This window comes from Camelus ferus, chromosome 9, assembly GCF_009834535.1.
Source record: "Camelus ferus isolate YT-003-E chromosome 9, BCGSAC_Cfer_1.0, whole genome shotgun sequence".
Lineage (NCBI taxonomy): Eukaryota > Metazoa > Chordata > Mammalia > Artiodactyla > Camelidae > Camelus > Camelus ferus.
This window is the reverse complement of record NC_045704.1, coordinates 9,973,721-10,219,601: the sequence shown is the minus strand read 5'-3', so window position 1 is coordinate 10,219,601 and position 245,881 is coordinate 9,973,721. Positions and strand designations below refer to the sequence as shown.

The following is a 245,881-nucleotide window of genomic DNA, read 5'->3' as shown; positions in this document are numbered from 1 at the left end:
CCTTAAAACTCACACTCTGTGAAGGGAAGCAGATAATTACACAAATACTGAAGTGTAGGCATAGTGTCTGGTGTGCAGGAGAAGCACTGGGACTTTGAAATTCATGTTTCACTCATTCATTAATTCAGCCATTCCCTCCTTGACATTTTTGAGCATCTCCTAACATGCCACGCAGTGTGTTAGAATCAGGATCCCCAGTGATGCTTCCAAGGAGGAGTCAAAAACTGAAATCAGGCGGAGCAATCGATGCTGGGCACCCTGGACAGAGAACAAGAGAACAGAGTGACCCAATGCAGGACTTGGCAGTACTCAGGGAAACTTCCTGGAGACCATCAGGGCCAGCCTAGGTTTCAAAAGAATGATTAGGAGCCTACCAGGCAATGAAGGGGGTGAGGAAGGCCTTCGTAGCAAAAGACCAAGCTGGGCCCAGGCGGGGGTGAAAGAGTGCGATGCACCGGGGCCGGGGCGCAGCCTTCCTGGGTGCAGAAGGTCAGAGTCGGCGTGGGAGGTAAGACCAGAGAGGCAGCGAGGGGCCAGAGTCTAAAGGTGCTGGGCTTTCAGCCTGAGGGGTTTGGACTTTGTTCTAAGGGTGGCGGGAGACACAGAAGAGTTTTCAGTAGATGAAGAGCAGGATCAGACATGGGTGTTAGAGGGAGCCACCTGGGATGTGGGAAAGGGGTGGACGGGAGGCTGATGCTGTGGGATAGATGAGAGAGGATGGCAGCTGAGCTGGGAAGGGGCTGTAGGGGTAGATGGATGGGGGTGGATTTGAAGGTCACAGAAGGGACAGCGCTTAGTGGGTTTCCCTTCATTTGCTCAGCAAATATTTCCCAAGTTCCCTTGTGTGCTAGGCCCTGTGCTCGGTGACGCTGGGGGTGCAGAGAGGGTTCAGAGCCTGTCATGCCCTCCAGGGGCTCCCAGTCTGGTGCAAAGTCAGACATCGACACAAGATGGGGGACCGGAGGAGCAGTTAGCCATGATGCCCTGCTTCCAGGGGCTCCACCAGCCTCTACCTTGATAACATTGGGCAGCAGAAAGGGGTGGAAGAGAGGAGGGACATGGGCCCAGACCTGGGTATTGGGAACTTCCCGCTGGGGCCCCGTGGGTGGACCTGAAGGCCTGGAGGGCAGGGGTCCAGGGAGGAATTCCACAGGGGCAGTGTTGGAAAGAGATGCTGGGAAGTGTAGGGATTGGAATACGACTAGTGGAACAGAGGGGAACTTTGTGTAGGAATGACAGATGGAGAGAAGAGGGACCGGGGAAGTGGAGTTAAAAGAGACAAATGGAGGGGGGGGGTGCATAACTGGTTCTAGAGATGAAAGGCCAAACATAAATCAAGAAAGAGGTGGAGGGTGAGCAGAAGGGAGAGAGATGGGGAGATGGGGAGGAGGGAATTTGGGGGAGGATGAGGGCAACAGAGACCAAAACGAGGTGAGTCACAGGGATATAGGAAAAAGTCAAAGACACAGTAAGGTGATCCGGAGAGGGAGAAAAAAGGACATGAGAGATTGACCCAAAGATGCACAAATCAGAACAGAGAAGTCTTGGAGATGCAAAAACAGGGGGAAAAAAACACACAGAGGTGGAGTGGTGGAACTGCAGAGGAAGATGTAGGGATATGCCAAGAAAGAAATATAGAGACTTAGAAGCAAGCACAGTGTATAGGAAAGGTCCATTTCTTTTCTTTTGTTTCAGTCTTTGAGAAATATTCATTGAGCACAAATCTGTTCCAGGACAGTCTAGGTGCAAGGAATGGCGAACACATAGCTGAGGTCTTGCCCTCCTGGAACTCACAGGAGAGAAAAGCAATTAACAGTAAGAATTTCCGCTACGGAGAAGTGCTTTAAAAAAGGAGCAAGATATGGTGACTGTAGATGAGGTGCCTCGGGAAGGATTCTGCAGAGGTAACAAGGGTTTTGAGAAGGGAAGGGCTTGACAAGCACTCTGGCCACCAGAGGCAACACGAAAGCCCTGAGGAGCCACAGATTTTCCAGGAAGCCCCCTGCTGGGCAGATGAACAAGGGTGAGGTCAGAAGCATGGGCTGGGGGCTAGTCACATAGGAACTTGTTACCCTGGGAAGAAATCTGAATTTTATTCTAGACTTGATGGGATGAGCAGAAGCATGACGTGCTTCTATTTTTATTTAAAAACAAAGTAACAGAATCACTCTGCTGTGTTGAGAACAGAATTAGGAATAAACCTGGAGGCAAGGAGTTAAGCAGCTGTCGTCCTTGTCCAGCTGAGGCTGATAGTGGCCTGGACCAGTGTGAAATCGGTGAGGATGGAGAGAAATGGGAGAACAGGGCATGGGATTTTGGAGGGAGAGCTTATGGTGGTGGTGAACTGGACGTAGCAAAGGAGGGAAAGAAAAGCTACAGAGAAAGAGGAAATCTTTTAACTGGGCACGTGAAGCTAGGTGCTGCTGCTGTGTGTGGCCTGGAAGGGGGTCACCAAGGGAAGGGGTGAAGATTTTTGTAGGAGGAATCAAGCAAACTCCTTGGGACATGACAGGTTGGAGATGCCTGTCAGAAATCCAAGCTGGGGTATCAGGTAGCCAGCTGGATATCTGAGACCAGAGTTTGGGAGAGAGGTCATGATTGTGAATATAAATTTTGGAAGTGTCAGCATTTAGGAGATAGCATATTTAGAGCCTCAGGACTGGATGAGGTGATGTGGGAGGTAAATGCAGAGAAGTGACTCTGGCCAGAACCTTGGGGGTGTCTGCATGGGGCAGAGGGAGAGGAGGATGTAGTTAAAGGAGCCAGAAGGAGTGACCATGAAGGAGGCGGAGACCAGGAGGAAATGACCAGCGGTGCTGATGAGGCTGAGAATCTGAGGGATCCATGGAGCAAAGTGGACGTCAGTTAGATAACATGACCCTGATAAGAGGTCACTGCCGTGCAGTGGTGGGGACTGGAGTCCTGCCTGAGTGACTGGAAGCAAGAGACTGTGGGAGGGGAAGGGAGGTCAGGCCATCTTTGGTTATGAAAGTGACAAGAACTTTCCCACCAAAGAAAGTTCATACCCTTTCTGTGAAAGGAGAGAAAAGAAGACAGGCAGACAGGGAAGACAGAGGAAAGAAACATACCCCTTGAAAGGAGAGAGCTGTTATAGCAGGCAAGGAGAAAGATGGGGGAGACCCCAGGGCCGGAAGGGGAAGGTGGATTCAGGAGGCAGGGTAGGGAGCTGCAGGAAGGTGTCTGATTTCTCAGAATGAAGGTGCCCGTGGGTGGACCTCACCCAGCACTGCTCAGCCTACCTCCCAGCTCAGGTTGCTGTCAGCCCCAGGCACATTCTCGGATTCCCCTCTGGGTCCTGCCAAGGCCTGGGAAGACCCTGGGAGGTCAAGGAAAGAACAGGTTTCACTCATTCATTATAGAAGCAGTCCCTGGGGCCTTCCAGGTGCCAGGCCCTGCAATCTCAGAGCTGGGAGCTCAGATCTGAGAGCTCAGATCTGAAGACAATCAGCCAATCAAAACATGAAGGGAGGTGTGGGGCCCTTGGGCACTGAGGAAATGCGGCAGACACCTTCCCTAGCTTGGGAGGGGATGTCTGTGCATCACCACCTCACTTTTCATTCAAATCAGGTATGCACATTTCCAAAGGCCTCCTGGGTATATGGGGTGTGGGCTGGGCAGTGCTGAGGACAATGAGATGAGTTTCTCTTGCACCTGGGCCCTGCCCCAGGCTGGTGAGAGAGCAGAACTCAGGGCAATGCGTGCTCCAGTGTAAGCAGCACTGGGCCCTTGGGCGTCCAGAGCAGGTGGACAGAGAAGGCCAGGGTCCACCAGGTCTGGCCGGAGCAGCCAACCATGGGCCAAGGAGTTGATGAAAGGTGGGTCCTATTTGGGCCGTCGCAGAGGGGCTGAGGGAGGGGGTGAGGGGTGAAGATCAGGCCCTGCTGCCATTCCACACGGCTGTCCCCGTCCCTGCCCCTGGGGGAGCTGAAACTGCATGGAAGGTCCCCCAGGGGTGCCCTGTCTAATAAACTCGATAAAGAGGACTACGGCTCTGGTTCCCACACCCCGACACCAGCTTCTCTCTCCCCGAGGCCAGCGTGAATCTGCCCTTCCATCCTTCAAGATGCAAGGGATCTGGGCCCTAGTCTCCTTCCTCAGGCCTGGGGTCCAGGCCCCCAGCCATCTTCCCTCAGACCCAAGGGTCCAGGCCCCCAGCCCCTCCTCCCTCAGACCTAGGGGTCCTGCATGTCTCCGCCTCTTCCCTCGGACCCCGCAGTCCAGGCGCCCAGCCCATCCGGGCCTGCTCCGGACCAAAACTGATTTCCCTGCCCTGTCCCCTCTCCTGCCACCTAGGAGATAGGACCCTCGGCTCCCGCCTTTGCCCCTTAAGGAAGTAGAAGTCAGGACCCGGCCCCCAGCCCCTCCTCCCCGGGCAGCCTTCCTCCTCCCTGCCCCTCGTCCCCTTAAAATACCCGGGATCCCTATGGCGACAGGCGCCGGCGACAGGTGCGGGTGTTATTTACGGGTCAAGCCCGAAATAGCCGGCGAGGGCGAAGGGGGTGGGCGGATGGGGCCGAGGCGGGGCGCGGGCCGAGCGGCGGGCCGAGCGGGCGGCGGCGTGCAGACCCGACGGTCCGGAGGCATCGCGGAGCTGGGGTCGCCGCGGCGCCGAGGCAGGAGAGGGAGAGGGGTCCCGGCCCAGGAGGCGGGAGTGGGAGGCCTGAGGGAGGCGCCTGGCCTGGAGCTGAGCCTGGAGCCATCCCGGCCCAGCAGGCCCTGGGAGCCGGGGGGAGGGGGAGCCGAGCGGTCCCAAAGGGACACAGAGTCCTTCCGGGTCCCACTTGTCCTTTGAACTGCGGGGGGACTTTGTCCCCATTTCCTGAGCCGCAGTCTGGACCGCAGCCCCTTCACCTGAGCCCCAGTGGGGACCCCAGGTCCCCCTCCTGAGCCCTGGCGGTGTCCCGCAGCCGCCTTCTCTGGACGCCACTGTGTCTCTCAGCCACTGGTCCCCTCTCTCAGCCGCAGGGCAGCGCTTCTCTGAGCTCTCCTCTTTGAATGGCCGGGGAGAAATCCCATCCCCTCTTCCTGAATTCCACAGGCCCCCAGCCCCCTTCTCTGAACCCCAGCTAGAGCTCTGCTGATCTCCCCCTGTGAGAGCTGGGGGGAGACCAACTGCCTCTCTGAGACCCAGAAGTAATTCTGATCTCCCCTTCAGAACCACCCCACCCCAGTCTTTTCTCTTCTGAACCCCAGAGGGGACCCAGCTCCTCCTTCCCTAGACTCTGAGCGCAGAGAAGCCAGGAAGCACCTTCTCTCAAGCACACAGAGACCTCAGATCCCTTTCCTGGTACCCCAAACTCTGAGCCCTAGAGGGGAGCTCAGATCCTTCCCCAGGAAACGGTTTCCCTTGGGTGATTCCTCCCAGTGGGCACCCCAGAGCAGCCCCCAGAGCTTCAGCTGACACTCAGTTCTCCTTCCTCTGGAGCTCTCGGGAACCCCTCCTGGGCACCCAGTTTCCAGCTCTGAGTCTGGGAGGACTTTGCTTTTTCTCTGGTTCCATCTTTGCTGAGCTGCTTGTGGTACCCCCAGGCCCTCCTCTGAACCTCTGAGAGTTTCCAGCTTGAGGGTCTAGTTTTCCCTCTGCTAAGCCCTAGAGGTGACTTCCTCTTCCCCATCTGAGGTTCCAGAGAGGGCTCAGATCTTTCCTTTCACAAAGCAGCGAAAACTGAGCCCCTCACACCCTTCAAGACCCCAGGAGCTTCCCTCTCCCTCCCCAACCCCTAAAGCCGGCCTCAGCTCTGCCTCCTTTGCACCCGAGCCCCGCTGCCCGCAACCAGGATGATGATGTGGTCCAACTTCTTCATGCAAGAGGAGGACCGGCGGCGGGCGGCGGCGGCGGGCCGGCGGCGGGCTCGCGGCCTGCAGAGGTCCCAGATGACCCCGGAGCGCGAGGGCAAGATCAAGCTGGTGCTGCTGCTGACCTCCGTGGGCGCCACGCTGGCCGTGCTGGCCGTGGGCACCGAGTTCTGGGTGGAGCTCAACACCTACAGGGACAACGGCAGCGCCGTCTGTGACGCCGCCCACCTGGGGCTGTGGAAGCTGTGCACCAAGCGACTGTGGCAGGCGGACGTGCCCCCTGGCAGAGACACCTGCGGCCCCGCAGGGCTGCCCGGAGGTGAGAGGCTGCACCCCCGCCGAGGGCTGGTACCCCGCAGACAGCAGGGGGGCCCGTGTCTGGCAACACCGTGCCCCGGAGAGAGCCTGAACCCCAAGGAGAGAGAGACTGCACCCTCAGAGTGAGCCGTACCCACATCACCCTGTGCTCCCGGGACGACCTTTGCCCCGGACACAAATGGGGCAGAGAGAGAGTCTGTATCCCCAGACTAGCCTGTGCCCCGAGACCAGGCTGCACACTTAGACCAGCAGGTACCCCCAGACCAGCGTGTGCCCCCAGACCATCCTATGATGTCCAAAGCTCCTATACTTCCAGCACAGGCTGTGATCCCAGACATTTCTATGTCCCCAGACCAGCCTGTGTGTCCCTGGAGAAACCTTGTGCCCAGAGACCCAGCCTGCGACATCAGACGCAGCTGGTGCCCTCAGACAGCCCACACCCCCTGCGCCCTTAGAGGAAGAGTCTGGGTTCCTGGTGTCAGCTTGCTCCTCTCACACTGGAGACAGCCTGCACGTCCAGCCCGGGGGCCCTGGGGAGACAGCCCGCCTTGACCCCCACCCCAAAGTAGAATCTCTGCCACTCCCCTCCTCCTGATCCCACCAAGCAGAGCTCTCACCGAACACCTCCCAACATCCCCGGGCAGACCTTGTGCTTACAGGAAATGGCCATTTCCTATTCGCTTCACCTCAAATTCCCAGACTAGACATGCCAGCCCTTCTCATCTTCTCATACAGGCACCCCCACACCCCTCACTTTCCCACAGGGTGGCTCTCACCCCTACGCATGCCGGAGGGCTATCCCGTGTCTCTCGCTCTCCCTGGCAGGGCGTGCCATGCCCCAGACTGACACCAGTGGGACATCCTATACCCCTTGGGAGTGGGAACAGGATCTCACTCCACCTCTACTGACCCAAGGAAACTCTCTAACACCCCCGCAGGGCTCGTTCAGGATGCCATGTGCTCAGACTCCCCTACAGCATCTCCAAACTTCACTCTCCAAGTGATGTCCTATAATCTCAGTATCCCTCAGGGAAGGTCTCTCACCCCTCTGGTGTCCAGATGGGATTTCCCGCCTCCTTCCCTTGTCCAGATGTGGTCCCAAAAGAGGATGGTCTGGGCCCTCGATAGCAAGGCAGGGTGCCAGGCACCCTTGTTATGTGAGGCAGCCACCCACTCAGTCTGCAGATGGGTTAGTTCACACACCTCAGAGCCTCAAGCAGGAAGCTCCCGAGGTTTAGAGAAATGGGGTGCTCTGGTAATAAAGAATATTAGATGTTTACATAGTGGGCGACTCTGTTCTAAGTACTTCACCTGCATCAACGCATCAATCCTCATAGCAACCCTGTGAGTAGTTACTATCGTCCCCAAAACGAGGAGCAAGAGATGTTGAGCGGCTCAGTCTCTGCGCCCCGGCTAGTCATACGGGGTTTGAACCCTGGTCTTCTCTCTTCTTAACAACTATGCTATATTGCATCTCACTCCATAAATATGTTCCAGGGGTCCTCGCTGCACTGGAATGGCCCCACCCCTCCTAACTGCACAATGTGGGGTCCCTCATATCCCTTGTTGTCTCTCTATTGGTCAGAAAAGGATGCAGTCTCCTTATAGGACCATCACCATCATCCCACAAGGCCGACCCTTCACAGGACATCTCACAAATTTCAGTATCTCAGAAATAACCTGCACATCCCACTGCACATCAAAAAACATCCCAAAGGACTACAAGAGGGGTGACCCATATCCTACTCTTTTCAACCTCTGCAATCAGAGACAAGGTGTCCTAAATCATTAGTAGCCAAAATGGGATGCCAGACACCCCCAACTCCCTCAGAAAGATGTACCACACCTTCTTACTCTCTCTCTGGGACTTCCCATTTCCCTCGAGGATGAAGACCGTGTCTCCCCCAGCTGGCTGCTACAGAGAGCATCCTCGCCCTTTGCTCTGCTGCATGAAGCATCCTTTACTTCTTGCTGCTGCAGGATCAGGACTCAGACTTCCCACTGCTCGTGCCGGGGCATCTCACCCCCTTCTCCTTCCCTCAGAGTACCAGGTGGAGTGTCCCACACCACCGCACCTGACTCGAGTTTATCTCTTGTCCCTCTGCATCCCCTTACAATTTGGAAAGTTCCTTTGCACTTCCCCAGACCACCTGACCTTTCTCCTATTTCTTTTACCCCTCTTAATCTCAACCTGTTTCCTCTCTTTTCATGCCTCAGTTTTCCCACCTGAAAAGTGTGAAAGTTGGACTAGATGAATTCTGTGGGAACTGCTGGCTTCAAAATGCAATTTAGAAAGCGCGTTTTTTTTTTTTCTTTTAGCTTAGGGTTTCTTGAGCCTCAAGTACACAAAGTTGGATGAATCATACTCTTCAGTGTGTGTCACAAAATCATTACCAGCCTTTGCAAGATCCTTCTTGTGCTTTATTTTACAATCTTATTCTTTTTTTTCATTCCTCCCTAACTCATCTCTATAATGTGTTTGATATGCATCCATGGATATATTTTTTAACTTGGAAATATGTAGTGTTATTTTATATATATGTATTTTAATTTACATAAATGACATCATGCTATAGTTTTTTTTTTTATTTTTAAATTTTTGCTCCACGCTGTATGTTTCTCAGCTTTCTCCATGCTTCTTTCCAGTATCCTAGTTTGTGGCTGCTCTATGCTGCAGGGACTTGCATGGGATGCGCCTAACTCATTCACTTGCCGGTTCCCAGAGAAACGGACAGCCAGGTTGATTCCAACTCCTTGTTAATTATAGTCAGTACTGCAATGAACAAGCACATATGTATCCCCGCATATGGATGGGGAGACGTATACCCAGAAGTGAAATGATTGGGTTATCACCTATATACATACTTCATTTCATAAAGTATGTCAGAGTGCTTTCCAGAAAGACTAGTACCAGTTCGCACTCCCAGCTGTTTCCTCTTATCCTTCCCATGTTTGGTCGTATCCTTTTAGTATTTGCCAATCTAATTGCCTTGAAGTGGCATCTCCCTGCTGATTTAAGTTGCATTTCTGTGATCCCTGGTGAGACTGAGCATCTCTTCATGTACTTGTGAGTAATCCAGGCTTCCTCTTCTATGAATTGACTATTCATATCCTTTGCCCATTTTTTTTTTCCAATTGGGTTATCTCTCTTTTCTTGCTGATCTGCAGGAGTTTTTTGTGTATCCTGGACAGAAATCCTTTCTGAGATAAGTAAGACTCTCTCCTCAGTCTGCTAGCCTTCTGCTGCCTGGATCTTGGCATACTTTGGTGAAGAAAGCGATTATCCATTTCTAACTCCACCTGACCCTCAACATACCCTTATGACAGAGCCAGAAACGAGACTATTATCTTATTTTATAGAGGAAGAATCAGAAGCTCAGAGAGGTCAGTAGCCCACTCAAGGCCACAGATCTGGACCTCCCAGCTCTGGACTGGAATCCCAGCTCCTGGACAGCTGTGTGATACAGGTGGTTTTACTTCTCTGAGCATCATTTCTCTTCTCTGTATATCAGGGCTGCTAATGTCATATTTCTAGGTTATCGTGAGCTATGTTAGATGTCCAGCCCTGGGCTTACACTAGGGACCTCCACGTCATTACCTCTCTTTTTCTCTCTCCTGCTCCTACAGAAGCAAACTGCACTTATTTTAAATTCTTCACCACGGGAGAGAATGCACACGTCTTCCAGAGAACCACAAAGAAAGGTAAGAACTTTTCTCTCGGTGGAGGGGATATGCTGACTACACCAGAGAGGTTCTTTTTCCTTCCTTCCTTCCTTCCTTCCTTCCTTCCTTCCTTCCTTCCTTCCTTCCTTCCTTCCTTCCTTCCTTCTTCCTTCCTTCCTTCCTTCCTTCCTTCCCTCCCTCCTTCCTTCCTTTCTTTCTTTCTTTCTTTCTTTTTTCTTTCTTTCTTTTTCTTTCTTTCTTTCTCTCTTTCTTTCTTTCTTTCCTTCTTTCTTCCTTTCTTTCTTTCTTTCCAATTGAAGGATAGTCGATTTACAATATTGTGTTAGTTTTGGGTGTACAGCAAAGTTCTCCAGTTATTTTTTTCAGATTATTTCCATTATAGGTTATTATAAGGTATTGAATATAATTCCCTGTGCTGTACAGTAGGTCCTCGTCGCTTATCTATTTTATGTACAGCAGTTTGTATCTGTTGGTCCCAGAGGAGTTCTTAATAGCCTTGTCTCCTTTTTCGCTTTGCCCCAGGATGGGCTTAGCTCCTAAATCCTGAGAGATCTCATCTTTGGGGAGAGGTAGTTCTCCAGAGCCCTGTGTCCAATGTTCCTGCCTCAGCTCTGCCTTTGCCATGTTGTGTGTTAGTCTGGGCAAGTCACAGCCCCTCTCTGTGGAGAGTATGTTAACATCTCACAAATGTACATGACCACGGGCTGCGCACAGTGCTGGGTGTTTCATTTATGAAAGCTCCAGTCCTTGCCATGACCCTGCAGGGCAGGGACTTTATCTTAAGCTTTCAGATGAAAAAACAGAAGTCCATAAGTGGTTTAATTTATTTTCCCAGGAAGTGGCAGAGGCAGGGGCAGGATTCAAACCTGAATAATTCTGACTCTTAAAGAAGTGAAATCCTATAGAATCTTCCATAAAGGTGGAAATGTTCTATATTTGCACTGACCAGGATGGTAGCCATTGGCTGGATGTGGCAGTTTCTCACTGAGAACCTGAGTTTTTAATTTTGTGCAATTTAAGTCCATTTAAAATTAAAAGACCATCTGTGGCTAGTGGCTACCATACCGGACAATGAAACTTTTAAGACTGCACCCTTTCTACTCTAACCACAGTCTCACCGTCACCCCAGTACCTCAGTGTCCCCACCAGTAAAGAAATGATGGTCAGTATGTCAATATCCCCAGGAATTGTGGTCTTTGTAAGGATTTAATGAGATGATGCAGCTAAAGCATTTAATGAGTTGTGGAGCCTGGCACATAGCAGGTCCTCAATAAACAATGGTTCCTTGCCCTCTCCACCCCCTTCATCTCTTGTCTTGGTGCCGAGTGAGCATGGGCAAGTCCCTGTGCTCCTCTGGGACAGTGAAGTAATCACAGGGCACACCTGTGGGGCAATTGCCTGTTGCCACATGCTGTGCTGGGCACCTGACGTGTGACTTCTAATCCTCACAATGGCCCAATCAAATAGGGATTTCTATCCTGACTTTCTAGAGGAAGAAACTGAGGCTCACAGAGGTTCAGTGCCTTTACCAGAACATTTCATTTAGGAAGTATCTGAGGAAAATTCCAACTTGCATCATTCCACTGTAACATATCACCTTCTTTGCTGTCTCCCCCACACCCACTGCCTCAGTTTCCTCATGTGTAAACAAGTGGTGACCAGATCATAAGTAACAACTGGTAGTTCCCATCTCTTTCTAAGTCTGCTTCTGTCCATTTGCCCTGTGACCTTAGGACAGTAACTGACCCTCTCTGAGTCTTAGTTTTTTTCCAACAGTGTAAGTAAAATATTGGACTAGATGATCTTCCACTTGAAAATTCTTCTCCAGTCCTGAATCTTCCATCTCCCTGGCTCTGGTTCCCCATACAGGAGTCCTCCCCACTCCCTACGTCGTGTGCTCACTACTTCCCCTCCTCCCCCTCCTCTTCACAGAGGTGAACGTGGCAGCTGCGGTGATAGCAGTGCTAGGCCTGGCAGTCATGGCCCTGGGGTGCCTCTGTGTCATCATGGTGCTCAGCAAAGGTGCAGAGTTCCTGCTCCGGGTCGGAGCTGTCTGCTTTGGCCTCTCAGGTGAGGGTTGAGATCCTGGAGACTGAGGGCAGTGCATGCTGGGAGGTCGGGGCTCCAAGCACTGTTGCATGCTGGGAGGTTGAGGGAGGTCTCCAAGCACCGTTGCATGCTGGGAGGTTGAGTCTCCAAGCACCGCTTGTGTTCTGGGAACTGGAGGACATTTGAGGGTTATTGAAGTCTCAAAGATGAGAGTGTTCTAATTCATGTTGTTGACTGGGAACTAGGGGAGGGAAATCTCCAAACACTTTTTTAGATTTGAGCCTGAGGTTCCCCAAGCACTGTTGCATGCTGGGAGGTTGAGGGAGATCTCCAAGCACTGTTGCATGCTGGAAAGACAAGGACTATAGAAGGCGGAAATATGACACAGTTCCAAGCCCCGTTGTTGGCTGGGAATTAAAGAGTCTCCAAACACTCATTTAGATTTGGACCTGGGGTCTGCAAGAACTGTTGCATTTTTGGAGTTGAGGGTCCAAAAAAATTCTGCATCTTGTGACATGTAGCCCTCATTGGATCAAATGTTTTCTAAGATGGATAGAAAGGTCATTATTTATATAATCCTCATTTATTTATTCTTTGTGTACCTACTGGGCACCTACTATGTTCCAGGCACTGAGCTAAGGATTGGAGATATAAGGTTAATAAGATAGACAATGTGTCTGCCTTCATAAAGCCTAGGTTCTAGCAGAGATAGACAGTAACCAACAATTATACATATAATAATTCAGCTATAATTGTGAGGAGAGTTATGATAAAGCATATAAAGGTGGTGGGCATGTTAGAGAAACTTCCTGAGAAAGTGGTATTTAAGCTGATAATTGAAGGAGGAACAGGAATTACCCAAATTATGATGTTAAGAGTAGCAGTGGCAATGTTTGTGACATTTGTTGTGGCAGCAGTGATGGGGGTGGTGATGGTGGTGGTTGTGATGGCGGTTGTGATGCTGGTGATATGGAAATAGTGGTGGTAGAATAAAGTGTATGAAGCCTATAAAAGACTTGGCAAGTTCAAGGAACAAAATGAAGATCAGAGAGTAAAGCAGGGCAAAGCTTGCACAAATGTACACGGTAGCCTTAATTAACAAATGAAGCAGAGGTTTGGTGCAAGATGAGGCCAAGAAGACATGATGAGTGTTTAAGAGCACACACGGCTAGAAATCAGAAATAATCACCTTCTTATTATTGTTCTGTTGCCTTAGAGATGTCCCCACATAAAAGGGGAAGTGCAGTCATTCTTTTTCCTTTCCTTCATTTATTCATTAGTTCATTTAACTCATTGGTACACAGACATATTACACTATACATATGTGTGTGTATAATATTGTAAGCACGTACAAGACAGAAAGACTGCTGCCCTTAAGGAGACTATCAGCTAGTTAAGGACAAAGAAATGACACAAATCATCACACAATTACAAACTGCAGCAAGTGCTGTGAAGGAAATGTAGAGTTCTGCTGGAGTGCCTAAAGAAGGCGCTTGATTTCAAGCAGTTAAGAGGGTCTCTCTGTGGAGGTGACACTTAAAATGTCAAGTATGGGCAATCAAACTAGAGTTTGGTGAATATGAGGTCCTGAAAGAAAGCGAGTGTGACTGGAGCATGGAGAGTGAGGAGGATAGACAGACCAGGACATCAACAGGGAACCCAAGGATCTGGGGTGGAGTCCCAAATTCTTAAGAGATGTGTAATTGTGGGGAAATCATTTTCCATCTCTGAGCTTAAATCTCCTCATACCTATGAACTCACTCATCCAAGTATTTATCAAGTATCCATCCTGTCCATCCATCTATCTTTCCACTGATCTGTCAGTTCCCTCCCTCCCCACTGCCTTCTCTTCCTTCCTTCTGCTTCCATTCTCCTCTTCCTCCCTTCCCCCCTCCATCCATCTATTTATCCATCTGCTCATCCATCCATCCATTCAACAAGTATTTGTTTAATACCTAGTACGTGCTGGATGCTGTGCTAGGTACCACTGAGGATAGAATGATGAGCAAGATTAAGATGGTCCCTGTTCTCATGGGATTTATAGCTTAATAGGAATTCGGTGCTGGTATATTATTGACCTCAAGCCTGCAATATTCCTGGGGGTGCCATGAAGGTGTGGATATAAAAGTGTTTTATGAAAGTCTCAGGCACAACAGTGTTCCTCAAACTGTACCAATAAAGTGAAGGATAGATTTGATGCTGTAATTACTGTCCTAATTATTGGCTATCAGGGACTGGGGCAGATTTGGTTTTTGAAATCTCCATGCATAAAGGGACATGTTGAGGTTATATTGTTTCTCTCCATAAAATGTCTATGTTTTTATCCATCCCCACTTTCGAGATGGAGCCCCAGGAGGACAGGGCCTTCATAAGTCTCACTTTTTGTGTATTATATATGTATTTTATAATGAGAGCTCTGTTAAGATCCAGTGAATGAATGAGATGATGCATGGATTAGCAATGGAATGAAGGGGGACTGGGTGATGCCGCTTCCTTGTCTAGATGCTCTTCCAACCCCAGTGCCCTAATGCTGAGCTGCGTGGGGTCAAAGAGGGCTCACCGAGAGACCACTGAGATGCAGTACAGAGACTCCAGGCTATATTCTCCAGGCCTCTGATTTTTTTCTTTTTTATTTATTAATTTTTTCGGGGGAGGGAGGCAATTAGGTTTATTTACTTATTTATTTTAATGGAGGTACTGGGGATTGAACCCAGGACGTTGTGCATGCTAAGCATGTGCTCTACCACTGACATATACCCTCCCTCCTCCAAGCCTGTGATTTAAAATCATGGGGGTGTCTTTTTGAATTAAGACTCCCTCTGGATAAAATAAAATAAAATAAAATAAAACCATGGGGGAACTGAGAGTGCAGGGAGGAAGTAAGGTCAGAGACTGAGCCTGGGGCCAGACCCTAGGGTCTGAGAGGGGAGGCAGGCAGGACCCACAACACCTGCGTGACCACCAGATTGTCCTGCATGATCTGACCCCTGCCCTCTGCGCTTTCCCTGCCCACTACTCTCCCCTCCCCCACCTTCTTTGCTGATCTCTTTCCCCTCAGACACACTGTCCTCCATCCTACCACAAAGCCTTCGCACCGGCTGTCCCTTCTGCCCGAAACAGCCCTCGCTGAGTTTTGTGCACAGCTGTCTTCTTCTCATCCTTTGGGTCTCAGCTCAGATGGCTTTTTCTGATGACACCATCGAAAGTCCCAGCTCTGCCCCTGGATGCCACACCCCTTCCCATCACCCTGTGTTTATCTCCTTCCTAGCACGCATCACGGTCCGAAGTTATCCTGTCTGCTCATGTGTTTACTTTGGAAGTTACACCCTGGCCACCCCCAGGCCCTAGATGACCTGTAAATGTACTTGGTTTGGCAGACAGTGTGTAAAGACGTGTCTGAGCCAACATTTATAGGCTGGAGCAAATTCCCATAAAAATCATCATCGTTTTTAAACATTCTAGCTATTCTTGACGAATCAGAAGATCTGGTCAATTAAGTTTCTGACGGGCTGCAGCTGGCTGAAGCTGAATTTGGGCAACTCTTTGGCACTGTCCCCGCCACACCTGCTGCTCATTTTATTTGTACTTTCTCCTTGTCTCCTGGAAGCATTTGAGTATTGCAAGCCTTGGTTTATTTGTTTACCATCTGTCTCCTCCAAGTAGGACATAGGCTCCAGGAGGTTAGGGTCTTGGTCTGTCTTGTTCCTTCCTTTTTTTTTTTTTTTCTCTTTAATCAAATTGCATTACAACTACTTGAGTGCTTTTCTTTTCGTTGTGTGATCCACCGTCTCTCTTTTCTTCTTTTCAACTTTATCGGGGCATGAATGACAAGTAGAAATTGTGTGTGTGTGTGTGGGTATGTATGCACACACACACAATTTATATAAAGTATACAACTTGATGCTTCGCTATACGTCGTGAAATGATCACCACAATCAAAATTAGCATATTCATCACCTCACAGATTTATCTTTCTCTTTTGTAGTGAGAACATTTAAGATCTACTCTTAAAGCTAAAACACACACACACACACACACACACACACATACACACAAACAAACAGTATTATTAACTATAGTCACCATGTTCTATGTTCTAGCTCCAGAATTTATTATCTTATAACTGGAAGTTTGTGCCCTTTGACCAGTATCCCCCCTTTTTCCCCTCCCCTCAGTCCCTGACAACCACCATTCTATTCTCTGTTTCTATGGTTTCAACTATTATAGATTCCATCATTGCTCTGTACAAAAGTCTTGATGGAGTCTTAATTTGACTTTGTGGTTCTTGATTCCTAGGTTTGCTTTTTTCTTTTTTCTTTTCTTTTCTAAATTGAAGTACAGTCAGTTTGCAATGTTATGTCAATTTCTGGTGGAGAGCATCATGTTTCAGTCACACATGCACATGCATATTTTCCTTTTCATATTCTTTTCCATTGTAGTTTACTGCAAGATGTTGAATAGAGTTGCCTGTACTATACAGTAGAAACTTGTTGTTTATCTATTTTATATATAGTCATTAGTAGTTACAAATCTCGAACTCCTGTTTTATCCCCTTCCTGCCTGGTTTTTCCTTTTTTAAAGCAGCAAAATACATATAACATGAAACTTACCATTTGAACCAGTCCAAAGTGTCCAGTTCTGTGGCATTAAGGACATTCACACTTGTGCAGCCATCCCCACCTTCTGTCTCCAGAACATCTACATCTTCCCCAATTGAAATTCCGTCCCCATTAAACACCAATGCTCCCATTTCCCCTCCCCCTCCCCTACCCCCCTCCCCCAGGCCCCCACCCTTCTACTTGCTGTCTCTGTGAATTTGTGTCTTGTTTCTTCTTTCTCTCCAGCTTCCAAAACTGTGCCTGTTCTATGGTAGGTGCTTGGTAAGGAATCATTCAGAGAGTTCTGGGGCCCCCCTAGGTTTCTTGTTTGAGTAAGAATGTGATGGGGTCTATTAGGGGAGAGGCTCAGATGTAAGTGGGGGACCCCAGGGGCCTGAGTGTCACATCTGTCCTCCTCTTCCCACAGGTCTGCTGCTTCTGGTCAGCCTGGAGGTGTTTCGGCATTCCGTACAAGCCTTGTTGCAGAGAGTGAGCCCTGAGCCTCCCCCGGCCCCGGCCCTGAGCTATGAATACTCCTGGTCTCTGGGCTGTGGGGTGGGGGCCGGCCTGGTCCTGATCCTGGGGGGTGGCTGCTTTCTCCTGCTCACCTTGCCTCCCTGGCCCTGGGGCTCCCTCTGTCCCAAGTCAGGACACAGGGCCACCTAGCGCCATGGTCACGCTTTCTCTAGGCTCCTTCCAAAACCTTCCCCTTTCTCCATTGTACCCCTCGAAATCTTTTGCCCCACATCCTAGAGAAACTGTTCTCCTAGCTCCGGGACCCATGCTGTTTGCACACACCTGCCCCTCATGCCCGCATCTTTTCCCTTTGTAAATATGTTTTCCTTGGTGCCTGAATCTGGGTTGCTTGGGGATGGGTTGGGGAGAGGACTTTTGCAAACGAGGGTCCCCAGGGAAGGCTGGCAGGGACCTGATGGGATAACTAGGGAGGGGGAGGGTGAAGTCAGGGGGTCTTGGGAGGGAGTTGGACCTATTCATTTCCCAGATTTGGATATATTCCCTTGTGGGAGAGACTTCTTCTGGGGAAATAGGGGAGGAGGGGGTTGGAGAATCTCTGGGTCTGACCTTGCTCTGGTCTGATTTGGGATTAAAGATTTGGAATTTAACAACTTTGATTTGGGGTCTGTTGTGATGTGATTTGTGCATTCTGGGGTAGAGAAAAGTGACTCCTGGTGCTCTCCAGAAACCTGCTACATGCTGCTTGTCAGTCCCAGGGTCACATGTCCATGAACCAATAGAGAGTGACTGAAAACTCAACAGTGGGGAGCACAAACACTGTTCTGGGTTGAACGGGGTCCCTCCTGAAAGTGTATGATGGAGTCCTAACTCCCAGTTCCTCAGAATGTGACCTTGTTTGGAGATGGGGTCTTTGCAGAGCTAATCAAGTGAAAATGAGGTCATTTCATTGCATTAGTGTGTGCCCTAATCCAAAATGACTAAGGAGAGGAGATTAGGACACTGACGTGGACAGAGGGAGACGAGGTGAAGAGGCCCAGGAAGAAGGCGACCATCTATGAGCCAAGGAGAGAGGCCTGGAGCAGACGCTTCCTCACAGCCCTCAAAAGGAACCAGCCCTGCAGACACCTTGATCTCAGACTTCCAGCCTCCAGAGCCGTGAGACTGTCCCTGGCCATTGCTTAAGCCCGGGGTCTACAGTACTTTATTACGCAGACCTAGCAGACTGATACACATGTCCATACCTGGAAGTGGGATGCTGCTGTGACAAACACCTAAAAATGTGGAGTGGCTTTGGATTTGGGGACTAGGAAGAGGCTGGAGGTGTTCTGAGGATGGTCTTGATGAGACTGTTGGTAGAAATACAGGTGTGAAAGGAAATTCCAAGAAGGAAGGACTCCAGAAATAACAAGGAGCATTGGAGAGAGAGCTTCCATCATCTTAGAGAATACATGTATCACTATGAACAGAAGCTGGTCAGCAACAACTAACAGTGACCAGGGCATGAAATCCTGATGTCAAGTGTCCAAGTCCTTTAGCCAAGGTCCAGCCTCCTCTCTTATGAAGACCCAGGTACGTACTTCAAGTCCAAAATCACAGCTCAAGTGAATTCTCCACTTACATAGGAATTGCTGAAGCTGATGCCTTCCCTCTCAAAAAGCCAAAGTCTCTTATTAGGCATTTAAAAGCATTTAAAATATGAAATGTGTACTGGCTTATGAATACAAATGCATTAATATTGTGAGCATGGTTCTCTTAAATGCTTCTGTATTTAATTATGAATTATACATGCAATTATTTAGAATATTATATATAATGTAAAACATATAAACATGTGTTGTTTTACATTATATATAATATTTTAATATTTGCTATAAATTTAATTCATGTATTATAATATAAAATAATATATATTTAATATAAAAACATTATATTATAAAAATTCTAACATAATACTTAATATAAAAATTCTGTATAATTTTAAATCAGTATTATATACAATATATGATTATAAATGTTCTATATAATATCAGTATTATATATAATATATGATTATATTATATATTATATGATTATATTAATATATGATTATATTATAATATAATCATATATTACATTATTATATTATATGATTATATTATATTATAGTATTATATAATATATGATTATATTATATTATATTAATATTATGGATACTGTATTACAATATAGTTGCATAAATATTTCTACATTTAATTATAAATTATAAATACAACTATATGTAGTTATATATATTCTAGTAACCTATATATAAAAGGTATTAATATTCTGTTATATAAATATTATAGCATTCATAGGATTACAAACATGTAACATAATATATATACAGTATAACATTATATAAATAGAATACTTATAGATGTAACATGATATTTATACAACATATTACGCTACAAATCAATCTTGTAACACTTGTAATTATGACTGCCCCAGGGTTGGAAGCGCCTTCCTCGCGGAGGAGGTCATTTGTCACCTGGGAGGTGTGGGGTAACCCTTTCTGGAGCAGCTGAGGCCGCACGTGGTCTCAGATTCAGTGGGGCCCTCGGGCAGGATATTCTCTTTACTCCTTTAGACGCTGAACTCAGCATCTTGCTGAGGGTACTGAGCAGAGACCCGGAGATGTGCATTCACTTCTTACTCAAGGCGCAGAGGACGAGTCGCACTGTGGTTGAGGGTGTGGGCTCTGGACCCGGACTGTCCGGTGTGAGACCCTGGCTCCCCTTCGCGTAGCTTGGACGCTCTGCTTACCCTCCCTCTGTGTCTGTTTCCTCGTGCTCATCAGTGCTTACCTCTGAGAGTCCTTGTGAGGAGCGAATGCCACAGTAATCCCTGCAAAGCCCGGGAAGACTGCCTGGCACACAGACGTGATTCCATCAATCTTGCTGTTACTCTTATTCATGGAGCGGCTCTTTGGGCCCGGCATTCAGTAGAGAGTGAAAAGGGACCCCCGCTGACCCGACGCTCTTGTGATGGAAACAGATATTAATCACATAATCACACTAATGAATGTATAATTATAAACTGAGGTTAAGTGCTAGGAAGAAGGATCGTGAGCAATTTTTTTCCTCCTTGACTTTGTGCCCAGCCGGCTCTAGGGAGCCCTGGAATTTGCCTTGGAGAAGCATCCTCCGGTCTTGAGAAAATGACTCTTCATCTGGTGGGGTCTTCAGGCTGCACCCTCTTTCCTGCCTGGGATTTTTGTGACCTTTCCAAAAGTGGGAGAAGGAAATAGAGACCCCTCTGATACAAAGCACTGGAATCATATTATACAATGAGGTAATTTTTCAAAGCATTAACTTGCATCTCTTCATCTCATATATATATATTTTATTGAAGTACAGTCATTTGCACTGTGTCAGTTTCTGGCCTACAGCACAATGTCCCAGTCATGCGTATATATACATATGTTCATTTTTGTATTCCTTTGCATTTAAAGGTTATTACGAGATATTGAATATAGTATCCTGGGACATCACCTCATATTTTTTGAAGTGAAGGAAATTAGAAGCTTCTTGAAATCTACACCCTTTCTGGCCTTTTTGGTTTACATTTTAAACCTTTTTTTGAACATAATTTCAAACTTCCAGGGAAGTTGCAAGAACCAAAATAGTGCAGAGAAGACCCACATACTCTTCATTCAGATTCACCTACTGCTAATGTTTTACCCTACATCCCAGGTGTGTGTTTTCTTAGATTCAGCAAACATTTATTTTTAAATGTGAAGTGCACCGTATAGGTGCTGACCTAGGAATACAGATGTATGAATAGGCTGAGTTTGATTCTCTTAAAATGTGGACTCAACATCCGTGGAAAGAATTAAAATTAAGAACACTCCCTAATCTCAGAACTCAGCTAAGAAAAAAAATCTTGGAAGCTGCTGTCTCCTCAGGGATATCTCCACCTCAATGTGCAGCTTGTACAGATAAATAACTACAGCCTGAATTCTGAGTAAATCATTCTCTAGCTTTTCTTTATAGTTTTACAAACTATAATTCTATTCTTTTGGAAAAAAAAAGTGTTGTTTCAATTTGCTCATGTTTGAGCTTCATGTAAATGGTATCGTATTGTATGTATTTTTCTGTGTAATTGTCTTTTTTCCCCCTAAGGCCAAAGAAGAGGGTTCAAACTCATGGCCAGAGGGCTGCATAAGACGCACCACACATTTTGTTTAGCCTTCAGAATGTTTACTAAGTTATTTATTTACAACCAACTGTGAATCAAAAATATTCAGGGGAAAAAAATCTCAGAAAGTTTCAAAAAGCAAAACTTGGATTTGTCAAGGCAGGCAGCTACTTACATAACATTTATATTGTATTTACAGCTATTTACATAACATTTACATTGTATTAGGTATTATAAGTAATCTAGGTACTGCTTAGAGTATAGGAAAGGATGTGTGCAGGTTATGTGCAAATACTACGCCATTTAAATAAGGGACTTGTGCATCTGTGGATTTTGGTATCCGTGGTGGGTCCTGGAATCAATCTCCCTGAGATACTGACGGACAACTGTATTCAACTGAGGTAAAATTCACATAACGTAAAATTAACCACGAACCACTTTTAAGTGAACAATCCAGTGACATCTGGTACATTCCCAAATTTGTGCAACTATCACCTCTATCTAGTTCCAAGATATTTTCATTACCCCCCAAAGAAATCCCACACCCATCCAATAGTTATGCCCCATTGCCCCCTCCTTCTAGCCCCTGACAACCACTCATCTACCTTCTCTTTTTTTATTGGAGGTACTGGGGATTGAACCCAGGACCTTGTGCATGCTAAGCATGAGCTCTACCGCTGATCTATACCCTCCCCCCATCTGCTTTCTGTCTCTATGGATTTATCTATTCTGGGTGTTTCATGTAATTGAAAATGGGTGTTCAGACAAACACTTGTACGTGAGTATTCCTAGCCGCTCCTATTCATAATTGCCCGAAGATGAACCAACCTTCATGTCCATCAACAGATGAACAGATAAACCAAATGTGTATGTCCCTACAATGGAATATTATTCGCCCATAGAAAGGAATGAGGTACATGCTATAATGAGGATGAACCTCAAAAACAAATGTTTTAGTTTCCCATTTTCCACTTGAGCTATACCCTCCCCACAAGACTCTCAGTATGTCTTTGTGTACTTGTTTCTCTCTGTGTTTCTGTTTGTGCCTACGCAATTGTGTTCACCGGTGCTTTGGTGTATCTCTGAGTATTTGCCTGTCTACAGGTTTGTGTCTAAATGATTTCTGTGATGTCTTTCTGCTTCTTTTCTTTATTGTCAATTTATGCATGGGTTTGTGTTTCTCCACAGAGGGGGGTTAGGAGAGAGGAGTTACCCTCTTTCTTACGGAGACTTGGTGAGGTTTGTGGTGAGGAAAGAAGAGGAACTGGTCCCAGCCTTATAAAGGAGTCCTGGCTGCTTCCACATGTTCCTGGGCAAGTTCCTTCACCTCACTGTGCCTCAGTTTTCTCACCTGTGAAGTGGGTATAAATAATGATCTCTACCTTATCGGGTTGTTGGGAGGATTATAGAGTCAATCCACATAAAGTTTTTAGCAGAAGACCTCTCCTATGGCAGTGTTCAAAAATGTTAACTATTGGTGAAGGCAACGCACAGTGCTGTATATAATAAGTGTTTGAGCAGTCGCTATTTTATTTTTATATTTTTTTTTAAATATTTTATTTATTTATTATTGTTTTACTTATTTTTTTTATTTTGGGGGGACGTAACTAGGTTTATTGATTTTTTAGAGGAGGTACTAGGGATTGAACTCAGGACCTCATGCACGCTAAGCACGCATTCTACCTACCACTTGAGCTACACCCTCCCCCCTGAGCAGTAGCTATTTTAATATTATAGCCTCTCATGTCATCTCTCTTTCCTCGCCTTGTCCTCTGAGGGTTCTGGCAGGCACCAAACGCTGACTTTAGCCACAATTGGACAGAGGCTCAATGCACCGTGAGCATTGAGAGCTGGAGATGTCATGGAAGGTTGCCTAGCAACAGAGGTGGTAGGGTGCCAGGACCAATTTCCTGAGTGGTTCCCTAAGATGGGGAATGAAGGCAAGATTGAACCTATTTGAGCCAAAATAGGAGGAAATGGACAAGGGCCACCCTGAGACTCAAATTCTGAGAACTTTCTATCCTGCTCCCCAAAGCCTCTGGACATAGTCCATCTTCCTCTTTTGTTTTTTTGTTTTTTGGTTTTTTTTTTGTTGTTGTTGTTAAAAAATTTTTTTTCTATTTTGTGGGGGAGGTAATTAGGTTTATTTGCTTTTTTCCTTTTAATCGAGGCACTGGAGATTGAACTCAGGACCTCGTGCGTGCTAAGCATGTGTTCTACCACTGAGCTATATCCTCTCCCCTAGTCCACCTTCCTCTTTCCTTTTCTGCGTCTCATCTCCTCTTCCTTCTCCTTTTACTCCTTTCCCTTCTCCTCCTTCCCTCTTCCTCCTCCTCCTCCCTCTTCTGCTACTATTACTACTGGTAATAATAGCAGCTACCATTTGGTAAGCGCCTCGCCTGTGCCAGGCACTGCCTGAGTGTCCTGCAGGAAGGCACACATTTAAGTCTCAAAACCCCAGGAGAGGCTCCTACTATTCCACTTAACAGATGAGGAAAACCGAGGTACAGAAAGTTCAAGTGAGTTGGTTGAGGCCATCCAGCTTAGAATGGCCAGAACTGATACAGGAGAATGAATGTGGGGCGAGAGGAGAGCCATGTCCCAGGTCTCGGTTGAGTCCCTGGGACGCGCCCTGCCAAGTGAGGGTCCTTGGCTTTGCACAGGAAAGAATTCAAGAGTGAGCCGCAGTCGAGTGAAAGTAGATTTATTCAGAGAGATCACACTCCACAGACAGAGCGCAGGCTGCTACGGAAGGCAAGGGAAAGGCCATGAGGTGTGAGGTTGCTAGTTTCTGTGGGCTCGGTAACTTCACGTGCTAACAAGCCGGAGAATTATTCCAACTACTTTGGGGAAGGGGCGGGAAGTCCCAGGAATTGGGCCACCGCCCACCTTTTGACCTTTTAGGGCCAACCTCAGAACAGTCATGGCGCCTGTGGGGATGCCATTTACCGTGCTTATATTTTACAATGAGTGTATAATGAAGTTCAAGGTCTACTGGAAGTCAGATCTCCTGCCATCTTGGACCTCAAGGCCTGTTGGGAATTGAATTGTCTGCCACCTTGGTGTTAATTGCCGTGTAATTTCTTGAATGGTTGTGCCCCGCCCACTTCCTGTCTCAGGACCATACATCTAGCTTACCCAGAGCGTCCAGAGTCATCTCAAGCATGCACATTACTCTGTGCTCCTGGCAAGAATGCTAACCCCAGCTGGAGATCCTGAGCTTCTGAAACCTCTAGGCCTTCCTCCAGCACCGCACCCTGCCTTGCCCGCTGCTCTTGGTGTCACATGTCCCTGAGTTGCCACTACATCTGCACAATGTAATGCTTGGTCTGAGAGGGGACGAGAACCTCAGGGGAACTTGCAAGAGTGAGGTTGTTCAAGAACCAGGTCAACACCCTGTTCCTGCAAACCAATGATTCTACACAATTATGAGAGCCAATACCTCCAACCCTTAGTATCCACTACTCAGTAGACAGTCTCTCTTCTTGCTGATAAGCCCTGATAGGTCTTATAAGCAGAAAAGAGTCCAGCCTCAGTGAATGAATGATTCATCTAAGCTAGTCTTCACAACTCCATTTCCCTTTCAAAGTCTAGGGGTGGTCCAAACAAACACATGGGCAGGCATGTTGATATCACAATTACTCACAAGAACCAAAAGGTGGAAGCAACCCAAACACCCATCAGCTAATGAATGGATAAACAAAGTGTGGTGTATCCACACAAAGGAATACTATTCAGCCATAAAGAAGAACGTATGCATACATGCTACAACATGATCTTCAAAAACATCATACTCGTTGAGAGAAGCAGTGACAAAGGGACAGATGGCTCTGTTTATATGAAATACCCGGAATAGGTAAATCCAGGGACAAAAAACAGAGGAGTGGTTACCGGAGGCCGGGGGAAGAGGGGCATGGGGAGAGGTTGCTTAGTGGGTTGCGGGGTTTCCCTTTGGGGGCGATGAAAAATGTCTGGGACTAGATGGTGGTGAAGGTTGCACAACATTCTGAATGTCCTTAGTGCCACTTGAGGGTTTTTAAATGGCTAAAATGGTGAGTTTTATGTTAGGAGTGTTTTATCACGACAAAAATAAAGTGTAGGGCCAGGCAAAGGACAGTACAGCCAGTATGAAATAAAAAGCAGTCAGCTGGGATTCTGGAGTGGATATTGCTCCCTGAAAAGAAGACGGAAGGCAAGGAGGCATGCTCTCTTACATCTGGGGGTGTTTGTGCCAAGGCATGAAGCTCAGAGCTGCCCCAGCCACAAAGCGATCTGGAGGCAACAAGCCAAACATTGAAGATGCCAGGGCAGTAAATTCGAAAGGGCTAGGTCTCTAACGGTATGCTTGAGCGTTTGCACAAAGCCTTCCTGTCAGGCAAGAGGATTAAATATCTTTACTGTTTAAGCCAGCATGAGGTAATCAGTTCCTTGCAACTGAGCTCATCATCTGAGCTGATAGAATTACCCTGCCAAGGGAGGGAGCGTGGTCAGGAGCCAAAGCCCACGGCTGCAGGTAAAGAGGAGACATCTGTGAATACTCTTTATTCTGCCACACTCACCTTTTTGTAGTTTAGAGAGTTATTAGAGGAGTAGAGAAATCAGGGGAAAGAAAACAGCGTAAGCAATGTCTCATTTCAGCCAAGGGCACTGGAAAGGGCAGGAGGGGACGGGGACTGCGGTCTCCTCCGGGATTCTGGAGCTGCAGACGTCCTGCAGCTCACCAATTATCTCTTGCAGGTGGAAGAAGGTAGGTACTTTGATATCCACTTTATCCCCCCAGGTGCCAAATCCCCTCCAGCATTCGTCACCAGACTCGCTTTATCTCCCTGGATGAGCCCCAAGACAGCCCAGAAGTGAAGGCGAGTATCCTCTCTCTCTATTTCCCGTTTGGCTGTATTTCCTCAAGGCGCCACTCTCTTAACTCAGCACCTACAGGAAAGAGAGGTGGTCCCAAGGATCCCGCCACCCCCCACTCACAACTCTTGTCTCCTTTCTGTTTCACTGTTAAAGAAGCCGGAAGATTAGGGAGATTGGAAGATGCAAGGTAAGAAAAGACACCAGGAAGGGAGGGTCAGAATTGCTGGAGGATGTTGCAGATTTCAGTCAGATGGTGTCTGTTTCCTATTGCTGCTAACAAACAGCCACACACTCAGGGACTTAAAGCAGCACAGAATTACTGTCTTACAGTTCTGGAGGGCAGAGGTCCGAAGTGGGCCTCACTGGGCCACAGCCACAGTGTTGCAGGGCTGTGTTCCTTTCCAGAGGCTCTGAAGGGGAATCTATTCCTTGCCCTTTTCGGTTTTTCTAGAGGCTGCTGGCATTCCTTGGCTGGTGGCCACGTCACTCTAGTTTTGTTGTCACATCTCCTTCTGTGACTCTGACACTCCTGCCTCTCCCTCGTAAGGACCGTTCTGGTTGCTTTGGTCGCATCTGGATTGTCCGGGGTCACGGTCTCATTGCAAGATTCTTAATCACACACTGCAAAGTCCCGTTTACCGTGGTGAGCTTATGTACTGCCAGGTTCGGGTGACTGGGACGGGGACATCTTTGAGGGACGATTCTTCTGCCTACCACGGGTAGGAACAGTGAGTCTCCCTGAGGAGGAATATCTGAGCAAAGACTTTAAGGAAGTGAGAAAGTTAGTTATGCCTTTGTCTGGGGGCGGGCCATTTGAGAAAGAGGAAACAGCCAGTAAGTACTAAGGCTTAAGGCAGAAATGCATCTTGTGCGTTTGAGAAGAAACCTAGGCGGCCTGTTAATTTTGAATTTCAGATAAACAATGAATAATAATAATAATAATAATAATAATAATAATAATAATAATAATAATAATAATAATAATAATAATAATAATAATAATAATAATAATAATTTAGTATAAGTATCTCCCTAAAACTGCAAGGGATATACTTATACTAAAATGTTGTTGTTGCTGATCTGAAATTTAAATTTAACTGGGCCTGCTGTATGTTAATTTGCTAAATCTGGTCATCTTATTTGTAAAGGCTCCCTCTGCCTCCTGTGTTGAGACCGCATGGCTGAGGTAGGAGCCCCTTAGGAGGCTGTTGTGATCGTCTGGGTGAGAAATGGTGGCTCAGGCGGGGGGATACCTGTGGAGGTGAGGACCCACCTTGTCCTCAGCCCTGCCCCTCCCATTGCTTTGTCGACGTTGTGCAATCTTTGTGAAGGGGAGGAGAACACGGCCAAATCTGACATCTGCTGCCAAAAAAATGCTCACTTTTCATGTGCAGGGAAAACACTAAAGGGTGAGATGTGAAAACCCACAAGACCAGAAGGGCTCAGGAATCTGCCTGGCTCTTAGCAGTGTTACAAAAGTTGCTTTTCCACGCTGCTCTCCTTTTCCCACTTAGATAAAAATTCAAATTTCTTCTCACAGCTTGCAAAGTTCTTCATGACTTGGCCTCTCTTCTACTGCTGAGCTCTTTTTTTATCCAGTTATATTTTTTATTTTATTATAATTCATAACAGAATTTTATAAAATTTTACACATTTATCTAGCTTTTATTTATTTTTGTTTGAAACAACTGTATTGTGGCATAATTTCGGTACAACAAACTACACATATTTCAGATGTACAACTTGGTGAATTTTGATAGATGTCTACACCCATGAAACCACCACCACCACAATCAAAATACCCAACATTTCCGTCACCCCCCAGGAGGTGCAAATTTCGAACTCCCAATTTATCCCTTCCCACCCCCTTTACCCCTGGGAACCATAAGTTTCTTTTCCATGTCTGTGAGTCTGTTCATGTTTTGTAAATAAGTTCATTTGTGTCTTTTTAAAAAATTCCGCATATAAGCAATATCATATGGTATTTTTTTCTCTCTGTCTGACTTACTTCACTTAGAATGATGATCTTCAGGTTCATCCATGTTGCTGCAAATGGCATTACTTTATTCTTTTTTATGGCTGAGTGGTATTCCATTGTAAACATATTTGTATACACCACATCTCCTTTATCCAGTCATCTGTTGATGGACATTTAGGTGTTTTTTTTTTTTAATTAAAGTATAGTCAATTTCCAATGTGTCAGTTTCTGCTGTACAGCACACTGTTTCAGTCATACATTTACATGCATATATTCCTTTTCATATTCTTTTTCATTATCGGTTACTACAAGATATTGAATACAGTTGCCTGTGCTTACAGTAGAACCTTGTTGTTATCTATTTTATATTTAGTAGTATCTGTAGTGCTAAGTTCTGATCAGCCTTGTTTTGCTCTAGCCACGGTGGCTTGACGTCAGTTTTTAGAATTAGAACGTGCAGAGCTCACTCCTGCCTTGGGGACGTTGCACTGGCTGTAACTTCTGCACGAAATTACATTTCTCATGTCTCGATAGTTCACAGCCTTTAATTCTCAGTTTAAACCTATTCCCCCCAAAGCCCTCCTTGACTCCCTAAAGTAAAGACCTACCCTCCGCACAATGATGTTACCTTACACCACCCTGTTCATACCTAGCATAAGGGCTCATCACAATGTACAGGTATTTATTTACATGTTTTTGCCCATCTTTCCAAGTAGAATACAATCTCCACAAGGTAGGCGAGCTTGGCTACTTTTTTTTAAACAGTAGCCAGGCATTGTTCCCCCCAAATGCCCGGCACACCATAGATACTCAATAAATGTGTTTGGATAAATGAAATAGTTCCAGAGATGGGCAGGACTTGCTCAAGGCACAGAGTCTGCACCTGGATTCCACCACCTGATTCCCAGACTGGGGTCTAATCCCTACAGATTGAATTCTCATAAAGTACAAGGAAAGCCCCAATGCTGAGGGTCACCCCAGGACGGTCGTTCAAGTTGCCTTGACTGGCCATCTCACTTGGTTCAAAGCTTTGCTCTCCTGCAGATTCGCTTTGCAATTTTCAATATTCATATCACCGGGGTACCCATAGCATCTCCATCTCATTCCGTCCAGTGCACTGCCTTGGAGCTTTCTGGTTAATCCATGAGTTAGAAAGTTGTTTTTTTTTTTTAACCATTTAAATCATTTCAGGGTATATTTTCAGCACCTTCAAGTCCATTCACTTTGTTTGTCCATCTCCAGAAGTTTTTCACCTTCCCAAACAGAAACTCTTGGAGGGGGAGGGTATAGCTCAGTGGAGGAGCGCATGCCTCCCACGCACGAGTGCCCCAGGACCCCTGTTAAATAAACAGACAAGAAAATAATCCTTATTACCCCCTTTATTTAAAAAATAATAATAAATTAAAAAAAAAAGAAACCAAACAGAAGCTCTGGGTCTACTAAATAATAACCTCGCATTCTCTCCCTCCAGCCCCTGGCAACTCTTTCTGTGTACATTTGACGGCTCTAGCTACCTCATTCACATAAGCGGAATCATACGGCACTTGTCTTTCTGTGACTGGCTTCTCTCACTGAGCATAATGTCCTCAAGGCTCATCCATGCTGTAGCCTGTGTCAGGATTTCCTTCCTTTTTAAGGCCGAATAATACAGCTCAATGTATGGTGCTGTGAACTGAACGGTGTCTCCCTAAAATTCATGTGTTGAAGCCAAAACTTACAATAGATAGAGCCTTTAAGGAGATAATTAGGATTTGTTAAAAACCTCTTTTTGGGGGGAGATAATTGTTTTTTTATTTATTTATTTTTAATGGAGGCACTGGGGATTGAACCCAGGGCCTTGTGCGTGCTAGGCGTGCACTATGCCACTGAGCCATACCCTCTGCCCCTTAGGAGGTAATTAAGATTTAACGAGGTCGTAAGGACAGACCCTAATCCTATAGGACTGGTGTCCTTATAAGAAAATTAATCAGATCTCTCTTTCTCTTTCTCTCTCTCTCTCTCCCTCTCCCTCCTCACACACAGAAAAAGCCACATGGGGGGCACAGTGAAAAAGCAGTTATCTGCAGCCTGGAAGAGAGCTCTCACCAAAAATCAAGCCTAATAGCACCTTGATCTTGAGTTTTTAGCCCCCAGAACTATGAGAAAATAAAATTCTGTTCTTTAAGCCACCCAGTCCACGATATTCTATGATGGCGGTCTGAGCTAACACATGTGTATGTACCACATTTTGTTTATCTGCTTATCTGTTAATGGAGACTTGGGTTGCCTCTGCCTTTTGGTTATTGTGGATAATGGTGTTACCAACACAGGGAGAAAGATACCGGATGCAAATATACACATCCAAGTCCCTGATTCCAATTCCTTTGGGTATATACCCAGCAGTGGAGTTGCTGAATCATATGGTAATTCTATTTTATGAGTTAGAACTTGATGATCTGAATTTTTGTTGTGTCAGTGGAGGACTCATAGTGACAGAAGCTCAGTAGGGGACAGCTTTTAAGAGTATGATGTGGAAATAAGGACACCTCATTCCCTGTAGGGTTAGTGAAAGACAAACAGTGGGGCAGAAGACAAGCGGGGGAGAGGGTGTGACCTCCCCAGTTCTGCTCCGTTTTTTAACTGCCACAGCGTGCAGTGGGGGTTCAGCTGAAGCTTTTTAATCCTCACCTGTTCTCAGTTAGAGGCGAGCCCTCCGGCATTTCCTCGTGGTGGGGAGGAAATAGTTATGCAGCATGCCAACAGCTCCCTCCCAAATTCCACAGCCCTAACCTCCAACTTTCTATTCCCTTTCCAAAAAGAACCTTTTCTAACTGGTTCCGGCAATAAAATTGATACAGAAAAGACTCAGCTGTTTCCATGCCTTGCCCCAAGGCAGTGAATCAACAGCCACAAAAGAACCAAAATAAAGTGACCTTTTGTGGAATGAATAGTATGCAGGCCACTGACCCACATCACCTATCAACTCCGACTGCCACGTGTTTTATAATACGGTTCCTATTTTCACATAAGAGGCATAGCACATCCAGATGATTCAAAGAAATCACCCACGTTTCTGACCCTTGTTGACGTTTTGGTGAATGTCATTTTACATTTTTACGTGCATCTTTTCATGAACCCTTGTTGGGGTTTCTTGTGTTTGTGTTTGTTTTTTGGTGAAAACGCACTCCTAGCAACCATTTGTCTTCAAGCCTGGCTCTTGTGCGTCATTTGCAAGGTGTTTGCACACATAAACAACAGAACATTCAGGTAGAATCATTGCAATCTCAGTTTCTGCTCAGACCCAAGGGCTGTAGGTGCCAACGGGGCGAGAACCCAAAGTGGGACCAGCCATGCGTGACTTAAAGAAACCGGAAATCCAGTTTCCCCACCCCTGGTCCTTTGTTGTAGACCTGTGGTTAAAATTAGAAGAGTTGTTTTGCTTTCATGAGTTTGTTTGCAAGAGCTCTGGGCGTGCTTGGGTCCCACCCTCTCTCATCGACATAGGACTGTGGTGAAAATGATGGTGTCTTACTTCAAGCTTCAAGGGGGGGGGGCACTTTAATTGCACCACACAGAGCAGTTAACATGTGGAGAGGAGATCTCGCTCCTGTTTGAAATAGCTCAAGGGCTAAATATTGTGCGAACAGGTTTGAGGATGTTCTGGGACAGGCTGGACAGGAGGGAGAGGGGAAGGAGGAGAAACTGTGAATCAGGTGTTTTATATCCTCTCCACGAGCGCCACCTGGAGGTGGGAGGTGAGCCCTGCGGAGAGAAGCTGGAAATGGAACGATGCTCACTACCCTCCACCCGCCCCGTAAAGACTGAGGGTTTCCTTACATGACCTCCTGGAGGAGATGCATTTACAGACATCAGAGGGGAAAACCGCATCCCTGAGAGAGAGGGGTAGGAGGAGCAGAAGCTCCCGCAGGGACGTCAATAAAAAGCTGGCCATTCCCACAGCAGCCATAGGCAACTTGCCAAAAGCATTGCAATTACTGAACTATTTTTTTCCTTGCATGTGACTTAAAAAAAAAATTGGGACGTGAAGCCTTTGTTCTCTAAGATGACTATAAAAGTCATGAGATTTGCCTTAGATGTCCCTCAAGGATACAGGGTAAAAAATTAGACGCATGAGGTGGGTATGACTGGGGACTGAGGGAAGAGAAGAACGTTTGTTCTACGAATCAATGTAATTATCACACCTACATCTTTACAATACGTATGCTTACCACGCAGGTGACCAGCTCGTTCTGATTCACCAGGGGCTTTCTCAGTTTTAGCCCTGAACTGTTCGTGTCCTGAGAAACCCCCATTCCAGGAAAACTGGAATAATTGATCACGCTGCTTACAGCAGCCCTGATAGATATCTCTCTATGATGAGGACACGGAGCCCTGGATTTTTCTTTTTTAGTTCTTAGCTTTTTTTTTTAATTGAAGTATCATTGATTTACAATATGGAGTTAGTTTCAGGCGTACGGCAAAGTGATTCAGTTTTTTTCAGATTATATTCCATTATAGTTTATTATAAGATATTGAATATAATTCCCTGGGCTGTACAGTAAATCCCTGTTGCTTATCTATTTTATGTACAGTAGTTTGTATTTATTAATCCCATATTCCCAATTTTTCCCTTCCTCCCACCCTCTCCCCTTTGGAAACCATAAGTTTGTTTTCTATGTCTGTGAGTTTGTTTCTGTTTTACATATAGATTCATTTGTATTATTTTTTATTTTTTAACACTAAAATTTAAGGACCTTTAATCAAAAGCAATATTTAAATTATCACCAGAGTTCCCATTAATCGGGATCATAACTTTGTTTTTAAATTCTATATTTAATAAAAACATTGTTTAATCAAGTATTCAACCCCGTCCCTTCTTCCCTGCCCTAATAACCTTACCTTGTATTTTTTAATTGAAATATAGTTGATTTACAATATTGTGTTAGTTTTAGGTGTACAGCAAAGTGATTCAGTTACATATATATATATATAATTATATAATATAATAATAGAATTATATATAATTTTTCAGATTATTTTCCATTATAGGTTATTATAAGATATTGAATATGGTTTCCCGTGCTACACAGAAGGAACTTGTTTATTTTATATATGGTAATGTGTATCTGCTAATCCCAAATTCCTAGTTTATCCCTCCCCTCCTCCACTTTGATAACCGTAAGTTTGTTTTCTATGTCTGTGAGTCTGTTTCTGTTTTGTAAATAGGTTCATTTGTATCACTTTTTTTAGATTCCATATATAAATGATACCATATGATATTTGTCTTTCTCTGTCTGACCTACTTCACTTTGTATGATAATCTCTAGGTCCATCCATGTTGCTGCAAATGGCATTAATTTTATTCTTTTTTATGGCTGAGTGATATTCCATGTGTATATATATCACATCTTCGTTATCCAGTCACCTGCTGATGGGCACTTGGGTTGTTTCCATGTCTTGGTTACTGTAAACAGTGCCGCTATGAACACTTGGGTGCATGTATCTTTTCAAATTAGAGTTTTGATCTTTTCCGGATATATGCCCAGGAATGGGATTGCTGGATCATTTGGTAACTCTATTTTTAGTTTAAGAAAACGCCATACCGCTTCCCATAGTAGCTGCACCAATTTACATTCCTACCAGCAGCGTAAGAGGGTTCTCTTTTCTGCACACCATCTTCAGCTTTCATTATTTGTAGAATTTTTAAAAATTGAAATATAGTTGACTTACAATATTGTATAAGTTTCTGGTGTACAGCAAAGTGATTCAGTTGTACATATATACACACACACATATTCTTTTTCATATTGTTTTCCATTATGGTATATTACAGGATATTGAGTATAGTTCTCTGTGCAAATGGTAGAAACTTGTTGCTTATCTATTTTATATATTGTAATTTATATCTGCTAATCCCGAACTCCTAATTTATCCTTCCCCCATCCCCTTTCCCCTTTGGTAACCATAAGTTTGTTTTTTATGCTGTGAGTTTGTTTCTGTTTTGAATTACCACTTTTTTGAATTCAAGATCTAGTAGACTGATGAGCTCTGTTTCATTATTTGTTCTTTCAGGAGATTTCTCTTGTTCTTTTAATTGGCAGTGATTCCTCTGCCTTTTCATCTTACTTAACTTCCTTTTTCTCTATGAGTTTAGGAGAAACCGTTATCTTCTGTGGTCTTGAAAGGATGTTTCTATGTGGGAGTGTCCCTGTGTAGACGGCGTATCCAGTGCTTGTGGTACAAGCGCTGGTTTTGGTTTGGACGCCAGCCACATCTTTCCCTGGGGTGTGCTGGCCGTTATCCCTTTGACAGGGTGTGTGGTTGGTGTGGTGTCTGGATCCTGTGCTGGGTGCGATGCTGGGCTTCCTCTGCTCCATGGCTGTCACGGCCCTGTCAGGGGCCGTGAGGGTCGGTCTCAGTCAGGCTCTTTGAGTATGTGCCCTGACCCAAAGGGGGTGATTGCTGAGGCATGTGGGGCCTGTGTGGACTCAGAGGACTATGTGTAGACGGCCAGGGCTCAGCCCAAGGTCACATCCCCCCCCTCTGTTGTGCTCATCCCAGATCGGGTGCAAGGCTGCCGTGTAGACTAGGCTGGGGCGTTGGGAATTGAGGTGGCTGCTGTTGCCTGGGATCTGGGCTGCCTCTGTGGCAGACTTCTCCCAGGACCTGTGTGCCCCAGGTCCAGCGCTAAGCTGTGGTGTGGGGTGGGCGAGGTCGGATCACTCTTGCTGGCAGGCAAACTGCTGAGCACTCCTGAGCGCACTGACAACGGCCGCTTGCGGCCCCACCCGGATCACATCATAGGCCCTCCGGGCTGTCTCTGTGGAGCTACATGCGTCCTCGCCCAGGGCCGTTCTGCACAAGATTCAGGGCTTGGCTGCTGGGCCCTCCTGTGGTACCACCTGCCCCCCGACACACACACACGCAACGTCTGCCCCGCTACACACACTGCCCTGTGCACGCGCCGGCCGTGGCCTCCAAGGCTCTGTCCAGCTCACACCCCAGGCGCCCCGGCCTGTCTGCCCAGTTAGGCCAAGTCTCTGCCCAGATCCCGTGCGAGGCTGTGATGTGGAGTGAGCAGGGCTGGAATGTGGGCTCCTTAGGACTGGGAGGCTCAGCGAGGCAGCGGCCACCAGTGCAAGGCTCTCTCCGCCTGGACTGCCTACAAGCCAGGACGTGCACACTCCTAGTAAGCAGAGTCTAGCTTTCTCCAGCCCCTCTATCTGTCTCTGCAGATTTCCCAGTAGGCAGGCAGGCTTGTCTCCTCCACACAGGGCCCCAGGACTGGGCTGCCCAGGCTGTGGCTCTACCTGCCCACTCCCCAGCGTGAAGGCCCAGCCGTGCAGACCTTCTCCTCCTCACAGACCACTCCCAGCCTTGCAGGTCCCGACCCAATGCCTTTTTCCCCATCCTACCCCCGTCTTTCTTGCAGTGTTGGTTGTATAGAAGAACTGTCAGTTTCCAGTTGGTTTTCCATGAGAATTGTTCCACACATAGATGTGTTTTTGATATGTTTGTTGGGGGTGGGGGTGAGCGCCACATCCTCCTACTCTTGGTCCCCCTCCCGAGACCTGTAGATTTTGAAGAAATCTTCCCAAGTTCACATAACCCCAAACTTGTATCCAACCCTGTCTGAAAACAAAGGACTGTCCTCTTTCCACCGTCCTTGGCCCCTCTTCCCCACCCAGTCCCACGTGGAAGGCACAAGTTAAGAAAACAAAACTGCATTACACTTGCTACCGACCGCACTTGTGATTTCAGAAAATAAAAGGATCACTCCATTAAAATTAAAGACTTACTGCAGTAACTTAAGGAGGATAAATGCCGGAGTGGATGCCCACAAAAGATACCTAGGAGGGTCATTGATCTTAATAATACTTGTCAAGATTCTTTGATCAAAATAAAAATCCCTTCTCAGACTAGCTTAGGTACACAAAGGACTTTTTCTGGCTTTAGTGTTTTTGCTTTTTTTTTTTTCTTTTTGACTCAGAAATTTTCCAGAATGATTGAATAAGAAAGCCGCAAGGAGGGAAGAGGGGCTGAGTTTTGGAAGCAACTAGCAAGCCAAAAACAAAAGCTGGTGGTACAATCACTCCGTCTCCTTTTCCTGATGCTCTCTGAGTCATCTTTGTGTTTCTCGTTAAAGATGGGTTTCCTCCACATGGTGAGACAGATGGTCCCCGAGAGTACCCAGGCTTTAAAGAGAGTGACTTCTGTGGCAAGAGGAACAGAGAGGCTGTGCCCCCTTGCCATCCTGCTACTCCCTGCTGTGACCTCAGCATCTTGTCCCCCAGGAGCTGGGCGGCACAGGGAGGGGGCAGACTGAGCTCTCCTTCAGAGGCACCACCCCTGGGGGCTTCCGGTTGAAGCTGGGGTGCAAGCAGGGTTTGCAACCAGGGCACAGGGGGCCTCACATTCACAAGGGGGCCTGTGGTCGCATCTTGAAGTTCTTAGTCCTGTGTCTTTGTGTTCCGTTGGTAGATTCCATTGGGGCCACGGACACAGGCCAAGAGCTTGGAGGCAAGGCTCATGCGTCTCCTGGGCTCCTCCTCCCTCCCTCCTTCCCTGTGTTCATCTGTTCGGGCTGCTTGAACGAAACACCACAGACAGGGTGGCTGAAACAACAGAAATCTGTTCTCTCACAGTTCCGGAGGACAGAAGTCCGAAGTCGAGATGTGGGCAGGGCTGGTTCTCTGTTCCACCCTCTCTGGCTGCTGCTGGTTCACTGGAAAGCTTTGGTGGTCCTTGGCTCGTGCACACATCGCCCCGACCTCTGCCTCCATCTTCACAGGGTGCTCTCCCCGTGTGAGTGTGTCTGTATCCAAATGTCCCCCATTTACAAGGATATGGTCACACTGGATGCAGGCTTACCCTATTCCAGAATGAGCTCACCCTTTTAATTAATCTGCAAGGACCCCCTTCTGCAGATAAGGCTACTTTCTGAGGTACTAGGGCTTTAGGACTTAAAGAGATGAACTGGGGGGAGAGGGGTGGACAAAATTCAACCCATAATAGTGTGTGCTGGTGTGGGACTGTGTATGTATAGAGGCTCTGGATGTCTGTATGGAACACTGTGAGTGTGTGTCTTATGGACCAAATGTTTATGTCCCCCCCAAATTCGTTGTGTTGGAGCTCCAAACTCCAGTATGGTTGTATTCGGAGAAGGAGCCTCTGAGGAAGTAATTAAGGTTAAATAAGGGCATAAGAGTGGGGCCTTGATCAACAGGATTAGTGTCATGTGGAGGAAAGGTCACGGGAGGACGCAGGGAGAAGGTGACCATCCACAGCCAGGAGGAGAGCTCTCACCGGAAACTGAATTGGCCAACACCTTGATCTTGGAATTCCAGCCTCCAGAACCAAGGAAACAAATGTCTCTTGTTTAAATAGCCCAATTAGGGTATTTTACTGTGGCAGCTGGAGGAGGCTAGTACAATCTTGGGTGTGCATGAGTGTGTGTGTGAGAGAGAGAGAATGAGAGAGAGAGACTGCATAGCAGAGGCTCCACCCCATATTTATTATGTTTGCCTTCCATGTAAAGTGTCTTCTCTTTCCCTTTCTCCAAGCATCCTGACCCCTTACTCTCCTCTATTTTCTGTCTTCTCCTGCAGTACCCACTGAATACACACCCATGCACACACATGCATGCACACACAAACACACATACATATATGTACACATAAATACACACAGAGCAGAGAGACAGACACACTGGAGGAGAAACAAAGGCAGTGAGAGAGTCAGGGACAGGCCAGGGTCCCGAGAGTCAGGAGGCTTCTCTGCTCTTGGCCCCATGACCCCCCTGCTCAATCCACTTTCCTTCACTCTATTTTACAGCGATCTGCAAATCTGCAAAAGCAAAACCACAGGCTGCAAAGCTTCCTAGGAAACAGGCCCCATGCAGGTTGCAGAACCTGCTGGAACTCTTTCCAAAGAGATGCTGGTTGGGTCCCCTTCCTTGGGCAAAACCAAACCCCCCCAGAGGATGGATGGCCCTGGGTCTCAGCACATCAAAGATGGAAAGGGCCCCAGAAACCATCCTATCCTGCCTGTTTCTCACGTTTATAGATCTGAAAACTGACAAAGTGGTTAAAAAAAAAAAGAAGTCTTTCCTTGCATTCTAGAACGTAGTTCCTGGCTTAATTCAACTCTTATGCTGGTGGTTCATTCAGATCTCAAAAAAGCTTTGGTCTGGGACAGGGGTTGGCAAACTATGGCCCACGACTTGCATTTGTAAATAAAGTTTTATTGGAACACAGCTGCCCCGTTCATTCGTGTATCAGCAATGGCTGACTTACCGGTGCAAGAGCAGAGACACACCGTCTCAACAGAGACCCTCCGATCCACAAAGGCTGAAAGTAATTGTCCTCTGGTCGTTTTCAGAAAAAGTTTGCTGCCCTCTGGTCCAGGATTTTGGATCCGATCTGCCTCTGTCATCAGCACAACTTTTAAAAACATATATCCCTTTGATTTGATCATTTGATGTCCCCTCTGCTGTGTCTCTGGATGTCCCTTATACCAGGTAGGCACAGTTTCTGGATAGAAAGACACTTACACCACATGCTCTTTTATTACTCCTGAAGACGTGGGCGTGCATTAGCCACAGCTAAGACTTAGAGATTTTCTTCTTTATGTATGCGTTGTAGCATTTGCATGAGTAGAAATTTTACTTCTTCAACTGTTTGGTTGTCCTGAGGTACCGGCTATGAAATGAAAGGCAGGAGAAATGCTTGATTTCTTTCCTCTGTGCTTCACAGTTTTGCGAGTTGTGTTTCTAGCATCTTCCAAAGATAGCCAATAATATCTTTTTAAATTGATCCAGTAAGTAGAAACCGCCCCCCTCACCTCTTTGGCTGAAAGTCTGCGAGGCTGTGAGCCCAGACTTGTTGCTATCAGCCCCAGACCCACAGGGACAGCTGGTCTGAATGATGATGATAACGCAGAAATAGAAATAGAGACGAGAGACGTAAAGTGAAAGAAAGTGGCACCGAGTGTGTGGATGTAGTTGTCTGAAGGTTTCTCTAACGTCTTTTCCTTAGTTTGGTTACATGATGCAATTTCTTCCTCCCTTCCTCCTTCCCTCCCTCCTCCCTTCTTTCTTTGCTGTTAAGACTTTTCACATTAGGTTTTCCCTTTTGTCATTCCCATGCGCATGTCTGAACCACACTAGCAGGGGAAGCTGGTGTAGAAATGAAGTAGAAATGATCATATGTCATCAAATTGAAGGCACAACTTGAAAAGAAAAAAAGAACAAGCCTTTCAATTAAGGGTACTGGGACGATGGGCTATCCAAATGGAAAACTTCGGTCTTTACCTCACATCTTAGACAAAACTTAATTTCAGATAGCATTAAAAATGAAAAACAAAATTTAAATTTTTTTAATTTAGAAGAACAGATGGGAGAGTATTCCTCACATAAAGCTTCAAGACACAAGTCTCTCAAAATATCAATAAAAAAGATGAATTAGAGTAGCTAATATTAAAAGATACAAAAAAGAACGAAAGTATGTCACCTACGTACAGAAAACATTTGTAATGTATAGCTTACAGAGGAAAGGTGTGGCTACCAGATAATTATGCCCTTTAAATCAGTAAGAATACCAGCAATTCAACAGGAAAGTGATCGATCAATGGCTAGAAGCCATCAGTCCACAGGAAAGAAACCCCAAATGGTCAACAGTCTTCACTCACAATCAAGAAAATGCAAATTAAAGCAACAATGAGATATTTCCATACAGGCAGCTTAGAATGGGTTATGAGTTCAACTATTTTAATCAGCCAAAATGACAAAGTTTAATATATTTGTGAATGGGCAAGGATGCAGGGAATAGGAAACTTATGCATCCCTGGTGGAAGTATAAGCAGGTAAAACCACCTTAGTTACCAGTTTGCTTCTCCTAGTGGGATTAAAGTTGTAGACATCACAGGAGACAGATTCTACTTCTAAATATAAACCCTAGCGAGATCACACATGTAAGCCAGGAGACAGGTCCAAGGATGTTTATTGCAGCATTTTGCTGACAGAGCAGCACTGGAAACAACCCAGACATCCAGCAGTCCAGGAAAGAATGAAGAGAAACCATGTGCACAGAACCAAGTTCTTTTCCAAGATTTGTTTTATCGAGACATAATTCACATACCATAAAATCTACACCTCTAAAGTGTACAGTTCATGGTCTTCAGTCTGTTCACAAGGCTGCACCACCACCGCCACTATGTAATCCCACCACAACATTGTCATCACCCCAAGAAGATGCCTCCCACCCATTTGCAGTCACCCCCTTCCCTCCCCTCCCCCAGCCCCCGGCAACCACTACCTGCTTTCTGTCTCTAAGGATTGTCCATTCTGGATATGTCACGTAAATGGAACCCTACATGTGGTCTTTTCTCCCTGGCTTCTTTCACTGAGTGTGACGTTTCCAAGGTTCATCCAGGTTGTGACATGTAATAGTGCTTCATTCCTTTTGGGGGCTGAATAATATTCCATGGTAGGGTTAACAACTGAACTCTACACAGTAAACAAGGAGCTAGACTCACAAAATTCACCTGGATGAATTTCAAAAGCCTGATGTTGAGGGCAATAAAAATGACAGAATTGTAATCTAGAATATGACTCCATATATATGTAATAACACATAAAATATTACCACACATTGACTATTGACAGATGCCTGTGGAGGAGAAGCATGAATAATACACAGCACTTTGGGTAACGCCGACCTCTTAGGAAGAGAGGAAGGAAAATAGGAGCGATAGAAGTAAAACCAGAGGGGGAAGGTCTAGCTCAGTGGTAGAGTGTGTGCTTAGCATGCGTGAGGTCCTGGGTTCAATCCCCAGTACCTCCGTTGAAAAAAATTAAACAGATAAGCCTAATTACCTCCCCTCATCAAAAAAAAAAAAAGTTAAAAACAGAGCAAAATGTTGTTTTGAAAAACTGTGCCTATTTCCACTTATATTATTTGGTGTTTTTCTTTATGACCACATTATTTCACAATTTAAAACTTAAAAAGAGAAAAGCTATCCAGCATATGCTTCAGAGTTAAGAATATTTACATATACATTGCAAATCTTTACACACTCATTCACTCAATCAAGTATTTTAAAATGACATTCAAACCTGATTGCGTGACGTAACTTTGGAAGAAAAGCTCACATATGTGTGCTTATACGTAAATGGTCATTCATTCTGTCACACACACACAAAAGTCCACACTCAGAAAAATCTTTGCAATGCTGTATTAACAGGTATTAAGTTATGGGCACCAAGTGACAAAAATCCACAGAGATTCTGTGAGTCTAAATTCATTGCATCCTCAGCGTCTAATAAGAAGAAAGAAAGAATATAAACAGAAACATGGTGGCAGTAAGAAAACTCATTCACATCAGAGAGGAAACTGCTCTTGACTTGAGACCAGGAGGCTGCCCAGCACGGCTTGAAAAAATCGTGAAGCACATGCATGTAGCCGCTTACCTTGGTGCATGCTACTTAGGGGTGCTTTTCGTTAGTTCACAACTGAGTGTTTATCTTCATGGTGCACGGTTTGTGCTCCCTTGTGAAATCCCTGTGTCTGTGAGATTACTCACCAGACAGCAACCACATAAGCTTCTCTGAGGAACCATTTTCTGTTTACATGATGCTGTCCTGAACTCCCTAAGTGAGTATTTCGAGTACCACCAGCCCATATATACAGTATGTATTCTTAGCCTATGATTAAGTCAAACCACTCTAAAGTCACACTCCAAATTTGGGGGAGCATCCCCCCAAGTAATTTTTGAGAGGAGGGGAAGCAAAAAGAGAAGAACTTAATTTTATTATTTTGAATTATGACCCCAGGACACAGAGTCACCTAGATTTCCATGTGTCCAGTCATCTCAGCCATCTTAATCCATAATCTCCTTCGCGGGGAAGCAGCCCTTCCTTCAGTTCCTAATGTCCTTCTACTCCTTCAGTGTTGCGTAGTCACAAGATTCTGGGGACATCTCGGCAGGGCTGGACGCTGTCTCAGACAGCGCGTTGGTGTTCAGCTGGGCATAGGTCACCTCTGGGCGGTCTCCAGCCTTTGGGGAAAAGAGATAGGCATGTAGACCTGAGCTGCCCAATATGGCAGCCGTGGGCCACATATATGGCTAGTTAGCTTCAAAGGAAATTAAATTAAAAGTTGAGGTCCTCAGAGTCGCGGCAGAGGTGCAGCAGCCGCACGTGGCTGGTGGCTGCTGTACTGGCAGCGCCGCCACAGAACGTTTCCCTCACTGCAGGAAGCTCTGCTGGACAGCGCCCTTCTCGACCGGCTGCGCCTCAGGGCAAGCTCACAGTAATGGCGGGGTGCCATCTATCAGCGATAACTGGTGCTTAGACAAATCAGGGCAAACATATGGTTTTGAGAATATGAATACCTGCTGGTTATATAATACTATATATATTGTTTTATTTTATTAATTTGTTTTCCATTAAAACTAGTAGTCACATATCATTCATTTTTATTTAAAAAATGTTATTCTTTATTGTGGTACGAGTCCTATGCAGTAAACTACACATATTTCAGATGTACAATTTGATGAATTTTGATGGATGTCTACATCCCTGAAACCACCACCACAATCAAGATAGCTAACACTTCCATCACTCCCCCAAGAGGTGCAAATTTTGAACGCCTGATTTATCCCTTCCCACTCTCAACACTGTATTATTTTTAAATAATTTTATCGAGATATAACCTGTAGACCATAAAATTCCCCTGAATATAAAGTGTACATTTCTATGACTTCTAGTGAATTTGCGGAATGATGCAACCATCACCACAGTATAGTTCTTGAACACCTGTCACCCCCCCAAAGTTGCCTGGGGCTTGTCTGAAGTTAAGTCTTTTAACTTAACTGCCCCACCCACCTCCCACCCCCACTCCAGCCACAGGCAACTACTAATTCACCTTTTTTGGAGATTTTTATATAAATATATAAACGGAACCATACTATATACGGTCTTGTATCTGACTTTTTTCATTTAGCATACTGTTTTTGAAGTGCGTTCATTGATCACATGTATCAGTAGCTTCTTCCTTCTTATTGCTGAATAGTACTCCATTGCATGGAGGTACTGCATCATAATATCACATTATTATAACATTATTATTATCAACAGCTTGCTCATCAAGGCCACTATTCCAACATTTAAAATAGACCAGATTTGTTCATTGGTGCTTAAGTTGTGAACTTGTGAACGACGCTCTTCCATAACTTAAATATGCACATATATCTAAATGAACATAATGTGCATAAAATTTTTTTAAACACAATCGTGAACTACTTAAATCTTTTGCTAATGCTTCTATTTACTTGCTTTGGTGTAAAGAATGCGTCCTGTGGGACAATGTACGAGTCTTATCTGATACTGCTCTCAGACGTAGTGCTCATTCATGTTACATCACAAACAGGCAGTATTTTAAACAGAAAAAAACTGATGGATGTAAATTGATTAACGTTTGTTAATTGATGCTTTTATGCCATCCATCTGACATTTACATTTTGCTGGAAACTGAAAGAAATTCTCTATGTTTATGACATCGCTGGACTCGCCCAAGCCTTTTAAATGAAGATTTCAATCCCCATTAGATATGGGAGGAAAGAAAGTGTCCCAATCATGGGGGTTTCATGATTTATCTCAGACCACACTGGTGACAAACTCAAGACATTGGGAGCTGAAATCCAGCTACTCTGGAATTTAAAGCACATTGGTTTTGTTTGAGATATAATCGACATATAACATTGTACAAGTTTAAGGTATACACCTGTTGATTTGATACATTGATATATTGCAATACGGCTACCACCTGGCTAACACCTCCATCCTATCACCTAATTATCATTTTTGTGTGTGTGGTGAGAACAATTATCATCTGGTCTCCTAGCAACTTTGAGTGTCTGATAAAGTATTGCTGACTATAATGCCCGCACTGTGCATTAGATCTCCAGGATTTATTCATCTACAAGTTGCAAGTTTGTTCCTTCCATATTCCCCAATTCCCCCAACCCCCAGACCCTGGTAACCACCATTCTACTGTCTGTTTTCACAAGATCTGTCAAAGCACGTTTTTAAATGTGATGTTATTTGGCTTCATTCATATAACCAGCTGGGCTAAGCCAGGAGGCAGACAGACCAGCCCGCAGGGTAAGTGAGCTCTTGGGGAATTCCAAAGGGGGGAACTCACCGATTCAGATATTCTTTCTAGGTTGAATAAATCTGCATGTGAGTGAAACAAACAAAAAATCAGTTCTCAGATTGCAAAAGTCAGAGAGTCTTTCTCTCCCCAAATTCCTTATCACTTACCTGTTTTCTCCTGCTTGGGAAATTCGGAATGGCTGGTTCTGAGGGAGAGAAACATAATGAAGTCTAGGGTCTGAAGATTTGAGGAGAGAGTAGGGCTGGGCATAGCAGTCACTGATGTGCCCACGGGCGGAAGAATGGAGCAGGAGTTAAGCAGGGCAAGGAATTGGCCAAGTATATCTACCTCTTGGTGGATTCTCCATGTGATGAACCTATTAAAAAAATACAGGGAGGAATTTGTCTACTGTGATAATCCTTCACTTTACTCCCCCATTTTTGGAGTTTTAAACCCACGCTTCTCTGAACTCACCGTGCTGACTGCATCTGTAGATGAAGAAGACAGCAAGGAAGAGGAGTAAGAGGGAGAGGCAGCTGAAGGTGGCGACGAAGATGACTGTGGTGTCTGGTGGGAGAGGAACAGGGCAGAGAGTCAGTTAACACACTGGTAGTGGACTTTAGAACAGTTCCAAGGAGCTTCAACTGGCTTCAAAGCGTGGAGCTGCCGCTTCAGAGCTGGAACGTCCAGTGGCTTTAGTTAATCTGCCTCACCTCCCGGAGCTTTTGTTTTCCCATTCGAAGTGAGGCTGGCATTAGTAGCTGCCTGACAGGGTGGCGGGGAGCGTGACTGGGTCAGTCCACACAGAGAGGGCTAGCACATCGCCTCGCAGACGGGAAACTCCCAGTAAATGTCTCCTCCCCAGCAGTCAAACTGGTCACTTAATGTGAGCCGCTCTGTGCTCACATGGGTTCTCCCCCATCTTGACAATAAGTATACAAGATACGTTTACTGTACCATTTCATTCATACGTAAACCAAGCCCCAGGAAGTAAATTGAGTTCCCCAGAGTCACACAGACAGGATGGGCTTCAAACCCTGGTATGTCTAGCCTGTTAAGCTAGTCTACCACAAACCCGAGGTAGCTCTGTGCTGACCACTGGGTGTGGACATTCAAGAGAAGTGATATTCTGAACCTGTTCTTGAAAACCCATCATCTGTTGAGATACACATTTACCCAACTAATTGTGATGCTACAGAGGTGATGGCAAGTCCAACAATAGATGAATCGAAGTCCAAGAATCGTTTTCTCAAGGTATGGAATTTAAGTGTCCATCAACAGACGAATGGATAAAGAAGGTGCAGTGAATATATGCAAGGGAATACAACTCAGCCATAAAAAAAGAATGAAATAATGGCATTTGCAACAATGTGGATGGACCCAGAGGGTATTATACTTAGTGAGATGAGTCAGATAGAGAAAGACAAATACAGTGTGATTTCACTTATATGTGGAATCTGAGAAAAAAAAAAAAGACAAATGAACAAACAAAACAAAACAAAACGAAAACACACTCATAGATACAGAGAGCAAACTAGTGGTTGCCAGAGGCACAGGATTGGGGGGGATGGTTGAAATAGTTAAAGGGATTAAGAGGTACAAACTTCCAGCCATAAAACAGGTAAGTCATGGGGGGGGGGGTAGAGCTCAAGTTGTGGAGCACATGCTTGGCACGCACAGTCTTGGGTTCAATCTCCAGTATTTCCATTAAGAAATTTTTTTAATTAAAAATAAATAAATAAGTCATGGGGGATGTAATTTCTGCATAGGGAATAAAATCAACAATATTGTGGTAAATGTGTATGATGACAGATGCCACCAGGCTTCTGATGGTGATCATTTTCTAATATATCCGGATACTGAATCACTATGTTGTATACCTGAAGCTAGTGTAATACTGTGTGTCAATTATACTTCAATTAAAAAATGCAAAAAAATGATGGCTAAATCTTAGGGCATTCTAGAGAAAGAAAAAGAAGAATTTTTCCATGTGTGTATATATCTACAACAGAATGTTATTCAGCCGAGAGAAAGAAGGATAAGATACTGAATGTAGTTCCCTGTGCTATACATTAGGACCTTGTTTATTTTATATATTAAAAATTCTATTTTATTATATTGTATATAAATATCAAACTGAATCATATATATGTATATTATATATACACGAATAATACATTTCATTTTATATATATATAAAACCGAATCACTGTGCTGTATACCAGAAACCAGCACATTATAAATCAATTATACTTCAATAAAAAAAATTTTTTTTAATTGTTTAAAGAAAGAAGGACATCCTGCCATTTACAACAGCATGGATGAAGCTTGAGGGCATTATGCTAAGTGAGATAAGCCAGACAGAGAAAGACAGATACTGCATGGAATCACTTCCGTGTGGAATCTAAAAAGTAAAATAAACTTGCAGGAACAGAGAGTAGAATGGTGGTTGCTAAGGGCTGGGGGGTGAGGGACATGGAGAGAGGCTGGTCGGAGTACAGACTTTCAGTTCCAGACGGCCTGAGGAACTAGCGCACAGTGTGGATTGTAGTTGGTGACACTACTGTGTAACTGAAATTTGCAAAGAGAGTAGATCTTAAGCATTCTCACCAAAAAAATTTTAAAAAGATAAATAAGTGAGATGGGGTGACAGACATGCTAATTAACTCCGTGGGGAGAATCGTTTACAATGTATACGTGTATCGCACTGTCACGTGGCACACTTTAAACATTTTACCACTTTGTCAATCATACCTCCATGAGGCTGAGGGGGATAAAGAGGAGGTGGGGGGGAAGGGAAGTAAGAATACTTAACTTCAAGAGAGGGGTGATGATGAGAGCTACCAGGCTCTAAAGCACTCTGTCTACAATCTTACTCACCGTGCGGGATGAGGTTGTGGTGACAATGATTGTTTTCTCACCCAATATTCCACCCACACCCATCTCCCTCTGTAACAGATGCTGTCAACGTTCCTCCACCCATGTTCCCATTTTTATGCCGTTCTTATACGTGCTAGATCATGGTTTCCTCCCTCTCCAATGTGAGCACTTGGATGTCTTTGTGGGATGCACTGCATCCCCATGGACGTGTGAAAACAGGGCAGGAAGAGCTTTTCCTGGATAGGATCAGAGGAACATCAGCCTTACCTCCTGTCTTCAGTCCTCACCTGGGCTACCCTACGGTTTCCCTCACAGAGCAACTCGCTAGAAATGAGAAGTAAATTATTGCAAAACTGTCCACCACCCACTGAAGTTGGTTTGCCCTGAGATGTCCACATATCTTGGTCAAATTTCACATCACTGTTTACAAACTGCCAAAATAAATTTACCAAAGGTTGATGTTGTTGGTCTAAAGGTCCGACTGAGCAGGGCATAAATGAAGCTACAGGCACCAGAAAGAAAGCCTGTCCTTATAGAAAAGTTCGGTGATAAAATTAATTCATCATCGACCTGTGCACAGAACTGAGGCAGACGGTCCCTTCCTAGTAGCTTGGAGGCATCCATATACAGACTGGGGAACAGTGTATCTCTGTGCTTAGAGATATTTTATTCCATTTAGAATTGTGGTGGTATAGGGCGGTGGGTATAGCTCAGTGGTAGAGTGTGTGCTTAGCATGCACAAGGTCCTGGGTTCAATCCCCAGTACCTCTGCCAAAAAATAAAAATAAATGATAAATAAATAAAAATCTAATTACCTGCCCCCCCAAACCAAAATAAAACAACAAAGAATTGTGGTGGTGTAAATGGAAACTTGGAAAGTACATTTTAAGAAATTATATTACAAAACAAACAGACTCACAGACATAGAGAACAAATTTATGGGGGGAAATGGGGTGGAAAGGGATAAATTGGGAGTTCAAGATTTGCAGATACTAACTATTATATGTAAAACAGGTAAACAACAAGTTTCTACTGTATAGCACAGGGAACTGTATTCAAGATCTTGTAGTAACCTATAATGAAAAAGAATATGAAAATGAATATATGTGTGTATATATATGACTGAAACATTATGCTGTATGCCAGAAATTGACATAACACAGTAAACTGACTATATGTCAATAAAAGAGAATGTCAAAAAAAAAAAAAGAGAGAAATTATACATACACCCACTAGTTTGGCTATTAAGAAAACAAAAAGGTGAATAACAAATTTTGGCAAGGATGTGGAGCTATTGGACCCCACATAAATGACTAGTGGGCATGTAAAATGATACAGTCACATTGGAAAACAATGTGGCAGTTACTCAAAAAGATAGACATAGAGTTACCATGTGTCCCAGCCGTTCTCCTCCTAGGTAGATACCTCTCTGAAAGCTGGGACTCAGATACCTGTACACTCACATTCACAGCAGCATCAAGTAAGTACAATAGCCGAGAGGCACCAGCAACCCAATGTCCATCCTCTGATGGGTGGCTCAACAAAATGTGGTTTATCCAGGCAATGGAATATTACTCTGCTGTGAAAAGAAATGAAGTACTGATACACACAAAAACACAGATGAACCTTGAAAGCCTCATGCTAAATGAGAGAAGCTAGCCTTAAAAGACCACATATTGTGTGAATCTATTTATATGAATTGTCCAGAATAGGCAAAAGCATGGAGCCAGAAAGCAGATAAATGATTGATAGAGCCTGTCGGGAGAGAGGGGAATGGAAAGTGACTGCTTAACAGCTATGGGGCTTCATTTGGGGAATTATATAGTGGTGATAACTGTTCAACATTGTGAATAGACTAAATGCCACTATCTTAGACACTTTATGGAATGTAAATTATACATCAATAAAAAAAAAGAAATTATACCAGAGCTAAAAATACAAAAGCTTCTCTTCCCTCTCTCCCATCATGAGACTTCCCACCTCATTTCTGATACTTTCAAGCTCCTTGACTCTGTCAGATTTCAGATCTCTCCAAAAGAACGTTCCTGATGTGAACTGTGTTCATAGAGCTGGAGGAGCAGTCATTTTCCCAAGCCTGCTAATGCTGAATAAAAACATTTTCAAACAGTCAGACGTATTTTGCAAGGAGAGGATGGAGGATATCCTTTTTTTTTTTCAAGTTCAATTATATTGGCAATAGACCCTCATGACAACCTTGAACAATTTTGGCTCCTTGGAGTGGATTACAGAGAGGTTATGAGTTGCTGAAAGGAAAAAATATTGAAGCAACAAGATGCCTATTTACATTGTACATTTATCCATTAAATCCTGAATGAGCCCCTGTTTCAGTCTAAATTTGCCAAAAGCCCTAATTTTTTTTTTTTTACAAGAATCTCTGAGGGCAGAATCTTAGTCAATTCTTCATGGAAAAGCAACACCAGAGAAAAATAATTTAGTATTTATCTATTTTGGGGAACTGTAAAGTTTTAGCAAGTCCTTGATCGTACGTATCCCCAAAGTCCCTGGGCTCCACCAGTCCAGGTCCCATTCCCCAAACCAGTCACACAAACTCACCCCCGTTCTTCACAAAACTCCACCATAGGTTTTCATTGGGTGAAACAGCAAATGACGAACCTTGTGCTGTTTTATTCACTGACGTTTTCAGAACCCGGGAGTGCCTTGGAGGCCATGTCCCCAAATAAAGCCATCATTCCCCCAATAACCGGAGGAGAAAGCAGGCATTAAAATTCTCCTTGTGCCTCACGAGGTGGATGTAACTGGGGAAAACATGTCCTCTCTGATTATATTACCTGTTTTTACTGGGGGAGGTCCGCTTGCATCAGGGTTTTCTAGAAAAGAGGATGCAAAAAAAGGAATCACCATGTTTATATGGAACCCTGGGGACATAAACGCTCATGTTCTACTTAGGGAATGCCTTGTATGCCATCTTTGGAAAGCAGAGGAGAGAATGTCTTTTCCATTCTCCAGGTGCTCAGTGGATCCCCAAGCCCCGCAGCACTAGACTACTTTTCTTAATACTGCTGGAGTTTGATATTGTGTTAAAAACAAAAATATTTATGAAGGGTACCACTAGTCCCCTCCACCTCCCGCTTCCAACCCTGATTTTTGGCAATCTTTCCTACCTCAGGAAAGAGCACTACCATTTTGCAAATATTTTCTCCCACGTAGGTTGCCTTTTCATTTTGTTGATTGATTTCTTTTCCTGTGCAGAAGCTTTTTAGCTTGATGTAGTCCCGGTTGTTTCTTTTTGCTTTGGTTTCTTGTACTTTTTGTGTCATATCCAAAAAAAATTGTTGCCAAGACCAATGTCAAGGAGATTTTTCCCTGTGTTTTCTTCTAGGAGTTTTATTGTTTTGAGTTCTTATGTTTCAGTCTTTTATCCATTTCAAGTTAAATTTTTGTAAGAGTTTCAGGATAGGGGTCCCATTTCATTCTTCTGCATGTGGTTATCTAGTTTCACTGAAGAGACTATCCTTTCCCTGCTGAGTATTCTTGGCTTCCCTGTCAAATGTGGTTGATTGTATATGCAAGGATTTATTTCTGGGCTCCCATTTCTATTCCATTGGTCTGTATGTCTAGTTTTATGCTGATGTCATACTGTTTTGATTACTATAACTTTGTAGTATGGTTTGAAATCAAGAAGTGTGCTGCCTTTAACTTTGTTTTTGGCTATTTGGGTTCTTTTGTGGTTCCACATAAATTTTAGGATGGTTTGTTCTATTTCTGTGAACAATGCCATTGGGCTTTTGATAGAGATTACATCAAATCTGTGGAAGTCTTTGGGTAATATGGACATTTTAACAATATTAATTCTTCTGATGCATGAACATGGGGTAGCTTTCCACTTTCATTGTCTTCTTCACTTTCTTTTATCAGAATCCTGTAGTTTTCAGCATATAAATCTTTCACCTCCTTGATTAAATATGTTCCTAACTATTTTACTGTTTTTTTTTGTTATTGTGAATAAGATTGTTTCCTTTCATTCTTTTTCAGATATTTTGTTGTTAGTATATAGAAACAGAACTGATTCATGTGTGTTGATTTTATATCTTGCCACTTTATGGAATTTTTTGACTAGGCCTAATGGATTTGGGGTTGAGTCTTAAGGATTTTCTGTATATTTGATCACATCATTTGCAAATGAAGACAATTTTCCTTTTTCTTTCCAATTTGGATGCCTTTTACTTATTTATCTTTTGTCTTGCCTGATTGCTCTAGCTAGGACTTCCAATATTATGTTGAATTGAAGTAGTGAGAGTGGGCATCCTTGTTTTGTTCCTGATATGAAAGGAAAAGCTTTCAATTTTTCACCATTGAGTATGACCTTAGCTGTGGGCTTGTTTTGTTGGCCTTTATTGTGTTGACATGTGTTCCTTCTACACCCAATTTATTGAGAGTTTTTATCTAGAAAGAATGTTGTATTTTGTAAAATGTTTTCCTGCATCTGTTGAGAAGATCATATGAGATTATACTAATGTGTGTATCACATTTATTGATTTGTATATGTTGAGCCATCCTTGCATCCGAGGGATAAATCCCACTTGATCATGGCATATGATCCTTTTAATGTACTGTTAAAATTGGCTTGCTAACTTTTTGTTGAGAATTTTTGCATCTATATTCATCAGGGATACTGGTCTGCAGTTTTCTTTTCTTTTAGTGTCCTTACCTGGTTTTGAGTTCAGGGTAATGCTAGCCTCGTAAAATGACTGTGGGAATGTTCATTCCTCTTCAAATTTTTGGAGGAGTTTAAGAAAAATTGGTGTTATTTTTTCTCTAAATGTTTGGCAGAATTCACCAGTGAAACCATCTAGTCCTGGGCTTTTCTCTGTTGGGAGTTTTTTGATTACCAATTCAATCTATTATTTCATTATTGATCTGTTCTAGTTTTCTATTGGAAAGAAAACTACAGGCCCTAAATGGAATCATTTATGCTAGTCCATGCTGGGGCTTAATATCTAATCTAACTGAAGCTTCATCCCCTCCCAGAAATGTTCATGTCATTTTTTCAATTTTGGGGGGGAGTAATTAGGCTTATTTATTTATTTACTTATTTATAATGGAGGTACTGGGGATTGAACCTAGGACCTCATCCATGCTAAGCACATGCTCTCCCACTGAGATATACCCTCCCTCCCTCCCAGAAGTGTTGTCTTAAGTGGTCTATCAGGAATTTTCTCATTGGCACCAATGAGGTCATCTGTCACAGAGGCCTCCTCCATCCCCCAAAGGACCACGAGGTCATCTGCCACATAGACTCCTTCTGTCTGCCATAGGTAGGCGACCTAAGACTGAAATGATCTTTTTTGTTTTTGACTTCCTTGTCTTGCCGGTAAAAAGCTCTCCCCTTCTATGGCCTTTTGGGCTCCCCTCTACTTGCTAGAAGGGATGCTTCTTGATTCATGAATCAGTTGATAAAGCCAATTAGATCTTTTAAATTTACTTGGTTGAATTTTGTTTTTAACAACGTCTATTCTAAAACACTCACCCACATCCACATCTTTGAGACCCAACTCAGAATCTCTGATAAGAGCCTTGTTCCCACACTCAGTTCCCATTTCTCCAGTTCCCCATACTTGAGGTATCACACCTATCTTATCATTTCTTGGAGTTCTGCTTCTGCAGCTGGGTATCGTCGTAGGAAAAAGAATATGTGCATCAAAGAGCAAGCCTGAGGCTGCCCTTCTCACCTATGACCATCAGGTGCAGGTGATCACTCCTTTCTGACCACTCATGGGAAGCCCTTGTCTTATAGGTAAAAAGTACTGTCCAGCATCCTTAGGCTTAAGGTCAACAAGGAGGTCAACAACATCCTGTCCTTCTGAACTCTTCTCTTGCTTATACCCAGAGTCCTGCAACCTCCCCAGCATGAATGTCACATCCTGGATGTCAGAGTGGCACTTGAGGGTTATGTTGCTGCTGCGTTCAACCTCCAAGGTGGGCAAGGCGTGGAGCTGGGGTTTGGGAAGTTTCTCTGGAAAGAATTCAAAGTTAGTTTGACCCTTCATCTTGATAACCACCAAAACCCTCCTAGAATTCAGAGGATTTCAGGAAAAAAGATCATGAAACTTGGGACGCTGGAACAGAGTCCACATAGGAGACAACTCACCATTCTTTTCCTCATCTTCATAGCCCAGACAAAGCCCTGGAAGAGAAACCCTTGTGAGAGATGAATTACATGCTTGTCTTTTGGTAAAAATCAGGCAGAGAGCATGTGACTCATTTGTTAAAGACCTGTCCTATTCCTTGCAAGTACTTCCCTGGGCTTATTTTTTTATCTTTTACTTTCATCCCATTTTTTGTCATTTGGAAGTTATGTTTATGGAGGTGGTCATTTTGTAATGCATAAAAATATCGAGTCACTATATTGTACATGTGAAACTAATGTAACATTGTAAGTCAGTTATGGTGATAGAACACATGGAAGGAAGACAATGTGAGGGACTGGAGTCATGCAACTAAAAGCCAAGGGATGCTGGGAATTGCCTGCCATCTCCCAGCTCGAATCGAGGCGCAGAACAGACTCTCCCTCAGAGTCTTCAGAAGGAACCAACCCTACCCATATCTTGGTTTCAGACTTCTGGCCTCCAGAACACATTGAGAGAATAGATCTCTGTTTTTTTAAGCCCTCTAGTTTGCAGTAGTTTCTAGAGAGGATGAGGTCAGTCTCTTGATTGCACAGTTTGTTCTGCCCTGCTGCTGGAGGTTTGCAGTATGGTGACAGGCAGCTGCCTCTAAAGCACAAATGTGTGGGTGGGATATGCATGACCCCAAAGGGAAGGGCTGCACCCAGGAGAAGGAGGAAGGAACTGGGGCAGATAAGGTGGCCTGATGTCCTCCTGCCCATCCACCCCCCTGTCCCAGCAACCCACCCACAAAGGAGGAACTGGGTGCTCAGTTGGTGGAAGTTGCTCTTTCAAAATCTGGAGGTCCCAGGAGACCAAGCCAAGATTATAATCCAGGCTGAGGTCTGTTGGATTACCTGATGTTCAAGTTGAGGGTGGTTAACATCTGTTTCTTTTACTTTAACCTTTGTGTTCTATTGCTTTTGCTACAAGCTAATCACTAAAGGGATGTTGCCTATAAGCTTTAAGTATACACAATGGCCCATCTCCGGAAGCTCTGCCACCCATGCCTGAGCATTAAGCTAAAATGCTATTGTTTAGTTCACAGGAAACCTCCTGACCAGGCCCACCTATGCGTGGCTGCAGGAAAGAAGAAATTAACACTTCCCCTCTGGAGTCTGGCCAGAACCACGAAATATTTGCAACAATTTCTCACCTTTCTTACTTTACCTCCTCATCTCCCCCACTTCGTTCCATAAAAGAAACTAGCATCCAAACCTGGGCAAGATGGTCCTTTGGGACACTAGTCCACCATCTTCTCTGTCTGCTGGCTTTGTGAATAAAGTCATTGTTCCTTGCTCCAACAGCCCATCTCTTCATTTATTGGCCTGCCATGCATCGAGCAGTACTAGCAAGCTTGGACTTGGTAAGAATAGGTCTTTCTTGTATTCCTTGTTTGTAACCAGAATCACAGTTTTTCATACCCTGTAGACCCCACTCTTCTATATGCCAATGGAACATTCATGGCAAGACTTGGAGGTCCCACCCAAGCTGTGCGTTTCTCAGCCGAGTAAACCCAGGGTGTTACCACATGTTTCTGCACCTCTGCTTCTCCATCTCTTCTGTGCAAGCACCAGAAACAAGGCACGTGGGTAGCACAGTCCACTGTGCAGAACTCTGACAGTTAGCACGTACCCAATACACGGGAGCCATCATTTCTGTGCTTGCCACGTTTCCCACGTGAACCTCCACTCCACCATAAATTTTCTCACCGATCTAAACCCACAGATGTCCCAGTCCTGGAGACTCACCAAGGCAAAGCAGGAACAGGAACTCTGTGATCATGGCGTCCCTCCTGCCCACTTGTCCTCAGGGTGTGTGGAGGGAGGTTTTGCCCCGACACTTTGCTTCTCCAGCACCTGGTGTGCAGTTTCCTCCTCACAACAGACTCAGGAAACCAGAAGCCGTCAATGAAGACATCTTCCTCACAAATATGGTGTGTGTGGCTCCGCCCACCCTGAGATCTCTCCTGTCTCATCTGAAATCCTGCCCAAGACATTTTCTTTTTTTTTTTTTAACACCTTTATTGTGGTATGGCTCCTGTACAGTAAACTACACATATTTCAGATGTGCAAGTTGATGAATTTTGATAGATGTCTACACCCATGAAACCACCACCACAATCAAGATAGCTAACATTTCCATCACTCCCCAGGAGGTGTAATTTTTGAATTCCCAATTTATCTCTTCCCATCCCCTTTACCTGCTGGTAACCATAAGTTTGTTCTCTACATATGTGTGTCTGTTTCTATTTTGTAAATAAGTTTATTTATGTCCTTTTTTCTTAGATTCCACATATCAGCAATATCATATGGCATTTTTCTTTCTCTTTCTCTGCCCAAGACATTTTCTTCAAAAATAGTTTGTCTTTTACATAGTTTTATTTTTATTTTTCAATTGTCTAGTTGATTTATAATATTAGTTTCAGGTGTACAGCATAGTGATTCAGTATTCTTATGGATTATACTCCTTCAAAAGTTACTATAAGATAATGGCTATAATCTCCTGTGCTGTACAAAAAAACCTTGCTCTTATCTATTTTACACATAGTAGTTTGTATCTCTTAATCTCACACCCCTACCTTGCCCCTCCTTCCTTCCCTCTCCCCACCAGTAACCATTAGTGTGTTTTCTGAATCTGGGAGTCTGTTTCTGTTTTGCAATATAAATTCGTTTGTATTATTTTTAAGATTCCACATATAAGTGATATTATACAGTATGTATCTCTCTCCGTCTTTGTTTTACAGTCACAAAAAATGGTACTGAGTTCCCAGTACTCCATCAGCCAGCTTCCCTGATGGTAATATAACTTCAGAACATTATCAAAACCAGAAAATGGGCATTGGCACAATACACTGTCTGGGCAAGTACATGCTAATACCTAAAATGCAGGGATTTCTGGTAAAAGCTGGATACTCACTGCCTCTGAGAGCAGGTAGGTCAACAGGAAAACAGAAATGGATGTTTCTGCCAGAGTAAGTTTGTCCCCTAGTAAACCTTGACAAATGGATCACACGACAGCAGGTCTTCAATGTGCTTTCTTTTACAGAAGAGAAGGGAAATTGGAAAGCTTTCCTTCCCAGCCCTTCATTGCTTCTGTTGGATGAAATAAAATGCACAACCTAAAAACTGAATTATGTTTTATTCGGCAGGAGGACTCAGCCTGGGATGACAGCCTCTCAGATTGCTCTGAGGGACTGCTCCAAAGAGACAGGGGTGGAGCCAGGACACACAGGAGTTTTACGACAAAGACCAGATAGTCGGAACACTAAAAGATTACTGTTAATGAAAGAAAACCAGATATCTCAAGTTAAAGACTTTAGCACTTTTCTGGGTATGGGAAGGAGCAAATGTCTGGGCTCAGTGGAGCCATTCCTTTGATGTGCACCTAGCTGTCTAGAGCCAGTGCCCTGTGCTTCCATGTCCCCAGGGGGCACCACAGGGTGTGGCTGCGGAGGCCAGGCTCCCTGCTTTTCTTCATCCTGAGTTGGCTGATGACTCGATGGCCACAGCATTCTTTGTTTACTGAAATGGGTTGCAGTATTTTTCATTCACAATACAAATCACTTAAAGGCACAGAAACTCACACAATCTGTTATCAAAAGTAGCATTCTAAGAGACTTTGTTCTCTTAACACAGAGAATCAAAACCTAGTCTTGTACTAGCTTACGTTTAATGACAAAATCCATTTACTCATTTAAATCAGTTTTAAGTTTAGTGAATCCTGATCATACACAAAACTTTTTTTTTTCAGGATTTCTTCTTCACAAACCTCTATCACTTTTTGCATCTGTATTATTTTATGCCTTAATTCTCCCATTTAGAAATAATCAACTCTAGGTAGCAGAATTCAGTTTCTTTTTTTATGCCTTAAAAAAAATACACTCTATTTTCCTACTGTATACCAAAATGCTTCCTTCACATTTGTAGTAGCTTTAGCTACGTATTTAAATTAGAACCCTTAACTCTTTTGGAGGAGTAGGTAATTAGGTTTATTCATTTATTTTTAGAGGAGGTACTGGGGATTGAACCCAGGACCTTGTGCATGCTAAGCATGTGTTCTACCACTTGAGATATACCCTCCCCACCTGGAATGCTTAACTCTTAAAACCCTTAATTTCCAGTGAAAATTAAGAAATAAGCAATTATGAGCTATCTTCTCCATTAATGTTCTGTAGATTGGCAAACAAACATCAATAATAATTTCTAAAAGCATGTGTTCTTTTATAGAAAAATCTCTTAGGGTAGCACCAAACATACTTATCAATAGTCCCAAATACATTTAGCTTTTCTGCAAAAGAAGCCAATGTTTAGTATTTAATGTTTTAATATTGTTACCAAAAAATTGGCCTCTGCACCCCAAAAAGCAAATTCAAGTTCAGAGGGAGAGACTTGGGAGCAAAGAAAAGAGCTGCTTTGTTGCTCTGCACGACAGAGGGGGTCACAGCAGGCTAGTGCCTTAAAGACTGTGAGCCTATCTTGAGGTTGGGGTCCAGGGGGTTTATAGAAAAACTGGATCAAGCAGAAGAGTGGTAACAACCAGGACACTTTGCAGGGTGATCCATTCCTCTTCATGTCAGTGAATCTTCAAGAGGAACTCCAGAGAGTCTGCCCTTCTGAGATGACAGCCTGTTCTCTCCCTCCTGGAGTTTAGCCTCTGGGTTAAAGTTTTTCTCAGTAAAGAATGAATCTGCAAACAGTTTCACATCAGGGAAGTCAGTTTTTTAGTTTGCTTTATGCTTCTTCCCTCTCTCTCTCTCTCCCCCTCTGGTGTGTGTGTGTGTGTATATATATCCCTGTACTGTTGTCTTATTTTGTCACAAACCTATAAACTTTAAAGAGTGTTTCATGCCAATGAGTACTTTTCCACACCATAGTTATAAATTACTTCTGTGACATAATTTATTTTTTATTTTGGCTCTTTTATTAGCTTATACATTATCATATCTTCTTGGAACACTGGAATTTTACTTTTATGTCCCACACCATGATTTAAATTGCTGCACAGCCCCACACTCTATGGAAGTAAGGACTTGTTCACTAGCCAGCCTCCTACTCATACATTTGTATCACGTCCAACTCCTTTGCTACTATCAACATAATTGCAACGAACAACTTGTAAATCTTTTGGACAGCCTTAATTATTCCTTAGGGTAAACTACTGGGACTAAAATTCTCAAGTGGAAGGCTATAAATTTTGAGGGAGGGGAGTGAACTTCATAACCCAGTTGCCATTAGCAACTAGTATTGACTTATTCTGAAAACTGACGATGCATGTGTCAGTTTGCCAATTTCTATCCAACGTTAGATTTTATTTATTTGCTTATTTGTTTGTTTATTATTGAGGTACCATCAGTTACAATGTGTCGATTTCTGGTGTACAGTGCAATGTCCCAGTCATGCATATACGTACATATATTTGTTTTCATATTTTTTTATTAAAGGTTATTACAAGATATTGAACATAGTTCCCTGTGTTATACAGCAGAAACATTTTTTAAAGTCTATTTTTATATATAATGGCTAATATTTGTAAATCTCTAATCTCCCAGATTTATCCCTTCCCACTCCCTTTCCCCAATTACCATAAGATTGTTTACTACAAGATCAGATTTTAGCATTAAAAACTTGTCGTCAAATTGATAGTGTAAAATGATATGTTGTTTACTTTTTCTGGGTTTGGTTTCTTGGAATAGTAAATATCCTCCTCTCTGTTTTTTTGTTTGTTTGTTTGTTTTTGGACTTATTTTTTTCATGTGGAACTGAGAGAGGCATGTTAAAATATAAAATATGATTAGAGGTTCAGCTCCTTAAATATTGTCAATGATTATTTCCTAAGTTTTGTATCTATATTATTGGATTCTGTATTATTAGGCGCCTACAAAGTCAGGGTTATTAATATTTCTCTTGAACGGACTATTTTGTCATTAGGAAATATTCTTCCTCATATCTAATACTAGTTCTTGCCTTAAAAATCTACTTTATGTGATGTTCATAAAACCACCTTTCTTTTGCTGGTGTTTGCATGGCATATCTTTTTGTATTTTTTTGCTTTCAATTCATTTGTGCATATACTTAAAGAATTCCTATTGGGGGAAAAACAGCATTTATTTAGGTCTTTTTAAAACAGTCATTAAAATATAAAATTAAATTTAAAGTTAAATAAATAAATAAAAATAAAACATTCATTAGATCTTTTAATTGAATTTTGGGTCCCATTGGCATTCCATGTAATTCCTTCTATATCAGATGTAAGTTTCTCATCTTGCTAAACTTTCTATTTGCCCATTTAGTCTATGTGTCCTCATTTCCAATTTCTTTGTTTTAAAAATATTATTTTTAATATGCCATTTAAATGCCTCAATTTTCTTTACATCTACATTACTTTCTGTACATTTTTTTTGGAGGAGGGAGGTAATTATTTATCTCATGGAGGTACTGGGGATTGAACCCAGGACATTGTGCATACTAAACGCACACTCTACCACTGAGCTATAAACTCCCCCTTCTTTTTGTACAATTCTTTTGGAGATTATTAATAAAAATCACTTATGTTTGCCTTACTAATGGCTATGTCATATTTTCCCACCTAAAACAAAAACTTGACCCGAGTGGAGTGCCAGACTGAATTTGTTTTTTAAATGTTTTTTAGATGCCATGGTTTTGCTCCTTCTCTGCACATGGACCTTAGAGAAGCACCTCACATCACAGTCATTCAAAAGTGTTCACTAACTTCACTCAGTTCTAAGGTCCAGCATCTTTCCCATAGGCCAGGATATTCTCAGTTCTGTATCAGTTTTGTCCATCTCCCCAGCAGGATCCTTCAGATCCCGGCTCTTGGCATTTCCGGCTCATCTACCTGTGTTAGAATTCAAAGCCTGGATTTGCCTGTGTTCAGATAAAGATGTTACATGAATAATGAAATGCTCACACACATTGAGCTCGCCTCCCTCCTGTGGTTGAAAATTGCAAAAAGATGATCCCTGAATTCCTTTCCCTCCATGGTTTGGGTAAGTTTCTTGGGTCTGCATATTGGGATGAGAGACAAAGGTGCGTTGAGAGGGCTGTGACTTATATAATTGGAAAGAGAAAATAATAATATTGGCTTGTATTTCTTGTTTCATGCGTTTTGGGGACTTTGAGGGGAGCTTTAGATCATCTTACCAATCAAGTATTTTTCAGCATGCAGATATTTACATTCCACATCCATGATTTGTCCTACACACCTAGACCCTCTTTATCTATTTAAATTTTTATTCTCTCAATATCTCTGTTTGAAGTGAGTATATTCATTCGAAGATGGAAACTTGACATCAATAGCTTAAATTTAAAAATGAATTTTAAAAGAAAACCCAGTGTTACCAAAAATAGAAGGTTAATGTAAATATATATGCAATGAAAAGGGTGGAAACATTAGGATAGTCTCATCATGGGCTGTTGCTGGTCAAGTTCCTGAGCCCAAGGCCAGCTACTTTTTTTTTTTAATAACAATTCTCTTTTGTAATTTTATGTATTTATTTATTTCTTGAAGGATAGTTGATTCAATGTTGTGGTAGTTTCAGGTGTACAGCAAAGTGATTCAGTTTTACATATATATTTTTCCAGATTCTTTTCCACCATAGGTTATTACAACATATTAAATATAGTTCCTTGTGCTTTCCAGTAGGACCTTACTGTTTATTTTATATATAGCAGTGTGTATCTGCTAATCCCAAACTCCTAATTTATCCCTCCCACCTGACTTATCCCCTTTGGTAATAGTAACTTTTGTTTTCCATGTCTTTGGGTCTGTTTCTTTTTGTAAATAAGTTCACTTGTATCTTTTTTTAGATTCCACATGTAAGTGATATCATATGATATTTGTCTTTCTCTCTCTGACTTACTTCACTTAGTATGATAATCTCTACATCCATCCATTTTGCTGCAAATGGCATTATTTCATTCCTTCTTATGGCTGAGTAGCATTCCATACACCACAGCTTCTTTATCTGGTCATCTGTGCATGGACACTTAGGTTGCTTCCATGTCTTGGCTGTTGCATATAGTGCTGCTATGAACATGGGGGTGCGTGTATCTTTTCCAGTTAGAGTTTTATCATCCATTTGCCCAGGAGTGGGATTGCTGGATCACATGGTAACTCTATTTCTAGTTTTTTGAAGAAACCTCCCTCCTGTTTTCCACAGTGGCTGCACCAAATGACACTCCCACCAACAGGGTAGGAGTTCCTTTACAAAGAAGCCGGAGACACATGTGTACTAAGGTTGATCTCTAGCTTGAAAAAGTCTCCTTGTTGTGATCAAAGGGATTAAAGTGATTTGAAAGAGTAATAAATTTCTGAAGCTGAGATCAGTGCTGTAGAGTACAGTGTCATCACATCACCTAAAATCAGCCCATATAGAACACTGGTTCATATTTCACCCTGTGGGAAATACTACTAGCCTCATTTTCCCCGCTTCCTTCTTTAAATGGGCTTCCTGAGAGCAGGTGAGTCGACCACATCCAGTCCCGAGATCTGCTTCCTTCCAGAGTCACCTCCCAAGCCCTCCCTGAGCGCCTGGCCCAGCTCGGTGGCACCTGCCCGCAGTAACGTGACCCTGCGATGCTCGACTCCTACCAAGGATGTAAACTTTGCTCTCAGAAAGGGAGGAAAGGTCTTGGAGCTCTTGCAATCACCTGATTCCACAGAGGGCCAGGCGGAATTTCACCTGACGGGTCTAGAAAGCACTAATGCTGGAGAGTACACCTGTGAATACTACAGAAAAGGCCATCCCCACATAAGTTCACAGCCCAGTGATGTCCTGCAACTACTGGTGACAGGTGAGGAGGGGGTGCCTCAGAATGACGTGGGATCTCCCTAGGGACAGGGATGAGGGAGGAGCCAGAGGAAGGGGGGGCGGGGAGTTCCCATCTCCAGCGTAGTTGGGGAGGGGGAGACGGAGAAAGTCAGGCAGAGAACTGATGCCTTGGTTTTTCCCAGGGCTTGTAGGAGGGAGCAGCTCCTTCCTGGAGTTGCTGTAGAAAGAGGCTGAGCTCAGGTACCTGTCATTCCCACCCTCCCCGAGAACCTCCTTCCAGGAGAACAGGGGAGTGGGGGACCCAAGGCTTCTCCCCGTGATCTCAGGGCCCTCCTTCTCTTATGGGAGATTTACCTAAATATGAGCCAAGAGGTCCAGAAACTGGACACGAGTAAGTCCTGCAATGCTGCCACTTGTTCACATCTGAAGATGAATCTCCATGCTGTACATCTAAGTCTCCACTGGAAAGAAATTCAAAACGGAGGCCCTTTCTGAAAGTGAGGCCAAAACACCCAGTGTCCACTTCCCCACCTAATCGCTGCTCACCACTCTCCCTTATAAACCTCCGACATAGCCAGACCAGACTCTTGTTTCTCTGATACCTCCATCCTTTGATTTTTGCAGTTTCCGTCTAATCTAGATCATTGCACGTTTCAAAGCCTGTGTGAAACCCCACATCTTCCAGGAAGTTCTTTCTGACTCTAGCCCGTCTGTGACCCACCCACCCCCCACTCCTCACCCCCCAATAGCAGGGTAATTCGTAATTTTTGTTCATTACATTCTAACTCGCAAATTCATCTTTCTGCTTAACCTGAAGTGAGGATGAGGGCTGCGGCAGGAACTTACCTAGCCTCCACCAATCCCAACAAGGTGTTCAGCACACAGTAGGCCCTCAGTAAGTAATACGGCTCCGTATTTGACGCAAATCAAGCACTGCTCTAGAACGCTGTAAACTGGAGCGGGTCTCAAGCCTATTAATTCCCGCAGGGGATGCGTAACAGGTCGGCCGGGCCCTGGGGACTACAAGTCCCAGCGGCCCGTGCGGCCTGGGCCCGGTTACCGGGCGTCGTGGGGGCGGGACGGAGCCGTGTTTTCTCCCATCGGACAAAATAAGTACTGGAGGATTTGACACAGGGTGGGGGGTCTTTAACAGGCAGTAAGACGTTCATCTGGACGGACAGTGCGCTTTTGCTACGTCTGGACAGCGAAGGCAGGACGCACCCTCCACCACCGACTGGGAAAGGCCCCCGCGGCGCCCCCGACGCGCGGCCCAGGCCCGCAGCCTCGCGCTCGCCCCCCGGGACCCGCGGGCGGAGGGCCCAGGCGCGTGCGCAGTGCGTCCCCGCGCCGCCGGCCGAGCGTGCGCAGTGCGTCCCCGCGCCGCCGGCCGAGCGTGCGTGCCGGCGTGCGCCTCGGTAACCGTGCGCTCCGTCGGCTCGCCTGCCGCCGGGCTGTGCGCGCCGGGGGCCGCGGCCGGTTGGCGGTTTGTGCTAGGAGAGGCCTGGGAGTGTGATTCCTAGGTGGTAGGAGCCCCACACCCGTCGCGTCATGATGAGGAGGAGCAGCGTCCCCAACGGGTGAGTATCAGCCGCGGGCGCCCTGGCGACCACCGGAGTCGCCAGAGGAGTGGCGTTCCCGGGGGAGGGTGCTCCCGAGCCCCGCGGTGGGAGGCGGCCGCCTGCGCCGCCGAGGGGCCCCGGTCGGCTCCGGCGGGCCTGGGCGCGGAGGGGTGCGCGGGCCGGGGGAGGGAGGGAGGGCGCCCCCCGGGCTGGCTGCGCGGGTCCGGGCGCTGGGGGTGGGGACCCGGGAGGCCGGGCCTCCTGGCTCAGCTCCTTCGCTGCCCCTGCCTTGCTGGGAGGAGGGGGTTCTTTGATTTCAGGTGCTTTGGGTGTGGCATCTCAAAGAGCGCCCTAAACGGGCGTGAGGTTCTTTTTCTCTCCAGAGCTTGCTGTTCGTGTAACCAATTTAATACTTTGAAAAGTCTTAAAACAGGACATGCTCACTCTGTGATGTCATTTTTTTAATTGAGTAAATTTGACGTATAACCTTGTGTAAATTCAATGTGTACAGCTGTGGCTTTGACACCTTTCTATGCTGTAGTACGCGGTTGCAGCGGTGTTTAGCACAGGACGTAACTAGACTACGGTGTTACTATGTTCGGTATACTGTGCGTTAGCGCTCTGTGGCTTATTTACTATTCCTTAAAGATGTCCCTTCATAACCATCAGTCTTCTCCCCCGCCTCCCGGCCCCTGTTAACCACACTCTTACTATGTTTTCTGCAGATTTGACCTTTTTAGTTATATCGTATAGTCCTTGCTTTCTCTGTCTGGCTTGTCTCACTTAGCATAATGTGCTGAGTCCAAACACGTCGCAAATGGCAGAATGTCCTGTTCATGGCTGAATAGTATTTCACTGTGTACGTATAGGGCGTCTTTTTATCCATTCATCTGTTGTTGATCAATTTGAGTTGTTTCCATATCTCGGCTTTCGTGAATAATGCTGTGAGGAATATGGGCATGCAGGCATCTCCTCGAAATCCTGACTTTGGGTATACACCCAGGGGTGGAATTGCTGTATTAAACGATAGACCTGTTTTTAATTTGGGGGGAGACCTCCGTATTATTTTCCATAGCTGTTGGACCAATTTAGATTCCCATCGACCGTGTATAGGGTTTCCTTTCCACCACATCCGTGCCAGCACCTGTGGTCTCTTGTGTTCTTGATGATAGTTCTTCTAACAAGTGTGAGGTGGTAGCTCATTGTGGCTTGAGCTTGCATTTCCCTCATAGTGATGCTGAGCATCTTTTCATGTGCCGTTGGCCATTTGGAAGTCCTCTTTGGAAAAATGTCTACTCAGTTCTGCCCATTTTGTGTGTGTGTGTTGCGGGGAGGAGGTAATTAGGTTTATTTGTTTATATTTAGTGGAGGTACTGGGGATTGAACCGAGGACCTTGTGCATGCGAGGCATGCACTCTGCTACTTGAGCTATACCCTCCCCCTAGTTCTGCCCGTTTTTTAATCACAGTGTTTACTTGTCATTAAGTTCTTGACAAAAAATGTCTATGGATATTAACCCCTTATCCAATGATATATGGTTTTTAAAAATGTTCTCCCATTCTGTAGGCTGTCTTTTCATTTTGTTGTTTCTTTAGCTGTGCAGCTTTTTAGTTTGATGTAGTCCCATTTGTTGATTTTCATTTTTATTGTTTATACTATTGGTGTCATGTCCAAAAAAATCATCACCAAACCCAATATCAATGACTTCTTAACTATCTTTAATTTTCTAGGAGTTTTATGGTATCAGGTCTTACATTTAAGTCTTTGATTAATTTCCCATTAATTTTTGAGTGGCGTGACTTGGGGTCCAATTTCATTGTTCTGTGTGTGCTTCTCCAGTTTTCCCAGCACCGTTTCTTGAAGACATTGTCCTTTCCTCCCGGAGTGTTCTCGGCTCCCTGTTGTTTATAGTTGACCATACATGCTGGGATTTAATTCTAGGCTGTCTATGCTGTTCCGTTGGTCTATGTCTATTTTTGTGCCAGAACTGTACTCTTTTTATTACTGTGGCTTTGTAGTACAGTTTGAAATAAGGAAGTGTGGTAGCTCTGGCTTTGTTCTGTTTTCTCAGGATTGCTTTGGCTATTTGGATTCTTTCATGGTTTCACACAAATTTTAGGATTGTTTCTTCTATTTCTGTGATGAACGCCTTCGGTAGTTTTATGGGGATTGCGCTAAGTCTGTAGATGGCTTTCGGTAGTTTGGCCATTTTAACAATATTAATTCTTGGAATGTCATCTGCTTTCCCTTACTTTGAGCCTGTGTTTGACTTTAGAAACCCAGAGATGAGTCTTCTGGAGACAGCACGTCATTGGGTCTTGTATTTTAATCCATCCAGCCCCTCTGTGTCTTTTGATTGGTGAATTCGGTTCATCTACATGGAGGGTAGTTACTGACAGATGAGGACTTGCCCCTGCCATTGTGTCTTTAGTCTTCTGGTTGCTATGTATCTCCATTGTTTCCTTGTGTGTGTTTCTGTCTGCCATTTTAGTTTGGTGCTTTTCTATGAAATTTTTCTTAGTTTCCTCTTTTATTATGGTTCATGTCTCTGCTCTAGGTTTATGTGTTGTGGTGACTGTGAGGTTTATATAAAACATCTCATAGATGAAATAGTCCTTTTTCTACTAACAGCATCTTACTTATTTGCCTGTATCGGTCCCATCTTCTTCCTCCTCCCTATCTGTTTTTGTTGTCCTATTATCCCTTTTTGCGTTGTGAACTTGTGGCCAAATTGAAGTCGCTGTGGGTATCTTTACTGCTGCTTCCTTTTTAACCTCTACACTGTGATTAAGTGTTTAACAACCTACTGTGACACAGAGGTTGCAGTTTCCTGATGTGTCTGTTTAACAGCTTACTCGGGGCTTTGTTTGCTTCTGCCTTTTTGTTTCAGGTACAAGAGGTCTTCCCAACGCTTCTTGTCAGGCAGGTGGGGTGCTAGACTCTGTCAGCTTTTGCCCGCCTGAGAAAGCCTTCATTTCCGATTCAGATCTGAATGGTGGCTCTGCTGGATGGAGTGTTCTCAGGTGAAAGCTGCTACCTTTCAGTATGTCGTCCTCCTCCACGCTGGCCTGTCGTTTCCGCTGAGGAATCTGCCGACAGCCTAGTCTCTTTGTCGGTTACCATCCTTTATTCCCCGGCTGTCTTTAAAATTCATTCTTTGTCTTTGACTTTTGATAGTTTTAATATAATGTGTCTTGGAGAAAGTCTTTTTGCCTCGAGATAACGAAGTGCGGTCTTAGCTTCATGGACTTGTATACGCAGTTCCTTCCCCAGGCCTAGAAAGTTCTCAGCTATTTTTTTAAATAAAATTCTCAGCTATTATTTCTTTAAATAACTCTACCCCTTTTCCTGGGATACCCATTATCCTAATGTTGCCCTTCACAGTGGAGCCAGGTAGCTCTTATAGGATTTCCTCTTTTTTTTTTTAAGGCCTTAGTTCTTTCTCCTCTTTTACCTTTATCATTTTTTAATTTCTATCTTCAGACTCATTAATTCTCTCTTCCGTATGATCTGCTCCATTTCCAGTGCTTTCTAATGCATTCTGCATCTCATTTGTTGAGTTTTTCAGCTCCAGAATTTTTGTCTGCTGCTTTTTTTGAGTTTCAGTCTCTTTGATCAAGTATTCTTTCTGTTCATTAGTTGTATTCCCTGAGCTCACTGAACTGCCTTTCTGAGTTTTCTTTTTTAATTTAATTTAATTTTTTGTGGGGGGCGGGGTAATTAGGTTATTTATGTATTTATATATTTTAATGGAGGTACTGGGCATTGAACCCAGGACCTCATGCATGCTAAGCATGCGCTCTGCCACTGAGCTACACCCCGCACACGCTGAGTTTTCTTGTAGCTTGTTGAGTTTCTTCATGACCGCTATTTTAAATTCCCTAGCAGTTAGACCACAACATTCTGTAACTTTTAAGTTTCTGGAGAGCTGTCATTTTACTTTTGTGATACAGTGTTACTGTGGTTTTTTCGCGGTGCCTGATGAGTTGGTCCTCTGCTGGTGCGTTTGAAGTAGTGAACACCTTTCTTCTTTAGGTAAAGCTTTTTTTTTTTTTAACTTGATTCTAACAGTTCAGCAGATTAGTGAGCAGAGGCCTTTTTTTGTTTTTCGGTAGGTGGCGCTATAGCACCGGTTTTTGGTTTGTCTTCCCTGAGCTGCCTCTGCCCACCCTCCCCCCACAGCCTCTGCCAGAGGTGTCACCCAGTGCCCTTGTAGTCACTGCTTGTGCCTGTGGGGTCTGTGGTGTCCTGCTGCTGCTAATGCTGCTGAAGACGTGGCACCTGTGCCGTTGGGCTGGCAGGTGCTTCCACTGCGTCCAGGGTCACCTGGATCTTGGGTACCTCCTCCACTGTTCGGGTTTTGCCTCCTCTACGTGATTCAGCCCACCCACCTTTCGATGTACAGACGTGCAGAACTCTTGTTGAGTTACGGATGTTTTACTGATGTAGATTGAAGGGGACAGACGGGAGCATCTCACTTCCACGATGCTGACATCACTTCCAAGGATTTGTTTACTTTGATTCTAACAGATCGAGAGATGCGTGTTTGGGAGCCTTCCTTTTGTTTTGCGGAAGGTGGTGCTGTAGCACAAGTTTTGAGTTTCTCTTAGCTGAGCTGACTTGCTGCTAAGGTTGGGAGTAGGTGCATTTAAACAGTTGGCAGAGGGAAAAAAGGGATGGCGGCAGAGTCCCAGGAGTTGGGGAGGTGTGTGCTTCGCTGGAGCTTTGGGTGTGCCCACAGCCCAGTAAGGGGAGATCCTCCCCTTGGGGGCTGCCAGAGGTCCGTGGGCAGATCTCTTGCCAGGTGCTGGGACAGACAGCATGAAATGCTTTCCTTCGGTTTTTCATGTCTGCCTTCGTCCCTTTCCGTCCCCTCGTTCCGTTCTGAGAAGAGAGCTCTTCTCAGAAATCCGGGTGTGTCTGAAGAGCCGTGGGACTCTCCAGCTGCAGCCACGTGGCAGGAGGACTTCCACTTTCCACCCCCTCGACTAGAGAGGACACCGGTGCCACCCCTGCTGCCACAGCTCCCTTGGCTGCATAGCCTCCTCCACGGTCCTGTCCACCCACCTTCAGACACACAGACGGACGGTCCATCTAGGACCATACGTAGGTCGCGTGCTGTGTGGAGGTGCTCTCCATCAGTTATGGACGTCCAGGTAGTTGTGAATCAAAGGGGAGAAAAAAGGGAATGACTTCACACCACTGTGATACTGACGTCGCTCTGATTGTAAAAATCTTGAGAGAGTTTACAGAAGTGTGTGTACTTCCGACCTGTTGAATTTACATGTGTGGCATTGCCTATAGGATTCCCTCGTTATCCATTGAATGGCTGCAGGATCTGCAGTGATATCCTCTGTTTTATGACAGATATTGGTGATTCGTGTCTTCTCTGTGTTTACCTTTGTCTTTTCAGAGATTCAGGTTTTGCGGGGGGTTGTTTTGTTTTAAGTCTTGAATCAACTTTAATCAGATATACATTACGTATAACAAAGTACCCATTTTAGGAATATGACTCAGGGAGTTTTGACAAATGTGTACAACCAGGTAAAAACTCAGAGAATCATGTTCTGTTTTGTTGATTTCCTCTGTCATTTTTTTTGTTCCAGGTTTATTGATTTATTCTCTTCTGTTTATTATTTTCATCCTTCTGTTTGTTTTTATTTTAGGTTTTTTTCTTAAGGTATGGGCTTAGAATTTCCCTCCTTTCCAGTGTAAACCATAAACATTCAGCGCTGATTTATCTGTATCCTACAAATTTTTATGCTGTATTTTCAGTTTCACTCTCCTCAGTGCATTTTAAAGATTTTTAATGAGACTTCCTCTTTTGACCCCTGGATTATATAGATGTATATTGTTTAATTTGCAAGGGTTCGGCCATTTCATCCTTTTATCTTTCTGTTACTGAGTTCTAGTTTGATTCTGTTATGGTCAGGGAACATACTCAGTGTTGGTCCAGTTCTTTTAAATTTGTTGAGGTTTGCTTTATGACTTAGGATGTGGTCTACCTTGAAGATTTCATGGACACTTGAGAAGAATGTGCGTTCTCCTGTTGTTGACTGAAGTGTTTGGCAAATGTCAGTTAGAGCCTGTTGGTTGACAGTGTTGTTCAGTTCTTTTACATGTTTGCTGATTGTCTGCCTAGTAGTTTTAGCAGTTACTGAGAGAAGTGTGTTGAAGTTCCCAAATACAATTGTGAATTTGTCTTTTTCACCCTTTCAGTTCCTTTTTTTCCTTCATATATTTTGAAACTTTGTTGTTTGGTGTGTTTACATCAAGGAGTGCTATGCCTTCTTAGTGAATTGACCTTTTTATTCTTATATAATGTCCCTGATTATTTTATTTTATTTTATTTTGCTCTGAAATCTACTTTGCATGTTACCAATATAGATAACTCCTACTTTTTCTATTAATGTTTTTGTGATATACCTTTCAAAAATGAAGGCAAAAATTTTTTTTCCAGAAAAAAAAAGCTGAGAATTTGTTGGTAGAAAACCTGCACTAGAAAAACTGTTAAAGGAAATTCTACAGCTGGAAAGAATACAGTACTATGTGAAAACATGGATTGTGAAGGAATGAGGAGTGACTTCTAAAGTTGAAATACTAACAGTGTATTGTGGAATGTATGACATATGCAGAAGTATAGTGTTTGACCACAATGCTGCAAAATATAGGAGGGGGGAAATGAAAATACACTGTTGTCAGTTTCTTCCACTATTCCTGAGGGGACATCATGCTGTAGAAAGTAGACTATGGTAAGTTAAACACATATATTGTCAGCTCAGAGGAATCTACTAAGGTTGAAACAAAGATGTGTAGCTACTAAGCCAATGGTAGAAATAAGGTAGAATAAAAATATGAATGTAATCCAACAAAGGAGAGAGAAAGGAATGAAAGGAACAGATAGGACCAAAAAAAATTTCAGGACAGTAGATGTAAACAAACCATATCAATAATTAAACTGTAAATAGTTAATTAAATGAATGATTAAATGTAAATGGTCTAAACATCCCAATGAAAAGGCAGAGATTGTGATATTGGATAGCAAAGCAAGTCCTAACCATGCGGCTGTCTACGAGAAATCCACTTTTTTTTTTTTGCGTTCCTTTCCTCTCCTCCCCCGTAGTGATAACATTCCCCCCCACAGTAGTCTTCCCAACGCCTGAATTACTACGATGAAGAGAGTAGCACTGATCTAGGAAGTGATGCTCGGTAGTCATAACGATGACAATAATAATAACTCACATTTATTGGCCGCTTACAATATGCCCAGCATTTTAATAAGCACTTTAACATGGGCTCTCAGAAACTCACTTTAGATACACATAGAAAGCTAGTTTAAAAGGTAAAGGCTGAACTATTTACAGTAACCAACACATAGAAGCAACCTAAATGTCCATCGACAGATGATTGGATAAAGAATTTGTGGTACATTTATATGATGGAATACTACTCAGCCATAAAAAAGAAAAATGTCATTTGCAGCAACATGGATAGACCTGGAGATTGTCATACTAAGTGAAGTAAGTCAATGACAAATATCGTATGATATCACTTATATGTAGAATCTAAAAAAAGATACAAGTGAACTTATTTACAAAACAAATTTTTTAAAGAACAAAGCTGATAAAACATCACCTTCAGTTTTCAAAACATTTAAAAACTATAGTAATCAAGACAGTGTACTGTAGACAAAAAGATCAGTGAACAGCATAGAGTCTAGAAATTAATCCATTGATCTGTGGTAAATTGATAAATTTTTAAGAAAAATTCTAAGGTATTCTGATAGGAGAAACAATATATTTTCAAGATATGGTACTGGAACAATTGGATATCTGTATATTTTATTTTAAATGAACCTCGACCTTAATTAACTTGAAATAGAGTATGGATATAAACGTAAGAGCTAAAACTATGAAAATCATAAAAGAAAACATAGGAAAATAATCTTTGTGACCTTAAGTTGGACAAAGATTTCTTAGATGGGGCACAAAAGCTCAAACCATAAAATTAAAAAAATTCATAATTATCTTAATCAAAATTTAAAATTTTTCCTCCTTAAAATAAATGTTTTTAGTTAAAATACAAATCTGAGACTGGGAGAAAATATTTGTAAAACATATGTTTCTTATTAGACTTGTGTCAGAATACTGTACATTCTTACAACTCAATACCGTCAATATTGCTACTATGAACATTGGGATGCTCTTATCTGTTCGACATAGTGTTTTCATATTTTCCAGATATACACCCAGGAATGGAATTGCTGGATCATATGGTAGTTCTGTTTTTATTTTTTGAAGAACCTCCATGCTGTTCTCCATAGTGGCTGCACCAATTTATCTTCCCACCGACAGTGCACAAGGGTTCCCATTTCTCCACATCCTTGCCAGCCTCTGTTATTTGCAGACTTTTTGATGCTAGCCTTTCTGACAAGTGTGAGGTGACATCTCACTGTTGTTTTGATTTGATTTCTCTATTGATTGTTGATGTTGAGCGTCTTTTCATGTGCCTGTTGGCCATCTGTTTGTCTTCTGTGGAAAAATGTCTATTCAGGTCTTCTGCCTGTTTTTTTAATCGGGTTGTTTCTTTTTTTTTTTTTATGTTGAGTTGTATGAGCTGTTTATATATTTTGGACATTAACCCCTTGTCAGTCTCATCATTTGCAAATATTTTCTCCAATTCTGTAGGTTGTGTTTTTATTTTGTCGATGGTTTCCTTTGCTGTGCAAAAGCTTTTCACTTTAATTCAGTCCATTTGTTTATATTTGCCTTTATTTCTTCTGTCTTAGGAGACAGATCCAAAGAAATGTTGCTGCAATTTAAGTCCAGGAATGTTCTCCCTACCTTCTCTTCTAGGAGTTCTGTGGTTTCAGGTCTTACATTTAGGTTTTTAATCCATTTTGAGTTTATTTCTGTATTTAGTGTGAGGAAATGTTCTAATCTCATTATTTTTCTTGTAGATGTCCAGTTTTCCCAGCACCACTTATAGAAGAGGCTGTCTTTTCTCCGCTGTATATTCTTGCCTCCTTTGTCATACATTAATTGACCATAGATTAAATGCGTGGATTTATTTCTGGGCCCTCTATTCTGTTCCATTGATCTGTGTCTGTTTTTTGTGCAAGTACCATGCTGTTTTGATTGCTGTAGCTTCGTGGTATATATAGTCTGAAGTCTGGGAGGGTGATACCTCTAGCTTTGTTCTTTTTTCTCAAGATTGCTTTTCAAATTTGGGGTCTTTTGTGGTTCCACATGAACTTTAGGATTATTTGTTCTAGATCTTGAGACGTGTCATGCATGGGTATTTTCACAGAGATTGCGTGAGATCTGTAGACTGCGCTGGGTAGTGTGGCCACTTTAACCATGTTAGCACTTCTGATCCGAGAGCATGTGGCATCTTTCCGTTCCTTTAAATCATCCTCAGGTTTCCTCATCGGTGCTCCATAGTTTTCAGAGTGTAGGGTTTCACCTCGTTGGCGAAGTTTGTTCCTAGGTATTTTATTCTTTTTGATGTGATTTTAAATGGGATTTTTTTTTTACTTTATTTTTCTGATATTTAATCATTAATGTATAGAAAAGCAGTAGATTTCTGCATATTAGTCTTATATCCTGCAACTTTGGTGAATTCATTTATTAGTTCTAACAGTTTTTGTGTGGCGTCTTTAGGTTTTCTGTATAGAGTATCATGTCACCTGCCTAACGTCGTCAGCTTCTTGGATTTGATATTGTTACGGATGAATAATGGACCACTGGGGAGAAACCAGGTGAAGGGCTGTACTGTACTATTGTTGCAGTCTCCTGTGAATCTATAATGATTTCAAATAAATGTTAAAGTGAGGATGTGATAGAAGAGTAAAAACATAGTCTAAAATACACATGAGCAGGGAGGGTGTAGCTCAGTGGTAAAGTGTGTGGCTTGGCATGCACGAGGTCCTGGGTTCAATCCGCAGTACCTCCATTAAAATAAATAAATAAACCTAATTGCTTCTCCTTCTCCCCCAAAAAACATAAAAAAAATTTAAAATAAATTTTAAGAAATCATTAAAAATGAAGTGTACAATTTTATATGTTCTGAAATATGTGTACTCCATGAAGATGATGAATATAGTGTCAACAGAAGAATTAATCAGTGGTCAATCTAAGAAAGAAATGGAAATTTTAAAAATAGAATAAAATAGACGTGGACAGTCATGCATTAGAGAGTGGGAGCATGGCCCAAAGCTGTTTCACATGGAAAATGCAACAGGAAGGCTGTGGGGTGAGCAACTGCTGTCTATTTGACACACTGACTGACTATAAACCCAGTGTCCTGTCCATTTTGACTGCGTTTGACCAGGACAGCGGCCAGAGGGGTCCATTCTCAGGAGGGTCCATAGCTTTTCCTAATTGGACAGAAAGAAAGAAAAATTCTCCTGATGCCTGAGGCTACTAGGAGCCTTCACACTGAGCAAGCACTAGCCACGTGATGTACAGCCCAGGGAAACCCACAGTTCCCCCACCGCCACTGGCGCACTGAAGGATGTGGTGGACAAAGCCCGGCTCTCTAACTTCATCGGACACACAGCGACATCAGCCGTGAGAGGAGGACCTCAGCGGTAATGATGAGAGGAGCAGGACTCGTCCGGGACCTGATGAGAGCCAGCAGAACAGAAGCGAGCAGATGAAATGAGGAATGAAGCCCAGAGGATTGTTTCCCCTACAATTGGAACTCAATTTTCCTACCAAAATCTGCAGAGTCCTAAGAGAGGAGATGAAAGTTCTGAAATACGAGTGAGTTATGAAAAAGAACCAGATTATTTAGCAGGAAACAACAACAGATCTTGAGAACAAAATATAATGGATCACATTTTACACCTGCACCGGAAATACTGGGCACAACTCGAGAGCAAAGTGATGCTGTTTAAAAGAGTGCGATGCTCTCAAAATTAGGTAAAGCGCTGGGAACGTGTGGAATAACGTTTAAACGATGTGTGATAAGCACAAAAATTTTAATATTTGAAAAGTGCTGGCCCAGAAATACAAAATACAGGGGGAAACAATAATGTATGTTATCCCAGAAGCATGGTTTCCCCACTTGTCAATGGAAGAGCAGTTCCTGCTGGTGGAAACCCGCATGCTACCTAGTGTGACGCCAACGTTCTAAGCAATTTTTAGTCATTCTGAGTTTATCAGGTGAGTGTTTATGCTCATTCCTGTCCTCTGCCCCGGGGAAGATTACAGAAGGAAGAAAGCCATCATCTTGTCCTTCAGGAGCTCTCAATAGAGCTGAGAAAGCTGGTTCCCCAGAGCAGTCAAGATACAGCAGGTCTAGCTTGCTCAAGCACCCATCGTCCTTCTGGGGACCTGTGGACAAGAAAGAAAGAGGGAGGAAGAGAAAATGTTATTGTCCACAGATCTAAACAGAGGTTCTCAACCAGGAAAAATACCCCCATGTTCCCATTCTTAAAAGGTATGATTTTGTTTTCATTCCACAATAATTGAGGCTTCAACTGCCGTTTAACGGGAAAAGAAAAGAGATATGTTCTTACAATGAACAGAACAGTCACACATGCTGAGGAAATGTGTCACCCAAAATGCCATTCATGCCCGTGTTGCAAAACACACATCTAATAGTAGAGTTTGGTGTTTAAAGAACCCTGTATCAGTGGCCAGTAGGCACGTGAAAAGATGCTCAACATCGCTAATTATCAGAGAAATGCAAACTGAAACCAATGAGGTGTCACCTCACACCGGTCAGACTGGCCATCAGTAAACAGGCTATGAGTAGTAAATGCTGGAGAGGCTGTGGAGAAAAGGGAACCCTCCTACACTGCTGGTGGGATGTAAATTAGTGCAGCCACTGTGGAAAATGGTATGGAGTTTCCTTAAAAAAACTAAAAATAGAGTTACTGTATGAGCCAGCAGTCCCACTTGGGGGCACATATCCAGAGAAAACTCTAATTTGGAAAGATGCACGCACCCCAGTGTTCATAGCAGCACTATTTGCAATAGCCAAGACATGGAAGCAACCTAAATGTCCACTGACAGATGAATAGGTAAAGAAGTTGTGGCGTATGCATGCAATGGAATACCACTCAGCCGTAAAAAGAATAAAATAATGCCATTTGCAGCCATGTGGATGGACCTAGAGATTAGCACACTAAGTGAAGTGAGTCAGAGGACAGATACCATATGATATCACTTATATGTGGGATCTAAAAAAAAATGACGCAAGTGAACTTATTTACAGAACAGAAACAGAATCACAGGCATAGAAAACAGACTTATGGTTACCAAAGCGGGGAGGGATAAATTAGGAGTTTGGGATTTGCAGATACTACTATATATATAATAATTAAATAACAAGGACCTACTGTATAGCACAGGGAGCTATATTCAATATTTTGTAATAAACCATAAGGGAAAATTAAAAAAAAAAAAAGAAGGACGCTGTATCACTACACCAGCCCATGAAAATGAGAAGTGCTCAGTTTGGGGTGTTTTTTTTTTTTTTTTTACCTGACACCCCGTGGAGACTCCTGGCTACAGCAGGCTTCGAGCAGGAAGGCACCTGCAATGACCAGGGCTGCGGCAGCCAGGCCCAGTCGGATGAGGTTCCCCGTGGTGTAGTCCGAGGCTGTGGTACGTGGGGAACCTAGAAGCGAGATGAGCAGCACTGACCATGCAAGGGCCTCCCTGCTTCCCAAATGGATCTGCCAGGCGTGACTCTCAGATGCCCACTTGGTTTTCCCGGCTAGTGGCCCCCTGTACCTACCTTAAAGCTCTAATCACTGGGGGAAAAAATGGGATTTTATGGGAGTTGTAGTAATTCTCCCTGCATCCTCTGCCCTTCCTGTTCTCCTGCCTTGTCCCTCGGATTTCATTTACTTGCTGTTTGTCTCATTTCCACCTTCCCATGTTTCCTTTTGCCCTTCTCCCTCCATATATGAGGAATTCATTGTAGGAGCAACACTAAAAATCAAAATTGCTCCACAGAGTGCTGAAATAATTCAGTAGCTTCATGTACATCACCCCCACCTCCAGCACAAAACTTTATGCAGGCAATGAGCTTAAGAAAAATTGAGTTTAGGGGGTGGGAAGGGATAAATTGGGAGTTCGCGATTGGGAAGTACTAACTGCTATATATAATACAGATAAACAGCAAGGTTCTTCTCTGCAGCACAGGGAACTGTATTCAATACCTGGTAGTAACCTGTAATGAAAAGGAATTCAAAAAGGAATGTACGTGTGCCTGAAACAGTACGCTGTACACCAGAAATTGATACATTGTAAACTGACTATACTTCCATCTAAAAACTTAAAAATAAATAATTTTTTTAAAAGAAAGATTGAGTTTAGTGGCTAAGCATCTGGACCATGGTGGATCTCAGCTTCAGCCAAGAAGGGCTTAAGCTTGGCACTGGTCTTGGTCCTGAAAGAGAAGCCTGCATTTGCATCTTCCTCCCTGACACATGCCAGTTACGGTGACGTTCATCTCTAAACCCATCAGTGACAATGTTCCCCGAAGACAAATCCACAAGGAGAAATTTGTAATGATGCTACCTTGCTCGGTAAACCTGCTCTTCCTCTCAGCGCGGACCCCACCCAGACCCTAATTCCTCGTTACAAAACGTTTACTGACTACCTGGGAAGACTCGAGAGCATTGAAGAGAATTTACAAAGCTGAGAAAGGAGAGTCCAGCAAAATTCCGCCAGGAAACAGCGTCATCTCAGAAGCACCCTTACAGCAAGGTCTGTGAGACAGGAAAGGATGTCACAGCCACTTCCCCCCATGCGGAGACTGTGGGAACAGCACTCTGAGAGCAGCAACAAAAAATTATTGGGGATAAAATCACGATTGCCAGAATAAACCAAGCTTAAGAGAGACAGAGAATTTCTGGTAGAAGGGATTCTGATAATGGGTTGGATCATTTTGAAGAAAAGCATGAGAAATTGACCAAGAATGCACAATAGGGGAAAAAAAAAAGGCAAAGGACTGGAAATAAGGAAAGGAAAGATGTTAAAAGGAAATGACAGAACAAGTGATGGAGAAAATGTGAATCAGAGGATGATGGTCGAACACTCACTTATTTAAATTGAAAACAAACAAAAACTTCCTCAAACATCATGCAAAATCTTACCTGTCACCCGGATCGCAAGGTGATCACTGGGGCGGGAGGCCAAGAAAGGGGCCCTTGTCTGGTAGTACACACAGCTGTAGTTCCCTGTGTCACCGATGCTCACATTCTGAAGGGAGAAGTCTGTCTCCTTCCCTGCTGGACTCCGGCGCTGCACGGGCATTGGCGTTCCTGCCTTCAGTAGGGCAAACATTACAGCCACAATTTCAGTGTCTGGCCTCTGGCACTGCAGGGTCACCTCTGCTCCTTCAGTCACAACACCCCTTTGGTGGGCTTGGAGGGAAGGTTTAGAAAAATACCCTGTAAGAGAAGGAGGGCTCTGAGATCACGGGGAGAAGCCTTGGGTCCCCCACTCACCGCTGTTCTCCTGGAAGGAGGCTCTCAGGGAGTGTGGGAATGACAGGTACCTGAGCTCAGCCTCTTTCTACTCTGACTCCAGGAAGGAGCTGCTCCCTCCTACAAGCCCTGGGTAAAACCAAGGCATCAGTTCTCTGCCTGACTTTCTCCATCTCCCCCTCCCCAACTACGCTGGAGATGGGGACACCCCGCCCCCCCTTCCTCTGGCTCCTCCCTCGTCCCTGTCCCTAGGGAGATCCCACGTCATTCTGAGGCACCCCCTCCTCACCTGTCACCAGTAGTTGCAGGACATCACTGGGCTGTGAACTTATGTGGGGATGGCCTTTTCTGTAGTATTCACAGGTGTACTCTCCAGCATTAATGCTTTTTAGATCCGTCAGGTGAAATTCAGCCTGGCCCTCTGTGGAATCAGGTGATTGCAAGAGCTCCAAGACCTTTCCTCCCTTTCTGAGAACAAAGTTTACATCCTTGGTAGGAGTCGAGCAGCGCAGGGTCACGTTACTGCGGGCAGGTGCCACCGAGCTGGGCCAGGCGCTCAGGGAGGGCTTGGGAGGTGACTCTGGAAGGAAGCAGATCTCGGGACTGGATGTGGTCGACTCACCTGCTCTCAGGAAGCCCGTTTAAAGAAGGAAGAAGGGAAAGTGGAGCCTCTGGGGTGAGGGATCAGGGAAGGTTCAAGGAAGAAACACTCACCATCTCTTCTTAGGTCTCCTTGGCCAACACAGAGCCCTGCAAAGGATCGTCCCTGAGATGCCAGCACCTGCACGGAGCCCACGTCATCTCCCTCCTGGTCCCTGAGGGGCCGTCCCAGCGCTCATGAGTTTAGGAGTTCTCACTGTCCTTTCGCTGGACTCTGGTTTCTGCTCTCACCTCCTCCACCATTTCTCACAGAGTTTCTCCTGTGCTGCTGTCGCCTCCCAAGGCCCCAGGCCCTTTCTCGGTTCCAGACAGTCCCACAGACCCTCCCAGAGTCGCCTTCCACCTGGACCGCTCTTAGTGTAGCGTTTCCATTGAAACCTGGGTCAGAGTCTCCAGACTCCTCCACCCACTGCTTGGGGTTGGAGGCAGGAGCCGTGAGAGACTGGGGCAGGGTGGGATATGAGGGTGGCCCCAGCCTACCTGTGATGTATCTCAGACCCTAAGTAGACCTGACTGTCTATGCACAGTCTCATATATGATCAGAAATCCACCATATAAAGGGTATTGGGTGCCTTGAGTGACAAAAATTAAGGACAGAACCACTTGGTTGTAATTTCTTAAGAGCGTTCATAGAAGGCTACCTGTCTTACACCATGGGAGACACAAGGTATCACCACCTGTGAGCACCTGGGCGGCGGGGGCTCTGTGCTGCTGACCCCAGCATCTTCCCTGTCTGCACAGGTCCCGGCACATAGTAGGACCGCATCAGGTGCACACTGACCGACTCACAGGCGCCCCAGCGTAAGCACGACTCAGAGAGCTTTGATGGGGATGAGGAAGCGTGCAGCCTTGCTGTAACTGCGCCTTCCTCCCACCAGGTCAAGCCCGCGTCCAAACCTCGCCATGAACCACCAGCTTCCATTTGGTCAGCACAGGCTGGCTCAAAGATGGAGCGGGCCCCATCATTAGAAAGCACTAGTAAAGTCAGCCTCAGCCTTTCCTCTGAAAAGTTTCTGATCCAATCTTTGCCATGATCTCTTTTCATCAGTTTAGTACTCCAAGCAGGACAGAGGGCACTGCCTGGTGCCCTGTGACAGGCCCCACAAAATCCAAGTGGATATTCCAGGGGAGAGAAAAGGCAGAGTCCTCCCCTGTTCCCATGCGCAGCTGCAGCTACACAGGACCCCAGCTCAGCCATTCTTACCTGTGCCTACACGTCCCGCTGCCCTGGGGGCTGGGGCGAAGTCCAGTGCGTAGCCCAAACCACAAAAGCATTGATTCAGAATCTCCTGGACTAGGGCTCAGGCTGCCAAACTTTCAAAATCCCCCAGGTGATACAAGCATGCAGCCAGGGTGAAGAACCACTGCTTTCACCGAACCTGGGAAAGCAGTGCTCGGGACTGCAGCATAGACGCTCAGAGGTGATTCATTTACAAAGACATGGAAGTAACCTGAATGTCCATCGACAGATGATTAGATTCAAAGTTGTGGTATATATACAACAGAATACTACTCAGCCATAAAAAAGAATTAAAATGCCATTTGCAGCAACATGGTTGGACCTAGAGATTGTCATTCTAAGGGAAATAAGTCAGGCAGAGAAAGACAAATATTGCATGATATCACTTATATGTGGAATCTAAAAAAATGATAGAAATAAACTTATTTACAAAACAGAAACAGACTGATAGACATGGACAATAAATGCATGGTTACCAAAGGGGAAGAGGGGAGGGATAAATTAGGAGTGTAGGATTAGCACATACAAACTATATAAAACAGATAAACAAGGACCTACTATATAGCACAGGGAACTGTATTCAATACCTTGTAATAACCTGTAATGGAAAAGAATCTGAAAAGTGTGTGTATATACACACACCACACACACACACACACACACTACACACACACACACATATATGTATACACTACATACATACATATATATATATATTTATATACACACGTATGTATAACTGATTCCCTTTGCTGTATGCCTGAAACTAACATGACATTGTAAATTAACTGTAATTCAGTTTAAAAATCTCAGTTGTCTTAGAAGCCTCCAAGCGAGAGTGATTACACATATCTGGACTGTTCACGGCCATCCTGCCATTAATGCCTGAATGTAATAGGTACAGGTTTGCCTGAGTGCTGACATCTCTTTAAAATCAATATCAAGCATATTTGCTAACATTATTGTAAGGAAAAGATTGCTGTAACTCAACGGACGTTGGTTAGGCCTGTGTTTCCTCTTTTCCCCTGGTGTGGACTAAGTGGTTTTGTGTCTTAGTAATGAAAGAGAGAAGTTGCCAGGTCTTTGTTGAAATGGCATGGGCCCATCAAAAATATCACGTCCATCAAAAGCATAAATGGATGAACAAAATGTGGTGTACGCACGTAATGCAATACTATTCGGCCATTAAAAAGGGATGAAATTCTCACACATGCTACAACATGAAGACATTAGGCTAAATGAAATTAGACACACACACACACACACACAAATATTGTAAGATTCCACTTATATCAAGCACCTGGAACAAATTCTTGAAGACAGAGAATACAATAGAGGTCGCCGGGGGCTGGGGAGAAAGAGGAAACAGGCTATTGGGTAACAAGTACAGAGTTCCTGTGGGGGATGATGGAAACGGTTCAGGTGGTGGTTGCACAATGTTGTGAATGCACCGCACACTGCTGAAATATATACTTACAAGTGGTTAAAAGAAGATGTTTTGAAAAGTTAAAAGGTTTACAGTTCTTTGGAAGGAATTGTTAGTAGAGTCAGTGCCTAACCAAGTCAAAGGGGAATGAATGATAAAAGTAATAAGAAGAACAAGGGCAGGAGGGTAGAGCTCAGTGGTAGAATGTGTGCTTAGCATGCACAGGGTCCTGGGTTCAGTCCCCACTACCTCCATCAATTAATTAATTAGTTAACAAAGCTAATTACCTCCCCACCAAAACAAAGCAAAATTGTAATGAATTAAAAAAATAAATAAATGAAAGTCAAAAAGTTTAAAGGATTCTTTTAAAAAAAATTGTTTTTTGGAGCTGAACTGTTCTGGACTGAATTTGGCTTCCCTGCATACCACCTGTGCAACGTGAGGCAAGCAACTTCATTTTGCAAAGTCAGATTCGACTCCTAACCTGTAAAAGTGGACCTCGCCCTCCCTTGCAGCGTTGTTGGTTGGTTTGTTTCTGGAGGGATCAGAGTGGTATTTCCCCAACGTGGACTATATCGCACTGTTGCCTGTGATGATTTTAGGTGCAAGGAAGGGTGGTTAAAGCACAGAACGACAGCATGCAGTAAGCGCGCTCAAGGTGCTTTGATATATCAACAAGAAAGCCTGTTTGAAGCTAGCCTCTAGTGTATCTTGATCACGGCTAATTGCCTTTATAGCAAAGAAATAGTGGTTTTCAGGTTCAGAAGCTTGACCAGGAACAGTATCTAGTTAGAATCTCTTAACATTGTTTCCCTCTCGCCGCATTTCCTTTGTGGTTACCTTCTGTTTGACACTGGACTTTTATTTAGGGTATTGATGTAGAGCATCTGACCTAAATATTTTTATTTTGGCAAAAGAACTTTGAGTCAGTATTAAGAAAAACATGACGCCAAGAAAGTACAGGTGGTTCAGCAAAAGTCATGAAGCTGGAACAAGAGTAACTGAAATTTGTTGAGCGCCTGGTTTAGAGGTAATGTGCACGTCGCACTCGGCAAGATTTCTGATACATAATATGCACTTAGTCGCCGAAGCTGATATCATTATTTCTCTTTCCAATCCCAATCCAAACCCCTCACCAGTTATCTTATTTTTTACCATCTCAGTGTACCACCCTGGGAGACTTACTGAAGCAGAGGAGGGAAAGTAGTTCAGGAATCATTGTGGCATGTCCGTCTGTCCAGGGATCCGTCTTCAGCTTTGCAGCCACAGAAGGGGGAACAGCTAGAATGGTCACAGCCTCACCCGTTGCCCCAGAACGTGGGCAGTGACATTTTCCTCTGGCATTTCAGTTCCCTCTGCCCATAGTCATCTTCCGGAAACATGTTGATGCTGCTGATTGCAACGCATTTCTAGCACAGGACGAGCTCAGCTCACAGAAAATCCTCATCCTTCTCATTCAGATGTCAGGTGTCTAAGTCCGTAACCCCCCAAATGCCTAAGGCTTGAGCCTGAAGGGTTCCTGCTGAGGAGGTGAAGGCACTTCACTGTTGAGAATATTGGAAATAAATACCCAGTTTGCTAGACACTGCCCACAGGCTAAGAACTGAGGGCTGTGGCCAAGTAGCCCTTTTCCTCCCTGTGGCAGTGAGAGTGCAGGTGGTTAGGGAGACTCAGAGAACCCAAATGGCAATGCTGATGAGCCTGCTGTGTGTAGCAGTTAGAAGATACAGTATAGCAGTGATGGAGTCCTCCCTTGGTATCCGAGGGGCAGTGGTTCCCTTGCTCAAAGACACGAAAGTCGGAGAGGCAGGTGCGGGTGTTGGAACTCAGCTCTGTCTCAAAAGCCCGTTCCCCTTCCAGAAAATCATCTGAAGCCCCCCATGTCACCCCATGTGAAGATGTCTCCTTGCTCAGGCACTCCGTGGAAGAGTGCTCAGAGGGGTCTGTGTGCCCCTTTTGCTATGTAACAGTATCTCTTGCTGTGTAACAATATTGTCCCAAACTTGATGGCTTGAGCAGCACACATTTATTATCTCAGTTTCTTTGGGCCAGGAGTACAGGCACAACCCAGCAGGATTCTCTAGGGGCTGCAGTCAAGCGGTCAGCAGAGCTGGGGTCTAATCTGAAAGCTCAACCAAGGAGGGATCCGGTTCTGAGTGGCAGTGTAACTCTGACCCCCAGGACCCAGGGCTAGCACAGGTTAAGGGCATAGTGCCCACAAGAGACCACCTTCGCTTTAGACTCCAGCTGCAAGTTCAGGTGTTCCTGGGGCCATCTGCCCTTCTGACCAGCTGCCTGCAAACTTGGAGGTTCCCACTACCCTCCTCAGATTCAAGAATTTACTAGAACCACTCAAAGAACTCAAAAAAGCCCAATACTTAGGATTACCGTTTTATTATAAAGGATACAAATCAGGACCAACTAAATGAAGAGATGCCAAGGGGGAGGTCTGGGAGGGCCCCCAGTGTGAAGTTTCCTCTATTCTCAGGATGTGTCCCCCCCTCAACACATCAGTGTGTATCGTCAACCAGGAAACTCCCCTGAGCTTTGGTATGCAGAGTGCTCGCTGGGACTTCATCACATAGGCGTGATTGACAGAATCCATCTCCAGCCCCCGTTTTCCCCAGAAGACTCACATCCTCTGGCTCAAAGCTCCAACCTTCCAATCACATGGTTGGTATTTCTGGACCCACCAGCCCCCTCCCCCATCCTGAGTCATCTTATTACCATAAACTCAGGAGTGGGCCAAGGGGCCCACTGGGAATAACAAAGGGACTCCTATTAGGAGAAACACCGAGCATTGACAGTTACCTCCCAGGTACCAGAGGCAGAGACCAGCCAGATTCCTTGTCATACAGCTCAAACTCACGTGCTTGTTCACGGATTCTGCTGCCTCAGCCTGCTGGGTCAGGGGCCTCTGTTCCTTGCTGACTGGAGATCACCTGCAGTTCCTTGCCATGTGGGCTTTCCCGGCGTGGCAGCCCACGTCATCAAAGTGCACAATCCAAGAAGGCAGTGTTACCAAACCAAACGTGGGTCTGCTCGCCTGTCTTGCAGCAAAGCCAGTCTACGGACACCAGGTTGTGGTGAAGGGAAGTGCAGCATTTATTTCCAGGGCATTAAGCAAGGAGAATGGGCAGCTCCTGCTCAAAAGACCTGAAGTCCCTGATGGCTTTCAGGGAAGGGTTTTAAAGGCGGCATTTGGGGTGAGGGTTGCAGGTGGCATGAGCAGCTCATGGACTTTCTTCTGATTGGTTGGTGGTGAGGTAACAGGGAAATGTTTGGGGAACCTTAATCATCAACCTTCTGGTTCCAGCCAGTCTGGGGTCTGTGTGCTTATGGTCAGTGTGTAGTTACCAGCCTCTACCTGGTGGGGGGGGGGGGCAGGGTCTTAGTTTCTGCAGAACAACTCAAAGATACAGGTTAAACTGTTACGCACACCCCTTGAGGAGGAGCTCAGACTCTGCTTTATTGCTGAACTATTGTTTCTTGGCTGCTTTTCGTTTGTTTCTGCATTCCCTCTCTTCCCTAACTAGTAACTGCTTGAATTTGCTCTTTGGAACTCAGGGAAGGCCTAGGAGACTAAAGCTTTTTTTTCTGTACAAACCAGAAACGGGGGACACAGAGGAGCTCTTGTACCCGGGAGGGCCCTGCAGGGTCCTGCTAGGTTTCAGTCCCCTGTTTTCTTTGATAATCCTCAGTCCTGAGGGGAAGGCAGGAGGGACAAGAAAGGGAATAAAGTTTTGGATAGAGCGGCTACTCTTAAACTCATCAGGGGAGCTCAGTTTCAGGGGGACACCATTTCAGTGGTCAAGAGTCTGCCATCCAGATAGAAGTTACAAGCCTCAGATAATGTACCCGCCAAAGTGACAGCCCACCTTCTTCACCATATTGTAGGTTAGAAGCAAGTCACCAGTCCCCCTGGAGGGGACTACACAGGAGCGGAGAGGACTGGAGGTCATTTTAGAGTCTGACTGACACCGTGAATGCTCACTCATTCAGGACCTCCCTCCCCTAGCCCACAAATTCATGTGAGGTCATGGGGCAGTTTTATGGTGGGAAGGGAATGGGAGCAGGAGCTTGGCAGCCGAGAAAGGCACTGAGCACACAGCAAGAAGGAAGCAGGAGGCGGGATGGTAGAGCTCAGTGGTAGAGCACGTGCTTACCATGCACGAGGTCCTGGGTTCAATCCCCATTACCTCCATTAAATAAATAAATAAACCAACTTAATTGCTTCCACCACCACCACCGCCACCACCCCCACCCCCGCAAAGAAAGAAGCAGGAAATGACGCAGCCTTTTGGAAAACCCTTTGAAAGTCTCTGATAAAATTAAGCATATACCTGTCCTTTGACCCAGCCCTTCCACCTCCAGGTAAAGGGCTGCATGTATGCCTATCCACACAAAGACATAGCTAAGCGTGTTCACGGAAACTTTACTCGTAAACGCCCCAAACCAGAAACAAACCCAGATGTCCATGAACAGGAGAATGGATAAACACGCTGTGGTACAAACATACGATGGAGTAATACTCAGCAGAGAAAAAGGAAGAAGACACTAATACAGGTGACATCAAGCATAATCTCAGAAACAGTATATTTAAGTGACAGAAGACAGACACAGAAGAGTACGAATGGCGTGATTGCATTTATATGAGTGCGTATGAAAGAACAAAGGCAAAACTCACCCAAGGTGACAGGTCAGAAGAAAGAATGATCTCAGGGGAAATGGCAGTCGACTGGGAAGCGTCACAAGGAAACCTTCTGGAGGGATGGATGTGGATGTTGGTTACACCAAGGGATGGATGGATGGAGATGGATAGATGTATAAATGGGTGAGTGGATGGATGGATGGAGTCACTGAGCTGTGCACTTAAGATTTGTGCATTTTACTCTGTGTGAATACCTCTCACTTTAAAAACTTCCTTAGAAGAAAGAAACACATCTTCATTGGAGATTTGAGGAATGGGACCCCCGCTTGCCTATTCTTCTAAGGAGCCTCTGCCTCGTTGTCTGTTCCCTTGTCAGAAGTTCTTTCCAGGCTCCAGGTCTTCTCCAGGCTGTGTCTTAACGGCTGAGTACACACAGGTTTCCAGAGGCTGCTTCATCTGGCTGGAGGGGCCCTGACTTAGGGCTCTGGTGTCCAGGTCAGCATAAGTTGTTCCATGGGGTTCTTCAGTGCATGAGACCTGGGAACCTTCATCCTGGAGGTAGGCAAGGCAAAGCGGGTCATGTATTCCAGGAGGAGCAGCTGGCTAGGAGGAGGGAGCAGCCGTAGTGACAGTGTGGAAGGCAGCTTTCCAAGAGCACCCCCAGGAGCCTTCTACCCCCAAGCCCTCGTGAGGCCCCCTCCCCTCTTGAGTGTTGGCTGGACCCTTTGACTCTCGGCTCTCAAACAGGATACGGTGAGAAAGATGGAATGCCACGTCCACGACCAGGTTACAAAAGACAGCGAGCCCCTCTCTGTTTGCCTCCCTCTCGCTCACGCCAGTGAAGCCAGCTGCCATGTTATGAGTCACTGTGTGGCCGTGTGGCCAGGATGGTCTCCGGCTAACAGCCTGCCAGGCACCGAATCCTGCCAACAACCACCTGCGTGACTGTGGAAGCAAGTTCTCTCCTGTCAAGCCCTAATCAGCCCCTGCCCAACACCTCAGCCACAGCGCTGTGGGATCCGAGTGAGAGGACCTGGCCACGCTGCACCCAGACTCCTGACCTGCGGACCCTGCAGGATAACAGTATTGCTTTAAGCCACTGTGCTTTGGAGATGGTTTGTTAGGTGGTGATAGTGAATTCCTACAAACAGCCAACAACAGAGGTGTTTCTGTGAAATGTCTGGAAGAGGCAAAGCCATCAGGTCAGAAGTCAGATTAGTAGTTTCCGGGGGCTGGGGGGTGGGGAGGAGGACATGGGGAGAGACTGCTAAAAAGGTGTGGGATTGCCTTTGGGGTGATGAAAACGTTCCTGGAACTAGATATGGTGGTGATCGCACAACGTTGTGAATGCACCAGCAAGTTACCAAACTGTACGGGCTAAGATGGTGAGTTTTGGTGGAGGGGAGGGTATAGCTCAGCATTAGAGTGCATGCTTAGCATACACGAGGTCCTCGGTTCAGTTCCCTGTAGCTCCGTTAAAATAAATAACTAAATAAATAGATAGGTAAATAGATAGATTCCCCCCCAAAATGGTAAATTTTATGTTATGTGCGTTTTGCCACAATAAAAAAAAAATTGCGTTGTAAAGGGAAAAAACAAGGGTTGCTACTCATAACTGCAGGGTATACTATGCGAGGCACTGTGGTCCGCGCCTCCCAGAGGGATCTTGCCCGATTTCCATAATGGCACCCGAGGTGGGGTGTATTAGACCCGTTGTCCAGATGAAACTGAGGCTCAGAGTGGGAAAGCCACTTGCCTGAGGTTACACAGATCGCTGTGAGAATCGGAGCTTCAAGGCACCGAATGCTTACACCGTGCCTGGAATCCGACTGATCATTGTGTGACTGTGAGCTCATTAAGCCCTCCCGTTAAGCCTACCGAGAAGGTGGTGTTCATCCCAGTTGACAGACGGGGGAATGCCCTCAGAAAGAACAAGTTGTGGGACTCAGGTCCCATGGCCGGGGAAGACATAGAAGAGTTCAGACCAGGTTCTCCTGACATGGACGGGAAGGGCGGGAGCGGGTGAAAGCAGGGGCCCTGACGTTGACAGAACTGGGGAGGGTGGTGATGGAGAGCCCGGGGTGACAGGGAGTCACCAGCATGGAAACTCACCAAGGCGAGGGAACAACTCTTCACAGCTGCCGATGCACCTGGGAGGGAAAAGATTCTGCTGTTGCTTCGTCCCCAGGCTCCAGGGGTCAGATTTATACACACACACACCCGCTCACATGCACATGTGTGCACACACTAACACGCATGCACGCAACACAAGCACACATGCATATACATGCTCATGTGCATGAACACAAACATGCCAGCTACTTGTGTGTGCACACACAACACATACATGCCTAGCACACACACCCCTGCACACATTTGTGCAGTGCTGCATGCATACGTCCACAGACGTGTTCACATACATACATATGTACCTGCACCCCACACATGCAGACTCAGATATGCACACTCAGACACGCATGCACAAAAATAGCACACATCATACACATACATGTGTGCATATACATATACACACACAAATACATGAACACACACACGTGTACCCACCACCACTTTCTTTCCCAGGCTGATTACTTGTCACCCTGTCTTCAGGATCCTTAGAAGAGCAGGAGCTGAGAGAGAGAAACAGTGAAGTATTGGAGATAAAGGAAACTGGAGAGAGAAATCACCATCCTTTTGAGGAGGTTGAGGGTTTATGCAAAGCAGGGTCACAGCACGGTCTCTGTAAACCAGACTCTCTTCTGCCCTCCCCCCCAACTCCTACACCCCACCTTAGGGTCTCCAAGTCATTTGGATGCTCAGGAAAGTCTTGTGAGGTGAGGGGGAGGAAAGGGTTGGGGGCAGTATGGTCCATGAGGAAAGGAACCCAGGAAGAACATGGAGTGAGAAGTGGAGGATGTTTGCAAGAAGAGAGAAGGTGAAGAGAAACTTGGCATGGTCACTGGAGCTGGTCTGGGGCACATAAAAGGTTGAGATAAGAAAGAAAGAAGGTCTTAACTAGTCAGGGATGCAATACAGGAAGAGTTAAGTATTGGTTGGTGGGATTCTCTGAGTAGCTCTACCTTTTGGTCCTCTTGTCAGGATGTACTCCTGGGATGAAAAGAGAGAGAGAAAGGATTAATCCTGTGCTGTTAACGTCCTCGTCCCATTTCTTCCATTTCCCCCCAAATATGTAGCCCTTGTTTTCCTGAACTCACCACCCCGGGTGTATTTGTAAATGAGGAAGCAGGCGAGGAGGCAGAGGAAGATGAAGATGACGATGAGAATGATTCCAGTGGTCCCTGGTGGAAAGAGGGAGGTAAGTTGGTTTCCTGAGACATCTTCTGATGCCTAAATATGTCTACCATTGATTGAGTTTCTCTCACGAGCTGGAGATCTCACTTCATTTGTCTCCTACTTGCAAATACCCTGGGAGACAGAGAATGGTACCCATCTTACAGATGCGGCAGCTGAGGGTCGGAGAGTTGAAGTAGGATTTCCAGGCACCTCCTCAGTGATGAGTAGGCAGAGCTTCGACGCTAACCCGACTCACCTCGAAAGGCTTTTGCCTTGAACCGCAATCGTCAGGCATCATTCAAATATAGACAGACATCCTCGAGAACTTTCCCAGTGGTGGATACCCCGGTGCCTCACAGGGAAGCCTCACCCCGTGACTGGATGACTCGGCCTCTTTCTCTTACCTAGCCTGCTTTCTGCTCTCTCGGAAGACTTTCCTTCATCTTTACCTAGAAGACAGAATCCTTGAGTTTAAAAAAAATGGAGTTGCAGAACAATAATGACAATACTAGACCACTGATGGATCACTCTTGAAACTGTATCTTGTTTACCAAGGCATACTTACGTAGTAACAGTGTAAAAGCACGCACAGAAGCGATGACACCGACTTCAGGGCAGAAGTTTGTAGCAAAGAGAGCAAAATGATGGGAATTGCGTTGAGAGGAAAAGGAAGAAAACATATTGGATCAAGTATGGCTAGATGTGAACAGTTAGAATTCTGGGTGGTGGGCGCATGACTGTCTCTTATTTCTGTTGAGTAGTTTTTTCAAATTTCTCAAAAGAAAATTCTTATATATAGGGTATGGCCTTATATTTTGTGTGTGTGTATATATATAGAGAGAGTAATACAGGGAGGATATTATAGACGAGATAGGTACACACATATGCTATAGCACGTATAGGTGTGTATATACACTTAGACATAGGATAATATGTGTTCTCTGTCTATATAGGATGAATATATGTATCATGTATGTATTTGTCATATACAGTTGACCCTTGAATAACATGGGTTCTTTCAATAGTAAATAATACAGTACTACACAGTTCAAGTTGTGGATTAATCCGTGGTTGAATCCAGGGTTACAGAACCTTCGCTGTGGAGTAACCGTGGATACAGAGGGCCAGCTACCCCATAACACCCTGCATTGTGCAAGGGTCCACTGTGTGTGTGTGTACATATGTGTGTATGTGTATGTGTGTGTGTGTGTGTGTATGTGTGTGTGTGTTTGTGTGTGTAATTGATTATGCTTCCCTAGGGAACCCTGGCCAGTGCAGCTGGACAGGCAGATTCTCTTACAGCAGATATGGCTGTGGTTCCCGTCTGTTTGGGAACCACAGACAGAACACCTTAGCCAGTTTCTGCAGTGCTTCTGGGGACAAAATAGTAGTAACTCAAACTGACATGTGTTGAGTGCCTACTCACATATCTAACGTTTAACCTTTCCCAAAGCCCCCTGGCTGTTCTGTAATCCTCATTGCACAGAGAGGTCAGGATAGAGTGGGGTTTTTTTTTGTTTTGTTTTTTGGTCCTTTTTTTTTTTTTTAAACCAGATAAGTAAACTAAAACTCAAAAGAAATGGCCCAGGGCCCCACAGCTGGTGAGCAGCAGGGCGGGGGCTGGGACCGCAGTCCGCTCTGCGGCTGTGGTACCTGCCACACCTCTCTTCACTGGCTTTCCCATCCACGCTCGTTTGTCCGGCCTCGTGGCGTTGATGAAAAAGAAGGGTCCGACCCTTGAGCCTGTCTGAAGGCCCCCCTCTGAGCCCTGCACATCAGGAAGGCAGCAGGCCCCAGGAGCTCACGGTTGACCCCTGAGCACTTCCTTCCTCTGCTCCCAGGGGACCACCTTCAGCTCTTCGCTCCTCTGCTCTACCCAACTTAGCTTTCAGCTCACAGCCGCCGTCAGGGAGTGGGAGGCTGTTGGTCACCTCCTCCTCCTCTCAGCTCAGCCCTCCCACCAGCGGCCTTCTGCTTTCTGCTCAGCCAGAGACCACATCAGTCTTGTTCAAAGTTCAGAAATGATGACTAAACGCCACGAGCCACTCGATTCCTAGGGCCTGGCTTGAAAGAAATTGGACTGGGAAACTGGACACAAATCGAACTTTGGAATAAAGGCAGGGGGACCCAGTGACCTTAAGGGAAGATGGAGGATGCCAAGTTAGGCAGCCAGTTTTATTATTAAATATTTCTTGACTAGCTACTGGCCTGGGACATGTAATGTTAAGTAGTGAGAGGCACCAGGGATCGGAGGAGAGTGTGATCTCCACCTTTAAAATCACCGCTGAGAACTTTGGTGTCTCACTGGAAACTAGACAGTGGATCTGCCCCCAGGGTTTCTCCACTTTGGCGCTGTTGACATCTGGGGCTGGATAACGCTTTGTGGAAGGCGGAGTCCTGTGCATCGCAGTGTGGCTGGTCTCCAGTCCCACATGCCAGGAGCATCCTCCCCACCCCAGTTGTGACCACCAAAAATGTCTCCTGACATTGCCATGTGTCACCCAGTGTCAAAGAGCCGATGGTCTAAGAAAAATAAAGGGTGAGGCTGGGGTCGCTTACTTCTCCTTCCCTCTCGTCTGCCAGGATTACTGCCACCCACCTTGTCCCTGCCTCCTACCTTGGCTGATCAGAGGACTCTCACATCTCCATGAGTGAAACCCCGGGGGGCAGCAACCAGGTTCAGGGTTCTGGTCCTACAACTGCTGCATAAAAGTAAGGGGTTTATAAAAGGCTCTGGCGAACCCTAAGGAGGGAACTCTTGGTCTCAATTTTCAATAATCTATCAGTGCAGGGGGAGGGTGTATAACTCAGTGGTAGAGTGCGTGCTTAGCATGCACGAGGTCCTGGTACTGCCATTAAAGTAAATAAATAAACCTGACTACCTACCCCCACCAAAAAAAACCAAAACAGCCTAACTATTTACAATAGCCAAGACATAGAAACAGCCTAAATGTCCATTGACAGTTGACTGGGTAAAGAAGATGTGGTATATTTATACAATGGAATACTACTCAGCCATAAAAAGAATAAAATAATGCCATTTGCAGCAACATGGATGGACCTGGAGATTATCATATTGAATGAAGTCAGACAAAGACAAGTATCATATGATGTCACTTATATGTGGAAATGAAAATAAAAAATTTGATACAAATTCTATTTACAAACCAAAAACAGACTCACTGACAGAAAACAAACTATGGTTACCAAAGGGGAAAGGGCAGGGAGGGATAAACTAGGAGTTGGGGATTAACAGACACACATTATAAAATAGATAAATAACAAGGACCTACTGTATAGCACAGGGAATTATACTCAGTTTCTTGTAATAACCTATAATGGATAAGACTCTGAAAGAAAATATATATACATATGTATATGTGTAACTGAATCACTTTGCTGTACACTTGAAGCTAGCACTGTAAATCAATTACACTTCAATAAAAATTTTAAAAAATTATCTATCAGTGCGCCTACACCCAATCATCCACCCTCCGAAAGGCATCCTCTTCTCTTCTTCTACCTGTTGCCCTTGGCGACAGTTGCCAGGATTTGAGGAGCAGCTGAAGGAAGACAGACAAGGTCTAGACTGAGTCTGAGGACAGTTTCTTGGTGCATTCCAGGTCAGCTGTTATGTCAGCATAGTCATGTCAGAGGCAGCGATACATGTAACCATCAAGCAAGAAACTCAGAAGGTTCCTCGTATGCCAAGAAACAGAGGAACTTTTTAATGTATTCACCAGTTGTTGAATAACCCACAATTTAATAGCTCCTCCTTCTGTAGAGAGCAAATCCAGCTTACCCATTTTGCTCTGTTTTATCAGCATTTTGAGACAGACAGATACACGCCCCGTGGCCTTTTTAGAAGCTGGAAGACCTTAAGAGGTCATGTAATTTCCACCAATATTCATAAGTAATAATAAGGATAATATTTACTATTATTATTAGAGGGATACACATGTTTTTAGTCTACTATTTCCTGGAATATTCCATTAGGACTTTGGTGGGGTTTTTTTTTCCTGTCTGAAACTTTGCATTTATTCACATTAAAAACAATTTGTTGAAGCAGAGTTGATGTACAATGTTGTGCTAGTTTTAAATTTTTTTCCGTTACAGGTTATTACAAGATACTGAATATAGTTCCCTGTGTTAAACGGTAGGTCCTTGTTGTTTATCTATTTTATATGCAATAGTGTGTAAAAGAGACCCCAGAGAGCTCCCTTGTCCCCTTCCACCATGTGAAGACACAGGAGAAGTTTGTAACCCAGAAGAGGCCCTCACCCCACCACGCTGGCACCCTGAACGCAGATGTCCAGCCTCCAGAGCAGTGAGAGAAAAAATTCTGTTTTTTATAAGCCACCAGCCTGTGGTATTTTGTTTTAATAGCCCAAATGATGATGTTTTTATTTTATTTGGTGGGGGTGGGTGGGTAATTAGATTGATTTATTTTTAATGGGGCTGCTGGGCATTGAACCCAGGCCCTCGTGCCTGCTAATAATAAGCACACGCTCTTCCACTGAGCTGCACCCTCCCCTCCTGGGATGCATTTTTCTCTCCCCTCCCAAAGATAAAATTATCCAGCTCAAAAATGTCAGTAGTGCCAGGTTAGGAACCTCTGAGTGGTTCCTTAATTCCATAGGCCAATATATATATATATATATATATATATGTATTTCCCCTACTCTTTCTAGGCTACTTCAAGGAAGACTTTTGTCACTTGGACTCAAGTATTTTGAGTAATACAAATACTGTTATCAGAACTGTGGGTTGTAATTGATTACTTTCTTTATCTTTAGTTCTCACAAAAGCTGTGTGGGTTAGGTGTGCACGCTGACCCCGCCCCCCGCCACAGCCCCGTTTTACAGATGCTCCCTGAGTGAGCCTTGAGGACGTGATGCTGAGCGAAATAAGCCAGTCACAGAAGGACAAATAAGCCGCGCAGAAGTGTGGCTCCACTTCCGTAAAGTATCTGTGGTCAGAGTTCTAGGGACGGAAGACAGCATGGTGGTTGCCGGGGCTGGGGGAGGGCGAGGGGGATGTGTGGTTCAATGGAGTTCTGCAAGATGAAGAAGTCTCTGGAGTTGGAGGGTGACAATGATTGTACAACATGGGAATGTACTTAACACTACTGAAACGTACACTTAAAATGGTTACGATGGTAGGATTTTATATTATGTGTTGTTACTGCAGTTTTTAAAAATGACCTCTTTCAAAAATGAAGGAAGGAAGAGAGGGAGGGAGGAAGGAAGGGGAAGGCTTGACTGGGCCAAGCTGAGAGGCAGGAGTGGTAGAGCATGAATGACAATGAAGCACAGATCTTCCTGCAAGTCTCTGAGTGCTGTAGGAAGGTGTTCGCTTCCCGGGCCCTTTGATGGGACCCAGTTTTGATGACACGTCTCCCTCCTCCTTTGTCTTCTTGCTGGACCCTCTTTCTGCATAACTTCCAGAGGTGTCGTTCACACTTCAGTCTAAACGAGTTGGTGCCCCACCCAGGACATGTGCAATGACTTCGTGGTTGTATCTTATTTTCCTAGTGGGGGTCAGGTATTACAAGTGCCCCCCACACACACCAAGCCTGGACCCCTCAGAGCACATCTGATCATCCATGGTGGGAAGCCCCTGCCCAGCCTCCTTTTATGTGGTTCTCCACCACCTGCATTGGCTCTCGAAACAAGATCTGCTCCACTGGTCTGCAGGATTCTGGCCCTAAAGCCATCCTGCCCAGGTGATTTTTCCAAGCTCCAGAGTCTTGGAGGGACAGAACCTCCCTCCAGTCCACTCCCTCAGGTGGCAGGAAGATTATCCAGCCCTGGTTCTCCTTCTGGTAAAAATCTTACCTGTGACCCGGATTGCAAGGTGATCACTGGGGCGGGAGGCCAAGAAAGGGGCCCTTGTCTGGTAGTACACACAGCTGTAGTTCCCTGTGTCACCGATGCTCACATTCTGAAGGGAGAACTCCGCCCTCTTCTCCTCTGGACTCCGGCGCTGCATGGGCATTGCCGTTCCTGCCTTCAGTAGGGCAAACATTACAGCCACAATTTCAGTGTCTGGCCTCTGGCACTGCAGGGTCACCTCTGCTCCTTCAGTCACAACACCCCTTTGGTGGGCTTGGAGGGAAGGTTTAGGAAAATACCCTGTAAGAGAAGGAGGGCTCTGAGATCACGGGGAGAAGCCTTGGGTCCCCCACTCACCCCTGTTCTCCTGGAAGGAGGCTCTCAGGGAGTGTGGGAATGACAGGTACCTGAGCTCAGCCTCTTTCTACTCTGACTCCAGGAAGGAGCTGCTCCCTCCTACAAGCCCTGGGTAAAACCAAGGCATCAGTTCTCTGCCTGACTTTCTCCGTCTCCCCCTCCCCAACTACGCTGGAGATGGGGACACCCCGCCCCCCCTTCCTCTGGCTCCTCCCTCGTCCCTGTCCCTAGGGAGATCCCACGTCATTCTGAGGCACCCCCTCCTCACCTGTCACCAGTAGTTGCAGGACATCACTGGGCTGTGAACTTATGTGGGGATGGCCTTTTCTGTAGTATTCACAGGTGTACTCTCCAGCATTAATGCTTTTTAGATCCGTCAGGTGAAATTCAGCCTGGCCCTCTGTGGAATCAGGTGATTGCAAGAGCTCCAAGACCTTTCCTCCCTTTCTGAGAGCAAAGTTTACATCCTTGGTAGGAGTCGAGCAGCGCAGGGTCACGTTACTGCGGGCAGGTGCCACCAAGCTGGGCCAGGCGCTCAGGGAGGGCTTGGGAGGTGACTCTGGAAGGAAGCAGATCTCAGGACTGGATGTGGTCGACTCACCTGCTCTCAGGAAGCCCGTTTAAAGAAGGAAGAAGGGAAAGTGGAGCCTCTGGGGTGAGGGATCAGGGAAGGTTCAAGGAAGAAACACTCACCATCTCTTCTTAGGTCTCCTTGGCCAACACAGAGCCCTGCAAAGGATAGTCCCTGAGACTGCCAGCACCTGCACGGAGCCCACGTCATCTCCCTCTTGGTCCCTGAGGGGCCGTCCCAGGGCTCACACTGAGCTCAGGCCCCTCATCATCTCATTCGCTCGCAGTCCCAGCCTCCTCCCCGAGAACACATGTGGCATCAGTGTGTGTCAGTTTGCTGTGGCTGCTGTGACAAGTTACCACCAACTTAGTGGCGTCTAACATCACATGTTTATTTTCTTGCAACGCCCCAGGTGAGAGAAACCCAACAGCACAGGTCTCACGGGCTAAAATCAAGGTGTCCGCAGAGCTGCGTTCCTCCTGGAAGCTCTAGCAGGGAGAATCAGATATCCTGGACTTTTCCAACTGCTAGAGGCTGCCCGCATTCCTTGGCTTGTGGCCTCTTCCTCCGTCTTCAGAACCAGCACTAGGTTGGTCAAGTCTGACTTCCTCCTAGCAACTTAGTTCTCTTTGGCTGTGGAAGCGTATCTAGAGCTTCTGGGAACGAGGCCATGGAGATGTCCAGGGCCTACCCCGACAGCTTCCCTTCCATTTCTCACACTGTCCCCCTTCACCATCCCGGGTTCCTCTCCCCGCACAGAGCCCCCCCGGGTGCTGCATGGTTCTGCCGCTTTGCCCCAGAACCTACCCGTTTCTCCCCACCATTCATCCTTTATCCATCATTCGTCTATCCTGTGATGTCACCTCTAGATTTTATGGTGGAGGAGAAGACAAGAGACACTAGACTTGACCGCTGGTCAACTTTGTCACACTGAGGGTGTCAACATTGTAGAGGACATAGGACCCATCCCTTCCCCTGGTGCCATGGCTTCTAGAGACAGGGTCACCAATGATGACAAAAACCATTTGGTTGGGGAAAAGAACACTTAGGTTTTAATGACACCTATTATTCTTTAAAAAATTTTTTTGTATTGAAAGTATAGTTGATTTACAATGTTGTGTTAGTCCCTGGTGTACAGGATAGTGATTCAGTTACACAGGTATACATTCTCTTTCATTATAGGCTATAACAAGATATTATAGTTCCCAGTACTATGCAGTAGGACCTTGTTGCTTATCTATTTTATATGTAGTAGTTATTTTTTTTTAAATACATTTTTTAATGGCGGTACTGGGGATTGAACCCAGGGCCTTGTGCATGCTAAGTACGTGCTCTACCACTGAGCTACACCCTCCTCCGCCAAGTAGGTATTATTCTTGATGCTCTTGGGTTTCATCAGATATCTGGAGTCACTAGAATTTAAGCCTCTCAGGGCAGAGAATGCATCCTCAGTGCTTGTCTAGATTTTGGCAAATTTTCAGGAAACACGTGTGGACTGACTGAGTTTAAGCCTTAGATGAAGAGAGTCATTTGCAAAGATTATTGAAACTTCAGAAATAACAGTGGCTTCCCAAACTCCCTGTCAGTGGCACCACCTCCTTCCAGCACAACCCCATAACCTACACATCAGCTGCTGAAAACGTGGTCCTCCACTCTCACACAGTGGTCTGAGTGCACCTCTGACATTGCACCTGGCCACGAGTCCTGTCCTCGGGGCCCCAGAGTCAATCTCAAAAGCCTAAAATTGATGTCACTCATATTCCCCATCTTCCTCTTATGGCTCTGGATCAAACTCTGAGAAACGTGTTCGTAAGGGAGAGGGTATAGCTCAGTGGTAAGAGTGTGTGCTTAGCATGCACGAGGTCCTGGGTTCAATCCCCAGTACCTCCTCTAAAAATTGATAAACCTAATGACCTCCCCACCAAATTAATAAAAAAAAAAAAAAGAAAAGAAAAGAAATGTATTCTTTGACACCAACAGAGGTATTCTAGTTCAGTTAGCTTGTAACAATGATTCTCTATTGGGGAAAACTTTGCCCCCCAGGGGACACCAGGCAATACTGGAAACTTTTCTTTTTTCAGCCCCCTTACATAATCCTGTGTTGTTAGCTGTAGTCACCCTGCTGCTCGTTAGAGTCCCGAGAACTTTCTCCACTTAGAAGCCTTTGAGCCGACTCTCAGCCCCTGTGACCACCATTCCACTCTGTTCCTATGAGTTCAACATTTTTAGGTTCCACATGTAAGTGATACAGTTATCCCAAGTGCTAGTCCTTCTCGGATGTATTTCACTTCGCATAATGCCCTCAGGGTCCATCCACGTTGTTGCAAGTGGCAGGATTTCCTTCTTTCTCGTGGCTGAGTAGTAGTCACACATGTGCGCTCACACACGTGTCTTCTTGACCCACTCATTGATGGACACTTACAGTGTTTCCCTGCCTGGGCTACTTTGAATTACCCTGCAGTGAACATGGGAGTGCTGGCATCTCTTCAAAATGGTGATTTCATTTCCTTCAGATACCTGCCTGGAAGTAGGGTTGTTGGATCCTAAGGTAGTTCTAGTTCTGATTTTTTGAGGAAACTTCATACTGTTTCTGATAATGAGTGCACCAGTATACATCCCACCAGCAGTACCCCAGGCTTCCCTCCTCCCCACCTCCTCACCGACACTCATTATCGCTTGTCTGTCTGGTGCCCCCCACTCTTAACAGGCACTGAGAAGTTGCAGGAGACCGTGTGGCCCCCCGAGGCTCTCAACTCCCTGGCCCTTTACATACAACGATTGCCAACCACCTACTGAGATCATTGGATTCAGTGTTCACTTATCTTCTCCAGGTTCTCCAAACCACGACTCCCTTCATTCACACTCCACACATTTCCACCCCAAAGCTCCCCCAGACTGAGACCTTTTTCATTTCCTAGTATGGCTCAGTGGAAAGTGAGGGTCTTTGGAGCTGCACAGGCCAGAGTTTGAACTCCACTTCTCCAGGTAGTAGTTGAGTGGCCCCAGCAGGTCACTTCAGCTGTTGACCTCAGGCTCCTCTCCTGCAAAGCGAGGGTGGAAACTGTTCTGCAGAATTTTTCTACGAGATGGAAAATGACTTTAGGTCATACAGTGACGTGAGATTCAATAACATTGAATCTGTGTGAGAAGGTCATTCTCTTCCTGTTTTTCTCTGTCTTAATCACGAAAAGGAAGAGCCCAGCTGGGTGCTCTGGCAGGCAGCAGCAGCAGCTAATTCGAACTGAATGGAATTACTTTATTTCCCCTACTGACTGTGTGCTGATGGTTATCCTCTGTTTTTGATGAGAGATACTGATTTCTCAGTAACAAGTGTTTTACAGATCTTCTTTTAAAATAGTTTTTTTTTTAAAAAAGAGAAATATTTAATATTTAAAATAGAGTAACAAAAGGAAAACACATAACCCAATCAAAAAATGGGCAGAAGACCTAAACAGACAAATCTCCAAAGAAGACACACAGATGGCCAACAGGCACATGAAAACATGCTCAACACTGCTAATTATCAGAGAAATGCAAATCAAAACTACAATGAGGCATCACCTCACACCAGTCAGAACAGCCATCATTCAAAAATCCACAAACAACAAATGCTGGAGAGGCTGTGGAGAAAAGAGAACCCTCCTACACTGCTGGTGGGAATGCAGTTTGGTGCAGCCACTGTGGAAAACAGTATGGAGATTCCTCAAAAAACCATGTGATCCAGCAATCCCACTCCTGGGCATGTATCCGGGAAAGATGAAAACACTGATCAGAAGAGATACAAGCGCCCCGGCGTTCCCAGCAGCACCATATACAACAGCCAAGACGTGGAAGCGACCTGAGTGTCCACAGACAGATGACTGGGTAAAGAATATGTGATATATACATTGGAATGCTACTCAGCCATAAAAAAAAGAATGAAAAATGCCGTTTGCAGCAACATGGATGGACCTAGAGATGATCATACTAAGTCAGACAGAGAAAGACAAATAGTGTATGTTATCACTTACACGTGGAATCTAAAAACTAGTACAAATGAACTTACTTACGAAACAGAAAGAGCCTCAGACATAGAAAACAATCTTACGGTTACCCAAGGAGAAGGCAGGTCAGGATCATTTTTATTTTAAAGAAATGTTTTAAAATAATAATACAATAAAATAGAGTTGTTTGAAAAACAATAATATAAAACCCCAAGGCAACTTGAAGAAGAATATCACGCAGGAAAGAAAACAGATGTCACATACAGAGGGCAGAATGTCCCTGGGGACTTCAGGAATGACTGGATTTTGGAAAACAGGCGGAGGAAAATGTGTGTGAAGTACCCAACATACTCCTCGTACATGACATGTATTCAGGAAATGGACGTTTCTATCCCTTGCTTATCCACCTGACCCTAATACCTACCCCACGGGTCACACCAACTCCAGCTGCGCAACAGCCCAGCCCACCACCACCTGCAACACCTTGTCCTCCTGTCCCCCGAGACGCACCAACGCAGAGCAGGGTCAGGAGTTGGGAGATCATGCTGGTCCGTCTGCGCCTCTTCCAAGATCTTCCGCCAACGCTGCTGCTGGTGGTAAGCCTGAATGTTCTCCGGACGCCCGTTGCTGTGTGGCAGGCAGACAGACCTGATTTGGTAACAGAAATGCTGTAACAGCCTTGCTCCGGCTTTATAAACCTCTAGTGTCACATACCCACAGTTTCTATCACATAGTCACAATCAGGAAATGACAACTACTTATTGCAACAGGCTCTCAAGCCACCTCAGGGACCTCCGACAGCTCAGACCTCAGATCGTCCAATTCTAAGGCATATTCACGAATCAAAGCAAAGTGGTGAGAAACTGCTGGTTGGTTGTTTATTTTCTTGTAATGGAGGGACTGGGGATTGAACCCAGGCCCTCGTGCATGTAAGCACATGCTCTACCACTGAGCTGTTCCCCACGTCCTCTATAGCCCAGTGTTTGTAAAGTAGTATTCTGAGTAGTAGAATGGTCAATCTTCTTTTCCTTCTTGTTTATATGAATTTTCTAAATTTGCTGAAATTGATGTTAGTTTTAAATGGTTTTTTGTTCCTTTTTTATATTTATTTTTATTGAGGTATAGTTGATTTACAATATTACATAAGTTTTAGGTGTACAATAGAGTGATTCACAATTTTTGAAGGTTATACTCCACTTGTAGTTACTACAAAATATGGGTTGTATTCCCTGTGCTGTACAATATATCCTGGTTGCTTATTTATTTTACACACAGCAGTTTGTACCTCCTAATCCTCCATCCCCATCTTGCCCCGCCCTCCTTCCTTCTCCCCACTGGTAACTACTAGCTTGTTCTCTGTTATCTGTGAGTCTGTTTCTTTTCTGTTATATTCACTAGTTTTATTTTTTATATTTCACATATAAGTGATGACATACGGGATTTGTCTTTCTGTGTCTGATTTATTTCACTTAGCGTAATACCCTCCAAGTCCATCCATGTTGTTGCAAATGGCAAAAATTAATTCTTTGTTATGGCCAAGTAATATTCCATTATATATATATATACATATACATATATACACACACACACCATATATATATATATCATATCTACACATACCATATATATACACACACCATATATATACACCACATCTTCTTTATCTATCATCTGTTGATGGACACTTAGGTTGCTTCCATGTCTTGGCTACTGTAAATAGCACTGCTATGAACATTAGGAGTGCGTGTATCTTTTTGAATTAATATTTTCATTTACTTCAGACATATACCCAGGAGTGGAATTGCTGGCTCTCACTTTAAATGTTTTTAAATTTTAAGTGAGGTGCTTTGGGATGAGAAAAACTGAGTTTACAAAAAAGAGTGAATGCTTCTAGAGCTTAGAGTTTGGGGCCACTGAGTTTAAGGACCGATACAAGGACTGTCATGTAAACATGCAGGTGGAACACACACATTTCTTCCTGAAACCTCATGAAAAGACATTAAGGAGATGTAAGAAAAGCACATAAACTTAGGAGGAAAAAGGCAATGAGAGAGGAAATAATATGACAATAACAACACAATTTTAATAAAATTAATAAAGGGAAACCTCACTAAAATGGGAGAATAAAAATGGAGAAGAGGGAGCTGTCAGGTCCTGCTGCTAGAGTCAGTTGCATTCCCCACAGGAAGAAGGGTACCTGCACCCCCAGACAGAAGGCAAGACCACTTTACTGTCCCAAAGGAAAAATTTTCTCCTTCCCTGGCAACAGCTCAGCCAGTGAGACACTGTCAGTAACTCAGCCAATGAAAAGCCACTGTACTCCAACCTCTCGGTTTCTCCAGCGGGCATTTTGTTTACAGCAGTCCCGTCCAACTTCCCCTTCTCTATGGAAGAGTTTCCTCCCCTTTGCTTTACTCAACTGTCTACAGCACAGGGAACTGTGTTCAGTGTCTCATAGTAACCTATGATGACAAAGAATGTGAAAAGGAATATATGTATGTATATGTATGACTGAAACATGATGCTGTGCACCAGAAATTGACACATCGTAAACTGACTATACTTCAATTAAATAATAATAATAACACAGAATTCTCAGTCTTTTGTTAAAGTAAGAAACCCAGCAAGTTGTTGGTTTTTATTGGTTTTTTTTTTTTTTAACCCCTGGTTCCTTTGGAAGAAGACCAGAATACTCCTGAGGCTCTGTCGTCTTAGTAGATCTTACTCGCCTTACCATTTCAGGAATCCAGAAAATCAGTAAGGCCACAAAGTATCAAGGAGGGAAACCAATTATAATCACAGATGTTTCTTGGAAAGTTATTTTCGAAAGACATGACCATGATATTTTTGAGGTTACTATAAGGCCCTTTTGGTCAGATACCACTTCTGCATGTCCATTCATTTCAACAGCACAATTTACTAAGAGTCGTGAAGATTCATGTCCTCCATGTTGCACCAGAAAACAAGGTTGATATTCTCAGCAATGCTTTCAAACGAGCGCCTTATCTACCCAGCTTCTTTAAACCAGTTTTATGACTCAGAAAGTTCTTCCTCCTAGGGTTTTGTTTTTTTTTTTTTTTAATGGCTTTTCCATTCCATAGATATGAATGGTTAGATTACTGGCTACTGATGACTAACTCAATCTCCAGCCCATCTCCCCTCTCTGGAGGTTGGTGGCAGGTTGAGGGCTGGTGGGATTTCCATGCATCTAATCAAGTCTTGGTCTTTCTGATAACCAGCCCCCCAGACACCCACCAAGAGTGGCCTCATTAGAACAGATGACACGCCTGTCAACCCTCCTCAATCAGGAAATGCCAAAGGTTTTAGGAGCTCCGTGCCAGGAACCAGGGGCAAAAGCCAAATAAATACCTTTTTGCCTAGCCCAAGAGTCAAACCTGGACTACCGCTAAGCGTTTTTATATTCTGCAGCCCCCATCAGAGGGACACAGAGCAAAAAGACTCACCCTTCATCAGAACCCAGGAAGCAGCGAGAAGCTTTCTCACGAAAGCTTCTTCAGAGAAGAAGGCGAGTGGGAGGTAGCAGTTCCTCACAAGCCTTTCATCTTCTCATGTTCCAGGAGGATCTTAAGGCTTCCTGCCAAGACTCAGATTAGCTGCAGCTCAAGCCTCTGACTGGTATGGGATGGGAGAGGTTTCCGGGACCCCACAGTAGGGCCGCCCCCTTACGGTGGCATGAGCTTTCCGGACTTCTTTAGAAATAAGCAGTGGATACGAGGTCTCCCCAGGGATGCTGTTGTGATGCCTCCCGTGTCTCCCCAAAATTCTTACATTGAAGCCCTAACTCTCAACGTGCTGGTATTAGGAAGTGGGGCCCCTGGGAGGTAATTAGGCCTAGGTCGTGAGGGCGGAGCCCCCGGGATGGGCTGAGTGCCCCTATGAAGAGGTGAGAGACATCCCTCTCTCCCTCTCTCTCTCCCTCTCTCCCCCTCCCTCTCTCTTTCCCTCTCTCCCTCTCTCTGTCTCCCTTTTCTGCTGGCTCTGAACCACATATGAAAGGTACATGCTGATAAAAAGCAAAGCTATTGATAAACAGCCCTAAACTGTTCAACTATGTTCTGTTGAGTGAGAGAGAAATAAATTTATATATATTTTTTTCCTTGGGGAGGGGATCTGTTTCCCACAGCAGCTTTAATTGCTGCTCATCAAGACAGTGAGCAGTAGTTTGGTTAATGCTTTACTCCATGAGCTTCAAGAGAGTAGAGTTCATGTCTGCTGTTACTCCCCAGATCACCCCCAGCACCTCACACAGTAGGTCACCCCTGGTAGCCCTTAAATATGTGTGCAGCAAGTGGATGGATGAGAACTTGGGGGAAGCAGGTGCATGGACAGAAGCGCCACGTCCTAAGGGTGAAGACGCCTGGGGGTGTGGGATCCGAAAGAAGATGCCATTGAAGCTAATAGTAGTCATTTTTCTTGTTATAACTATTGCTGTTATAACAAACTGTCACAAACTAAAATGGCTTTCAGTTCTGGAGGAGAGAAGTCCAAAATAGGTTGGCAGGCTGCATTCCTTCTAGAAGGCTGTAGGGGAGAATCCAATTCCCTTCCCTTTCCAGCTTCTAGAGGCACCTGCATCCCTTGGCTTGTGGCCTCGCATATCACTGACCTCTGCCTCCATCTTCTAAAAAAATTGTAACACCTTTATTGTGGTATGGTTCCTGTACAGTAAACTACATGTATTTCAGATGTACGATTTGATGAATTTTAATAGATGTCTACACCCATGTAACTACCGCCACAATCAAGGTAGCTAACATTTCCATCACTTCCCGAGAGGCGCAAATTTCAGATTCCCAATTTATCCCTTCTCACTCACTTTCCCCCTTGGTAACCATAAGTTTGTTCTCTATGTCTGTGAGTCTGTTTCTGTTTTATAGATAAGTTCATTTATGTCCTTTTTTTTTTAAGATTCCACATATAAGAGATATCATATGGTATTTTTCTTTCTCTTTCTGGCTTAATTCACTTAGAATGACAATCTCCTGGTCCACCCATGTTGCTGCAAATGGCATGATTTTATTCTTTTTCATGGCTGAGTAGTATTCCATTGTGTGTATCTATATACCACATCTTCTTTATCCAGTCATCTGTCGATGGACATTTGGGTTGTTTCCATGTCTTGTCTGTCTCCATCTTCACATTGCCTTCTATAACCCTGAGCCCTTTGCCTCCTTCATAAGTATTATATTGAACCCATCCAGACTATCCAGGATAATCTCCCAATAGCATGATTCCTCATTAAGTCACATCTGTGAAATCCCTTTTGCCACATACAATGTATTCACAGGTTCTGGGAATAGGGACACTACAGGTCTGGGGGACCAGGACTCTGTCCACCATAAACGGGTGAAAGGATGGAGCCTGCTTTCAGAGGGAAGAGCTCATCCAGTGAGAATGTGTGTGTTTCCTAAAACCTCCTGTGTGCCAGGCCCTGGAGATGTGGAGATAAACCGACCTGGTCCCTCTTGGGAGGAGCTTGTGGTCTAGTCTGGGAGAGAGAGTTAATATATAGCAAATAGATAGGGTGATGATAGGGCTCTATGCGAGCACAGATGGGTGCAGGCAAAAGTTTGCAGAGGAAGCAGCATCAAATCTGAGAGCTGAAAGATGAGTAGCATGAACCAGACAGGAGAGAACAGAGAGACTGGACCAGATGTATCACAGTCTCATTACAGACATCTTGGACACTCTGAGCTTTTACAGGTCTCAAGTAAAAGGAACCACTGCCTCGAAAACCATACATTGCTTTGCAGTTTTTTGATGTGATAACAGTCCCCTTTCTCTTCCTCATTTGAAAGTGAAAGTGGGGGAGGAGACTCACACCAATGAAATCGAGAAGTCTTGACTCAACAGCCTGGAAGACGTTGTTGTTGTTTGTAAGAGACAGCCACAGGGTGGGGGGCGGGACCCACAGTCTAACCACACAGACTCCCTGAAGTCCCAGGTGAGACACCTGTCTGTGTCTCAGAGGGCTGTTGGTGATAACTAGGAATAGCATATGTGGATCGCCTGGTAGAGAGAGGTGTTCAATGGTAGAAAGTGAAATCAGTGTTAGGACTACTGTTCACTCAATAAGCATGTATTGACCACTTGGTCTCTAGGAAGCCTTGTGCTAGTCACTGGGTGAACTGCTTTTGGATGTAGTGGATGGATAAATGCATGGGTAAACTGATGGATACTGAACAAGTAAATAGGTGAGCAGATGAATGAATTGATGGATTAATGAAGGCAGGAATGGGTGAACAGATGTAAGAATGAATGATAGACAAGGGCAAATGAAAGAATAGGTGGGGGGAGGGTATAGCTCAACTGGTAGAGCACATGCTTAGCATACACAAGGTCCTGGGTTCAATCCCCCGTACCTCCTCTAAAAATAAATAAGTAAACCTAATTACCGCACCCCCAAAAAATTAAAATAAAAAGAATAGGTAGATGTGCAAATGAGGACATGTGAACAGGGGACAGACAGACAGAAAATAGTAAGGATAAGAAGGAAGCAGTGGGTGGATGATGGAATGAATGCATGAGGAAGCTTCATATTGCCTCTAATTTCCCGTTTGTAAAGTGGGCAGATGGGATGTGATGACTTGGCAGCCCCAAGTCTGGTTCCCTCCTACAGACCTCCTCCCTCCATCTCCCGAATCCACACGTGCCAGGAGGATTGCTCTGGATGTGCGCTACCAGGGTCCCACGTTGGCACCAAGAACAAACCAGGAGAGTTCCAGCTCTTCAGCAAGTCAGTGCACGTGGGCAGCGGATTTGACTGCAAAATACAGTTCTGTTTCATCTCACAGGTGAGTTCCCTAATTGCACCCGCTCAGAGAATTAGAATTGGGTGTTGAAATAACACGATTTTATGCTGTTTACTCACCTCTTAAATTTACCAATCTTGATACAGGATCTGGTTTAGGTCAGTTTCCGAAACAAAAATAACATATCAACAAATATGGCTCATCTTTCCTCAAATCATGCGTGTGTGTATGTGTGTGTGTGTGTGTGTGAGAGAGAGAGAGAGGTGTAGGGGTCGTTATGTCAATGAAGGGACTGGTAGCCAGCATTTTTAATAAAATAGAATATGTCAGTGCATCCATATAATAGAACTAAATATCGTTTCACAGAACTTGAATTTTAGTTTATAGATACAACAGTGGTCAAGATGTAAACTTTGCTTCTTAATCTATGTCCTGTCCCCAAAGGAGGGGGTGAGGGAGTTAAAGCAGCTGATTAAGGTGGTTTTTTGGCGGGGGCTGTAATTAGGTTTATTTATTTATGTATTTAATGGCGGTACTGGGAATTGAACCCAGGACCTCCTGCGTGAAGCACGCGCTTTACCACCGCCCTATACCCTCCCCCACAATCTAACGTTTTGCGATCTTTCTTCATGTGTTGGGGACAAGTTACCGCCTTAATTCTCTCTAGAGCCGAGGAGGTAGAAATTTTTAGTGTCTCCTTTCACAGATGAAAATTCAGAAGTCTCTGTAGGTTGTTAAAGTCTACCCACCTAGAGCGGTGGGGCTGGGGCTGTCCCCAGAAATGGAAGTCATTCTCTTCCCCATGAAGTGGGAAGAGGGGAAGGGAAAGTTGGGAATTTTAATAAAACAGAAGAGGAAGTATGTTCCACCAAAATTAGGCATAAATTAAGAACACACGAGTGAGTAGTGGTAAGGCTTGGAGACGGAAAATGTAAGAGGATGAGAAAGACATTAAGATGGGCCAGATTAAAATAGAAGTTAAGTGAATACATTCAGGAGAAACTGCAAGCAGCCCAGCCTTCTGGAAGGATGATTTTGAGTCCGGATCAGAACTCCACTGCGCACGCGCCACTTGCTGTTGCTTTAGCAACGGACGCCCGCCTAGTGACAGTGACGGTTCAAGGGAAACAGCTGGGCGCAAATCAAGCTGTAATTAGAGACGAAATTCTACTTGGTCTGATGTTGGTCCACCTTTGGGAGGGTCTGAGGAGGAGTTTGGAAGAGGTTTGCCTGGGGCCAAGAGCGATGTGGGGAAGGGAGTGAGGGTGAGTTGCTTAAAAGGTGAGCTGGAGCATGCGCGATGGAAACAAAAACAACTGGAACTCATCCGGATTCTATGAGTTTGGTCGAAATCGCTGTTACATCGCAGGCAACGTTTATTGAGCATTTACTATGAGTCAGTCACGGTTTTAAACGCTTCACGTTCATTGTCTACTTAAGCCTACAGCAACCCTTTGAAATGGGTATTACCAGTGCTCCCATTTTGCAGACAGGGCAACCGAGGCATGGAAAGGGTCCCTTTCCTGATATCCCACAGGGAGTGAGCAGCAGCACTGGGATTCGAACTCAGGTCTTCTGGCTAGGAAGCCTTAACCACGGATAGTGCCTTTCACTGACCTGGGAGGTCCTGGAGAAATGACCCGAAAGGAACGTCGAGGGCGTGGTGTAAAGGTTACTATTATTAGTCGGGAAGCTGGGCTCAGCGGAGAGGGCTGTGGGGCTCCTGGAAGGGCCGGTCCAATTCAAGAGGTCCCAGCTTCTTCTCCACCCTCTCTGGGAAGTGTTCTCTGTCCTCTGGGACTCAGGCCCAGACTCTACCAGGGGCGCGAATCTGGCTGCGCCAGTCGAAAACGACGAGTGTGCCCAGCGAGATGAGGACCAGGCCGGCCAGCCCCAGGCGGACGAGGTTGCCCTGGGTGTAGTCCGAGGAGCCTGAGTCTGCGGGGCCAGCAAGGGAGAGAGGCGGTCAGCGTCCGAACCCGCAGTCTCGGCCCACCCTCTGGGTCTCTAGCCTCCAGGGTTGGGTTGAGAGGCAACACCCAACTCAAACTGGAGGGCTTCCACGGGAGCAGGGGTCCGGGACCCCTGGGTCTGAGGGAGGAGGACTTGGGGGCTGGACCCCTGGGTCTGAGGGAGGAGGGGCTGGGGACCTGGACCCCTGGGTCTGAGGGAGGAGAGGCTGGCGGACTTAACCCCCGAGTCTAGGGGCGGAGAGCCTGGGCTGGGGCTCAGGCGGAGGGTGACCTCACCGTCCCAGCTGATGACCAGCGGCTCGCTGCGCTGGGACAGCACGTAGGGGGCGGAGGGCGTGTGGTAGTAGCAGCTGTAGGTGCCCGGCGCGCGGGCGCCGAGCAGCGGGAAGTCGGCCCAGGGCTGCGCCGAGTCGCGGTACTGCAGCGGGGCCGCCACGCCCACGCGGTACAGCGCGAAGCTCATGCCCCGCACGCGGCCGGCGCAGCGCAGGCTCACGTTGGCCCAGGGCGCCACCACCGGCCCGGGCAGCGCCACCAGCGACGGGCGCGGCAGCTCGTCTGCGGGGGAAGAGGACGGGGACCCGGCGGCTGGGCGCTGCCCCGCGCCTCCCGGGCCTCCCCTTCACCTTCTTTCCCCCCTATCTCCCTCCCCCCTCTTTCCCCCTCCTCTTCTCTCCCTCCCACCTCACTCTTCCTTCCCGCATCTCTCTTCTCCCCTCCCTCTCCCTCCCTCCTTTCTCTTTTCCTCTCTGCCTTCCAACCTCCCTCTCCCCGCCTCCCCAGTGTCTCAGCCTCCGTCAAGTTCGACATTTCCGCCTCTGTCCTACTCTGTGTGTCTCCCTCACCTTCTCTAAGTCCGTGTTCCTCTCTGTGCCCTTGTGCCTCTATGTCCCTGCCCTTCCCAGCGCCTGGGTACCCAAGCGTGCCTTTCTCTGCATCTCTGTCTCCGCCTCCTGTATGTCTGTATGTCGCTTTTGCCCACTGTTTACTGAACAGTGCCTGGCTAAAATGTTCTATTTTTAACCTCCCAGTCATGCGTATTTCACTCCCCCTGGGTCTCGGAGGCTGTATCTCTCCCAGGGTTTCTTAACTGCAGCACTAGTGACATTTTGGATAAATCTGGATAATTTGGTGGCTGTGTGTGTGTGGGTGGGGGAGTGTACTGTCCTGTGCATTGTAAGATGTCTTGTAGCGTCTCTGGCCTCTAACCATGGGATGTCAGGAGCACACTCTTCCCCAGTCGTGACAACCAAAAATGTCTCCAGACCTTGCCAAACGGGTGGGGGAGAAGGGTACAATTGCCCCTGGTTGAGAATCACCCCTGCTTCTCTGATGTTCCCTCTCTCTGTCTCTCCTCTCTCTATATATCTGTCCCTCCTTATCCCACCTGTGTCCCTTCTCATAGCCCCCTCCTCCAGGATCTCACCTGTCACCAGCAGTTCCAGGGCATCACTGGGGTGGGACCAGATACCTGGCCCCCAGCTTAACCTCCGGTAGCAGCAGCAGTAACTGCCTCCCTGGGCTGGAGTCACTTCCTCCAGGAAGAACTCCGCCAGCTCTGCAGATACATCCCGGTAAAGCACAGGAGCCATCTCTCCAGACTTGAAGAGTGCAAACCTCCAGGCGGGCTGGGGTGCCCGGCACCTCAAGGTGACATTGACTCCAGGGGTCACAATTGCAGCTGGCTGGGCCCCCAGCCACGGCTTAGGGTATGAGGCCAGGGGAACTGAAGAAACAGAAAAATTCAGCAAGGACAAGGTTAAAACATTTGACCATTTCAACATTTTAAAGCTGTGTATGAAAAAAGACATATAAGCGAAGCAAGAAGTGGCAGCATTGGTAGAAATGGCTAATCTGTAAATCACATAGAGTGTAGAATGAAATCGTAGAGCCAGTCCAAATGAAAGTTGGGCAGAGCATACGAGTTCACAGAAGAGGAAATCCAATCGACCAAAACACACTTGGCATGTACTACGTGAAGGTTGCTCAACCTCAGTAATATTATTTTTAAAAATTAAAACAACAGGAAGACTTATTTTGGCTATCAGGTTGTCAAAAATTTAAATAACGGTTAATCCGTTTGGGTGAGTACGTAGTGAAACAGGCACTGAGGTGCGCTTAGCTGCACCGTTTGAGAAGGCAATTTGTTAGCTTCTTCTATCAAGATACACAAAGGGTAGGGCCAGCCACCCAATAACTCCACCCTAGATGAATGCACTTATGTGGACACAAAAACAGGAGCGCTCACTGCTGTACTGATTGTGAGGAGAAAAGTTGGAAACAACTTAAATATACGTAATGAGGGCTGGACAAACTAGAATCCAGCCATACAATGCAAATGCTAGACAGAAGTTTTAGAAAAGACGGGAAAAGAACTAGCTATAATGACATGGAAAGGTCTCCAAGAGGGATTGTAAAGTGAAAAATGTAAGATGCAACACAGTGAGAGTCAGAAAATATCAATTTTGCTTTGAAAAAAAACAACAACAAAGAAGTACATAAATACATATATGTGTTTGGATGCATGGAAATGTTTTTGTAAGGCTTCAGATTATTTAAGGAAGATGAGGAAAGGGAAGAGGAAGGTTGTTATATGCCCTTTAATAATTTTTCAAACTATCAATGTTACCTTTAGCATTTAAAAATAATAATTTAAAATAAATTGGTAGCTAAGGTTTTAATGGTTTTCTAGGTGATTCTTATTTGAAGTTGAAGTGTAGTGGGGGAAAATTGAGGGGAAGAAGAAGTCTCACCCATCAGAGAGCCTGGAAAGAAACCCAGAGCTATTTCAGGGTGAAGGACCCTACTTTCCAAATGGGGGAATCATTGGCATTGCCAGAGATCCTATTTCTTGAGCCCTGCGCTTTGCCGAGCTCTGAGCCAAGGGTTTTACCATGTGATTTTATTAAACCCTCACAACAGCCCCATTTTGCAGAGAAGGAAACTAAGTCTTAGCGTGCAGTGGTTTGCTCAAAGTCACAAATGAATACTGTGGTGGAAGTGGGGTTCCAGCTTCGGTCTCTTAAACTCCAAAGTTCGTGGTCTTTGCTACTCACCTGTACTGGTTACCAAAGTGAATGAGGATGGAAGGAAAGAAATCAAGGAGCGGGGAGGGAAGTTAAGGAAGTCTAGGGTGAGGATGGGCACCAAAATAAAATATGAGTAGTTGGAAATGGGATGTCAGCAACAAATAGAAGAATGGGTGGGGATGTTACTCACCAGTTGGAGTGATGTCTGCGTGACACACAGGCCCTGTAGAAGGTTGAGGTGGGTTGGTCTGGTTAAAGCCTTTGGCTGCTCCCAAGAAGTTTGGACCCAAGCTCCTCTGGCCTCTACACTCAAGAGTTCAGACCCCTGGACTCCACCTTTTCCAGGAGACAGTAATCTGAGACCACAGTTTCTCCTCTCTGGAGCACAGGAGTCTGGGCCCCCAGTTTCCTCCTTTCCCAGGACCCAGGTGTTCTGGCTTCTCTCCCAGATCAAGATCTAGGACTCTATACTCCCTGTCCCCAGGAGCTCGGGTCCTGAGCCCTCTCCTGCTTCAAAATCTACAGAATCCTGCCCTCAACTTCCTCCTCTTCCAGGAACCCAGAAATTCAGGGTCCCTGTGTCCTCTTGCCTTAGGACCCAAGAGTCTGAACCCCAGTCCTGTTATTCTGGCCTAGAATTCTGAACCCTCAGCTTGTGCTGCCCTGGTCATCCTGCACCTGCCCTCTGGAGGACCCGGTAGTCCTGTTCGTTGCCCCCTCTGCCCTCCACATCCAGGTCCCCAGCGCTTGTCTATCTGCACCCCAGCCCAGCCAGGGACCCCAGGAGAAGAGGGTGGGGGGTCTCACAGAGAGTCAGCAGCTGGAGGATCAGCACCAGGTCCATGGTAGGCACTTCTTGGCTGAAGCAGGAGCCAGGGCTCAGCCTGCCCTCTCCCCTGCTGGGAAATGAGGCAACCACAGAAAGCCAGAGTCCTGTTTAGGGAAGGGAGGAGCGAAGTGGAGTGAGGAGGAGCCTCTGGGTGGCTGTGTCACAGCCCCATGGTGCTGTGGACAAACTTGAGAGGGTGTAGTCATAACGGGTTGTGTTCATTAAACTTTACATATATGTAATATATTATATATAATATACGACATATAATATTTTATATATATATATGTATGTAGTACGTATTTTGTGCCAGGCCCTTTGTTGCACGATCGAGGGGCACAGAGTGGAGTCAGACTTAATTACCGCCCTCAGGCAGCTCCCACTCTAGTGGAAACACAGATCCCGACCAGGGCAGTTAAAAATGTTATGTGCACTATAATGGAAATCACAGAGGGCACTGTGAGAGTCCACAGAAGGCCTTAACTCCTCTGGAATGAGAGTTAGAACTTGCAGGAAGAACTGAGTTTTAGGTGCGACCTCAAGTGGTAGATCGATCACTCGTCCTTTCCCAGCCTCCGTTCCTCCACCTGTAAAATGGACTCTCGTAAGTCAACTATAAAATAAGGACTGATGCATTCCGTCTTAGCTGGGCCGCCGCAAGAGGGCTGGAAGTTACTCTTCCGGAACGACTTTCTAGGCTGAGAGATAAAAGAGAGCGGGACAGGTGTGTCAAGGCGGGTCTGCACTTAAATCTGCAGCACCGCCCCCTTTGCTGCAGCAGCTGCTTCGGAAGGCTGTTCTGAGCCAGTGCGCACGCGCAGGCTCAGACCGAAGAGGCTCGCGTACAGGGACCACAACTCCCAGAGTGCTCCGCGCCCTCCCCGCCGCCGCCGCCGCCGAGACCAAGATGGCCGCTAGTAAGTACGGGCGTCTCTGGCGCGTGGGGCTGGCTGATTCAGGGACCCCCGGGTGGTGCCGGGGGTACGGCACGGCAGAGCCCCCGTGGAGGCCGTGGGGTCCGGGCCAGAGGGGGCGCAAAGGTCTCTAGAGGGCTCCTCCAGGGTAAGGGTTTCGCGAGAGGGGTAGAGGTCACCGGGGGCATCCCCTGCAGAGGTGACACTCCTCGCCCACCCTTCCAGGAATCGCCGCCTTCCTCAAGAGTACTTGGGCCAAGGAGCCGGTGCTGGTGGCATCCTTCACCATCGGGGCCCTCGGTGCGTGAGTGCCCTGGGCGGGAACGTGCGTCACCCCCGTGTCCTCCACGCTCTAGAGGTCCCATATTCCCCACCAGTGCCACATTGCCCGGCACCTGCGTTCCATCCTGTACCCCCAAGGCCCCATCGCCGCCTTCAGCGTTCCGTGTCCCCACCTGTGTGTCAGCCTCCCCATGACGTCCTCTTCCCTACCTCCATCCCTTCGCCATCCCGTCGCTCCCCACCCCATACACATATACACATCCACCCAAGAGGTCCATAATCCCTCCAAAAGAGAGGTTCTCAACTCTCGTTGTGCATTATAAACACCTGAGTGCTAAAAAGTAATAATGACAAATGAAAAGTGGGGGAGAAGAGTATAACTCAGTGGTAGAGTACGTGTCTAGCGTGCACGAGGTCCTGGGTTCAATCCCCAGTACCTCCGTTAAAAATAAATAATTTCTTGTAATGAGCCATAGTGGAAAAGAAACGGAAAAATATACATATATATGTATATGTATAAGTGAATAGCTTTGCTGTACACTTGAAACTAACACTGTAAATCGACTACACTTCAATAAAAAATAAGAATTAAAAAATAATTAAATAAACCTAATTACCTCCCCCGCACCCCCCCAAAAAAGTAAAAAATAAAAAAAAGTAATGTCCTCTTCTCTCACTGTCAGCACCCCCACCCCAGATTTGAAATTGAGCTGGGCCGGATGGAGGTGGGGCTAGGGAAGCTTATACCTTGTGGAAATCCCCCAGTGATTCTAAGGTGCCGCCCTGACAGAACCTCAGCTCTAGAGCAGGGCCACTCATACTTAAGTGGGATGCGGGAGGTGGGGTTCTTGTTAACTTAGGTTTAACGAGACCTGATTCAGTAGGTCTGGGGCGGGGCCTGCTATGCGGAATTTCTAACGGGTTCCCAGGTCTTGTCCACACTGCTAGTTAGCTGGCCACTCACTGCGTGTGGTTCTAGAGCACAGCTGTCCCAGGCAGCCACGAGCCATACTGGCCACTGAGCACTTGGGATGGGCTAGTATGAATGGAGATGGTGTTTGTTACCATGCTCATGTAAAGTACACACCGGATTTCAAAGACTTAGTATAACAAAATGTATAAAATATTTTTTTCATGTTGATGATTCATTGAAATGATGTTTTGGATATACCAGGTAAAATATGTATTTTTGTTTTTATTTTTTTATTTAGGTTAAATACATTTTAAAAATTAATTTGTATGTTTTAATGTTAATGTGGCTGTTAGAAAATGTAAAATTACATATGGCTTTTAGATTTGTCAACAGCGCTGACTTAGAACATTCCTTTATTCGCCTGCCCCACCCCCATAACTCCCAGCTCCCACCCTAGATGAACTGTAATTTCCCAGTGACTGTTCTTTTACAGCCCCCCCCCCCATTTTGTAACAGTTCATGATTCCTCTGGAACATTCCCAAGACACCCCCTCCCAATTTGCTCCATGACTCAAATGTACTCATTCCATGACTACCCTCTTCCTTCCTGTGCCTGCTAGGTCCCAGGTATCTGTGAATGCTTGGCTCCCACCCCCACTGAGAAAAAAAAGTGTTGTAAACCCTTCTGCTGTTGTATGGAGATCCCAGGGTGCCAAGGGGCCTCCTGGAGGTGCTGGACCTCCCTGTTCCCCTCCCCCCATGCACTGGACCCCCATTTTGCTAAGGTTCAGCTTCTGTCCCCACCTCCTCCTCGGGCCTCACCCCTGTGTCTCTCCACAGCTATAATAGTGCCCACACTCAGCCCCTCCACCAGGTATGCTGTCATGATCAACCGGTCCACACCCTACAACTACCCAGGTGAGTGGGAGCCAGGGTACGGCGGCTGGGACCTCCCTGGGCAGTGGTGGGGAGTAACGGGCAGGGCTTTCCTCTGCAGGGACCCCAGACTCTGCAGAGGAGTCTGGGCTCTTCTTTTTTTTTTTTTTTTTTTTTATTAGATGTAATCCATGTGCCATAAAACTCACTTCCTGTCTGTTTCTGCACTTTGAGTTTCTGTCATGGTTCCAATTTCTGCCCTTGTCTGGGTCCCATCTCTTTTGCTTTCTGGAGTGTTGTCTTCCTGGGTTTCCGCTTCTCCAGGCCTCTGTCCTGTTTCCTCATCTCTGTTGGCTCTTTCTCTGAGTCTCCCTTCTGTATCCATCTCTTATTTCCCCTATCTCTAGGTCCCTATCCCCTGCTTTCCTGCATCTCTGATGCTCTGACCCTTACTCTCTTTCTCCCCTGGGGTCCCATTTCCCTCTCTGAATATAAGCTGACAGGCCAGTCCTTCTTTCTGGGCCCCAGCGATCTGCCAGTCTCAGTGGCCCACCCTCCTGTCCCACAGTGCCCGTCCGAGACGATGGGAACATGCCCGATGTGCCCAGCCACCCCCAGGACCCCCAAGGCCCAAGCTTGGACTGGCTGAAGAAACTGTGAGCACCTCCTTGGACAGGGAGAGGCCCCCTCCCTGGTGGCCCCCAATAAAAATGCAAAAACCAAACCCAGTCTGAGAGTGTGTGATGAGAGGTGGAGGCAGCAGACACTGGCCAAGGCGGATGCGGGGGTCAGTTTATTGGGGGGAGGGTCAGTCAAAGGGGGGGCTGGCCAGGGTGGGGTAGGGCAGCAGTTTGTCTGGCCCCCGAGAAACCCAACTGGAGTCTAGGGCCTCATCTGCTTCGAAGCCAAAGTCTTCCTCCACCTTAATCTGGGGAGATAAAGGCAAGGCTGAGTGGCCTGGAATCTGGAGGAGACCCCTGGCCTCACAGTTCTCGCTTTCCCAGGCCAGACACCTTCCTCTGTGCCCCTCGGGGAAAGTCCCTGGATCCGGATGCTTCTCCAGTGTCTCCTCCCCTCACCTGCCTTCTCTCCCTCCTCTGCTGCCAGCCCTCCCCGGTTCTCTTTTCTTCTCCCCGGAACCTCCTCCAGACCTTCCTTCTCCACGCACGCCCTTGCCTGCATCTTCCAACTCTCCTTCCCTGCCCAGCCCCCACCCTCTCCAACCCTTCCCGCGCCACCTCCTTCCTCTGGCTCTTCCCAGCCCTGCAGGGCCCGCATCACCCCCACAGAGCCCGGGTCCACCTCTCCCACCTGCACTGGGGCCAGTTCTGGGGTCAGCGCAGCTCCCACTCTGCGTCCATCCCGGGGCGCTCGCCGCCTCTTCCGCCCGCTGGGTCCCTCGCCGGGGGCCGGGCTGCTGGGTTCCGGGGGTGCAGGCGTCCTTCTAGGCGGGGACAGCCCCTCTTTCTCTGGAGGCTCGTTCTCGGCATTGCCTGGGGTGGGGGCATCTGTGCCCTGGCTGCCCTCATCCTGCAGTGGGGGTAGGTGGGCAGGTGAAGGCTATGTCCTGGGCCCGGGCTCTCCCAGCCCCCTGGCCCCCTTCCCCAAGCTCACCTCCAGCACAATGGTGAACTGGCTGGCGCGGTAGTCATCCCCGTAGGAGTCCAGCACTCTCATCAGGAACCTGCGCCCAGAGAGAAGCCACCAGGCAGACAGCTTTGTCTTTTGGCAGCTGGGGAGAGGGTCCCAGCTCTGACTCTGAAGCCACGGCTGTCCTGGACCCGGAAGGTTCTGAGACCCGGGTGCCGAGCACACGAAGAGCCAGCAAGACTCTGGGCCAGACAGGGTGACCTGTGCCTCGTTCCTGCTCTGTAACTGGGGGGTGACAATGCAACGGGGCAGTCTGCTGAGAGCAACACTGCCACCTGAATGATCTAAGTGCTCGGTGGGACGGCAGCTTAGTAAACAGTCAAGCGTAAGTGATTATCACTCATAACTGGAGGGCGTGGAGGGCGGGGGCAGACCGCTCCCACAGGTGATGCTGCCTTCTCCTCCCCGTCCCTGTTTCTGAAAGCTCTTTGGTTTTTGTTTTGTTTTTGTTTTTTCCAGCTCCAACTGAGTCGTGCCTGTGAGTGAGCCAGCGCCTGGGCAGAGCATGTCACAGGCACAAACTCTTTCATTCTACAAGGGTGTACCAAGCACCTGCTCTGCCCCAGGCGGTGTCTGAGGGGCTTGGGGTGTATCAGAGAACAAAACAAAGATCCTTGTGCTTACTGAACTGAGCCTTGCAAGGGAGGCAGACAGTTAGCAAACGACAAATCACGACAAGTCAGAAAATAGGAAAGGGGATGGGTGATAACAGGATGAGGGATTGGAACTTCAAAGGGATGGTGGGCGAGGCCTCTCTGGGGTGAGGGGGTGGCGGGAGAAACAGCAAGCGCAAAGGCCCTGAGGTGGGAGCGTGTCGGACATGTTGTAGGCAGAGCGAGGAGGCAGGTGTGACAGGCCGGACCCCTGCAGGGTTGTGAGCAGAGAAATGACTTGGCCTGTCTTACATTTTATCTTTTTTTTTCTTTCACACTTTCAAAAAAATTCTTTTCAAAAGCTGTGGTAAGATATACATAACATAAAATTTACCAGCGTACCCACTTTAAAACATGCAGTGCAGTGGCATTAAGTGCATTCACATTGTTATGCAACCACCACCATGCAGGTCCAGAATCTTCATCTGGTCCTTGAGCACCTGGCAAGTGACTCAGATATTGAAATTTTAAGTTTTGTTTAATTTTAATTTAGATTAAAATTGGAACCAAGTGGCTACTGAGCACTGAGAAAGTGATGAGGCTACTGTGACTGAGAAAGTGAATTTCTAATGTCACTTCATTTTAGTTAATTTAATTGCTTGTGCCAACTAAGCACATCACAGAGGAACTAAATTTTCCATTTCATTTAATGAATTCAAATTCCCTTCAATGACTATTAAATTTCACTTTCAACGTAAAATAGAGTCGCCGCCTGCAGCTAGCGGACTGGGCAGTACAGGTCTAACCCAGGAGCCAAGCCGCACATCCTGCAGGTTAAGGGTTTGGGGAAATGAGAGTGACCCAGCAAAGCAGCCGAGCAGTGGCCAGGAGGAGGGGGATCCCAGGTGGGTGAATGACCTGGACGCCAAGAAATTGCTTCAGAGAAAAGGGTGTCTCCGCTGGGTCAGGTGAGCAGAGGGGAGGACTGGCGCGGGGCGTGGGGCACAGCATCTCGGAGCCGTCACCTTCAGGCCCGTGCTCCACACTTCCTGGAGGTGGGAACAGCAGGCCGTGGGCCGGCCCCAGAGCTCACACCTCTCCTGGTCGTGGTGGCCTGAGGCAGGAGGCTCTGAGCTGAGCTCACCCCGGGAGCTCCCACATTGTCTCAGCAGCCTCGTGATTTGGGGGTTACCCTTAGGTGACAGGGAACGGCTCAGAGAGGGGATGTGGCTGGCCCAAGTCACACAGCAAAATGGTGCTTGAAACTAACTGACTCTAGGACCCTAAGTCCGGTCTCCTGCATTCTGCTATACTCCATTCAAAGGGAGCACACCCACTCCCCTCAAGCCCATGGCTCAGCCGTCTTCCAAGGCCCAGTTCCACTCCTGGACCCTGGTTGCCTCAGCCCAGAGCCCTCCTCTCCAGCCCTGCCTCCTCCTGGCCTGACAGGAAGGTGATGGAAACAGTGCCCAGGGCCGGTGTGCAGTGGGTTACCTCCGCTCCTGTTGGAGTCTCCGGGTTATCCTCTGTACCTGGTGGAGCCTGTTCAGGACCCGCTCATTGACCTGCGGGGAAAGCACAGGTCGGCTGCACTCCAGGTATTCAGCACATGGTGAACAGAGCCCCCGGTGGGGACCAGGGAGACTGGCCAAGGACCATCCTGGGGCCTCTAGGGCCCGCTGCACCTGCCCCCCACCTCCTCACCACCTCTCTTGCTCCCCTCCCTCCACTCCACTCCCACCAGCCTCCAAGCTCATGCTTGAGTCCCCCGACTCAACCCTCCTGTCCCAGGGGCTTTGCACATGCTCTGCCCCAGGTGCCTGCGTAACTCAACTTCTCCAAGTCTGAGCTTAAAGGTCTGAGTCCACTCAGACCCTCCCTTTAAACTGCAGCAGCCCCTCCCCACTTCCCATGCCAGAACTCCGCCCTCCCGCCACACTTCTCAGGTCCACTTTTCCTTGCCTCGGTCACCATCGCCTTGTGTCCTGTCTCATTACTCAGCGTCCTCACTGGCTTCTCCCCAACCAGAATGGAAACTCCAAAGGCCTGGGTCTGTGCCCTGTCCCCAGGGCCTCGAGCAGAACCCGGCTGAATGGGTGCTTCTTAAATACTGCTACACCAACGACCTCACAGGGATAAAGGGCTCGAAAGGCACCAAACAGGCAGATATGCCGGTGGCTGGGGCAAGAGCTGGCTACTTTAGTTAGGGCCGTTGGAGGTGTGCGGCTAAGACGTGAACAAGTGTGTTCTGTTCCTGGGTCAGAAAGACCTGGGTTCAAACCTCAGCCTGCCACTTATCAGCTGTGTGACCTTGGGGATGTTACTTAACTTCTCTGAGCCTTGGGTTTCTGCATTGGTGAAAGGAGAATAATAACAGAACCTATTCCTGGCCGGGGGTGGGCTAAGAGCAGGGTCTCAAACGCAGCTCCATTTGAGCAAACGGTTGAGTCTCTTTGGACTCCAGCATCCACCAGTTCAACAGGGCTCAGGATACCTGCTGCTTACGGGGCTGACAGAGTTCCCAGATGTCCTTGTGCGAAGCCCCCAGAGCAGGCCTGGCACAGAGTGGGAGCTCCCAGGTGACAGTGGTCACTCTGACAGCACTGCCCTTGCACCAAAAGACCCTGTGAACACCAAGTGGCAGGGATTGAATATTACTGCGGAAGGGAGGGGTTCACGTGCGGAGTCTTGAAAAGAGGAGAGAGGAGTGGCCGTGGAGAGAAGATGAGAGATTGGGGTGAGCGGAAGGATGGAGCAGAGGGAAAGCTACCTGGTAAAAGATAAAATGTGGTATCTAGTTATCTGGTAACTCACCTGGTGCATGGGTGTGTCTGCTGGGTCCGTACCTACAAGGAGGGACCAGGGCTGCTGGCCACAGGCTGTGCACAGGCTCACCCTTCATGCAGCTTCACGGGAATATATTTTAACACCTGGAGCTGACCCTGCTCCAAGCACTTCCACTGCTCACACTGCCCACAGCCTGGCATTTAAGGCCGTTTCCCCTCCCCAGCATCCCCGTCAAACTGAACACCCCTCCAGTCCTGAGCAAGCCCTGTGCTACCCAGAGTCCTGAATGCACTTTTCCACCCAGTCAGCCTGACATGCTCTACCTAGCCTAAGACTCGGCTCAAACCTCACCTTCCTATTAGTTCTCCTAGTCACTCCTGCCTCTGCATCCCCTTGATTCCTACCCCAGCTCCCGCCTCCATCCTCCTCTCCTGCCTGGACCACTACACTGACTGCCCCCTTTCCAAAGCTCCCCGATATCACTGTTATGTGTTAGATGGTGTCCCCCTAAAAAGGGGTGTTGGAGTTCTGACCCCCAGTACCACAGAATGTGACCTTATTTGGACATAGGTCTTCATGGAGGTAATCAAGTTAAGCGAGGTGATTAGAGTGGGCTGTAATCCAGTATGACTGGTGGCATCCTTATTAAAAGAAATCGGGACACACACACACACACACACACACACACACACGAAGAATGCCACGTGAAGATGAAAGCAGAGATCTAACAAGCCAAAGAACACAAAAGATCTCCAGCAAACCACCAAAAGCTACGCAAGATGCCTAGCACAGATTCTCCCTCACAGCCCTCAGAATCGCCCAGCACTGCTGACGCCTCAGTCCCAGACTTCTGGTCTCCAGAACCTAAGACAGCCCATTCCTGTTACTGAGCCATCCAATTTGTGGTTCTTGGTTACAGCAGCTCCAGCAAACAAATAACAAAATTCAGACAGTCTTTCAAACATCCAGACCTGACCCTGTCTCTCCCCTTTGAGATCTTCCAATAGCTCCCAGTCACTCACAAACAAATAAATCAAACTTCTCTTCCTGGTGTTCATGGCCTTTCAGGATCTGGGCCCTGCCTACCGCTCCATCCTCATCCCCATTAAGGAGGCTAATGCAGTGATTCAGTCAAAAGAACTTGCATCTGGGCAGGGGCCATGGGGATGGAGGGGAGGAGAAGGATCTGAGAGATTTGAGAGAAGAAGGAACAGGGCATGAGGAGTGACTGATGTCAGGGGTATGAGATCTGAAGTGTGATCAGTGGGGAGCATGAGAGGCACCTGTGAAACATCGGCGAGCTGATCTGGGTTGTCAGATGAAGCTCCTAGAGAAGACATGTCTAAGGTGTCTTGCACAGTGCCTGGCAATTATTAAGTGCTAAATAAAAGAATAATGAATAAATAAATGAATGAAGATTCATTCAGCCAGGCAAGGTAGCCTGGGCATCTAGACAGGCAGAGACTGGGAGGGGTTGGCAATTTAGGCCAGGAGACCCCAAAACGGGGGAATCCACACTCACCTACCTGCTCGATCTCCCGGCAGCGCCGACCTAGCGCCTGGTACTTCCTGCGATTTAGTTCCCGCTGGCGCCGCCGCCGGCCCCGGGCTGCCTCTTCCTCTTCATCTCGCTCCCGGAGCCCCGAGCCACCCAGACCCCCGGACACAAACTCCACTTCTGTCTCAAGCTCGCTCTCCAGGATGTGACCACCGAACAGCGGAGGCAGCGCCAACTCGGAGCCTGGCGGGGCTGAGAACTCTTCAAAGCCGACGGCTGCCATGGTCCTGTAAGGTCAGGGGGCTCAGGGACCCTGAACCCCCAGCACCTAGTCCCTCCTCCCTCAGAACAGGAGCCAAGCCTCTAGCCCCCTCCTTCCTCGGACGCAGGAGTCCAGGGCCCTCAGCCCTCCCTTCCCAGGATCCCGGAGTTCAGACCTCCAGTTTCTTCCTTCCGGAGTACCATGTCCCCAACTCCTCACTCAGACCCAGGAGTCCCGGCATCCCACCTCCCCGTCTCTCAGATCCAGGAGTCTGGACCAGTAGCCTTCTCCCGGACCAGGACGCCGGAATACGGAGCCCAGTCCCTAAAAGAGTTCTAAGTCAAAGCAGTTGGAGCAACGGCAATCCCCATCAGCCCTCAGGGTAAAAGCGCGGAAGGCTGACACCATGCAGCCGCAGTGTCTCTTGGGATTCGTAGTTTTCCTCAAAGCCACTCACCCCTCTCTCTGCTCCAGTTCCATCTCTCTCCCGCTCTGGTAGCCCCAGGCCTCAGAACTTCCAACCTCGGCAGCCTCTAGGTCAAGTCGTTTGCAAAACTACCTGTCCCATCAGGCTTCACGGTCACAGCATCCGGGACGCGGCCGCTACACCTTCTGGGAGCTGTAGTTTCCTATTTCCGGCCTCGCTCACCAACCCCTCCACCTCCACCCCGACTCCTGGCTTAAAGGCCTTGCTTTCTCGTCGAACGCCTCCACCAGTTATCTCAGTTGCCCTCGCCTTTATTCTTGCCTTGACACCCCGTCGTCAGACCACGGCGATTCTCCGCTTATCGGGCTCAGTCCACAGTAGGCGATAAGCCGGATAATCCTCCTCTCCTCTCTCTAGCTCACCCCTTCTCTGCCTAGCGGGAGGTACTAATAAAGTTGTTGTTCCAAACGCCGCAGGACGGGGGCCAATCAGAGCGCAACATTGCCTCCACGACGGCGCGAGCGTGAGACGTCATCAGTGAGCGTCGACCGCTGTTGGGAAGCGAATTTCCTAGAAACGGTCGTGCGGAGAGAGGAGGTGAGTGTGAGGGAGCCGAGGGGAGGGCGGGAGGACGGATTCCTGGGTCTAGGGGAGGAAGTGTGTAAGGAGGACAGCGGGCCTTCATAGACCGACTCCTTGAAGGTCTCATATGCTCCTACAGTGTTACGGCCCTGGGCATATAGCAGGAGCGAAAAATTGTTCCCGGTCCTCTTAGCGGTTTGCTTGGTGCCTGGGGAGACAGGCTCAGTCAAGTAATTACTTAAATAATCACAGGTGTGTGAAGCGCCTTAGGGTACTCACAGGGCGTGCGGGGTGTGTTTCACCAGGCAACCTGTCTAACCTGGAGTGGGGTGCGTGAGTCAGGGAGCTGGAATATAGGGTAAGAATTGAAGGAAGAGGAGGTGTTGAGCCAATAAAAAGTGAGGGGAAGAAGACCTCAAGTGAGAGGAAGAAGTTGGTAAGCGAAAGAAATGTGAGAAGGACTTGTGGGCTTGGCTTGGGGTGGGGGCTGGAGAGGTTGGCTGGAAGCAAGCGATGTCGTATCTACTCCGCGCCAGGTGCTACGCCGGACGATGGGGATAGTGCAGAGTGAACAAAGTGGTCCCTGTTCTCATAGAAATTTTAGCTTAATGGAGGAGATGAGCATACAACAAAATATTAGAAATTTAGAGAATCTCCAGTGTTGAAATTAACTAACGGGGTCATAAGATGGGTACAGCGGGATAGGATCTAGTCTCAGGGTCAGAGCAGATTCATACCGCAAGAAATAACGTTTGTGTCCCTACTTCAGGGGTGAAAAAATAATATATTCAGATATCTGGAGAAAGGAGACCATAATGTGATGGGTATAAGGATTAAATAAAATTGTTCATTCATTTGCTGATTATTTCTTGGATACCTTCTATGTGCTAGACATTCTGCTACAGCAGCTACAGCAGCAAACAAACAGATACAGTCCCTGCTTACAGTTTAGTGGGGAAACAGAAAAGAGAGAATAAGAAGAGATATTTGAGTCATCTATGGGGATTGGGTTGTGTTCTATAAAGAAAGAGTTTCTGTTATTGGGAGAAAGTGAGAGGAGAGCTTTAGAGAAAGGTGTGTGAGAGATAATGTAGATGCGTTTACAAGGAAAAACTGGGTCTTATAAAGAGAAGTGAGTATAACGGGGACAGTGCATCTTAGGGAGAAAGAAGAATATCAGAGGAGACTGACCTGAGACAATTGAGCATCAACTGGCAGCTCAAGGGCCAAATCTTTCCTGTAATTGTTTTGGTTTGGTAGTTCGTTTATTTTTATGTAAATTATCCATTTAAACAATAAAAAAAGAAACTTTTCAAGCTGGGAGGTTCCACGTAAAAATTCTGAATTTCTTACTTTTTGAAAAAAACTAGAATACCTGGCAACATGGAGCCCATGCTCCCACCAGCAGGACGTGTCTGAAGCTTAGCATTGGCTGTGCTTTTACATCAAGCGTGATTCCCTAGTTCTCCAGGCTCCCCATCTCCCTGTTGCCCAGCCCCCAGCCCGACTCACTCTCTATGTCACCCACTTAGCCTCTGTGGATGTAGTTCGCAGCCTTGGTTTGTCTTATGGAAAGAGAAGGAAAAAAAAAGGAAGAGGGAGAAGTTTTCTTATTAAAAAAAAAAAAAAGCAGTGGTGGGGACACAATGGTGGGGATTGTGCCTTGCTGAGTAGTGCTTCCCAACCTTTTCCACTGCGTGGGACTCACAGAAGGTACTGACATCCGTCCAACACCTGGGATAGGTGAGGAGGCTGCTCATGGCCAGAGGTGATTGGCTTGGCGGTTCTAGACATTTTAGGCCCCACTCGGTTTTCCTGAGATGAGTATTTTAGGATATCTGTCACCCATTTGAGGCCCAACAGTTAGTGATGAGGGGCCTCTGCTATAGGGAGAAAAGGGACACTAGGAGAGGTTGGGTCTCATCAAGGAGAGGGTGCACTTGTAGTTCTCAGCGAAGTGGTGGTGTGAGGGGTGTGCTGTGTCTCCTCCAGTGGAGTGAGTGTGAGAAGGGTAGGTAGCCTTAATTATGATTGGAGACCATCTGGTTCTGGGGGGTTTGTTCATGGGTTAAGTCAGCGGGTATTTATTTAGCACCTGTTCTGTGCCAGGCAGATTAGAAACTGGAGAACGAAGCAAACGAATATCCCTGTTCTTGTGGAGCCTGCATGCTAGGGAGTTGATCAAGAAGGACCAGGGCCTTCTGGCAGGGGAGGCCCATCCCAGCAATGAGGGGGGACCCTGCTCTTCCTCCCCACAGGCCTCAGTATGTCTCTGGCCGACGAGCTCCTGGCTGACCTGGAGGAGGCAGCAGAAGAGGAGGAAGGAGGGAGCTATGGGGAGGAGGAGGAGGAGCCAGCGATTGAGGATGTGCAGGAGGAGACTCAGCTGGATCTTTCCGGGGACTCGGTCAAGAGCATCGCCAAGCTGTGGGACAGCAAGATGGTGAGAGGGGCTCCTGGGAAGGCGGCGCGGGCAGGAGCTCGTCTTCCTGGAGGGACCTGAGGTCTGACTCTCCTTTCCGCCCCTAACAGTTCGCCGAGATCATGATGAAGATTGAGGAGTATATCAGCAAGCAGGCCAGCGCCGCGGAAGGTACCCCACCCTCCCGCCCCACCTCCTCCCGCTGGGCCCCTCGGCCCTTCGTCAGCTTGTGGCCTTGCGAATTGGTTCTTCCTCTCACCCTTTGCCAGAGCCCCCTTCTCTTCCAACCAACCCAATTCTCTGCTATCCTGAGAATATCCTGCATTCCAGAGCAGACACGTCTAAAGTTCCTGCCCTGAATGCTTCATAATTATGCCAGGACCCATCTCAAGGCTTCCCAGACTTCATCGACTCACATGATCAGTTATAGAGTTCTGCCACATATGCAAAATGCTTCTCTTATTATTTACTTAGGGTTTTTAAGTCAACGTACTTTTTCCTTAAATTTACCTAGGAAGGAAAGATACCGCTGCTGTGAGTGGAAAGGTGGTATCACTTGGTAAATTGGAAGTAACCACGAAAATACAAAAAAGCAGCCACAAAAATTAGGAAAGCATCAGCTGAAATCTTTTCTCACTTCAGCTGTGAGGAAAGCTGGGTTCTCTGAGAGTTCAGACAGCTCTGTAGAGGATGAACCTGTTGCCACCCCTTTTCCTGGTGAAACTGGGGCTCCCAAATGGAATTCCTCTGCAGCAGGAAGCCAAGGGAAGTGTTTCGGCCGAGGAGTGGTATAGTCAGAGCAGGGTTTCAGGGAGACTCACTCTTTGCTTCCTTCCTTTATCATTTTCCTGAGACACCGTAGGGGCCAGGCCTCTGTGGGCCTCTGCTCTCACGTTGCTCAGGGTCTAGAGGAGCAGCAGACCAGGTTCCAGACAGCCATTGGTGGGCAGTGCTTGCTGGGGTGGAGGGGGCTGCAGGAGAGGCCGGCTGATCCCACCTCGGGTCAGGGAAGAACTGATATCTGAAGTGGACCCTGAAGCATGAGTCCACGCGCCAGGCCGAGAACAGGGGCACGTGTGCCCAGGGACAGAGCTGCACAGGCATGGCCTCGGCATCCCTGGCCAGGGGGAGGCCAAAGGAGGCCCCAGGTCCCGCAGGGTTTCCAGTGCCGGACCAGAGAGCTTCTCGATCCAGAGAGCCGTAGTGGGTCAGAGAAGTGACATTTCCTGGTGTAGGCCCGGCTCGAGGACCAGCACGCGCCCAGTGCCTGGTAGGGGAGGTAGACACGAAACATCTCAAAACTGAGTGGTGATCATTTCCGACGGATGTGGCGGGCATGTGGTGGGAGCACACGGAAGGCGCCTGACCCTCCTGGAAGGTGAGGGAGGCATTCTTAGGCGCCTTCTGAGCCTTAAGGATGTAGCGGCACTTGAGCATCACAGTTAAGAACACAGACTTGGGGCAGATTTCAGCTCTGTCATCTGCTGGCTCTGTGACATCAGGCCATGTCCTTCTGTTTCTTTGCAGCATTGGTCTGATTTAACACCAGCCTCCCTGGGTGGTTGTGGGTAAAATAAGTTAAAGTCTGAAGAGTTTTCTGGAAATAAATGTAAGGAAGGGAAGAGGGAACAACACAGGCAAAGGCCAGGAGGAGAGTGAAGCAGCCCCGAGTGTTCAGGGCATTGCACTGGGGCTGCAGCCATGGGAAACAGACACGGTTCTTGTCCTCATATGTCATGTAAGAGGCCTCAAGCATCACTCTGGGGTGCCTGGCTGTCAGCCTTCGGCGTGGGGAGCCCCAGGAGGGTTGAGTTCCTGGGCGAGGTCAAGTCTAGAATGGCCTGGAAAGGGAGATGGGGGGTCTGCAGACACGGAAACCTGTCCCCTCATCTCTTCAGCCCGCCCTCCTGCTCCCCTCCTGCCTCATCCCTCGTCTCTCCGAGCTGTGGGGTCTGGGAGTGGGTGGGTGCCTAGTCGCACACCCACACCAGGCTGTTTCTCATCCTCACAGTGATGGGCCCTGTGGAGGCGGCCCCCGAGTACCGGGTCATTGTGGACGCCAACAACCTGACAGTGGAGATCGAGAACGAGCTGAGTGAGTGGCGGGAAGGGCAGGCAGAGACAGCCCTGCCTGATGTCCCTCCTCCGGAGGGCTGGGCAGGATCCCAGGCCACCCTTCCCGCTGGCCCTCACCCCAGGGTCTGCCCCCCATCCCCTGTATTGGCTCCAGCCCGGGTTCAGCTGTTGTAACAGCGTGGTTAAGTGAGAAGGAGACATATTTTTTTCTGTGAAAGTCTGAATGAGGAGTCCAGGCTCTTTGTATCTTGTTGATCTGCCAGCTATTTCATGGCACAAGGTGACTGCCCACCTTCAGCCATCACCTGCACATCCCCATCAGAAAACAGTGGAGAGTAGAGGAGGGTATGTCTTTTTCCCTTAAGGAGTGATCTGGAAGTTGCACATATGACTTCAGCTCACATCTTGTGGAGCAGAACTAACTCCCGTGGCCCATCCAGCAGTAAGGGTGGCTGGGAAGTGCAGCCTCTGTGCTGGGTGTCCATGAGCCCGGCTACAATTAGGGGTTCCCCTACTGAAGGCAGAGGGGGAAGCATGCTGGGGGAGCCAGCAGAGTAGCCTGCCCCTCATCGGACTCCCACCCTCCCCACCCCCTCAGACATCATCCACAAGTTCATCCGGGACAAGTACTCAAAGCGGTTTCCTGAGCTGGAGTCGCTAGTCCCCAGCGCACTGGATTACATCCGCACCGTCAAGGTGAGCGGGGGACGGGGACTCCTCGGCCCCCCTGAGTGTGAAGGGACATAGGGCCGCTCTCTTGGACACCCCGCTCCCAGGTCTAAGGGAAAGGTAGCTGGGCTGGTGATCTCAGGGAACAAGAGAGGAAGTGAGGAGGTGAGGTGGAAGAGGTCAGATCACGTCTCACCTCTTAGGCTCTGGGTCTTAGGGGAATGCCACCATGGGAGTGTTGGGCTCATGAAGGTGGGGACACCAGCAGAGGCTCCCGTGTGAGTCCAGGAGAAGACAAGCCAGTGGCAGGGGACATCCATGCAAGGAAGTGACGCGGTCAGGCCTGCACAAGGTCGATGCGGGCAGCAGACCTGTCGGGGCAGCAGGTCCTCCCTAGGTGGCTCGTCTGCTCGGGTCCGTTTCCAGAGCAGCCAACACTGACCTTGCTGCTTTGAGCAGTGAAGCTGTCGGAAGTGGTGGGAGGCAGGGGAGCGTCCTGTGTCCAGACCCCGCTTCCCCATTGTCACTGGAAGAGACCCGAGTGGGTGTGGGAGCAGGAGAGGTTCCAGGGCTTCCTGAGGGTCCGTGCCTCCCTGCTTCTTGCCTCCTCGCCCCCAGGAGCTGGGCAACAGCCTGGACAAGTGCAAGAACAACGAGAACCTGCAGCAGATCCTGACCAACGCCACCATCATGGTGGTGAGCGTCACCGCCTCCACCACCCAGGGGTGCGTACACAGCGGGGAGAAGGCACTGGGCCCGCCTCAGCTCCACCTCAGCAGACGATGATCTTGGGGTCCCAGTGGCACAGGTGTCAGCCTGAGGAGGACAGTTCATTTCAGTTCCGTGCGTGTTTAATGAGCACCTCCTGTAAGCCAGGGGCTGTGCTGGGCTCAGGGGGTCCCCAGAGAGTGGGGACCCAGGCTCCCCCCCGCCCAGAACCTGTAGTCTTGAGAGGTGAGGCAGAGGGCAGACCTGTAATTAGAAGTATCTGTTTCTGGTCTGTTGTCCACGCACTAGAATAAAAGCCGGGTCTCCACCTGCCCCTCTGGCATCTGTGCGGTGTTCAGAAAAGGAAACATCTTTGACTCCATAGCAGAGCCCTGTGGGTGGAGACCCCCCCAGGCTGTCATCGTGTTGGTTGAGCAGATGCTGACAGAACACTGGGCACTGTTCTGAGGATGGAGTTCAGAGAACTTAGCAAAGCGGAGCTGCTGTCCAGGAGGAGGCAGGTGTGCACATAGGCCAGAGGCCAAACGGCAAGGGTCAGGATACTGAGGCAGCACTGAGGAGGGGCACTTACCCAGGCTGGATCAGGGTGGCTTCCTGGAGGTGGTGACGACTCAGTCTCAGGCAGGGACCAAGCTCTCCAGTGGGAGGGAGGACAAGCCGGCCTGTAACTTGCTGCTGCCAAGGGGTGACCTTGGGTGCGTCAGCCCTTCTGAGGCTCGGTTGCAGAGAGACCGTGGGCTCCACGGTCTCTCCCCTGCACGCCTTATAGTTTGGCTGGGGCAGCTGAGTGAGGAAGGGGCATGGCATGGCCCAGGAGTCCTGGGGGCTGGGTTCTGTCACTGGCCCTGCAGCCTCAGGCCGGTCCCCTTCTCCCTCGGGCCCTCTGTTCCTCTGTAAGACGGGGCAACAGCCGACCCTCTCTGTGCTTTTATTCAGCACACACCCGCCCAGCACCTTCTGTGTGCTGGGGACGTGCTGGGCCCGCCGCCCGGACCAGCATGAGCCCCGCTCTGAGGGCTGGCCGTCTAGTGCAGGAAGCAGGCGGGAGGTGGAGAGGCTGGGAATAGGTGTGGTTGATGGCAGCTGGTGATGGTGTTTGAGGGACAGCAGGGTGGGCCGGGTGTCACAAGGCTGTGACCTAGAGGGTGTGTGGCAGCTCAGGGGAGAGCGTTTCAGGAGGAGGGAAACCTGCAAACATTCCAACTCAGGCATGGCCTTGGCAGGGCTGCTTCCCTCAGGCAGGGACTGGAATGGGCAGGACAAGCACCCTCCGCCACCAGGGTGGGTGAGGGTGGTTCTGACCAAGAACTGGCTCCCAGCAGCCCTTGTTTCTAAGCCTCGGGACCTACGGGACTTGTCATTGTCCTACATACAAGTGCACACACACAGCTGGGGGGATCCAGGGCTCCAGCACCTGCCAGACAGGATACCCGGGAGGTGGGGGTCCGTCCCAGCCACACCCCTACCCCTGCAGGCAGCAGCTGTCGGAGGAGGAGCTGGAGCGGCTGGAGGAGGCCTGCGACATGGCACTGGAGCTGAACGCCTCCAAGCACCGCATCTACGAGTACGTGGAGTCGCGGATGTCCTTCATCGCGCCCAACCTGTCCATCATCATCGGGGCATCCACGGCCGCCAAGATCATGGGTGAGGCCTGGGCTGGGGTGGGGCAGAGGGGCATCCCTGAGCAGTGGTGGTCCCAGGGGCCGTGTGACCTTGGGGAAGTCATGTCCCTTTTCTGTAAAATGGGGATTTGGCCCCAGGGCCCCAGCACCCTGTCCCCCCTCGCCCTCACCTACCCACTCCTGGAGATCACAGGGGCCCATCAGCCTGATTTTCATACAGACCCAGAGAAAGGATGGCGGCCCTGAGCCTGGTCAGCCCCTGAGTCTCTGGCAGAGCCTGTAGAGGAAAGAGGCAGTGTGGCCGGTGCAAAGGCCAGTGTGTCTGGGCAGCTCCTAGCTGTCTGAGCCTCAGTGTTTGCCGCTGGGGATGCTGGTCCTGGCAGTGTGCCAGGACTAGAAGCAGCCCCTTCCTCCTCAGGGGGCTCTCTGCAGCTTCATAGTGCCCCTCAGGCCCCTGGCCCCCTCAACCCAGAACACTTCTGGGAGCAGGGGAGCATGGTAAAGCAGTTAAGTTAGTCAGCTCAGGCTGCCATAATGGGGTACCACAGACCGGGGGTCTTCAACAACCAAGATCTGGTCCCTCACTGCCCTGGAGCTGGGAGTCTGAGATCAGGGTGTCGGCAGGGCTGGTTCCTTCCGCGAGCCTCTCTCCTTGGCTCACTGGGACAGCGGTCTTTGCTTTAGGGCCCATCCTATGACGTCATTTCACCTCGATCACCTCCTTAAATGCCCTGTCTCCAAATACAGTCACATTCTGAGGTGTGGGGAAGGGGCAGTGGCGGGGTTAGGACCTCAACCTGTGAGTTTGAGGGGACACAGTTCAGCCCATGACAGAGCTCTGGGGGCAGGTTGCAGGGTGGAAGGGTGGTCTGCGAGCAGGTTAAACTCGGGTGTGGCTCCTGCTCCTCCCCCACTGACCTCACATATTTGGGCAGATAACGTCACGTGCCTCGGTTTCCCCAGTTGCACCCGGGGTGGGGGGTGTGCTAGTGTCCTGTTGCTGCCATAACAAATGACAGCAAACCGAGAGGCCTGAGCCACGCAGCGTATCGTCTGACAGTGCGGAGCTCAGAACCCACTGTGGGCCTCTCTGAGCTAAAACGAGGGTGTCGGCAGAGCTGCGTCCAACCAGAAATTCGTGTGACGGCACATGGCAAGCCCCCAGGTAAACGCCCATGTTCCTTCTGAACTCCTTCCCTCCCTCCCTTGGCAGGGGTGGCTGGCGGCCTGACCAACCTCTCCAAGATGCCCGCCTGCAACATCATGCTGCTTGGGGCCCAGCGCAAGACGCTGTCGGGCTTCTCGTCCACCTCGGTGCTGCCCCACACCGGCTACATCTACCACAGCGACATCGTGCAGTCTCTGCCCCCGGTGAGCCCCCCACAGAGCCTTCTGCAGGGCCCCGAAGGGCAGCCCCCTTGCTCCTCGGTGCCCGGTGGTCACTGCTGACCACAGTGGTCAGGACCCGGAGGATGGGCCACACAGGGTGAGAGAACAAGGGCGTGGAGCTGATGGGCCAGGCTGGGGTTCTGGCTGCACCTCTTATCAACCAGGCAAGAGGCCTGGGCTCTGTGCCTCAGTCTCCCCGAATAAATGGGGACACTGAACCAACTTCATTGGGTCGTGACAGGGACTCACTCATGCTCTGAGACCAGGCCTCCCACATAAAAAGCGGCAGAAGCGTTAGCCTGCAAGTTCAGGGTTCCCATGACCACCGTCAGGTTCAGTGACCACTAGGGGACCCGCAGAGCTGATCCACCCCGGGTGACGGTTTATCACAGTGAGGGGACCAGAGAGACGTCAGCCGAGGGCAGGCGCGAGAGGTTGGGGTCCTGTCACCCTCCCCCAGTGCCGCCTGAGACAGCGCACGGAGTCGTCACCCAGGACGTCCAGTGGGGCCTCGGGGCTCAGCCTGTGCTGGGCTGGCTGACTCAAACACCAGCCCGTGTCATGAGGCTTCTCTCAGGCTCACCCAAGGCCAGCACAGGTCCCTGCCCGGGAGCCAGGGCCCAGGCTGGACCCCGCAGGGCAGAGTGAGGTCCTCCACTGTGCCAGCTGCTGCCGGCTTCAGTGTTTCATCTACTGCTGTCATCACAGACTGGTGGCTGTAGGTTCTACCTGTACCATCTTGCTCTCCCAAAACACTGGCCCCTACCTTTCCTGGCACATGGCAGGATTTTTGGTGACACACAGATGGGTATTTTAAATTTTAATCGTAACATATGTATTTTCTCAGTATTTGATGATCTTCCATCCATAGTAATACAGTTAAGTTGTCTGTGCAAACGGGAAAGTAGGTCAAAAAGAAGACACTGACAATGATCACTTGTTACAGTAACACGTTATTATAGTAAAGTGCAGCGGTGAGGGTGAAGCCAGGCGGAACTTGAGCTGGTGCTGGCTGGAGTTTTGGAAGTGCTCCCTGATCTGGTTGAATCCTTGCGCTGACTCTGCCTCCCTTCCCACTGCTCCAGGACCTCCGGCGGAAAGCGGCCCGGCTGGTGGCTGCCAAGTGCACACTGGCTGCCCGCGTGGACAGCTTCCACGAGAGCACGGAGGGCAAGGTGAGGGACAGGTGGTGTCTGTCCGGGCGACCGGTGGTCTGTCTTGGGGAGAGCTGTCCTCAGGACCCACCACGTGTAAGTGCTGTCCTAACAGGGCGGAGGCGGAGCATCTGTCACGTCCCCCGCCGTGTCCCCCAGCGAGGTCAGCTTCTCCCCTTCCTGCCGTGCGAGTTTCCCGTCGCTGCTGTAACAAATCACCGCAAGTTCAGTGGCCGAAGACACTGTAGGTCAGAAGTCCATGGTGCGTTTTACTGGCTAGACTCACAGTGTCGGCAGAGCTCATTTCTTCTGGAGGCTCGAGGGAAGGGCCTTTCCCCTGCTTGTCCCGGCTTCCAGAGGCCACCTGCATCCCTTGGCTTGTGGCCCCTTCCTCCATCTTCAAAGCCCCCAGGTAGCATCTTCCCGTCCCTTTCTGACCCTGCTTCTGTCTTCACATCCCCTCTGACTCTCTGAAGGACCCCGTGATTGCACTGGGTCTACACTGATGATCGGAGGTATTCTCCCCCTTTCAAGATCCTTAACCTAACCTCACCTGCAGAGTCCTTCTGTCAGGACAGACTTGCAGGGACCAGAGAATCAGTTGTGGACACCTCTGGGGGTGGGGGAGGTATTTTTTTGTCAACTATACCAGGATCTGCTCCTCTACTGCACTGTCATCAATCGGGTCATCATTCAATCAGCCTGTCTTCCTGGGCAGACTTGTTTTGTGAGAACAGGTCTGTTTTCTGTCTTGCGCGCTATTGCTTTCCAAGCACCCGGCCTGGCACAGTGTTCAGGGGTTCAGTCTCTCTCGCTGTCCCTGACCACTGGCCTGGGTGCTGGAGGGGGTGGCAGTGAGCCATACAGACAGAAGCCCTGCCTCTGTGGCACTTCTACCCTCGCTGGGGGCGGGTGAGGAGACGGCAGCAGGTCACTCTGCAGTGTGTCCACAGTGCAGAGTGGAGTCGAGGGAGAGAGATGAAGCGGCTTCGGGTGGCAAGGGAGGTTAGACTGATTAACCAGGAAGTCGGGGGGGCCTGCTCTGAGGGGGTGGGGGTTGAACAAAGACCTGCATGCAGTTAGCAGGCGAGTCCTAAGGGTACTCTGGGGAAGGGTGTCCCACGCAGAAGGAATGATCAGTGCACGGGTCCTGAGGCAGGAGCACAGTGAGCCCCCGGGAGAGGGGGCTGGCGGAGCTAGGGCGGATCGCATCAAGCCTCCTGCGCCCCTGGGAGAACCTGGTTTTAGCAGGGGTGCTGGAACGGGGCCAGTTTGAGGTCCTTCTTAAAGGAAGAGCCTGGAAGAGAGGCAGACTCACTCCAGGGTGTTGCCACATACTGACTTTTGGAGAGCTGGGGCAGGAGGCTGGGGAGAGGGCACAGGAGTTCTGCTCAGCCCCTCTGCTGTGTGGGAGGGCAGTTGCTTGTGGGGCGCAGTGTTCAGAGGCAAGGTCTGAGCCCGAGACACAGTCCGGGCACATCAGATGGTAGGTGGACCTTACACCTGCAGAGCCCTGAGGGACGAGGTCCCCTGGGGCTGGGGGGGCAGCCCCAGGACAGGGCAGGCCCCTGGGAGCAGCTGCAGGATCCCCGCCCCATCCTCCCCAGGTGGGCTATGAGCTGAAGGACGAGATCGAGCGCAAATTCGACAAGTGGCAGGAGCCACCACCCGTGAAGCAGGTGAAGCCGCTGCCTGCGCCCCTCGATGGGCAGCGCAAGAAGCGAGGTGGCCGCAGGTGGGGCCCTGGGTGGGCGTGGTGGGGCGGTGCAGTGTGGTGCAGCGTGGGAAGAGGCCCACACCCTCCCAGCTGACCCGTGCCCCTCCCCAGGTACCGCAAGATGAAGGAGCGGCTGGGGCTGACGGAGATCCGGAAGCAGGCCAACCGCATGAGCTTTGGGGAGGTCAGACCCCACCCTGCTGTGGCGCCTTGGGGTCCTCTTCCTCCCCCAGCCCTGACCCCCCCACCCCCACCGCATTCCTTCCTCTCTGTCTGTGGCTCTGGTCCCCCTACCTTCCCGCAACGCCCGCTTAGATCTGGGGCACCACCCCAGCCTCCTCCCCAGTCTCCTCCCCAGTCCTCCTGCCTGAAGGCTCTCCCCACCTCATCCACCCAGCTCCAGACAGTGCCAGCCCCGCTCTCCCTGAGGCTCCCTGTCCAGGCACTGGAGGCCAGTCAGGATTGGGCCCCTGCAGGCCTCCAGGCTCATCCCTGCCCTGCTGGACATGCCCCGCCCCAGGCTTCACCCCTGCCAGGCCCTTGTCATCCGAGCATCACTGTACAGATACTGCAAGACAGACAGACAGACACACACACACACACTCTCACTCTCTCCCTCTCTCCCTCTCTCCCTCTCTCCCTCTCTCTCCCTCTCTCCCTCTCCCCCAGCTTCTCTCAGCTGTCAACTCAGGGAGCAGTAACAGGACCTGGCTTCCTCACCAGGGCCCTGTAGTCACCTGAATGGGTGCCCTGAGGACTGGTTGATGTGGTGAATGCCTGGGCTTCGAGCTGATTGAGGAGGTGGCTAACACCAGGATGCCTTCTTTCCCACCAGATCGAGGAGGACGCCTACCAGGAGGACTTGGGCTTCAGCCTCGGCCACCTTGGCAAGTCAGGCAGTGGGCGTGTGCGGCAGACACAGGTGAACGAGGCCACCAAAGCTAGGATCTCCAAGACACTGCAGGTACAGGCCGGGTCCCGTGGGGCCAGGGGTGTGGGCATGGGCCCAGGCCACAGCCCAGACCTCCCTCACCCCGCCCCCACAGCGGACCCTGCAGAAGCAGAGCGTGGTGTACGGTGGAAAGTCCACCATCCGCGACCGCTCCTCAGGGACTGCCTCCAGCGTGGCCTTCACCCCACTCCAGGTACCGTCCTTGCTGGGGTCAGGAGGCCTGGGGAAAGTCCCTTCCCTTCCCTGAGGAGGGACACATGATCAGGCCCCTCTCAGGGCTGTCCTTGGGGGGACACCAATGAAGCCCCTGAAGGGCGAAGCTCAGTTCCCAGCACGTGGTGAGGTTAGCAGGGATGGGCCGGAAGCAGTCATGGCTGCAAACATGGGGTGGCTTTAGAATCAGGCTGGGACCAGTCAGTCTCTGTGACCTTGAGCAGGTGCAGCCCCTCCTTGAGGCTTCGGTCGAGACCCCACCCCAGCCACCAGTGCCCAGGAAGGAGCCAGGGCAGGTCATTCGCCTGTCTGAGCCTCGGTTTACTCACCCGCCAAAGAGGGCTCGTGCTTCCCATGGGATTGTGAGGAGGAACAGCTCATTCACTCCGTCAGCAACATCTGCTGAGCACCTGCTACGTTCCCAGCATTGGTGCCGGCGCTGGGATAAAGCCACAGATGGGACAGGAAATCTTGCCCTAGTGGAGCTTATAGGGGGAAGGAGACAGAGGAATAATAGCAAACATACATAGCATGTTGCAAGGTGGGAGGTGCCAGGGAGAAAAGCAGAAAGGGAGTTGGCGAGTCCCCAGCGAAGGCCTCAGCAAGAAGGTGAGAATCACTGTGTGTGAAACATTTAGAACAGTGCTTGCCACGTGTCGGGCCCCCAGAGCTGGTGGTCATGTCATCAGTAGGGTTGGTGGGATTCGTGCTGGGACTGCGGGCCAGCTCCTTACTTCTAGGACTCAATTTCCTGATTCAGGAACCGAGAAGGATTAGCTGCTCCCAAATGTTGGTGTTTTTAAAATCACCTGGGGATCTTGTTAAAAATTCAGATGCCCGGGTCCTCCCATCTCCCTCCACCCTCTAGCCTACGGAGTCAGAATCCCACAAGGTGGGGAGATTTGGAGACCGGCAAACTGTTCTCATGTTCACCCAGAGCCCAAGGGACCACTGAGAAGGGCCGTGGGGCTGTGACATTGCACGATTCTCTCACTGGGAGCTGGGAGGGTCGGGGGTTGTTGTTAGGGGCCGGGCTGCCTACCTGCCTCATCCCCGTCTCCCTCGCCTGTCCAGGGTCTGGAGATTGTGAACCCACAAGCAGCAGAGAAGAAGGTGGCTGAGGCCAACCAGAAGTATTTCTCCAGCATGGCCGAGTTCCTCAAGGTCAAGGGTGAGAAGAGCGGCATCATGTCCACCTGAGGGGCCACGGCTCAGGTTGGAGGGACACGGAGGCCCTGCCTTTCTGAAGGGATCCAGGTCAGGATGTGGCTGGGAGAGCCGCTCCGCCATCGCCGGTGCTGGGACTGTCCAGAGAGGCACAGGAGGAGGCCCGGCCCCTGGAGCCGAGATCGCCACCCACCTCGGGGGCAGAGCCAATCCTTGTCACGCGTCTTTTTTATTATAAATGGGAAAGGAGACACCTTTGGAAAAAGTGCAATTAAAAGCACATTATCAGGACCTGTCCTTGGCAAGTGATCGTTTGTCAAACACCAGGGCAACTAAAGAGTCAGCTGTGGGTTTTGGGGGATGGAACTTGGGCTCCTTGGAATCCTGGTCCAGCCTTGGGCCTGTCACTTCCTCGTGTGATCCCAGGAAGAGAAGAGCCCTCTCCATCTCCCGAGCCCTCAGAGAGCCTCGGGTGCTTTGACACCCAGGTGGCATGGCTGCTGAAAGCCCCAGCTTCGTGGGGGGCATCTCAGGACACTGGCCTCCCCCTTCCACCACTGGATGTAAAAGACGCCCAGGAGGCACTGTGACCATCAGGGCACCGTTGTTACTTCTGTCCAGTGTTTGAGGACACCCCCTCCCGCCCTGGTGTGCCACGCCCCGACTTGGGAAGAGCAGGCTGGCTCCCCGCCCTGGCAGGGACTCAGTGCTATGACAGTTCCTACCAGGTGAGGAGAGTGCCACCAGGGGCCCGTCTGTGCTGGGAGCCGGGCTTCACGGTGGCACAGAGGAGGAAGCCCTGGTCGCTCACCTGCGAGGGCAGCACTTCTCTTAGTTACCCAGGAAGTGGGTGCACAGGCAAGACTCGGCCCTGTGGGGAGGCGATGCCTCTAGCTCCCGCTGTCCCCTGGGTCCTATCTGAGATCTCTCTCTGTTCCTCTCTCTAGGCTTCCCCCGATACCATATGGGGCTCTGTGTGTGTCTCGACCCCAGTCCCTCCCCCAGCCTGGGGCTCTGTCTCTGGACCTCAGTGGCCCTCTCTGAATCTCCCCTCCCTCACGTGAAACAGCCTGCATGCCTGGGATATTCTTTTTAATGGTCAGGTTACCCCAGGTCACACAAGCGTTTCCCCCAAATTCATCCCAGAACTTTAGATCAGCCTTGCTTGAAAGTGATGACCTTTGTTGATCTCCGGCTGTGGGTGTGTGAGTGAGGAGCCATCTGTCCACAACTCTTCAGAGTCCCCACCTCCCCTGGCCAGAGTGAGTAAAAGGGGGCGGGGGGCCAGGGCTGTGAACCTCAGGAAGGAACCTGAGCCACCTGGCCCTGCAGGCCTGCATTCTTCCAGAGCGGTTTCTCAGTGTAAAGCGCTTTCAGAATTGCCTGGGAGGCCTGTTAAAGCAGCTTTCAGCTTCTGATTCAGCTGGTCTACAATGGGGCTCAAAAGCGTGATTCTAACAGCTTCCCAGGTGATGTTTATGCTGCTGATGCAGGGATCCCACTTTGAAAACCACTGGAAAGTTCTGTCCGATTACCTGGATGTTGGAGTCATCTCAGGAGTTTTAATTGCTAATATCTGGTGGTTCCCATCCCAAGAAAGTGATTTAATTGGTTGAGGGCAAGGACTGGGTATCTGGAATTTTTTTTTTTTAAGCCCCCAGGTGATTCTCATGTGCAGCCAAGTTTGAGATCCACTGTTCTGGATACTTGCTACTAAGCGTTGGCTAGGAATCTGTTAGAAAAACAGAATCTAGGGCCTCCTAAATTAGAATCTGCATTTAACAAATCCCTCAAATGATTCCTGAGAAATCTGAAAGGCTCTGCCCCATCCAAGGACCACACTTTGAATAGCAAGGCTCTGCATCAATAACTCTTATTAAACTCTAATGATCACGCAGGAAGTTTGTAAAAATACAGATTCCCTAGGTCTCTGTGGGCCTAAGAACATTGCATTGTTGCAAGCAGTCTCCCCTGCCTTGCCCCGGGCGATTCTGGTGCAGCTCTCACTTGCATCTCCCTTAAAAGAGTTAATCCTGCTTTTCTCTGCCTTGAGGGGGTGGGCAGATCTGATTTCCCTTCCTGTGTGCCTCGTGGTTCAGGAAAGCACCAGCGCCTAGCAAGTCTTAACCACAAACCATTCCTCACTTTCATCCATTTATTCATTCAACAAATGGTTACTGGGTGCTTTCTACTGCGTAGTGCTGGGGATGCAAAAATCTGGAGCGGGAGATTCAGATAATTACGAAAATGATGGTATACGTGCAAAAGCAAATCCGAATGAACAGGGCTAGCGTGAGCATTCAGCACGAGAGGTCAGGGAAGTTCCCCCACCCCTCCCCAAGGGTAGACCACTGAGCTGAGATCTGAAGGACCAGTAGACGTTAGGAGGCAACCGTGGGAGGGGGACGGGAAATCTCATCTGTACCTTCTGCGGCGTCCTCACAACACCGAGGAAACGGAGGGGCAGTGGAGAGTTACTGTCTCACAGTCACGTAACCACTCAGAGGCAGGACAAAAACTCCATGCCTCCATGGCGCTTTCCCAACCAGTTCAGCTGTGCTTGGGGCATTGTCTCCTGCCTCCTTCCTTGCCTTCCTTCCTCTGAGTGTCAGAGATGTGCCAAACACAAGAACTTGGAGAAAGACCATGCAGCTGAGAGTCAGGGACCGGCCTGCCCTGCCAGGGCACAGAGGCGGAAGGATGCGCCCAGCTCCCAAGCCTGCCTGCTACGCTGCGTTTCACACGCTTCAAGAGCGGGTACCGCCCACTGGCCACAGTATTGGACACACTGGAGTGAATGATAACAGGACCAACGAAGGGGAAGGGGTGGACCCTCTAGCCCCGCTCCTCCCTCTCAGCCCAGGGACTGTCTCGATTGGCAGGTAACTTCAGCTCGGCCCCCGCTTTGAAGGCACCTGTCTGTCTCCCATTAGGTACGCTGCCTTTAACGCCCACTCTCCATGCTTCCTCCGCTTTCCCCACCCACTTCCTGGACCAGCCAATGGCTTCTGGGCAGAATATTCCCCCCACGACCAATTGAAAACGGCTCTAAACTTGACGGACGACTTCCCGCCCCTGATCAGCCTAGCTCCTCCCCCCGACCAATTGGCTCGTGAGAGGGGGGCGGGTGTATCCAATCAGTACGACACAGGCCTCTGGATTGACGCACGAGTCCTCGCGCTGGCGTGTTGTGCCCAGAGGCGGGAGGAGGAGGAGGAGCGGGGTAGAAAACCTGAGCCAATCCTCGCAGCCTGCGCTGGGAGGCCAATCGAATGCCGCGCCTTGGAACGATTGCCCAATCGGCGAGAGGGGCCGGCCACATCCCTGCCAAAAACCAATAGGACGCGCCCGAGGAGCAAGAGCGACGTGCGGCCGGAGCAATGATGGGCCTATATTCGGGGCTCGGAGGCGGGTCGGCGCCAGAGACGAGAAGAGCGAAGGGGAGGTCTCCTCCGCCGCCGCCATCTTGGACCGGGCCCGGTCAGCTTCCGCGGAGCCATCGGCAGACGCCACGGCCTCCCTTGAGCCCCGACCCCGTCGTCAGAACAACCCCGGGCCCTCTTTCCCCCATCCCACTTCCGCTTCGCGCCGCTATCGCGATAGCGCCCGGGCCGCGAGAAAAAGGCGGCGGGCGCTCGCCTCCCCCGCCTGTCGCGATACGCTCCTCAGCGGCGGCGCCAGCTCCTGTGGTGAGAGCGTCAGGCTCGACTGGGCCAGACCCCTTCCCCTCCTCCCCCGGCGCCGTCGACCGCCTTCCCTGCTGCCTCCTGCCCCTGTGACCCCGCTGCCTGTCGCGACATGGCCGGCGCGGCGCCCCCGCCCCCGTGCGGCCCCGGCGCTCGCCGTCCGCCCGGCGGTGCGCGCCCCCTCCCCCGCGCCCTCCTCCACGCCCCTCGGCGGCGCCCGGGGGTGCTCCCGCAACCCCAGCCCCGCGCGGCGTCCGCGTCGGGCCTCGGTGGGGTGTGAGGGTGTGCTTGGTGCCCGCCCCTCTCCGCGTCGGTATTGGCTCCTCGCTGCAAGGATGGAGGCGCCCCTGGCCGCAGGTGCCCGCCCTCTCGGGGCTCAGGTGCCTGCCCCCCTCGGCAACAGCCCCCTGTGCTGGGGGGCGGTCTCTGGGCGAGGCTGCCTTCTTCACGTGGGAGTCGGGCTGCGAGCCCCCCTGACGAGCACCCCTCTGTGGGGAAGGGGGTCACCCTTCCCGGGACCAGGGCCCCCCTCTCCGCTCCCTTCCCACCATGGGTGCCGCTCTCCTCTGGAGATGGGGTGGGGGATAAACTCCCCTGGAGTGAAGGTGCCAGCTCCACGAGATGGAGCCTCAGCCAAAGTTTCCACCTCTAGTGAAAAGTGCCCCCGGTTTAAGGCTTCCCCATCCCACAGCCCAGGCCTTCCCCACTGGGGAGTCTGGGCTGTCCTGAGAGAGACCGCTTCGGGCCTCAGCGGTTAACTGCACGGGGCCGGGCGTCCCCTCTGGCTTTGTGGATGTGCGCTCACCTGGATCCAGGCTCTCTGCCCGCCCGAGCCTGCGCTTCCTCTTGATGTCACTCCCTCCTTGGGGTCTGTTTGGTGAGGCTTTTGAGCTCTGCTGGGTCTCCGGTACCTGGTCGTCTCTTGGTGGCACTTCCCAGGTTCCTGCTTTCTCCACGTCATTAGTGATCTCCCGGTGTGGGCACCACAAGCACTCTTTTTTTCTAATTAGGGCCAGCCTCTCAGCCCAGGGGCTGTCACCTCCCCCAAGATTTATGCTCCTACCCTTTTGGTACTGGTTTGGTTTTTTGATACCTTCCACCACTGCCCTCACCACATAGGCTATCACTGCCCTCAGTCTGAAGCTTCTGCCTCCATTCACATCAGTCCCTCCGCTGGGGTGTAATCTTTCCAGGAGGCAAAGATCCCACCCCGTTGGTGGCAGCAGTTGTAGGAGCAAGGCTCTTACCTACCCATACCCACCCTGCTGGTAACCCCCTGAGAGTATACGGCTTCTTCCATCTGAGCTTCCTTTATTGTGAGGTGTGTGCTGTGAGGACTGGAGTTGTGCTTTTTTTTTTTTTTCCCCAGGATAAGGAAATTTTCTCAGTGTTGCCTTCTCCAGGGGTAAGGTTTCTGCCTTCCTTGGTATTGGTGACTCTTGGATTTGAGGTATCCACACCCCTCTGTGTGCCCCCCACTGTGGGACCAAGGCCCCTCTCAGGTGTTAGTGCTCAGGACTTACGCTTCGGCCCTCTGCTTGTGATGTCCCACAGTGTGGCACTGGGCTTCTGCCCTCTCCCCCTGAGGCACAAGTTCCTTGCTATGGGGGGTGTAAGATGCCTGAGTTGAGGTGGAGACCCCGCTGTTGTCACCTACCCCAGGACGAAAGATGCCTTTGTGTAACCTTTCCAAGGTGGGATTCCCAATCCCCCGTCCTTGGTGCTGGGCCTCGCAGTGGGGAGATAACTCCCTCCACCCCAGGACCTAACACATCCACCTCGCGGAGTCTCAGATCCTCCATGTGATGGCCTCAGCAGCCTCCCAGGTTAAGGATGGCTTTCTGGCATCACTTCCCAGCAGGCCAGAGCTCATCACCCCATGGTACTAGGCCTCTCTACGGGCACGTGACCACCCCCAGGATTAGGGACCACTGGGTATTAGTTCCCCAGGACTAAGCCTTCTGCTCCTGCTGCCCTGCTGCTCCTCAGGCCTTTGCGTGGCAGTGTCATCTCCCCTGACGTGAGGTTTGGGGGGCTCTTCTTCATTAGTTTTAGCCCCTCACTTTATGGTTGCTGGCTCCTGTGGATCTGGCACGCTGTTCGCCCTACCCACCCCCTCGGCATAGGCTCCTTACTTGTGGGGATGTGTCTTTCTCCTGGACGAAGTCTTTTGGTTCAATCTCTCTGGTCAGGGTTCCCAGATTCCTTAGTGCTGTTTGAGAACAGCAGCTCCTCTCTTCCTAAGGTGCCTGCCTGTCTCGGAATGGGCCTGACATGATTATTTCCCCTGGAGCATCTCGGTGGGCCCCTCAGAGCGGGGGGCTACCAGCCCTTTAAGTCTGAGAGTCTCCTGTGAGGGTGTGAGAGCATCTCTACTTCAAGACTCAGGCTCCAGTTTCCTTTCTCCTTGGTCCTTTCCTGGGGATCTAAGGTATAGGCACCCTCTTGATACGAAAGTTTTCTCTGGCAGAGGGGACGGGGGTTCCCTCTGCGGCTAAGGCTCCTGCCCACTGTGGTAGCCAGCCCACCTAGGGGTGCGAACACCCAGGCCCTGGGAGCTGCCTGCCCGGGTCAGATGGTGTCTGCTTCCAGTCTCAGCTGTTGCTTACTTTGAGGTTCTGTCTGATACATCACCTCCCAGGCTAGGGCTCTTGTTCCCCTGGCACCTTGCTTCCAGCTCCTTCAGTACCTCCTGCTGCTGCAATCTTGTCCCCTCTGGGGCTGGGTGTCCCACCCACTTGGTGTGGGGACTTGAAGAAAGCATTCCCTCCCTAATGTGTGCAGTGCCTTGCCTCTGCCCCAGGAGCCAGGCAGAGGCAGGGAGGACCAGCACTTGGGGAACATTCCTGCACTCACCCCACACCCCTGGGCAGTAAGAGGCTTTTCTGTGTTGGGACGTGGGAGCTAAGACTCATGCCTGCACACCTCAGTGTTGGGGTCCAAGCCCTCGTGTGAGCACCTGGATCAGAGGCGCTTGCCCCATCTCAGTTTGAGTCCCCTCTGTGTGATTGCCTCCTGGGTCCTTTTTTGGCTGCTTCTCCTTCCTGGAGCTGGAATTTTCCCTGTGTTGTGATTGGGCTCCACCTTGGCATGTCCACCAACCCTGGGCTAAGGGCACTGCCGTTCTTCTTGCTTGGCCTTTCGTGGAAGAGAGTCACGTTCCCCCAAGTCAAAAGGTCTGCCCCCATGCAAAGCCGGTCCCTTAGAGGGGACTGGCCCCGTCACATGGGCTTCTGGTTCTGGGGTGTGCTCACAGATACCCTGTCCCACTGGTAGCTACGAGCTACGTGTGATTTAAATTTTAGCTAGTTAACATAAAAATCTTAAATTCCATTCTTCGTTGCACTAGCCACATTTTGAGCTTTTGAGCGTTCAGTGGCACAGATAGCCCAGGTGTAAAACATTTCTGTCCTGGAAAGTTCTGTTGGACAGGATTGTTCTTGAGATGTTCCCTTCTTGGTGGGTGAGGGCCCCCTTGGTATGACTTCCCTCTGGATTGAAAGTCTTAGTCCTCCATGTATACAGGACTCTTTCTGCCTGGACAGTTGGGACTGCCCTGGGGCACCCTGCCCTAAGCCTGCAGAGTGCTCCCTGGACCTCAGTAGAGGCCCCCTCTCTGAGGGGACGACCTCCTGCCGCGCAGGCACATGACCTTCCCTCCTCAAGGCTCCTGACTGCTCCTGGTGGTCTTGGTGTCGGGCCCTAAGGTGCAGCTTTGCCTGGGTGAAAGCTACTGGTGACTCCCCTTTGACCTCAGTCTTCTCTGGGTTGCGTGTCCTTCCTTTAGGATGGAGACACCCATCTCTAAGTATTGAGTGCTTGTCTGAGGGTTTACATTTCCCTGAGTCTGTGTTACCAGTGCATTTGATCTGTAATTCCTTGGTGTGTGCGGAGAGCTCCCTCACAGCTAAGTTCCCCTTTCACCCTCTCATCTTTGAAAGAGTTCTCGCTTCTCCTGGCCCCCTCTTGGGTGCTACCTTCTTCCCGCAGACCTTTTTGGTATTGGCCTCTGGGTTAGGAATATTATCTCCTTTGGTTTAAGGGTCCTCCTCTGAAATAAACTTTTCAGAGGTCAGCGTACTTGGGATCCAGCCCTGCCTGTATGGGTGGGTTTAGCTCTTCACAGCTGTAGGCACCTTTCGTCCCCCTCAGCCACTGCACTTCCCCTTGGTCCCTTACGGCTCATACCCGTATACACAACATCAGGCCCTTCTCTGTGGGATGCAAATTCTGTTTCCTGACTTGTCTGAAGAATAATCTCTCCCTGGGTTAGGATTCTGGTCACCTGTGTGCTTGGCTCCTCTACAGGAAGTGTGGCCTCCAGGTCTAATGCCTTCCTCCCTGGCAGTCAGCTGTGTGCTGCATGACTTTCCCTGCTCTAGAAAATCCTTTTGGGTGTCATCTGGGGAGAAGGTACTCTAGGAATTTTCCACTTCCTGGGTCAGAGGCACACAAAATATGTATCTCTTTCATTCTTTCAGCAAACTTCCCGAGTCCTCTTGTGGGCCAGACCCTGTGCTGGGCAGTCAAGGCAGTATAAAGAGAACTGGGCTAAGTCTCTGTCATCAGTTAGGAAATGCATCTTCCCCTTTACCATCCCACGCGCCTTGCTATTCCCGACCTCGTCCGAGTCTCTGGGTTCGGACCAGCCAGGGAATAAATGTGTGTCCCTTTCCGATCTCTCCAGCAGCATCCGTCTCCAAGAGAGTATGAAGAGAGCGCGTCCGTAGGGCAGGGAAGATGGCGGACAAGCGCAAACTCCAAGGTACTAGGTTGACTGCCTGCTGCCCGTGGGGTCACGTGCTCGCTCTCTGGACCTCCTCCTCGGATACTGCTGCCTTCGCAGGGCTCTAACAGCTTTCCTTCCTCCCTGGCTAGGTGAGATTGATCGCTGCCTCAAGAAGGTGTCCGAGGGCGTGGAGCAATTTGAAGACATTTGGCAGAAGGTACAGGGGCCGGGGCCCTAAAAATCTGGGCGGGTCTCAAGGGAGGAGAGACTAGGACAAGGTTCAGGATCTCCTGAGTGTCAGCTGGGGAGAAGACCTGCATGTCCAGTGCTGAGGCCCTCAGAGAAGCAGCTCTGAGATGGACTGGGGGGCTGGGGGGGACTGTGCCCAGTGTCCCCGGTCCGTAGAGGGAGACTGGAGGTTTCCCACTGGAGGGGTCACTAGGGCAGCCAGAACCACACTGACACCAGGATTCTCTCCCTCCCTCAGCTCCACAATGCAGCCAACGCGAACCAGAAAGAAAAGTATGAGGCTGACCTAAAGAAGGAGATTAAGAAGCTTCAAGTGAGGGGGCTGGGGGCCTGGACTCCTGTGTCCTGAGGGCGGAGGGATCCGGGAGAGTGGACTGCTGGGTCCCAGGGAGAGGAGGGGACTGGGGGACTCGGTGCTGTGTCCTGAGGCAATCTGACTGTCTTGCTTTTCCCACCTCCAGCGGCTGAGGGACCAGATCAAGACATGGGTAGCATCCAACGAGATCAAGGACAAGAGGCAGCTCATAGACAACCGCAAGCTCATTGAAACGGTAGGAGCCCAGAACTCGGTACCTGAGGCGGGGGGGCGGGTTCCTGGGTCCCCAGAGGTCCCTAGAAGAGTAGGTCTCTGCCTCTTGGGACGGGAAGAGGCGAAGGGCTGGGAGCCTGAAGGCTCCCGGGGCTCAGGGCCAAGTGTCTGCCGGCCCCGAGTCAGCTGTGATAGCCCCCTGCCAGCTGTGCTCTCCACAGCAAATGGAACGGTTCAAAGTTGTGGAGCGAGAGACCAAGACCAAAGCCTATAGCAAAGAGGGCCTGGGCCTGGCACAGAAGGTGGACCCTGCCCAGAAGGAGAAGGAGGAGGTCGGCCAGTGGCTCACGGTGAGTCGGGGTAGGAGAGGAGTTGACCTGGGGGCCCTGGCCCCTGGTTGTACAAGAGGACTCCGGCTGACCGCCTGCTTTTCCCTCCCTCCCCAGAACACCATCGACACCCTAAACATGCAGGTGGACCAGTTTGAGAGTGAAGTGGAGTCACTGTCGGTGCAGACACGCAAGAAGAAGGGTGACAAGGATGTGAGTGGGGGGGACCCTGTGCCCAGAAGACAGAGGTGGGCCGGCTCTTCTGGCCTGTGGGAGTCAGGGTCGGGGCTTCTGAGGCAAGCAGGGCTGGCAGCTGGAATTAGGGGGTCAGGGTGGTGCAGGGAGGAGGTGAGGCTGTCTCAGGGGTCCAGCCTGGGTTGGGGAACAGTGGAACCTTCAAAAATAGGATCAGTTTGTGGGGAGGTACTAAGTTCTGCTTGGGTCACAGAGCAAGTGACCTGAAGGACACCCAAGGCAGGAAGGTTGAGGAGTTGCAGCTGTGGCCTTATGGCACCTAGAAGGACCCAGGGCCTAAGAAGAGGACAGTAGGTGTGGACAAGGCAGGACATGAAGAAATGGTTGATTTGGCCTAGGGAGTAGAGTGGCCTGAGACAAGCCAGGGGCCCAGACTCCAGAAACCCAGGACTGTAGGGATGCAAATTGTATCTGCATGTCGGCACAGGAAGTACAGGGGACAGAGAGCTGGGGCTGAGAGAGGTGCCAGAGCTGGGTGTCTGAGCCTGAGGGGCTGGGGACCCGTGGGTTGGAGGGGAGGGCCTTGCAGAAAGGGATTTGGAAGGGGGACTAAAATGTCAAGTCTGAAGGGAACTGGGGCCTTGGGAGGGAGCCTTGGAGCCCGGCCTCTGAATCTGGGCTTCCCCTTAGGGATACAGGGAGGGGGTGGGGGATCATGGTGGTAACAAAGTTGATTGTGATTCTAAGAAGTTCCCTGCAAACAGGGTTTGCTGTTGTTACTGTTAGAGTGAGAGAGGGCGGGGCTGCTTCTGTATTCCAGAAGGTGGTCGGAGCTGGCGGGTGGGCTCAGCAGAGAGGGTGGGGTCTGCACAGGGATCTCTGGCTCTTCAGAGGTTTCCAGGGACTTTGGTGGTGGGAGAAGCTGTGGGATCCCTGAGAGATCAAGGGTGGGCAGACCCTGGGAGGGGCTGGAGTGGAACCTCTGGGTCTCCACAGGGGTCAGGGACTGAGGATGGGTTCTGTGGGGCAGGGGGGGCCAGGCAGGCGCCATGCAGCCCCTGAGCCTGGCCCTGGGCTCGCCAGCAGAAGCAGGACCGGATCGAGGGCCTGAAGCGGCACATCGAGAAGCACCGCTACCACGTGCGCATGCTGGAGACCATCCTGCGCATGCTGGACAACGACTCCATCCTCGTGGACGCCATCCGCAAGATCAAGGACGACGTTGAGTACTACGTCGACTCTTCCCAGGACCCTGACTTCGAGGAGAACGAGTTCCTCTACGACGATCTGGACCTCGAGGACATTCGTGAGGCCCGGGGTTGGCCTGGGGCCGCTGACGGTGGGGCTAGGGGAGGGCGGCCCAGCCCGCTCACACACCCTCCCCACCCCACAGCACAGGCGCTGGTCGCCACCTCCCCTCCCAGCCACAGTCACATGGAGGATGAGATCTTCAACCAGTCAAGCAGCACGCCCACCTCTACCACCTCCAGCTCTCCCATCCCACCCAGCCCGGCCAATTGCACCACGGTGAGGTCTAGGGGTCTGAGTCCCTGGGAAGGCATGGGGGCAGGGGCCGAGGGAGCAGGAGGCTGGGGCTCTCAGAAACATCCTGCGGGAGGGTGTCCAGGTACCCAGGGTCTGGGTCCTAAGAGCTGTGGAATGCTGACAGGGTGGTTAGGGCCACACATGGGTCCTGGTACCTGGGATGCTGAGGAGGCTGGGCAGCGGGACACCTGGGAAGGGATCGAGGGTTGGATTGCTTGAGGAGAACAGGTTCCTGGATCCTTAAGAGGCTGGCATGTGGTGCTGGGCCACAGAAGACAAGCACCCTGGGGAGCAGGGTGGGCATCCCAGTGAGATGAAGGGCATAGGCACTCAAACAGCTCTGGGGCCAGAATGTTGGTCTGGGTTCGGGTCTGGGAAGTTCAGAGATTGGTGTGTCTGTCAGGCCCTAAAGACACACGGGCTTCTGGCTGTGTCTCTCGAACCTTAGGAAAATTCTGAAGATGACAAGAAGAGGGGACGTTCGACAGATAGTGAAGTCAGCCAGGTAGGTCCTGTGGGCATTGGACACTGATGGGCACAGCACTCGCTCATGCGCTCATTCCCAAAGGCTTGCTGAGGCCTGAGTAGGGCCACGGTGCTGGGCCTCGGGGTCAGAAGGTGGTGCCCCCCGATGGAGGCCTGCAGTGCCAACAGGGTGGGTCCAGGTGGGCAGGCAGACAGGTGAGTGGCTGGTGCTGTGGTCAGGAGAGGCTGCTGGGGAGGGGTGGCTGCCCTGGGAGCTAGAGGGAAGATACATTCCTGGCTGAGGCAGCGACAGGTAACACAGGCAAATCGTGACTGAAGCTTGGAAGTGTGGAGAGGTGAGCCTGGCCGGGTCCGCCCGGCTGGCCTGAAGTTGTCGGGTTAGGGGCCCACTCCTGGTGGACCAGCTCTGAAAGGGCCTGAGAAATGATAGGTCAGAAGTGTGACAGGTTTCTTCTGGGGACACTCTGGGCCTTGGCTGTGTGATGGTTTGCACCCCCAACACCAGAGCGGGGTGCCTCGGTTTCTTTTTTCCCTTGGTGAATCCTGGGAGTTCTGCTGCTGTCTCCCCAACGGGAGCACATTTCAGGACATGCTGCTGCACAAGAGTGCTGTCTTCAGGCAGGAGGGGAGTGGGCCTGAAAACCCTCAGTGGTGTCATGGAGGGGAGGGCTGGTCCCGGGGGGCCCCCGAGGCCGGCATCGATGAGGTGCTCGTGGGACCCGGGGGCCGTGTGTGGTGCCAGGAACGAGTCGGCACCTAGTGAGTGCCTGGTGCCTGTGGGCATCGGGGCAGTGAGGACGGCAGTGTGGGTTGTCTGAGAGCGAGTTATGTCAGCTCAGCCTTGGGGATTTGTGGGCACGTTACTGGACTCTGCTTTGTGGGGTGTTGGTCATTAATGGCCCCTGAGTACTTAGTGACCTTTTCAGTGACATTCAGAATTACCATCCTATTTTCAGCTGTTTTCCCCTCTTCTCTTGGATTTTTTATTGAGTCCATTTAATCTCAGACTGAGGACATTTACGTGTTTCCCACCACTCCCCTGTCACCAGAGAGATGGGTTTCTTTTATACCCAAGTTGTGTCTCAGATCCCTGTGGGACATCGTGGGGAGATGTTCAGGCAGGTCGTGGACGCTGGGTGCAGGCTAGGACTGCATGAGCGTTGTAAGGGTGAAGGTGGGGACTGAAGCCAGGAAGGCGAATGAGGTCACCTGGGTCCCTGGGAAGGGAGGGGCAGCTGTGGGCAGCAAGGCCAGTGAGGATGATGGAGCCTTGTTCCAGGGGAGGAAGGGTGTGTGAGAGGCTTGCTAGACCTGGGTCCTGACCCTCTGCTCTCTACTACTTGCAGTCTCCAGCCAAAAATGGCTCCAAGCCTGTCCACAGCAACCAGCACCCTCAGTCCCCAGCTGTGCCGCCAAGCTATCCCTCTGGTCCCCCGCCTACCGCCTCTGCCATGAGCACCACCCCCGGCAACAATGGGGCCCCTGCCCCAGCAGCACCCCCAAGTGCCCTGGGCGCCAAGGCCAGCCCAGCGCCCAGCCACAACTCGGGCACCCCCGCCCCCTACGCCCAGGCTGTGGCCCCACCAGCCCCCAGTGGGCCCAGCACCACCCAGCCCCGGCCCCCCAGTGTACAGCCTGGTGGGGGAGGGGGAGGCAGCAGTGGAGGTGGTGGAGGCGGCAGCGGTGGTAACAGCGGTGGAGGTGGAGGTGCCGTCAAGCAGAACGGTGCCACCAGTAAGTGGGGAGATGGCGGGAGGAGGGAGGGAGTCCTGGGGTGGATGCTGGAGGCCCCTTTGCATACCCTCTTCCCATCCCCAGGTTACAGCTCAGTCGTGGCAGACAGCCCTGCAGAGGTGGCTCTCAGCAGCAGTGGGGGCAGCAGTGCCAGCAGCCAGGCTCTGGGCCCCCCATCTGGCCCCCACAACCCACCTCCCAGCACCTCGTGAGTGTCCAGCCTCAGGCAGGGTTGGGGCCAGGCAGCCTTTTGGCAGGAGGTGGCCCGGGGCCTCCCCCACCGTCGCCACTTCTTGCGGATGTGGGCCCTGTCCTTGCCAGCTGGGACTTCCTCCCGAACGGTCTCCCAGCTGGCTGGGTGCTGTGTCCCCCCCTTGTTTCCAGTTGTGGCCTCGTACACATCGGCGCCCCAGCTTTGCCCTAAAGCATTCCTCATCTAAGTGCAGTTGTTCTCAGAGCCCCAGAACACCCCTGTGGTGACCTGCTGAAACGCGCTCTGACTTCCCTTTTCCCAGAGGAGCTCTTGTTTTCCTCTCCCACCTTGTCCCTTTTCTGTGTCCTGCCTCAGCCTTCGGACTCCATCGGAGACACAGTGAAGGATCCCGGTCACCCTTCCCCTCCCCAGCTACCCCTTCAGGTCTTAAGTCAGGGCACCCCACTGAGTCCCTGTTTCCCAGAAGAATGCCCTGAGAGAGGGCTTAGCCTTCTATGCAGGGGGGGTGGGAAGACCCCCTCCCTGGATGCCTCTCCCCCAGGTGCCTCACCCCACCGGCTCTCAGTGGGCTCCCCTGAATGGGGGCCATCTGCCCAGGGTGTCCTGTTCTGTGGCTGGAACAGTCACTGCCCACACTCTCCTGCACAGGCCATTCTAGAAGGCCTGCCTGTTTCCTAGTGTACATTTAGCCGTACGGTCTCTGGGAGCATCCTGAGGGTGATTCATCCCACTTCCAGCTCTTTACTGGGAAGCGATCCCAAGGGATAGGTTCTACCTTCACCCAAAGAGTTTCTCTCCACCTGTGTCCCTCAGCCTGCCCCATCTTCTGTGCATTCTCCCTTTTTGACTCCTTCCCCTGATCACTCTAGCCTTCCTTTCCATCCTGCCCTTGGGGGCCCTCCTCTGAGCCTCCAATCCTTTGTACCCCTCCCCAGGAAGGAACCCAGTGCGACAGCCCCGACAGGGGCTGGGGGCGTAGCCCCAGGCTCAGGGAACAACTCCGGGGGACCCAGCCTCCTGGTGCCACTACCTGTGAACCCTCCCAGCTCCCCAACGCCCAGCTTCAGCGAGGCCAAGGCAGCCGGTGCCCTGCTCAATGGACCTCCACAGTTCAGTGCTGCCCCGGAGATCAAGGTGGGCCCCACATGTCCCTGGCGGGCCCTGAGCCTCCATGTGTCCTGGCCCCGCATCTTCAATCCAGTTGTTCGCTGTCCCCTTCCTCCAGGTCTCTACCTGCCATCTCCACCTCCGGCCCTCGCTCTGTCACCCTGCCTTTCTCTCCCCTTGCCGCCCCTGCACGCTCACCTCCTCTCTGGGCTCTGCACCCCTACGCCACCCTGGGCCTCGGCCTCCTTCCCTCCGGGTACTTCCTGGCTCCTGGTCTCCCAGCTGTACTTGCTCGATCGCTCTCTGGCGTCCACCGCCCTATCCCTCCTTCCACCCCACCGTCTCCAACCCCATTTCTTCTCATGAGACATTACTTCACACTGCCTGCCATCCAGCTCACCGCCCTCTTCCCTTCTAAGAAAGCATTTAAATCAAGAAGACACTTGGCGTCTGCTTGCAGCCACTTCATGCCGTGACTGTGCCCGGTTCCTTCCTTCTGCCCAGGGGGCAGATGGACTATCTGGGGGCGTGTCCGATTCGCGTGGGGGGCAGAGGGTGCCGTGGGCCCACGTAAGTGCCTCTGGCCTCACGTGGGGAGACAGCCCGGTAGGGCCTCTTGAGGGTGGTGACGTCTAAGCTGGGACCTGGACCAGGTCAGGTGGGTCACAGTGGCAGGAAAGGCTAACAGGAAGGAGCACCTCTCCTGTGCAGGAGTTCTAGCAGGAGCTGATCCCGGAGCTGCAGCTAAAGGCGAGGCGGGGTTCATCAGGGAGAAGAGAGGGGCGTCCGCTCGGCAGGAGCTAGCGTCTGAAAGGCAGCAACAGGACAAGTGTGTAGACCCTCGGCTGCACAGGAGGCAGGGCAGGAGCGCCCCACTGTCAGGGCCCAGGCCTTGCATTGCTTCCTGCACCTTCCTTCGTTTGGAAATGGAAGAAATCACAGTTAACTCATCAAATATGATACGATTCTTTGGAATAATCTTCATAAAGTTCTCAGAATAGTTTCCAGCCCAGAGTAATCACCAAAATTTTAGAGGTACAGTGGACCAGAAATTCAGTGTGTATAGTTTTCTGGAGAAAGGGATCAGTCGCCTTGAGATTGTCAAAATGGGTTCATAATGTTTAAAAAAAAATACTGGGGTGAGTGATGAGGAACTGTGGAAAAGTTTTGAATAATGACAGAAAAAGATGTGGTTGGAAAGGTCCCTCTGGGGCCTGTGCGAACAGAGTGGTGTGGGGTGTGAAGGTCGGGGCGGGAGGGGACAGGCCCCGCAGTGCAGCTCAGTCCCTCTGAGGGAGATTTAGAAGCAGGACAGAGAGGCCTCGGTGACGGAGGGGCGTGGGGAGTGGGATGGCCAGCAGAGTTAAAGGTGACTGCTGGTGGCCAGAGGTGGAATCCCAGAGGGGGCAGGAGCCCGCCCTGTGGCCCCACACCAGCCACGGCAGAAGGGCAGGGGGTCTCTGATGCCCATGGTGCAGCTGGCAGTGAGTGGTGTCCTTCCGGGGAGGGAGGGTTGTCCTGTGACAGTGGTGGGCTCCATATGCACCCTGCAGGCCTCCTCCAGGGTGTGTGGCTGTACTCAGCATGTATCTTCAGAGTCTCGTGGTGTGTGTGTCAGGTGCCCCTCTGCCGGGGGCCACTCGGTCGTGTCCAGGTTTTCTCCCCTCTGTTAGGGGCTGCGGTGGACATTCTCTTACACTAACCACCTCTGCTTAGCTGAGCCTCGCCTCCCACCAGAGCGGGTGGGAGTGTCAGCCCTCGGCCCTGGACCTCAGGCCAGGCACCTCTTCCCTCCCCAGGCCCCTGAGCCTCTGAGCTCTTTGAAGTCCATGGCAGAGCGGGCAGCCATCAGCTCTGGCATCGAGGACCCTGTGCCCACGTTGCACCTGACAGAGCGAGGTGAGGGACCAGGTGGTGGGGGCAGGCCAGCAAGGAGGGGCTGAACGCACCAGCCTCACGGGCTCTCCGGCCCCACCTCCGCCTCCCCACAGACATCATCCTGAGCAGCACGTCGGCGCCCCCCGCCTCGGCCCAGCCACCCCTCCAGCTGTCGGAGGTGAACATCCCGCTGTCGCTGGGTGTGTGCCCTCTGGGCCCTGTGCCCCTCACCAAGGAGCAGCTCTACCAGCAGGCCATGGAGGAGGCCGCCTGGCACCACATGCCCCACCCCTCTGACTCTGAGCGTATCCGGTGAGGGGCCACAGAGGGGGCTGGGACCCCTGAGTCTGAGGGAGGAGGCTGCAACTGGGGGTCTGGTCTCCGTCCTGAGAGACGAGGTGAAGTTTCTGGGCCCTGACCTGGGGTTCTGCACAGGATGCAGGGTGATTTGGTGCCCAAGATGCTCCCTTTGATCCCACCGGCCCATCAGACAGCAGATGCTGGTGGGCATGGCACTGACCCACCTGTTCCCCCACAGGCAGTACCTCCCCCGGAACCCCTGCCCGACGCCCCCCTACCACCACCAGATGCCACCCCCACACTCGGACACCGTGGAGTTCTACCAGCGCCTGTCGACCGAGACGCTCTTCTTCATCTTCTACTATCTGGAGGTACAGCAGGGCCCCCGGGGCAGCCTCAGGCCCCCCGGCTTCGCCGCCACCGCCGCCGTCCCCCCTCGGGCTGGAGGGGTGAGGTGGGTGCCCCACTGCGGCCACCGGAACCGCACCCCCTTCCCATCCCCCAGTCCTGGGCCCCCCCAAAACCAGACCCCTCCCTGTCCCCACTTGAGTCCACAGGTGTCAGGACTGTCTAGGTGGAGGGCTGGGTGGGTCTACTGCACAGCCAGGGAGCCCAGCCCCCAGCCCCCCTTCTGCTCACCCCCGGCCCGGCCCGCAGTGCGCGTCCTGCTTAGTCTCAGCTGCACTGGCCCGCTGCGCACTGGCCCAACCCTGGGCCTCCCTGGAGACCACTAGGGAACCACCCCGCCTCTGCCTGCCCCCAGTGAGTCACAAGTCACCTCCGCCCTCGTCCCGCCTTGGGAAAGGCTCTCAGCCGCCTCTCCTCAGCTCTCACCGCGATTAGTTTCTCTTCTCAAAGCTTCTCTGAAAGCAGTTTCCACCTCCTGTCTCACTTTCCTCCTCCTGACCAGCATTGGTATGTTCTGTGCCCCAGCTCATCTCTACTTGGACTGTCCAGCCCAACCTCGGTCTGTGGCGGGGCCTGGGGTCAGCCCTGTTGCCCTGACCCGTCCCCCTGGCCCCCACCCAGTTTAGAGGTTCCCTGACCCCCGTTCCACCCTTCCTTCCCCAGGGCACTAAGGCACAGTACCTGGCAGCCAAGGCCCTAAAGAAGCAGTCGTGGCGATTCCACACCAAGTACATGATGTGGTTTCAGAGGCACGAGGAGCCCAAGACCATCACCGACGAGTTCGAGCAGGTGAGGCCCCTCCCTGTGCCCCGCCCTCGGCTCCCGCCGGCTGAGGCCCCACAGAGGCCCCACAGCACATGCAGGCCGGTGGCCCCGCTGCCCCTCCTTTTTCCACCGCCTCAGGCCATTCGCCATGCCTGGGCCATCCTCTTCATTCCTCACTTGGCCCACTCCTGGTCATCACAGGGGTCCTAGCCTCAACGTCCCTTCCTCAGAGGGGTCTTCCCTAGCCACACACACAGCCCATGCCTCTGCCCCTCCCCTGGCATGGTGGGGCTGTGGTGTCTCCCACCCAGGCCCAGGGGCGGCACTGCCCAGGAACCCTGACGGTCCCCAGCCCCCTGCACAGCAGGGGCTCAGCAAACACAAATGGGGAAGCTTTTTTTTTTTTAACGTCCTTCTCACGCTCTGACAATTGATCAGTTGGAATCTCCCACTTGCAAAAAAACGCTCTGGAGCCAGACTCCCTGGTTTGGACCCAGCTCTAGCTGGTGACTGTGGACAGTTCACTTGAACATCTGTCTCCATTTCCTTATCTGTAAAAATGGGGTAACAGGACCTACCTTATACAGTTGTCATGAGGATTAAATGCGTTAAGAACATGTAAGTACTTAACAGTGCCTGCTATGCAGTAAGTGTCATGGGCGTACTGTACTTTATTTCAGCTTTTAGTCGGTGTGTTCCACAGCGGTTTTCCCACCAAGTCTTTACCTGATGCCAAGCACTGAACAAGGTCCTTGTCCTCAGAGAACTTGGTCCCCTCCCCTCCGTCCTTTCAGGTTCTTTGAGGCATTTCAGCCATTCCATCAGAGGCCAGCCCCAGTCCTACTGTCTTCTCTGACACTCACTGCAGGCTTCCTGTCTCCTCCTGGTTTGGTCCAAAGCAACCCTCTTAAGTTAGTATATAGTTCCAGGCCTCAGTCCTTCAGAAGTTCCCACTGACCTCTGTTGCTAATAAAACGTCTGTCCTGGCTGCGTGCCTGCTCCGTTTTCTAGGACAGGGCTGTGGCCTCGGGGCTCTGTGAGGACTGGACACTAGGACGTACATCACATATGCGGCACCTGAGCAGTGCTCAGAAGCCACAGCCATCACAAGCAGCAGCAGGATGCTCGGCGCCTGGGCCCAGGCCTCGGCCCAGCTCTGGCACATGGCCTCTCTGCGCCTCCCTCCACTTCCTCTAAGGCAGACATGATCACGTCTCCTACCTGAGACGAGCGCTGTGAGGGTGGAGTGAGACGGCGCGTGCGTGCAGGGCTGTTGGCCTGGGGCCTGGCACATCCACGGCCCTAAGAACTGTCCCCTGTCGGTCCGACCCAGATCCCCGACCACCTCCTCGTCCCCTCACTGACCACCTTCTCCCCCGGCCAGGGCACCTACATCTACTTTGACTACGAGAAGTGGGGCCAGCGGAAGAAGGAAGGCTTCACCTTTGAGTACCGCTACCTGGAGGACCGGGACCTCCAGTGACACCGGCCCTTCCCTCCACCCTCCCCTCCCCCCGCATGCTGATCCCCTGCCCAGGTGAGGGCCCTGCCCTGGAAGACTGGGGGGAGGCCCCAGGCCATGGGGCAGCCCCCTCCCCCAGGAAGCAGGGAGGGGCTGGGAGGTATTCTCTTCCTCTCAGCCCCACCCTGGGGGCCCGGGGGCGAGGGCTGCCCCCTCCTCCCCTCCCCAGTGAGGGACATTTTTTGGTAAACCTATTTTCATTTTGGAAAATATTTATGAATAAATAGTTTTATATGACGGCTGGCAGCAGCAGCCTCTCCTGTACCCCCTCAGAGTCAGTGAGCGAGGTGGGGTTCCTGCCGGCGGGGGCGCCGGGCCAGCTGGGGGTTGAACTGAGAGTTGTACCGCCTCCGCCGGTCATCCACCTCTTCTTCCGCCTGGTGCTCCGGGGCCACCGTGCCTCTGACCTGGGCCAGCAGGGCCTCTGCCCGAGCCCTCTCGGCTGCTTCCCGCCGGAGACGTTCAGCTCGAAGCTGGTCCAGGGACGGGGGTCTGGAGAGAGAGGAGAGCTGGTTCAGGAAACTGTTCGCCCCAGGAGGCCCCAGCCTCCTCTGTGAGGGAGCTGCCACCTGGAACCTCCTGCCTGTGTCTGTCGTGAGGCCAAGGGAGAGGAGGAGACTGGTGCTGGGGCCAGGAAGCTGGCCTCACCACCTCTACAAGTGGGTGCCCCTCCACCGTTAATCAGCTGTCTGACACTGAGCACACCCTGGCCCTCTGTTTCCTCTTCTGTAGAAGATACTGGCCAGTACAACCAGTCTACACTCAGGTGCCTGGCATCTTAGGGACACAAACCTGCTTTTACTCCAACCCCATGGTTCCTAACCCTGGTCTCAAACTGAACCTCAGAGAGCTTTTGTTTTAGTGGGTTTTATCTGTTAGTATCTAATATGAGATGGAAATGAGAAACCCTAACACGAGTGTACGTTCCACTAACCATGAGAGCCGCGGTGCCTTCTATCAGCCTCTGGAAGCCCCGAGAACAAGAGTGAAAAAGGTATATGGTGTTATGAAAATTAGCTTGACTTTGCAGACCCAACCCCAAAGGGGTGTCAGGACCCCTAGGGTCCCTAGACCACATGTTGAGAACACGTCTCTAGTCCCTGATGCAGACCCTAGACCCCGTGCCCTGCTGTCCCAGTGAGCTTCCCTGGTGGCCTCGTGGCTGCAGCCAAGCCCCAGGCCAGCCTCCTTACTCCTTGGGTCGTCGTTTCTCAGGCTCTTCCTTCTTTTCCTTTCTGCCGTCACTGCCATCATCACCACTGCGCTTCCTCTTCTTCCCCAAATGCTTCTGCATCTCCTGCAGAGGGTCCAGGCGGTTCTTGACCTTCTCATCTGGTCCTGGACCAGGGGGAGGGCCCCCTCGCCCTGGGGGGAGCTGGTACCAAGGGGGCTGAGTCTGGGCTTCTGCTGCACTCTGGCCCAGGTACGTCAGGATGCCCAAGGCTTTCTCCTGCCTCTCCTGAGGGGAACAGGAGATGTGAAAATGAGAACGTCAAATGTGTCTCCTCCTGGGGGGAAACAGGGACAGCCAAGGCTCCCAAGGAGGCAGAACCAGTCACTCAGCCAATAGGCCTGTCATGAGCCAACTCTGCCAGGTGCTGGGGCCGCAACAGACCAGTAATAGACCAGAGTCGGGCTTCTGCCCTGGGGGCGCATGGGCAGCTCCAGCAGCAGAAAGCACAGGAAGAGGGGACACGGTGGAGCTGCTTTAGGTTAGGGTTCAAAGGTAGGCATCTTTGGGGAGATAATTGAAAAGAAACCTGAAAGAAGCAGCAAGGCAGAGGAGTGACTGAGGCGGGGAAGCAAGGTCAGAGTCTGAAGGGAAATTCCTGAGAGATGAGTGACTGGATCTGATTTATATTTAAAAAGCTCCTCAGCACTTCCAGGATCCCTATTGTAGGGTCAGGTTAGAGACCTGGCGGGTCTGTACCTAGCAGCCAGCAATAACCCACACTTTTGAGTGCTATGTTTCAGTACTGTTCTGAGTGCTGTTAACTCATTTAATCCTCGCCGTTATCCCTGAACACTCCTCTGAGTCACACCTGAGGGCAAGGTGCTCCCCTACCCCCAGCTGCACCCACAACTCGAATGAAGAGGGCAAGACCCACTTACCTTCTCTCGTCGCTTTTCTTCCTCATACTCTTTGTTGCCTCTGGTCACCCCTTTCCCTTCCTCCAGCAGCTCCCGAAACAGATCCACAGGGCCAGAGGCTGGGACTCCGGCTTCTGCTGCTTCGAGCTCAGGTAGTGAGCTCTGCTGCCTCGCTTTCTTCCTTAAGAATTCTGTGCGGGCCTCGGGGGAAAGGAAGTTACAGGCAGAACATTCAGAACCTAGATGTGATTCAAGGAACCAGGACTCTGGTGCTGACCACAGGAAATCACAGATCATGGTGCTGGACGCTGTAAGGAAGGGAGCAGGAGCCCTGGGCGCCTAAAAGAGGCATCTGTCCCAGCCCGGGGAGGGGTGGAGGAATGAGGTAACACCTGGGTTTGTAAGCTACCTTTCAAACAGTAAACCAGAGGGGTTCCCAACCTCGGGAGACTAAGCAATAAAAGCAGGTAATGAAGGCAGCCACAGCATGTATTAGAACAGGTGATCCGAATTCCAAGTCGGGCTCCAAGTCATTATCCCCAGTTGATTTGTAATTTCTACTGATAAATGTGAATTTAAAAAGACCCAACTATTTCCCAGTCAGTGTTGACGATCAGATTAGCTAAAGGACTAGAAACTAGGTGTAAACCAAACAGGTTACGAGTTATAAAGAGGGCCTCTGGTGTTTGTGTGTGGGCAGCGGTGCAGGCAAAAGGCTAGCCCGATGGAGCGGATTTTGCTTTCCACTGTCATTTCGCTGTTGTTTCCTCTCTGAAACCATCTCACGTCTCGGCACAATGGAAATGACAGCGCCCCTCCAAGAACGAACGGTGCTTGAGAGATTCTGCAAGTCAAGCGCTCTGCATGGGGACATAACAGCAGGCGCTCAATAATTAGGGGGTTTGTGCAGGCAAAAAGTCGTCTTGAGTTTTCTTGAACTGCCCAGGGCTTCATTTATTCATGAGCTCCTACTCTGGACTCAGGAAGTACAGGAGTGGGGAAGTACCAAGACCAGGGAGAGGTGGAGGTGGGGGGCTCTGCCAGTATGCGCTTCCGAGGCGCGCGGTCCCTAATGCCGCACGGTGTGCACTGCGCCTGCGCGCCGCCCAGACTCTAGGACCCTACTGAGGCGCCTGCGCGCTCGGCCCCGGAGCCCCGCCCGGCTGGACGCGGAGCTTACCTCTTGCTGAGCGAGTAGCGCCCTCCGCTCACGCTCTTTCTCCTCCTCCCGAGCTTGGGCCTCGTCACGCCGCACGCGGGCGACATTGTCCTTGTTCCGGACGTGCCAGCTCTTCTTGGGTAAGATATTCATGGCGCCGTATCTGTCCACGGACTGGCAGGCCCACCTCCTAGCACTTCCGATTGGCAAGAGGACGGCCCCGCCCTGTTGTTTCTGCCTCAGCCACGGATTGGTCCAGGACCATTTGACACACCCCCTGAATCTGTGGCGAAAGGTGATTGGCTGAGACGCCCACCCCCTCGCCATTAATCACGCGCGGTGTCGCCTAGCGACCGCCTCTTATCAAGAGTCTGAGTCAATCACAAGTGTCCCCGCCCTGACGCTACTAGACGCGGCCGCTGATTGGCTAGCACGCCCGCCTGGCTCTCTCGCGGAATAACCCTTCACACCAATCCATAGGCCAACACAGTTGATTGGCTTATGTCCCGCGGAAGCCTTGCTCCCGGCTTCAGGATGCAAGTTTCAAAAAATCGCTCAGCAGTCTCCGCAGTGTTTATTGATACGAGAAAGAGGTTCACTGTAGAGTCAGGGACTTGGCAGTGAATCCCAGGGCCAGAAAGGCATGGGGCCTTATCCAGTTCCCTCATTTTCCAAATGACGTGGCCGAGGCTTACAAAGGGTCTGTGGGCAGGTCTGGATCTGAAAGTGGGCCTTCACCCTAAGCCAGACTAGGGAGGTCAAAGAGTTCCGTTGGCGGAGCTCAGCGCCACAGCGCGTTGTGCCAAGAAGACTTTATTCTGCGCCTCCTGGGGTAAAGGGTAGAGAGGTGGAGGTGAGACAGATCTCTCCCCTGTGTCCCTTTCGATATTCCCCGGGACCCCTTCCCAAGGACACGGCCTGGCTTACCGTCTCTATCTGATGTTTCAGCTCAGAGATGAGGCGTCCATATGAGTTAGCCAGGGCCACCGTATATGCCATAAGGATGCTAGAGGAGACAGGAATGGAAGCCAATCCCCAAACGCTCTTAGAGTATCTTCAACGTATGACGTTTTAGAAACCAGGGGTCTGGACCTCCTCCTCCAGACTCAATCAGTCCAGTATCCCAGCCTCCTACTTCCCTCAGACCCAGGAGTTTGGGCCCTCAGACCCCTCCTTCCTTGGAAGCAGGCAGCAGTGTCCCCAGAGCATATACCTTCAAACTTAGACCCAGGAGTCTGGGGCTCTCACCTGGAGATAAGCAGAAGGGGCACAGCAAAAGCCTGGGTCCCCAGGAAGAAGAGAAAGTTCTGGACAGTCTGAGGGAGGGTGCAAATGGAATTGGGGATCTCGGCCCAGATGGACGACTGCCCCCGGAACGGACCACACAGCTTAGAAGGTGGGATCCTGAAGTGAGAGACAGGCAGAGCTCAAGGATGGCCAAAAATCAGAACCCGGGAGAGAAGAGGAAGGGGGGGGGGGGCGCAGGTGCCTCTCACACTTACAGGAAGATGCTATATAGCACAGGAACGGCGGAGATGGCCAGACCCAGGAGAAGGACCAGGGGGAAAAAGAAATTTACTGTGGAGGCCCGGAACGTTCGGGAGGCCGGGGAGCAGGTGGAGAAGAGGGTGAGCTGAGGGTGGAAAAGGAGGGAATCTGAGGCACAGGAATCTGAGCCCCAGACTCTCCTTTTCCGCCATGCAGGACCCCTGGCCCCTAGCCCCCTCTCCTCAGTCAGGATCCAGGAGTCCCAGTTCTTTTCCACCATCAGACACAGGAGTTCGAGTCCCCTCTTTCCTCAGACCTAAAAGTTGGGATGCCCTAGACACCCCCATCTCCCACATCCAGGAGTCTGTCCTCCAGAATCCTCCTCTCTCAGGATCTAGTAGTCCAGGACCCTCGCATCCTCCCTTGCCGGGACCCAGTAGCCACACCCCTCAGTCCCCTCCTCCCCCAGGACCGAGAGCCCAAGCCCCAATACCTTCTGCTTCAGACACCAGGGTGCTCCCCACCCCTCACCTTCTTCAAATAGAAAAGCAGCAGGAACTTGGCCGTGTTGAGCAAAGGCAGTAAAGGGCAAAAAAAACTGCCCACCCAGACCACCGTCTGTGCGTAGATGAGCCCCAGCACTTCGTCCGGCACCTGGAACTCCTGGGTCCTAGCGAAACGACCCAGCGCCCCGGGACAGAGGCCACAGAGCAGCCTGAGGGGCGGGGTGCGATCGGGCCGAGTCAGAGGCAGACCAGCCACGAGCTTCCCCGCCTCCACTGTCCCCCTCATCAATCGGAAGTGGGCATTAGCTAAGGAGGGGCGGGGCTTTCAAGTTCTAGAGGGGGTGTGTCTAGAGGGCGGGGCTTGAGGACTGGAAGGGTAGAGGTAATCACATCAGTAGGGGCAGGGCCAGAGTGAAGTGACTACCACCAAACTCACGAAAGGAGCCAGGTCTGCAGACTTTGGGCAGTTCGAGGCGGGGCTAGGAAAGGGGCGGGGCGAGAGGGAAGAGAACAGGGTGGTGGGCGGGGCCACGGCAAGGGGCGGGACTCTCACTTTCGTGGAAACTGGATGAGCAGAATTACTGCCAGGCCAGTCAGCAGATCAAAGAGCAAGAGTTTGTACATCTCCTGCCCCAGCCGAGTCTCCCAGCACTGAGGAAGGAAGAACGGGTCAGAAAGACCTCAGGACCCAGACATCTGTGGAACCAAGCATCTCGGTCTCCAAATCACAAGCGTATGAGATCAATACTTACTCCAGGGGTCTTCAGGTTTTTCAAACATCTATCACCCCCGGTGAGGGGGTGGTATTCTAGCACGCCAAGCTCCCCTTTCTTCATAAGCCAGGAGTCTGGACCCACCAGGCTCCTCTCCTTCAAGGACCCAGTAGTCCTTGCCCCTTGTCCTCACCGGAAGTTCTTTGTAATTGTAGCCACAGGTTTTGCACGCCACAGCATCCGCATCACCGGCACAAGTAATCTGATTCCAGAGAGAGAGGAGCAGGACCACCAGGGAGGCCAGGCGGAGAAAGACAGTCCTGGCAAAGGGGAAAGGAGAGAAAGGGAATCGGCACTGGCCGAGTGCCCATCACGTGCCTGGTCCCTCCTGAGTGGAGCGTGCTCACAGTTTTCCCCATTTCACAGATGAGGAGACTGAGGCTTACTGATAAGAAGAGTCAGGATCTGAACCCAGATCTCACTGGATCCTATATCCTGGAGATTTCCGTGTCTTATCTGCTAGAAGCAATGTGCCTCGACCAGTCCCACCATCATCCCCAGCCCACCCCAGGAGACTGGAACCTGAGCAGGATAAAAACGATCTGGCGGCTCCTGGTGTAGCCCTCCAGCGGGGCAATGAGACTGAACACCGGCGGCAGCACGAAGTTGACCATGGAGATGAAGATGGACGGAAGATAATCCACCACGAGCTTCAGCAGTGGCATCTCCTGGACAAGGGGCCTCTCCTGGGAGGCAGGGTGGACCAGGAGAAGCTCTGGGGTTCTGGAGGAGCCATGCTTAACAGTCTCCCCGCCTCTTCTTTCTTCAGCACCCTGAAGCCCAAGGTCCAAACCTAATCCCCACTCATCCCTCCTCTCTGAGATTCCAGGCATCACAGGCCTCAGTCCCCTCCACCCTTGCAAATGTAGGTTCCAGGACATTTAAACGTTCCTCTTCCTCCTGACCCTGCACACCTGCAGCTCCACAGTGGCCCCTGTCGCCCAGTAGACGCCGTAGAAGGCTGCTCCCAGGAGTGCGAACACCAGCAGGTTGAGCAGCAGTCGCACCAACCACACCGTGGCTTCCTGGCCCAGGGTCCGCACCGCAGCCCGGCGCCGCACCACTGCTTCCTCCAGCTCCACCTGAGGCCACAGGAGATGTCCACGTGGCCTCCATTGCCCCAGGCCCGACCGGTGGTCCAGAGCCCAGGCTCAACGTTAACTGTTGCAACGCCGGTCCTCTGAGAACCTCTGTAATCCTTATCCCAGCCCACCCAGGGCCCTCCGGGCGACAGCGTAGACCTGGCCCCGCCCAGAACCATGCCACGCCCTTCCTCCCAAGCCCCGCCCAACACGTCGTCCTCATTCTAGGGCCCGCCGGGCACTCACGCCGGGTGCGGCGTTTCAGTTCTACTTTATCAGGCCCTTTCTGGCCACACCCTTCTCTTACTTTTGATCCCAGGGGTCTTAGGCCCCGCCCCTTTCCTCCAGCTCGCTTCTCCCTGTACCCTTTGACCTCAGTCATCCCTATAGTGGCCTCCCAGTCCTTTTTCCCCTCTAGGTCCGCCTCCTTAGAAGAAAGCTCCGCCCCTCCCCGGTCTAGGTCCGGCCCATTCTCTCAGCCCCGCGCCCTATGGTCCCAACTGGTCGTAGGCCCAACCCCTGGGCGCACCTGCAGTTCATAGTGGATGATGCGCTGGCGCAGCCGCACGTGCACCTCCCCGCTAAGGCCAAAGTCCCAGGCGGAGAACACTCGGTGGCTGTAGCTGGTCAGGGCCCCCGACTCAGCCAACAAGGTCTGCTTCAGCCCAGACACCGAGCTAAAAGAGGGGAGACCCGGGAGACAGTGTGGCAGGACAGCCACGAGCAGGGGGGCGTCCCTCTTTATGGGGCAAAGGCGGAAAATGAACCCTAGGACCTTGGGCATTTAGAGAGCTGCTACCTGGTGAAGGCACATACAGTCATTGGAGCAAAAGACCAAGAAATTCAGAGGAGGACAGACACCTGAGAGACAGGGACAGCACTTCACACACAGTGAGAAAGGAAAACTCAGTGAGAAAGCGGAAAAGTGACCTAGAAAGCCGGGGAAACGGGCTCAGACTCAGAGCAAAGGAGGACAGACACCCAGAGAAGGAGGAGGCAGGTAAAGAGACTCAAGAGAGGGGGACAAAGACCCAGAGAAGGGACAGAAAACTGGGAAGAGAGACTGCACCTTTCCAACCTCTGCGGGCACCAGCCCCCATCATCTCCCTAGTGGACTCAAGAGGACCCCCACCTGCTCTCCTTGCTTCCACCTATGCCCTCTTGGCCATCCTCCACTCCTGAGCCAGTGGAACCTTCCTTTTATGTGGATCAGGTGGCACGCCCATTTAAAACAAGCTTCTCCTTGTTCTTGAATCCTAGGCATTTTCATAGCATCCTCCTCCTCATTGCCCCTGATCTGGTTCCCACCTGCTTCCTGAAGCTCAGATCCTGGCCCCTCTCCTCGTACTGGCCTTTCATTTCCCAGAACACTCTGAATCTCTTTCCACTATGGGGCCTTTGCACTGGCAGTCCCCTCTGTCTGCAGTGCCCGTGTCTTGGCTGTTCACCTGGCTGGCTTCCTCCCATGTTTCCCGTCTTTCTCTACAGGTCACCTCCTCAGAGAGTCCCTTACTCACCACTCCATCTAATGAAGGTCCCCGCCCATTAATCTCTATCGCAGTGGGCAGCACACTACAGTCCAGAGACCAAATCCTGTTTTTGTAAATAAAGTTTTATTGGAACACAACCACGACCACTCATTTTCCTACCATCCGCAGCTGCTGCTTTGGCCCTACAACAGTGGACTCCAGTTGGGACCATATGGCCCACAAAGATAATTTCCTTCCCGGCCTTTACTTTGTTATCAGAAAAAAAAATTTGCTTTGTGGTATCATCCCATTTGTTTTCTACATAGTACAGATCCCAAACTGAAATTGATTTGATTGTTTATTTCATAGTCTATCTTGCAATTTATCTCCCCTATTAGTAGGCTGTACAAAGGTAGGGGGAACCCCCATCTGGTATCCCTGGGCCCTGGCACAGTGCCTGGCATTTACAAAACACTCCATTTATTCTATTTTTTGTTTAAAGTCCTTGGTTTCCTTCTTGACCTCGGTCCCTTCCCTTGGGGATCTCCCCTAGTCTTGCCTGAATGCCAGTGAATCCCAAATTTCAGTCCAGACTCCACAGAACTCACGTATGCAACTGCCTACTCAATATACCCTCATACATCCAAAAGGCATCTCAGAATCAACCGGTCCAAAACTGAAGCCCAGGTATTTCTTGTCAAAGCCTGCTCTTTCTACGACATCAGCGTCTCCTTACCTACCCCCTCCTTCTCTGAGTCCCTGTCCTCTTTTCTCTGGGTGTCTGTCCTCTTCTGGGTCTATGCCTCAATCTCTTTCTTGGTCTTTCACACCAATGACTGTGTCTCCTCCAGGTAGCAGCTCTCCAAATGCCCAAGGTCCCAGGGTATTTTTCCTGTTTGCCCTGCCCTTTCTACAGCCCTCCCTATCTCAGCTGATGGCCAACACCTGCAGTCATTCTCAACGTCCATCCTTCACCACAGCCCACAGCCAATTATTAGGGAATCCTGTGTCTTACTGCGTATCACGCATCCCCCCTGTTAAAATGTCAGCTCCAGGAGGACCAGATTCTGTTGGGGTTTTTGTTTGTTACTGTTTTGCCAACTGCTTGGCTCGTGGTATCTGCTCAATCAAATATTTGTTGCTTGAATGAATGAGTCACCCCTGCTTCTGTCCTATATAGCACTCTCCCCTCCAGCAAAGATGTAATTAATCTGCTTACTTGCTTAATATCTTACCTTCCCCACTAGACTCCAAGCCACAGAAGGGAGAAACTTCCCATCTTTGTCCCTAACCCTATCCCATTAACCCTAAACATGAAGTATTTTAAAATTTGATCTCAACTCAGAGAGAGAGGGACCACAGAAGGAGGCTCAGAATTCTTGGGGAGGGGGCTTTTGCCACTCCTCCCCCCTACGGTCCAAGGGGTCTGGGTATGGGGGCGTCACTGACCGGTGCAGGATGAGCAGCAGGTAGAGGAGGCCAATGGCAAAGACGGAGCACAGGTAGGTGATGGCCAGGTGTGGGCGGGGCGGGTAGAACCCATAGAAGAGAGGAGACCATTCTAGAAAACCCTGGAGAGGGAAGGGCAGGGCAGGGGTCACCGTGGGGCTGGGTGGAGGCGGGGTTCAGGGAGCTGGGCCATCGGGGTCGAAGGGTCACTGATGGCACTAGGCTCGGAGTGGGGTCTCCCAAGGACCCAGGCACTCACCTCTCCCGAGAGCAAGTTGAAGAGCTGGGTGGCGAAGGCGACCAGGCCCTGGGGGCGGGGGTTGTAGAAGCCGCAGAGCGAGGAGGCGTTAGGGGCAGGGGGACCAGGGGGAGCCCCTTCCAACCAGGTGGGCAACAGAATCATGCAGATCGTAAGCACGGAGGCCAGCGCGTTGAGAAGCAGCAGGAAGCGCAGCAGGGAGAAGTAGGACTCGGTGCCGGCGCCAAACTGGCCTGCAGGGGGCAGTAGAGAGGACTCGGGCTCCTTTCCGAGTCCGGTCCCAGCCCCTCCTCCCTCAGACCCAGGGGTCCAGCCCGAAGCCCACCGTACCCCCGATCCTCTTCAGCGTCCACGCCCAGGGCTGCACGGTGCGCAAGCCTTCCCTCACCTTCTCCTTGGACCTCCGAAGCAGCAGAGCCCAGTGGGCCGTTCTGGACCCTGAGCCCTGAGCCACCTGGTCCCTGGCATGCCTCTGCCTGGGAGGAAGAGTCAGAGACAGAAAAGGAGGGGCCTAGTGGCCCCTAAATGGAAACCACCCAGATGTAGAAACCACCCAATCGTTGGACCAGGAAGTAAATTGCAGTAGATTCCTAACACGGAATACTCCATAGCAATAAAACACATACACCCCCCTAATGTTCAGCATAGGAAGACAGGCAGAAAATACAGACTGCAGGGTTCTATCTACACAGAGGCTCAGAGCAAGCAGGGTTCAACTCCACTCTTTAGGGGTGCGCACACAGGTGGCAAAGCTATGAAGAAAATCAAGAACATGATCCTCTGTAAAAGCCTGGGAAGGAGTTACTGTGGGGAGAAAGGGCGGTGCCAGGGGAGGGGCTGGTGGGGTGACCTAGGTGGAGTTTACCTGGACCCTCACTCTGGAAATACTCTTTTAAGTCTGTACATGATGTTTCATGCAGTTTTCTGACAGCAAATATCATAAAGTTAAAAAACAAAACAAAACAAGGGAGAGGGTATAGCTCAAGTGGTAGAACACATGCTTAGCATGCACGAGGTTCTGGGTTCAATCCCCAGTACCTCCACTGAAAAACTAAATAAAGGAATAAACCTAATTTCCTCCCCCCTGCAAAAAAAAAAAAAAAAGGGTAGGTGCGATATTGTGATTTATACTAAGAAATATATATTTAGTACTGTATGATATCACTTATCTGCAGAATCTAAAAAAAAAACTTAAAAAGAATGAAATAATGCCATTTGCAGCAACATGGACAGACCTAGAGACTATCATCTAAGTAGAGAAAGACAAAGGTCATATGATATCACTTATAACTAGAATTAAAAAATACAAATTAACTTATTTACAAACCAGAAATAGACTCACAGACATAAAAACCATCTATTGTTACCAAAGGGGGGGATGGATAAATTAGGAGTTTGGGATTAACATATACACACTACTATATATAAAACAGATAGACAACAAGGTCCTACTGGATAGCCCAGGGAACTATATTCCGTATCTTGTAATAACCTATAATGGAAAAGAGTCTGGAAAAGTATACATATATCTGAATCACTATGCTGTACATCTGAAACTAACATAACATTGTAAATTAACTATACTTCAATTTAAAAAAATGGTTACCAGGGGCTGCGGTGGGTTAGGGACATGGAGAAGAAAGCATAGAAACTTCCAATTACTAGATGAATATATTCTGGAGATCTAATGTACAGCATGGTGATGAGAGCTCATAATACTTGAAGGCGGAAGGTTGAAGGTTGCTAAGAGAGTAGATCTTAAATGTTTTCACCACAAAAAGAAGTGGCAACTATGTGACATGGTGGTGTTAGCTGGCACTACTGTGGTAATCATTTTGCAATTTGTAAGTGTAGCAAATCAGCACACTGTACACCTTAAGCTTCATGATGCTATGTGTCAACCATATCTAAATAAAGCCAGAAAAAAAAAATAAATAAATAAATAAATAAATATAAATATAAATATAAATAAATATAAATATAATATAATATAATATATATATATATATATATATATATAGTCTTCCAGTATCTGGCACACAGCTCCTAAACCCTTGAATTTCCTAAGTGGTGAGTGTGATAAAGGTGTCTTTTTTATGTTAACGAGGTTATTTTGAGAAAGCACCTAAGGATGGGGGTGGGTAGGGGGGGTGGAGGCTGATAGCCAGAGGAGCCAACTGTGTGATTAGAGGGTTGGAGCTTTCAGTGCCACATGCTGATGATCTCCAGGGAGGGGCGAGGGGCTGGAGGTTGAATTAACTGTTAATGGCTCAAGGTCCTCGGGTTCAATCCCCAGTACCTCCATTTATAAATAAATAAAGCTAATTACCTCCCAAAAAGAAAAATGCATAATAATTGTTGAATAAGGACCCAGCATTTTCACCTTCCTCTGGGTCCTGCAAATTATGTAGAGGGAGAGAGGAAAGAGTGATAGGCTTTGAAGAGGAGGCAGGGACAGAGACAGACATAACAGAGAAGAAAAAACTAACAGATTGCAGACACCCAGAGAGAAACAGCGAGAGGTCGACACAGGAGGGAAAGAAGACAAAAGAGACTAGAACCTGGGAGAGAGAAAAGAATGAATCCTGGAAACAGGACTCCTTGGAGTCAGAGAAACACAAACACATAAGGGGGTAAAGAAACCCGGAGAGGCAGCTCTGAGAGAGGCAGAAATAGACAGGACAGAGTCTGAGACGTAGACAGAGCCGCCCGCAAGTGGGACGACGGCCCACACCTGGCTGGGACGTGGGAGGCGGGACTCACCGGTGCGCCCGTCTGGCCTGCATGGGCCAGGGCAGCTCCCGGGAAGGGCAAGGCTCCTGCATTTCCTTTGGTGCGGATTCTGCGAAGGCCTGAATGCTCCTCTGTCTGTCCTTCTCCTCCAGGGCCCCCCAGGGCAGCACCCCAGGGCCTCGGAACCGGAGGGTGGCAGCACTGGGGAGCTCATTCAGCACAGAGGACAGCGATGGGCCTGAAGTAGGCAGAGGGCTGGGAGGGCCCGGGCCTCCCCAGCCCCTCCTCCCTCAGACCCAGGGGTCCAGCCCCCAGATCCTTCTCCCTCAGACCGAGGGGTCCAAGCCCATAGGTCCTCCTCCCCCAGATCTGGGAGTTTAAAACCCCCAGTCCCAGACCCCACCCCACCCCACCAGCCCTGCCAAGCACCCAAATGCGGACCCTCCAAGCCCTTCCGATCCCAGGGCTGAGGAATCCACTCAACTTCCTTTTCCCTTGAATTCAGGAGTTTGTGACCCTGGCCCCTCCCTTTCCTCAGATATCCCAGCCCCTAGCCCTCTCCTCCTCCAAGACTCTGGGTCTCCAGACTCCTCCCAGGACTCAGGGGTCCCAGCCTCTTGTTCCCCTCTCCCCCAGAGCTGAGGCCCCTCCCCTTTCTGCCCTCCAGACCCAGGAGTCAGACCTCCATTCTCCGCATCCCCCAGGGCTTCTGCTAACTAGAGGGGTTGGACCTGACCTTCCTCTGGCTCCCCTACCTGTTCTGGCCTCCCGGGGCGCCAGCCAACCCCCAGAGGAGCCCCAGGGCTCCGGTTCCCACGCTGGACTCTCTTCCATGGCCCCGGGTGCGTTTATGTTTCCGTCTCAGGCTGAGCAGGGACTGACACAGGTAAGGGAGGGGCCGAAGGCAGGTCTGTACCTGGCCGACAGGTGGCCCGGAGGAAAAACCCAGCACTTCCCAGAAACAGATAAGGCTGCTGCTCCGAAAGGTCTCCTGGGAACTGAAGTCCACAGATGCCCGCGTGGCTCCGGGGAGCTGGGCGGGAGCCCATCACACCGGGATTCGGTGGTCCAAGTCCCCTGACACTGGCTGGTCACCCAGACACCCCCACGGACGGAGTCTTTGTGCAACACTTTATTGGGAGAGATTTACACATTCCAAGCCTGTCTTAGGCCAAAGGATGACAAGAGGGTGACAGGAGCTCTGGGACCTTGAGATGGCTCAGATGGAAGCTACAAGAGCCGCGGTCCAAAGGCCTGCACATTTGTGCCTCGGTTTCCCCTTTCCAGGAGGGTTACATTCCGCACTGGTCTCATGAGACAAAGGAGAGAAGAGAAAGCTACCAGAAACAGGGCGTTCCCCACAACCCCCAGCGTCTGCTCTGAAGCTCAGATCCCCACACCGTGGATCCCAAGAAAGGTAATTTTTGCCCAAGAAACCATGTCACCCACAGGCTCCTGCTCTGGGCGGTGAAGTGCAGGTCTCTGAACACCTGGAGCTGGGCAGGGACAAAGGGAGATTCTGTCTGGATATCTTGATTTTACAGAAGGGGAAATGACCTTCTGTAACCCTCAGGGCAGAGGGCGGGGAAGCAAGAGAGCCCCAGCCTTGCTCCGTCACAGGCAGGGTACTGAGCTGGGGAAGCGGGAGTCCTCTCCAGGCCCCTTGCCAAATCAAGGGCTCTCTCTGGGACGGGAGACAGCAGCCTGGTTCACAGAACCCCCAGGCAAAAGCCTGGTGGGTGGACCAACCGGCAGAGAAGGTGTGGTGCCTGCCGGCTTACTCCTCCCGAAGCTTTCCTGGGGGAAGGCTGGCAGCTGGGGACGAGGTCTTCCGCCGGCTGGGGCTCCCCCCACCTAAAGCCAGCCCCAGCCCCAGGGCCAGCAGGGCCAGGACGTGGATGCAGAAGTAGACGGAGGCCCAGTACCGGAGGGTGTCGCCCAGGGAAAGCAGCACGAAGCCCATGCACATGTAGTCGTAGGCCCGCATCTTCAGGAACCAGTGTGCCCAGTCCCAGAGCTCCCGGCCCCTGGGGCTGAGCCGCCCCCGGAGGGCCGACTCCAACCGGCCCTCCGCTGCCAGGCACAACGGGATGGTCAGGAAGCTCAGGTAGTAGCCAGGGTGCAGGCCGTGCCAGTAGGCGCTCAGTAGCATGGTCCAGGCGCTCCTGGGGGAGGGGCGGGGAATCAGGACCCAGAGTCCAGGCCCCCAGCCCCTCCTCCCTCTAACCTGGGGGTCCGGACCCCCAGATCCTCTTCCCCCAGACCCAGGAGTCCAGGCCCCCAGCCCCTCCTCCCTCAGACCTAGGGGTCCAGCCCCCCAGATCCTCTTCCCCCAGACCCAGGAGTCCAGGCCCCCAGCCCCTCCTTCCTCAGACCCAGCCATCTCTACTCGCTTCTCAGAAATCCCTTCCCAACACTCTTTTCCCTCAGGACCCAGGAATTGAGTCCCCAGCCAGTTCCCTGTGAGGATCCAGGAGTATAATTCCTGATCCATGAAGACTCAGGAATCTCCAGCCATGGCCCCTTCTCCTTAGGGACTCCAAAATGCTGTCCCCTGCAGATCCAGATTCAGGCTCTGACCCGCACTTCCGCGGAGGACACAGAATCCACAGCAATCCCAGCGACCCGGGGCCTGGGTCCCCGCCCGTCGGCATCAAGTCCTCCCTCTGGCACCTTGGGGTGCTTAAAGTGCAAAAACAACCTAACGGCAGAATAAGGCTGCTCACCCTATCCTGGAGGGCTGTGAAAGGCTGGCAATAAGAGGCTGACTTTTCCCTGCTGCCAGCAGGGGAGATCTTTTCCTCCTCTTTCCTTAGGCCATTTCCTTGAAAAGCCTAGTGTCTGAGCACCTTTCCTGTGTCCTTTGGATACAGATGTAACTCTTTGAAAAGGTGGAAGAGGCCTCTAGAAAGCCATACAACCCAGGGATGTTTTCTCCAGGGCCTGGGAGCCATCTCTTTGAAGCACAGATGCGGAAGGAAATGGAGCCCATCTCCCGGCCGAGGGGGTTCTGCCAGGTGCCAGCTCCCAGCTGTAAACACCTGCTCGCCACAGAGCTCGTTTCATTCTTCCTTCAGATAAAGACACTTAACTAACACAGGTGGCTACCCCAATTACCACATAAGCTCGGATGAACACGAAAGGACGCAGAGCGCCGTGGAGTCCTCCGACGTGAGGACACGTCATGGTGTCTCTGAGGACACACTACATAAAAGGAATGTAAGTGATGGTGGGTGGTACAAAAAGGGGGAGATTTCTTTCCATCTTGGTAATCTCCTCCATGGATGACTTGCGCTGTGCATCGAAATCTGGTTTAATACTTATTCAAGAACAAAACCGTTTTCTTTCTTTTCTGCCTACGGCAGAGAGAATTCTCTGGGTTGCCCGAATATAAAGAAACTGACAGTAGGACACGCATCTGTGCAACCCTGGCGTTTAACTCAGCCTGTGCACAGCTGAGCTCTTGGCCACTCCCCTATCCGACCTGCCTCTCTCTGTCCTCCTCTTCTCCCATTTCGCCCTCCCTACCCACCATGAAGTGAACACTCTCCAAAGAATCGGCTATGCTCCCCTGTTCCATTCTCTTGAACCCCGTTCAAATCCTCCAAACTGCTTCCGTCAAGCTGCCGGGGACTTCCTCCCATCACACCCAACCCAGTGGTCACACCTGCCCTCATTGCATCGAAGCTCCAGGCACCGGCTGACACAAATGACCCTTCCCTCGCTCCTCCCTGAAACGCTTGTTTCTCTGAGCTTCCTTCTGGGGATGAACACTGCTGATTGTCCTGCAGTCTCACTGGCTGCGTCTTTGCTGGCTCCCTCTCCTTGTTCCTCGTCTACACCAGGGTTTCTCAATCTGGATACTACTGACACCTAGGGCTGGATCATTCTTTGGTGGTAATGGTTGAGGGGGACTGTCCTGCACATCGTAGGATGTTTAGGAGCCTCCTCTGCCCTCTGGACACCAGTAGCACCTCCCCATTATGACAAAAGTGTCACCAGACATTGCCAAATGCCCTCAGGGGTACAGCATAGTTGAGAATCCCTGATCTAAACACTGGAGCACTCTGTGCTTTGACCTGAGGCTCAGCTTTAAGTATCATCAACACCTGCTGATGCTCAAGTGTCCACCTCTTCCACCAACCCTTCCAGAACGCACCGTAACTACCTGCCTATCCAATCACCCCAGCTGGAAATCTAAGAGTCACCTCAGAGTCAGTGAGACTCAACCCAAGTCTAGTTTCCTCACCCTACCCACTCCTGAAACTTCCCCCTGCCCCATCCTCCCTTTCTCAGGAAATGGCCCTACTGTGTGCCCTCACCTGGGCATCACGCTCCACTTCCTTTCTCATGCTCCACATCCAGGTGGGGCCAAACCCTGACTCCACCTCCCAAATGCATCCTCTTCGAGACCACTGGCCCCTACTCCAGGACTCCATCATGGCCCACTGGCCGGCCCTGCTTTCTCTCTGCTCCCTCTCCCCGCCTCTATTCCATTCCCCACGCAAGGCTGGAACGGACCTTTAAATCGTAAGTCAGATCACACGCCCAGGGAAGCCAAGCCCCAGAGGTGAAATTATTAATTGCGTCATTATGAGAACTGTTCATGGTGTATCCTGACCTCATCTGGTGGCTCAGGGAAGGCTGAGTGACACTTGGCAGGCTGCCTAACCTCTCTGAACCTGGTTCTCTTCATCTTTAAAATGGGGATAAGAGCTCCTGCTTACTAAGGTTGTAAAGGTAAGAATGGCAGAAAGTCTCTACTCAAGAAATACTGGATGCGGAGGAGGGTGTAGCTCAGTGGTAGAGTGCATGCTTAGCATGCATGAGGTCCTGGGTTCAATCTCAGTACCTTCATTAAAATAAATAATAATAAAGCCTAATTCCCAACCCCCCCCCCCAAATATTGGAGGAGTGAAGGATAATATAAAAGCTAATATACAGCGAGCACTCACCTCTCAGGCCTACTTTATCTCAATTACTCCTCGTATCGACCTATGAAACAGGTTAACAGTATCACCCCCACTTAAGAGCTGAGGGAACAGAGGTCAACTGACTCCTCAAAGTTTCTTGGTAAATGGCAGGGTCAAGGAAATCTAACTACTGAGTCCACAGGGCTCAGTACACTGCTCCTGTGGAACAAGGCTGACTTTACAGAAGTTGAAACCGAAGCCCAAGAGGAACAATTTACCCCAGAGGCAAATCAGAGCCAGCGCAACAGGCCCTAGAAACTACAACTCCCATGATCCTCAGAGGGGGCGGGTGTGGAGGTCCAGCTGGGGAAGCCGCAGGCAGCTCCAGGGGCAGCTGGGGGGTGTAGATCCGTGCTGTCCTCTGAGACAGGCGGGCTCACCTGAAGACGTAGGAGCGGGCAGGCGCGTTCTTGTAGATGTACTGCGCCAGCCACCACTGCACCGTCATGTTCCAGTACCGCATGCCATCGCGCACACGCACGCAGAAGTCTGTGTTGTAGCAATCGATGTTGCGGATGGTCTCATAGTCGTACTCCAGGGAAGCCGCCTTCTCCGGACTGAGGGGTGGAGGATGAAGGTGGGGACAGACACGCAGCTCAGCCAGGCCCCCTCCCGACGCTGGCTACTGTCCCAGCCCCCGATGCTAAAGAGGGGATCCTGTCCAGGAAACAGCTTTCTGGCCATCACCTTTGCTAGGGCAACAGGGGAGGATAGCCCAGAGGGAGCATTTTTGGGGAGGAAGTGCACAATTCATCAACAATACGGTTCTCCTTCTCCTGGCAAGGGGGCCTGCAACAGCCAGGAAGTCTGGAAGCGCTACGGTTGCTAAGCTAAGGGTCCTGAGCAACCTGACCCACCATGATCATGGTCTCAGGTGCTAGGGAAAGGCCGTTCCTTAGCAACCAAGCTCAGTATATTCAGAAAAGCCTCCAAGTAGTCCTTTCTAAGTTGTGGGATGCCTCGGTTGTTAGGCAAGTAGCATCCGTAACAAGGTGGTCGGTGGTTGCTAGGAAGGTATTCTAGGTCCTCCTGACACCACGATGTCTCTGCTGCTAGGGAAAGGGCATTCCTTAGCAACAAGGCCTAGGATGTTTAGAAAAGCTTCCCGGACCTTTCCTGGCTTTTAGTCCCTATGATTGTTCTAGAACTGTCATCTCCAGCAATACAGTGGTTCCTGGGCCACTGGTGCCAACACTCCCAGCAAAGGCGGACATCCTTGGCCCACCTGAACCATTGGCAGCTTCTGATAATGGAAGAGGGGGTATCCATTAGAAGTGGAGCCCAGGAGGTTTAGACAAGCCTTCAATTCCTGCTTGATGTCTTTTGGGGGAACGTCCTCTAGCAACTGGAGGTCCGCCTATGGTTACTATGGCAATGGCAAAAACTCTGCATGGGAGTGCCACTTCCCCGATGATAGAATGGCAGTTCATGACTACTAGGGAATGGCCCAACCCCAGCAAAAAGTAGTTCATTATTTACAACAAAGGGCTGCTTTCCCAGCCCCTGCCTGAAGGCTGACCATGGTTACTAGGAACAGAGGGACAGTCCATCCCTGGTTGCTAGGGGCACATTTCCCTAGCAGCAAAGGAGCAACATCTCCGTAATGACAAGGAGCCCATAGTTACTAGCAGTGTGATTTACCTAGTGATGAAAGAGCTGGGGGGTGGCTTTACCAGCAATGTCAATCCATAGCTACCAGGGGGTTTCCTGGGCAACAGGAGGAATGCAACCTACAGTTGCTAGGAACGGTGTCCCCTCTGCTAGAGGACAGCATGGTCAAAGATGTCATTTCCTTAGAAACAGAGGGCAACAGCAAGCTGTTATGTGATGACATCCCATGGGGAGGGCCTGCAGGTCCCCAGCAACAAAGGGGCAGTTTAGGGGGTGCTGTTTCTATAGCAATAAAGAGCAGTCCTCTTGGCAGGAAAGCGCAACCCTGTTGCTAGGGAATGGTTTCCCTAGCAACAAAGGGCTCCTCATCACTGCCCAAGGACCGCATCCTGAGCAACCAGGAACAACTGGGTTATTGGGGGTGAAACTTCGTTGGCAACGCCTTCCTTTTCCTGGCAACAGAGAGCAATTCACCATTCCAGGGGGTGACAAGCGATGGCAACAAGGGGTAAACCGTAGGTATCAGGACTACTGTTTCCCTAGGACAGGGGATGGCGGGCTGTGGTGGCCAAAGGGCGACACTCTGCTGACCACAGGTAGTAGGCCTGCCCCCCCTGCTCCCCGTTATCCTCCCTGCTAGGGGCAGGGCCAGCCCGTGGTGATGGGGCCTGCCAGGTCTTGGGACACCTCCCTCCCGCCGCCTGACCTGCTGGGGGGTGGGCATTGGAGGGTGGGGCCGCCCCCGGCCCGGGCTTTGGCGGCCACGGGGTAGGCCCCGAAGCCGGCGGCAATACAGCCGCACTCGGCGGCAATCCAGGCCACGTAGAAGCGCATGCGGAAGGCGAAGAAGACGGGGATCATGTAGAAGAGGCGGGCGGGCAGCGGGCGGGCGTAGAAGGCGTCCTCGCGCACGGCCTCCAGCGGGAAGAGGTGGGAGGACAGCAGGAAGAGCAGGCCGAAGAGCGGGGCCGGCCAGGCTCGGCGCAGCATGGGCCGCAGGCTGGGCACGGCCCCCGGGAAGGGCTGCTCCAGCCAGTCCAGGTAGGTGCGGTAGCGGAAGAACGGGCCTGTCGGGAGGCGCGGGAGGCTGGTCAGAGATGCGTACACGTGGTGGGGGCTGGTGGGGGTGGGGGGCAGAGCTGAGTCTGGGGGGGATGGGGTGGGGGAGACCAGCCAGAGCTTCGGGAGCTGAGGTGGGCCGAGGGAGAGAGAGAAGCTGGGGGGGGGGGGTGGCGGGGGGCTATGAAACCCAGACAGAGAGGGACAAGGAACCAGAGAAAGGGGAGGACAAGGGACTCAGCAGGAAAGAAAGAGGGGCACTGGCCGCAGGAATGAGAGGGGACTGAGACACAGACAGATGGAGACAGAGACAGGCCAGACCTCGAGGGACCAGGGGTGACCTGGGTATAAAGGAGTAACGGAAGTGGAGCAGTGCCTCTGGAGGGGAAGGGAGCGGTGTGAGAAGAAATCAAGGTGGCAGGGGCTGGACCCCCGGGATCGGAGGAGCGCTTTGAATTTTGTTCTGAGCGCTAGGAAACCACTCTAGACTCTTCCACCAGGGACGTGCGGGAATAGCTGCCTTTTCACAAGACCCCTCTGGCGGCTGAGCAGGGGGAGCTGCAGAGGGACAGTGATGGCAAACAGGAAACTGTTGCAGCGTTTTAGAGAAAATGATGGCCTGGCCTGGGGAGGGAGCAAAGGGGATTAAGAGAAGAGACAGGTGTTAGAAGTCTTACATGTCACAAAGGCCACACACTGTATGACTCCATTTATAAGTATTCAGGATAGGCAAATACAGAGATAGAAAGTTAATTAGTGGTTTCCAGGGAATGGGGACAGATGGAGGTTTGGAAGATGATGGCTAAAGGGCACAGGATTTCTTTTCAGGGTGATGAAATTACTTGAGAACTACTTGGTGCTGATGGTTACACAAATCTGTGACTATATGAAAACCCAGCAAACTGGTTGTGGTTATAAGTAGATGAAGATGGCAATCATAGCTCAATCCAATTGTTATAAAGAAGAGACCCTTCTGTGAGGCCAACAGCAACAAAACATATTTTCTGAAACTAAAATGGGACCCCAAGCTGTGAATATGTGTTGCCTGGATGGCAGAGACGTTAAGGTTCTGCAGACCTTTCTCCCTTATCTCCTGTTGACTACAAGGAATCATTTTGGCTGAGAACAGTCTGTCTGTAGTCTGGAGGAGCCCTGGGACCTGTGTGAGAGTCAGATGGGGACTTGGGCATAGAGGTTCACCCTCAGAGCAGCGGATGCTGGCACGGAGGGCGGGACCACGGAACGGGTGCCAAACTCCGGGCAGAGAATGGAGACAGAGGGTGAGGAGACGCGGAGAGGCAGGCCCGGGGGGCAGGCACACCCACCTGTCATGATGCCCACGTAGCAGTAGCTGTAGCTGAGCGTCTCCATCAAAGAGGGCACATCGGGCAGCAGCCCCAGGCTGGGCCCCTTGCTGAAGCCCGCGGCCATTTCCTTCCTTTGAGCCACGTGCAGGTCCTGAACTTCACTGGCCAGACTCACCAGCTGGGAGGAAGGGGTGCGGGTGGGGGACAGGTCAGACCCGGGCCTCCTCACACCCACCTCCCTTTCACTACCCTTCTCGGCAGTCAAGGGCTGCTGCATTGTGCAGCTGGGGGCTGAAGCCCTATCCACAGGCAGCTCTGAGCACCCTGAGTTGTGAGGGGCTGCGTCTGGGTGACTCTCAACTGGCGAGTGTCCTGCAGGGCTCTCTCCTGGGTGCCTGTCTCCTTTCTCTATGTTCCGTCTTGCTGCGTTCTCCAGCAGTTGGTGGCTTGAGATACCACCCACACTGTCTCCTGGTCTGGACTTCCCTTCTAAGCCCCAAGGCCCATCATCAAGCTGCCGCTTGTCGTCAATACCTGGATGTCCGCCGGGCACCTCGAATGGAACACATCCAGAGTGGAACACAGTACTATCCACTTCCCTAAGTGGGTCCCCTTCTAGTCTCTACCCCCGGCCCCCCTCACAGCAAATGCCACCACCATCCAATTAACTGCTTAGGCTGCAAACCTTCCTTCCTCCCCAAATTGAGTCCCTTACGTCTCCTGAGTCTGTCTCTTTGGCCTTGCCCCCACCACCGCGCTGAGTACGTTCGGCCTGCCCCTGTGGCTCTGCTCTCTCCCCTTATCGGCCTGACATCAGCAGGTCTGCGTTCTCCAGCTTCTTCCTGGGTCCAGTCGACAGAGAGCCCCAGGCAGAGACGGAGGAAGGCAGGAGCTAGGAGCTGGCTGTGACCCTTGATGGATCTTCTCAAACTGGCTGGCTCCACACAACTCTTTTTCCTTCCTGGTTCCACTGCCTGCCCCTCCTCTTGTCCCTGTGGGCCCAGGACTCCTGCTGCACTGTCCTTTCTGACTCCTCCCCGTCCCGCCCTCCCTGTTGTGCATGAAAACTCCTCAGATTCTCCCCAAACGCCGCATTTCCCGTTGGAAATGGGAACTGGGCCACCACTGGACTGGCCAGCTGGACTCTGATAAAGGAGCCCAATGTCATCCCAACTTGTCCTTCCTGCTTCAATTCACTCAGCATCCGAAGCAAGTATTTTTTTGGTGGGGGGAATTAGGTTTATTTATTTATTTTTAATGGCAGTCCTGAGGGTTGGACCCAGGACCTCGTGCATGCTAAGCACACTCTCTGCCACTGAGTTCTGCACTCTTATCGCTGAGCTGGACCCTCCCCCTCTGTGAAGCAAGTATTTTTGAACATGTAAGTCTAGTCACATTAACTCTTCGGGCAACAGACCAAGAAACCTCCTGTAGTGGCTGTGGAGCCCCCCGTGAAAGAAGCCCGAACGCCTCACCTTGGCCTACAGGGCCCTGCCTGGTTTGGCCCGGGCTGCCTGCGCTCTGTGTCGCTCCTGATAAACAGGCCACATGGCCGACCCACGGCGGGTGGGCCTCAGCCTGCTCCCCTCCGCACACGCCGGTCCCTTTGTCCTGACAGGCTCTTCCTGCGCCTCTTCTCTTAGCTAACCCATCCCGGCCTACCCTCGGCTCCCGCCGGGGACACGGGGTGCCGGAGAGACCCGCATCATCACCTTGCCGGACCGTTCTGTTCACTGATGTCTGTAGCACACAGTCGGAGTGAGTGACTCTGTTCTGAGGGTGACGCCAGGGAATCAGTTTTCACTCATCTTCCCAGGTCACACAGAGCCAGATGTGGTACTGTCCTGGTTTTGCGCCCTCAGATAGTCCTACCTCCCCAAAGCTGGTTTTTCTCCATTGCAAAATGGCTTGCTACAAAGATGCACTTAGCCCAGCCTCTGGCGCACCACAGCGCCAAGTGGCGCCCACGGTTACAGAACTTTGGATACTTCTTTACCCCAGGAAAGAGGGGACAGGTGAAGTCCCACCCACGTCCCCTGGGGTGTGTGGGAGAGACCCTCAGGCCTCCTCTGCCTCCCATGGGAGTGACTGGGAGAACGAGGTAAAGTTGGGGAGGTTAACTGGCACACAGGGAGGGTTGGCGGGACTCTGACCTTCAGTGTCAGCAGCAGCTGGACGGCATTGGTGAAGGGCGTGGGAGTGGGCAGGCCCAGCAGGCTGAGTGCTCGGAAGAAGAGCAGATAGGAGAAGGTCCAGGCTAGGGCCAGGGCGTGGCAGGAGCTGGGCAAAGGCAAGAGGCATGCTCATGCTGTGCTGGGTGCAGGAGATCTTGCCTCTGCCTCTCCTAGATTCCAGCTACAAATCCTCCCCCACCTCCCCACCTTCAGAGACAGACCATGAGAGGAGGGGGAATGGAATGAGCACGACTGAAACAGCCACAGAGAGAAGAGAATGAGGAGGGGGTTAAGAGAGGCTTCTGGGTGAAGACCCTTCAATCCTCCATTTTTTCTGGGGGGGGGGGAGAGAAACAGGGAGACAGAACACCAGTATGAACGGTGGCAGGGCCAGCAGACCAGGACAGTCCTCCTCTCTCCTAAATCCGTGACATGGATGTAAAGGGACTGGAACAAACACACAGGGACAAGACCCAGACAAGGGCAGGAAAGGAAGAAAAACAGACCAGACAAACAACACAGAGAATCTAGAGATAAATAAGAGTCATCCAGAGACTGAGGCAGAAACAGAGAAAGACCCGAAGAGGAAAAAGGTTGCTTCCTCCACCCCCTCCATTCTCCCCCACCGCCCACCACCAAATCCTCACCAGGGCTGGGCCTGAATGAGTGCCCAGGTCCCAAGGATGGTGACGAGAGAATGCAAAGTGTGGGGGCCACAGGTGAACAAGGTGAGCCCCAGGCCCACAGCTGCTGCCCCCCATTTCTTCAGCCCAGGTCCTGCAGGGAGAAGGCATAACATAAGCATGGAACCTTCCAGGGGTCCGCCTGACACGAGTCCCCCTCCCCACCCCCCCGCCTTTATTTTCCACTGGGGAGGGAACCTGACTCACCAGCTTTCTTAAAGAGGAAGCCGATGGGGATGGAGATAAGAAGAACCACTAGATACGTCCATTCTTCGGGCGACATGTTCTGGGGGAGGGGCAGAGGTTCGCGGTGAGAACCCGGGAGTCCGGGCCCCCGGCCCCTCCCCCTTGGGGATTCAGGAATCAGCCCCCCTAGTCTCCAGTTGTCCAGGATCAAGGAGTCCTACCCTCAGCTCCTCTCCTCTGAGAACACAGGAATCCCGACCGCCAGGCCCTTCCTCCTTCTAGGATAGAGGAAGCCACCCCCAGACCCCCTGTTTGGAGAACCTACGCCCTCAGACCTCTTCCCCTTTGAGAAACCAGGAACCTAAACTTCCAGCCCCCTCCTCTTTCGAGGATCCAGGAACCCAGGCTCCCTCTACCTATCCCCCAGCCCCTCCCTCTTTGAGAACCCAGCTCTCCAGACCCCCAACCCCCTTTCGAGGAGAACTCAGAGGAGTCAGGCCTCCAGCTGCCACCTCCTTTAGAGCTCCGCTATATCTCCTGTCTAAAACCTGGAGAGAGGGCCCCCTCCTCAGCCCCGACACCAAGCACGGGTAAGACCCACCCTGGGCAAAGCCACAGGCGGTTACGCCACCCAAGAGCTCGGTCGCGCTCCCGTAGCCGCCCCCGCACCCCATTAGCCCGCCGATCTGCAGCGAACCACACACTGTCCAGACTCCTCCTGGTCTCCAGGGCGCCCCGACACCCCGGCCCACCTGGGCCCGCGGTTCCGCGCCGCCCGCAGGGCTGGAGGTGGCCGAGCAGTCCCGGCCCGCGGGCCACCGCGAGTCCGGCCACGCCTACCCCGCCCAGCACGCCCCCGCGTCTTTTAGGGGGCCGGCCGGGCTGCGCAGTTCGGAGCCGGGTGCGCAGCCCTCGGCAGGCTCCGGGCTGGGCAGGAAAGGAGCCGGGTCCGGGAGCAGCGAATACGAGCCCGCGGCTGGACTCGGACACCGGATCACCCAGCCGCGAGCACGCAAAGGGGCGGGGCTCCGGCTCGGGAAGGGGAGGGGCCAGAAGCTTCGCGCTCTGAGGGACGCGACTGGACCTGGGGCGGAGGCGGGGCCTAGAGCGCAGAGTTCAGAATGAGGCGGGGCCTCCGCTTCAGGTTCCTTCGGGCAGAGTCGCGAGAAGGTTTGGAGGCGGGCCCATAAGCTTCGGTTCTCTTCGGAGGTAGTCGAGGACGGAGCGTCTCTATTCGGACGTAGGCAAGGCCAAGAGCATCGGCCGGATGTGGGTGGGGCCACAACGTTGGTATCCTTCTGAGGTAGTTGGGTACAAGTGATCCCGGGTTTCTGATAGGCGGAGTTTCGTCTTTAGGAAGGAGGCGGAGCCACGGGCTTAGGCGACACGTAAGAGGCGGGGCTCAAGAGCTCCCCCAGGGGGCGGGGCACGGAGGGGCCAAGGGGCGGGGCCACAATAACAAGCCTCCAGTTTTCAAGCCGAGGATCCAAATCGTCGGAGGGAGGTGCGCTTCGAGGGGCGGGCCCAAGGTGGGGTTCCACTTTAGGGGAAGGCGGGGCTACGGCTCTGCGGGGCGGATCCCAGACTTCCCGCTCCGCTGAGGTGGCGGCGTGACGAAATCGACGCAGGGGGTCAGCATGGGGTGCGGGGTGTGGAGGAAGCGGCGCGTGGCGCGCAACGTAGGGGGTGGCTCCGCCGGGACTGCGAGTTGGTGTTTACGAGGTGACTAGCTGGTTGTTATCAGAGGACGGTGCAACATTCTGAAGGGAGCGCTCACGAGTGGGGTGAGCCTGCCTGAGCGGAGAACGGACGGCGGGTGCTCAAGGGACCGGGACTCCGTCTCTGGGGCTCGACCGTGGGGCGAGAACGCCCCAGCTAGGGGAGCGCTGGCGGCCTGAGGGGGCGGGGCCTCAAGCTGTGGGACTGACGGGAGCCGAGGACGCCCGAACGCCGAACCCCTTCTATTCGGGAGGGGGCGGGGCTGCGGGTTCGGCTGAGCCGAGGACTCCCGAACGTCCGAACCTGCCGCACTCGGGCGGGGGCGGGGCTTCGTACCCTGAGCCTGACTCAGAACTGAGACCGAACCTGGGGAGTTTGGAAAGGGGAGGGGCCAAGCCCCGAGTTACCCGAAGAGGGCGTGGCCTTGGCGGTGCTTTGGCCTCGGGAGGTCCCGACACCTGACGGGAACACCCGAAGGGCGACACCAAGATGAACCTTTCGAGGGGGGCGTGGCCCGCATTAGGGGTGCTTTTCTCGGAGGCGCAGGGGCCAGTACGGTACTATTGGCTCAGACCAGAATGCTGACCGCGGGGTCCGGGGCGCAGAGCAAGGCCCGGGGGATCGGCTCCCGGCGGGCCTCGTCTTGGGCAGCCCCAGGGCCTGGCGGGATCGCCCGGGGGCGGAGCCCGGCGCCCAAGGGGCAGGGCCTGGCCCTCCCGCTCGGCAGGTGGCGAATTAGGCCGGGAGCAAGGCTCCGCCCCCTGAGGTTCAGGGGCGGGGCTTCGCTGAGACCCTGGAGGCTGAGGGAACGCTCCACGCGGCGCGAATCCAGCGGCGCTAGGCTCGCAGCTCTTTGGGTGACTGCTGCGCCCCGGCTTCCCGCAGGAGGATGCTGGTGGTGGAGGTGGCGAACGGCCGCTCGCTGGTATGGGGGGCCGAGGCGGTGCAGGCGCTGCGTGAGCGCCTGGGAGTAGGGGGCCGCACTGTGGGCGCCCTGCCCCGCGGGCCCCGCCAGAACTCGCGCCTGGGCCTCCCGCTGCTGCTGATGCCTGAAGAGGCGCGGCTCCTGGCCGAGATAGGCGCAGTGACCCTGGTCAGCGCCCCGCGCCCGGATCCCCGCCAACACAGCCTGGTAAGGGGGCAGGCTGGGGGCACGAACTCCCGGGGAACTGCGGGAGAAGAGGCTGGACATTTGGACAACGAGTCCCTGCGGTGGGTGGGGTCTGAGAGTCCTGGATTCTGGAATACTGTAAGATACTGGGATACCCAGGTTCATGCCCTGAGGTTGGGAGAGGCCCCAGAGTCAGGATTCCTAGCTTCCTGAAGGAGGGCATGCCTGGATCCTGAGATTAAGGCTAAGTTTATTTCTTAGGCATTAGCATCCTTCAAGCGCCAGCAGGAGCAGGGATTCCAGGAGCAAAGTGCTCTGGCAGCTGAAGCCCGTGAGACCCGTCGTCAGGAGCTCCTAGAGAAGATTGCCGAGGGCCAGGCTGCGAAGAAGCAGAAGCTGGAACAGGAATCAGGGACCAGTGGGAGCCAGGAGCCCGGTGGAAACCAAGCTGCAGAAGAGAATGAGGCCAGTGCTAGCCAGGCTGCTGGGGAGCATGAAGAAGCAGGTGAAGGTGGGAGTTGGAGTCGGGGACCAGGGGAAGGAGGGAAGAGCTCTTTGGGAAATTCTGGCTGGGACTCTAGGGTTGGGTCTCCCTGGGGGCTGGGAAGACCTTGACCCTTGGATTCACCAAACTCTTGGATTCACCCCTGCCAGGTTCCTCCTCTCCCCAACCGGGGCCTTCAAACGGAGTGGCCCCTTTGCCCAGGTCTGCTCTGCTTGTCCAGCTGGCCACTGCCAGGCCTCGGCCCATCAAGGCTAGGCCCCTGGACTGGCGTGTCCAGTCCAAAGACTGGCCCCATGCTGGCCGCCCTGCCCACGAGCTTCGCTACAGCATCTACAGGGATCTGTGGGAGCGAGGCTTCTTCCTCAGCGCTGCCGGCAAGTTCGGGGGCGACTTCCTGGTCTATCCTGGTGAGTTTGTGTTGGGTCCCCTGGTTGCTACTCCTTTCTTCACAATCCCACTACGTTCTGCATTTTTCCTTTTTCTGGCCTCATTTTCTCAGCCTCTGAAACCATGGAAGGACAGGAAATACCCCTGGGAACCGACACTCATTTGGAGGGCAGTTTAGTAAATGAACAAAGTGGGGGAAAGGACAACTTGTAGAAAACACGTATAGTAAAAAGTAAATCAAATGTTATACTGTTAGGCAGTTTTATACACATTATTTAACCTTAAAAATTGTGGCTCTAGTGAAAGACTTTGAAAAGAACTGAAAATAAAGTGGAGTACTAAGTAGACTGAGAATCCTACCAAGCAAATAGAAAAAAGCATGGAAGGACTTACTCCCGCCCAACTACAATAGTTAATAGTTCTGGGAAGGGTTTTGCATCAGGAAAAGGTAAAGGAGACTTTTGGTGAATTAGCTAATTTTTGAATTTGTGGTAAGAGTGCCTTTACTGTACAACTAAAAGGTTTTAAAAAAAGTGCAGAAAATCACCCTTTTTGTTCCCGCTAAGAACAAAGAGATGGAACCACCTGATAGTCAGATCTTAGCTGTTCATTGGAGAATGTCCACTAAGTTTTATGCAGATGAGCTGAGAGCCTTAGTCTCCTCTCAGACTAAAATTTAACTGATTTAGGAGCTGAGAACAGTTTATCTGCCCCATTCTCTCTATATAATCATGGTTCAGTTACTTTGCTTCTGTTTTGTGTGTGCGTGACTTTTGTATGCACAGAAGATTATTTTGGCTTTGGAGATGAATATTCAACTTAATAAACATACAAATGCTAATATCTACTTCTTTTTTAAGTTTTCAGTTCAATTTACAAAACTTAATTTTTTCCAATCTAGCAGCTTTTAAAGGTACAATTAATTCACATCTGATCCCATATACAAAAGGAGTTAAATAGTTTCAAACCTTATAAGATGCATTTTAAAATTCAATATGTCCAGAACTTTGTAAGTTCTGGAGTTTTCTGATTATGGATCTTGCCAATAATTTAAATCTGATAAACTATAAATAGGGTGATTTTTAAGTTTATATGTTTGTATTTTCATACACTGTTAATAGACTTCCTAAAACTTCAGAGTAAAATAAGTTTAAATCAATCAGTTACTCAATTACACATTTGAAACTGAACCATCAGGCTGATCTGTTCTTTTTCTTTTTTGGACCTGTTAGTTCTAATAGGTCAATATTCTAAAACAATAAATACTCAGATACTCAGTGTATCAGATATACACAGAATCTTTGTCTCCTGAAGATTAGTATTCAACATCTGAATCTTGTTAAATACATACTTCTAAGTCTAATTCTAAATCTTCCTGAGGTTAAAAGATGTTAAGTTTCTTGCAGAGCAGTTTGGGGGTAACTTCTCAAGCATTTTGATGCTCCCTTCTCAGCTGGCCGAGGTATCTTAATAACCAGAGAGGTGCCTGGCTCCTGGCGAGGTTCTGGCTGGAAACCTAGCTGCCAGGCAGGGGCCTGACTTATAGTTGCTATGACAGTCTCCTCAGATGGGATGTCTCATAGCCTTGCTTATTTCTTCCTTCTTCCTTTCTTTCTTTCTTCCTTTCTCCCCTGGCCCTCCCTCCGACCTTCCCTCCCTTTCTCCCCCCCTTCCTTCTCTCCTTTTCTCCTAGTTTTACTGAGTTAAAATTTACATACAGCACTGTATACGTTTAAGGTGTACAATATAAGGATTTGACTTACATACATCATGAAGTGATTATCACAATAAGTTTAGTGAACATCCATCATTTCATAGAGAGACAAAATTAAGGAAATAGAAATTTTTTTTTCCTTGTGACGAGAACTCTTAGGATTTACTCTCTTAACAACGTTTGTATATAATGTACAGCAGTGTTAATTATATTTACCATGTTGTACATTACATCCCTAGTACTTACTCATCTCATAACTGGAAGTTTGTACCTTTTGACCACCTTCATCTAATTCCCCTTTCCCCCATCCTCTGCTTCTTGTCACAAGAGATCACACATCTGATCTCTTTTTCTATGACTTTGTTTATCTTTGAAGTATACCTGACCTTAATACTATGTTAGTTCCTGGTATGTAACATAGTGACTTGAAATTTGTATACATTTCAAAATGATCACCTTAAGTCTAGTTACCATTTGTCACCATACAAAGATATCACATGATTATTGACTATATTCCCCACACTGTACGTTTCATACCTGTGCCTCATTCATTCTGTAACTGAAAGTCTGAACTTCCTAATCTCCTTCATCTATTTCTTTCCTACCCCTGCCCTCCTCCCCTGTGACAACCACCTATTTGTCCTCTGTATCTGTTTTTGTTATGTTTGTTCATTTGTTTTGTTTTTAGGTTCACATATAAATGAAATCTTACAGTATTTGTCTTCTCTAATTCATTTCACTTAGCATAATAATCTATTATGCTAATAGAGGTCCATTGATGATAACAAATGGCAAGATTTCATTCTTTTTCAAGGTTGAGTAGCATTCCAGTGTGTGTGTGTGTGTGTGTGTGTGTGTGTGTGTGTGTGTGTGTGTGTGTGTGTGTGTGTATGTACACCACATCTTTATTCATTCATCTACTGATGGGCACTTAGGTTGCTTCCATATTTCCATATCTTGGCTATTGTAAATACTGCTGGAATGAACATAGGGGTGCATATGTCTTTTCAAATTTGTGTTTTCATTTTTGTCAGATAAATACCCAAGAGTAGAATTGCTGGAAGCCTTGTTCTTTCAGATTTACATTACATGTTACTTAATCTTCTGTGTGGTGCCCTACTCATGGTCCTAGTCTACTTGATCAGGTTCATCTACTTTGGAGGCAAACTACAGCTCCAGGTCAAATCCAGCCCACCAACTGTCTTCTTTAAATAAAGTTTTATTGGAACAAAGCCTTGTCCATTTGTTTACACATGGTCTGTGGCAGCCGTTGTGCTACAGTGGCAGAGTTGAGTATTTGCAACATGGCCCACAAAACAGAAAATATTTATTATCTGGCCCTTTCCAGAAAAATTTTGTTGACTCCCTTATTCCATCTATTTATTATGCCATCCTACTGTAAATTGTCTTTTTATTTCTAGTCTGTTAAAGTCACTTCTCATTGGATATTTACATGGTACCCTTTTGAGTTACTCATGGCTTTGACTGACCTTGTGGTCTTGGTTCTTAGGTCATGGCAACAATATATTCAGTTATTTTTGTTCTTTTTTTGAACTAAGATTATGACATACAATTGTGACATCTTGCCTCTCCCACCCCTCCAAGGTCCAAGGATATCTTTTAAAATATTGGTAGTGATCACTGGAACCATTCCCATCTATGTGTGGACATTCTGGGGTCTGCCAGGTCTCTGCCACTGGAAACTGCTACCTGCCTCTCTCCTTCACCCAGGCGACCCACTCCGTTTCCATGCTCACTACATCGCTCAGTGCTGGGCTCCTGGGGACCCCATCCCACTCCAGGACCTGGTTTCTGCTGGCCGCCTGGGAACCAGTGTCAGGAAGACGCTGCTCCTGTGCTCTCCGCAGCCTGATGGTAAGGTGGTCTACACGTCCCTGCAGTGGGCCAGCCTGCAGTGAACTCCAGAGACCTACGGGCCCGGGGCTGAGTCTCTGAAGAGCCTTTCTAGCTGGTCCCAGGCTCATCTCCGAGTGGGAGGCTGGAATGCCCTCCTACCTCTCTCCGTGGTTAGTTTTTGATTCCAGAGTTATAAACACTACATCCTTCTTATGTCCCTCCCCATTTCAAAGCACTTCATGGCTGTGTTGTTTTTCTAGTTACCTGAGCTTGAGTGTGAAAGCTGGTTCATCTCTGTTTTCTACAGGGCTTAGGTCCCAAGAAGTCTCAATAAACTTGTTGAGTAGATGTGGAGTGTGTGATCTGAATCCTCAGGACAGTCCTGGGAAGTGAGGGCATTTGTGTCTGCTTCTCCAGATGAGGATGAGGCCTGGAGGAGGGAAGTGACTTGCTGAGGTCACACATCTAGTAGTTAGCAGGGCTGGGATTTAAAACCTGGTGTATCTGACTCCCAAGTCCAAGGAACTCTTCGAATGCAGGAAACTTCCTTTTTAAAGGATTTTTACAGGACATTCAGATGCATAGAAAGGCAGAAAAAAAAATAATATGTTAAGAAGGAAGTGAGTGTTACAAGTTTTAGGATAGGAGTTTGCAGTGGGGAGGGCTCTGATCCACAGCCTGCAGCAGCCTGCCCAGAAAGCCAGCCCCCTTGTCTGCAATAAACAGAACGGCCATCATCGGAAAGTCCACAAGTAAATGCTGGAGAGGGTGTAGAGAGAAGGGAATCCTCCTATGTTGTTGGTGGGAATGTAAATTGGTGCAGCCACTATGGAAAACAGTATGGAGGTTCCTCAAAAAAAATAAAAATAGACTTACCATATGATCCAGCAATCCCATTCCTGGGCATATATCTAGAGAAAACTCTAATTGGAAAAGACACATGCACCCCAATGTCCAAAGCAGCACTATTTACAATAGCCAAGACATGGAAGCAACTTAAATGTCCATCTACAGATGACTGGGTAAAGAAGAGGTGGTATATATACACAATGGAATATTACTCAGCCATGAAAGAGGATGAAACAATGCCATTTGCAACAACATGGATGGACCTAGAGATTATCATACCAAGTGAAGTAACCCAGAGAAAGACAAATACTATATGGCATCACTTATATGTGGAATCTAAAAAATGGTACAAACGAATCTTTATATATAACAGAAACAGACTCACAGACATACAAAACAAACTTATGGTCACCAAGGGATAAAGATTGGGGAGGAATAAATTAGGGATTAACAGATACATACTACTACATATAAAATAGATAAACAAGGATTTACTGTATAGCACAGGAAACTGTATTCAATATCTTGTAACAACCTATAATGGAAAATAATCTGAAAAAGCATTATATATAACTGAATCACTTTGCTATACACCTAAAACTAACAATATTGTAAATCAACTATACTTCAATAAAAAAACAAACAAAAACAGCACAGGAAGCCAGCCTGCTATACGGCAGGCTTGTAGGAAGTCGGACTGCTATCTCTGGTAACAATCTCAAGAAGCCAAGCAATAACCCCTATAAATAACTGGTCCAAAATGGCCGGGACTGGATTAGTAATTCACAACTTTACTAATTTTCACTCCCACTTCAATTTTAGGACCAAGAAGAGAAAATAAAATATATACCCAAACCAATCACATAGGATGCCCAACTTCTAGTCTGCCCACGTGTAGCTTCTCCATGCCAACAGCCTCCCATTTTTCTGCTATAAAGCTTTCCCACACCGCTGCCTGCCTTGGACTCTCTGCCAAAGTGCAAGTGATGGTGACTGACTCCCTAACTCTGAATAAATAGCCTTTGCTTGTTCTCATTCGGTTGATGTTAATTTATTTCCACTTTGTGCAATCTTGGGAAAGTTCTGTAACCACTTTTTGTTGTCTGAGTATCTTCCTCTATAAAATAGGATTGATACTATTATCAGTACTCCTTAAACGAGTATCAGTAATAGTACTATCATGAGGGAGGGCAATTTCTGTGAGAGTCCTCCTTAAGTTTGCATTGAAGATTAAGTAAATTAACATATGCAAAAAAAATTTTTTTAAATGGAGGTATTGGGGATTGAACCCAGGACCTCTCATGTGCTAAGCACACACTCTACTACTGACCTCTAACCCCACCCCTAACACAGGTAGGGCAGTGCCTGATACATAGTAAGTATTCCAGAATGCCACCAGTTACTATTTTAGTGCTAGAAACCTTGGGTCACATGAATGAATTAAACACACACACACTCATAAAGTGTTTAGCCCAAAGCCTAGCACATTTAAAGTGCTCATTAAACATTATCTAACAATGATAAATAAAGCCATTCGTGGTAATGGGATTATTCCAGAGAGATAAGGACTAGAGGAAATAATCCTAAAGGCTGTCTGAGAGGAAGATGCTGACAAAGGAGATCAGGAAAAAAAATGAGTAAATTCCTCCAAGTGATAAATGGCGCCAAATATTTAGGAAGTAGAGTATTTAGGAAGAGATTTCAGAACATTTTTCCGCTGCCATGGAAGCCCAAAGGGATATATAAACTGCTGTTTTTGATTAAGAGGCACAAAGCCTTTTCATCACAGGGTCTCAAGCTAAAAAAAAAACCACTTTTTTTTAAGTCACTTTCTTAAAGAGGCTTCCCTAACCATCCTATCTGAAGTACCATTTTCCCTCAGTCATTATCAGTAAATTTATTTTCTTCACAGCACCACTCTGAAATGATCTACTTAATTACCCATCCCCACCCCCACCCCGTTCGGCTGACTCAAAGCTTCACGAATAGAGGGGTTGTTTTATTCATGGCTATACGTCATCGAAGAAAAGTTCCTTATACTGCCCAATAAATATCTGTTGCATAAATGAATTAATGAGGCCCACGTTTAGGGAGGGTACCTTACCCCAGATGTAGCCGGAGACACTAAGTGATAAATATTTCAGGTATGGCCGAATTTCTACCAAGATCTGTTTTTCCCCTTGTCTACGGAAAGCAAGGAGGGCAAAAGCGGAATCGTATCAGGATGCAAAGGTGAGCTGTGTATCCTTAGGCAAGTCACATGACTGCCATTTCAACCTCAGTTTCTGCATTCAATCTTCAGTTTGTAGACAAGGTTTCTGACTATGCTTCGGGTTGACGTTCTGATATGAAATATGATTTTTTTCCCCATTATTCCTGAATGTAACGGAGCCTCTCCTGGAGGGAGCTTTGATTTCACCCAGCTCCAACCCTCTGGGGATCTTTTTTTCAGAGTCGTAGACGGCTGAGAAGTCTAGTGATGCTGGCAGTGACTACTCCAATTTTATACTGAGACTCAGAGGCTAGGTGACGGGACAAGTCACCACCCGAAGGCAGAAAGGCGCCCTCACTTCTCACCAGATGATGCTCGGACCCACTGTCTGGTACAGACCGGGTCAGGTAGAGACCGGGTCTTACCGGCTTAGTACGGCGCTCTAGCCCAACCTCTCGTCTCGACTGCTTTTTCCGCCCGCCAACGCCTCTTCTGATTGGTGCAGTGTGCGTTGTGCGTGCCGACGTCACGAGACGGCGGCGAGTCTATAAGAGCGAGGCTGGAGACGCCGTACGCCTCTTTCTCAGTTACCGGAGCCTGATTGTAGGTGAGGTGTGGTGCAGTATTCTTTAGTCCTTGCGTAGGTTGTTGGGTCTTGTGGGCCATCCGGGCTTTAATGAGTATGGTAAAGAGGTTGGAGGTGAGATGAGGGTGGTTGGAGAGTGGTGAGGATGGTACAGGTTACAAAAGCTTCTCGCGGTTTTCGCGAGACCTTCTCTGGGAGCCACGAGGTTCTAACGGGGTTATGGGACTGCGCAGGCGTAGCTCAGAGTCCTAATAGGCCACTCCTTCACGCACAGGCACAGACGGTTAAACGGAGCCATCATGCCGGTGGCCCGGAGCTGGGTTTGTCGCAAAACCTATGTGACCCCTCGGAGACCTTTCGAGAAGTCCCGCCTCGACCAAGAACTGAAACTGATCGGTGAGTGGCTAAGGCAAGGTTTCTGCTTCCCGGGTCGGGGAGAGCTAGCACGTGGGTGAGGCCGCTCACGTGCTCACTCTATTCCAGTCCCCTGGTGTGCCTCCCTTCGTCGTCCCCAAATTCGAGACCTTTCATTGTTTAGATTTTCTGTATCCTGAAGTCACCAATCCTACTTTTGCACCAATCCGTGAGACTGAGCATGTTTGCCCACCCTTTGCAGGCGAGTATGGGCTCCGGAACAAACGTGAGGTCTGGAGGGTCAAATTTACCCTGGCCAAAATCCGCAAGGCTGCCCGGGAGTTGCTGACCCTGGATGAGAAAGACCCGCGGCGTCTGTTTGAAGGTGCGTATCTGAGCCCATAGGAAAGGACTGAGGGTCAGAGCTGCTGCTGCTACTGTTACTTCTGGAGTGGTCCAGCGATCAGAGGTGTTACATGGGGCAGGTGGAGCTAGCTTGTGGGGTAGGAAAATGGGCCTGGATCCAGATCCCTGTCCATTTCCTTACCTGTGGCTTTGGTTTACCCAAACCTCGGACTTCACTTTCTCTTCATTAGAACTAACATTGCCAAGCAAGCTTGGGTACCTGGCTGTATCTGTACATAGTATAGCAAAACGGTACTGCTCCTTGTGTACATATCTTGTTCTCTAGTGGTGGGAATAGTCGGTGAAGTTTCTGAAATGTGGGATGGTTCTAGCAGGGAGGGAGCTTGAATATGTACATTTGCCTGCTTTAGCAAGGTAGTCAAGGATATTTAGTCAAGGCCTGAACAGGAGAGGAGCTGTGCATTTCACAGGGAAGAACATTTCAGGTGATGATTTTGGAGGGTATGCAGATAATATGGTAACTTAAGATGAAAGAAAGATTGTGGTAAGATACACATAAAATTTTCATCTTTTAGACTCTTAGGTCTTAAATTCCTACTTTGAGGTGGAGAATTAATGGAGGACTTTTGAAAGCAACAGTTGACATCACTTAGATTGTAGTAGGACCTCTCAGATTGTCAGATAGCTATACTATTAAAATAGCCGCAATTTTATAAATGCTTTTTTCTAAGTTCTTGGTGTCTGTTAGTCTGCACAGGCAGGCTTGTAGGGACTACTGATATGACTCTTGTTTCAGATGAGCAGATGGTTAGACCTCCCATCATAGGGGCACTGGAAGGCAGGTTCCAGAGTCCAGGTGAACCGGGTTGGAATGAGAACTTTAGAGGAAACTTAGGGAACATAACCAAAAGTTGAACCAGTGTATCAGAAGTAATTAGTGGTCGCTCACTCTCTTTCTCACTCTTGCTCTCTGTTATGCTCATCTTCTGAGATGGCCATTTGTCTGTGGAGTCTGTATCCACTTTTTCTTTAAGCTGAACAGCCCTGCACCTCTCGGCTTCTCTCCCTTTCACCTTTCTGAAGTGGCCCACATTCTGCCTGTGGAGTGTGTGTCTCCTAAGTCTTTTTTCCTTATGAGATACAGACTGCACTCTGTCTATGGAGTGTGTGTATCTCTAAAAAACTTACTTTCACTTTACCAAAAAAAAAAATTTGTAAACTTGGTTAGTACGTTGTACATTGTGTCTTTGGTGTGGAAGAGATACATGTATAGTTTGTGTTTCTAACAGATGTGAGTCTGGCTGTAAATGGTTCTGTATCTTATAAGAGCTTATTAAATTTTTATTTATTTTTGTGGGGAGAGGTAATTAGGTTTATCTATTTTAATGGAGGTACTAGGGATTGAATCCACGTCTTCCTCCTGCATGCTAAACACTCTACCTTTGAGCCATACCCTCCCTGCTTTGTGGTTTTGATTTACATTACTGTTGCATTAGTTACCTTGAGCACTTTTTTAGTGTGCCTGTTGGCCATCTGTATGTCTTTGGGAAAATGTCTATTCAGATCATCTTCCCATTTTTCAATTGAAGGTTTTTTTTCCTGCTATTGCGTTGTATGAGTTACTGTATATTGTGGATATACCCCTTATTAGATACATGATTTGCGAGTATTTTCTCCTATTCCGTAGGTTGCCTTTTCATTTTGTTGGTAATTTTTCCTTGGCTGTGCAGAAGCTTTAGTTTGGTGTGGTCCCACTTGTTGATTTTTATTTCTGTTGCCTTTGCTTTAGTGTCATTCATAAAATCATTTTCAAGACTTAAGTCAAGTTTACTGTCTTTCTTCTAGGGGTTTTATGGTTTCAGGTCTTCATTCAAGTCTTTAATCCATTTTGAGTTATTTTTTGTGTGTACCGTGAAAGGTGTTCGGGTCCAGTTTCGTTCTTTTGCGTGTGACCCCAGTTTTCCCGGCACCATTTATTGGTTGAGCTGTTCTTTTTCATCTTTGTATATTCCTGGTTCCTTTATGTAAGTAAATATATTGACTATTAATGTATGTGGGTTTGTTTCTGGGCTCTTTATTTTGTTCCCTTGATCTTTGATCAGTTTTTATGTTGCCAACAAACTGTTGTGATTACTATAGCTTTGTAATATTTAGTTTGAAATTAGGACACATGAAGCCTCCAGCTTTGTTCTTTCTCAAGATTGCTTTGGCTCTTTGGAGTCTTGTGGTTCCGTACAAATTTAAGGGTTATTTTTCCGTGAAAAATGCCATTGGAATTTTGATAGGGATTCATTGAATCTGTATATTGCTTTAGGTAGTTTGGACATCTTAATTGTTCCAATCCGTGAGCACAGAATAGTTTTCCATTTACTCGTGTCTTTAACTTCTTTCATCAATGTCTTACTGGTGTACAGGCTGTTCACCTCTTAGGTTAAATTTATTCTTAGGTTTTTTTGTGTGTATGTGAAGTTGTAAATGGCAGAATTTCCTTATATCTTACATTCAGCATTTATTCAGTGTCATATTTTGAAGTGGGGTGTTGGGAAGACATGTAGGTTTCTCCATTTAGACTATCTCCTGTCAAGTCTGCTTGGAAGACTTTGTCATCACAAAGTCAGCCAGCTTTCCTTTAAGCTTTGCCTGGGGGTGAGGGGGAGGTAGTGGTGCTTTTATCCCCCTGTCAAGGTGTTGTTAGTGATAATCTTGTGCTGATGAGCCCAGTGGTGACAGTGAGTGGGAGCCTAGGGGCCTCTAGGGGGCAGATTTGTCTCCAGCATCCCCAAGCAGGCCAGAGTATTGGTCAGGAGCCATGGGCTTTGGACACTGACGGGCAAGTGGCAAGGCCCTCTGTGCCTGGAGTTGTTTGGTGAAGGCAGGTGCTGGCATCTGCTGGATTCCTTTCTGCTGTACATGGCCAGTTATTTCCAGATTGTCGTCTTTTTAGTAGAAAAATCTGGGTGATAAATGAGTGATGTGTACTTGGCTTGTGCCCAATCTTCTCTCATGCCTAGAAGTTAGGTACTGATTCTGTTCTAATTATAAGTAAGGAAGTGGTTTAGCCTCATGTTTGATTCATAGGACTTTCTTGACTCCAAAATATTCCCCCTCAGCCGCTGTGCTGTGTTGTGAGAGTGATGTTTAGGAACGGCAGCGCTGGGACTTTGGCAGATGAATGCTAAGTCCTTTGAAGGGGATTGTCTCAACAACTCTGGAAGGTTGTTTTTTAGGTGAGTAGAGGTGTATGTGGTCACTGCCCTGCGTGGTGAGATGGGTAGTCAGAGTGAGCTGCCTCAGGGGAGTGTTAGGGCGACATGAATGCATAGTGGCTGGGTTTGAACTGGAAGCCCGCGCTCAGCCCACACACTGAATCAGCTCTCCCATCCTAGTGACCTGCCTTGGGTGGCGCGAGTTACAACAGCGCACGTCCTAACGCGCTGTGTCCTGTATCAGAATCAGCTGTTACTTCCCACTGTGCACCAGCGTGGTGTGGAGGTAGAGGGCTTGACCCCCAGGAGCCTGAGGTCAGCCAGAACGCTGAGTCCGTGCTGCTTTCCCCTCCCGCCAGGTAACGCCCTGCTGCGGCGACTCGTCCGCATCGGGGTGCTGGACGAAGGCAAGATGAAGCTGGATTACATCTTGGGCCTGAAGATTGAGGATTTCTTGGAGAGACGCCTGCAGACCCAGGTCTTTAAGCTAGGCTTGGCCAAGTCCATCCACCACGCCCGCGTGCTGATCCGCCAGCGCCATATCAGGTACCACCTCTGGGCTCCCTGAGCCTTCCCGCCCCCTCCCCTTGGATGCTTGCCCTCTCTGAGCCTGCTGTCCCTATCTCTGTGCAGCCCTCGGAGGTGATGAAGGTGTGAGCTCACCTCAAGGGTACAGACTGACCCCTACAAACAGCTCATGGGGGCACTGGGGGCAGCCTCATCCCCCCATAGCCCAGCGCAAGGGTCACTGCGGCTGGAGCCGTACACCTTGCGAAGGTTTCCGCCAGGCATGCGAGTAGCTGGACAGGTAACAGCGCTTGGTGTGGCCAGTTGAGAGAAGAGTCTTGGGCCTCAGCTGGCTTGGGAGGGTCCAGCTGTCTAGTGGGTCCCTCGTGAGGTCGTTGGTGACCCTGGCAATCACAGGGTGCTTTTGCACTGTCACTCTTACTCGGTGAGCTCAGTGCGGTCCAAGGTCCAGTACTCAAGGTGGCAGCTGGGTCTTTATCTGGGTGCTCAGTTTGCTGTTTCTGTAAGATGGGCACCATTCACGGGATGCTGCATGCACCCAGCTTCTGCCTCAGCCTTTCATTAACCCTGGGACCTCTGGGTAATATCCTCACATTTCTTGTCAGAAATGTTTTCATAGAACCTTTCTGTACGTTGCTACTTCAAAGACGTTGAAAGTACACCTGATAATGAAGCCCAGGGTCTGGCACGGTTTAGAACATTTGAGAAGCAGATCTTGGGTTTACATAGGCGCTGCCGCCTCACCTCCTGCGCTCTGGGCTTGGCGGTTGCTTGTAAATCTGCCCACTTGTGTATGGTGGGGGTGTAGAGCTCATCTTGGCCGTGTCTGTGTGAGTTAGATGGTGCCCGAAAGCTCTCCTTGGAGTCAGGAATGCCCTTCTCATGGTTGCTTCGGGGTCAGTGCGGCTGTAGCACCAGCCCTGCAGAGCACTGGTGGAGAGGGGCCTGTCTGGCCCTGTTTCCCCATCCCCTTCCCCTGCCGCCCCTCCCTCCAGGGTCCGCAAGCAGGTGGTGAACATCCCATCCTTCATTGTCCGCCTGGACTCTCAGAAGCACATCGACTTCTCCCTGCGTTCTCCGTATGGGGGCGGCCGGCCAGGCCGCGTGAAGAGGAAGAATGCCAAGAAGGGCCAGGGTGGGGCTGGAGCCGGCGACGACGAGGAGGAGGATTGAGCCCACCCATCCCCTGGCTAGGTTCCCAGTCAGATAATAAAAAGAGATGAACACTTGAGAACTGGTGTTTATTGGTGTGCCTCTCCCTCCTCCAAACGTACACCCTCCTGCGGGGGGGACATGCGGGCTGGGTCCTTGAGCTGGTTTCTGTGGTGCTGCTGCCGGTGTGCAGAGAGGGCCCGGTACCTTTGTTCAGTTACTTGGGACCACCTGCAGGACGGTTGGTGTGCCTCCCCGCACCCCATGTCATAACAAGCATCTCTGCACACCACTTCATTATCACCGTGGGGGACTGAACAGTGCTGGGAAGGTTCTTTCAGACAGAACCACAGGAAATTGCGTGTGGGGGCGAGGAGGAGTCATTTCCAGGTAGAGCAAGGAGGGGGGCCCTGCTCCCCTCCCCCTGCGATGGGAGTTTCCGGAGACATTCATGGTCACAAGGGAGGCAGGCTTCCCTCTTCTCAGCCTTAAGCTGCTTCAGGAAGGAAGGGGCTTGTCTCAGGAAGTGAGACACACTTGAGCATTAAGCAACCTCAGTGACTGGGCACTAGGCCCCTTCCTGGGGCTCTGATGTTAGCTGAGTGGCGAGCTGCACAGTGAGGGCTTGGGGTCCTTTGCTAAGTGGCTGTGAAGCCTGCAGAATCCACGTCCTCACAGCCTGGTGCTGGATAGTAGGCCCTCCCTTCGCCCCAGGGTCTTGATAGCAGCTCCACGGGGTCCGCAGTCAGCTGGGTGTTTTTGGTAGGGACCAGGGACCGCAGATAAGACCAGTGCTGCGTGATAATCCAGGATGTTCCTGGAAGCAGTTGACCTGCAGAAGCTCCTAGTGGTTCACGACAGGCCAGCATCTGCAAATTCAGTCCCTGGAGTGCAGGGTGGCGGTAGGGGGTCTGGGTCCGCTGGGCTAGTGGATGGCGAGTGTGGCGTACACGCTGGGCTCTGCGGACGGCTCCCCCGACAGGGAGGGAGGGGGTGCAGTCGTCTCCTGTCTGAGGGTCGAGTGGTTCAGCTGGGCATAGGTCACATCCTGGGGGGCTTCAGGTGCGGCAGCCTGCAGTGATGGGGGGAGAGGCATGAGACGGGGGAGTCGGGCCTAGGAAGAACGGATGCACTCCTTGAGGTCTTAGCCATCAGAGCCCTCTCTGCTAGAAACACAGGGATGGTCTCTGAATCTTGGCTCTGCATCAGTCTGTAGCTTTCAGCCTGTGACAGCTGACTTAACATGTGAGTTTGGTGCTGGAGAGGGGTCAGGACTGGACAGAGGAGTAGGGCATGGTGCCGCCAGCATGGAGGGACAGTCAGACTCCACTGCACTCTGCAGGAAAGTTGGATCCAATCCCTGGGGTGTGCACAGGAGCTGATCTTCACCCAAGTGAAGTAACAGCCGAGGTGTATCGTTGGGGCTCACACAACCTGGGGACAGCCAAGGGCTGAGCAAGACTAGGACCCTCTGTGGATTTCAGAAGGAGCCTCTCTGGCCCTCTCTGGGCCTCTCTGCAGGCCTAGGACTTAGTCCCTTCGTGCGGGACACAGACTGTTGAGCCCTAACCTTTAGCCCTGCCAGCTCGACCTGAGCATTCAACAACTCAGTGGTCAGAGGCCAGCCTAGGAGGCCAAGTGTGGGGTTGCAGCAACTGGGAGGGCAGCATGCTTCCCGAAGGGAGAGCCTGCCAGGAGTTGAGTGGCATGAGGGTGCATCACCCACTGGATCTAACAGGAACAAGGAGGCATGGGTGCCCTGGTCGGGACCAGAGGGAGCTGACCTGACTGTCCAGCTGTCTGCTGTCCTCCGGCTCTGTGTCTTTCACGACAGCATCTGGTGGGGACAGAACAAGGGTGTCCCATCTCTTGCCAAGATTCCCTGAGATCTCACACAGCAGAGGCCCCGAGAGGGTCAGTGATGAGGCCAAAGCCACACAGTACCAGATTTGAACTCTCACCTCCAAGCCCAGAACCATTTCCAACCAATCTCCGGTCTCCACTGCTCAACCCATAGTCTGGCCCTGCCTCCTCCCCCTGGGATAGACCCCCTTCACTCACACAAGTTCTCCTGGACATCGAGAGCTGGGCTGGAGCTGGGGGAGGGGGAGGAGTATTAGGGGCAGTGAGGGGCCTTGGCTGGGCTGGGGGCTCTTTGGGAGGGGTCTCACCTCTTCTGCTGGCCTCTGTCCTTGGGCACTGATGTTGCAGCCACTGCAGGAAGTTGGAAATCAGCCTCCAACCCACCCCAGAACCCTTCCCCAGGGTTACATTAAGATCTGTGAAGTCCAAGAACTGAAGAGATTACAATCCCCTCCCACCGCCATGTTGAATTCAGGAGAAAGATCTAAACCATAAAATACAAAACTTGCGTGTGTTTTCAAACATTTTGTAAGTTTGGAAAAGCTGAAAGAATACTCTAAAATACTTCCGTGTACACTCACATTTCATCTCTTCATTTTAGATTTTCTCATTGGGAGATGTTGGAGTTTTTCTAAGCTGACCTCACCCACCTCTGGTTCCCCTTTGGCTGGTGCCCTAAGCGACACCTCCTCCAGTGGCCTGGGTCCCTCGGTTCCCTACTCACCCAGCTTCATGCATCTGTCCTGACGCTGATGTCGGATGAGGAGGAAGAGGAGGAGGAGGAGCAGCAGGATGAAGGCCACCGAGACCCCGATCAGAACATTCAGGTACGATTTGAGACCTGCGGCACCGGGGACGTCACGAATGAGCCAACAGTGCCATTTAATTGAGCGCCTTCTGTGTACCGATGCGTGCTGGGATCTGTGCATTAATCTCTAATCCTCAGGACAGTCGTGCAGCCCCCCGCCCCCAGTCATCATCGCCCCCACCCATTTTATAGACAAGGAGACAGGCACAGAGGAAAATCATGTGCGCCTGGTCACCCAGCCTGGACATGGCGGAGTGGGCATTGGAACCCAAGACTATGGGCTCCCTTGCTTTTATTTAGATTATTTTTTATTCTGTCCCCCACAGGCAGAACACCAGTGCAGAGACTTGTCCGTCAAACCCAGTCCCTCCTCCTCTCCAGCCCCACCCAGATCCGTCTCCCACCCTGCAGAGACCTGGCACCACCCCAGCTCCCTGGGGCCTGTGTGGACATGTGTGTATCTGAGAAGGGCAGGAGGGAGGGCTCCGGCCTTCTTGAGCTCTAAACAGGGCCGAGCCCTGTGCTGAAGGCTTTCGTGTCGAGGCAGGTGGCGGGAGTCCTCTTCTACGAAGGGCGAACGTGGACTCTGCAAGGAGCACTTGTCCCAGGTCCCGCAGTTGGGAGCAGTGGGCAGGGTGACTTGCTTGCCCTGACCTCTCCCCAGCCCCACAGCTGCTCCTTGGAGGGCTGAGTGCCCCTGAGTTTATGGAGGAGAGTCAGACACCGCTGGTGTCCCCACACACACAATGTCAAAGCAGCTTTGGTGCCCTTTGCAATCGGAGAAGTTGGTCCCAGTGAGAAGGAACCTTTCTCAGGCCATTATCTCAGGCAGTGGCTGAGCAAAGACCAGAACTGAGCTTCTCCCTACACAGAGACCCTCACTTACCCGTCTGTGGGCCTGACTCTGCAGTTGGGGGGAGCCGGTCCTCAGAGCTTCCTGGGGGTCAGGACAGGGATGAGGGGTGGGGGCTGCCTCTCCCCATGTCAGCCCACTGCTCCTCTCCCAGGCTGGACCCAACACTCCCTTTCCATGACTCCCCACCCTCCATCCATCTGGCCTCAGAGCCCCGTGGTTTTCCCCCACCCCCGCCCCTGCTTTCTCCTTCTGGTCAGCCCTGAGCCCTCTCTAGCCTTCTTCCACCACCCGGAACATATCGGGATGAAGGATGAGGATGGTGCAGGGAAGGGAGCTGCTCTGGCTTTTTCCTTCTTTCTGAGAATGGATTCTCTCCTTTAGTGGCCCCCTCACTCCCATCCCAGCCCAGAGCTCCTGTGGGGACAGGACCCTAGACTGACCAGGAGGACACATAGGGCCAAGACTGGGGCTCCTCACCTGAGATCAAGAGTTCCAGGGGGTCGCTGGGCTGTGACAGCAGATAGGGGGAGGTGCTGAGTGAGCTGTAGCACCTGTAGGTCCCATTGTTGGCTGAGGTCACAGGACTCAAGGTGAAGTTGGCCTGAAAGGGTGCAGCTGTGTCCTGCAGACGAAGGTGCTGGGGAGGAGACAGTGACCCCTCCCGGGACAGAAGGAAGGTATCCGACCAGGTCTCAGAGCTGCACTGCAGGGTCACGTTCCCTCCCCAGGGCACCGAGGCCCCTGGATGGGCTGAGAGGGAGGGTTTCTTGTACATTCCTGGGGAGAGGAAGGTGTGATGTGTGGAGAGCCACCCACTCCCCATGCATGCTTGACCCGGAGCTGAGGGACCACTGTCCTCTCCCCAGGGACCCTGTCTGTGACCCTCTCTCAGCTCCTCTCAGCCCCTCTGTGTGGTCTCTTTTACCTCCAGGCCCCCACTCCCCCTTTCTCTCTCTGCCCCCTAAACCACTGCCCTACCTCAGCCTTTCCTCCAGGCCCTTATCCCTGGACCCCTTCACCACCAGGGTGACCCCGGGCCCAGCACCCTGAGCAGATAATGAAGACATGAGGCAGGACAGGGGCTCCTCACCTGTGATCAGGATGTCCAGGGGGGCGCTGGGGGCCGACCATGTGTAGGAATGGTAATGTCCACCATAGCATCTGTACGAACCTCCATGGCTGTGATTCACACGACCCAGGGGGAAGTCAGGGCTGCGCTGCCCCTCAAGACGGAGGGGAGTTATGAGCCCCTTGTCCTTGGTCAGAGCAAATCTGTCAAAGCTGGCCTCTGAGTGACACTGGAGGGTTAGGTTCTCTCCCCAGAGCACCAGTGAGCCCGGCCGGGCTGAGAGGGAGGGCTCCCTGTACATGCCTGGAGAGATGGGGACGGCGGCACTGAAGGGACACACACCCCACATTGCTCACTGGGGCTGCATGAGAGTCCTATCTGGTCGCCCCCAAGCCTCCTGCCAGTGGTTCTGCCCCAGGAGGCCAGTGTCATGGGCCCTCCATCACCCCCACGGCTCACATAGGGAAGGGAGTTGGGAGAATCATAGCATTGTGGGTCCCCCCAGGAGAGAGGCCTGTCCCTTCCATAGCTCCCACAGTTCCTGGGTGTCCTGTGTCGGGGCGGGGCGGGGCCTCCCTCCTTCAGCAGGTGCCCGGGCAAACCGTGAGCCGCAGCAGAGGGACACGCTCCCTCCTGACGCCACCACAGGGCTTGGGTGGGCTGAGAGGGAGGTGCTCCGTACCCCTGGGGGGGGAGGGGGCTGTGCTAAAGGGGGACTGTGCGGGGAGAGGTCCCCCTGAGCCCACACTCTGCCCCCTCTGCCTGTGAGGAGGAGCCCACAGTGGGAGGGGCCCGGCCCCTCCCTGTTACCTGTCACCGCCAGGGGCAGGGGGTGGCTCCACTCTGACCAGCGGGTCCCCCTGCGATATGCACACTGATACAGCCCTGCAGTGTCTGAGCTCGAGTGTTTAAAGAAGAAACCGACCATGTTACTGGAGTCCTGTGGGGTCTTAGTCTCCCAGAGTCTAGAGGCATCCCTTTTATACAGACGGTAGACATCAGCCCACTGAGACCCCTGACACCAGATGGTCACAGGGCTCCCCTTGGTGACCGTGGGGCCTGGGTCAGCCCAGATGGAGGATTTGGGGAGGACACCTGGAAAGGAATCAGACCTGAAGTGTCAGGAGTGGCCTTCTGCCCTCGGTGTCCCCAGATGTTCCTCCAACACCCCTCCCAGACTGGCCACCATCAGCCCAGACCCGCTGTGCTCCCGCAGATGACCAGGGGGGCTGTTGGGTCGAAGCAGAAGGACTAGGGGGGACTCACCTGCCTGTATGTGACCCCACAGGTCCCAACACAGCCCTGGAAGAGAGATCCCTGTGAGCGTCCATGCCCCACCACATGCAGACGCTCCAGGCCTGGTCTGGACCCTGAGTGCTGGGGTCAGATCTGGGGCTGAGCCCACCTCCCCCCGCCCCTGCATATGCGGTCCCCACTGAGCCCCCTGAGTCCTGAGGCCCCTTCCCTCTTCTCTTCCCCAAAGCTCACCGAGGCTGAGAAGGGCAGTGACTGTTGGTAAAGTGGCGCCACCGCCCATGGTCCCCAGCCGTGCAGATGACATACACAGTCCACAGAGCCAGCAGGGCAGACAGATGCGCGGGGCGTGGCCAGGTCACACGTCACAGGTTCCTCCTCAGCCCCACTGCGCTCTCCCTGAAAGGCGTGCTGAGAACAGCATTCTCTGGGAACCTTTCGGGTCAGATCTGAGGCTCACTAGATCCCTGCACACTCTGCCTGCCTGCCTGCCCTGCCTCCACCTCGTGTCAAACGCAAACGCAGAGAGTGCCTTAACGGCCCAGGGCAGGGCAGGAAGAGACGCGGGGCCCAGGAGCCGGCCCAGTACCTGTCCAGTTCTTCCTCTGCCACCTATGTAGGCGGTGTGATCTGGGCAAGTCACTTCCCTTTCCTGCGCTTCTGTAAGTGCAGACCTGATTCCTTTCTTTCATCAGTAGTCCAGTCAGTCAATGTTTGTTGAGCAATGACCGTGTTCGGTCATGGGGCCAGCCGCTGGAGGCACATTGTTGGGGCTGACATTCCTTCCCTGAACTCATGGGGCCCAGATTCATGAACAGAAGTTACAAACATTTGCATGGCAAACAGTTCAAGACTGTTACAAGTTGGAAGAAAAAAAGAAAACAAAGGACAATGAGATTCATTAACAGGTAGATGCCGTGAAACCTGGGTCCTGGTTGTGAGGGCCCCTTCTGGCGGTAGGGTGAACAGCAGTTGGCCTGGGGGCTTGTGCTGGCGGAGGCATCCTTGCCCAGGAAGATCCTGAGCTGGTCTCAGGAGTGAGAGCCATCAGGAGAAGGCTGGAGCCTCATCGAACAGGACCTCGAGTACGTGTAAGAATGTTGGCTTTGATCTTTAAAGCACTGGGAAGATTTTAAGCAGCAGAGAATACGAACATTTTTCTATTTTGAGAAGACTACCCCACGTAGCAAATGTAATGTGGGAGGGCTCTCCTGGTAACTAACTCTATCAATGGTGAAGCTCCAGCGTTAATCTCCATCCCGGCTGGTGTGTGGGTCAGTATTTTAGGGCGTTCACGTGGTTGCCTCATGTAACCCTTACACAAACCTGGAACGCAAAATGTATTTGTAGTAGAATGGAGAAGGAAGGCTTCTTGGGCTGGCAGGTGGGGGAGAGTTGGCGCCACTCAGTCTGGCGGAGAGAAGGCACAGACTTGTTAAGCAGCTCTGTGTACGCGTGTGTCTGGGGCAGATGTGGTTGACTGTGGCGAGTTTGGTTGTGGAGGGAGAGCTGTGTTTGCTGGGGCTGGCGAGTGTAGCTCAGGCCTGGTCCTTCACAGCCTTGAGCATCAGCTGGGGCACCTGGACTTGGTTTGGAAGGCGGAAACTGTTGGAAGGGTTTCGAGCAGGGCAGGTTCAGACCAGATGGGGTTATAGGCTGTCCTTGGCGGCGGTGAGAGGAATGAGCTGGAGTCAGGAGTGGGGCCTGGACTGTAGCGCCAGGACAGAGGCTGGTGGGGTGGCATGGACAGGACGCCTGGAGTCGTGTGGTGGATCAGGGACACTGTTAAGAAGGGCTCACAGCCTCCCTTTTCACCCCCGCCCCTTCGGAGACGGCCCGCGCGCTGTCTGTGGAGCGTGTACCTACTTTTACTTTAACCTGAGTACCCAACCCCCACACCGCTTCCCTCGCCTTTCTCTTTCCTTACACTCTCTGCAGTGTGTATCTCTCCAAATAAACATCTACCTTTACTCAAAAAAAAAAAAAAAAAAAAAAAAAACCAGGGGCTTCACCGGGCACAGTGTGTGGGTTTGGTGTTTGGGCGTGAAGTGCCGGACGGGGAGGAACTGGAGGCGCCGCCACGCTCTGCCGAGCCTGCCCGGGGCAGCCAACCGGCCGTCACGGGAGGGCGGCCCCGGGCGAGGGGGCGGGGCCTTGCCGACTGACGCCCTTCGGGGAGGGGCGGGCAGCCCTGGCCCTCGCCCCGGGCTGCGGCGGTTCTTCCCCCGAGCACTTCCTTTCACTGACTTCCTTGCTTCTATAATTCATCTTTTTCCGTCGCCCTTCTTCAAAACCTCTGAGCTATTTCTGCTTTCTCAGTGCCCCTTCCTACCCCTGGGCAGGACTCTCGTCTCATACTGAGTTCTTTGTCCAGGTATCGTGTGAGAGCACAGGCTGGAGGGGAAAAAGATTTTAAAAAATGAACACAGGCTCTGTGAGACAACTTATGTTATTTATCTCCCAGCAAAAGGAGAATATCAATGAAGAAAAAAAATTTTTGAGGAAATAAGTAGCTGACCATTTTACAGATTTGTTGAAAGTCATAAAATTACACGTCCAACATGCTCAGCAAATGAAAAATAGGATAAGCTTTAAAACATGCTCACACACATCACCATCATAATCAAACCACAGGGAAAAAATTGAAAACATCCAGAGAAAAGTGCCACATTACATACAGAGGAAAACCAATTTGAATAAGCACAGATTTCACGTCAGAGACCACTGTGCTTGGGAGGTTTGTAGTTCTGAGAGGCAAGAAGAGCCAGCCTGGAACTCTTCTGGACATATTATTCAGAAATGAAAGCAAAATAATCATTCTTAGAGGAAGGAATACAGAGAATTTGTTGCCTGCAGACCTGCTCTAAAAGAAATGGTGAGGTACGTTCTTCAGGCAGAAAGGAAATAATTCTAGAGGGAAACTTGGAAATTCAACAATAAAGGCAGTCAAAAAGTGGCAGATACCTAGGTCAACAAAGTAGCATATTTTTGTCCTCTTAACCTCTTTAAAGGATGCATGGCTGTTGAAAGCAAAGCTAACAATGTCTGGTGGGGTTTTTAAGTGTGTAAGCGGAATGCATACAACAACCACAACGTGAAGCGCGGGGAGAGGAGGGGGAAAGGAACTGCACGGTGATGAGGTTTCCACGTTTGTCTGGAAGAGGCAAAATATTAACTCTGTGAAATTGGGTGTGTGTATTGTAATGCCTGCAGCAGCGACTTAAAAAATAACATACAAAAAGTTACAGTTACAACACCAGCAGATGAAATGGAACACTAAAAAATACCCCAAAAAGCCAAAGTAAGGCATGGAAGCAAAACTGGAAGAGCAAGCAACAGGGGGACGAAAGAGAAATAGTAAAAGGGCAAACCTAAATACAGCCTTGTCAGTCATTACGTTAAGCATGAATGGTGAAAGCTCAATTAAATGGCAGAGATTGTAAGACTGGATTGACAGGACCCAACTCCGCAGTCCACACGAGGGTCGCTGTAATACAGTGATGTAAATTTGACACAGCATTGTAAAAAGACTATAACTCAATAAAAAAAATGTTTAAAAAAAAGGATAAAAGTAAAAGGATGAAAGAATGTATTATGCAAACATTAATCCAAAGAAGGCTTTTGTGGTTGCATCAGTTTCCTGTTGCTGCTGTAACTAATTGCCATGAACTTAGGGCCTTTAAACAACACAGATTTGCTGTCTTCCTGTTCTGGAGGTCACAAGTACAAAGTCAGCCTCCCGGGGCTAATGTCAAGGTGTCAGCAGGGCTGGCTGCTCTTAGTTTCTCTGCCAGGATCATCTGTCTCCCTGCCTTTTCCAGCTTCCAGAGTCCCTGCAGGACTTGTCTCGCAGCCCCTTCCTTCCATCTCTCCAGCCTCCGTCAGCACATTACCTACCTCTGACTCGGACCCTTTTGCCTTCCTTACAAGAAGCCTTGTGAATACACTGGGCTCACCCAGATTAGCTGGCATAATGTTCCATCTCAAGATACTTCATTTAGTCACCTCTGGCAAGCACCTTTCGCCATGTAAGGGGTCATATCCACAGGTACCAGGGACTGGAGCTTGGACGTCTTTGGGAACAGGGGGGAAGCAGCACTGTCTTCCGCGGTGGCTATACGGTGCCAGACAGTGCAGTAAACTATCCCAGAGACTTCTGAACGAGGAGGTTACCAGGGATAAAGAAACACACTACATGAAGATACCAAGGCCGATTCATCAAGAGGACGTCATCCTAAATGTATGCACGCAAGACCACCGGGCTTCAAACACATAAAGCAAAAACTGACAGGAATGAAAGGACAGACAGATAAACTGACAGTTGCAGTCAGGGGCTTTCAGACCCCTCTCTTGGTGGTTCATAGAGCAAAGAGATGGCCAATCAGCAAGGGTGTCGAGAGCCGTGACGGTGCCATCAACCAGCCTGACCTGCTGGCACACAGAGAACACTTACCAATGGTAAAATACGCTTTTTCTAAGCGTACGTGGAATATTGGCCAAGACAGTCTTTATCCTTGGGTATAAAACAAAGCTTAACAAGTTTAATCAATATCACATATCATTTCTTTTCTGACCCTAATGGAATTTAAGTTAAAATCTATTACTAGAAAGATATCTAGAAAATCTTCAACTATTTGAGAACTAAAACCACACTTCTAAATAATCCATGGGGCAAAGAGGAACTCAAAAAAAATGGGAAAATATTTAGAACTGAATGAAAATGAAAATGCAGCACACTAACCTTGTGGGATGCAGCTAAAACAGTGTTTAGAAGGAAAGTAAGGCCAGCAAGTGCTCGTATTAAAAAAAAAAAAGTGGTTTCTAACCACTAACCAAAGTTTCCATTTTAATACCCAAGAAAAAGAAGCACAAACTCATCTCAAAGTAAGCATAATAAAGTGCAGACACCTGTGACCCTGAAAGCAGAAGACAGTAACACAATTGAAACCCAGAGCTGACTGTTTTAAAAAGGCCAGTAAAATTGACAAACCTCTAGGCATAGTAATCCTGGAAAAAAGAGAAGACACAATTTGCCAATTTTTGGAATGAATGGAAAGGACATCACTACAAACCCCGCAGACATTAATAGGATAATAAGGGAATATTACAAACAATTCTGCACCATAATTTTTACTGACTCGAATGGAGCAACTCTTGAGAGACCACCAAAACTCACTTAGGAAGTAATCTGAATATTCTTTAAAAATATTAAAGGCGTTGAATTTGTAGTTAAAACAGCTTTCCAACAGAGAAAACGCCTGGCCACAGTGGCTTCACTGGCGTATGCTACTAAACATTTATGGGAAGAAATAATACAGTTTCACACAATTGCTCCCAGAAAATAGAAGAGGAGGAAACACTTTGCAGCAGTTGTATGAGGTGAGTATTACTCCAAACTCAAATCAGACGAAGGCAGTACAAGGTAACAGGGCTACGGACCAATATCCCTCAGGAACATAGATGCAAAAATCCTCACCACGATATTGGTCAACAAAGCCAACCATATCTGAAGAGGATAACACGGCACAAGCAAGTACGGTTTATCCTCGGATGCCAGCCTGGCTCAACATGTGAAAACCAGTAAGATTAATCCACCATCTTAACAGACTTAACAAAGAAAACCCACATCATTCTGTAAGTATATGGACACAAAGATCTGATGAGATAAAATGCCCAGCTGTGTCGGAGCAGAAAGGAGCGTCCTTAATTAGAGAGCCCCTAGGGTCTGCAGTTTCACTAGCGTCATACTGAACACTTTCCCTCTGTGACTGGGAACAAGACAGTGGTGCTCTCGCAACTTCTGTTCAGAAGTGGCCACCGTGGTGAGACGAGTGGAAGGAAGCCGAGGCACACAGACTGAAATGGAAGGAGAGGAGCTGTCTCTATTCCCAGTCCACGTGCTCCTGTGTGGAGGAAATCTACAAAGGAGCTTCTACTAACCGGTAGGTGAAGGAGCAGGGTCTCAAGATAAAAGATCAGTATTCAAAAACCAATTGATTTGATTCTACAAATTAACAAGGAACAACTGGAAATTAAAAATTAAAACAATACTATTTACGATAGTACCGAAACCCATAAACATGTAGGGATAAATGTAAGTATGTACGTGTAAGATCTGAAGGCTGAAAACTGTAATACTTAGCTAAGAGAAATTAAAGAACAAAACAAAAGAGATACACCACATTCATTGATTGAAAGACTCAATATTGTTATCAGCTCTCTCTAAATCGACCCGCATTCAAGGAAACTCCAATCAAAATCTGAACTAGCTTTTGTAGCAATTGACAAGCTGATGCTAAAATGTATATGGAAATACAAAAGAGCAAAAATAGCGCAACAATTTAGAGGAGGACTAAACTTGGACGTCTTACTCCTCACTTTTCTATGGAAGGAACAAAGGTAATGGACGCTGTGGCATTTGCATAAGGATAAGTAGGCAGAAAATAAATAATAGGGATCTCAGAGGTAAACACACACATATGTGATCGACCGACTTGTAACAAAGGGACAGTACTTCCTTGAGGAAAAGATAATCTTCTCAACAAGTGTTTCTGGAAGAACTGGATATGTGTTTGGAAAAAAATTCGCCTTCACTACCTCACACCACACAGAATGAGTCACGTGAAACGGATCATAGATCTGACCGCAGAAGTCAAAATCATGAAGCACCTCAAAGAAAACATGAAAGAAAATCTTCAAACCTTGCATTAGACACACGTTTCTCAAGAAAGTTACAAAAAGGCCAAACAATAACCAAAAAAGATTCGTTGGATTTCCAAAATTAAACACTTGCACTTCAAAAGGCAGCGTCACGTAATGGAAGAAACCAGCCTCGACCAAGAGGAAAGACGGGTTTTGTACGCATACGGCATGTGTGCGGGATAAAGGGTTTGTGTGTGGAATAAGTAAGGACTCCTACAAATAAATAATAATAAAACCTTCCCACACGAACAAAACAATTTGAACAGACATTTATCAAGAGGAGATACATAAATGAGCAGTAAGCACATGAGAGGCTGACTACAAGGTCACCATGGAGCTTCAGTAGTGACGACAGTTTTTTACATGCTGACTGTGTGACAGTTGCTACACGCATCTCTACACTGGCCAACGCTGATCAAACTGCACACTTAACGGGGGTGCCTCCTGTGCCTCGGTATGCACACAGGCACGTGCTGGTCAGGCCCAATCAGTGCCCGCGGCACCCACCAGGGACGAAATCCACCCACAACCACATGTCTGATCTGCTTCCAGGAGGAATGACACAACATTAAGGACTCAGTGTGCGTTTCCACGGCTGACACGGTGGACCTCCTGTGGAGTCTGGTGGGGTCACTTAGTGAAAGGCGGTCAGGCCGTGATTCCAGGCTCGTGACCGGCCTGCGTCTCGGCCACCATGGCCATCCTTCAGAGGCCCATGTGAACACGGAGGGCAGAGGCTGGCTGACGTGCGCTGGACGAGCCGTCCTGTCCCCTTGGTTATTGAGGACCTTGTCCACAGTGGGGCTCTGCGGGGGACGTTACCGTCTCATTCACAGACCCAGGTGCATTGCCCCCAGGCATACACACTTCTCCTCCCCGACGGCCTGTCTCCTCCCAGTCAGTTCTGCTCCTTCTAGTCCCCTGACTATCTCGGCAGGGCATCTGCGCCATCCCCGGGGCCGTGTACATCCTCACATCTAACCTGTTTTCTTTCCACACCCAAAACAGCATTAGCTTGTCATCACCCAGACGTCTGCCCCTCGAACGTGTTTTCTCTCAGTCAGTATCCTTCAGAGGCCCCCGAGTAGGGCTGTGGAGCAGCACTGTTCCCAGACCTGGCACTGCCCAGGCACGATCCAGGCCACCAAGCTGTAGAGGGAGAGGTGTCAGCTGTGACAGGGCCAGGTCCGGAGGGGCCATCTTTGTGCGACTCACCTTGTCCTCTGCACCTGTCCCTGGCCCCCGGCTTGCCACACTCATCCAGCAGTGAGAATGACAACACCCAGCTAGCTCATCCCAGAAAGTTCCAGTTGCTCGGACATGATGTCTCTGTGAGTCATTCAGTGTCTTGTTGGGGACCAGGGGCCTGTCAGGAGCAGTTTTTAAGTGGCGTCCAGCTCTCTGTTGCAGGTGGTGGGTGTGAGGACATGAACCCACAGGCTCTGCCCCTGGGGCTCGGCAGAGGATTGGCACAGCCTCCAGGCACACACAGACACTCGTGGCACCACGGGATCTGGTGGATTGCGCCACTGGGGCCACGGGGTCCTCGGGCTGCAGCCCCAAGCCGCTGCAGAGCCCCGTCCTCCCGCGGGCTGCCCTCAGACCCGCAAGCTTCTCGGTCCCCGGAGCGGCCACCTGCCTTCTCGGGTAGGGTACGTGCCACTTCCATGACCCAAGGATGCGTACCTGGACGTGGGCCTCTTTCTTCGTGGTGGGTGTTGCAGGGGTGGTGGCAGCTGCCTTACTACACAGGGTGCGCCTGGGCGGGCCTCAGGGAACAGGACCTCTGTAAAGTTCACTGTTCTGGCAGGCTCTGCATCTCTGAATTTCTCTTTTCTTTAAAAAAAAAAAGTCTGGAGGGGAGGGCATAGCTCAGTGGTAGAGTGTGTGCTTAGCATGCACAAGGTCCTGGGTTCAATCCCCACGACTGCCATTTAATAAATAGATAAATAAATAATAAATAAATAAACTTAATTACCACCCCCAAAACACACACACACACACAAAACACCACCACCATCGACAACAAACAATTTTTTAAAATCTCACCTTATGGACTATACACCAGAGCAACAGAGCGCTGGGCACCCTCCACTCCTCAGGTCCAGTGAATGAGATGCCATCAGTGTTGTGGACGAACGTGGTGTCCTGCCCGTGGCCAAGATGCGGAGGGTCGCATTTGGCCGATGCTGTGAAGGAGGGAGAGTTAACTTGTCTCTGGGCGGAGTGTGAACAGGTCTCACAGTCCGTCCCAGGTGAAGAAAAACTGCTTCTCAGTCACCAGATCCACGGCCATGTAAGAATGATCAGAAGCTGCGTGATTCTGTTCCAGCAGAACTGCCCACGCAGCGCAGCAGCCATGACAGGGCTGGCACTTGGTGAAGCCATGGCAGCCATCCGTCAGCCACCCCGATGCCTTCGGTTGTGGCCGGAGCCAGGTTGCTGTGTTAGGCGGGTACAGCCAGCTCTGCTCTTGCCCCCGAATGCAGAGTTGTTTCTGATTTCCTGTGCAGGCCGTGTGAAAGTTGTACTGTTGAGTTTACAGATTGTGCTTCCTTTCTTTAAAGACCATGTGACTATGTTTTGGAAGTTGACTATGTGACTTTATGGTTCAGCATATCTTTTCAAGTCTTAAAAAAAAAAATTCCGTGTTTGGGCACATTCTGGAGTTAGTCTGGCCTTACTACGAAGGCGTGGCTCTTCCGGGTGTGTCTCGACCGCCCCGAGAGTCCCACAGCTTCTTTATACTGCATGGAATTCGAACATCTCCCATCACTGAGCAAGGCAGCTCCGGGAGTTAAAGCGAAACTTTGATTTATCCCTGTTTCTTAAAATGTTAGTAAGTTAACAAAAGATGCAAACATCACTGGGTGACAACGCGGCTGAGTTGGTTTTGGTTGCCTCAACATTTGAAAGTGGTTGTGAGGCAAGTGCTCCTGGAGGAAACGTAAGTGGGCCGTGTGGACGTTCTGTCCTCTGCGCTGTCCTCGGGTCCCACTTTGGTTTTCCCGTTCTCCTTTCTTGCTTCCTGATGTTGCAAGAGCCGTCCCTTCATCATTTCCTCTCTGGCCGTTCATCTGGGGGAGGTCTGCTTGAGGTCAGTCCTCTCAGTTTTCCTTCCCCCGAGAGCGGGTCTACTTCCCCTTCGTTCCTGAGGGACGCTCTCACCACCTGTAGAACCGGGGACGACTGCACCTCTCTCAGCGCTTGAAAGCTTGCTTCCTGCCTCCACGTTCCGGTTCCGGATGAGTCCGTTGTCACTGGAGTGGGGGTTCTCTCCACAGCGAGGTGGCATTTCTGTCTCGCTGCATTCAAGGAACCTCTTCCTCTTTTCTTAGATTGTGATGAGTCTTGGTGTGCATTTCATTGGGCTCATCCTGTTTGGTTGGGCTTCCCTGGGTTTCATGGATGCACAGAATGCATAGATTTATGAGTTTTGCCAAGTTTTGGGAAATTTCAGCCATTATTTCTTGAGTAGTTCCCCAGTCTTGTCCTCTTTCCCCTGTCCTTCTAAGACTCGGGTCCCAGGTATGTGAGATCTTTGAGACTCCGTTCATATTCTTTTCCAGAATATGTGCTCCCTGTGGTTCAGACTGAGTAATTTCTTTTTTTTTTTTTTAATAGACTTAAGTTTTAGAGCAATTTGAGGTTCACAGCAGAATTGAGCAGAAAAATACAGAGTTCCCACATAGCCCTCCCCACCCACACATATGTACTCCCCTCCCCTCAACACCCCTCATCAGCGTGGCATATTTGGTACAATTGATGTACAAACATGGGTACATTATTATCAACCAAAGTCCACAGTTTACTTTAGGGTTCACTCTTGATGTACATTCTATGGGTTTTGCCAAATGCTTAATGACATGTAGCCACCACTATAGTGTCATACACTAATAATTTCATTGCCCTAAAAATCCCTGTCAAAATACTCGCGACATTCCTCACAGAACTAGAACAATTCCAAAATTTATAAAGAACCACGAAAGACCCTGAACAGCCAGAGGAATCCTTTGTAGGTCTCTTTTTTTTTTCTCTTTCTTCTTTTTATTCCTTTTTCTTACAGTTTGATGACTAGAGGTCCTTTAACATTTGCTGTAAAGCTGGTTTGGTGGTGCTGAAATCTTTTAGCATTTGTTTATCTGTGAAGCTTTTGATTTCTCCATCCAGTCTGAACGAGAGCCTTGCTGGACAGAGTGTTCTTGGTTGTAAGTTCCCCTGTGCATCACTTTAAGTATATCGTGCCGCTCCCTCCTGGCCTGTAGAGTTTCTGCTCAAAAATCAGCTGGTAACCTTATGGGAGTTTCCTTGTATGTTATTCGTTGCTTTTCTCTTGCTAATTTTAATATCTTCTCCTAGATTTTTGTCAATTTGATGCCTGTGTGCCTTGGTGTGCTCCTCTTTGGGTGGATCCTGTGTGGAGCTCTCTGCGCTTCCTGGACTTGGGTGACTGTTCTCTTTCCCAAGTTGGGGACTTTTTCACTGATTATCGCTCCAAAAAATTTCTCAGGTCCTTTCTCCCTCTCTTCTCTTTCTGGGACCCCTATAATGTGAATGTTAGAGCGCTTCATGTTGTCCCAGAGTGCTCTTAAACCGTCCTCATTCCTTTTTATCCTTTTTTCTGTTCTGAAGTAGTGATTTCCAGTAATCTGTCTGCTAGCTCACCGATCTGTTCTCTTGCCTCATTTATTCCATTCTTGGTTCCTTCTGGTGTGTTACTCATTTCAGTGATTTTATTCTTCAACTCTGTTTACATATTCTTTATTTTTTCAAACTCTTTGCTAAAGACTTCACTCTGTGCATCTATACTCCTCTTGAGTTCTCTGAACATCTTGGCCATCATTACTTTAAACTCTTTCTTGGATAAATTACCTATCTCCTCTAACCTCTTCTGGGTTTTATCTTGTGCCTTGGCCTGGGAGATATCCCTTTGCCTCCTAATATTGTCTGTCTTTCTATGTGTTTGTGGATTCCTTCCACAGACTTTGGAATAATTGTTTTCTTACTTCTGGAATCTGCCCCTGGTGGATGAGGCCCGACTAGAGGCTCATGCAGGGTTCCTGGCAGGAGGAGCCAGGGCCTGCCCACTGCTGCGTGAAGCTGGACCCCTGGTGTGTAGGGCTGTGTCTAGAGGCCTTTGTGGCTCAGGAAGCCTGCTGATGGGTGGGGCTGTGTTCCCACCCTGTATGTTATTTGACCTGAGGCTTCCCTAGGGCTAGGTCTTGGTGCTAATGATCCAATCAAGATGTCAGCCTCCAGGAAAGCTCCTGTAGATGAACACTCCCAGAATGCCCGCCACCAGCTTTTGTGTCCCCTGGGTGAGCCGCAGCCATCCCCCACGTCCCCAGGAGACCCTCCAAATCCAGCAGGCAGATCTGGCCCAGGTTCCTGTGAAATGACTGCCTCTGCCCTTGGACCTGGTGCACATGAGTTTCCGTGTAAGCTTCTGAAGCTAATGGAGTCTCCATTTCCCCTAGGCCTGTGGGGCCCCCGGAGCCAAGCCCCCCGGCCTTCAAAGCAGATGTCCTGCGGTCTCCTCCTCCCAGTGCCGGGACCTGGGCTGGGGAGCCTGATGTGGGGCTCAGAGCTCCCACTCCTGTGGGGGGGCCTCTGCGACTTAACTGTTCTTCAGCTTGTGGGTCACCCACCTGGGTGACCAATTATATCGTGAGCACGCCCCTCCTACCGTCTTGCTGTGGTTCCCTCTTTATGTTTCCAGTTGCAGAAGATCTTTTTTGCTAGGTTCCAGTCTTTTTTCGACGGCTGTTTAGCATTCAGCTGTGGTTTCATTGTAGTCATGAGGCAAGGCGAGCTCGTGGTCCTACCACTCCGCCATCTTGGCCGGAAATAATCTGCCTGCATTCTTGTTTGTTGTGCACGTGCCACCCAGGAGACTTCCTGTGCAGTGGAGGGTCAGGGATACATACTTCTGTTTCCTCCTGGTCTAAATCTGGAAGTCTGAAATGCAACTGATTTTTATATATTGATGAGGTACCCAGTGACATTAGATAAAATCACCTTCTAATTAGAATAATAGATCCTTACATTGTTTTACATGCACACACTTTTGTAATCTGTGAGCAATACGGTTTACATCCCTCGGTGTTGGTCGTTTCTTCCAGGGCCCTGCTGAATGGAAGAGTAATGGTGAACAGTCTCTTCTGTTTCAATCACAGACAGAAAGAGTGCACATTTTCACTTTTAAAATTGATTTCTGTTGTAGATCTCTAAAGATGCTTTGATTGGGAATTTGGGATTGGCTGATACAAACTACTATATACAAAATAGATAAACAACGAGTTCCTACTTATAGCAGAAGGAACTATATTCAGTGGCTTGTAGTAACCTGTAATGAAAAAGAATATGAAAAAGAACATATACATATAGCGCTGTGCTGTACGCCAGAAACTAATACATGGTAAATTAAAAAATTTAAACAAAGATGCTTTCATAAATGATAGGAAATTCTGTTTCATTTCTGAGTTTTTTAATTAAAAACTGGTGAAGTATTTAATCAAAAACTTTCCATTTTTTGATATGATTATTTATTTCTAGACTCTTCTTTTAACATTGGAATTATGTTCGTTGCCTTTTGAGGACGGAACCAACCATGCATTCCTGAAAAAAAAATACCTGCATGGTCGTGATATATTATCCATTTTATATATCGATGAAGCTTGTTTGCGAATACCTTGTTTAGGAAAACAGGAAACAGACAAACAGCTTCTTGTGGTTTTCCCTGTCTTGGTGTTTCCTGCCAGGTTTCGGCGTCTGTTTTTCTCTGGCCCGATGAAATGTGTGGGGGCGAGTGGTCCTTTCCTTCCCTGTTCTCTGGAGAAGCGTGTTTAAGTTTGCTGTGTGTGTGGAATGTCCATGTGCGTGTGTGTTTCATAAGCACATACGTGTTCAGAAGAGTGACCAGTGGAGCTTTCCAGATTCAGTGTTCACTTTGCGGGGAAAACGATCAATCACAGATTCAACACATTTAATATGTACAACAGTTCATTTTCTATTTATCTTTATGTCCATCATTTTGGTAAACTGTATATTTGAGGACGTTAGTCCATTTCATCGACGTTTTCTACTACAATGGTGTAAGATTGCTCCTAAAGTTCTTTATCTACTTAAAGTCTCTAGGGCCCGCCGTAGTGTCCCGATTATGGTGAAGTGTGCCTTCTCTCTTTCTGCCTTGGTCATTGTGCCTAGGATTTATAAGTGTGGTCAGTGTTTTCAAGAATGAATTTTTTTGGCTTTGTTAATGTCTCCTTACTTTTTGTTTTGTCCTCATCAGTAGGTACTCTTGTCATTATTATTTCTCCCCTTCTACCTCCATTTGGAATAATTTACTAGTCTTTCTCTAAATAATTGATAATTGAGAAGCCTGTTGCTTAATTTCCAAAATGTATGAGTGCTAGTTATTTTTGAAGGTAAAAATCAGGTGACTCCAAAAGGGCCCCAGGGGGTCCTGGTGGTCTGTGTTGGGAGTCCAGGTCGGCTGGTGGTCATCAGGTGGTGTCCACCGCGGGCAGCTCCTGCGCCTTCTGGCGTCCCAGCAGTCTCCCTTCGAGAGCACGGGCTCTGGGTCCCCTGGGCTAGTGGATGGCGAGTGTGGCGTACACGCTGGGCTCTGCGGGGGGCTCCCCCGACTGGGAGGGAGGGGCTGCAGTCGTCTCCCGTCTGAGGGTCGAGTGGTTCAGTTGGGCGTAGGTCACATCCTGGGGGGCTTCAGATGCGGCAGCCTGTAGTTGGTGGGGGGTCAGAAGCATGAGGTTGGGGGAAGCCCGGGGGCTGGAGAGGATGGGACCCGCTTGACTGTCCCTCTGCGTGTCCTCTTCTGCTTGTCTGTCCTTTGTGTCCAGCAGTCCCCCCAGTAGTGGAGAAGGAGAGGTGGCCATGCCCTGCCTTGGTCTTGATCTTGAGTGGTTCACCTGGGCGTACGTCCCTCCCTGAGGGTACGTCCCAACCCCGGGTGCCTCCATCCAGCCTGTTCTGCTGGAGTGAGACAGTGAGACAGGAGCAGCACCTCCTGGACCCACTGTGATCTCCTCCAGTGAGTTTTCCACTCTGTTGCCAGAGTGATGCTTTAAAGCCTTAGATGAGATGAGGTCACTTTCCTGATGGAATCTCCAGGGGCTTCCTGACACCTTGGTGTCTCTGGCTGCTCTCTACGGTTCTGATTTCTGTATTAACATGTTATCTCTTGCTGATTTGGCTCCAACCACACAGCCCATGTTCCTGCAAAAGCATGTCCCTGCCTCAGGACCTTTGCACTTGCTGCCTCGCCGCCCCCCCCATGCTCTCTGTCTCCTTCTCTTGCTTTACTTTCCCTATCAGGACCTTGCATTCTAGGACACTGCCTGCTTATTTGCATATAGTCTCTCTCACCCACCAGGTGAGCTCGAGGAGTGTGGGGACAGTGTGCTCACGGCTGCACCGGCAGCACCGCCAGGGAGCCGGGGGGCTGCTGCTCGCCCTGTGCACCTTTGCTGGGTGAATGAATGAAGGAGAGCCTAGGGGACCTGGGGAGGTGCACTTATTCATGCATCCTCTTGAGACGTGGGGCTACGCTCCAACAGCAGAAGGTCAGACAGAGGACGAGGAGCCAGGAGAGGGGACCCCGAAGGAGGGGCCATGAGGTCACGAGGAAAGTGGAGGGGTGGAGTCAGAGCAGAACATGACCAGGCAGCCCAGGAGAGGTCAGTGTGGGAGCCGCTGGGAGCTGGGATGTGAAGACAGAGGAGTGTCCGTGGGACTAAGTCTGGCAACAAGAAGGTCTCTGGTGGCCTGGACGGGAGCAGGGGTCTCACCTGATGGTCCAGCTGCACCCCCTCCGCAGGCTGTGTGTCGTTCTCGGCGGCATCTGCTGGGGCAGAACAGGGGGTGTGACGCTTGCCCGGATTCCCTGAGATCTCTGGGGGCTGGACCCCCGCCCTGCCCCCAGAAGGCCCACTGGGACCCAGGGCTGAGGTGATGTGGGATTTCAGTCCTCAACCCCCATCCCTGAACCTTCCCAACCTACCCTCCCCCATTGCCTACAGAAATCTGTGTGCCCACCCCCCAGGGCCACCCTCCTCTTCTCCTCACAGAGGTTCTGGTCCTGGGCGTCGGCAGCTGGGCTGGAGCTGGGGAGGAGACGGGAGTGTTAGGGGGCCATGGGGGCTGCCGGTGGGGCGGGAGTCTGGGGGTCGTCGGGGCAGGAGTTACCTGCTCTGCAGGCCTCTGTCCTTGGGCTCGGGGTCTGCAGCCCCTGCAGGGAGTTAGAAATCAGCCTCTGCCTGGGCTGGGTCAGGTGGGGCGGTCTCAGCCCCGAGAATGCCACGGTCCCCGCCCTCCGCGTGGGGGTCAAGAGGGAAGAAGGAAACCTTAACTCACACTTGCATGTGTGTTTCAGTGTTTCATGGGATTGAACAGGATGGAAACCTTTACATTTGTGCAGGTGAGCTGCCGTTAGGTGCTTTCATTTTACGTGTTCACATTTCAGATTCTGGACACTCTTTTCTAAGCTACCCTCGCCCACCTCTGGTTCCGCTCTGGCTGCTGCCCTAAGCCCGTCTCCTCCTGTGGCCTGGGCCCTCTGTTCACTACTCACCCGACTTCCTGCATCTGCTGTGACGCCAAAGGATGAGGAGGAGGAGGAGGAGCAGCAGGATGAAGGCCGCCGAGACCCCGATCAGAACGTTCAGGTACGATTTGAGTCCTGGGGCACCAGGGACGTCATGAATGAGCCAGTGGTGCCATTTAATTGAGCGCCTACTATGTGCCAGATGCGTCCTGGCGTCCATGCATTCATCTCCTCTAACCCTCAGAACAATCATGTAACAGTGATTGTTGCCCCCACCCCACCCATTTTACAGTCAAGGAAACTAAGGCTCAGAGAGTAAAGTCACGAACCCAGGTCATCCAGTCCAGACATGGCAGAGCTGGGACTGGACCCGGGGTCTGACTCCAGCCCGTGCTCCTTCCCCTCGAGCTGAGCTCCCTGAGCTGAAGGGAAAGAACTGGACGCCCCAGACCACTGTCCTGCCCCTCCCCTCCCCCCAGTACAGTGTCAGCGTCACTGCTGCAGAGGGGACAGACCGATCAGGTCACGTCCTGGGGCCTCCCTGTGAGGCCGCCTCTCCCGGGGGATCACAGCCAGAAGTGAGAACTGAAGGAAATCTAAGCTCTGGGCCCATTCTCGCCTTTGACACTTGGGGAAACTGAGGCCCAGGCAGGGGAAGGGGGTCTCCGAGTCCGCGTCTCCAGAGGGCATCACTCAGCCCTGCCCCCCAAGTACCCACCACCACCTCCCACAGAGACCCTCACTTACCCGTCTGCGGGCCTGACTCCATGGGAGGGAGGAGCTGGTTCTCAGGGCCTCCTGGGGGTCAAGACAGGGGTGAGGGGCAGGGGGATGCTCCTCCCCACGTCAGCCCTGCTGCTCCTCCCCCAGGGTGGACCCAACATCTCCCTCTCCGTGACCCCCACCCTTCATCCACCCGGCTTCAGAGCCCCGGAGCCCTGTGGTCCCCCGCATCTCTGTCTGACTCGCAGACCCCTGGGACACAAGGCTGTCCCTGAGTATCTGAGGGGACTTTAGATCCTCTGAGAGACTCTCAAACTGCCCTGGGATGACCTGTGCCATCTCTGAGCAAAGAGGCCCTGTGAATGCCCTGTTGTTGAATTGGAGCCCCTGGGTGGGGGGCTGGGGCCCCAGAGGGTCCTGAGAATGAGCACAGGAAGAGGGTGGGGGGTAGGGCTGAGCCGGCCTCCCCCCTCACTAAATCCTTCCCCTCCATCTGCCCTGTAGTCTCCACAAGACCTTCTCACTGCCACCTGTCACCTTCTGACCCCAGGTGAGGGGAGGGGGTGGGCTGTGGTGGGAGGGTATCTGAGCGACAGATCCCCTCTGGGTGACCCTCCCTCAGAGCCCCTTCACTCCCACCCCAGACTGGAGCTCTCACGGGACAGAGCCCTGAGCTGACCTAACTCAGACAGGACAGGGTTGGGGCCCCTCACCTGAGACCAGGAGCTCCAGGGGGTCACTGGGGAGTGACAGCAGGTAGGGGTCACTGTTGAGTGAGCTGTAGCACCTGTAGGTCCCCCGGTGGGCTGCGGTCACAGGACTCAGGGAGAACTCGGCCCGGTACTGCCCACCTTGGAACTTTGATCTAAGACGCAGCGGGGGATGGGCTGCCCCCTCCTTGGACAGAAGGAAGGTGTCCCTCCAGGTACTCGACTGACACAGCAGGGTCACATTCTCTCCTGAGGCCACCGTGGGGCCCGGCTGCACCGAGAGGGAGGGGGTGTCACGCAGCCATCCTAGAGAGAGGAAGGGGTGAGGGGCTGCCGTCCCACCTGGTTCTCAGCTGAGACTCAGCAGGGCCTCTCTGAGGACCCGCATCTCCTGCCCACCCCCTGTCTCTCCCTGTCTGTCCCTCCTCGGGGGCCCCACCGCCTGACCCAGCATCACCCCTGGGGCTCCCCCAGCAGGGCCTGTGCAGAGTCTGGGTCCCTGACTGACCCGCTGGCTCCTCACCTGCCACCAGGATGTCCAGGGGGTCGCTGGGGGCCGACCACTCGGAGGAGAGGTTGTGTCCCCCATAGCATCTGTACCGGCCCCCATCAGAGCGAATCACCAGGCCCCGGGGGAAGTCGGCCTGAGAGAGCCCAGCCTGGGGCTGCCGGCCAGGGCGCTGGAGGAGGTCTTGTTCCCCCTCCTTGAACAAAGCGTATCTTTCGTAGCCGACATCAGAGCGACATTGGAGGGTCAGGTTCTGTCCCAAGGCCACAACAGGGCCCTGCGGGGTGAGGAGGGAGGGCTTCCCAGACACACCTGGGGGAAAGACCAGCCCTGGGTTGTACGGGCTGGTTCCTCCCATGAACCCTCTCCTCCCGACCCTGGCCCCCAGGTCTCACTGTCTCTCACACTCTGTGTCTCTGGTCCAGGAGCCCCCATCCCCCACCCCCTACCCTCTCACATGGTCTCTCCTCTGAGCAGGGACCCCAATAACCAGTCGGGTGCCTCCAAAGGAATATGGGGCCACTATGGGACTTCCTCACCTGAGACCAGGAGCTCCAGGGGGTCACTGGGGGCCGACCACACCTGGCGTTTGCTCCTGTAGCAGCCATAACATCTGAACGTCCACCTGGGGCTGGGGGGCACGGGGCCCACAGGGAACAGGGCCTGGGTCTGCCCGCTGGGCTGTGGCTGTGCATCCAGGGCCCCGGTGGGCTTGTCTTCCCCTTCCTTAGTCAGGATGAACCTGTCAAATCCCTGCCATGAGCCACACCGGAGGGTCACGTTCCCTCCTGAGGTCACCACGGGGCTCGTCAGGGCTGAGAGGCTGGGTTTGCTGTAGACTCCTAGGAGAGAAGGGGGCCGCTTGTTCAGTGGGGCTCACGGCTCCCTCACCTCCCCCAGGGCTGGGCTGTGAGAGGGACACGGCCCTGGGAGCAGCCCCCCTTCCTGAGGGCAGAGCCCGAGGCGGGTACCCCTGAGTGTCCTCTCACTTGTCACCACCACCAGCTCCAGGGGGTCACTGCGCTCTGACCAGCCAGTGAGGCTGAGATAGTAACAGCGGTATCTCCCTGTGTTGTGCTCTGTCATGTATGAGATGGAGAACGTGGCCTTGTCCCCGGACCCCAGTGGGGGCTGTGTGTCCCAGGGGCTTTTGCTTCCCTCTTTATCCAGACGGAACTCCCGGGCCCCCAGGGTCCCCTGACACCAGATGGTCACAGGGACATTCCAGGGGATCACAGAGCCTGGCTCAGCCCAGATGGTGGGTTTGGGGAGGGTCCCTGGAAGGAAATCAGAGGCCTGGGTCACAAGACATTCCCACCCCCATCCCCCAGCTCTCAGCCCCACAGCCCCCAGCCTCCCCTTCCTTCAGCCCAGAGCTGCTGTTCCCCATCCCCATTGCCCGGGGAGGGGCTGCCCCGTCCCCACAATGAGGAGGGGGGAGCGGGGACACCTGGGCACAGACTCACCTGCCTGCACCTGGGTCCTCACGCCCACACTCAGCCCTGGAAGAGAGGTCCCTGTGAGAGATTCACCCCTGAACCCTGAGCAGAACCTCCGCTCCCCTGAGCGTCCTGAGCCCTGGGGTCTCCTGACAGAGCAGGCGTGGCTCCCAGACCAGGACCGCCCTCCCCTCCTCAATCTCACCGAGACAGAGCAGGGCCGTGAGGGTGGGGGTCATGGCGCCTCCTCCCTGTGGTCCAGGCTGTGCAGATGGAGGAGACACGGTGCCCTCAGCACGGAGACCCACAGGGTGTGTCCGCTCAGAGGCTGGTCCTCCCCGTCACGGGGCTGTCACGTCAGCAGCCCCACGGGAAGGGGAACTGCCCCTTCTTGAGAGCCTGGCTCTCCTTTTCGTGACAGATCAGCAAAGAGACCCGGTGTCTTCCTGAGGCGCCCCTTGCAGGTGAGGGTGCCCAGGCCACGCCCTTCCCTCTCAGAGCCTCCGTGTGGGGCCTCCTTCGTCCTCAGCCGTCCATCAGCACAGTCCTGCGGGGTCCTCACCATGGACCCGGCTCACCTTCACATCTTCAGGGCAGATGCAGGTTCCTGCTGGTATGCAGAGCTCAGATCAGCAGAGACGTACGTCGAACGTCTACCTACAGCTCGGTGGAGGCCAAGGGGGCAATGAGCACAGAGGAGAAGCACCGGGAAATAAGGGCAGGAACCAGGACTCCTCTCCTGGCCCCGGAGTGTGGGTGTATTTCCGTCACAGTCCACATCACTTCTCTTTTTTCTTGCACAGCGTCCACCCCACCTCCTGGGATATAGCCCCAGAGTTGTTCTTGCCTCCTCGGTGCCCCTTTTTCCTGGACAGAGTCTCCTTCTCATCCTGTGGTTCTGTCTTCAGGTTGATGGGACAGGGTGTGGCTTAGTGCTCTGACCTGAGAGAACAGCCAATTCTTTTTTTAAAATAGACTTTGTTTTTTTAGAGCATTTCAGGTTGACAGCAGAACTGAGCAGAGTTCCCACGTAGCCCTCCCCACCCACACATATATCCTCCCCTCCCCTCAACACCCCTCATCAGCGTGACGTAGTTGGTGCATGGGTGAGCCGACATGGGCACCTTATCATGACTCAGAGTCCACAGTTCACATTAGGGCTCACTCTTGACATGCACTCTGTGGGCTTTGACAGATGCGTAATGACGCGTAGCCACCACTATAGTGTCAGAAGGATTTCATTGCCCTAAAAATCCCTTGTGCTCCATCTGTTCATCCCTCCCTGCCTCCCTCGCCCCTAAGCCCCTGGAAACCCCTGGATCTTTTTATTATTCCTGTAGCTGTGCCTTTCCTAGTTGTCATTTGGCTGGGATCGGACAGTTTGTAGCCTTTTCAGACTGGCTTCTTGCGTTTAGTAATGTGTCTTTTAAGTTTCTTCCATGTCTTTCATGGCTTGATAGCTCATGTTTTTTCACTGCACATTCATTTTTTAATTTACATATACGTACTGTTCATTGTTTCTAAGAACGTTTAGAGCTTCAGCTTTTTTAAAACGTTTTTTATTGATTTATAATCATTTTACCATGTTGTGTCAAATTCCAGAGCACAATTTTTCAGTCATACATGAACATACATACATTCATTGTCATTTTTTTTCTCTGTGAGCTACCACAAGGTCTCGTATATATTTCCCTGTGCTATACAGTATAATCTTGTTTATCGGGTCTGCATTTTGAACTCCCCGTCTGTCCCTTCCCACCCTCCTCCCCTTTGGCAACCACAAGTTTGTATTCTGTGTCTATGAGTCTGTTTCTGTTTTGTATTTATGTTTTGTTTCCTTTTTTTTTTCTTTTAGATCCCACATATGAGCGATCTCATATGGTATTTTTCTTTCTCTTTCTGGCTTACTTCACTTAGAATGACATTCCCCAGGAGCATCCAGAGCTTTAGCTTTTTAAACTTACATAGTTATCAAAGGAATAAAGCCAGCCACAAAATAAGAATTAATTCAAAAAGATACAAACAGCCTGCTATTAGCGGCAACGTTATTTATAGCTGCCAAGATATGGAAGCAGCCTAAGTGCACACCAACAGTTGAACAGATAACGGGGACGCAGCACACGTGTATGTAATGGAGCACAACTCACCCACAGGAAAGAAGGCTATTTTGCCATTTGCGGCCCTTCATTCACTTTCTTTTACTCACTTCAAAAATCAGAATTTTACAAGCGGCATAAACATTTCCATCACATCAAAAATAACAAGACACATAGAAATGAAAAACCAAGGAGGTTACCTATACTCCAAAAAGCGAAATGACACAAAGAAACGGAAAGATTTCTTGTGCTCTTGGACTGGAAGAATCAACGCTATCAAATTAGCCACACTTCCCACAGCAATCCACAGATGCAACGCAACCCCCATCAAAATAGTTGCCACGTTCCTCACAGAACTAGAACAAACAATTCCAAATTTATAAGGAACCACAGAAGACCCCAAGCAGCCAGAGCAATCTTTTGTAGGTCTTTCTTCTTTTTGTTCTCTTATGGTTTCATGACTAGAGAAGGTCCTTTCACATCTGTTGTAAAGCTGGTTTGGTGGTGCTGAGTTCTTTTAGCTTTTGTTTATCTGTGAAGCTTTTGATTTCTCCATCCAGTCTGAACGAGAGCCTTGCTGGACAGAGTGTTCTTGGTTGTAAGTTCCCCCGTGCATCACTTTAAGTATATCGTGCCGCTCCCTCCTGGCCTGTGGAGTTTCTGCTCAAAAATCAGCTGGTAACCTTATGGGAGTTTCCTTGTATGTTATTTGTTGCTTTTCTCTTGCTAATTTTAATATCTTCTCCTAGATTTTTGTCAATTTGATGCCTGTGTGCCTTGGTGTGCTCCTCTTTGGGTGGATCCTGTGTGGAGCTCTCTGCGCTTCCTGGACTTGGGTGACTGTTCTCTTTCCCAAGTTGGGGACTTTTTCACTGATTATCGCTCCAAAAAATTTCTCAGGTCCTTTCTCCCTCTCTTCTCTTTCTGGGACCCCTATAATGTGAATGTTAGAGCGCTTCATGTTGTCCCAGAGTGCTCTTAAACCGTCCTCATTCCTTTTTATCCTTTTTTCTGTTCTGAAGTAGTGATTTCCAGTAATCTGTCTGCTAGCTCACCGATCTGTTCTCTTGCCTCATTTATTCCATTCTTGGTTCCTTCTGGTGTGTTACTCATTTCAGTGATTTTATTCTTCAACTCTGTTTACATATTCTTTATTTTTTCAAACTCTTTGCTAAAGACTTCACTCTGTGCATCTATACTCCTCTTGAGTTCTCTGAACATCTTGGCCATCATTACTTTAAACTCTTTCTTGGATAAATTACCTATCTCCTCTAACCTCTTCTGGGTTTTATCTTGTGCCTTGGCCTGGGAGATATCCCTTTGCCTCCTAATATTGTCTGTCTTTCTATGTGTTTGTGGATTCCTTCCACAGACTTTGGAATAATTGTTTTCTTACTTCTGGAATCTGCCCCTGGTGGATGAGGCCCGACTAGAGGCTCATGCAGGGTTCCTGGCAGGAGGAGCCAGGGCCTGCCCACTGCTGCGTGAAGCTGGACCCCTGGTGTGTAGGGCTGTGTCTAGAGGCCTTTGTGGCTCAGGAAGCCTGCTGATGGGTGGGGCTGTGTTCCCACCCTGTATGTTATTTGACCTGAGGCTTCCCTAGGGCTAGGTCTTGGTGCTAATGATCCAATCAAGATGTCAGCCTCCAGGAAAGCTCCTGTAGATGAACACTCCCAGAATGCCCGCCACCAGCTTTTGTGTCCCCTGGGTGAGCCGCAGCCGTACCCCACGTCCCCAGGAGACCCTCCAAATCCAGCAGGCAGATCTGGCCCAGGTTCCTGTGAAATGACTGCCTCTGCCCTTGGACCTGGTGCACATGAGTTTCCGTGTAAGCTTCTGAAGCTAATGGAGTCTCCATTTCCCCTAGGCCTGTGGGGCCCCCGGAGCCAAGCCCCCCGGCCTTCAAAAGCAGATGTCCTGCGGTCTCCTCCTCCCAGTGCCGGGACCTGGGCTGGGGAGCCTGATGTGGGGCTCAGAGCTCCCACTCCTGTGGGGGGGCCTCTGCGACTTAACTGTTCTTCAGCTTGTGGGTCACCCACCTGGGTGACCAATTATATCGTGAGCACGCCCCTCCTACCGTCTTGCTGTGGTTCCCTCTTTATGTTTCCAGTTGCAGAAGATCTTTTTTGCTAGGTTCCAGTCTTTTTTCGACGGCTGTTTAGCATTCAGCTGTGGTTTCATTGTAGTCATGAGGCAAGGCGAGCTCGTGGTCCTACCACTCCGCCATCTTGGCCGGAAATAATCTGCCTGCATTCTTGTTTGTTGTGCACGTGCCACCCAGGAGACTTCCTGTGCAGTGGAGGGTCAGGGATACATACTTCTGTTTCCTCCTGGTCTAAATCTGGAAGTCTGAAATGCAACTGATTTTTATATATTGATGAGGTACCCAGTGACATTAGATAAAATCACCTTCTAATTAGAATAATAGATCCTTACATTGTTTTACATGCACACACTTTTGTAATCTGTGAGCAATACGGTTTACATCCCTCGGTGTTGGTCGTTTCTTCCAGGGCCCTGCTGAATGGAAGAGTAATGGTGAACAGTCTCTTCTGTTTCAATCACAGACAGAAAGAGTGCACATTTTCACTTTTAAAATTGATTTCTGTTGTAGATCTCTAAAGATGCTTTGATTGGGAATTTGGGATTGGCTGATACAAACTACTATATACAAAATAGATAAACAACGAGTTCCTACTTATAGCAGAAGGAACTATATTCAGTGGCTTGTAGTAACCTGTAATGAAAAAGAATATGAAAAAGAACATATACATATAGCGCTGTGCTGTACGCCAGAAACTAATACATGGTAAATTAAAAAATTTAAACAAAGATGCTTTCATAAATGATAGGAAATTCTGTTTCATTTCTGAGTTTTTTAATTAAAAACTGGTGAAGTATTTAATCAAAAACTTTCCATTTTTTGATATGATTATTTATTTCTAGACTCTTCTTTTAACATTGGAATTATGTTCGTTGCCTTTTGAGGACGGAACCAACCATGCATTCCTGAAAAAAAAATACCTGCATGGTCGTGATATATTATCCATTTTATATATCGATGAAGCTTGTTTGCGAATACCTTGTTTAGGAAAACAGGAAACAGACAAACAGCTTCTTGTGGTTTTCCCTGTCTTGGTGTTTCCTGCCAGGTTTCGGCGTCTGTTTTTCTCTGGCCCGATGAAATGTGTGGGGGCGAGTGGTCCTTTCCTTCCCTGTTCTCTGGAGAAGCGTGTTTAAGTTTGCTGTGTGTGTGGAATGTCCATGTGCGTGTGTGTTTCATAAGCACATACGTGTTCAGAAGAGTGACCAGTGGAGCTTTCCAGATTCAGTGTTCACTTTGCGGGGAAAACGATCAATCACAGATTCAACACATTTAATATGTACAACAGTTCATTTTCTATTTATCTTTATGTCCATCATTTTAGTAAACTGTATATTTGAGGACGTTAGTCCATTTCATCGACGTTTTCTACTACAATGGTGTAAGATTGCTCCTAAAGTTCTTTATCTACTTAAAGTCTCTAGGGCCCGCCGTAGTGTCCCGATTATGGTGAAGTGTGCCTTCTCTCTTTCTGCCTTGGTCATTGTGCCTAGGATTTATAAGTGTGGTCAGTGCTTTCAAGAATGAATTTTTTTGGCTTTGTTAATGTCTCCTTACTTTTTGTTTTGTCCTCATCAGTAGGTACTCTTGTCATTATTATTTCTCCCCTTCTACCTCCATTTGGAATAATTTACTAGTCTTTCTCTAAATAATTGATAATTGAGAAGCCTGTTGCTTAATTTCCAAAATGTATGAGTGCTAGTTATTTTTGAAGGTAAAAATCAGGTGACTCCAAAAGGGCCCCAGGGGGTCCTGGTGGTCTGTGTTGGGAGTCCAGGTCAGCTGGTGGTCATCAGGTGGTGTCCACCGCGGGCAGCTCCTGCGCCTTCTGGCGTCCCAGCAGTCTCCCTTCGAGAGCACGGGCTCTGGGTCCCCTGGGCTAGTGGATGGCGAGTGTGGCGTACACGCTGGGCTCTGCGGGGGGCTCCCCCGACTGGGAGGGAGGGGCTGCAGTCGTCTCCCGTCTGAGGGTCGAGTGGTTCAGTTGGGCGTAGGTCACATCCTGGGGGGCTTCAGATGCGGCAGCCTGTAGTTGGTGGGGGGTCAGAAGCATGAGGTTGGGGGAAGCCCGGGGGCTGGAGAGGATGGGACCCGCTTGACTGTCCCTCTGCGTGTCCTCTTCTGCTTGTCTGTCCTTTGTGTCCAGCAGTCCCCCCAGTAGTGGAGAAGGAGAGGTGGCCATGCCCTGCCTTGGTCTTGATCTTGAGTGGTTCACCTGGGCGTACGTCCCTCCCTGAGGGTACGTCCCAACCCCGGGTGCCTCCATCCAGCCTGTTCTGCTGGAGTGAGACAGTGAGACAGGAGCAGCACCTCCTGGACCCACTGTGATCTCCTCCAGTGAGTTTTCCACTCTGTTGCCAGAGTGATGCTTTAAAGCCTTAGATGAGATGAGGTCACTTTCCTGATGGAATCTCCAGGGGCTTCCTGACACCTTGGTGTCTCTGGCTGCTCTCTACGGTTCTGATTTCTGTATTAACATGTTATCTCTTGCTGATTTGGCTCCAGCCACACAGCCCATGTTCCTGCAAAAGCATGTCCCTGCCTCAGGACCTTTGCACTTGCTGCCTCGCCGCCCCCCCCATGCTCTCTGTCTCCTTCTCTTGCTTTACTTTCCCTATCAGGACCTTGCATTCTAGGACACTGCCTGCTTATTTGCATATAGTCTCTCTCACCCACCAGGTGAGCTCGAGGAGTGTGGGGACAGTGTGCTCACGGCTGCACCGGCAGCACCGCCAGGGAGCCGGGGGGCTGCTGCTCGCCCTGTGCACCTTTGCTGGGTGAATGAATGAAGGAGAGCCTAGGGGACCTGGGGAGGTGCACTTATTCATGCATCCTCTTGAGACGTGGGGCTACGCTCCAACAGCAGAAGGTCAGACAGAGGACGAGGAGCCAGGAGAGGGGACCCCGAAGGAGGGGCCATGAGGTCACGAGGAAAGTGGAGGGGTGGAGTCAGAGCAGAACATGACCAGGCAGCCCAGGAGAGGTCAGTGTGGGAGCCGCTGGGAGCTGGGATGTGAAGACAGAGGAGTGTCCGTGGGACTAACTCTGGCAACAAGAAGGTCTCTGGTGGCCTGGACGGGAGCAGGGGTCTCACCTGATGGTCCAGCTGCACCCCCTCCGCAGGCTGTGTGTCGTTCTCGGCGGCATCTGCTGGGGCAGAACAGGGGGTGTGACGCTTGCCCGGATTCCCTGAGATCTCTGGGGGCTGGACCCCCGCCCTGCCCCCAGAAGGCCCACTGGGACCCAGGGCTGAGGTGATGTGGGATTTCAGTCCTCAACCCCCATCCCTGAACCTTCCCAACCTACCCTCCCCCATTGCCTACAGAAATCTGTGTGCCCACCCCCCAGGGCCACCCTCCTCTTCTCCTCACAGAGGTTCTGGTCCTGGGCGTCGGCAGCTGGGCTGGAGCTGGGGAGGAGACGGGAGTGTTAGGGGGCCATGGGGGCTGCCGGTGGGGCGGGAGTCTGGGGGTCGTCGGGGCAGGAGTTACCTGCTCTGCAGGCCTCTGTTCTTGGGCTCGGGGTCTGCAGCCCCTGCAGGGAGTTAGAAATCAGCCTCTGCCTGGGCTGGGTCAGGTGGGGCGGTCTCAGCCCCGAGAATGCCACGGTCCCCGCCCTCCGCGTGGGGGTCAAGAGGGAAGAAGGAAACCTTAACTCACACTTGCATGTGTGTTTCAGTGTTTCATGGGATTGAACAGGATGGAAACCTTTACATTTGTGCAGGTGAGCTGCCGTTAGGTGCTTTCATTTTACGTGTTCACATTTCAGATTCTGGACACTCTTTTCTAAGCTACCCTCGCCCACCTCTGGTTCCGCTCTGGCTGCTGCCCTAAGCCCGTCTCCTCCTGTGGCCTGGGCCCTCTGTTCACTACTCACCCGACTTCCTGCATCTGCTGTGACGCCAAAGGATGAGGAGGAGGAGGAGGAGCAGCAGGATGAAGGCCGCCGAGACCCCGATCAGAACGTTCAGGTACGATTTGAGTCCTGGGGCACCAGGGACGTCATGAATGAGCCAGTGGTGCCATTTAATTGAGCGCCTACTATGTGCCAGATGCGTCCTGGCGTCCATGCATTCATCTCCTCTAACCCTCAGAACAATCATGTAACAGTGATTGTTGCCCCCACCCCACCCATTTTACAGTCAAGGAAACTAAGGCTCAGAGAGTAAAGTCACGAACCCAGGTCATCCAGTCCAGACATGGCAGAGCTGGGACTGGACCCGGGGTCTGACTCCAGCCCGTGCTCCTTCCCCTCGAGCTGAGCTCCCTGAGCTGAAGGGAAAGAACTGGACGCCCCAGACCACTGTCCTGCCCCTCCCCTCCCCCCAGTACAGTGTCAGCGTCACTGCTGCAGAGGGGACAGACCGATCAGGTCACGTCCTGGGGCCTCCCTGTGAGGCCGCCTCTCCCGGGGGATCACAGCCAGAAGTGAGAACTGAAGGAAATCTAAGCTCTGGGCCCGTTCTCGCCTTTGACACTTGGGGAAACTGAGGCCCAGGCAGGGGAAGGGGGTCTCCGAGTCCGCGTCTCCAGAGGGCATCACTCAGCCCTGCCCCCCAAGTACCCACCACCACCTCCCACAGAGACCCTCACTTACCCGTCTGCGGGCCTGACTCCATGGGAGGGAGGAGCTGGTTCTCAGGGCCTCCTGGGGGTCAAGACAGGGGTGAGGGGCAGGGGGATGCTCCTCCCCACGTCAGCCCTGCTGCTCCTCCCCCAGGGTGGACCCAACATCTCCCTCTCCGTGACCCCCACCCTTCATCCACCCGGCTTCAGAGCCCCGGAGCCCTGTGGTCCCCCGCATCTCTGTCTGACTCGCAGACCCCTGGGACACAAGGCTGTCCCTGAGTATCTGAGGGGACTTTAGATCCTCTGAGAGACTCTCAAACTGCCCTGGGATGACCTGTGCCATCTCTGAGCAAAGAGGCCCTGTGAATGCCCTGTTGTTGAATTGGAGCCCCTGGGTGGGGGGCTGGGGCCCCAGAGGGTCCTGAGAATGAGCACAGGAAGAGGGTGGGGGGTAGGGCTGAGCCGGCCTCCCCCCTCACTAAATCCTTCCCCTCCATCTGCCCTGTAGTCTCCACAAGACCTTCTCACTGCCACCTGTCACCTTCTGACCCCAGGTGAGGGGAGGGGGTGGGCTGTGGTGGGAGGGTATCTGAGCGACAGATCCCCTCTGGGTGACCCTCCCTCAGAGCCCCTTCACTCCCACCCCAGACTGGAGCTCTCACGGGACAGAGCCCTGAGCTGACCTAACTCAGACAGGACAGGGTTGGGGCCCCTCACCTGAGACCAGGAGCTCCAGGGGGTCACTGGGGAGTGACAGCAGGTAGGGGTCACTGTTGAGTGAGCTGTAGCACCTGTAGGTCCCCCGGTGGGCTGCGGTCACAGGACTCAGGGAGAACTCGGCCCGGTACTGCCCACCTTGGAACTTTGATCTAAGACGCAGCGGGGGATGGGCTGCCCCCTCCTTGGACAGAAGGAAGGTGTCCCTCCAGGTACTCGACTGACACAGCAGGGTCACATTCTCTCCTGAGGCCACCGTGGGGCCCGGCTGCACCGAGAGGGAGGGGGTGTCACGCAGCCATCCTAGAGAGAGGAAGGGGTGAGGGGCTGCCGTCCCACCTGGTTCTCAGCTGAGACTCAGCAGGGCCTCTCTGAGGACCCGCATCTCCTGCCCACCCCCTGTCTCTCCCTGTCTGTCCCTCCTCGGGGGCCCCACCGCCTGACCCAGCATCACCCCTGGGGCTCCCCCAGCAGGGCCTGTGCAGAGTCTGGGTCCCTGACTGACCCGCTGGCTCCTCACCTGCCACCAGGATGTCCAGGGGGTCGCTGGGGGCCGACCACTCGGAGGAGAGGTTGTGTCCCCCATAGCATCTGTACCGGCCCCCATCAGAGCGAATCACCAGGCCCCGGGGGAAGTCGGCCTGAGAGAGCCCAGCCTGGGGCTGCCGGCCAGGGCGCTGGAGGAGGTCTTGTTCCCCCTCCTTGAACAAAGCGTATCTTTCGTAGCCGACATCAGAGCGACATTGGAGGGTCAGGTTCTGTCCCAAGGCCACAACAGGGCCCTGCGGGGTGAGGAGGGAGGGCTTCCCAGACACACCTGGGGGAAAGACCAGCCCTGGGTTGTAGGGGCTGGTTCCTCCCATGAACCCTCTTCTCCCACCCTGGCCCCCAGGTCTCACTGTCTCTCACACACTGTGTCTCTGGTCCAGGAGCCCCCATTCCGCACCCTCTCACATGGTCTCTCCTCTGAGCAGGGACCCCAGTAACCAGTCGGGTGCCTCCAAAGGAATATGGGGCCAGGATGGGACTTCCTCACCTGAGACCAGGAGCTCCAGGGGGTCACTGGGGGCCGACCACACCTGGCGTTTGCTCCTGTAGCAGCCATAGCATCTGAACGTCCACCTGGGGCTGGGGGGCACGGGGCCCACAGGGAATAGGGCCTGGGTCTGCCCGCTGGGCTGTGGCTGTGCGTCCAGGGCCCCGGAGGGCTTGTCTTCCCCTTCCTTAGTCAGGATGAACCTGTCAAATCCCTGCCATGAGCCACACCGGAGGGTCACATTCCCTCCTGAGGTCACCACGGGACTCCGCAGGGCTGAGAGGCTGGGTTTGCTGTAGACTCCTAGGAGAGAAGGGGGCCACTTGTTCAGTGGGGCTCACGGCTCCCTCACCTCCCCCAGGGCTGGGCTGTGAGAGGGACACGGCCCTGGGAGCAGCCCCCCTTCCTGAGGGCAGAGCCCGAGGCGGGTACCCCTGAGTGTCCTCTCACTTGTCACCACCACCAGCTCCAAGGGGTCACTGCGCTGTGACCAGCCAGTGCAGCTGTGATAGTAACAGCGGTAGCTACCTGTGTTGTGCTCTGTCATGTGTGGGATGGAGAACGTGGCCTTGTCCCCGGGACCCCAGTGGGGGCTGTGTGTCCCAGAGGGCTAGGCTTCCCTCTTTATCCAGACGGAACTCCCGGGCCCCCAGGGTCCCCTGACACCAGATGGTCACAGGGCCATTCTAGGGGATCACAGAGCGTGGCTCAGCCCAGATTGTGGGTTTGAGGAGGGTACCTGGAAGGATACCAGGGGCCTGGGTCACAAGACATCCCACCCCCATCCCCCAGCTCTCAGCCCCACAGCCCCCAGCTTCCCCATCCTTCAGCCCAGAGCTGCTGTTGTCCCTCCCCATTGCCAGGGGAGGGGCTGCCCCGTCCCCACAATGAGGAGGGGGGAGCGGGGACACCTGGGCACAGACTCATCTGCCTGCACCTGGGTCCTCACACCCACACTCAGCCCTGGAAGAGAGGTCCCTGTGAGAGATTCACCCCTGAACCCTGAGCAGAACCTCCGCTCCCCTGAGCGTCCTGAGCCCTGGGGTCTCCTGACAGAGCAGGCGTGGCTCCCAGACCAAGACCGCCCTCCCCTCCTCAATCTCACCGAGACACAGCAGGGCCGTGAGCGTGGGGGTCATGGCGCCTCCTCCCTGTGGTCCAGGCTGTGCAGATGGAGGAGACATGGTGCCCTCAGCACGGAGACCCACAGGGTGTGTCCACTCAGAGGCTGATCCTCCCCGTCATGGGGCTGTCACGTCAGCAGCCCCACAGGATGGGGAACTGCCCCTTCCTGAGAGCCTGGCTCTCGTTTCCGTGACAGATCAGCAAAGAGACCCGGTGTCTTCCTGAGGCGCCCCTTGCAGGTGAGGGTGCCCAGGCCACGCCCTTCCCTCTCAGAGCCTCCGTGTGGGGCCTCCTTCTTCCTCAGCCGTCCATCAGCACATCCCTGCGGGGTCCTCACCATGGACCCGGCTCACCTTCACATCTTCAGGGCAGATGCAGTTTCCTGCTGGTATGCAGAGCTCAGATCAGCAGAGACGTACGTCGAACATCTAACTACAGCTCAGTGGAGGCCAAGGGGGCAATGAGCACAGAGGAGAAGCACCGGGAAATAAGGGCAGGAAACACGACTCCTCTCCTGTCCCCAGAGTGTGGGTTCATTTCCGGCACTGCCCCCATCACTACTTCTCTTTTTCTTGCAACAGTGTCTACCCCACCACCTGGGAACAATTCACGGAGTCCTCCCAGCCTCCTCGGTGCCCCTTGTTCCTTGGGCACAATGCCCTCCTCATCCCCTGGTCCTGCCTATAACCTTTAGAGGGCATTCATTTGGGTTAGAGGTCTTACCTTGAAGGAAAACAGATCTTTATTTAAATCTATACCCACTGCTCGTGTAACCTTGAGCAGTAATGCCCTTTCTGTGAGCCTGAGTTTCTTTGTTTGCATATTGTCAAAAAGCCCACTCCTCAGAGTGAGTGTGGGCTCAGTGGTGCCAGGCTCACCGGAGAGTCAGTCACCGTGAATTTCCAGACTAGCTGCTGACCGGAGCGGGCTGCGACATGAGAGGTCGTGGGCCCAGACTCCACGTAAACTGAATGATGGTTGCGCCCATCCAAGAGCTCTGGTGTGTGCCTAACACTGACAAATACTACTTATAATATTTGTGCAATACGTTGCCACAGATAAATGCAGAAAAAGAGGAAGTTCCCCAAATGGAGAGGGAACCAGAGTATACAACAGACAACCAGGCTGAGTGGCCTCTCAGGGCCCGGGGTCATGAAGGGGTCAGAGGGAAGAGGTTTCCAGGTCTAGGGACGAGAGGGCCCCCAGGTCCTCCCAGGTGGGGAGGGGTCAGGGCTCCAGGTGAAGGGTGAAACTGTGGCCTCCCCTTCCCCCTGTTTCTGGGTGGACACTGGGTTATCTCTGTGCACTGGCCCAAGCTCCTGGTCAGAATTGAGCAACGTCCCCCGTGTGGCAAGAAACAGACTCAATCCAGTGTCGTCAGACATGGGCATCTGCCCCACGTGTGGGAGTGAGGCTCCCACTGGACCATCCGTGATGGCGCAACGCTGAGCAGATGCTAAGTCTGAGACAGCGCACCCAGCTGGGCAGGAGGGGGCCGCACCTGCCTGACTCCCAGGACAGCCCTGGGAGAGACCTCTATGAGAGTTCAGGTGTGTGAGAGGGAAACCTCCAGCAGGAGTGGGCGGCGCAGAGTGACCCTGTTAATGGCGGACCTTGCTACAGACAACCATCTGCTGAACAATGGGGGTTGTCCTCTGCAAGGAATGGGATCAACCGGAAAATAAGAGAGGTATTTTAAATTAAGTGTGTTTAAATAGCTGAAAAATAAAGGGAGGCAAACATCGATTGTTTTACAGAAGAACGGGCAGTTTCTGAAAAGAGTTAGAAATTTTAGAGATGAAACTTTCAGTAGAACCAACACATTACAAAATTCACCCCATCAAGGACAAAGGAGCTGAAACCGGAATACAGCATGGAGGAAGGTTCCAGAATGCTGCAGAGTCCAGAAATGGACATCCGGGGTGCCTGGGGAATAGGCCGCGGGGGGCCTCCTGCAAGTGTCAGAGGCAGGAAGCTGGGGACGTCCAGCAACAGCTCAAGAGATAAATAACTGAACGCTTTTCAGAGTTGAGGACAGACCCGCTAAGTGCTAGGACGCATGCATTTACAAGTGACGTCTCTGCTCTGTCTTGACCCTTCATGGTGAAGCAAGGAAATGAAGGGTAAGTTAGAAAACGGACAAATCCTGCACCGAATTGTGCGCTTTAAAACGGTAGTTCTATTTTTTGTAAGTTTCAACTAAGAAAATTCAAGGGGAACTTGCCTGGGGCCCAAAAATGTCCTGAAATTACTTCCTAAGGAAAATGCAAATTACCATCAAGAAAATAATGAGCTCCTGGGACCAGACAACCGCGTACCAGACGATACTGGAGAAACACCTTCAAGGGATTACTGGCGGAGAACTGAATACTGAGCTGAATTACTTGTTATGGGACAAAACTGAAGGGTCGTGGGGGCAAATCCCTACGTATGGGGACCCTCAGGGCACCGCACCTGACCTGTCGGAGCCGTGTCTCAGCGGTCACCCCGGCACGCCAGGCTGCGTCCTCATGAGAGATGCGGAGGGCCTGGGGGGCCGGACCTCTTAACCACCGGCTGTATCTTCCTGTCCTCGTAGTTGAGTCGCACGTTTTATCTGAAATAAGAAAATGATTCCAAGTGACTTGGTAGAGAGAACGGGAGTGGAGGGAGGCCTTCCCCGAGGTGCACGTTCTTGGATGTTTTATGGTTTTCGCGCTCGGTGCGAGGAGCACTCAGGGATGCAATGGAGAAAGGGAGACGCACCAGTGAGAAAAAAATGGCAGAAAAGCTGTGGAAAATCATGCAAACACACACTTGCACATACAAACGCACGTGCACACGCGTATGTATGTGAGCACTCGGCTCAGGTGAAGTGTGGTTAGAACACGGTCTTCTCTGAAGGAGGAGGGTAATGCGTCGTTGCTCAGAATACAGACACTAAACGGGGGCAGCTGCCTGCAGTTAGACCGGGAGTAGCTTCCGGAGTGCCTGGCGCTTGGCGCCCCTGTCCCCCGGAGGGGCGCGGCAGTGCTGGCGCCGGGCGCTGGCCCCTGCTCCCGCCCTCAGAAGGACAGGTGCCAGGGCTGGGCACCGCCTCTCAGTCCCGCAAACCCTGCCGGCTGCCGAGAGCCGCCGCCCCTGGTCCTCGCTCTGCGCCGCCCCCACGTGTGCCCGCTGCAGGTGAGCCTCGCGGGCAGCGTCCCGGGGGCCCGGGGTGTCGCGCGTCCCTCGCTCACTCCGCTCCGAGGGACGTGGTGGGGGGGGCGGTGTCCTGGGCGAGCCGAGTGCACCTCTCGGCTCCGCGCCGGGCCGGCCCGGAGGGGGGCTCACGGGGCAGAGTGAAACTGCTCTCTGTCGGCTTCACGCTGCTTTTTCTGGGGTTTACGCCCATCCGAGGTGTTGCAGCTTGTTAGCTGGATGCTGGGGCTCTCGTAAAAGTTATCTGGCCCAACTGTCTTTTCGTCCGAGTTCCTGTGGGGGGACGAGGGCTGGGCGTTCCTATTCAGCCATCTTGCTGACATCGCTGGAATAAAACGTTGATTAAAATTTCTAGAATGCGTCCTAGCGAGACCAGAAATGGGGAAATGAAAAAGGCAGTTAATAGACGCAGGAAATAAAATGAGAAGGGTCAACGAACAGCTGTTGCAGTTTTAGAACGAGCAAGGAGAGTGATGTTACGCGGTACTTGAGGAGACCGCAGACCTGGAACACTGCGCCTCCCCCACTGCAGGCCATCGGGGTCCCCTCCCCTCAGGGCGCGCACGTTTATTTCTAACTCACCTTCCAGGGACTCTGTAGCCCTTTGAGGGTCCACAGTTAGGGATAAATTTGCGCTGAAGCTCCTGGCTCTTGGTGCGCTTTGGTGCAATACTGCTCCAAGGAACGCAAATAATAATAATTGTATTTGGTATTTTGTAACCAATGCATCAGGTCATGTAAGCCTCGCAACTACTTTGTGGAGTAATATTTGCTTTTTTTTTTTTTTAAATAGAGGCAGAAACAGCCTGGGAATGGAAATGTGATTTATCCACATTCAACACGCCAACAGGTAATTCTTTTAACAGAGCCAGATGGTTCAAACTCCCAGTCCTGTGCTTGTTACTGAAACTTATCGCCATGATGTCTCTCGTGCTATGAGGTGGCGGAGCTGTGTGAGCTGGTGGTTTCTGTGCGGAGTTCACTGAACCCACAGAGTCTCAGGGGAGAACAGGGTGTGAGGACTCGCTAACTGGAGGGTCTTTAAGATCCTCTGCTGAGTCAGCTGGGTGCACGGTCTCTCCTGGACTCATGTGGCTTTTCTTGAGGGTAGACCCCCATTTGGGTGAAATTATGTCCCTGTTCAAGAAGAAGTTGTAGGGTGAGTCTCATTCTGAAAGTGACCTTAGTCTAAGGACAGACCCTGCCACGTCTCTTACGTGCCCTCTGATGGCCACAGGGAGGATGGCTTTCGGCTGGAAGAAAAGTGCCTTTGGAGGCCTGAGGCATTTCCCAGACTTCCTCCGCAGTCTCCACCTACATTCAGCCTCTCGCCATTGAACATGATGCCGGCTGTAGGCTTCTGTGGATGTCTTTTGTCTGGTGGAGGAAGTTCCCTTCAATACTAGAGTGCCAAGAGTTTCCTTTTGTTGTGTCTTTAATCACGAATGGATGTTGGATTTTGCCAAATCTTTTTTCTCTATCTATTGATATGATCGTGTGGTTTTTCTTTTTTAAACTATCAATGTGATTCTTCGATTTTTGAATATCATACTAACCTTGCAGTCCTGGGATAAGCCCCGCTTGGCTGTGGAATAGTACTTTAAGAATGCATTGTTAGATTTGATCTGCTAGTATTTTGTCGAAGAGGGAGATTTGCCCGCAGTTTTTCATTTTATTTTGCTTTAGTATTAGAGTTTGTCTGGCCTCCTAGAAAAGAACATTTCCTCTTCATCTACTTCTAGAAGAAATTGTGTAGAATTATTGTTTTTACATGTTTTCTATAATCTGCAAGGAAAACCATTTAGGCGTGGAGATTTCTTTGGGTAAGACTTTTTAAAATTTAATTTTTATTGAAGTGTAGTTGATTTACAATATTAGTTTCAGGTGTGCAGCAAAGTGTTTCATTTATACATATACATACATTTATATATATATGTTTTCAGATTCTTTCCCATTATAGCTTATTACAAGAAATTGAATATAGTTCCCTGTGCTGTACAATAGGTCTTTGTTGTGTATCTATTTTATATGTAGTATCTGTTGGTTCCAAACTTTTAATTTATCCCTCCCCTCACCTTTCCCTTTGGTAACCATAGTTTGTTTTCTGTGTCTGTGAGTCTATTTCTGGTTTGTAAATAGAATTTGTGTATTTTTCTAGATTCCACATGTAAGTGATATCAAATATTTGTCTTCTCTCTCTGACTTATTTCACTTATTGTGATAATCTCTAAGTCTATGCATGTTGCTGCAAATGGTATTATTTTGTTCTTTTTTGTGGCTGAGTAATATTTTATTGTGTGTGTGTGTATACACACACACACATACATAGCACATCTTTTTTTAAAACTATTTTTTATTGAGTTATATTCAGTTTACAATGTTGTATCAAATTCCAGTGTACAGCACAAGTTTTCAGTTATACATGTACATATATATATATATTCATTGCCACATTTTTTTCACTGTGAGCTAACACAAGATCTTGTATATATTTCCCTGTGCTATACAGTATAATCTTGTGTATCTGTTCTACATTTTGAAATCCCAGTCTGTCCCTTCCCACCCCCTGCCCCCTTGGCAACCACAAGTTTGTTTTCTATGTCTATGAGTCTGTTTCTGTTTTGTGTTTATGTTCTTTTTCTTTTTTTTCTTTTTTTAGATTCCACATATGAGTGATCTCATATGGTATTTTTCTCTCTCTTTCTGGCTTACTTCACTTAGAATGACATTCTCCAGGAGCATCCATGTTGCTGCAAATGGCATCATGTTGTCGTTTTTTATAGTTGAATAGTATTCCATTATATAAATATAGCCCGTCTTCTTCATCCAGTCATCTGTTGATGGACATTTACGCTGTTTCCATGTCTTGGCTATTGTAAACAGTGCTGCTGTGAACATTGAGGTGCAGGTGTCTTTTTGAAGTAGGGTTCCTTCTGGATATATGCCCTGGAGCAGGATTCCTGGATCATATGGTAAGTCTATTCCTAGTCTTTTGAGGAATCTCCATACTGTTTTCCACAGTGGCTGCACCAAACTGCATTCCCACCAGCAGTGTAGGAGGGTTCCCTTTTCTCCACAGCCTCTCCAGCATTTGTCATTTGTGGACTTTTGAATAATGGCCATTCTGACTGGTGTGAGGTGATACCTCATTGTAGTTTTGATTTGCATTTCTCTGATAATTAGTGATATTCAGCATTTTTTCATGTGCCTATTGATCATTTGTATTTCTTCCTTGGACAATTGCTTGCTTAGGTCTTTGGCCCATTTTTGGATTGGGTTGTTCAGTTGTTTCTTATTAAGTCATATGAGTTGCTTATATATTCTGGAGATCAAGCCTTTGTCAGTTTCATAATTTGCAAAAATTTTTTCCCATTCCATAGGTTGTCGTTTTGTTTTACTTATGGTTTCCTTTGCTGTGCAGAGGCTTGTAAGTTTCATTAGGTCCCATTTGTTTATTCTTGCTTTTATTTCTATTGCTTGGGTAGACTGCCCTGGGAGAACATTTTTGAGATGTATGTGAGATAATGTTTTGCTTGTATTTTCTTCTAGGAGGTTTATTGTATCTTGTCTTATGTTTAAGTCTTTGATCCATTTTGAGCTGATTTTTGTGTATGGTGTAAGGGAGTGTTCTAGCTTCACTGATTGACATGCTGCTGTCCAGCTTCCACAACACCATTGCTGAAGAGACTGTCTATATTCCATTGTATATTCTTGCCTCCTTTGTCGAAGATTAGTTGACCAAAAGTTTGTGGGTTCATTTCTGGGGTCTCTCTTCTGTTCCATCGGTCCATATGTCTGTTTTTGTACCAATACCATGCTGTCTTGATGACTGTAGCTGTATAGTATTGTCTGAAGTCTGGGAGAGTTATTCCTCCAGCCTCTTTCTTTTTCTTCACTAATGTGTTGGCAATTGTAGGTCTTTTGTGGTTCCGTATAAATTTTATTATGATTTGTTCTAGTTCTGTGCAATATGTCCTGGGTAATTTGATAGAGATTGCATTAAATCTGTAGATTGCCTTGGGCAGCATGACCATTTTAACAATATTGATTCTTCCAATCCTGGAGCATGGGATACCTTTCCATTTTTTCAAGTCTTCTTTAATTTCCTTAATCCGTGTTTTATAGGTCTCCGTGTATAAGTCTTTCACCTCCTTGGTTAGATTTATTGCTGGGTATCATACCACATCTTTGTTATCCAGTCATCTGTCAGTGGACATTTAGGTTGTTTCCATGTCTTGGCTATTATAGTTAACGCTGCCATGGCATTGGGGTGCATGTGTCTTTTTGAGTTACTTTTCTCCGGATGCATGCCCGGGAGTGGGATTGCTGGATCATATGGTAAGTGTATTTTTAGTTTTTTAAGGAACCTCTATAGTATCCTCCATCGTGACTGCACAAATTTACATTCCCACCAACAGTGTAGGAAGGATCCCTTTTCTCCACACCCTCTGTAGCATTTATTATTTATAGACTTTTTAATGACAGCCATTCTGATTATAGTTTCGTAGTTTTGGTTTGCATTTCTCCAGTAATAAGTGATATTGAGTGTCTTTTCATGTGCCTGTTGGCCATCTGGATGTCTTCTTTGGAGACATGCCTGTTTAGGTCTGCTGCCTATTTTTTGATTGGGTTCTGTGTTTTTTTGATATTAAGCTGTATGAGCTGTTTGTATATTTTGGAAATTAGTCCCTTGTTGGTCACATCATTTGTAAATATTTTCTCCCAATCTGTAGGTTGTCTTTTCATTTTCTGTATGGTTTTCTTTGCTGTGTGAAAGCTTTTAAGTTTAATTAGATTCGATCTGTTTAATTTTGCTTTTATTCCATTATTCTAGGGGAAGGCTGAAAAATTATTGCTGCAATGTATGTCAAAGTGTGTTCTGCCTATGTTTTCCTGTAGAAGTTTTATAGTATCTGGTCTTACATTTAGGTCTTTAATCCAGTTTGAGTTTATTTTTGTATATGGTGTTGGAAAATGCTCTAATTTCATTCTTTTACATACAGCTGTCCAGTTTTCCCAGCACCACTTGTTGAAGAGACTGTCTTTTCTCCATTATATATTCTTGCCTCCTTTGTCGTAGATTAATTGACCATAAGTGTGTGGGTTTAGTTCTGGACTTTCTACTCTGTTCCACTGATTTATGTGTGTTTTTGTGCCAGTGCTATACTTTTCTGAGTACTAGAGCTTTGTAGTATAGTCTGAAGTCAGGGAGCCTGATTCCTCCAGCTCCTTTCTTCTTTCTAAAGATTGTTTCAGCCATTTGAGTCTTTGGTGTTTCCATACAGATTAAAGAAAGTGTTTGTTCCAGCTCTGTGAAAAATGCCATTGGTAATTTGATAGGGACTGCATTGAATCTGTAGATTGCCTTGGGTTGTATGGCCATTTGAACAATATTGATTGTTACAGACCAAGAACATGGTATATCTTTCCATCTGTGTCATCTTCATTTTGTTTCCTAAGTGTATCTTATAGTTTTCAGAGTACAGGTCTTTTGCCTCCTTAGGTAGGTGTATTCCTAGGCATTTTATTCTTTTTGATGTGATGGTAAATAGGATTGCGCCCTTAATTTCTTTTTCTGCTGTTTCGTTGTTAGTGTATAGAAATGCATCAGATTTCTGTATATTAATTTTGTATCCTGCAACTTTACTGAATTCATTGATGAGCTCTACTAGTTTTCTAGTAGCATCTTTAGGATTTTCTATGTACAGTATCAGGTCATCTGTGAACAGTGACAGTTTTACTACTTCTTTTTCAATTTGGATTCCCTTTATTTCTTTTTCTTCTCTGATTACTGTGGCTAGGATTTCCAAAACTATGTTGAAGTGAAGTGGCAAGAGAGGGCATTATAGTCTTGTTCCTGATCTCAGAGGAAATGCTTTCAGTTTTTTACCACTGAATATGTTGTTGGCTGTGCGTTTGTCACGTATGGCCTTTATTATGTTGAGGTGTGCCCCTTCTATGCCCGCTCTCTGGAGAGGTTTTTTTTTTTATCATAAATAGATGTTGAATTTTATCAAAAGCTTTCTCTGCATCTGTTCAGATTATCATACGGTTTTTATTCTTCCGTGTGTTAATGTGGTGTGTCACACCGACTACTTTGCGAGTATTGTAAATCCTTGCATCGCTGGAATAAATCCCACTTGACCGTGGTTTATGATCCTCTAAATGTATTGTTGGAATTGGTTTGCTAGTATTTTGTTGAGAATTTGTGCATTAATGTTCTTCAGTGATATCGGTCTGTACTTTTCTTTTTTGTGTGACATCTTTGTCTGATTTTAGTATCAGGGTGATGGTGGCCTCATAGAATGAGTTTGTAAGTACTCCTTCCCCTGCAATTGTTTGGGAGAGTTTCAGAAGCGTAGCTGTTAACTCTTCTCCAAATGTTTGGTAGAATTTGCCTGTAAGCCATCTGGTCGTGGACTTCAGTTTGTTGAGAGTTTTTAAATTACTGATTTGACTTCAGTACTGGTAATTGGTCCATTCATATTTTCTATTTCTTCCTGGGTCAGTCTTGGGAGATTGTACCTTTCTCAGAAATTGCCCATTTCTTCTAGTTTGTACATTTTGTTGGTGTATAGTTGCTCATAATAGTCTCTTATGATCCTTTGTATTTCTGTGGTGTCAGTTGTAACTTCTCCTTTTTTGTTTCCAATTTTACTGATTTGTGTCCTTTCCCCCACCCCCACCTTTTTGTTGTTGTTGATGAGTGTGGCTAAAGCTTTATTAATGTTGTTTATCTTTTCAAAGAACCAGCTTTTAGTTTCATTGGTCTTTTCTTTTTTCTTTTTGGTTTCTATTTCATTTATTTCTGCTCTGATCTTTATGATTTCTTTCCTTCTACTAACTTTCTGTTTTGTTTGTTCTTCTTTCTCTAGTTACTTTTGGTATAAGGTTAGGTTGCTTTTTGAGATTTTTTTTGTTTCCTG

General features: G+C 49.8%; 17 protein-coding genes and 2 long non-coding RNA genes across 48 annotated transcripts; 7 read left to right on the top strand and 12 right to left on the bottom strand.

The window, feature by feature from the left end:
• The first annotated feature begins 4,537 nt into the window (after window positions 1-4,537).
• CACNG6 (calcium voltage-gated channel auxiliary subunit gamma 6) lies at window positions 4,538-18,634 on the top strand. Its single transcript, XM_006172863.3, has 4 exons — window positions 4,538-6,136; window positions 9,763-9,837; window positions 11,752-11,889; window positions 16,894-18,634. Exons 1-4 carry the CDS (start codon window positions 5,800-5,802, stop codon window positions 17,130-17,132), a joined length of 789 nt encoding a protein of 262 aa, XP_006172925.2. The 5' UTR covers window positions 4,538-5,799; the 3' UTR covers window positions 17,133-18,634.
• Window positions 18,635-39,317: 20,683 nt separating this feature from the next.
• Window positions 39,318-55,081, bottom strand: LOC102516223 (V-set and transmembrane domain-containing protein 1). Its single transcript, XM_014552544.2, has 8 exons — window positions 54,847-55,081; window positions 53,080-53,115; window positions 49,760-49,798; window positions 44,544-44,636; window positions 44,418-44,445; window positions 44,237-44,274; window positions 44,118-44,149; window positions 39,318-41,970 (listed from the first exon to the last, which is right to left on the bottom strand). Exons 1-8 carry the CDS (start codon window positions 54,878-54,880, stop codon window positions 41,851-41,853), a joined length of 420 nt encoding a protein of 139 aa, XP_014408030.1. The 5' UTR covers window positions 54,881-55,081; the 3' UTR covers window positions 39,318-41,850.
• A 7,891-nt stretch (window positions 55,082-62,972) lies between these two features.
• On the top strand, window positions 62,973-113,411 carry LOC116666016. Of its 5 annotated transcripts, none has more exons than XM_032487936.1 (5): window positions 62,977-63,466; window positions 89,069-89,190; window positions 93,285-93,324; window positions 106,554-106,728; window positions 113,164-113,236. In XM_032487936.1, exons 1-5 carry the CDS (start codon window positions 63,438-63,440, stop codon window positions 113,212-113,214), a joined length of 417 nt encoding a protein of 138 aa, XP_032343827.1. In that variant the 5' UTR covers window positions 62,977-63,437; the 3' UTR covers window positions 113,215-113,236. The 5 variants fall into 5 exon arrangements, 4 of the variants coding, with proteins under 4 accessions (XP_032343826.1, XP_032343827.1, XP_032343828.1 ...); XM_032487937.1 differs by lacking the exon at window positions 113,164-113,236 and adding an exon at window positions 113,276-113,411 and having other exon boundaries at window positions 62,979-63,466; XM_032487935.1 differs by lacking the exons at window positions 93,285-93,324; window positions 113,164-113,236 and adding an exon at window positions 109,443-110,040 and having other exon boundaries at window positions 62,973-63,466.
• Window positions 74,324-82,559, bottom strand: LOC102515963 (T-cell-interacting, activating receptor on myeloid cells protein 1). Of its 2 annotated transcripts, XM_006172874.3 has the most exons (6): window positions 82,409-82,559; window positions 78,612-78,647; window positions 78,187-78,477; window positions 77,565-77,861; window positions 75,943-76,078; window positions 74,324-74,787 (listed from the first exon to the last, which is right to left on the bottom strand). In XM_006172874.3, exons 1-6 carry the CDS (start codon window positions 82,440-82,442, stop codon window positions 74,736-74,738), a joined length of 846 nt encoding a protein of 281 aa, XP_006172936.3. In that variant the 5' UTR covers window positions 82,443-82,559; the 3' UTR covers window positions 74,324-74,735. The 2 variants fall into 2 exon arrangements, with proteins under 2 accessions (XP_006172936.3, XP_032343773.1); XM_032487882.1 differs by lacking the exon at window positions 78,612-78,647.
• Window positions 85,839-88,480, bottom strand: LOC102515702. The gene is made up of 3 exons (XR_004322897.1): window positions 88,440-88,480; window positions 87,987-88,024; window positions 85,839-86,426 (listed from the first exon to the last, which is right to left on the bottom strand). It is a non-coding gene; the product is annotated as an uncharacterized LOC102515702 (long non-coding RNA).
• LOC106728712 (T-cell-interacting, activating receptor on myeloid cells protein 1-like) lies at window positions 94,761-100,537 on the bottom strand. Its single transcript, XM_032487926.1, has 4 exons — window positions 100,424-100,537; window positions 96,053-96,088; window positions 95,628-95,918; window positions 94,761-95,302 (listed from the first exon to the last, which is right to left on the bottom strand). The coding sequence occupies exons 1-4, from the start codon at window positions 100,455-100,457 to the stop codon at window positions 94,968-94,970; spliced, it is 696 nt and encodes a 231-aa protein (XP_032343817.1). The 5' UTR covers window positions 100,458-100,537; the 3' UTR covers window positions 94,761-94,967.
• OSCAR (osteoclast associated Ig-like receptor) lies at window positions 107,628-112,617 on the bottom strand. Its single transcript, XM_032487907.1, has 5 exons — window positions 112,496-112,617; window positions 111,879-111,911; window positions 110,086-110,385; window positions 108,936-109,217; window positions 107,628-108,624 (listed from the first exon to the last, which is right to left on the bottom strand). Exons 1-5 carry the CDS (start codon window positions 112,530-112,532, stop codon window positions 108,488-108,490), a joined length of 789 nt encoding a protein of 262 aa, XP_032343798.1. The 5' UTR covers window positions 112,533-112,617; the 3' UTR covers window positions 107,628-108,487.
• NDUFA3 (NADH:ubiquinone oxidoreductase subunit A3) lies at window positions 113,294-116,226 on the top strand. Its single transcript, XM_032487953.1, has 4 exons — window positions 113,294-113,434; window positions 113,657-113,731; window positions 115,467-115,544; window positions 116,071-116,226. The coding sequence occupies exons 1-4, from the start codon at window positions 113,425-113,427 to the stop codon at window positions 116,160-116,162; spliced, it is 255 nt and encodes an 84-aa protein (XP_032343844.1). The 5' UTR covers window positions 113,294-113,424; the 3' UTR covers window positions 116,163-116,226.
• A 50-nt stretch (window positions 116,227-116,276) lies between these two features.
• On the bottom strand, window positions 116,277-123,159 carry TFPT (TCF3 fusion partner). 3 transcript variants are annotated; one of them, XM_032487915.1, is made up of 6 exons: window positions 123,041-123,159; window positions 122,059-122,317; window positions 119,240-119,310; window positions 117,117-117,186; window positions 116,814-117,032; window positions 116,277-116,430 (listed from the first exon to the last, which is right to left on the bottom strand). In XM_032487915.1, the coding sequence occupies exons 2-6, from the start codon at window positions 122,311-122,313 to the stop codon at window positions 116,311-116,313; spliced, it is 735 nt and encodes a 244-aa protein (XP_032343806.1). In that variant the 5' UTR covers window positions 122,314-122,317; window positions 123,041-123,159; the 3' UTR covers window positions 116,277-116,310. The 3 variants fall into 3 exon arrangements, with proteins under 3 accessions (XP_032343806.1, XP_032343804.1, XP_032343805.1); XM_032487913.1 differs by having other exon boundaries at window positions 122,750-123,131; XM_032487914.1 differs by lacking the exon at window positions 123,041-123,159 and adding an exon at window positions 122,468-122,691.
• A 30-nt stretch (window positions 123,160-123,189) lies between these two features.
• On the top strand, window positions 123,190-137,585 carry PRPF31 (pre-mRNA processing factor 31). The gene is made up of 14 exons (XM_006172860.3): window positions 123,190-123,316; window positions 125,560-125,744; window positions 125,834-125,894; window positions 127,735-127,818; window positions 128,398-128,495; window positions 129,087-129,193; window positions 130,672-130,841; window positions 132,033-132,190; window positions 133,294-133,383; window positions 134,970-135,097; window positions 135,191-135,263; window positions 135,915-136,043; window positions 136,126-136,224; window positions 137,319-137,585. Exons 2-14 carry the CDS (start codon window positions 125,568-125,570, stop codon window positions 137,442-137,444), a joined length of 1,500 nt encoding a protein of 499 aa, XP_006172922.1. The 5' UTR covers window positions 123,190-123,316; window positions 125,560-125,567; the 3' UTR covers window positions 137,445-137,585.
• A 3,262-nt stretch (window positions 137,586-140,847) lies between these two features.
• CNOT3 (CCR4-NOT transcription complex subunit 3) lies at window positions 140,848-157,324 on the top strand. 5 transcript variants are annotated; one of them, XR_004322852.1, is made up of 18 exons: window positions 140,848-141,100; window positions 145,785-145,862; window positions 145,976-146,043; window positions 146,314-146,388; window positions 146,537-146,626; window positions 146,826-146,954; window positions 147,051-147,146; window positions 148,215-148,434; window positions 148,522-148,655; window positions 149,122-149,178; window positions 150,506-150,893; window positions 150,978-151,101; window positions 152,043-152,241; window positions 154,014-154,113; window positions 154,206-154,404; window positions 154,631-154,846; window positions 155,464-155,589; window positions 156,950-157,324. XR_004322852.1 is itself a non-coding variant. In XM_032487700.1 (18 exons), the coding sequence occupies exons 2-18, from the start codon at window positions 145,838-145,840 to the stop codon at window positions 157,046-157,048; spliced, it is 2,265 nt and encodes a 754-aa protein (XP_032343591.1). In that variant the 5' UTR covers window positions 140,849-141,100; window positions 145,785-145,837; the 3' UTR covers window positions 157,049-157,324. The 5 variants fall into 5 exon arrangements, 3 of the variants coding, with proteins under 3 accessions (XP_032343591.1, XP_032343592.1, XP_032343593.1); XR_004322851.1 differs by having other exon boundaries at window positions 148,212-148,434; XM_032487700.1 differs by having other exon boundaries at window positions 140,849-141,100; window positions 148,212-148,434; window positions 154,631-154,763.
• LENG1 (leukocyte receptor cluster member 1) lies at window positions 156,213-160,812 on the bottom strand. The gene is made up of 4 exons (XM_006172859.3): window positions 160,359-160,812; window positions 159,200-159,379; window positions 158,281-158,546; window positions 156,213-157,579 (listed from the first exon to the last, which is right to left on the bottom strand). Exons 1-4 carry the CDS (start codon window positions 160,662-160,664, stop codon window positions 157,363-157,365), a joined length of 969 nt encoding a protein of 322 aa, XP_006172921.2. The 5' UTR covers window positions 160,665-160,812; the 3' UTR covers window positions 156,213-157,362.
• A 76-nt stretch (window positions 160,813-160,888) lies between these two features.
• On the bottom strand, window positions 160,889-171,010 carry TMC4 (transmembrane channel like 4). Of its 3 annotated transcripts, none has more exons than XM_014552568.2 (15): window positions 170,852-171,010; window positions 170,127-170,367; window positions 167,694-167,839; window positions 167,364-167,596; window positions 167,105-167,226; window positions 164,716-164,863; window positions 164,019-164,186; window positions 163,627-163,790; window positions 163,238-163,364; window positions 162,885-162,982; window positions 162,357-162,540; window positions 161,840-161,970; window positions 161,586-161,741; window positions 161,265-161,343; window positions 160,889-161,164 (listed from the first exon to the last, which is right to left on the bottom strand). In XM_014552568.2, exons 1-15 carry the CDS (start codon window positions 170,928-170,930, stop codon window positions 161,096-161,098), a joined length of 2,145 nt encoding a protein of 714 aa, XP_014408054.1. In that variant the 5' UTR covers window positions 170,931-171,010; the 3' UTR covers window positions 160,889-161,095. The 3 variants fall into 3 exon arrangements, with proteins under 3 accessions (XP_014408054.1, XP_006172920.1, XP_032343597.1); XM_006172858.3 differs by having other exon boundaries at window positions 170,127-170,334; window positions 170,852-171,009; XM_032487706.1 differs by lacking the exon at window positions 170,852-171,010 and having other exon boundaries at window positions 167,752-167,839; window positions 170,127-170,171.
• A 202-nt stretch (window positions 171,011-171,212) lies between these two features.
• MBOAT7 (membrane bound O-acyltransferase domain containing 7) lies at window positions 171,213-183,274 on the bottom strand. Of its 4 annotated transcripts, none has more exons than XM_032487793.1 (8): window positions 183,174-183,274; window positions 182,111-182,189; window positions 181,868-181,997; window positions 181,200-181,326; window positions 179,065-179,224; window positions 177,387-177,747; window positions 175,450-175,626; window positions 171,213-172,261 (listed from the first exon to the last, which is right to left on the bottom strand). In XM_032487793.1, exons 2-8 carry the CDS (start codon window positions 182,184-182,186, stop codon window positions 171,874-171,876), a joined length of 1,419 nt encoding a protein of 472 aa, XP_032343684.1. In that variant the 5' UTR covers window positions 182,187-182,189; window positions 183,174-183,274; the 3' UTR covers window positions 171,213-171,873. The 4 variants fall into 4 exon arrangements, with proteins under 4 accessions (XP_032343684.1, XP_032343682.1, XP_032343683.1 ...); XM_032487791.1 differs by lacking the exon at window positions 183,174-183,274 and adding an exon at window positions 182,842-183,125; XM_032487792.1 differs by lacking the exon at window positions 183,174-183,274 and adding an exon at window positions 182,691-182,715.
• A 41-nt stretch (window positions 183,275-183,315) lies between these two features.
• On the top strand, window positions 183,316-189,730 carry TSEN34 (tRNA splicing endonuclease subunit 34). Of its 7 annotated transcripts, none has more exons than XM_032487858.1 (5): window positions 183,316-183,333; window positions 184,694-184,940; window positions 185,181-185,430; window positions 185,574-185,831; window positions 189,257-189,730. In XM_032487858.1, exons 2-5 carry the CDS (start codon window positions 184,698-184,700, stop codon window positions 189,442-189,444), a joined length of 939 nt encoding a protein of 312 aa, XP_032343749.1. In that variant the 5' UTR covers window positions 183,316-183,333; window positions 184,694-184,697; the 3' UTR covers window positions 189,445-189,730. The 7 variants fall into 7 exon arrangements, with proteins under 7 accessions (XP_032343749.1, XP_032343750.1, XP_032343751.1 ...); XM_032487859.1 differs by lacking the exon at window positions 183,316-183,333 and adding an exon at window positions 183,555-183,593; XM_032487860.1 differs by lacking the exon at window positions 183,316-183,333 and adding an exon at window positions 183,574-183,618.
• A 3,231-nt stretch (window positions 189,731-192,961) lies between these two features.
• On the top strand, window positions 192,962-198,714 carry RPS9 (ribosomal protein S9). Of its 3 annotated transcripts, XR_004322869.1 has the most exons (6): window positions 192,962-193,050; window positions 193,304-193,425; window positions 193,646-193,768; window positions 197,315-197,501; window positions 197,589-197,763; window positions 198,479-198,595. XR_004322869.1 is itself a non-coding variant. In XM_006172857.3 (5 exons), exons 2-5 carry the CDS (start codon window positions 193,329-193,331, stop codon window positions 198,654-198,656), a joined length of 585 nt encoding a protein of 194 aa, XP_006172919.1. In that variant the 5' UTR covers window positions 192,965-193,050; window positions 193,304-193,328; the 3' UTR covers window positions 198,657-198,714. The 3 variants fall into 3 exon arrangements, 2 of the variants coding, with proteins under 2 accessions (XP_006172919.1, XP_032343841.1); XM_006172857.3 differs by lacking the exon at window positions 197,589-197,763 and having other exon boundaries at window positions 192,965-193,050; window positions 198,479-198,714; XM_032487950.1 differs by lacking the exon at window positions 197,589-197,763 and having other exon boundaries at window positions 193,029-193,055; window positions 198,479-198,714.
• On the bottom strand, window positions 198,708-209,719 carry LOC102514167 (leukocyte immunoglobulin-like receptor subfamily B member 2). Of its 2 annotated transcripts, XM_032487789.1 has the most exons (11): window positions 204,720-209,719; window positions 204,498-204,533; window positions 204,042-204,326; window positions 203,253-203,534; window positions 202,640-202,939; window positions 202,193-202,243; window positions 201,223-201,339; window positions 200,807-200,849; window positions 200,697-200,731; window positions 200,420-200,472; window positions 198,708-199,707 (listed from the first exon to the last, which is right to left on the bottom strand). In XM_032487789.1, exons 1-11 carry the CDS (start codon window positions 204,790-204,792, stop codon window positions 199,561-199,563), a joined length of 1,422 nt encoding a protein of 473 aa, XP_032343680.1. In that variant the 5' UTR covers window positions 204,793-209,719; the 3' UTR covers window positions 198,708-199,560. The 2 variants fall into 2 exon arrangements, with proteins under 2 accessions (XP_032343680.1, XP_032343681.1); XM_032487790.1 differs by lacking the exon at window positions 200,697-200,731.
• A 1,327-nt stretch (window positions 209,720-211,046) lies between these two features.
• Window positions 211,047-214,365, bottom strand: LOC116666028. The gene is made up of 2 exons (XR_004322878.1): window positions 213,237-214,365; window positions 211,047-213,040 (listed from the first exon to the last, which is right to left on the bottom strand). It is a non-coding gene; the product is annotated as an uncharacterized LOC116666028 (long non-coding RNA).
• Window positions 214,366-216,852: 2,487 nt separating this feature from the next.
• On the bottom strand, window positions 216,853-236,472 carry LOC102511408 (leukocyte immunoglobulin-like receptor subfamily B member 3). Of its 5 annotated transcripts, none has more exons than XM_032487746.1 (12): window positions 235,756-236,472; window positions 224,157-224,192; window positions 223,680-223,967; window positions 223,230-223,529; window positions 222,706-223,002; window positions 222,186-222,488; window positions 221,497-221,547; window positions 220,777-220,884; window positions 220,392-220,434; window positions 220,272-220,309; window positions 219,995-220,047; window positions 216,853-218,926 (listed from the first exon to the last, which is right to left on the bottom strand). In XM_032487746.1, the coding sequence occupies exons 1-12, from the start codon at window positions 235,832-235,834 to the stop codon at window positions 218,780-218,782; spliced, it is 1,743 nt and encodes a 580-aa protein (XP_032343637.1). In that variant the 5' UTR covers window positions 235,835-236,472; the 3' UTR covers window positions 216,853-218,779. The 5 variants fall into 5 exon arrangements, with proteins under 5 accessions (XP_032343637.1, XP_032343638.1, XP_032343639.1 ...); XM_032487747.1 differs by lacking the exon at window positions 235,756-236,472 and adding an exon at window positions 224,335-224,822 and having other exon boundaries at window positions 223,230-223,532; window positions 223,662-223,967; XM_032487748.1 differs by lacking the exon at window positions 235,756-236,472 and adding an exon at window positions 224,335-224,821.
• Between the last annotated feature and the right edge of the window lie 9,409 nt (window positions 236,473-245,881).

Bases quoted from the DNA above. Each gene is read 5' to 3' on its own strand.
- CACNG6 (XM_006172863.3), top strand. From the start codon at position 5,800: ATGATGATGTGGTCCAACTTCTTCATGCAAGAGGAGGACCGGCGGCGG. The intron at 6,137-9,762 runs GTGAGAGGCTGC...CTGCTCCTACAG, and splicing joins CCCCGCAGGGCTGCCCGGAG to AAGCAAACTGCACTTATTTT. The intron at 9,838-11,751 runs GTAAGAACTTTT...TCCTCTTCACAG, and splicing joins CCAGAGAACCACAAAGAAAG to AGGTGAACGTGGCAGCTGCG.
- LOC102516223 (XM_014552544.2), bottom strand. From the start codon at position 54,880: ATGATCACAGAGTTCCTGTTCCTGCTTTGCCTTG. The intron at 53,116-54,846 runs GTGAGTCTCCAG...TTTCTCTTCCAG, and splicing joins CCTGTTCCTGCTTTGCCTTG to GGCTTTGTCTGGGCTATGAA. The intron at 44,637-49,759 runs GTAATATAATCA...CTCTCCCACCAG, and splicing joins ACCTCCCCCAGTAAAAACAG to ACACCACAGTCATCTTCGTC.
- LOC116666016 (XM_032487935.1), top strand. From the start codon at position 63,438: ATGATGAGGAGGAGCAGCGTCCCCAACGG. The intron at 63,467-89,068 runs GTGAGTATCAGC...CCAAATATGTAG, and splicing joins AGGAGCAGCGTCCCCAACGG to CCCTTGTTTTCCTGAACTCA. The intron at 89,191-106,553 runs GTAAGTTGGTTT...TCCCTCCTACAG, and splicing joins TCCCTGGTGGAAAGAGGGAG to ACCTCCTCCCTCCATCTCCC.
- LOC102515963 (XM_006172874.3), bottom strand. From the start codon at position 82,442: ATGATTCCTGAACTACTTTCCCTCCTCTGCTTCA. The intron at 77,862-78,186 runs GTGAGGAGGGGG...CTTCTCTTACAG, and splicing joins CCTGCAACTACTGGTGACAG to GGTATTTTTCTAAACCTTCC. The intron at 74,788-75,942 runs GTAAAAAAAAAA...TCTTGTCCACAG, and splicing joins GAGTCTCCACGGGGTGTCAG to GTCCCCAGAAGGACGATGGG.
- LOC106728712 (XM_032487926.1), bottom strand. From the start codon at position 100,457: ATGATCTCCCAACTCCTGACCCTGCTCTGCGTTG. The intron at 95,919-96,052 runs GTGAGTGTTTCT...GCTTCCTTCCAG, and splicing joins AGGAGACCTAAGAAGAGATG to AGTCACCTCCCAAGCCCTCC. The intron at 95,303-95,627 runs GTGAGGAGGGGG...CTTCTCTTACAG, and splicing joins CCTGCAACTACTGGTGACAG to GGTATTTTCCTAAACCTTCC.
- OSCAR (XM_032487907.1), bottom strand. From the start codon at position 112,532: ATGGACCTGGTGCTGATCCTCCAGCTGCTGACTCTCT. The intron at 111,912-112,495 runs GTGAGACCCCCC...AACCTTCTACAG, and splicing joins CCTCCAGCTGCTGACTCTCT to GGCCTGTGTGTCACGCAGAC. The intron at 110,386-111,878 runs GTGAGTAACATC...CTGTTTCTTCAG, and splicing joins CGCAGACATCACTCCAACTG to TTCCCCTGGCCTCATACCCT.
- NDUFA3 (XM_032487953.1), top strand. The intron at 113,732-115,466 runs GTGCGTGAGTGC...GTCTCTCCACAG, and splicing joins CTTCACCATCGGGGCCCTCG to CTATAATAGTGCCCACACTC. The intron at 115,545-116,070 runs GTGAGTGGGAGC...CCTGTCCCACAG, and splicing joins CACACCCTACAACTACCCAG to TGCCCGTCCGAGACGATGGG.
- TFPT (XM_032487913.1), bottom strand. From the start codon at position 122,772: ATGGAACTGGAGCAGAGAGAGGG. The intron at 122,318-122,749 runs GTGAGTGGCTTT...CTGACCTTACAG, and splicing joins GAACTGGAGCAGAGAGAGGG to GACCATGGCAGCCGTCGGCT. The intron at 119,311-122,058 runs GTAGGTGAGTGT...CTTTCCCCGCAG, and splicing joins GCTGCCGGGAGATCGAGCAG to GTCAATGAGCGGGTCCTGAA.
- PRPF31 (XM_006172860.3), top strand. From the start codon at position 125,568: ATGTCTCTGGCCGACGAGCTCCTGGCTGACCTGGAGGAGGCAGCAGAA. The intron at 125,745-125,833 runs GTGAGAGGGGCT...CGCCCCTAACAG, and splicing joins AGCTGTGGGACAGCAAGATG to TTCGCCGAGATCATGATGAA. The intron at 129,194-130,671 runs GTGCGTACACAG...CTACCCCTGCAG, and splicing joins ACCGCCTCCACCACCCAGGG to GCAGCAGCTGTCGGAGGAGG.
- CNOT3 (XM_032487700.1), top strand. From the start codon at position 145,838: ATGGCGGACAAGCGCAAACTCCAAG. The intron at 146,627-146,825 runs GTAGGAGCCCAG...TGCTCTCCACAG, and splicing joins ACCGCAAGCTCATTGAAACG to CAAATGGAACGGTTCAAAGT. The intron at 146,955-147,050 runs GTGAGTCGGGGT...CTCCCTCCCCAG, and splicing joins AGGTCGGCCAGTGGCTCACG to AACACCATCGACACCCTAAA.
- LENG1 (XM_006172859.3), bottom strand. From the start codon at position 160,664: ATGGCGAGGGGGTGGGCGTCTCAGCCAATCACCTTTCGCCACAGATTC. The intron at 158,547-159,199 runs GTAAGTGGGTCT...TGTTCCCCTCAG, and splicing joins AAGAAAAGCGACGAGAGAAG to GAGAGGCAGGAGAAAGCCTT. The intron at 157,580-158,280 runs GTAAGGAGGCTG...CTCTCTCTCCAG, and splicing joins GAGAAACGACGACCCAAGGA to ACCCCCGTCCCTGGACCAGC.
- TMC4 (XM_014552568.2), bottom strand. From the start codon at position 170,930: ATGGAAGAGAGTCCAGCGTGGGAACCGGAGCCCTGGGGCTCCTCTGGG. The intron at 167,840-170,126 runs GTGAGTCCCGCC...TCTTCCTCCCAG, and splicing joins CAGGCCAGACGGGCGCACCG to GCAGAGGCATGCCAGGGACC. The intron at 161,971-162,356 runs GTGAGGGGTGGG...TTCCACCCTCAG, and splicing joins TGCTTTTCTATTTGAAGAAG to CTCACCCTCTTCTCCACCTG.
- MBOAT7 (XM_032487793.1), bottom strand. From the start codon at position 182,186: ATGTCGCCCGAAGAATGGACGTATCTAGTGGTTCTTCTTATCTCCATC. The intron at 177,748-179,064 runs GTGGGTGTGCCT...GCCTCCCGACAG, and splicing joins CTACGTGGGCATCATGACAG to GCCCGTTCTTCCGCTACCGC. The intron at 175,627-177,386 runs GTCAGGCGGCGG...TCCACCCCTCAG, and splicing joins CAATGCCCACCCCCCAGCAG to TCCGGAGAAGGCGGCTTCCC.
- TSEN34 (XM_032487858.1), top strand. From the start codon at position 184,698: ATGCTGGTGGTGGAGGTGGCGAACGGCCGCTCGCTGGTATGGGGGGCC. The intron at 184,941-185,180 runs GTAAGGGGGCAG...TTTATTTCTTAG, and splicing joins ATCCCCGCCAACACAGCCTG to GCATTAGCATCCTTCAAGCG. The intron at 185,832-189,256 runs GTGAGTTTGTGT...TCCTTCACCCAG, and splicing joins CGACTTCCTGGTCTATCCTG to GCGACCCACTCCGTTTCCAT.
- RPS9 (XM_006172857.3), top strand. From the start codon at position 193,329: ATGCCGGTGGCCCGGAGCTGGGTTTGTCGCAAAACCTATGTGACCCCT. The intron at 193,769-197,314 runs GTGCGTATCTGA...CCCTCCCGCCAG, and splicing joins CCCGCGGCGTCTGTTTGAAG to GTAACGCCCTGCTGCGGCGA. The intron at 197,502-198,478 runs GTACCACCTCTG...CCCTCCCTCCAG, and splicing joins ATCCGCCAGCGCCATATCAG to GGTCCGCAAGCAGGTGGTGA.
- LOC102514167 (XM_032487789.1), bottom strand. From the start codon at position 204,792: ATGTCATCTGCACGGCTGGGGACCATGGGCGGTGGCGCCACTTTACCA. The intron at 204,534-204,719 runs GTGAGCTTTGGG...TCTCTCTTCCAG, and splicing joins CACTGCCCTTCTCAGCCTCG to GGCTGTGTTGGGACCTGTGG. The intron at 200,473-200,696 runs GTGAGTGAAGGG...TGTCCCCACCAG, and splicing joins CGATGTCCAGGAGAACTTGT to ATGCTGTCGTGAAAGACACA.
- LOC102511408 (XM_032487746.1), bottom strand. From the start codon at position 235,834: ATGTCTCCTCCATCTGCACAGCCTGGACCACAGGGAGGAGGCGCCATG. The intron at 224,193-235,755 runs GTGAGATTGAGG...CCTCTCTTCCAG, and splicing joins CACGGCCCTGCTGTGTCTCG to GGCTGAGTGTGGGCGTGAGG. The intron at 223,003-223,229 runs GTGAGGAAGTCC...TCTTTCCCCCAG, and splicing joins CCTGGAGCTCCTGGTCTCAG to GTGTGTCTGGGAAGCCCTCC.